The sequence below is a fragment of the Macaca thibetana genome, chromosome 1 (genome assembly GCF_024542745.1).
Source record: "Macaca thibetana thibetana isolate TM-01 chromosome 1, ASM2454274v1, whole genome shotgun sequence".
Lineage (NCBI taxonomy): Eukaryota > Metazoa > Chordata > Mammalia > Primates > Cercopithecidae > Macaca > Macaca thibetana.
This window is the reverse complement of record NC_065578.1, coordinates 196,760,558-197,048,915: the sequence shown is the minus strand read 5'-3', so window position 1 is coordinate 197,048,915 and position 288,358 is coordinate 196,760,558. Positions and strand designations below refer to the sequence as shown.

The 288,358-nt window shown below is 43.0% G+C and overlaps 1 protein-coding gene and 1 pseudogene across 3 annotated transcripts; one reads left to right on the top strand and one right to left on the bottom strand.

Moving 5' to 3' along the window:
* The first annotated feature begins 36,258 nt into the window (after positions 1-36,258).
* On the top strand, positions 36,259-38,216 carry LOC126941900 (40S ribosomal protein S3a-like; annotated as a pseudogene).
* A 36,190-nt stretch (positions 38,217-74,406) lies between these two features.
* On the bottom strand, positions 74,407-178,435 carry FAM78B (family with sequence similarity 78 member B). Of its 3 annotated transcripts, none has more exons than XM_050768746.1 (2): positions 177,428-178,435; positions 74,407-77,614 (listed from the first exon to the last, which is right to left on the bottom strand). In XM_050768746.1, exons 1-2 carry the CDS (start codon positions 177,688-177,690, stop codon positions 77,560-77,562), a joined length of 318 nt encoding a protein of 105 aa, XP_050624703.1. In that variant the 5' UTR covers positions 177,691-178,435; the 3' UTR covers positions 74,407-77,559. The 3 variants fall into 3 exon arrangements, with proteins under 3 accessions (XP_050624703.1, XP_050624684.1, XP_050624695.1); XM_050768727.1 differs by lacking the exon at positions 74,407-77,614 and adding an exon at positions 86,989-87,733; XM_050768738.1 differs by lacking the exons at positions 74,407-77,614; positions 177,428-178,435 and adding exons at positions 86,989-87,733; positions 114,288-114,382.
* Between the last annotated feature and the right edge of the window lie 109,923 nt (positions 178,436-288,358).

Below are 288,358 nucleotides of genomic sequence, written 5' to 3'. Positions count from 1 at the left end.
TTGTATATTCTTAGTACTTGTACAGCAGATGTCTGACTCACTTTGCTGTACTGTCAGCCGTTGTACTGGTTATCTACTGTCATGTAACACATTACCTCAACATTTAGCAGTTTAAAACAGCAAACCTTATTTCACAGTTTCTTTGGGTGAGGAATACAGATGCATCTTAGTTGGGTCTGCTGGGTCAGGTTCTCTTGTTGGGCTGCAAGGAAGGTGTGTGGTGGGACTGCAGTCATCCCAAGACTCCACAAGGGGGAGAGTTGACATGTAAGCTCCCTCACATGGGTATAGACAGCCCTCAGGTTGATAAAGACCAAACTTTCTAACTGCTTCTCTAGACCAGAGGTATGGGAGTGAAATGGGATCTTTCTGGTTCTCTCTACATGGACATAGAAACCCTTAAAGCTTCTTACATTTTGCAGGTCTTGGCTTCATTTCCCCATTTTGGCTGACCCTGTCCCTGAGATGGCCTTAGGTTTCCACGTCCCAGCCCCTTGAGCTCACATCTAGGTACAGGGTGCTTGTAGTCCTTCTCTATGGGCCTATTTGGAGTATAATGCTTTGGCTCTGAATTTCTTCTTTGCTTTCAGTACTTAAAGACTTCACTTTCTTTCCAGTCTGGCTATGTGTGTAAATGTTTTTCTTGGTTATACATTTATATGGCATTCCTGTGTAGAGGCCTTAGGGAGGTGGACTTAAGCCCGTCTGCCTTGTTGCCATATCTGTCTCATGGTTTCCATTTTTATAGACTGGGGAACTGAGGTGTTGAGACGTCAGTCTTGCAGTCTTGCTCTAGGGAGCCAGAAGTCACCCAAGCATTTACCAGTAAGTGGGTCTAGAATACAGTTTTCCCCTTCGTACTCAGTGCGTATTCCACTGAATATAGACTGAGGAGGTGGTATTATTAATAATTATAACATTATTAATATTATTACTATAATATTAATATCACTTATTAATAAGTGATATTAATAAGTTAAACACAGGCATGTGCCAGAAACAATGTTGTGAACAAAGTGGTGCCAAACTCCAGGCATGATGAACAATAGCTTGTACATGATGAATATAATGAGTGTGTGAGAGAGTAGCTTACATTCATTTGCCTTAAAGCCTCAATGGCAGTTATCATTCTTTATCAAAGAAACAGTATTGTGCATGACCAAATTGTCTTAGGTCAGTTACCAATAGTCATATGAGGCTTGAGGTGTTAATTGGACATTCAGCAGGAGATGTCTAGTAGTCAGCTGGTTGGTGCATGTAGATAAGAAAGATAAAAGGGCTAAGGACTGATCCCTGGGGTTGTGCAACATGCACAAATAGAGGAGATGAAGAGGAACCAGCAAATGAGATTGAGAAGAAGTGACTAGTGAGGTAGAAGGAAAACAGAGAATGGTATCCAAAAAGCAAAGTGAGGAAAGAGGGAGGGAGTAATCAACAATATTAAATGCTGCTGATAGATTGAGTAAGATAAGACTGAGCAGTGGCATTGGTTTTGGACAACATGGAGGTCATTAGTAACTCTGATTAGCACAGTTTTGGTGGAATGTTGGGGATATTGGCCTAATTAGGATCAGTTCAAAAGGAAAGGATGAGAGAAAGTGCAGAAAATGAGTGTGTGAAACTCTTCCAGAGTTTTGCTTTGTGATGACCAAATAGCTGGAAGGAGACATGGAGTCCAGGGAACATTCTTTTTTGTTAAATATGAAAGATATTACAGTGTTTCAGTATAATTATGGAAATGATCCGTTAAAGAGAAAAATATAACGATGCAGGAAAGAATAAGATAAATTGCTAGAATGATATCCTTTCATAAGCGAGAGGGAATGAGATACCGTGCATAAATGGAGAGGCTGGCCTTAGATTAGGAGCACAAATGGAATTATTGTTGTCAACCATTGGTTCATGAGCCAACCAGAATCAGAGAAGGGCTATGAGTTTCATTCTGCTTAGGACCATTCAAACACCACTGACCCATGAAAACAGCACTCATGTTCCTCACCACACATATCATAATTATCCATTAACTCTCAGAATGCCTCTAAGACTAGCAAGATATTAAGCTGGTCACTTCTTTTTTTTTTTTTTTTTTGAGATGGAGTCTTGTTCTGTCACCTAGGCAGGAGTGCAGTGACACAATCTTGGCTCACTGCAACCTCCACTTCCCGGTTTCAAGCTATTCTCCTGCCTCAACCTCCCGAGTAACTGGGATTACAGGCGTGTACCACCACACCCAGCTAATTTTGTATTTTTAGTAGAGATGGGGTTTTATTATGTTGACCAGGCTGGTGGAGAACTTCTGACCTCAATTGATCCACCCTTCAGCCTCCCAAAGTGCTGGGATTACAGGTGTGAGCCACTGTGCCAGGCTGGTTACTTCTTTATTTAAAAATCCTGAAGAGAAGTTAATCCACAAGGACTGGGGAGAGGATATCAGTCAAATACTAGGGCTTGGCTTTAAATTCCAGCAGCTGGACACATAGAGAGTGTTGCATACTTACCTAAAGAGAAAGGCTGGTGAGGGGTCCCTGCGCTTCTGGACAGCAGGACCCCATTCAATTATGTGAGTAGAATAATAAGTTTAAATGTAATTCTTAAGCTTGGTCCCTGCAAATTTCACTCCAGGACATGACATTATTTATTGAAAATTAATTGGGTATTGGTTCTATGCCCGCTCCTGGGGAAAAATGATGAGTGGGCATTGTCTTTATATCTTTAGAACTCAGAGCCCCGTGGGAAGTCAGACACCTACTTCATGGGGCAGAGTGAGAAAAGCTTCCAGTAGAGATGTGAGAAAAGGGCTAAGAAGCTCAGTGGAAGCAACTGTAGGACTTGGAGTTAATGGTGGAGGGGTGACAACTTCTACTGATTAATGAGGAGGAGAATGAAGAAGGCATGGCTTGTGCTGGCTGGGCAGTAAGAATGCCCAAGCCAGCAGCTTCAAGGCTAATTAAGTGAAAAATGATGCGATTGATTTGTTTGCTTCTAGCCAAGTGGAACTTGGTCAGCATGAAAAACCAATGAGTTTTAAATTTTTCCACTTTGAGCCTAGTAGATGATTTCTCTACTTTGAGCCTACTAGATGATTTCAGCCTCCTCCCCCAAACATGCACTCTGATGTTGAAATGTTATATTATTTAAATATTTAAAATGCATAGCTGCAACTAGGTGAATGAGATTGCACCACCCACAATAGCGTATGACAGTTACCCTTGGGTGTGTGGAAGTAGAGGGGGAGGTGGGGGCGTTGAAAGGGTGACAAAAATGGCACGGTTGAATCTGTTTAGGTAGGTCATTTTAGTTGTGCCAAAGGGGATAAATTGGAATGAGTGAAACAAGAAGCCAGGGGCCTACGAGGAGGCCACAGGGCTTGTTCAGGCAAGAACTGGGGATGGAGGTGGTAAAGTAGAGGAAGAAACGTTTCCAGGAAGTTGACAGGACCAAGGATCCTATTTCACTCATGACAAATCTGCAGCACAAAAATGGATGACAGTTGTTTTATAATGAGGTTCAGACCTCAAACTCAAGCAGTTTACTGAGTTTGCTGAATTCAAACAGTTTCCTACCAAATCCTGCGTTTTAATTTAATTTTAACAAAAACCTTAAAAATGGCAATAATCTGCTAAGCCCCATGTGTGTCTGGTTTTGGGGTTACAAAGAGGAAGAAGGCATAGATCTACCTCTGAGGATCCTCAGTCTTGTCTGATCTAGTGGGGACAGATACATGAACCATGATCACAGTAGTGTAGGAGAAACGTGGCTATGTTACGCATAATATACTGTGGGGGCAAAGAGGACAGCCCAGGCCTACCTTTCCCAGTGGAGTCAGGGAAGGATTTCATAATTTCGAAGGATGAGTAGTGGCTTTCTAAATGATGGATTGGGGCAAGAAGGGGATTTTAGACAAAGAGAAAAGTATGGGCAAAGGCACAGAGGTGTGGGAGTGTGTATCATGTCCAGAGGCGTGTGGCATAATGGTAGACAGCGTGGACTGGAGTTAGCTTGTGTTTAAATTCTGGATCTTTCAATTCTATGACCTTGTACAAGTTACTTAACTTCCTGTGCCTCAGTTTCCTCATCTGTTGAATGTTGTTATTAATACATAGGGTTATTATGAGGGTTAATAATACTACCTGTAAATTACCTAGAACAGCTCCTGGTGTGTTGTAAATTCTCAATCAATGCTAGCAGTTATTATTTGAAACCATATTTGGGAGTTAAAGAAAGAGGGATGCGGAAGACTGGAGGGTGTAGCTATTTGCTGTTACTGCTTTTTCTTTAGAATATTCATGGGTGTCAAATACCATAGAAGAGAGGGCTCCTAGGACCAGGCAATGCTTTAGTAAAAAATAGACATTAAATTTTTTAGGACTTGGAGGAGGAAATTTGTACTCCAAAACAAATGGTGAAACCTGGTCTTTAATCCGGGGTGTTTCAGTCCATCCTCTGGAGCAAATCGACTAATTACAAATTGCAACATTTCAACAGCTGAGTTCAAACCACATATTCCTCTGTGGTGCCATTCCTCACTCTCACTGATTTTAAGGACAAGGCTTGTCTAATAAATAGGAAGAAGTAATAAAACATGAGCCCCCAATGCGGCCTCTTCCTAGGTACAGAACAGTGCATTGGGTTTCACTGAGCCTCCCTTTCAATCTGTGCAAACTAATCCCCCTTTATTCCCCAAGTTATACTTAACAACAATTGTGCTGGGGAAATTCTGGTCTAGTTGAGACCCCCAGGCCTCCAGTAAAGGAAAGAACTGAAAAGTGCTGAGATTATTTACTCATTTGACTTGTACAATAGTTTCTCTTTGGGGCATCCTGTTAGTCAAGTTTCTGAACCAGTAATTTCTGCTTTTGGGGGGTAAGAGGATGACCATTTTGGAACTTCTCTTTGTTCTTATACTAAGAGGCATCAATGACTAATAAAAGTGTGTTTTTTTCCCTCCCATCACCTCTACTTTCCCATTCTAGACCCATCAATGTTGGCCAAATCTCACTTGAGTTTCTTAACTGGTGAGAAGTATTCACCACACTCTTTCTCTACTGGGTCTCTGGGGACTGGAAGCACAACAATGAATTGAAGAAGCATAAAATAAATGTGTTAAACACCTTCTCTATGCTGTGTTCCCAGCTAGGCACTGTGAGAAATAATAGTCGCTACCAATGTATTGAGTGTTTGCGTATGTGTGCACGTACGTGCATGCGTGTATATGCCAGCCTCTAAGCAGTTTACATTCATATTCTCATTTAATCTTCACAGGTCTGTGAGGCAGGAATTGTTATGTCCAATTTACTGATGAGGAGGCTGAAAGTCAGATTTTAAATAATGTATTCAAGGTCATTTAATTAGGCAGATGCAGTATTAGGACTTGAACACAAGTCTTTCAGACTCCTAAGGTCTCTTCCTTAACCACTGTGATACCCTGCCACCCTGATGCTAAAGAAGCACAGGCTTGGTCCTTGTCTACATGGGAGACATTGTGCTAGTTTTTATTGACTCTTACAGGAAAAACCTCCAGGGATTAACATTGGCCAGAACCTCGATCTTGGACTTTTAGCCTTCAGACTGTGAGAAAGTCAATTTCTGTTATTTAAACCACCAGTTTATGGCATTTTGTTATGGCAGCCTGGGCAGACTAACACAGACTTTGGTACTGGGAGTGGGGTTAAATGAGGCTGTGCAGAGCCTTGGGGCAAGACCTCCCTGCAGAGCCATGGGTAGGACCAGTCTCTAGGAATGTAGGGGTGATGCTGCTACCCCACTGGGCCTGAAGCACAGAGCATTCAGCGAAAGAGGATTCTTCTCAAGCCTCAAGATTAAATGGAATTTGCCCTGCTAGGTTTTGGACTTGTTTGGGACCAGCCACTCCTTCTTTCTTTCCTACTTCTCCCTTTTGGAATGGAAATGTCTATCCTAAACCTGTCCCATTATTGTATTTTGGAAGCCCATAACTTGTCTAGTTTTACACGTTCACAGCTGGAGAGGAATTTTGCCTCAGGATGAATTGCACCTTCAGTCTCACCCAAACCTGACTTAGATTTTGGCTGTATAGATAGTGTCAGGGAGTGGGGTGTGGTTTAGAAACATATGCAGTAGAATAAAACAAGAACTGACAGGCCTGCTGCTCAGGGCAGATGACGGAGAAAGACAGATGGACTCGTGGGAGCATTTGCATAGACTGGTGTAGATTTCTCCCGATTTAATTATCACAAAACAACAAAAGGCAGGAAGTAGGTAGTTACCCAAGTTATGGACAGTGAAGCTGATGTCTTTGGAGGGGTGAAAGGACTTTGCAAGGGTTGGGAAGGGACATGGACACCTGATCCAGTGCTCATCCCCTGAGCATCCCGGCTGCTCAGCACTTACACAGCAAGTGAGAATGCTTAGGAGATGGGGAAGAATGTGTGTAGCAAGAGAATTGTTCACCTGATTGAAATAAGAATAGTGGAAGTGTCATTATTCTAAGGAGGAGGAAACAAGAAAGTGTGATAAAAACAGTACTTATAGCTTCAGACTTGGGTCTAGAATTGTGCAAGATATGGAGGATAAATAAAGGTCAACGTTTTAGTACAAAGTAATATGACAGAATGATTCCTGAGAATACATCAGCACAAAGAACTTGGATGAGGAAGCAAAGTTGTGGGGTGGAGACAGGAAGATACCTAGGGGATCTAAGTAACCACACGCAGGGGTCCAGATGAGCTCAGATATTTAAAGACCATGTATGAGAGATGGAAATATGGCCAAATAACCAGGGAAACAAGAGAGGTACAGATGTACAAAAATAGTATCAGAATGGGTAAAGCCTAGGACGAGCTGTAGCTTGCAAAATTATTATGAACGAAAAGAAAAATTTTTTGAAGTTACTTTCGAAATCAGAAGTAGAAATAAGGGTTGAATGATAGGCCCACTGCTTGGGGCAGATGGGATCATGTTAACAGGTGACAGAGTGGGCAGTGTTATTTTGCCTCTGTATTCTCTATCAAGCTGAATGACCTTAAAACCAAAAGAAGCAGAACAAACATGATTAAGAGGGAATTGAAATCTAAAACAGGTGAGGCGACAGTACAGAGTGGTTCTGAATGGGCTCAAACCTAGATGAATTATTTCCAAGGGAACTGGAACTCAGAAACACTGTCCTGAACTCTGAAGAATGATGGAGAATGCAGAGGTCACACTACTGTGTGCCTCCCCATCCTCCCAAAAGGGAAAAGGGTTAGGTCTCAAGACCTGATATTGACACCTGACAAGATTCCAGAGCCTACTGTTAAGTAGAAGTTGGCTTAGCAGAGGGAATGGTGTCCCCTTGGAACTGACATGAGTTCATTAAAAACAGGTTAAGGAGGTCAGGAGATAGAGACCATCCTGGCTAACATGGTGAAACTCTGTCTCTACTAAAAATACAAAAAATTAGTCAGGCGTGGTGGCAAGTGCCTATAGTCCTAGCCCTCGGGAGACTGAGGCAGGAGAATCACTTGACCCGGGAGGCGGAGGTTACCATGAGCCGAGATCGTGCCACTGCACTCCAGCCTGGGTGACAGAGCAAGACTCCGTCTCAAAACAAACGAACAACAAACAACAATAACAACAAACAGGTGAGGCAAGTGGAGGGTCCCACACTCTCTGTGAGGAGGAACTAGGTTAGCAAATGAGACAAATGACGTAGCCAAGAGGTTGATATCGTTCCTCAGAATGTACCTGTGGAGGTGAAGAAACGTAGCCTGCACGATATCTCTAGAAGGAAGGGAGTTGAGTGCCCATTTCTGATGTGTCTTGGTAAACAGCCTGAGAACTGGGGTCTCTGAGGAGGCTCCATCTTCTCAATCGGCTTTCTGAGCAAGTGGAGACACAAGATAAAAGAGTAAGCATGTGAGAGCCAAACTGTCACCTTTATTACTGATAAGGCTAAGCTGGAGGACTCAGCATAGTGTGAGAACCAATTAAACCCCTCAGCTAAACAGACGTATCTGTTCAGCCACAGGCAGCACGGATGAAGGCAGGCTCCCCAGGGAGAAGAGCAGAACTCGTGTTCTCCACAGCTGACCCTTCCAACAGAAATAAAAGTAGCTAAGATGAGAATGACCAGATTATTCCTCTCAAATTCACAAATCAGATTAAGCCACTACTTTTCTCCCAGGGAGGAGCAATGGGTGGTGGGAGATGCCAGGAGTGACACAACCCCACATGAAAGGAAAGAACAGGAGCCAGCGGAAGCGTCCCCCAGTAGATGTCATCCTTCCATGCTGTCCCAGCCGCACCTCAGTGTTACTCCATTTACTTGTTGCCTCCTTCGCCAACTACCTCCCTCAGTCACTTCCTGGCACATTGAGGTCCTCCATAAATGTGGAATGAATAATATTATTTGAAATATTTATTTTTAAACTGGCTTATTTTTATTCTTGGTAGGTCCTGGTTGCTCCTAGTTCCTAATTGCCTCGAGGGCCCCTGCTGAGGAAAGCAATGGTATTCATTGCTCCTGGAAGAAGACAGCTTAGCAAAGGGTCCACTGCTTAGTTTTGTCTCAAAGTAGAATTTTGTTTTAAAATACAGTCTAAGCCCACAGCAGAGACAGTAGTCTGAGAACTATTTTGCAAGAACTAGACTGGCAAGCTGTGTTGGCATCCAGAGAAACACACTTGGCCTCTTTTTATTCATGTTGTAAGTTGGATAACTTGGACTAGAATTGTTTTCGTAATTCTGAGTGTCAGGGATCCTAGACTGGCCAGGTTAGCTTGGTTGAGGGGTGCATTTGCTGAGACTAAGGTAAAGGATTATGTTCTCATGTACTGGAGCTGATGGGAAGAAAAGCTAACAAAACAAGCCCTCTGCTCCAATGTCATGTCCAGTTAATGGTAGAAAGCTTCATGTACCAGATCCAGATTGGAATTCAGGCTCTGTTTGTATCTCAGGCAATCTACTTAATCTTTATGAGTCTTTGTGATAAAATGGTGATTAAAAACCTTACTTTTGTGAATGCTCTCCCATGGCTCCCTTAACTGCTGCCAGCCTACCCACACCAGCAGCTGTGGGTACCATATAAATCCAACCCTAAACCTTGGCTTAGGGAGCATCCAGCTGCTGACTTCTTCCCATCCCCTTCAACTATTCTCATGTGGGGTTCCCTGGGCCAGTCACCCTCTTGGCTGGACATCCCTCTTGTCTTGGCAGGCCCAGTGGGATTTGGTGACCTTACCTCAGCCTATCACTTTGGTTCTGGCCACATACCCTCATAAGGTAGCACATTAACAGGCCTAGAGGCCAACCAGCCTCCTGGGTCACTGTGAACCAGGCTTACTGAATGTCCTAGCTTCTGCCTTTCTAGGAGAGAGGTCAGATGATTCACAGGATTGCCACAAAGGGTAAATGCAATTTTATAAAGCACTGTGCTTGATAAACAGTGGGTACTTAAAAATGTTGGTTCCCATTCTTTCATAGTTATTGTAAGGGGCCGTCTCAGTGCGGAGCAAGATGATGGCTCTTCTTATTTAAAATTCAACATTTCAAGAGGAATGGAGAGCAGGGAGACCTCTTGTGCAAAAAGAGCCAGAGAAGCAAGGTGCTTTTCTCTTTATCTTGGCTGAAATTTATCACATAATAGCTACTTGGCCTACTGACTGCTTAGTCACTTAATCTACTGTCACCTCCATTAGTCACTGCTCCTGGCTAATTCTTATCACATTTATGATTTCTTTTGTTTATTTTTAAATCTATTCTTATTGCCATTAGAAAAACCAAGTTGGAAGCCAGCAAAGCAAAGTGAGTAGAACCTGCAGGAGAGATGACATCTTAGGATCGGATGAACCATCAGTAGAAGATTTCAAAATTAGAAATAGTGCTCTGCTGCGCAGGAGATGAATTAGAAGCCAAAGGAAGATGGATAAGATTTGGTCCTGAAGAATCCATGAGGGCAAATGCCTTAGTTTGATGAAGGCAAGGAAAGGATCTGATGGAAGGGCCCCAGGCCAAGCTATTTGTGTCAGTGTAGTTCTTCAGGACAGGCTCATAATAGGAGGTTTGCAAAACTGATGCTGAAGAATGTCATAGGGTTTCTGGCCAACCCGAAGAAGAGTGTTAATTCTGATACCTCTCAGGCAGGGCTGGTTTTATGGCAGTTGAACAGGGCCCTACTCTCCGGAGGAGCCGGGCACTTGGCTTAATGCTCAGCTGTCATCATCTTGAAATTCTAAATAATTTTGTCTTTGAACTTGTGTTTTGTAAGGAAACCCGATGGTACAATGGAACATGCATATGAGCAGAGGAGGGATGCCAGCAGCACACGTGCTGGGTAGGCCCAGGCTCCTCAACACAGTAGGCAGTGGGCAGTATGCACACTGAACAGTTGGCCCAGCCACCCCATACACATGCCTGGAGCTGTCTGGGTGCTGCAGAGCCCATAGGGGTTGGCCAGGCCAGGACCTAGGCCCAGATGATGATGGTGGTGGCAGCAATAGCATAAGCAGCAGCAGTAGTGGTATGGCCATGAGAGAGAGGAGGAACACTATAGGGAGGTAGTGATGGGGTCTCCAGTGGGAGGTTGGCTTGCCTGTCCATCCCTGGTCTGTCCCTGTGGCATCTGTACAGATATTAACTCTCCAGCCTGAGCACCAGAATAGGAACTGCAGGTACACATGCAGTAAACTTTGTCAGCAAATTATACAAATTATACAAAATAAAAGTGTACACATGGACATTGCAATAAAGCATACAAGAGAGTTACTACAATTCTTCAAAAAGTTGAGAACTTTTAGGCTTGAAAACTGCTGCAGATTGCAAAGCAAGCTCTACAGGTTTAGAAATAGAAATTGAATTTAAAGACATTCAAGGGAAAAGAACACTATTTTCATATGATACTCAGGTTGAACCAATTATTAGTGAGGGAGACAATTTAAAAATTAATTTTTCCTTGTATTTGAAGACACAGCTGTTTTGAATGATATACAAATCATATTGCTACTTTCAGTTTCTTGTACATCTTCTACAAGTTATAAAAAACTTCAGAGGAAACATTAAAATGCCATGATAAAAATTTCCATTGAAAATTAAATTCAGATGTACACAAAAACTTAACTGAATGAAGAGTTGTCTTTTTAGCAACATTGTTTTGCAAAAATCATCAGCTCTAGGTGTACTAAAACTTATATTTTGAAATAATTTAGCAGAAATGTATTTTATGTTGTCATAAACTATAAAATACTCTCAATAGTTCCAGTAAAAGTTGCATCAGCATAAATCCTTCTCAGAATTAAAAATTATCAAAAATTATGTGTGATTTTGCACTTGCCAAGAAAGAGATGTTGCTCTCAATTATATCAATTGAAAATGAAGTTCCTATAAATTTCAGTCTATGAAGTTGCTATAAACTTAATATATGACTTTCCAGAAAAACAAGCCAGAAAAATCTTATGGCCAATCAAGAGATCATACTAGTTGTTATTATTTATAATGTTATGTAAAATTATGATGCCAACATATTATATTTGTGCTATTTGTAAATTTATGTTGTTGTACATGTATCACTATCACCCCATTGTGTTTTATAATTAATGCAATATATTTTTTTCTAAAAATTACAATATTTTTAAAGGAAAAAGCTTGATATTTTAGTATGTTTAGTTGCACACTTACAACCCCCTGCTTTTTGAATAAGGGGCCTTACATTTTTATTTTGCACTGGACCTACAAGATAGATGGCTAGTCCTGCTCTCAGGGCTATTTCTCAGCTGGCCTTAGGATTCATTGTGGAAAAAGGATAATTTTTCTTGACTGCTTTGATAAAAGCCTTGAGTGAATTCTTATAGAAGATAAAGCTATGGCGATTGCATGGTGATAAGCAGGTGGCCTCTTCTGGGAGGCGAGCACCAGGAGACACGGAGTCAAGAGCCAACTCTTCAACATTGAAAGTACAGACCTAGCACAGGGCCCGGCACAGGCTCAACAAACATTAGTTGAATGAAAGGGTTATGGATGCCATAATCAGAACAGGGGAGGCTCAGTATGTGCAAAATATTCAAAGACACAGAACCAATCAAAGGCAGAGGGGACAGGATGAAAATCGGCACGCTGACTTAGTTTCATATAGGCTTTTCTCAGAACACTCATTCTGAGGGCTCTCATAAAATCAGGGTGCAATGGCAGAGGAGGTTTGGGAAATGCTATATTAAACTAAAGTAGACAGGTTTTGTTTGTTTTTAACTGCAGCGTTATCAGCATCACTAACATTCTGATGTGCACTGCGATTCTCCGAGAGAGATATACTATGTTGTCTTTTCTCTGGTTGATAACTATGGAATCTTTATTGGGCAGATTCTGTTCCTCAGACACAGTCTGAGAAATGCTCATTGGCTACCTTCCTTTCTGATTTCTTCTGGGTAGGATCTCTAACAAATGACTAAGAAGTGGTGCCCAAATCATTCAGGACCAAACTCTTAGATCCAACCTGGAGGGCGAGACCAGCTTTTGATTATGGAACCAGGCAACATGGTGCAGGAAAATGAGCGTGGATCTGGGGCCTGAGAACTGGATTCATCTTGTCTTCTTGGCTGTGTGATATTGGATAAGTCACCTAGCCTCACTGAGTCAGTTTGCCCAGCTATGAAATGGCAATAATAAAACCTGTATTATTATTATTGAAGGAGTTGTTAGAAGCCTAAATAAGAAAATGTATGTGACACAGCTGAGTACAAGGCCTGATATGTAATAGCTGTTCAGTAAATTTTTGATCTCAAATTTCTGCTGTTAACCTATTTTAACTTGTAGGTGGTTTGCAAATATTTTTAAGGTAGCAGAATCCAGAGTCATTAATTCAGATGGCTCTTTCAAGAAAATCAACTTAGAAACTGGGTATAAGCTACGCTCTTCTGATTGGAGTGGGAATGGGAGGCTGAGTACAGGGACATTTTCCATAAGCTCTAGTTTTAAAACATTTTTTATTAATTTTTAAAAATTTTATTATATTAAGAACACTTAACATGAGAGTTACCCTCTTGACATATTTTTAAGTGTACAATAGAGTATTGCTAACTATAGGTACAATGTTATATAGCACATCTCTAGAACTTACTCATCTTGCATAACTGAAGCTCTATGAGCTCAACTTTTATTTTTAAATTTTGTTTATTTATTTTTAACTTTCATTTTAGGTTTGGGGTACATGTGAAGGTTTGTTACACAGGTAAACTCGTGTTATGGGGGTTTGTTGTACAGATTACTTCATCACCCAGATATTAAGCCTAGTTCCTGATAGTTATTTTTTCTGATCCTTTCCCTCCTTCTAGCCTCTACCCTCAAGTAGACCCCAGTATCTGTTGTTCTCTTGCGTGCATGAGTTCTCATCACTTAGCTCCCACTTATAAGTGAGAACATGTGGTATTTGGTTTTCTGTTCCTGCGTTAGTTTGCTAAGGACGATAGCCTCCAGCTTCATTCATGTTCCTGCAAAAGACATGATCTCATCCTTTTTTATGGCTGCATAATATTTCATGGTGTATATGTACCACATTTTCCTTACCCAATCTGTCATCGAAGGGCATTTAGGTTGATTCCATGTCTTTGTTATTGTGAATAGTATTGCAATGAACATTCACATGCATGTGTCTTTGTGGTAGGATGATTTATATTCCTCTGGGTATATACTCAGTCGTAGGATTGCTAGGTCAAATGGTAGTTCTGTTTTTAGCTCTTTGAGGAATCGCATACTGCTTTCCACAATGGTTGAACTAATTTACACTCCCACCAACAGTGTGTAAGTGTTCCCTGTTCTCTGTATAAGGGAACACTTATACACTGTTGGTGGGAGTGTAAATTAGTTCAACCTTTTTTGACTTTTTAATAATTTTTGACTTCTTAATAATAGCCATTCCGACTGGTGTGAGATGGTATCTCATCATGGTTTTGATTTGCATTTCTCTAACGATATTGAGCTTTTTTTATATGCTTGTTGGCTGCATGTATGTCTTCTTTTGAAAAGTGTCCATTCATGTCCTTTGCCTACTTTTTAATGAGGGTTCTTTGCTTTTCTTTTGTAAATTTGTTTAAGTTCCTTATAGATGCTGGATATTAGACCTTTGTCAGATGCACAGTCTGCAAATATTTCCTCTCATTCTGTAGGTTGTCTGTTTACTCTGTTGATAGTTTCTTGTGCTGTGCAGAAGCTCTTAAGTTTAATTAGATCTCATTGTCAATTTTTCCTTTGGTTGCAATTGCTTTTGGTGTCTTTGTCATGAAATATTTGCTCCTGCCTATGTCCAGGATCGTATTGCCTAAGATGTCTTCTGGTTTTGTATAGTTTTGGATTTTACATTGAAGTCTTTAATCCACCTTGAGTTTATTTTTATATATGATGTAAGGAAGGGGTCCAGTTTCAATCTTCTGCATATGGCTAGTCAGTTACCCCAGCACCATTTATTAAATAGGGAGTCTTTTCCCCATTGCTTGTTTTTGTCAGCTTCATAGAAGATCAGATGTTGTATGTTTATGGCTTTATATCCAGGCTCTCTATTCTGTTCCACTGGTCTATGTGCCTGTTTTTGTAGCAGTGTCACACTGTTTTGGTTACTGTAGCCCTGCAGTATAGTATAGTTTGAAGTCAGGTAATGTGATGCCTCCAACTTTGATCTTTTTACTTAGGATTGTCTTGGCTATTCAGGCTCTTCTTTGGTTCCATATGAATTTTAAAATAGTGTTTTCCTAGTTCTGTGAAGAATGTCATTGGTAGTTTGATAGGAATAGCATTGAATCTGCAAATTGCTTTGGGCAGTTTGGTCATTTAAATGATATTGATTCTTCCTATCCATGAGCATGGCATGTTTGTGTCTTCTGATCCCTTTGAGCAGTGTTTTGTAACTCATTGTAGAGATCATTCACCTCCCTGGTTAGCTGTATTCCTAGGTATTTTATTCTTTTTGTGGCAGTTGTGAAATGGAATTGCTTCCTGATTTGGCTCTCAGCTTGGCTGTTGTTGGTGTAGTGATATTTGTACATCGATTTTGTGTCCTGAAACTTTGCTGAAGTTGCTTATCAGCTGAAGGAGCATTTGGGCTGAAACTATGGGGTTTTCTAGACATAGAACCATGTTGTCTGCAAACAGGAATAATTTGACTTCCTCTCTTTCTATCTGGATGCCCTTTATTTTTTTCTCTTGCCTGATTCCTTTGGATAGGACTTCCAATATTATGTTGAATAGGAGTGGTGAGAGAGGGAATCCTTGTCTTGTGCCGGTTTTCAAGGGGAATGCTTCCAGCTTTGCCCATTCAGTGTGATGTTGGCTGTGGGTTTGTCACAGATGGCTCTTGTTATTTTGAGATATATTCCTTCAATTCCTAGTTTATTGAGCATTTTTAACACAAAAGGATGATGAATTTTATCAAAAGCCTTTTCTGCATCTATTGAGATAATCATATGATTTTTGTCTTTGGTTCTGTTTATGTGATGAATCACACTTATTGATTAACATGGGTTAAACCAACCTTGCATCCCAGGGATGAAGCCTTCTTGTTCACGGTAGATTAGTTTTTTGATGTGCTACTGGATCCAGTTTACAAGTATCTTGATGAGGATTTTTGCATTGAGGTTCATCAAAGATATTTGCCTGAAGTTTCCTTTTTTCTTGTGTTTCTGCCAGGTTTTGGTATCAGAATGATGCTGGCCTCACAGAATGAGTTGGAGAGAAGTCCCTCCTCCTCAATTTTTCAGTAATAGTTTCAGTAGGAATGGTACCAGCTCTTCTTTGCACAACTGGTAGAATGTGGCATCTGGTCCTGGGCTTTTTTTTTGGTTGGTAGGCTATTTATTACCAATTCAATTTTAGAGCTCATTATTGGTCTGTTCAGGGAATCAATTTCTTTTTAGTTCAGTGTTGGGAGGATGTATGTATTCCAGGAATGTATCCATCTCTTCTAGGTTTTCTAGTTTGTGTGCATAGAGGTGTTCGTAGTAGTTTTGGATGATTATTTTTATTTCTTTGGGGTCAGTGGTAACATCCCCTTCATCATTTCCTATGGTGTTTATTTGGATATTTTCTCTTTTTTACTAGCCTAGCTAGTGGCCTATCTTATTAATTTTTTTTTTCAAAAAAACAACTCCTGGATTCATTGTTCTTTTGAATGGTTTTTCAGGTCTTGATTCTTTCAGTTCATTTCTGATTTTGGTTATTTCTTGTCTTTTGGTAGCTTTGGGGTTGATTTGTTCTTGCTTCTCTAATTCTTTTCAGTTGTGATATTAGGTTGTTGACTTGAGGTCTTTCTAACTTTTTGATGTGGGGATTTAGTGCTACTAATTTCCCTCTCAGCACTATCTGAGCTATGTCCCAAAGATCCTGGTATGTTGTATTTTTGTTCTCATTCATTTCAAATAACTTGATTTCCATCTTAATTCCATTATTTACACCAAAGTCATTCAGGAGCATGTTGTTTAGTTTCCATGTAACTACATGGTTTTGAGTGATTTTCTTAGTCTTAACTTCTATTTTTATCATGCTGTTGTCTGAGAGTGTGTTTGGTATGATTTGGGATCTTTTGGATTTGCTGAGGATTGTTTTATGTCCAATTATGTGATCGATTTTAGAGTATGTGCCATATGGCAATGAGAAGAATGTATATTCTGTTGTTTTTAGGTGGAGAGTTATGTAGAGGTCTATCAATCTATTTGGTCCAATGTTGAGTTCAAGTCCTGAATATCTTTGTTAATTTTCTGCCTTGATGATCTGTGTTCTCTTTCTTTTCTTTTCTCTTTTCTTTTCTTTTCTTTTCTTTCTTTCCTTCCTTCCTTCCTTCCTTCCTTCCTTCCTTCCTTCCTTCCTTCCTTCCTTCCTTCCTTCCTTCCTTCCTTCCTTCCTTCCTTCCTTCCTTCCTTCTTTCCTTCCTTCCTTCCTTCCTTCCTTCCTTCCTTCCTTCCTTCCTTCCTTCCTTCCTTCCTTCTCTTTCTTTCTTTTCTCTCTCTCTCTCTCTCTTTCTTTTTTTTGAGATGGATTCTTGCTCTGTCACCAGGTTGGAGTGCAGTGGTACAATCTCAGCTCACTGTAACCTCTGCCTCCTGAGTTCAAGTGATTCCCCTGCCTCAGTCTCCCAAGTAGCTGGGACTACAGGTGTGCACCACCACACCCAGCTAATTTTTTTGTATTTTAGTAAAGATGGGTTTTACCATGTTGGCCAGGAGTGTCTCGAGCTCCTGACTTTGTGATCTGCCCACCTTGGCCTTGCAAAGTGTTGGGATTACAGGCATGAGCTACCATGCCCAGTCGGTGATCTGTTTAATACTGCCAATGGAATGTTGAAGTCTCCCACTATTATTGTGTGGGAATCTACATCTTTTTGTAGGACATCTAAGGACTTGCTTTATGGATCTGGGTGTTCCTATGTTGGGTGCATACATATTTAAGATAGTTAGGTCTTCCTATTGAATTGAACCCTTTACTATTACGTAATGGTCTTCTTTGTCTTTTTGATCTTTGTTGGTTTAAAGTCTGTTTTCATCTGAAATTAGGATCACACCTCTTTCTATTTCCCATTTGCTTGGTAGACTTTCCTCCATCCCTTTATTTTGAGCCTATGGTGTTGTTACGTGTGAGATGGGTCTCTTGAAGACAGCATACCATTGGGTCTTGCTTTTTTATCCAGCTTGCCACTCTGTGCCTTTTAAGTGGGGGCATTTAGCCCTCAAAATTAAATGTGTGGATTTGATCCTGTCATTGTGTTGTTAGTTGGTTATTATGCTGGCTTGTTTGTGTAGCTGTTTTATAGTATCACTGGTCTATATATTTAAGTGTGTTTTTGTATTAGCTGGTAGTGGACTTTCCTTTCTATATCTAGTGCTCCTTTCAAGATCCCCTGTAAGGCAGATCTTATGGTAACAAACTCCCTCAGCATTTGCTTATCTGAAAAAGATCTTATTTCTCCTTTGCTTAGCAAGCTTAGTTTGACTGGATAGGAAATTCTGGGTTGAAGATTTTTTTTTCTTTAAGAATATTGAATATAGGCCCCCAATCTCTTCTGGCTTTAGGGTTTCAGCTGAGAAGTCTGCTCTTAGCTTGATGGGGTTCCCTTTGCAGGTGACCTGCCCTTTCTCTCTAGTTGCCTTCAACATTCTTTCATTTCAACCTTGGAAAATCTGATGATTATGTGTCTTGGGGATGATCTTCTTCTGTAGAGTCTTACAGGGGTTCTCTGTATTTCCTGAATTTGGGGATGATCTTCTTCTGTAGAGTCTTACAGGGGTTCTCTGTATTTCCTGAATTTGACTGTTGGCCTCCCTAGCAAGATTGGAGAAGTTTTCATGGACAATATCTTGAAATATGTTTTCCAAGTTGTTTGCTTTCTCCCCCTCCCTTTCAGAGATGCAGTGATTCATAGATTTGGCCTCTTTACATAATCTCTTACTTTGCAAAGGTTTTGTTCATTTATTTTCATTCCTTTTTTTTTTTTTGAGATGGAGTTTCACTCTTTCGCTCAGGCTGGAGTGCAATGGCATGATCTTGGCTCACTGCAACCTCTGTCTCCTGGGTTCAAGCAATTCTCCTGCGTCAGCCTCTGGAGTAGCTGGGATTATGGTGCCCGCCACTGTGTCCAGCTAATTTTTGTATTTTTAGTAGAGATGGGGTTTCACCATGTTGGCTAGGCTGGTTTTGAACTCCTGACCTCAGGTGATCCATCTGCCTCGGTCTCCCAAAGTGCTAGGATTACAGGTGTGAGCCACTGCACCTGGCCTATTTCTTTTTCTTTATTTTTATCTGACCATCTTATTTCAGAGAGCCAATCTTCAAGTTCTGACATTCTTTCCTCAACTTTGTCTATTCTGCTGTTAATACTTACGATTGCATTGTGAAATTCTTATATTGTGTTTTTCAGCTGTGTCAGATCCATTAGGGTCTGTTTTAGCGGGCTACTTTGTCCTTCATCTCCTGTATTATTTTATTGTGATTCTCAGTTTCCTTGGATTGGGTTTTGCAGTTCTCCTGAATCTCAAGGATCTCATTCCTATCCATATTCTGAATTCTATTTCTGTCATTTCAGCCAGCTCAGCTTGGTTAAGAACTCTTGTTGGAGGATTGGTGCAGTCATTTGGAAGACATACAACACTCTGGCCATTTGAGTTACTGGAATTCTGGCACTGGTTCTTTCTCATCTCTGTGTGTGAGTATTCCTTTAACTGCAGTGTAAATTGAGTACAGCCAATAAACTTTACTGGATGTTTTCACAGGGCCAAGGCTTCATGCAGGTTCTTTATTTGAAGCTGACTTCTTGGCTCTGGTTTCAGAGGGGGTTATGTTAGTGAGGTATTTTTGGTGTTGAAGCTTAGGGTTGTGATCCAGTAGGTGGTGCTTAGGCATATTGGTCAGTTGATAGTCTCTTGATTGGTTGTGTGGGCTCCCCTATATTTTCTCACACTTGCAGTTGTGTTCCCTCTCAATGCTCTAGAAGTATGGGTTCCTCTCTCAATTGAGTGCTGGCTGTAGATCATGGCTTGCCATTCCTGAGCTCCGCCTTGCATCTCTGGGGCAATCTCAGGGTTTATGTTCCTTCCTTATTTGGAGGAAGCAGAGGAAGGAACTTTAGTAGTGGTTGTGCCAAAGGTCTTTTGTTTGTCTCCTGGGGGCTCCACTCCAGAAAGATGCAAGTCAGCAATTGCTCAGTGCAATCAGTTCAGGACGAAGGGTCTGTGCTGTGGGCCCAAGCTGGGTTGGGGGGGCGGTCCTTGTGTGGTGACGAGCAGGGGTGGTTGGGTGGGACCCAAGGGAGACGGACTGGCCTCCTCTCCTTGGGTTGACTGCAGCTTGTTGGAGGTGTGCATAAGGCACTTAGGGTCTTTGCTCCTTCATTAGTCTAAGGGTAGCGTGGGTAGTTCCACTGCAGGGGCAGTGGCAGAGAGGCTTTCAGTTGCCCTTGGCAGCTCTGTCCAGAGAGTTGCTGAGCTGCTACTGGCTTGATAGCCCCAGTGGTCAGTGGGTGGAGGTCCAGGCCTGGAGGATCTGCCTGTGAGGAGATATGGGAATGGGCACTCATGTAACAGTCTGGGCACTTTTATATAGGGCTGCTGGAGCATGCTGGGGTTCCACCCAAGTCCCTAGTCACCTCAGATTTTCTAGTACATGGAAGAATCAACAATGAAGGATGCAAAGATGGTGGCCTGCCCCTCCCTCTGGGAGCTCTGCCCCAGGGAAGTACAGAGTTGTTACTGGCCTGAAAGCATCAGTAGAAGGCAGTTAGAGACCCTAGTTAGTAGGCCCCACCTAGTGAGGAGAAATGGGATCAGGGACCCACTTAAAAAAAAAAACCAGCCTTGCCATGTTTTTGTAGAGCATCTGTGCTGTGCTGGGGGCCTGCTCCAGCCCCCAGTTGCCTTGGATTCTCCAATGCCCAAAGGTGGAATGGCTAATTTGCCCAGACAGCAAAGATGGTGGCACTTCTGTCCCTCTGGGAGCTCCATCCCATGGAAGTTTGAGTTCTATCAGCCAGAAAACCCCAGCAGAGGTAGCTGGAGACCCTAGTTGGGAGGTCCCACCTGGTGAGGAGGAAAGGGATTGGGGACCTGCTTTAAAAAGCAGTCTGGCTGTGTTTTCATAGAATAGCTTTGCTATGCTGGGGTCTGCTTCAGCTCCCGGTCATCTTGGACTCCCCAAAGCCTGAAGGCTAGATCGGCTAAGTAGCCCAAACAGCAAAGATGGCAGCCCTCCCCTCCTCCTGGAATCTCTGTCTTAGGGAGATATAATGCTGCTACTGGTGGCTGTCTGGAGTTCCAAGCCAGTGGGTCTTATCCTGTGATGTGATGTGGAAGTAGGGCTTGTTGGCTGTCACTGCTCATCCCCCTTGATTCAGCCTCTTTTCTGGGGGTACCTAGTTGAGAGGGGGGTAGTCTAACCTCCCAATTCACTGGAGCTGCAATTGTTTTTGCCAGGAAGCCCAGGTATCTAAGCCTACCAGGTCTCTGCATGTGCCTGAGTATCTGCTCTGCCAAGACTCCACGTAGCTCTGTATGTCAGACTGAAGGCCCTGGTGGAGTGAGTTCACGAGGGGATCTCCTGACCCAAGGGTTGCAAAGATCCTTCTTCATGGGAGATACATGGGTTCCCTAGGTCACTCATTCACTCACTGCTTCCCTGGGCGAGGGAGGTGCCCCTCGCTCCATGTTGCTCTTGGGTGAGCCATTGTTCTGTCTTGCTTTTCTCCATTCTGTGGGTCAAGTTGTTTCCTTGATTAGTCCTAATTAATGTACCTGAATATTTAAGTTGAAGGTGCTATATTTACTTGCCCCTTCTGTTCCTGTCCATGAGAGTGTCACACACTAGCTGCTTCTAGTCGGCCATCTTCAAGCTCAACTTTTAAATTCAATCATGTACTTGACTGTTCCACTTTGGTGTGTTATATGCCTCTCAAAGCAAATCTTTTGATTCCTTCCCCCTAAAGCTGATTCTTCCTCTAATCTTTCCCATTTCATAAAATTGTCCCACCATTACCCCATAGTTCAAGCCCCAGTCTAGGATTTGTCTTTGATTCCTCTTTATATCCCTCTGCATCTAGCAAGTCTTGTCAGTTCATCCTCAAATCTATCTACTTCTCATCATCTCCACTGCTATCTCCCATTTCAAGCCATCATTACTTGTGGGTGATGTCAGTGCACACATGTCCCTCAGACCTTTCCATGTTGTTCCAGCCAACTTCCCACAGTCAGTACTTACATCTTGGTGCTTGAGGGTTGCTCTCCTCCAATCTTGAAAGGTCACTCTGCCTACCTGCTATTAGCGGGAGGTGCTGGGGAATAAGTACTCTCGGCCCCTTCTAACAGCAACCTCCATCAAAGACTTTTGGAGTTGGTGTATAAACACCCCAGCTGCCTTGCCTTTCAGGTGGAACTAGTCTGAGGTGTGTTTGGAACCCTTTTTCCAAATTTCTCTGCAGGACTAAGCTCTGGTCACTCTCTATAGTAGTTGGGTTAATAATACACTCTTTGTTGCTTGCCTTCCGTTTCCTATTACACTTCCTCCCACTTCTGTCAAGGTGTTTCCTGCAATTCTTAAAGATACTAATTGCACTTGAATCCTCGTCTCAGGGTTTGCTTCTGGGAGAACCCAAACTAAGATGCTGGTTTCCTGAAATAGCCTATTATCCCCCTATAAATCTTTTTCTGCACATTAGCCAGACTGAAATTCTAAAAATGTAAAGTGGATCATATCGCCTCTGCTTGGTTCCCACTTAGCTTAAATTAATATCCCAAATCCCTAATATAGCTCAACATAGTACAGACTCTGGCCTCATTTCATATCATTCATTCCCTCTTTCATTTCACTGCAGTCACACTCAGTTATTTCCTATATCTTGAACTTACCAACTCGCTCCTGTCTAAGGTCATTTGTACTTGTTCCTTCTGCCTGGCACATTCAAACTCCAGAACCTCAGGGGTTGAGCTCCCTTTTAAAATTTCAATCCTAGATCAAATATCACCTTCTCTGAGAAGTCACTCTACAGTAACTGAAACCTCCCTCTATTACAATTGTTTGGATTTATCTTGATATCTATGTATTTATTTATTGCTTACCTTACCCTTCTATAGGACCCCTGCTATATTATAACAGCAACTTTGTGTGTCTTGTTCTCATTTTGTCCTCAGCACCTAGAACAGCAACAGGTCTTAGCACTTAGCAGGAGATTTATATATATATATATATATATATACACACACACACACACACATATATTTACTTATTTATTGAATGAATTAATATAAGGTATAATTATCTTTAATTATGTCAAAGGATTGTCTGTATATTAATACTTATCATTTGCATTATTATAATTTATTTGCAACTTGATAACAAAAATAAAATTAATTAGTCACTATTAATGAAGAGATGTATCTACAAAATAATTATTGTGTCAGAGATGTGCCAGGTACTGCACCAGACGTTAAAGATACAAGATGAAAAAGATATTCTCTGCTCTTTCATGAAGTAACTGGTGATATAATTGAAAATAGGAAACTGAAAGTGTAGGTTGTCTTATGTGTCATGACAACAACAACAATGACTGCCCTCTGAGGGTGCTTTTCAGTTTTCCAAAGCACATCCACGTCACTATGGTAGTTGACCATCATAATGGTGCTATAGGTGGGCCCATTCTTCAGGTGAGGAAACAAAAGCTTAAAGAGGTGAAGAGTTTTGCCAAAGCTCATGCAGCTTGCAAGAGACAGCAGTGGGACTGTAATGAGATTTGGGGATGTCAGAAGCTCATGTTCTTTCCACTGCCTCCAACAGTGTCTCCCACCCCTCCACAGCCTGGGGACAGAGCAGATGCCCATCACATGCTTGCTGATGGGAGGAAGGATGGTGGGTAATACCATAGGGAACATCCTTCACGGGGGAGATCCTTGGGTGGCTTGACCAACAGACACTGCCAGCCACTTCTGCTGCTGCTGCTGACAGTCCAGAATTAGTCACTCTGGGAGGCAGTGGGCTTTTTGTAAAGCAAATTTACTATTGGGAATAAATATTTGATGCAGGTGAATAGATGTTATGTTTTAATATATTGTTAGTTGAATCCACTAAAAAATACATTGGTTAAATAAATAATATGTGTAATCTACTAATGTGCGTTGGTGCCTAGTGCAGTAAGCCAATCTTTTTTTTAATTTTTTTTATTTTTATTTATTTATTTATTTATTTATTTATTTATTTATTTTAGTAAGCCAATCTTAAACTAACATCTATTAGGAGGACCAACCTGTTGAAGGCAGAGATATACTCTATGGCAAATTGAGGACAGGGAATTAATAGTTTTCTTCTTAGTTATAAATAATAAATTAATCATTGTTTTACAAAGTTAAATCCATAATTCTGTATTAGTCTCTGTACCCACTGCATAGACAGAGTCTTGCCACATGTTTTCCTGGGCTAAGAATGCAGTATTTTTGTGAATCAAGCAATGTGCACTGCAAGGCAGGGATAAAATGAGGGGAGTGTGGAGGAAAAGCACCAGGGAAGAAGTCAGAGTGAGAGTAGAAAGGGAATCTTGCTTGCTAATATGAGAGTTGGAGGTAAGAATGGGCAAGTGGGTTCACTCTTTTTTCGAGGGATGTGATGCCACAGTGGAAAGCCAGTGTTCCATCCAGAAAGGAGCCTGGACTGGCAGGTTCCATGCTGCTCTCATGCTTCACCGTCACAAACCTCACCTGAAAGAAAGGAAGACTCAGGACTGATCTGGGCGGTATCTTGCTTTCATTTAGTGTTATAAAATATTTACTAAGAAATACAGAATCCAAGTGCCTTTGAACTCAGGGACTGAATCTAGTTCTACCCTCTGGAGTCCAGAGAGGTATAGGGATTTTTCCTTAAGTCCCACAGAGCCAGGCCTTGAGTTGATTTCATCTTCCTGTCCTGCTCCTTCTTTCACATCACCTTCTCCCTTGCTTTGCAGCCCTTGTCTGTTCTCAGCTGTCTTCCTGTAGCATGTGGTTCCAGGGGAGCCAGGGTAAGTCCTTTCCTCAGGTCTGGCTGTAATTGCATGCACTAAGGCAGAGAAAGAATTGCAGCCTCTCCCACAGAAAACAGCATAAGATGGACAGAGTGTGTTGCCTGGCACGATGTTGGAGCATTCCATTCCTATACTGCCAAGTGTTGAGCTCTTCTGGCTTTTTGTCCATAAGCCTTAATTTCTCAAAAGGGACTCTTTTATCAATACTTGGGGATGTAGTAATTCACTGCCACCAAAACTTAGAAATGAGAGCAATAAGAAGGCCTTCTGAAAGGCTAAGTGGTGGAATCAGCACGCCATGCCACCAGGCACACCATGTTTCCCACAGGAGTACAAAGCCAGGGATCCCCCTGCTGCTCCCTTTCCAGCCTCACCTCTCCTTGCTCCAGCCTCACCGAAAATCTTTGATTTTGCTCTCCCTGTCTGGGACATGGTCCTTCCTCTGCTGAGATACTCCCACACTCCTTCTTGCACCTGCTCCCATTTTGACTTGCTGACCTCTTTTCTTGATTGTGTCCCGTGCGGCTCTGTAGTGGTAACTGTGGTTCTCTGCCCAGATGCCCTCTTTAGGGTCAGCATACTCATTCCCAGATGCTGGTAATGTCAACAACTGCTGAAGCTCTCACTGAGATTTGCGCTAGCTCGCCGGGAACTGCCACCCCAATGTCCTGTCCCTCCATAGAGGGTGGCCCACAACCCATGACTGGTTGACTTGGGGGTCCAAAGAAGGTCTTGCCTCAGCAGAGTCTCTGCGGGGCCATCAGCTCCAGAGCTCTCTATAGGCTTTGCAGGAGCCTTAGTTGTAGCCTCATTGTGGACCAGCTTCTCCCTGCCTTGTCCTGCCTTCCTCAGTTTCTTACTGGTGTGTCTCCTGGAAAAATCTCCAGTTAATTTTCTGTACACAATTCTCCATCTTAGTGTGTTTCTTAGAAAGCCAAGTTAAGGTGATTGCACCAGGAGCGGCCCTGGGAAAAAGACTCTAAAATAGAATCTTGGTGATCTACTTATCAGTCGTCTGTCAATGAGGTCCTCAACACTGGTGGTAGGTGGAGTAAGGAGAGCTCCTGGTGTGTGTAGCAGTGCAATTGTTAAGACTGAGATAGGGAACATCGATGCAAAAATCCTCAATAAAATACTGGCAAACCGGATTCAGCAACACATCAAAAAGCTTATCCACCATGATCAAGTGGGCTTCATCCCTGGGATGCAAGGCTGGTTCAACATTCGCAAATCAATAAACATAATCCAGCATATAAACAGAACCAAAGACAAGAACCACATGATTATCTCAATTGATGCAGAAAAGGCTTTTGACAAAATTCAACAGCCCTTCATGCTAAAAACGCTTAATAAATTCGGTATTGATGGAACGTACCTCAAAATAATAAGAGCTATTTATGACAAACCCACAGCCAATATCATACTGAATGGGCAAAAACTGGAAAAATTCCCTTTGAAAACTGGCACAAGACAGGGATGCCCTCTCTCACCACTCCTATTCAACATAGTGTTGGAAGTTCTGGCTAGGGCAATTAGGCAAGAGAAAGAAATCAAGGGTATTCAGTTAGGAAAAGAAGAAGTCAAATTGTCCCTCTTTGCAGATGACATGATTGTATATTTAGAAAACCCCGTTGTCTCAGCCCAAAATCTCCTTAAGCTGATAAGCAACTTCAGCAAAGTCTCAGGATACAAAATTAATGTGCAAAAATCACAAGCATTCTTATACACCAGTAACAGACAAACAGAGAGCCAAATCATGAAGGAATTTCCATTCACAATTGCTTCAAAGAGAATAAAATACCTAGGAATCCAACTTACAAGGGATGTAAAGGACCTCTTCAAGGAGAACTACAAACCACTGCTCAGTGAAATAAAAGAGGACACAAACAAATGGAAGAACATACCATGCTAATGGATAGGAAGAATCAATATCATGAAAATGGCCATACTGCCCAAGGTAATTTATAGATTCAATGCCATCCCCATCAAGCTACCAATGACTTTCTTCACAGAATTGGAAAAAACTGCTTTAAAGTTCATATGGAACCAAAAAAGAGCCCGCATCTCCAAGACAATCCTAAGTCAAAAGAACAAAGCTGGAGGCATCATGCTACCTGACTTCAAACTATACTACAAGGCTACAGTAACCAAAACAGCATGGTACTGGTACCAAAACAGAGATATAGACCAATGGAACAGAACAGAGTCCTCAGAAATAATACCACACATCTACAGCCATCTGATCTTTGACAAACCTGAGAGAAACAAGAAATGGGGAAAGGATTCCCTATTTAATAAATGGTGCTGGGAAAATTGGCTAGCCATAAGTAGAAAGCTGAAACTGGATCCTTTCCTTACTCCTTATACGAAAATTAATTCAAGATGGATTAGAGACTTAAATGTTAGACCTAATACCATAAAAATCCTAGAGGAAAACCTAGGTAGTACCATTCAGGACATAGGCATGGGCAAAGACTTCATGTCTAAAACACCAAAAGCAACGGCAGCAAAAGCCAAAATTGACAAATGTTATCTAATTAAACTAAAGAGCTTCTGCACAGCAAAAGACACTACCATCAGAGTGAACAGGCAACCTACAGAATGGGAGAAAATTTTTGCAATCTACTCATCTGACAAAGGGCTAATATCCAGAACCTACAAAGAACTCAAACAAATTTACAAGAAAAAAACAAACAACCCCATCAAAAAGTGGGCAAAGGATATGAACAGACATTTCTCAAAAGAAGACATTCATACAGCCAACAGACACATAAAAAAATGCTCATCATCACTGGCCATCGGAGAAATGCAAATCAAAACCACAATGAGATACCATCTCACACCAGTTAGAATGGCGATCATTAAAAAGTCAGGAAACAACAGGTGCTGGAGAGGATGTGGAGAAATAGGAACACTTTTACACTGTTGGTGGGATTGTAAACTAGTTCAACCATTATGGAAAACAGTATGGCGATTCCTCAAGGATCTAGAACTAGATGTACCATATGACCCAGCCATCCCATTACTGGGTATATACCCAAAGGATTATAAATCATGCTGCTATAAAGACACATGCACACGTATGTGTATTGTGGCACTATTCACAATAGCAAAGACTTGGAATCAACCCAAATGTCCATCAGTGACAGATTGGATTAAGAAAATGTGGCACGTATACACCATGGAATACTATGCAGCCATAAAAAAGGATGAGTTTGTGTCCTTTGTAGGGACATGGATGCAGCTGGAAACCATCATTCTTAGCAAACTATCACAAGAACAGAAAACCAAACACCGCATGTTCTCACTCATAGGTGGGAACTGAACAATGAGATCACTTGGACTCGGGAAGGGGAACATCACACACCGGGGCCTATCATGGGGAGGGGGGAGGGGGGAGGGATTGCATTGGGAGTTATACCTGATGTAAATGACGAGTTGATGGGTGCTGACGAGTTGATGGGTGCAGCACACCAACATGGCACAAGTATACATATGTAACAAACCTGCACGTTATGCACATGTACCCTAGAACTTAAAGTATAATAATAATAAATAAATTTTTTTTTTAAAAAAAAGACTGAGATAGGATGCCAGTGAAAGTAGATGCACTGGCTCATGCAATACCTGGGGCACTGGAGAAGTTTGAGGCAAATGGTGACTGTGGAATTGGGTGACAGCCACTGAATGCCATTGATCCATTGAAGAGAGATTATGTCAGGATCAGAATGGGATTAATCACCAATTCTAGGCAAAATCAGAAAGCCAGAGGACCTCCTTGGCAGCATTTAAGGAAACTCTAACTCCTTGCAGTAGGGCCACAAAGAATGGAAAATCAAGCCTGGCACTAAATTGTAGGAATAGCTTCAGAGAAAGGTGAATTATGGCCCTGGTAGCGGTCTTATACCAAAGTCAAGGTCTTAATAGAGAACGAGTGGGACCCTCAGACTTGGGATGGGGATGTCTGAATAGATGCAGTTAAGACCCCTGAATGTACAGACTTTTCTGAAGTCACTGGGCCTGCAGATGTGGCCCACTCCCCTCTTGTTACCAGATTCTGATCATATGGAGGCTTCCATTGAAGAGAGTGTCTTATGAAATGATGTTTGCTCCCTCAGAATCTACCTCTGTATACTCTGCTAGCAATCAGACCAATAAGGTCTGTGCCACATCCTGGCACAGTTTGATTGGATGAGCTGGGCCTGCTGAGAAGGAGAGGGACCGTATGCTGCAGGAGCAGGCTATAATGCACCCAGGAACATGTTGGATCAGAACATAAGTTGGTTAAAGGTGTGTTTATTTAGATATGGGAACCCTCTGAAGGGCTGTCTTAATTTTAGTGCTCCCTGTTGGATTGGCTGAGGCCTCAGCTGCAAGTGCATTGCTGGCCAGCTTCTTCGTTTGACCAATCTGCCTTTCTCACTTCTTCATAGGCCCTTCAACCCCCTGTAGGCTACTTTCAAAACAACTTTCTAATGTACCTCTTCCCTGCAGTCTGTTTCCACATACTCTCCTGTGTGCTTGTTATGAACTGAATTGTGTCCCCTCAAAATTAATGTGTTGAAGCTCTAGTCTCCAGTGTGACTATTTGGAGATAGGGCCTTTTTTATGGAGATAACTACAGTTAAATGAGGTCATAAAGATGAGGCTCTAATTCTATGGGGATCTGTGTTCTTGGAAGAAGAAGTAACACAGAGCTCTCTTTCCATGCACGCAGAGAAAAGGTTATATGAGGACATAGAGAGAAATTATCATCTGCAAGCCAGAAAGACCAGCCTCACCAGAAATCAACCCTCCTGGTAACTTGGTCTTAGATTTCTAGCCTTCAAAATTGTGAGAAAATAAATTTCTGTCATTTAAGCCACCTACTCTGTGGCATTTTGTTGTGGCAGCCCCAGCAGACTAATATAGTGCTCCTAGTTCCATTCTGTACTTCGTGTGTTGTAGCACTTACCATCATACTTCCTTACTCTTCTGACTTGCACTTTGGAACATAGTAGCTGCTCAATTAGTAACTGTTGAATGAATGGTGAATGAATGTAACATAAAATGGTTCTCAGGTCAGAGTAAAATATGATGGAAATAACGACTCTCTAAATACAGAAAGGGGCTGATCGGTCCCAGAATAACAATAAAAAGCCAATCTTAGGCTGGGTGCAGTGGTTCATACCTGTAATCCCAGCACTTTGGGAGGCTGAGGCAGGTGGATAACTTAAAGCCAGGACTTTGAGACCAGCCTGGCCATTATGGCAAAACCCTGTCTCTACTAAAAATACAAAAATTAGCTGGGCATGGTGGTACATGCCTGTAGTCCCAGCTACTCAGGAGGCTGAGACATGAAAATTGCTTGAACCTAGGAGGCAGAGGTTGCAGTGAGACAAGGTTTCACCACTGCACTCCAGCCTGGGCAACACAGTGAGACTCTATCTCATAAAAAAAAAAGTAAATTTTAAAACAGTGCCCATCCAAGTAGCACTCAGAAGAGAGGTATCTTAGCCATGAAAGTTTGGTTATTTTGGTCCCATGATCATGGCCATGTTTAAAGTGCAAATGTGAGTAAGAGTTGTAGCCAGTAGATTTTCAGCATTTTCAATCATATGGGTAAGTCTCTACTGTGGAGGCAGGTGCCCCAGAGGCTCCCTTAGCCTGCTGCCATTGTACATTTGATCTACCTGCCATCCCCCTCTTATCCTGCTTGAACACTCTTCAGATAACACCACCTGGGATTTGGTTTCTCACATAGGCTTGTTGACAGGTGATGAGAACTGGAGTATTCAAGTCCATGGAACAGGTATAATTTCCTCTTGTAAGTGGATTAATTTCAATTCTGATTTTGTGTATCAGTCCTGCTTTATGTGAGCCTGTCCCTGAGAGATGCATCTGCTCTCACTGTGCTGACAAGTCATGTTTCTGACCCTATGAGACCCAGGGACAGACAGTGGATTGTAGGTGAATTCACTAAACTAATGATGCATCCTCCCTCTCCTCCCCATGTTGACTACAGGGATCCTGTCAGCTTGTTTCCAGGGAACGTCCTGACCTCATCATGTACTGAGAATCTATTCTCTACTTTGAGATTTTTGTGAACAGTAGGGCTAGGACTGGGTGGTCAACTTCTTTTTTACTTCTAATATTAAGTATTACCTGATGCTGGGGACATAGTCATTATTCAATGAAGAGAAGATGAATTAAATGTCCCTGTGGCATAGGGGGACCCTTGGGACAAGACAGTTCTTCCCTCAAGGTGTTGAGTGAGGAGGTCTCTGGGGCCTGTGGACTGCAGTGCAACCTCTGCAGGATTTCACAGAGGGTCTGGGATGCTTACTGCACTCCCAGGGACCCTTGGAGGGCTCTTCAGGTCTACAGGTGAGATGTGAGCCCCAATGTGAGAAAGAGTGATCAGAACAAAATTTGTTTATGACCTGGAATAAAGCTGTTTGTATCTTTTAAAAAATTATAACCTGGAATAAAGCTATTTGTATCCTTTAAAAAATCCTTTTTATCTGTAATGTATATAGGATTTCTCCCATTTTACGCCAGGAGAAAGTGGATGGTTCAGCGTACCATCACCATGAACATTCTCAAAATGTCCTTGATAGCAAGTAACTGTTTTGTACTCTGAGTGTATGGAGAATTCCACATTGTAATCCCCATCCTAGCAGATGGACGGTATTATGTCACATAGTTGCAGCAGACTAGCCATAGTGATCCAATCAGCATACAGATGTTATAGTTCATGGATTTTAAAATGTATATTTTTTCACATTTATCGTCTTTGAAATTGGGATACAACTTATTGACATGTCAAAGTTTAAATCAGAAATATGTTTTTTGTTAATATTACATATAATTATGTTTTATAATTGATGGCATCTTAGATTAGATAAATAGAATAAAATATTCTATAGCATTCTTGGTTGAGGAGAAGCAACTAGAATGCCTTTTTCTAATTTTTCTCCATTATACATGAAATCTTTTGCACTATTGGGAGGAAGATAATTGTCTGAAAAGAAGAAACACCTCCCAAAATAAAATTAAGAGGAAGACCAGCACTACTCAAGAACATGGGGTGCTGGCCTTGTTACTGCCCCTACACTGGCCAAGGAATACCAACACTGTGCTTACCTGGCTGTTCTTCTCTGGGTATCACCTTGGACCTTTTCCTCCCTTCTCTCAATTATAAAACGTTACCTCTCTTGTCTCCCAGTCCCTCAGAATCAGTCAATCTGAGAGATAATTCTATGAGGATCTTCCATAGAAGTGAATCAAAATGACTTCATGCTTTATTCTTTTCTCTTCCTTCTCCTGTATCTTGTGCATTTTAACAGTGAATAATTGGAGTCATAATGCCTCAGTCCAAAAGAGAAACTTTCATGGTAGAAATTATGGTATCTGTGACAAGGTGATTGAAGTCATGTTTTAAGTGTATAGTTCCCTAAAACTCACACCACTTAGTAGGGCAGCTACAGTTTTTATACTACTTTGCAGTTTACAAAACAGACATTGAAAACGTTTTCTTATAAGAGCCTCACTAAAACTCTCTGAAGAAGGTGAGGCAGACTTTATCATCATTTTTTAGAAGAAGAAGCAGATATCCAGAGAAATGAAGTTGATTCGTGGAGGAAGTAGGACCACATTCTAGGTTTTATGATTCTGGAGGCATTGTTCCTCTTTTTTGGAAAGAGACCCCTGTTTACAACTTCTTCCCTTGCCTATAAGTAGATGAGCTTCAAAGAAGCTGAAATTATTCAAGGCCTGGTAGACTATGTCAGAGGCGTTGGTCTTTCCTCTGGGAGTCCTGAGAAGTCACTGAAAGATTTTTTAAGCAGGAGAATAAGATAAACAGATTATTGTTTGTTTACTTGTTAAAGAGCTATCTGGGTGCAGAGGGGAGAATGAATTGTAGGAAGGTAGGAATGGCAATATTTAGGAAGCTATTGCTGTAGTTTAGGGAAAAAATGGTGGTGCTTGGTCCAGGAAGATGACAGTGGATGGGAGAGAGGTGGAGGAAATTCTGGGATGATGGCAGCTGAAGCATGTATCCTACAGCCTTTTTACCCTAGCTCAAATCCAACTACCAGCTGAAGGTCTGTGCTCTATAGGATTCTAGGAGTAGTGCTCAGCCTTCTGGCCAAGATAGGAACCTTGAGATAGGGGAAAACCCTGGAGCAAAACTTAGTTATTACAGGAGCTTAAGCCATGGAGATCCATGGCCAACGTGGTCCTAGAAATACCTGTTGGCCACCCTGTTCCTGAGGACCTGAGGTAAGACTGCAACATGGATGGGGTTCTCCTACCTCTGAGAGCTGTGGTCTTTATTCCTGAGGAGATAGAGAGCAGAGAGACTTTCTCCAGAGGTTTCATCTGGGGAGAGGCATTCTGCCACTGGGTTGGTCCCTAGGGTCAGAGGCTGTTGTGCTTTTCAATGTTCCCAAGTTCGTTGCCACTCTTGAGAGCTTAACCTGGGTCCCAAGAAAGAGTAGAATCAAGAGTTCACAAAGGAAAATTCAGTGCACCGAGGGGTTCTCAATAGCCACAGAAAGCAATGACAACACTCAGATGGGTAACTCCTTTGAATTCAACTGCTAGAGGAGACAGGCATTGGTCTTATTTTTTAAAAAATAAGTACTTAAGGAGAATCATATAGCATTTTAAAAAGACCTCTTAGAAGCAGAAAACAAAACAAACACAAAACAGAAACAGCCATGATTTTTACATTTAAAAATTAGGGAGAGGATGATCCTACTGAAAACCATTCTAAAGACATGGAAATTCAGGTGAAGGAAAAATCTTAGAGCAAGGACCAGAAATACAAAGAGACAGAAATCATGAGAAAAAAAAAATGAGGTCTGAAGAACAGATCCTGGAGGGAGGCCTAAGATGTGAATAATAGAAGTCCAGAGAAGGTAGACTCCGGGAGAGTTTGATGATAGATGTAGGTGGGAGTTGATGGAGAGGAAATGCCAAGGAAGTCTCCAATGCTTCTGGTTTGGGCAGGTGGGTAGACGGTAGTGCCACTGCCCAAAACAGACCATCCTAGAAGATCAGTGGGTTGTGGGTCAAAGAGGGCAGGTGGGGAGTGATGAGTTCAGCTGTGTTGAGCTTGAAGAGCTTACGGACATAGAAGTGGAGACATTGACTAGCTGTTCAATGTAGTTATAGAGTTCAGAGCAGAGATGCCTGGCTGGAGATACAGAATGGAAAACCACCAACCTTTAGTGCCCTGAAATAAAGGGCATAGATGAGAGTCCCTGGAGTGAGAGGCAAAAAACAAAACAAAATAAACAAAACCCCAAACTTTCATAGGTGCAGCAAATCACCATGGCATGTTTACCTATGCAACAAACCTTCCGGCACATGTACCCCAGGACTTAAAATAAAAATAAAAATAAACCAATAAACAAAAAAACTCCCAAAACTGTATGGATGAAGGTCGCAGTGTGACCAATCTCTTCCTTCCTTTCCCCTTTTCTCCCCTACTCTTAATTCTACATTTCGCCTGCTTTACATGTCCTTTCTTATTACCTGATACGAGACTTGCTGGGGAAAGGGAGCGCAAGAAGAAAAGAAAAGAAAAAGGAGAAAAAAAGAAGAACATAAGGAAGAATAGTGAGGGCATACCCTAAAATAGGGATGCTGTGGTAAATCTGCCCTCTGATCACCAAGGCAGAGGTGTGATCCATGAGAATGCAGTCTCTCATAGGAGGGCTCTCACAGTGAGGCACCATAGTTATCTTTCCTGAGACATAAAAGGAAAAGTAGAACTAGCATCTACTGAGCAACTGCTATGCTGGACATGCTCTTTAGTACTTATTCTCTCATTTAATTTTCTTCAATAATCTCATTATATAAGGAAAGCAAAACTCAGAAAGGTTGAGAAAGTTCCCCCAATATCACACAGTTGGAAAGCAACAGGGTTAAATGAATCTGTGCAAATCTGAAGCCCTTGCTTTTCCTGCTGTACCACAGAGCATCTGTACTAGAGGCAGCAGGCAGCAGATTTAGATACTGATCCACATGACTTTATTTGTATTTTCACTGGGCTTTTGTTATCTCAGGACATTCAAAGATTTACACTCTCTCTTCTATCAGAGTTAAGTACACACTGCCAGCTTGACCTTTCAATCGGGGCTGCTCTTTGCTTCTCCCAAGTTACCAGCCAGCTCAGATAAAGGGAGAAAAATGAGCTATTATTCTTTCTGGAAGTTGAATGGCTGCTTCCCTCTAAATATCTAGAAAGCCAATCTTCTGTGAATTAAACTCTTTCATCAGCTATTAGCTGGATCCTAAATCATTGATAAGAGGGATAACCCCTCAATTCATTGATTGACATCTTGAGAGTTTATCAACTCTAAATAATAACAGCAGCAACATCTGAGACAATAGTCAGCATTTATTCAATCTAAGAGAAGAAGCAGTTCTTGTTTTCAACTTAGAAAAATACCTTATATTCTCAGAATTAAGATAAGTGGCATTTCCTCTAACTTTATTATATATGTATGTGTGTGTATACACACACACACACACACACACACAAGCAACACCAACAGGGTCTCTTGCATATAAAGCACACTGTATTATGTGCTGAAGACTCAATAAAGTAGAAGGTTAAGTTCTAGATTTTTCAGGATCCTCTACATTTTAAATGTTCACTTATGTGGTCCTCCTCAATGCAATTGTTGAAATTTTATCATTTTAAAAAAAATTTGGAGACTCTGTTCATTATAGGGATATCCTTATAGGTCTCCTTAAGGACTTGGCAATTATCTTAGGGTGACTGAGCATGCATAAAATGCTCTAGGCAATTCATTTTTTTTCTTTTTCTTTTTTTTTTTGAGAAAGTCTTGCCCTATTGCTCAGGCTGGAGTGCAGTGACACGATGTCAGCTCACTGCAACCTCTGCCTCCTGAGTTCAAGCAATTCTCCAGCCTAAGCCTCTTGAGTAGCCGGGACCACAGACGTGCACCACCATACTTGGCTAAGTTTTGTATTTTTATTAGAGATGGGGTTTCACAATGTTGGTCAGGCTGGTCTCAAACTCCTGCTCTCTAGTGATCCACCAGCCTCAGCCTCCCAAAGTGGAGATTGCTGGGATTACAGGGATGAGCCACTGCACCTGACCTACACTAGGCAAATCTATGAAATTCAGCAAACATTTAGGGAATGATGATTAGCCATGTGTGTGTTATGCCCCAAAATTAGAGGAAAATACTACGTTGCTGCTCTTTGCTTACTGCTCTAGAGAGGGCAAACAGATAAAGAAATAAAAGTTGAGCTTGTGAGTAAAGATGGAAGACTGAGCATACAGATTATATGTAGATGTATCTCCTCTTTCTGAAAGATCCTTTAAAATAATAGTAAAATAATAATAAAAAGTTATCTCTCTCTAATGAAGAGAATGAGAAATTTCAGCAAATTTCTTGAAGATAGAAAATAGGTGAAATGGTGATACCTGAAGTAGAGGAAAGGAGGGGCTACTACTAAGGAGAAAACTTGCATTATGTCAAGTTAAATTCAAAGCTAAAAGGAGGCATAGGAACTGAAGACATCAGGCATAATGGAGGGTGAAGTGGTATGTGGGGTTATAAACAAAGGCAATCATTGGAACTATATATGGGACAGTCAACATCTCCCTCACTCCCCACACTAAACAGTAACATTGAGGCATTTCACCCCCTCAACTTATACAAACAAACAAGCAAAACCACACAAAATACTGGGATTATCTTTAAGGAAATTAAATGAACTGTATGGCAGACCAATAAAGGAGCTCAACATCTGACTAATAGGAATCCTACAAAAAGAAAGTAGAGCCATTTTGGCTTTCTGAGTAGCACCATGGTGGTTGGCAAGAACAAGTGTCTTACTAAAGGTGGCAAAAAAGGAGCCAAGAAGAAGGTGGTTGATCCATTTTCCAAGAAAGATTGCTATGATGTGAAAGCACCTGCTATGTTTAATATAAGAAATATTGGAAGGACACTAATCACCAGGACCCAAGGAACCAAAATTATATCTGATGGCCTCAAGGGTCATATGTTTGAAGTGAGTCAAGCTGATTTGCAGAATGATGAAGTTGTATTTAGAAAATTCAAGATGATTACTGAAGATGTTCAGGGCAAAAACTGCCTGACTAACTTCTATGGCATGGATCTTACCCATGACAAAATGTGTTCCATGGTCAAAAAGTGGCAGACAATGATTGAAACTCATGTCGATGTCAAGACTAATGATGGCTACTTGTTTAATCTGTTCTGTGTTGGTTTTACTAAAAAATACAACAATCAGATACGGAAGACTTCTTATATTCAGCACCAACAGCTCCGACAAATCCCGAAGAAGATTTGGAAATCATGACCTGAGAGGTGCAGACAAATAACTTGAAAGAAGTGATCAATAAATTTATTCAATAATTGAAGCATTCTAACTGGTGTGAGATGGCATCTCATTGTGGTTTTGATTTGCATTTCACTGATGGCCAGTGATGATGAGCATTTTTTCATGTGTCTGTTGGCTGTATGAATGTCTTCTTTTGAGAAGTGTCTGTTCATATCCTTTGCCCACTTTTTGATGGGGTTGTTTGTTTTTTTCTTGTAAATTTGTTTGAGTTCTTTGTAGGTTCTGGATATTAGCCCTTTGTCAGATGAGTAGATTGCAAAAATTTTCTCCCATTCTGGAGGTTGCCACTTCACTCTGATGGTAGTTTCTTTTGCTGTGCAGAAGGTCTTTAGTTTAATTAGATCCCATTTGTCAATTTTGGCTTTTAGTGCCATTGCTTTTGGTGTTTTAGACATGAAGTCCTTGACTATGCCTATGTTCTGAATGGCAATCATTAAAAAGTCAGGAAACAATAGGTGCTGGAGAGGATGTGGAGAAATAGGAACACTTTTACACTGTTGGTGGGACTGTAAACCGGTTCAACCATTGTAGAAGACAGTGTGGCGATTCCTCAAGGATCTAGAACTAGAAATACCATTTGACCCAGCCATCCCGTTACTGGGTATATACCCAAAGGATTATAAAATCATGCTGCTATAAAGACACATGCACATGTATGTTTATTGCGGCACTATTCACAATAGCAAAGACTTGGAATCAACCCAAATGTCCATCAGTGACAGACTGGATTAAGAAAATGTGGCACATATACACCATGGAATACTATGCAGTCATAAAAAATGATGTGTTTGTGTCCTTTGTAGGGACATGGATGCAGCTGGAAACCATCATTCTCAGCAAACTATTGCAAGAACAGAAAACCAAACACCGCATGTTCTCACTCATAGGTGGGAATTGAACAATGAGAACACTTGGACACAGGAAGGGGAACATCACACATCGGGGCCTATTGTGAGGAGGGGGGAGGGATAGCATTAGGAGATATACCTAATGTAAATGACTAGTTAATGGGTGCAGCACACCAACATGGCACATGTATACATATGTAACAAACGTGCACATTGTGCACTTGTACCCTAGAACTTAAAGTATAAGAAAAAAAGAAATAAATAATTGAAGCAATAAATTGCTTCATCCTGACAGCATTGAAAAAGACGTAGAAAAGCCTTGCCAATCTACTTGTCCTCTCCATGGTGTCTTCGTTAGAAAAGTAAAAATGCTGAAGAAGCCTGAGTTTGAACTGAGAAGACTCATGGAGTTTCATGGTGAAGGTAGTAGTTCAGGAAAAGCTACTGGGGATGAGACAGTTGATAAAGTTGAACGAGCTGATGAATATGAACCACCAGTCCAAGAATGTGTTTAAAGTTCAGACTTATAATAGTAGCAAATAAAAAGTCCTATTAGTGAAAAAAAAGGAAAAAAAAAAAAAAAAGAAAAAAAAGAAAGTAGAGAAAATACAAGAAAGAAAATTGCCAAAGAAATAATAGAAGCAAATTCTTAGAGCCCAAGAACAAAGTTTCCATATTGAAAGAGTCCACCACATTCCCAATGTAACAAATACAAATGACTCAAACCTTGATGTCTCATCATGAAATGTAACACTCAAGGATGAAATTCCTAAAAGCTTCCAAGAAGAAAACTAACAAAAACAGAGTGTCCACGAAGAAACAATACACAAGCTAGCAGTGGACTTAGCAGTAGCATCACTGGATGTTGGTAGACCATGTAGAAATGTCAACAAGTCAGGTATAGGGTGCTGACGAGTTGATGGGTGCAGCACAGCAACATGGCACAAGTATACATATGTAACAAACCTGCACGTTATGCACATGTACCCTAGAACTTAAAGTATAATAATAAAAAATAATTAAAAAAAAAAAAGAAATGTCAACAAGTTTTTGAGGGGAAAAAAAAAAGTTAACCTAAAGTTCTACAACTACACTAATAGTCAAATGTGAGGGTAGAATTATTTTTAGACTGGGAATAGAAAATTTTATCTCCCATGCACCTTTCTCAGGAAGTTGCTTGAGAATGTACTACATCTAAATGAAGAAGTAAACTAAGAGAAAGAAATGAGATCCAGGATATGGAGGATCCAACCCAGGAAAGTGACAAAAATCCAGCGAGTAGTCCTGGAGACTGGCTCAGGATATTGAACTGGGACAGGTCTGTTAAAGGGAAGAGTTGCAACGGTATAGTATGATTGAGAATTTTTTTTTTTTTATTTTTAGCGTCTTTTCCAATGCATTAGTGGTTTAGCTGGAACCCAGAAGTCAGTATTGACATGTCAAGTTTTTTTTTATTATTTAAACTGCATTCTGATTTATATTGTGATTTCTTTGTTATTTAGATGGTGTATTTCTTAATTTCTAAACTTACAGGGCTTCTAGTAATCTTTTTCTTACTGATTTCTGGTTTAATTGCATTGTGGTTAAAGACACTTGGTTTGATTTCTATCCTTTGGAATTTGTTGAGATTTGCTTTATGGCGTAGCATATGGTAAATTTTTGAAAAGTGTTCTGAGTGTGCTTGAAAAGAATGTGTAATTCGCAGTTGCTGGGTGCAGTGTTCTAAATATGTCAATTAGGATAGGTTTGTTACACATGTTATTCAAATTTTCTGTATCCTTACTGATTTTTGCCTGCTTGTTTTATCAATTTCTGAGGGACGTGTATTTAAATCTCCCACTGTTTTTATAGATTTGTTTATTTTCTTAGTAGTTCAGTCAGATTTTCCTTCATTTATTTTGAAACTACATTATTAAGCACATAAAAATGTTAAAGTGTTATGTCTTCTTGGTAAATTAAGCCTTTTATCATAATGAAGTATTCTCTTAATCTCTAGTAAAAGGCTTTTTGCCTTTAGCTCTATGATAGAACTAACCAGCCTTCTTCAAGGTAGCTTTTGTATGACATATTTTTTCTATTATTATAATTTTTTTTACTGTCAGCCTCTCTGTTTCCAGTTCTACATGTATCTCTTGTGAAGAGCACATGGTTGTGTTTTGTTTTTATGTCCAGATGGATAATCTTCGCTTTTAATTGGAGCATTGAGTCTACATACATTTAATATAGCCATTGATTCATGTGAGTTTAAATCTCTCATCTTGCTCTGTGCCTTTTAGATTGATTTCTCAAAAAGCATTTCCCTCTTCTATTAGCTTTGAAGTTATATACTTTTATTATTCTTTCATTGATTACGTAAGAGATGACAACTTTTTCTTATCATGGTTCACCATCAGTTGGCACTTTTACCCTCTCCCCAGAAAATGCAAAGATCTAAGGTACTTAAACTCCATTTATCCCCTTCTGACTTATATGCCATTGTTGTCACGTATTTTAGCTTATGCATATTTTAAACTCCAATGACATATTTATTATTGGTTTATATAGCCAACACTGCACACATATTTTCCTTTTTCATTTCTTTCCACATCTGTGTCATTTTATCTGGAATAATTTTTCTTCCACTTGAAACACTCACGTTAATGTTTTCTTTAAGGCAGATCTGGATGTGACAAACTCTTTTGGTTTTGTTTGTCTGAAAATGCTTTTATTCTAAATTCACTTTTGTTTGCTGCCTCCAGTGAGAATTTTCATTTGCTTCTTTGAGGCAACTGGGGGCCTGAGCAATCAGGGTCACCTTAATCCTATTTCAGTGGTTGAGTAGATTGGAAGTTGAGCTGGTCACTGCAAAGGCTGGTACACCCTGGTTCATCCTCACAGCATTTCAAGGTTCCAGACAAAAACAGGAGGAGCTGATTAGGTTTTCCTCATAAATTTTGTCCCTCTCCTACCTGGAGGCTTTCAAAAATTCTTGAATTAACAAATATACCTAAGGGAAAGATGTTTGTCTCACTTCTCTATATTTCCAATCTTCTAGGTGTTGACTTGGTGATTTTTCACTATCCTGTTAGCTCTCCAATATTTTCAGATGACTTCTTCCCTTCTTTTTCCCTCAGCTCCTTTGTCCCTCTCTCTTTCTCCCCTCCCTCTTTTCCTTCTTTTCTTCTTTCCCTCCTTTCTTTATTCTCCCTTCCTTCCTTCCCTCTCTTTCCTCTTCTCCATTATTCCCTCCTTTCTCCTTTCCTCCCTTCTTTCCTTTTTCATTCTATCCCTCCCTCTTTTCGTCCTTTCTCTCTTCCTTTTTGTGTGAGAAAAGTTTTGGTGCATAAAGGAGTGTTTTTCAAGTTAACTGAAACATTTTCTCACATGTCGAAAACCTAATTTTCCAGGAATGTTCTATAACTGAAGCAACCTAAAACACACAGATGTTTTTGTAGAGATCATTTCAATGTAATGAAGCCTGCTTGAGCTCCAAATGTTTGTCAGCACTGTGTTAGGTACAATTGCTGCCTTGAGGAACTTATGGTCTTGTAAGGTTGACAAACCCATAGGAGATAAGTACATATAACAGAATGATTGTTGACAAGACATCTATTTTGTTGTATTGAATTATTCTCGATAGAGAAATATTCGTCCCTGAAACAGAGAAGTCCAGGCACTGAAAACCATTTACAACAGGAAGCAGAGTTTTATTATGCAGAATACAGCAAAGTCCTGATGCTCACATAATGCACCTGATGAGACTTTCTAAATTTTCTTTCAGAACATTCTCATTTATCTTTTCAGGAGCCTCATCCTTCTTATGAGAAAAAAGAGAATAAATCTCTTATTTTAAAACTGATTTCATCTAAATAGTTTAAGACGGATCTTTTCAAAATGTAGAATCAGAGCCTTAGGATGACAGATGTGTACCTATCTGTGGGATCAAGCACTCGGTGTCTTTCCCCTAGTCAGAGGGCCTGATCCTGCTGGCCCAGCTTCAAGACCAAAGTCCAACACAGATTAAGAGGTAGAAGAGCAAGTCCCAGCCCTGATATTTACTGGATCTATGACCTTGGGCAAGTCATCTGTGTGACACCCCCTCCCCCACCTGACAGGTAGGAGATATTCAACAAATGTTGAACCAAGCATCTTTGTCTCATTTTCTATACCTGAAAAATGTGAGTAGATGCTGTTGTGAAAATATAGTAAATGAGATAATGCAGGTGACAAGCCTTTGTAAATGGTAAAGGACAATACAGATTGGGGAGGATTGAATGGTACACATATCTGGTCATGTCAATGCTGAGTTGATTTTCTTATCCTCAAACTGGATATAAGATTCATGGTTAAAGTACGCTGTTTTTTTTTTTTTTTTTTTTTTTTTTTTTGTGGGAGGTGGTTAACCTCAGCGAGGTTCATGCTGTTTTTTGATGACAGGATATTGGAGGAAATAGGATACTCTTTAAAGTCGAATGAGAGGAGTGGAAAACAAATCATCTCCACTGGCAATGCTAGTGAGGTCTAATGAAAAACAAGGACTGTCTTTTATCCAATGATCATATTTTCTTCCTGAGCCTAACCTAATTGTATTATTGAATGTTCTGGAGCCCTCCTCACTTATTAAACTACTATAATCCTTTACTTATGGGTTTCAAGATATCATTATGGTCTCCTCCCCCTAATGAAATGAAAGGTTTTAACTCAGTTAGCCCATCAACAGTCCCTGATGAAGCCTGACAAATCTCTTTTTGGACTACATAGGCTTGATAACAATAATGCCAGGGCACATTCTTTCTCTAAACTCACTTTCCTGAACTAGATGAGTGATCAGAAAGCATTTATGATATCTTCAGAGTCAGAATGGAATTAGTACACCTATGGGTCCACCTCCTAGAGACCTGTACAGAATCTAACACTCTTGAAAAATTCCTTCCGTTGACTGAACTGCAAGACTTAGCCTTCTGAGTGGGTGGGTGTTGAGGGTCTGATCTGATGACAGGCAGGAGGGAGAAGACGGAGCAGCCTCTTCTTGGAGTTCCCTGGGGAGACGTACACAGATGGCTGCTACACTATGCAGTTGGTGGGAATGAAAGTCCCTTTTGTGAAGGGAGGGTCCTGATTTTGGTCACTTACTGGAGTCCCTGGCAGAAGTAGCCATTAATCAGAGTCAGCTTCTTCATTTGGATGGTAATGCTGATAGATTTCCAAATCTTGGGGCAGGAGAGGGCAAACTGGGGTGGTGGCACTTAAATGCACTAAGTGATGAGGTCACAGATGGATTTTGAGGGTGGACGTGGCAAAAGTGGGGGCTGGAGCAAGAAAACCCCAGCAGGCAGGTGGTGTTAAGGTGCTAGAGGGTGGCAGGAGGGATTGTTGAGTCTACCATCTGGGCTTCTCCTTCCAAAATTCATTCCCCTTCCACAGATGCCAATGCTTGTCAGAGGTTCATAGAACCAAAAAGAACCTGCACTCCAACTGTTGATGATACTGAAGTGACCTTCCTTTTCTGTTGAATGAATATGGCCATTTTTCTTTAACAGAATATAAAGACTTATTAAGCACATTCTATCTTTCAGACATTCTGCTGAAGTTTTATACGTATTATTGTCTTTTATATTTATTACAGTCCCTTTGAGTTAACTTACTATTTCTGGATAAGGAAACTGAGGCTCAGAATGGTTGACTAACTTACCCTCTGTCACATATCTCATTTCTACTCAACACAATAAAAAGGCCCATTATTCATGTATTCAGTCCATGAATTCTCCTTGAGATGCTTGCTATGTGCAAGCCAGAAATTACTAGAAGCTCACCACCCTGTTTCTTTTGGACTTAGCCTCATTTCTTTGTAATTTGCTCAGCTAACCTAAAAGCTCCTGGACAAATCCTTAATAATATTATTTTGAAAAGCCTCCAGGGAAGAACGTTTTTTAGGTTTTCTTGGTAACTTAAGTTTCCCAGAACTTCTAGGGATTTCTTAAGGGCCAGCCTATGACCATTTTGCTACAATTGAAACCAGCTCCTCATGATAAGTGGAGAACAGCGAGAGCAGGAGGGAAGTCTTTGAGAGCAACCTATCCTCGGAGGAAAGTAGATGTTGTTGGCAATGAGATGGAGCCACAGGGTCAAAGGATATTAGAGCCAACTGGAACCTCAACAGACAAAGACTCTAACTCCCCCACTTTCCAGGAAAGAAAATGAGCTGGGGGAGAATGAACCACTCCCCTCCCCCAAATCACTGAGCTATGTCATGGCAGAGCTAGAACTGGTGTTTGGGGCTGCTTATTTCCAGGGAGGCAGAACACGTGGGAGAAATAGCTAGAGCCTTGAAGGCAGGCAGGTCGATTCCAATCCTTGTTCTGCATTTCCTAGCCGTGGAATTGGGCAGGTTTTTCAATTGTATATATTTTGTTCATTGGTTTATTCATCTGTGAAGTGGGCCTGGTAAATGAGACAATGTACGTGAGTCCCTGCAGCACAGTAGGGACTCAGTTAATATTTCTTTCCCTACCCAAGACCCAGTCTTTTTATCGATTATATTCATTAATGTACAAATCACACCAAAACGTAGTGACTTGAAACAACAATGATTTATTTTCTCTAACAATTGCTGTTGGTCAGGAATTTGGGAGGGGCTTGGTTGGGTGGTTCTGGTGTGAGAGTCTCTCATGAGGTTGCAGTCAGATGTCAGCTGTGGCTTGACTGAGGAGGGAACATTCAACATTAAGGTGTCTCACTCCTTAATGGTAAATTGGTTCTGGCTGTTGGCAATGGGGCAGCGGGGTGGAGGGAGGTGTCTCAGCTCTTGTCCCATGGGCCTCTCTATAGGACTGCCTGAATAACCTCACAACATGGTGTCTGAATTCCCCTGGAGTGAGTGATCCAAGAGACCAAGATGAAATCCGCGATGCCATTTGTGATTTATCCTTGAAATTCACGTACTTCTGCTATATTCTATTGGCCACACAGGGCCAATCCTGATTCACAGGGTAAAGGGACCATACAGAGCACAAATACCAGGAGAGGAGGATCACTAGGGGCCAGCTGGCATACTACCCCGCAAATGAGGGCCTATTCCTCAGCTCAATTGTGTGAGGGTGTTATGTCCCCACTTGACTTCTGGTGTCTTGAGTGTTGTTGATATTTTCAAAAGTCACCCATAGATCCTCAAGGAAGACAGGGGCTGTACCCTCCTGAGCGTGTTCTGGAGTTCTGGGAACACTGCTTATAATTAGCCAAGCAATAATTCCCACCACTGAGCTGACTCCAAGGCTCATCTGCTTGCTTCTCTTGAGGTTTTTAAATAGACAGGGATGTGTTAGTGACACAGTACATTATCTGTCTGTTACCATTTTGGCAGGCAACGTAGAAACGTGACTTTTTAAAGGAAGACTTAATCAGTGTTAAAGCAGCTCCCACAGCACAGGCATGCAGCAGTGCTACAGACTGCCTAGGAAGGCTGGGGCTGCAGAACACCAGGGCCCGAACATCGTACCCTTTGAGTGTCCCCTGGGCATGACCTGGAAGCAGAGCTGGATGAGACATTGCTGGAGCTCCTGGTGCCCTGGCTCAGCTGGGCTCATTACTACTGACATCTTCCCACTTCCTCTTCACTTGGAAAGCATTGAATCTGCTCCCAAATTCAGCATCACTCCCAAGGAGGAAGCCTGTGAAGTGCGATTCTTGCTTATTTGCTGATGACTTTCAAATCTGTATGTCTACTCTGCCCCCCACCAAATCTCTCTCTTGAGCTCTAGACTACTCACTGCTCATTTTCATTTGGATGTCCCACAAGCATGTTGAAAGCTGAACTCATAATTTTATTCTCACCCAAATTTCCAAATCCTCCTGTGTTTTCTACCTCAGTAAATGGCACCACCATTCTTTCCATTGCCTAAGCCAGAAACCTAAATGGTATGACATGATGATTAAGAGGGAAAGATAAGAAGATTGGAGCTTTTGTGCCTGTCCTGAATCTCAGCTCTGCCGTTTATAAACCGGTGGTCTTTGGAAATTTGCTTTACTTTAGGTCTCAGTTTCTTCTTTTGTGGAAATGGAGATAATAATAGAAATAATCAAAGAAAATGGTTAGGAGAATTAAAAAAGGAAGGTGCTTGGCATATAGCATGAACTCAAAAAGTGCCTACAAATCGTTAGGCTCTTTGGATTCTATCTCCTAAATATTTCCTGAATTCACTCACTTCCTTATATTTGCCATCCCAAGCCTGAGGCATCATCACTGCTCAGCTGTACAATTGCTTCTTGATAAGAAGAATCTCTGCAGCTAGATAACTCGAAAGTACAGACATGGGGGATGTTACATCCCTGCTCAGCTCCCACATCCTCTTGTTCTTAGGATTTGAAACAAATTCTTTACATGGCCCAAAGGGCTCTGCAGGCTTTGACCCTGCTTCCTCTCCAGCCTCACACCCTTTCCTTTTATTGACCTTTCATTTCCTCTGATAGAGAACGCTGTCTCTTACCTTCAGGCCTCACACTAGCTTTTTCCTCTTCAAAGAATAATTTCCTATGTTAAGCCCCTTCTCAGCATTCACTGTAGATCTTCTTGTTGAGAAAGAAAGGGAGAGGCAGGTATAGATGAATCAGATAAAGATGTTTATCTCTTCCTTTCACACTACTCCTAGGCCTTCTTAGTTGATTTTTGACTGTTAGGTTTCTAAGTTGTCTGAATGGCTGTGGATGGAGGATTCCTTAGGTCTGATCTTGGGTTTTTCTGGATGTACCCTGTGACACCTCTGATCCTGCTCCCTCTGCCTGGCTTCCATTCCTTTTCATCCTTTAATCTCAGCTAAACATCGCCTTTTGGGAAACAGGTTCAGATCTGCTGGACTTGGCCAGGCTCTTCTCATCTCCTACTTCAGTCTTGCTGGTTATTCTCTGCTCACCTCCTTTCAGTCTTGTTGGTTGTTCTCTGGTCACCTCAGTCTTCAGTCTTGCTGGTTATTCTTTCCTCACCTCCACCTTCAGTCTTGCTGATTATTCTTTCCTCACATCCTCCCTCAGTCTTGATGGTTATTCTCGCCTCACCTCTTCTCTCAGTCTTGCTGGTTATCCTCTCCTCACCTCCTCCCTCAGTCTTGCTGGTTATCCACTCCTCACCTCCTCCCTCAGTCTTGCTATTTATTCTCTCCTCATCTCCTCCCTCAGTCTTGCTGACTAATCTCCACTCACCTCCTCCCTCAGTCTTGCTGTTTATTCTCTACTCATCTTCAATCTCCTTCAATCAATAAGGCTTTGCTGAAATGACTTGGTCATCCACAGCTCAGGCTTACCTCTATGTACTCTGTGGCTATGTAGTGACTGGTGCTTAACAAACATGTGTTGAATTAACACATGAATGGGTTGCTACAACTTTTCAAGTCGACATGCTATGAATATCCAAAGGGCTATCAATGCTGCCTCTTTGCTAATATTTTACTCTTATTTCAGAAGTGGGTAAATAAATCAAATTCTTAGCCTGAGTGTGTTTGACAATTCCCTGAAAAAAAAAAAAAAAGACATCCAGTATTCCCATTTTCACCCAGCAAATATTTTTTGAGCATTTCATATGTACCAGGAGATACTGAAGATGTAAAGTTGAATATGACATAGTCCCAGGCTTCCCATTGTCACAGGGTTTTCAGTAAAGAATTAAATGAGGTATTGAGCAAACATTTGTTGAATGAATGAATAAATGAATAAATGATGAATAAAAGTATTTAATTTTAAAAAAGCAAAACATTTTAACTTTATAATTGTTTAAAGACAACTGAATGTGTGTTGCTATTGTGCAGTTGAAAACCTATATTCAAATTCATTCATTCATTTATTCATTCAAATTATAGTTATTGAGCATCTGTTATATTTTGAGTACATGAATATCTAGTGGTTTCTGGATTTGAGCCATTAACCCCACCCAAACTGGAAAAATATTATGGGCCCTTCAAGACCAAATGAAATGTCAACATGAAAGAGCTATTTGCAATGCAAATGTGAAGTCACCAGTCTTTGTAATAAACAGGCTGAGGAAAAAAAACCCTGCAAGCTTCTTGGGAGATGAGGCTTAGTAGTTTTGATGAATTACAAAAGCAGTATAAATCTGGGAACTCCTAATTTGTTTATCTTCATATCTAAGGTCAACAGCATCAATCTGTACTTGGGTAGGCCTGCCAGATCATTGGGCCTATTTGTAAACCAACCAGTTTCTGCCTGTAGGTCAGTGATTCTTAGCCTTTTATTAGGACACACTCCCTTTGGAGGATCTGCTGAAAGCAACGAATCCTCTCCCAGGAAAATGTAGGCTCTCGTTGCCTCAAGAGCTGGAAATCTCCATTTATGTTACTTCTAATCACAGCCCTTCTCTCTGCAGGAACCTGGTCCAATTTCCTCAAGGGGCTGAGCTAGAAGTTAATTTGAGAGACTCCATTCACACTGACTCCATCTTACCATAGGTTCTTTCCTCAGTGGTGTTAAGAGACCTTGCAGTATGCATTTCCTCCAGTTCTTTGGTGGGCGAGGACTGTCTTAGAATGATGTGGTTAGATGTCAGCCCACCCTATATGGTCATTGTCTTAATCAAATCAACCAAACCCTAGTTGTCCTACCCTTCATCCTAGACAGGTACTGTGGATGTGCCAGGAATAGCTCAGAGGCACACAGGCATGTCATTGTTTATTAAAAACCCTGATTGCTCTGTGCCCGATTTGTATCTGAGCCCTCCTGATGTCTTCTGTCCCTGAAATCCCTAGGAATTTTCCGGCCTGACTCAAAATGCATGGTAGCTTCGGTGACATGCTGTTCCTGGCAGACACTCTGACACCTCACTCCAGGTGGGAGGACCTCAGGCCAGGGCTGGCAAAGAGCCACTACCAGCTGGAGCTGCCAGGGTCAAGGCCTGTGAACATGCCCACCCGGACTCTGCCAGCCCTAGGCTTTCACAATTCACCATTTTAGCTTCCCAGGGTTTGACAAAAACCCAGCTTTTACACTGCAAGCGTTGCATGAAACTGCCTGTTTGAAATATATTAGCAGCTGCTGTCATATCCAGCTGGCAGGGTGCCAGAGAAGGAAATTAAACTGCACTTCCCCAGCCTTCCCCACCTCCTGTTAACCAATCGATTCTCTTCAGTGTGCGCCTGAGGGTGCTAAGTCTTGCCACTTGCCAGGACTGTGGTGCTTGGAGTTCTTGGTGAATTCAGATGCCCATTGAGCCTCTGCCAACTCACTGATGGGCCCAGAGAAGTCTAACATTATCCCATGGAGAAGGATCCTAGCCTGCCCAGTGTTGAACCCTGAAGTGAGTGGGGCCTATGGAGTGACAAAGAAGGGATGTGGTTGCCAACATCCCAATTGGACTTTTCAACGACAGGGAGGAAATAATTTATGAAAGTCAGAGAAGTGATATGTAATATATGCCAACGGCTTAAGGAATCAGCATGTGAGTAAAAAATTATGGTTCTATCTATTTTATAACAATAAAACTAAAATCTTTCATTGAGAGAAAAATGACAAGTGTATTAAGTGTCTTCTTATGGAGACTCCTAACACTACGATGCCCAAGGAATCTGTCCCTCTTTTCCCAACCATTTTACCCAGGTCTCCTGGAGGCCACAGAGGCATGGAAGGCCCCTCCTGGCCACTGGGGAGTTTACAATCTACCAGGGGAGACAGCAGCCGTGCACATTATGCCTGCAACACAGAATGTGATAAACACTTGCTTAAGAGAAGAAGTATCTACACTGAACATGGGGGCACAGCTCACACCCATCCATTCATCCAGCAGACTTTTACTGAGCTCTTATTATGTTCCCAGAATGATTATTACATTTGGGATTCAAAAATGAAAACAAAAATGTAGTCTTTACTCTCAAGGAGTTTACAGTTAGTATGGAAACAAGGAAAGAATACAACTTTTGTAGAGAAAGACTTGGGTTCAAGTCCAAGCTATGCCTTTTAGCAGCTGAATAACCTTGGGCAAGTCGCTTTTTTATTCTCTGTCTCCATTTCCTCATTAACAAAATGGAGGAGTATGAGAAAAACCTCAAAGGGATGGTGAGGATGAAATGAGATTAGATGTGTGAAGTTTTGTAAGAAAGTGGTAAAGCACTGGATAAATGGGAGTTATCTTGGCCCTCCAGTGGGTTGAGAGCTGGGCAGACTGATGGAGGCCTCCTGGCTTGGATATCTCTCTCTGTAAGACCTGATTACTTCCTCTGCTAGGATTTGGGGATCCTGCAATCCCAGGGCTGCAGAGAGGGAGCCTGGGGCACACCACCCATTTCTCTGCCTGCTGGACAGGCCTTTTGGGGGATAGGACCTCCTATCTATAGAGTCAACTTAAGTCTCCTTGTTAAAACATCTAGAACCCTGGGAAGGTCCTACCAAGATGTGGTGTAAAATATGCTGAGAATTTGGCCCCTTATTTGTTTATTATTTATAACTTTTATTCTGGAAAATTTCAAACATATACAAAGGTAGAGAAAATAGTGTGATGAACTCCTATGTACCCATCCTGTAATGCCAACAATTATCAACACATATGAAAAATTGTTTCATCCATAACCCCACTACTCATCCTGTACCTTGGATTATTTTAAAAGAAAGCATGTTAGAAAACATAATTACCTAAGAGTGTTATTGCACCTAAAATTAAAAAATTCTTCATACTATCAAATATTTTGTCAGTTTATTTTTCCCTGATTGTCTTATAAATGGTTTTATGAGGTATACATATATATATATATATATATATAGAGAGAGAGAGAGAGAGAGAGAGAGACAGAGAGAGAGAGAGACGGAGTCTTGCTCTGTCGCCCAGGCTGGGGTGCAGTGGTGCAATCTCGGCTCACTGCAAGCTCGGCCTCCCGGGTTCACGCCATTCTCCTGTCTCAGCCTCCCGAGTAGCTGGGGCTACAGGTGCGCGCCACCACGTCTGGCTAATTTTTTGTGTTTTTAGTAGACACGGGGTTTCACCGTGTTATCCAGGATGGTCTCAATCTCCTGACATCGTGATCCACCCGCCTTGGCCTCCCAAAGGGCTGGGATTACAGGGGTGAGCCACTGCGCCCAGCCTTCATGAGGTATATTTTAAAAAACCAGAACATGAATAAGGTCCATACAATGTATTTTGTTGCTATTTTGGCATGTGTGTATGCCGATGGAATGACCTGGTAGGGAGGAGAAAGCTGTAGATGCAGGAAAGTGAGAGGATAATTCAGGATTAAAGTGCTCTCGAGTATTCAGTGGCCAGAGCACAAGTTGGAGAAGCTGACTTTAGAGAGGAGTGGAGATACTTTTCCAGCTAAACAAAGGAGGAGGCAGGGTATGCAGCTTTAGAGGCAGGCAGATGGGAAGGTGGGGCAATTCTTACCTGATGGCTTTTATTTTCTCAATAAAGTATGATGAGAATAAGAGAATTGATTTGACCTGACAAGAGTGAGAGGACTACTCAGAACCATCTTCATTTGATAAATAAAGAAAGTAAGGGCCAGAGAAGAGATCTGCCTAAGGTTCTAGAGCTCGTTAAGGACAGGCTGAAGAGCAGAACCTAGGTCTCTTGTTCCCATAGCTGCATTCTTTTTACTAACCCGTTTTTTTTTTTTTTTTTTTAAGATGCAGTCTCACTCTGTTACACAGGCTGGAGTGCAATGGTTCCATCTTAGCTCACTGCAACCTCTGCCTCCTAGCTTCAAGTGATTCTCCTGCCTCAGACTCCCAAGTACGTGGGATTACAGCTGTGTGCTACCACACCCAGCTAATTTTTGTATTTTTAGTAAAGACAGGGTTTCATCATGATGGCCAGGTGGTCTTGAACTCCTGACCTTAGGTGATTCACCCTGATTGTTAATAATTAGGAAAGCACATGGTTCTCTGGCCTTCCTCTAGTGATGGATGGCTAGGCTGTGGTGGGCCAGTGGGGGTGGGGTGTGTGTGTCCCTGAAGATTGTCATTTATATTCCCAGGATTGGCTTGGGTGAGTCTAGACATTGAATAGCATAAATGCAAGAGCTTGGTCAAGGATGGGGCTTGGAATTACAGAATTTCAGACTTAAAGAGAAATCTGAGATCCATGCTCGCTGTTAGAATGTCCCCTTCAATCCTCTTAAAGGAAAATAGCATCCTTCGATCCTCTGTAAAGGAAAATAAAAAATCTCAGGACCCCCAAAACTCTTTATGCAAAAGGGAAGGCTAAGCCTGGAGACTGAGTCATGCAACACCCTCCTCCAAATGAATAGCTATTACTAGCATTATGCATTAGCAGGCAACTCCCGAGACCCATGCTCCTGGCCAGAATGTTCCTTACAACATGCTCCAATCCTCCAATGAGTGGTCGTCCAGCTACTGTTTGAGCATGCACAGTGCCCGGGCACTCACCACCTCTCAAACGGTGTACCCTACTGTGAGACATCTCTAATGGCGAAAAAACATCAGGCTAATGTTGTATTGAAATTTGCTTCCCTGTAATTTCTACCCACAGAGCCTAATTCTGCCTCTGAAGCTACACAGCGAGACTCATTTCTCTTCCTCCTGACAGCCCTCCAGTGACTCGAAGCTGCCTCTCAGGTCCTCCTGCTGAGATGTGACACAGCTTCTGAGCCTTGAGAGAGAGGCTGTTCCCAGGACAGAGGGTTCTCAGTTTTTGCTACTTGTTCTGTGGATTCTAGGAATCACTCTGCTGTCTGTTCCATTTTCTATTTCTTAAAAGTGCTTTCTCATTTCATTTCAGTACCTTGGGACCCAATCAAAGCTCCCTACTACATCCTGCTTCTCTTCCAAGTATCTTGCCTGTTTTCCCTCATGTGCCCCAGGCACACCCCAGGGCCTGCTTGGAAGAGACGTGCTTCTTCCTTCTATGTGAGAGCCCCACAAGGAGCCCCAGAGTACCAGTCAGGAGGTTCCTCCTCCCCTGACTTGTGACAATCAGGAGTCCTTGGCTTGGGAAATGCTCCTCAACGCAGCAGACACAGAAGTGCAACCTTGACTGGAATCCTTACACTTACCCTTCGCAATTCAAATCCTCACTACACGTCAAGGCTTAACCTCTGCCCTCTGCATCTGAGAAGCCTTCCCAACTCCTCTAATCTATGTTAACTTCCTCTTTGTTTTGGCAATCTTAATCTTATTTATTTATTTATTTATTTATTATTATTATTATACTTTAAGTTCTAGGGTACATGTGCATAACGTGCAGGTTTGTTACATATGTATACTTGTGCCATGTTGGTGTGCTGCCCGCATCAACTCGTCAGCACCCATCAACTCATCATTTACATCAGGTATAACTCCCAATGCAATCCTTCCCCCCTCCCCCCTCCCCAGATAGGCCCCGGTATGTGATGTTCCCCTTCCCGAGTCCAAGTGATCTCATTGTTCAGTTCCCACCTATGAGTGAGAACATGCGGTGTTTGGTTTTCTGTTCTTGTGATAGTTTGGCAATCTTAATCTTAACAACAGAGGTATATGAGGAGAGAGAGGGTGCCGCAGGGCCTCTGTTCCTGTGAGGAGGAATATTTTATCACAGATAATAAGAGTTGTAAAAATGGTGATAAGAAAAAGCAGACCTCCCTTGAGTCACCTCATTGTTTCTAAATCCTCAGTGCAACTGCACCCCCTTATCGTGTGCACTGGGAGGGATGGCCAGTGCACCCACCTGCTCGGCAGGCTATGGCTTCACAGTGACTCACAGCTTGCCATGTGGTTTCTGCAACTGTTTCATGTGCCTTAGTTTTCTTCCCCAAGTGAGGGATAAGTCACTGATGGCTGGGATGAGTCTTATAGTTTTTACATGATCTTTCTGAGCCGGGCCCAATCCTGGGTTTGCAATCGCCGCTTAACAGAGAATTGCCTGATTTCGTGAGTTAATAATTAGAGTGGTCCTCCTTTCCCAGTAATTCCACAGCAGTGCTTTTCCCTTGAAGTCATCCCTCCTGATCAGCTTTGAGGAGGAAGAGGGATTGGAGTGTGTGTGTGTGTATAGTGAAGGAAGAGGGGTAATGTGTGCGGCACCTGCACACCCACTGCTCCTGACTTTGGGAAGAGACAGAAATGGGCTGTTACCTGGCAGGCTGGGTCTGCACCTGCCCAGAATTCCACAATCTAATAAGGGCAGGAATTTGATTTTGTTCTTCTTTTCTCATCCTTTCCCCTTCTCACCCCAACCTTCCTTTCCTAATTACTTTGATGGGATTTCAAAGACCAGAGCATCCCCTGCCTGACCTCACCAGTCCCTTTGATTTCATTTTGATTTTGCTTTGACAGGGCTTTTAACCTGTTGTAATTATTTTCCCAAAATGCCTGCAGTCCCCAGTGCACACAAGCTAATTATCTGCAGAGCATGTACGGAGTGATCTGTCAGCTGCTGATGGATCCGGGACTCTGCAGGCCCTTGTCTATTGGTTGGGTACCAGGGGCTCTGGCTGAACAGCTTTGCATCACTCATTCAGGGTTTTGGTCTGTGGGAGGTTTGGTAAGGGCCCCATCCCTTACTAAGGCTGGTTGTCTATGAGTAACATCCAATAATCAAGAGTAAGCTCTTCTTGGATATTCATTCCAGCCACATGGTGGTTAGTCTGCTTCCTGGGAATGAGGCCATGATGGGAAATAATTTAATTCAATTATTTACTCAATTCATTCCTTCATCTATTCAACATCTTTTGACCCCCTACTATGTGCTGGGCATTATGCCAGATGCTATGTGTCTGACATAAAAATGAACGACAAACAGCCTCTGCCCTCAGGAACCTTATTCTGGTTGAGGAAATGACAAGCACACAAGAAAATTATCTATAATAGGCCGGGCACGGTGGCTCAAGCCTGTAATCCCAGCACTTTGGGAGGCCGAGACGGGCGGATCACGAGGTCAGGAGATCGAGACCATCCTGGCTAATACGGTGAAACCCCGTCTCTACTAAAAAATACAAAAAACTAGCCAGGCAAGGTGGCGGGCACCTGTAGTCCCAGCTACTCGGGAGGCTGAGGCAGGAGAATAGCGTGAACCCGGGAGGTGGAGTTTGCAGTGAGCTGAGATCCGGCCACTGCACTCCAGCCTGGGCGACAGAGCAAGACTTGGTCTCAAAAAAAAAAAAAAAAAAAAAAAAAAGAAAAGAAAATTATATATAATATAAGGGAGGCATAGATAGAATGCTATAGGAGTTCATAGATAGGAGGGGAAATTTACTTTTAAATAGGGGATCAGGAAAGTCTTCTTGAGACAGGACATGTTTAAGCTGGGCCTCAAGAATGGGTTTAATCTGGCCACAGGGAGGCAGGGGCAGTAAAAGCCCTTTGCATACACGAGTCTGAGGACTCTCCTGAAGGCCAATCTGTGGATCTGGCTTCTTCAAGGCCAGCTGCAGGGTCTATCCAGAAAACCTTGCTAACTTCCTGTCTGCCACCCAAGTCCTCACTCCCTCCCTACTGGAGCAATACTCTTCCAAAAGCTGCTGCTCAAGGTCAAGGTCATGGCGTGTCATAGGCCTGTGGTTCCACATTCTTCTCTTTTCTAGCCCAGCTCACAAAAACTGAGGAAGTGCCTCATTTCCAAATCCCACCCGCTTGCTTCCCACCATGCCCTCCACAGGGACTGGATGGGTTGCTCTGACATTTCAGGGATTCTGCCACCACAGACTGAGGTCCTGCAGCACACCGCCACCCATACCCCAGCCCTGCTCCTGGGCCCGGCCCTGACCAGTGCTACTTCTCAACTTTGTTCCTTTGCTTAGCCTCTCACTCCTTTTGACAGCTGACTCCTTATATCCTTTAACACTCAGCTCCAGTGTTGCTCTTCTTTGGGATCCTTCATCTCAACCCAGGCTGGTTTACGTGGCCCTCTTAGGGTTCCCATAGACACCATCATTGCCCAGAGCTGCAACATGTTTAGATGATCGGCTTGTGCTGGTCCCTCTGTACTGTCAGGTTTCTAAGGGCAGGAACTCTGTGTGTTTGCATTCCTGGTGGATACATAGTAAGTGCTTAATTGGTGTATGTTGGATGAAGAAATGCAGGTAGGACCCTCTAAAGCAGGTGCCTCTATAACATATGCACACAATTCTGGGATTAGGGATTGAAGAGGACTTTGCAAATTTTTCTTCAAGTTTTCATGATATTCAACAGATGTCACTGCTCTGGTCATATTCTGGCAGGCCAGAGGGCCCTGGGAACAAGCTCAAAAGTGAGAAAGGCTTCCTGGATGTGATGAGAGGCAGTGATGAATAGTAGCCTATAGGCCTGGGGGCTGGGAGACCTGCATTCTCATCGAACACATCCCTTACCCAGATGTATGGACCTGGGTCTCAAGAGTCTTCAGGAGGGTGATAAAACTAGTTCAACTGTTCTCAAAGTGCAGTCTCCATATCTCAAAGTGCAGTCTCCAGACCAGCAGCATCAGCATTGACTCAGAACTTGTTGGAAATGCAAATTCTCAGACCCCTCCCTAGACCTTCTGGATCAGAAACTCTACAGGTGGGGCCTGGCAATCTGTGTTTTAACAAGTTGTCTAGGTAATGCTAATACACAAACACATTAAAGTCTGAAAACCACGGGACTAAGCTCAGTGCTCCTGAAACTGCAATGTGTATAAGAATTATTCAGGGAACCTATTTAAATGTGGATCCTTGGACCCCACCCCAGAAATTCTAGTTTGGAAAGTCAGATGGAAGCCCAGGAATCTGTACCCTGAACCGATTTGCCCTGGGGGATTCAGAAGCAGATCTACAGACGGTATTTTCATCAGTGATGTAGGAGATGACCTCTGGTCCCTGTGAGCCCAGTCACAGTGATGGTCTCTGGTACTGATTGGCCAGGAGCTGTGGGTACAATGAGCAGCAGAAAGGCAGGCCTGGGGGCCGATGCTCAACCTGCCTTCCAATTGCTTGGGAGAGGCCCTCGGTCATAACAATGGGGACTGTGTGCCATGGGACAGGGCTACCTGAAATGAGGCAGTCTTTCCCAAAAATAGCAGAGTGGTACCAAAGGGAAGGGTGTAGGACTTCCGCCCCTTTAAACACCCTTGTAATTTACATTTAAAAATAGAAAAAGCTCATGAATAATTTGTGAGTCATGAGCAAGCCCCTTCAAAATACAGTCATGAATAAAATATCCTGCTTCGCCTCCTCTAATGGCACCGGCCTTTGATGTTTTATTGATGGATTCCTTGCCCTGAGTGCTATAAGGCTCCTGGATTTATTCGAGGTACTGGGGCCCTCCCACCTGGAAGGTCCATGGGCTTGCCCTTGCTGGCTTTCTGGCTTGCTTACACATAAATACACCACCTTGTTTCAGGCAATTCAAAGGAGTGGCCTCAGATCCCTTTGGAACAGAAAGCATAATTACAGGGATGTGGGAACCCCCGACCTGGGCCCACCGAGAGGGTTAGAACCAAGTCACCAGAAGCCTTTGTTTAAAGCCAGGTGAGTTTCTAGAGCAGCTGCAAGTGTATCTCCCATTTTACTGCTTCTTGAGAGGCTAGGAATGGAAAGCAGATATTAAAAAGCTGTAAATAATAATCTCCTGTAGCCTTTGGCAGAACAATGCCCCAGAGACACAGGCCCCATCTAAACAGAGGCTTCTGCCCGCCCTAAGCGGCTTTTGTGTGAAACAAAGGCAGAAACTCCATGAAAGAGCTATTCAAGAGAGTCCCTAATGAAGGAGGGTGTAGAGGGAGGTGTGGCTCTGTATCCACCTAGGGAGTCTGTAGACCCAAGCTGCTGCCAGAGCCCATTTATAGGCAAAGCCCAAAGGCTGGGGTAAATGTGGTCTGCACAGGTGTAGGAAAGAGTGTGGGGGAGGAGGAGGGGACAACCTCATGTGTTTCTTTATTAAAAACACATAAAAATGAACCTTATAAAATGAAAAAGTTCCATGAATAAAAAAGGATAGTGAGAATGAAAGACTCAAAGGCACTGGATGTAGGTGTCTTGACTGAGAGGTGATCCTACCTTCCCAGAAGACGACCTTGATGCACTGGGAATTCACCTGAGGCAACAGGGGGCTGAGGTGCCTTGGGTTTGCCCTGGGACTCTGAGTGATTATTGGAGGGTTGGATAGTTTTGGAGTGGGGACCCTACAAATGCCTACGACTTAGGTTCTTGGGTCATGTCTTGAGTTTGTTAAGAAAGGGAGCTGTAAGAATCAAGGAAGTAGGGGGTGGAGAGAGAGAAAAGAGAGAGAGAGAGAGACAAAGAGAAAGCAAGTGCACAAAGCCAGCATTCTGGGAACCCTACAATGGGAGTTGTAACAGGTGGAGACAGCCCTTCAGAAGCTTGGCCACGTCAGTGTTGATAACTCTGGTCATCACTGTAGTTCTGAAGGGGACAACACCAAATCTAGTGGTGATCAGAAGAGTCAAGGGACTCCAGGAGCATTGGCAGAAGCCACTGAAGGCAATCTGGCTGGGGCGTGAGATCGCCTGGACCTCAAGAGGACTTGGTGGTGAAAAGGAGACTGTGTTGGTCAAAAGCTCCCTTGGACCTGCTGAGAAGAGAGGAGGTCTGGAGGTCTTGCATCACTGGGATTCACCTGGTGGGACCTAGAGCCAGTGCTTTTTCTGCTACCATTTATGTGGCAGGGGGAGGGTTAGCCACAGCCCTCGGTTGTTTATGGGAAGGCTTGTCTAGCCTGGTGAATTGAGGGTCAGGCAGGGTGTACAGTCCCTGGAGACATAAGGGCATCTTTGCTCTCTCAGGTTAAGCTTTTTGCCCACTGGGCATTCAGGAATAAGCAGGGGGCACCCTCCATTTAGCACCTTAATCCCAATCCCCTGGGGCCACCATCAAGTCAAATGCCCTTGTTATCTGCAGGTTTGTAGGCACTGTTCCTGGGCCAGGCTTCCTGAATGGGTGTCGCTTCAAGGTAAGAAGGCACCTTAGCACCAGAAGGCATTGAATGGCAGTTGCATTGCTCCATAATTTGATCCAGGGTCTTTCAAAGGTCCCTGGAAGGGAAGAGGGGTTCTGGAGAGGAGGTTGGGGGACCAAGAGATGAGGACTGTTTTACACCTGTTTCTCACTTTAGCATCTGAATTCCGTAAACACACCTGGAATCTTTGGTCCTTCTAAGATTCTTTAAAAGTCATCAGGGCCCTCAGTCTACAGCCATACCTTCCTGAATGCTCCTGATCTCAGAAGCTAAGCAGTCAGGTGTGGTTAGTACACAGATGGGAGGTGACCTGGGAATACCTAGTGTTTTAGACTGAAAAAATAAAGAAGTCATTAGAATCTAGGTGGTCAAAGAAAGACAAAGGGTAAGTATTAGAACAAGCCTAGCTTAAGGTAAAACTGTAAAGGTGTCAAAGACTTTTTTACTCCTCTGTTCTTCTTTTTTCTTTTTTTGAGACAAGGTCTTGCTTTGTCACCCAGGCTAGAGTGTAGTGGCATGATCTTGGCTCACTGTAGCCTTGATCTTCTGGGCTCAAGCCATCCCCCCACCTCAGCCCCTCAAGTAACTGGGACTACAGGCATGCACCACCATGCCTGGCTAAATTATTATTATTATTGTATTTTTTGTAGAGATGGTGTTTTCCCATGTTGCCCAGCCTTGTCTCAAACTCCTGAGCTCAAGGGATCCACCCGCCTTGGCCTCCCAAAGTGCTAGGATTACAGGCGTGAGCCACCGTGCCCAGCCCCCTCCATTCTTCTTTAGAACCTGCTTTGCCCATTTTCCGGGCCATCAGAGCTTCTGGGTACCCCAGATCCTGAAGTTGCTCACAAATCTGCAAACCTCACATGCAGTGCCCAGAACTCTCACCAACCCTCCTTCTCCATCAAAACTGATATGTCTCTTTGCCTCCTGATCTTCATCTCTGTTAGAGAGAATCCAGTAAATAGTTCTAGTGAACAAGTTATTGATTGAGTCACACCTATAGCCCCTGCTTATTGCCTGTGCTTCGTGCTCTGTGACACCAGTTCCCTGATTTCTCTGGCAGTGAGGGGGGGTTCACCTGATCTAAGGGCAGCCACTATTGGCTACCCTACCATCACTGACATGCATCAGCCAATCAGACAGGCTTCTCCCAGCAAATCAAAAGGGAAATACGGAGAGCAGGTGGCAATCAGGAGTGGGAGCTGAAGCAGAAAGGTCATGAGGGGACCAAAGGAGAGGGATCAGAGAGGCCACGTAGTCAATGGGCAGATTGAAACTAAAGGAGCAGACACACTAGGAAGGAGAGAGAACAGAGTACACCCTTGAAAAGAAGAGAGAGGCCATAAAAGAGAAATATTAAGTGTCCCATGAAAGAGGTAAAGTAGGCAGTTCCCAGAGCTTCTGCACAGCAAAAGAAATAATCAACCAGCTGAACAGACAACCTACAGCATGGGAGGAAATATTTGCAAATGATACATTTGACATGGGACTAATATCCATAATCTATAAGGAATTCAAACAACTCAACAAGAAAAAGCAAATAATCTCATTAAAAAGTGGGCAAAGGACACAGTCATTTTTTCAAATGAAAACATACAAATGGCTAGCAAGCATAAGAAAAAAATGCTCAATATCACCAATCATCAGAGAAATGCAAATTAAAACCATAACGTTACCATCTCACACCAGTCAGAATGGCCATTATGAAAAAGTAAAAAAAAATAACAGATAATGGCAAAGATGTGGAGAAAAAGAAACTCACACACTGTTGGTGGGAATGTAAATTAATACAACCTCTATGGAAAACAGTATGGAGATTTCTCAAAGAACTAAAAATAGAACTACCATTTGATCCAGCAATCCCACTATGGAGTATCTATCCAAAGTAAAACATCCCATGATATCAAAAAGATACCTGCACTCATATGTTTATTGCAGCACTGTTCACAATAGCAAAGACATGGAATCAACCTAAGTGTCTGTCAATGAATGACTGAATAAAGGGAGTGTGATTATATATACCATGGAATACTACTTGGTCACAAAAAAGAATGAAATCATGTATTTTGCAGCAACATAGATAGAACTGGAGGCTATTATCTTTTATTTTTTAAATTGTATTTATTTATTTATTTATTTATTTGAGACGGAGTCTCACTCTGTCACCCAGGCTGGTACTGTGGTGTGATCTCAGCTCACTGCAACCTCTGCCTCCCAAGTTCAAGCAGTTCTCCTGCCTCAGCCTCCTGAGTAGCTGTGATTACAGGCATGAACCACCACGCCCAGCTAATTTTCGTATTTTTAGTAGAGACAGGGTTTCATCATGTTGGTCAGGCTGGTCTCGAACTCCTGACCTTGTGATCTGCCTGCCTCGGACTCCTAAAGTGCTGCGATTATAGGCATGAGCCATCATGGCTGGCTTGGAGGCTATTGTCTTAATTGAAAGAACTCAGAAAGTCAAATACCACATGTTCCCACTTATAAGTGGAAGTTAAATAATGCAGACACATGGACATAGAGTGAAGAACAATAGACATCAAAGACTCAGAAAGGTAGCTGGGTGGGAGTGGGGTGAGGGATGAGAAATTACCTAATAGGAATAACATAATATTCGGATAATTTCTACACTAAAAGCCCAGATGTCACCACTCTATAATATATCCATGTAACAAAACTGCACTTGTACCCACTTAGTCTATAAAATAATTAAAAAACAAACCAAAAAAACCCCAAAACAAACAAACCAAAAAAACCTAGGCAGCCCCCATGGCTAACTTGGTCCCTGAGATGTTTCTAGTTCTAATTTTGGTTCCCATTCATATAGCTTTTTATTGTAAACTCTTCCTTATTTGAGGCTACTTGAGCAAATCTCTACTGTAACTGAGGGAGGGAGTCTCAATAAAATAGTGGCATACATAGTGTGGGTAAGAGGTCTGGTCTGTACTCTGTCCTCTGCCCTCTGCTCACAGCTGGAACACCCTGAGGAAATACTTATCCTCTTTTTCATTCATTCAACTATCATTTTTTGAGTACCTACCCTCAGACATTGTTCTAGGTGCCTGGAATACTGAGTGAATAAAACAAAGACTTTCTTACAGAACTCCCCTGCTACTGGGATGGGGATGGAGATGGAGATACAGGACAATAACAATAAACAAATTATCTGTAAGTTAGAGGTGAGGGGGCCATAGGGGAAAGTGGAACAACGTGCTGAGGATAAAGAGTGGAGATTATACTTTAGTGAGGCTGGTCAGGGCCAGTCCCATTGAGAAGGTAACATTTGATCAAAGACTTGGAGGCGAGGAAGTGAGCCATGCTGGGATTTGGGCTGTCCAATCAGAAGGAACAGTAGGGGCAATGGGAGAAATGACTGTTATATCTTCCTTTCTGTATGAGGGGATAAAGATAGCAGGTGCCATGAAGACTGAATGAGGTCACCTATTAAAACTTTCTGCTTAGAGCTGGGTGAATGTTAACAACAATTAGATTAAAAGCTGGTTAACATTAGTGTCCCTGTTTCCAACATAACATTTAGATTTGGTGCCTTAACCCAAAGGTGTGAGCAGGAGGAGAATTCTGGGCCTTCCGGCGAGGCAGGAGTGAGATGCTTTGGTGCCTTGAAGCCTTTCAGGCCTGTGTCTACTCTGCCTCCATACAGGCCAGAGAGATGCTTTCCAATAGAAGTGGGGCTAAGGGCTACAGGGAGTTTTTCAAAATGCAGAGGCCTGGTTCCTCTCCTCCTAAGTGTCGGTGGGAAATTTAAGTGACAGGTCTCAGCTCTGAGTATATTGAAATACTCCTCTTCCTCCTTCTCCCTGCCGCCATGATTCTGATACATTCCCATGTCCCTCTCCAATCCCTGCTCACTCTGAGTGAGAAGTCCTGGGCTAGAGTCCCCAGGCAAGGTCTCCTAGAGAGAGTTCAAGCCTGGCTCCAGTCACGATGCAGAAAGAGGACACGGGTTGAAGCCATCATACCCGAAGCCATCATACCCAAAGCCATAAGCCATATTCCTGTGCTCATAGACCTAATGACACATTCATGGTCTCATCTTAGGAGCCCCATGACTTATAGAGGAAATGCAGGCTCCATGAACCTTGTCTGCCCCATTCTCTTCAGAAACCCCTGAAGAAAGAAGAGAATGGGGTAGACAATGCATGGTGCCTGCATTCCCTGTATAAGTCAAGGCAGCAAAAGGTCAGGATAAAGTGGATTCTATCCTGTTGGGGGTGGGCAACACCAGCCCTGGACCTTTGCCATCTGCCATAAAATTGTCACAAAATATACATGTCAATAACAATTACAATGTAAATGCCCCCGTTAGAGTTGTGTGGTATACAGACTGCAGAACCAGGCAGAGCAGCATGAGTGGAGGTGGGAAAGGCATCAGGCTGCCCTTTCAGGGGGAAGTGCATTCTAACAGGATCAAAGCCTCAAGCAAAAGGAAATCCTGCCATTGCCCACTGAGGGTAGTTTTCTTGGGGGATAGTAGTGCTGGAAGTGGCATTTTCTGGGGCTCCTAAGATGAGACCATGAATGTATCATTAGTTCCATGAACACAGGAATATGGCCTTGGGTATGCAGGGCTTCACTATGAATCCAGTTCATTCATTCTGCTCCTACATATACTTGGGCAAATGGTTCATTCCAGTCTCTAGGCCTTAGTGCAGGGTCAATATTCTGGTGTAAGAGTGTTGGTTTGACAGATTTGAAAGTTGATGCAGAACGTGTGTGTGTCTGTGTGTGTGTGTGTGTGTGTGTGTTTGAGAGAGAGAGAGAGAGAGAGAGAGAGAGAGAGAGATTGGGGAAGGATCATGGATGTAGGCTTGAATTATGAGACAGTTAACACTTGCAGGTGAGAAGAGCTCATTGCGGTCTTGACCAGTGTCTGGGAGACAATGCAACATTAGGTATCACTGAGACTTGGGAAGAAACAAACACCAGAAGGGAAATAGCAGATGTGGAAAAGGGAAATGTTATTTCCAAGCCAGAGGAGGGAGGAGAGGGTTCGATTTCATCTTCATGCCTCTCAGTCAGTGTAAACAGAGCATCCTTTCTCTGGAAACTTCTCCCTAATCGAATCCAGATCTCCTTTGTTCGGGATATAAACAGAAATCAAGAACAAGGTCCAATATGGGCTTTGCAGTGAGATGGCCTGGATTTTAAGTACAATACTGCCACTTACCTACCATGTGCACTGGAGTGAGCCTCAGTTTCTTCACCTGTAAAACCCATGGTCATTCCATTCCCTTGCAGGGTTGTCATGAAGATGAACTGAGGAAGGTTGAAGCAGTTGGCACTTATTTTAAGCTCAGTAAGTGTAGTGTTTGCTGCTTCTTGAAGGGGAAATACACAGGAGCAGTATAAATACCAATATCAAATGTGGGAAAGGATGTATATAGTCATAGGATGAGTTAAAACTTTTTGAAAAGTTATTACACATACACAGAAACAATTCAAATATGGAAAAAAGGCATCTAAAAAAAATGGATCTCCTTCTTACCCATCCTCCTAGTTCCCAAGCCCCTTCTCTGAAAAGATAATAAGGTTAGTTCCTCCTTTATGAAGAGCTGTGTTGCAGGATCTCCTTTATTTCATTCTTGTGCTTTAATCATCTCAACCTCCCAAAATTTTTTATGCTGCTTCTCTTGCCTCAGAGCCAGTTTTACAGAAAACATGATTTGAAACAAATAAGGAAGCATTTCCCACATTTGTTCTACAAAGGATTTGTTTTCTCACACCCTGGTGCCCCAGACAAATACATCTGTCTTGCTGGCACCTTGAGTGGCTGCTGGTGTGCTTCTGTGTGATACTGAGAGGCAGAAGCCGGAGCTGTGAGTTATGAGGTGTGAAAGACAGGTGCCATGTTGAGGTGGGTGTCCGTGGGCATTTGAGGAGGCTGTCACTGCACCTGCCCCACTGCCTTTTCTCACTCAAGTGTAACTTACCCTGGTAATTGGCTCCTGCAAAACAGCCTTTGGTGACAAGAGCATTTGAGAGCAAGCCTTTGGACCCTTGGGGTAGCAAATGCCACAGTTGAAATCTCTGGCAAAAGATAAGCAGCCAAAGCCAAGGAACATTTCCTCTGGGTCTCTAAAAATGCCATTGATGTAGATTCCTGCTTGGGTTCATCTTATGGGGACTGAGTACCAGTGATGGGACCCTTTCCTCCTTCCCCAGGGAAGGCTCAGCCACATGACTCCTGCAAGGTCCTCATGAAGACAAGGAGCTTGGTTGTGTCCAGTTGATTCCAGCCCTGGGAAGGCGCTGCTCCACTGCAAGCGTTTCAAGTCCCAACCTGTGGGGAATGGGACTGACTGACTGACTGTTTCAGGGGCCCTAGGCCAGGCTTGTCTGTCAGCTCACAGAGCCAATGGGAGGGAAAAGTAACTCCAAAAAGGAACTGTTTTGCCTTGTGTAGATGCTTCCCTCACACGCCTGCAGCAACTGCCTTGACAGCACAGGTTCTAGGCTCAGGATCCTAGAATCTCTTTTCCATTTGCTCAATGAACATCTCTTCTGAGGTCCAGGGGATATAGTATTGCTCCTGACCTCAGGAACTCACAATAAACAAACTGCAGAAGAGTTACATGAGTGCAGAGGTATGTGTGAGTAGATGGAATGGCCAAGCCCAGCAGCATGTGTTGGGGCAAGGGGAGGAAGGGGCATCCACAGAGGGCACAGCTTGTGCAAAGGCCTGAAGAGAACAGCACAGCATGTGCACAGAACTTAGTTCTGTCTACACATCCACAGTCTTTCCAATATTCTGAGTGTCCTAAAATTACTTTTCCTTATTTTTTTCCCTTCCTTCCTTTCTCGAATAAGAGTTCTGAACTCCTTACCTCCATTGAAGGCCTAGGAACTACTAGTTTGAAGTATCTTCATGGGGAAATTGGCTATCCAGCCAGAACATCCCCACTTCAGAAGAAAACTTGTGGGATGTGTCAATTCAAACTCAGAAGGGCACTCAAATGAGCCCCTGGCAAGCTGAGCCTTAAGGATAAGGCCTATTCCACTCCAGCCACACTGAGCCTCTACAGTTCTTGATGAGATCAGGCTCGATCCAGCCTCAGGTCCTTTGCAGGGCTCATTTCCTCTTCCTGGTAAGCGCCTTCTCTAGGTATCTGCATGACTCTTCATCTAAGTCTATGTTTCATCTGCTACCTTCTCTTACTACCCCAATTTAAGCCCCTCATCAAGCTACATTCTTATTTCCTGCCTTATTTTCCTTCACAGCACTTACTGTAACATGGCATATAGTTTATGGACTAATATTCTTTATCACTGCCCAACTCCCGATTAAAGTGCTAGCTCCTGAAGGTTTTGTTTGCTTTGTTCACTCCTGTGTCCTCTGCACCTACAACAGTGCCTGTCACATAAGTGTTACGTAGGTGTGCCCTACATAGGTGTATGTGTATATGTAGGTGTGCCCTATATATTTGTTGAATAAATAATAAATGAATATTCATGAGGGCTGAATAATGGGAACGAAGAGAGGTAATTGGGCCCATTCTTCACATCTACTTGGTTGTGGACCACAAGAGAAATTACTGGGAAACTCCTCAGCTTGGTTTCCAAGCCCCCGCTCCGTCGACTCTAAGACCCACTCTCCGCTTTCCTAGAGGCCTCATGTCCCTCTACCAGACTTAGGTCACAGGCATCTTCACAGAGTCATTTGGGAGCCCCGGGGCTGGGAAGGGAACACCGTGTTCCTCTTTGCATCCCCTGTATAATAGATGATATAGTTTGAATGTGTCCCCATCCAATCTCATGTTGAAATGTAATCTCCTAGGCCGGGCGTGGTGGCTCACGCCTGTAATCCCAGCACTTTGGGAGGCCGAGGCAGGCGGATCACAAGGTCAGGAGATCGAGACCACGGTGAAACCCCGTCTCTACTAAAAATACAAAAAATGAGCCGGGCGCGGTGGCGGGCGCCTGTAGTCCCAGCTACTCGGGAGGCTGGGGAGGGAGAATGGCGTGAACCCAGGAGGCGGAGCTTGCAGTGAGCCAGGATCGCGCCACTGCACTCCAGCTTGGGCAACAGAGCAAGACTCCGTCTCAAAAAAAAAAAAAAAAAAAAAAAAGGTAATCTCCAGTGTTGGAGGTGGGGCCTGGTGGGAGGTGTTTGGATCCTGGGGGAGGATCCCTCATGTACTGGTGCTGTCCTCATCACAGTGACTGAGTTCTCACGAGATCTGGTTGTAGTAAAGAATGGTACAATCCCCACTTCTTGATCCCGCTCTGCCGTGTAAGATGCCTGCTCCCGCTTCACTTTCTGTCATGAGTAAAAGCTCCTTGTGGCCTCCCCAGAAGCCGAGCAGATGCCAGTACCATGCTTCCTGTACAGTCTGCAGAAGTATGAGTCAACGAAACCTCTTTTCTTTATAAATTACCTAGTCTCAGGGATTTCTTTATAGCAATGCAAGCACAGCCTAACACAGTAGATGTTATACTGAATCTCTGAGGGGCTGCCTTCCTTTCCAAGTTCCTGCCTCCTAGTGTAAGTTGGTAACAAAGGAGCTAAACATAGATACAGGAATTTCCCTGTTCATAGCTTCTGGTTTCTGCCTAAGTGAGCTCACCAGCAGGAAAATCTTTCATTCAGGAGGGAAGGAGGCAATACTGAGCTGGGGCCCTCTGTCAGCTTTGGTGCTAATTTTTCCTGAGACTTTTGCAGGAGCCTCCCTGCCTCTAAGATCACAGGATGACTGGTCACTAAGTAACTCAGCACTCAGACTCACTGTGCATGCACACACAATCACTTTGCAATGAGCTTCAGCCCACCGATCCTGAGACCTCCTGGTGTCTTTTCCATCTTTAGGGGAGATGGAGCTGTGTGATAGGAGAATAACATAGTAAGTAGCAAACTATCAGGGGAAAGCCTGGAAAGAAAAATATCACAGGGCCAGCTGGGATTAGGTCTAGGATTGGACCTCTTTTCCAAAATGTGTTTCTTCATAGAGCACGTGAATCAGCCTAGAATTCTCTTGAAATCAAGCTTCCTAGAATTGGCCCAGATGAGGGGGATTTCCTCAGGGCTGGGGATGGGAGGTGCTCATCAGTCTTTTCCAGACCTTAGCAGGGCTTCTGGGCACTCTGAAGGATCCCTGACACAGCTACCTCAGCACCTACTTCCCAAGGCAGCAGGAGCCTTCAGCTAGAAAGGCGTGTGGTGAGGGGCCCCATTTTTGACTGAGCTGGTATGTGGATGAATTGGTGAATCAGTGGACTACAACTGATACTCCCTGGGGCTTCAGTGGTATTTGGAAAGAGGGAAACATAGGGGTCTCACATCCTAAAAGGAGGTGGTTTCCTGAAGCACTCCCATTTCTGTGGTAGCTTTTGGCATGGAATTGAGGCCACACATGAAACAGGCGACTTACTGTTACTCCCCAGGAGTCCCTCAGCCCTTCCATGACCCTGGAATGGGTTCAGAGCTAGGATTGTAGCTAGGATTCAGAGCCAGGATGGTAGCTGTGTGGCAGGTTCTTATGTTGGAGGCTCACACTGCCTGGAGGGCTTATCTCTACTGGAAGCAGAACAGATGGAGGCACAAAACCCAGTGGAATAAGTTGGAACATTCCCTGCCTCTCTCCCACCTAACAGGGGAGGGAGAAACTTGGGCTGAAACTGACCCTACCCTCAGTCCTCTCTCAAGGGCCTTTCCTTGGGGTGGCAGCCTCTCCATCCCTGAGTCGCCAAGACCCCAGCTAGCTAAGAGCAGGGGTGGAGGATGTCTCTCTTTGCTGAGCTCAGGAGAAGCTATGTGGCTAAGCTAATGGACTTAATTGTTGGACCTCAGCGTTCTTCTCTGAAAAAAATGGCATGGCTGCATAACATGTAGGCTTCTTTCTCAGCTTTAAAATTCCACACCAGAGCCATGCTAAAGCACACTGGATAGACAAGATTGGGAAACTTCAACTCAAGCCCCAGCTCTGACATTTATGAGACTGTTTTATCATATGTAAATCAGGGCTAGTAACACCCACAGGGTTGTTGATAGGATGAAGTGAAGTACAACTATGTGTGTCAAAACTTGGTAAGCCATGAGGCTTTATACAATTGAGAGGGCTTAGGAATCTCTGAATCTGAGAAAGAGAGATGCATGGAAGTCAGGGGACATAATGGATCTTAACTCTTGGGGAGCTAGGCCTGTTCACTTTTCTTTTAAACTAAATTGCATAGCTATACAAGTGGATGGCAGCCTCATGGCTGCTATTTATTTGACATTGAGGAGATATTTGTGTATCATTAAACACTCAAGAGAATCAGACTGCAGGCCACCTCTTGGTAACCTTGAAATGTAGCCTGATCATGGGCACCCTAAGTTCTCCTACTTCTCACTGAGGGGCACTGCTCCTCTAGGGGTTGGGCTCTCCGGAAGAAGTATGATTTGGGGGATCATTTCTGCCATCGGTTTAGTATTTTGGAATTCAGGAGTGCCAGAGTCAACTCAGAATTGCCCCAGGGATGAACTCTTCAGCCTGCTGCATTTGCCACTGAATTGTGGACTCCTCTGTTCCGAGTAGGAAAGGGATGTCGGGAACAGAAAACACTCAAAATTCTCCACCAGGTACCATTTTTTTTCATCCTCTCAGAATCTTAACAAAGGGTCCATAGGGCTTCAGTTGGAGCCCATTTCTCTTTCCTCAGTGACAAGAAATAACTGGTTCCTCTCATCTTCAATGTAGATAGTCTTACAGGGTGAAGAATTGCCACGGACTAGCTGTTGAGCTGAAACAAAGATACGTTCTAGAATTTGGGGGAAAGATTTGATTTAAAATATTTTATGTCTTGATCAGGCTAGGGACAGAAATTTTTGGTTTGGAAACCATGATCATCATGATTTTAGCATCCTCGTATCTTTGTTTTTTCTTCAGAGATGGGGTCTTGCTCTGTTGTCCAGGCTAGAGTACACTGGCAAGATCATAGCTCACTGCAGCCTTAAACTCCTGAGCTTGAGCAATCCCCCCATTTCAGCCTCCCAAATAGCTAGGACTACAGGCATGTGTCACCACACCTGGTTAACTTTTATTTTTTTTTTGTAGAGATTTCCATACGTTACCCAGGCTGGTCTCGAACTCCTGGGCTCAGGTTATCTTCCCACCTCAGCTGCCTACAGTGTTGAGGTTACAGGCATGAGCCACCACACCCAACCTTCATCTCCTTTTTATTTACTCCTGAAGTTATTTCATTTCTGTCTTGGTTCATTCTCTATCTTTCCTCCTGAAAATGAGACTTCCTCACTCCCTTCATTTTGAACCTAGGCTCATTATCTTTGTTTTGGGGGTGGTTTAATCCAATTTCCCTTGGAATCTTGGTGAGGAGCCTCAGAGGCAGGGATAGGACAGTTTTGCACATCCCCAGACTGGGTGGATGGCCGAGGAGCTACCTGTCTTTGCTTGTTCTAAAGTCTCCCACTCTGACCATGGGTTCAGAGCTAGGATTGTAGCTAGGATTCAGAGCCAGGATTGTAGCTGTGTGGCAGGGGAGAAGAGAGAAGGCGACATTTGCAGCTCTCTGAAGGTACACTTTTATTTTTTATTTATGTATTTATGTATGTATGCATGTATGTATGTATGTATTTATTTATTTTTAGGGCAAGAACATTCCCTTTGTAAAAGCACAGGGATGGGGCAGAGAAGCTTCAGAATCTTTTCAGAAAGTAGAGTATGCCTCTCCTCTTATAGTTTGTACCTCCTAAGATCTCCCTTCTAAGATCTGCTAAGCCGAATTCAGTTTTATTTATCAGCTTAGACTGATGGACTCGCTACCAGCTGCCTTGCAGGCCAATGTGACACTTTTTTCTGTTCACTGGTGGGCATTCTCCAATGACTAGGATAACAAAGAGGGAGAGACCTGGAACAGGAATAAATCCAACTGGGTGTTCACAGCCACCCCTACACCCCTGGGAACCATCACAGGCTTGGCCATTTCTCCACACTTGCACTGTGTACACTGAGTGCTGAGAGGCTGGTCACAAAGGCCACGTGTTGGTGCTTCTTCAGTACACGTACTGTAATTATGCACATGCTTTTAGAGAACACCTTAGAAGTGGGCTTGCTTTGAATCCATTTGAATCAGATAATTAGTTTATAGACAGAAAATATATGCTGTTTTAATTTTTCAAACTTGAGTAAGGATTGCTTTGGGAGTTGTGTGCAGTGTGTTATAAAAATAACTCCTTTTAATTATATTTATTTACTTAATGAATCACACAGATGATAGGTGAGTGGGGTTTTGAGACAGCCTGCAGAGTTGCCCCAAAGCCTCACATTTGTACTGTGCCTTATGATTTATAAAGTAATTTCACATCCAGTCTTTCTTTCTTTTTTTGAGATGAGACTTACTCTGTCACCCAGGTTGGAGTGCAGTGGTGCTATCTTGGCTCACTGCAGCCTACACCTCCCGGGTTCAAGAGATTCCCCTGCCTCAGCCTCCCGAGTAGCTGGGATTACAGGCATGTGCCACCATGCCCAGCTATTTTTTTGTATTTTTAGTAGAGATGGGATTTCACCATGTTGGCCAGGCTGGTATTGAACTCCTGACCTCAAATGATCCACCTGTCTTGACCTCCCAAAGTGCTGCGATTACAGGCATGAGCCACCGCACCCAGTCACATCCAGTCTTATGTTTGCAGGGAACATTTCAAGGTTTTGTATACCTAGTAAGAAGCAATGCTGGGTCTCTATTTTAGCTCCCAGCTAAATTTAGCTCTATTCCAGCTTCATGTTTTGTGCTTTTTACAAGTGCATTGAGAAAATCATATGATGAAATCAAAAGAGCCATATTGGAATCCTCACTCTAATGTTTAACAGCTGTGTGAACTTGAGAAAGTCATTTTAGTTTTCAAAGCTGCAGTAAATGGACTCTCCATGGATTATGGTAAAGACAGTAGATGATAATTCTGATTCTGCTCTGAAATGTATAAAGTGTAGATGTGAAGCCTTTAATGGAATAGGATGCCTGTTAATGCATAGACTAAAGGAGGTGCCTGGAGAGGCCAAAAATTATCTTTATTAAATGTAATAATTGATAGCTGCTTCGTGGTATAGCCCAGACATAAAGGAAACAACTCTGTCCTTTTGGTTCCCCTCATCTGTTCTTTTTTCTCCTCCCGTATTTCTCATTGCCTAACATATACAATTTCTATACTTATCATGTCTACAGTCTATCTTTCCTCTCACTAGAATGGAAGTTCTAGGAGGGATGGATTTTTGTCTGTTTGGTTTGCTGAGGAGTTCCTAGCATCTAAAACTCTGGCACATGGCAGTCACATAATAAGTGCTTGCGGAAATAGTTCATCCTTTTGCTCTGCAGATCACTCCAGTGATCTTCTTTAGTTATGAAAATGTAGGGTTTCAGGGAGAAGAAGGGCATGGAGGACATGGGAAGTTCATTAATTTGTAAAGGGAAGCTGGAATTCCTATAAGGCAAGGAACCGACAGCTCAGCTCTGGAACTTTCTATAAGGCAAGGAACTGACAGCTCAGCTCCTCTTCCTCAAGGTTTGAAACAGGGATTCCCATGGGAGCTCCAAGGGGGCCCACACCTGGGCTGGTAGCCCAAGAAAATTGGCAGGTCACCAACTTGGGGAGGACAGCGGTTTAGGTTGTTGACTTAGGTGTAATGAACAAACTCAGAGAATTGGGAGGGAATCTGTTTCAGCACAACTTAGGAATGATTCTGGACAGCCTTCCAGTACTGGCCCCTTGGCGTCTTCCTGCTTTGAGAATAATGACTTGGTACACCAGAAGCTATACTAAGGTGACAACTTATGTCCTGGGCTTCCTGGCTGCAATGAACTGCCATCTTCCTTTAGGCAGTGGGCAGGGAAGGCAGGAACAGGTTAGTATGCCCGTCTTCTGCTTGGGGTTTTGAATTTCTTGGGACTGAGTTCAGGACCCAGGATTTTTGAGAAATTGGAAGTAGATGGACTGGGAAAACCTTAAAAAGGGATTACTGTGCTCTCTGTTAACAAAACATAAGATGGTTCAAGTAATTAATTTCAAAAAATAAAAGAAATGTGACCATAATGTAACATGGCAGGCTATACCATTTCTTCATGTAGGTAACAATAAATATATAGTTTTGTTTGAATATTGTCTTTGCTCCCCCAAGTGACTTGTTTAAATATATGACAATTTGGTTTTCAAAAAATCAAACACATCCCTGTTCCCTTTTCCAAGTTAACATGGAACTTACAGTTTTTTTTTAAGTGAGAAAGAAATACCACTTGTATTTTCAGTTTGCCTCAACTGTCACTATATTCTACCAACCCTCACTCATACGTTTGTGCTGTATATATACACACATACATACTGCAGTGTGTTCAGCAATTTCCAGTTCCTTATTTATTTCTTGAAATGAATGAACTAAGAAAAAAGTGCCAATTGTTCTTTCCAGAGATCATGCATTCTGATAGAGAAGATGCAGGAATCCCTTTTCTAAAATGTATCTGCAAAGCTGCTTGCTCCAGAGTTGAGCACGTGCTGCTCAGGTGACCTGGTGAGGGTAGAGGGTTATCTTAGGTTAGGTTGGACATACGTATATTTAAAAACACTCCCTCACCCATGACATGCATGACAGAGGCTCTTTTCTTAAATCTTTTTTTCCAGGAGTGATAACCACTATTTATCACTTTTTATTTCAATATCTGGGTCTCCTTGCTCTCCTTCTTTTGACTGGTGTGTGTGGGGGGGGGGGCAGGTGGCGGGGAGCGGGGAGAGAGAGAATATGAATGAATGAATGTGAATTAGTGACTCTCAGCCCTCTTAAAACTGTCGACCCCACAGAAGGGTCATATATCTTGTGGAAAGGTCAAGAGTGCAGGTGGTGGGGAGGGACAGGAGGAGGGCTCTGATAGGCTGGGTCTTCAGTCCTGTCAACCTCCACAGTTTTCAGAATCCAAGTACACCTCAAGACCTGTCTTCCAACCATGCAGTTCACACTCTTGCCTGGATAAGTCTGACCATTTACAGATGCCAACACTCACGGAGAGAAGGCAACATTCCAGAAACCTAACTGCCTTCAGGAACTCAGACTTTAAGATGACCTGTTTTGATCAGATCCTAGGTGGCAAACATTAAGCTAAAGTAAAATAATTTAGCAACAGCAAAGCAGAATCTGGTCACGGGTGTTCCACGAAGAAATGGTAGTAGGAAAGAGATGGATGGGCAAACTTTATCCTCTGGTTCTAGAATGTTCTCTTTCTCCCAATTTCACAGCACTGAATCATAGATGAAAAGAGTGCTATGTTCCAATATCTGTATCCCCCACAAATTTGTAATTTGAAATCCTAACCTCCGTGGTGATAGTATTTGGGGGGGGGGGGCTTTGGAGGCTTTTGGGAGGTGATGAGGTCATGAGGACAGAGCTCTTGTAAGAGAGGCACAAGGAAGCTCATTTGTCCTTTGTACCATGTGAGGGCACAGCTGGAAGGTGCCAAGTATGAACCAGAAAGCAGGGCTTCACCAGTCATCGAATCTGCCAGAGTCTTGATCATGGACTTCCCAGCTTCCAGAACAGTGAGAAATACCTTTCTGTTGTTTATAGGCCACCCAACTTACGATATTTGGTTATAGCAGCCCCAAAAGACTAAGCCCAAAGCGTGTCATTAGGGAGAAAGGCGAGGATCCCTTTCTTTCCCTTACAGTTGTCCATGCTTTTCCTCATCTTAGAATTGTCTTTTGGACCAAATTTAGTGGCAGAATTGTGCCTTAGCCTGCCAGAGCTTTCCTAGCTGGGCAGGATTCCTGCATCTGCCCTCTGTATGTTCCAGAGCTTTCTTGTTCCTGGGGCCATCCCCAGGTTTTGTAGAAAACCAGGCACTGCATCTTTGAGGACCAAATTAAAGAGAAAACATATTTTGTTGTTGTTGTTGAATACACACTGTATTTAACTTTTTTTTAATCCCAGAGAAGTGAAATGCAACATCTGTTTGAGTTTATGTAACATCTGAAGACCGACAACTCAGAATTTCCTAATTAAAGTCATTTTTAAGGCACTCTGCAGAGCCAGCTTTCATCTCTTCCTTCGCTGGGTTTTTCTCCAAACTGTAGCAGAATACCTGGTTTCTCTTTCTTCAAAGTGATACACACATGCTCATGCCTTAACCTGCTCTTCTGTCCTCTAGGACAACGAAACACAGCACAGTTCCAAGGAGGAAACGGTAAAGGAAGGAAATACATAGTGTAGGGGAGCAGGGTAAGGAGAGAGCAGGGAGGACACGTAGAAGTAAATTAACTGATACAGTCGGTCGTAGCTGAAAAGAGAAAGAGCAGAAGGGAAATTGAACAGGGTGGGGTGGGCCAGATGGCTGGCAGCCGGTGAAAAAATAGGCTACGTTTCCCAGTGAGATCTAAATTAATTTAGCTAGTTCCCTGTTTTTTTTTTTTTTTTTTTTTTTTTTTTTTTTTCATTTTTAAAGATAGGGCCAATGCAAGGAAGGTATCTCAAAATTATGGAGGGTATAACGTAGATAGTGTGCTTGCTTGTGCTCATGCACTTACGAAGGGCTGCACTTACAGACAGGTATGACTTGGGGGCTCTAAAATGCCCTCCTGATATAAAAGAATCTCCCTTACTGGCCCACTTCTGTGCCTGAAATTCCCACCATTACAGCCACTCTTTCTGATTAAGGCATTATCTGTAGCCCCTATTAAAACATAAATGTCACCTGGGAAGGGTAACACTCGACTCTTTAGCACCCACTGACTGAACTGTCACCTATCAGAGAGTAGGACCCTGAGAGATGGGACAGAGGGCAGGGACATTTGGACTGATGGGGAAAGGCGGCTTGGTGGTATGGGATGCTGGATAGGGAATGGCTGGGCAGCTGAGGGGAGCGTGTGAAACCATGCTTGCCCCAGGAAATTACTTAGGTGGAGGAGATGGGATGGCGAAATGAACTTACCCACATCACAGGTTTCCCTAGGCTTTCTATGTGTGTGTAGTGTGTCTAACAGTTTGTATATATTACACATTCTGTGTATATACCTGAAATGGAATTCACTGGGGCCCGTCATGAACATAGTACAGTGAAACTCCATCAAGTGAAAGACAACGGAAGCCCTCAATTGTTTTCATGTAAAATGTAATCACATGTAAAGTGAAGTCTGGCATCTCTATATATCTAGATGGTTTATATGCAGATAGTGTGTGCACACGTACGTGTATACACACACACACACATTTACTCATACTCAGCAGTGGAGATCTTGTAGATGTGAAGGATGAGATGCCTCTTCTCAGCCATCTAGGACTTGAATGCACAGTGGCTGCTGCGTTGTGCATCCAAATCCTAGACAGCTGAGAAGGTTGGTTGCTGGAAAATGGACTTGCTGGGGGAGCACTGTGACCCCTTTCTCTGTTAACAGTAGACCCTCATTCAACTCAGTTGGCTCTGCAGAAATGGCCAAGGCTTGGGTTTTAAGACTTACATGGGCCACACCACCAAGATTGGGGCTTGGAGACAGAAATGTCGCCAAAGTGCCCTTTAAACTTTTGGAGTTTGGGAACCTGGAGAAGGTGCCGGTGAACAAAGAATCTTGCAGGGGATAGGTTTCTGCTCCTAGAAAAGCTGGAAACTGTTTGGGAGCAGCCCCCAGGCTAGATGCAGGAACCAGCCTCAGAGTACCACTCATGGGACCTGCCCCTCTCCAGGGATCTGCTATCGTTGGCTGCGCTGATGGGGGGAAGGTTCAGTGAGGAGAAGGGGTTGGAGGAACGGGAATAGGACTCCAGAAAAAGCCTGGGAAGTAAAGAAGAAAGAATCTGGGTGGGGAGGGGCAAGGGAGAGGTGATACTAGAACTTTCCAACCCTATTTTCACATTAGAGTCATCTGGGTAACTTATAAAACTCCAATGCCCAGGATCTACCCTTCCATGCTGTAATTGGTTTGGGCAGGGGACCAGGCCTGGATATTTTTTAAGCCCTTAGATGATGCTAATGTGCATCTGATGTTAGAACACTACATCAAAGCAGAATGAGAAGTTTTGTTCTGCACTGTTAGGCTGAAGGTGGCTGGTCAATCCCCACCCGAGTAAAGGAGAATGAGAGGATTGGTGCAAGGTGGTTGGGGTGGAGGCCGGATTCTGAGAGCTGTCTGGACAGTCAAGCCTCTGCTGATTTGTGTGACTTTACAGCCTTGTTAGCTGGTGATTTCTAATCCCATGTCTGGTTGAAAACGTGGCTGAGGTGGAGGTGTTTGGGCGTAGGGAGAAAAATTTCCCTCTCTATTCTGAAGCTTCAAAGAGAAATAATTCACTGTGCTCTATGGGCCCAGGAAGACAAATTCTGGGGCTGATGTTTAAAAAATGGAAATGGATTTTGTGTTGTATAATAAATATAAATAAATACATTAGTAAGCAAGCCAATAAATAAACCAATAAATAAACCAATGCACACCAGTTTTGCCCTCTTAAGGTGGTTTTCCCCTCACCCCACTGATCCTGGTGACTTACACTCTGCCCCTGGTCACCTGAAGGCACCTAGCCTGGCCGTGGAAGGGGGAACAAGATGACTGCCTTGGCCCTGGCTCTCCGAGGGTCAGAGAACTTAGAGAAACCTAGAGAGGTCACCCACATGGAGAGGGAGGAGGAAGGGAGATACAAATCCCCCGTTTCCCACCCAAAAGCAAAAGGAGGGAAGGCAGGGTTTGGGAACCAAGGCTGGGCCACGTTAGGTATTTAAAGTCCCAGGCTGACCAGCTTTTCATCTCCGAGAGGCTTCGCTTTGAGGGTTGGTGAAAGGACTTGGGATCTGAATGAACCCCATCTTTCCACACACAAAAAGATACAGCAGGCACAACTCCCACTTCAACACAGCTCCCCATGGGCCAAGCAGGCAGCCCCGTCAGCCCAGGGCAAGTGCCGCATGGCTCGTGGAGGGTGGGTAGGAGGGACTGGTCATGGGATGGGAGGAAGGCGAGGAGGTAGGCAGGATGGTACACGTTTTAATGGGAAATCAGCTGTCCAGGGATTCAGCTTCTGGAGCCGCCAGCCATTGCTCACTTCCTCCTTCTCAGTCTCTGCCATGTGGTTGTGCTTGCTGGGCTTTCCTTGTCCTACTAGGAGACCTGTATGTGGACACGGAAACATGTAAATAAAGTGGGCGTTAAGACAGTGATCAAATTAATTCCCTAAAAGCAGATGGTCATGATCTGGGCTCCATTAATAGATTTCAAGGGGAGATGACCCTGAAATTTTATGCAACACTTTTGTTATTTATTTTCATATGCACTTCTCTATAAAGAGAATCTATAACTTTCATATGGTTATTTTAAAAAGATTAAAAATAAAATAATATTAAAGGATTACAGGTCATTTATATGTATAACCTGTTAGCAAGGCACTGCTAAGCAATCCACGGAAATGGGGGGGAAGTTGAGATCCCCCATGGCATTGTTTTTTAGCATCCAAAGCACAAAGGGACTTGCAAGAATCACTGAGTGACCAGAGCTGTAGCTTACCCAATATTCCTGTGCAAGGGGGTCACACCATGACTGAGCTAAACTTAGTTTTATTCCAGAGTCCAAATCACTGGTAAAGAGATAAGTAAGAGATAAAACTTACTTCTTGAATATGCAACATTAGAGAAAACTGAAGTTATTCAGTTATTCGACCCGAAGTTGTCATGTAATAGTTGTGGTCATAACAAAGTGGGTGAACTAAAGTTTTAAAATTAGAAAAAAGCAGTCTTGAATATATGAAGAGAGTTGCTCTAGCGTAAAGCCAAGCATCAGGCATCCTTCTCTTTTTTTTCTTGATCATTCTTCTGTTTGGTATCTTTGAATTTTTGACATGCTCGGTTTGCTTACAGGGATGTACTGCTATAATGAGACAATTTTTTATGATTATAAATTAATTAACATGTTGCCTTTTCAGATTGTATGCATGGTTTCAATTTTAGAAAAAAACCAAATTTCAAATTCTTACATAGATGGTTAAAAAAAACTTGTTCCAATTGTTTGAAGTCAGTAGACAACGCCATTGCATATATAATTGGGGACTTAACAGCCTAGAAGCCATTCTAGAAAGTTTTCCTCTGTATTCCCTGTGCTGTGGAACAGCTGCCATGCTCTTTGGTGCCACTTCCCCTTCCTGCAATGAGATTGGTTAGAATTGGTCAGAGGCACTGACTGTGCTAGGCTTTGACAGCTCTCAATACCTTGTGTGACACAGAATGACAGACACAACAGGAACAGAGGGGAATGAGTAGGGCACAATGTGGCTGCACGTGTGCAGAGGCCTTGAGACACCCTGAGTCTGCCTATTTCTCCTGAACCATACTGGAGAGATGCCTGTGTGCCAGTCACATCACCACAATGACTGCTTTATGTCATCATTATTTCACTATATTATTTCGGTTATACTTATTATACAATAAGGGTGTCTCTGGGTTAGGATAATTTTTCTGCAGAAAATATTTTAAATGCATGTTTGGATTCTATCAGTTTTCTCTAAGGCAAGGCACAGAGGCTCAGGGCTCTCTGTCAAATGTGCTCTCACAAGCCTAAAAACTTTGAGGGTGAATATGGCACTGAGATTGGCCTTCTTCCCATTTCACAGACGGAAAAGCGAAGATCCCAAAGATGGCCTGCATCAGACCACCATCAAGCCAAAATCAGGCCTCGGGGTCTCAGGTCTCCTGGTCCCTGACACCACCCTGTGCCAATGAACACTGTGTTTGATACAGAGAGCGGGCTTGGAGAGATCTAATTCTACTGAAGAGAAAAAGACAGGATCAGGTCAAGCTGCAGAAGCTTTGGAATCCAACTGAGTTTAAAGCTGCTTATTCTTTCACAATAAATGCCCTATTTCCCTTCTGATGAACGTGCCTGAAGAAGCCGTTTTCCTTTGTTTGATTTTGTGAGTGGCTCCTGGGAACAGATGCTTTCTTGCTATTTCAGAAGACTTAGGAAATTTTTTAGGTGAGACAGATGAGTCTTTAGTTCCCTGATGCGTGTGCGTGTGCCTTCTCAAAGAGGTGGGTGGGGCAGCCTCTCAGTCCCTGCTCATCTGATATGCATGTGCAGAGTCTTTCTTTCTTTCCTAATTAATTAGAAGTAATAGCTTTCCATAGTTTCTGGTACGTGAGGGAGTGAAGTGGGAAATAATTTAATTGGCTGTCTTGCTTTCAAAGCCCAGTTTAATGAAATAGTTCTCAGCCTGAAGTGCATGTATTATCTTTCCTGTTATTTTTCCAATTAACATTTCATTGGATCATGTCTGTGTGGAATATTCTAATTGGTTTGAAGGGTGGGGTGAAGGGACAAGAGCAGATGGAGAGATAACCAGCTGTTTCTTTCATCCCCAGTGTCTGTGCACGTACTGACGTGGCTGTAGGTTTTTCCCAGGGCCTTTCCTTGGAAGAGCTCTAAGTGCTCGACAGAAGTCCTGCCCTGTCAACCTCACCCATCCTCATGGAGCCCCTGGGCCAGGAAGGCAACATCTCCTCACAAGCACACTGGCTGATGCACTGGATAGAGAGAACTAAGCAGGCATTTCTGTAGGTTCTGGGCTCCCCTCTGATGGGTGAGCCCAAGGGGGAAAATAAGTGGCTCCCAAAGCTTCCTGTTGGCATTGTCTCCCTGAGGACAGGACTCTGTTTAGCCTGACACATAGGAGACACTCACTACAGACTTGTTGACAGAACAAGTATTCAGAGGGATCCCACAACATCCTTCCTGCTCGATCTTCTTGTGAAGAGAGCAGTGAGTTGGAGGTGGGCATGAAGCAGGGCTGGGACTGGGGGAGGTAAGCCAGGTGCCTAGGGTAAACACTGAATGAGGCTTGCTTGCACAGGGGCAGGTGAGTGCAGGACCCAGTATTTAGGAAGGGTCTTACTCTCAGGCCTGGGCACGGCCTGAGAGTGCCTTCTTAAATACAGGATCTTATGAGACCAGCCTGGGCAATATAGCAAGACTCCAGCTCTGTGAAAAAATAATAATAAAATAAAAATATCCTGGATCCTAGTGCCTGCTTGGCTCACCCAGTCCCAGGACTGGCATGAAGCAAACAATCTCTCCTCCTTTATATTTCCTCTCTGTTCCTAGTAATACTGGCCCTCAGCCAGCCTGAGAACAGCCCTAGGCTCAGCGATCTCACTATCCAAATACTTCATGGCACTGGCTGTATTTCTCACAGTCCCCAGTGAGGTCCGTGTGGCACTGGGTTGTGCTCTGTGTCTCTGGCCTCTCCCATCATTGCTGTAATTCTAATGTTTTCCCTTCTCCCGGGCATTTCTGACCCAGCACTCAGCTGTTTTGAAGATCAACCTATTTTCTGGGTTAGCCAAGGACAAATGTGGGCCTGGAGGCAGAGGAGGGGCTCCTATGCTTGGCCACATGGCCTGCTGCCCAGAGGCCTGGCTTCACATTTGTCCTGGGAAGAAGAGTTGGTTAGGTTCTCTTGGGGGCCATTCCTAGGCCCAGCTGGGAGAGGCACAGTTTGGGGTATTAGGACAGGGAGCCCTTGGGAAGCAGCCCTGAGGCAGTGTGGCTGGTCCATGTGGGGCCATGGGGAATGGGGCTGCCTTGGGCAGGTGCAGAGACAGAGGTCATCATCATATATGCCTCCAGTGTGGTGAGACAGCCTGGGGGCTATAGGATACAAAGAAGTATTTCTTCATTTTATTTGCACCCACATGGCCAAATGTGAAATAACACCGTTAAACTGTGGGGGCCCAGCCAAGATCTGGGACATCAAAAACTGTGTAGAGACCCACATAAAACTTTGAATATATACATATATTTTCCTCTATCTCTTGTCTGAGCCCATAACCGGAAGAATGCAGCTGTTCCTGGCTGGCTTCTCTAGGTTTAAACTATGCAAATTGGGCTGGGATTTCAAGTCTGGCCTAGATTTGACATTCCAGCCTCCTTTCCTTTCCAAAAGGCCTCTTGGAGTTCCAGCTACACATTCTTTCTAGAGCTGCTTCCCGGAGTGATATGCAAAAATCTTTCTTTCCTTGACCACCAGGGTTCAGGCCTCCCTGAACAAGCAAGGTGGCTGGGGGAAACGGGGCCCACTCTCCGCAGGGTCCAGGCCTCACTTGGCAGGAAGAGCGGGTTCTCCTGAGATGGTTTTGGGCTTCCAAGTAGATGAGGCCAGAGGGCCTGCCATCAGTTTCAGGCCCTGTGATTCTACTCAAGTCTTAGTATCTTACATGAGGCAGCACATTAGGCAATTTGGAGTATTTTCAGACATTGTCCCACTTTGTCTTTCTGATTGTGATGTTGGGTGGGCTGTATTAATATCTCAGTTAACAGAGAAGGAAGCCAAGGCTCAGAAAAGTTAAATGATTTGTTCAAGTTCAGCTACCAGCAGGACCTCCAAGATCTCAAGTCATGCTGATGTCCCAGGTTCTGGCCTCCTACCTCAGAGCACCTCAGAGCACCCAAGTAGGCCTCCCTTCTAATGTGGGATAGGAGAGAAACCACTTGAAGGCACAGCCTGGGCCACCTGAACCCTGACTCCTCAGTAGAGCTTATTCTGTCTGGTTAAATTACAAGAGATCAATTAGGGAACTCTTTCCTAGTCAGCCCTGCCTGAGGAACAGTAGTGGCTGGACAAGCGGAGGAGGGTGCCTGCATTTAACCAGGGAGAGAATATTCTGTGAGAATGGAGTAAAGGTCTGGGGTAAAAATATCTGTGTGTAGAGGGCTCAAGTTCTTAGGGCACCACTAAATTAGTGTGACCTTGGACAAGTCACTTGAGCTTTCTGCTTCAAATTTTTCATTATAAAGTGGTGACATAATGCCAAAATATTACAGGATTGTTGAGGATAAAATGGCAAAATATTTGTGCTGTACTATGTAAACTGTAACATACTAATCAGATGGGAGTGTTGTTACTATTAATAACAATGACAGATCAGGCCAATACTGACTTTCCATCTAGAACAGAGATGCCTTTCATTCTACACAAAGGAATGAAAAACTCTTTATAAAAAACCATAAAGCACTTATACATAAAGGGAATTTTAGGACCCTAAGGTTGGTGATGGGCTCTGTCATGGGCAGGTGCACCGCTGACCTGGGTGGGGGATGGGGATGACGCTCCATCTCCCCAGATGCCTTCCTGTGAAAGTGTTTGGAATGACCAAATAACCTTGACTGTCCTCTGGCCACTGAACTGGCAACTCTTCTGATGGTCTTCCATAGGCAGATGTCCTACCAGGGAAACTGGAACCAGATGTACTCAAGATCTCAAAAGAAATTAATGGCAGTAAGACTCTGGGGTAAAAATATCTGTGTGCACAGAGCTTGCTCACTCAGCTCCCTTTCTATCTAAAGATCATTTAGGCTTAATTATAGAGTTCAGGCATTCATTGGGTTTTTGATTAATTTTCTTTTCAGTTTGAAGAGTATGTGAGTGTGGTGGGTCTGTGTGTGTGTTTACATCTTTCCTTGCAACTCAGTTGGGAGCTGGCTCTTGCAATGTTTAATTGTGCCCTCAGTTCTAACAAGCATGTTCAATGTGCCAACCAGGGCTTGGAAAGCCATTGTTTCCACTGCTCACACCCCAAAGGCTGCTCCTGCCATGTTGAGGGACGGCGGGTGGCAGGGCCTTGTTCAGCTGGGACCTAGTTGCAGGATGCATGCTTTCCTTCCCCTTTTTGGCCTTGTGGTGCTTAAGGGATTCTGAGACCAGGAGAGCAGATTTCCTACTCCAATTACCAGTACTCTGCTAAGAGCTGCTGAGTGACAGCTAGCTCACCCACACTGCAGCCCCTGTCAGGCATTATTTTCTGGGATAACCTCCCAAAGGGTTTCTTTACATAAGAAAGCAGTGTTTGTTCTCATATGTTTAGCATATCCATTTAATAGATTGGGAGAGACTACATGACTGTATAGATGAAAGTGACCAGCTTTCTCCTTTCCTTCCTTTTCTTTTGTGCCCTCTAGGCAGGGATGAACAGGAGAAGCAGAAAAGGATAATGGAAGGGCATGGAAGTTGGAGCCAAAAGGCCCCATTTGAATCCTGGCTCCTGACATTTTGTTTGTGTACTCATGGATATGTCACTTAACCTCTTTGGTCTCAATTTATTATCTGAAAATGGGGATAATAAAACTCCTTAAGAGTATCACACTCATAAGACTGGGGATGAGAAAATGCATGTGGAAGACTTCTGTAAAAACACTCTATAAATCATAGTTCTTTTATTTTACTGATCAGAATTGCTGCTTAGCATATGATTCTGACCTACGAGATGTCATTCCAGCACGAGGAGAGAGGGAGTTGCACAAAGGTCCATGGAATGGGAGGTGGGTAGGGGACTAACCTCCAACTTTCTCATGTGCCCCCATCTCATGTGAGATGAGATTCAGCAGATGTGCTTGGCTCTTCTTCTGGCTAGGTATGTGGGCTACAGCAATGACCGAGGAATGTCAAGTGCATGCAGTGAAGGGCCCAGATTAAGGGTTCAACCTCAAAACAGCCGTCACAGATAAAGGGAATCTGCAACATTCAAATTTTCTTTTACATAATAGTAACAGGGATTTTCTCTTGTTCTTTAAAGGATGCATCCAATTGTCTCTAGTTTTTAGACTCATTGATTTGTGGGTGAATGGATTAGGGATGATGATAATGTTTTGGTTGCAGACAAGAGGCTGTGGGTCCTTGCTAAGTGTGACCATGTTGTCAGATGAAATTTGGGAGATGGGGCCTTCTTTTGGCTCTTCAGCTGGCTAGGTATACGATTCTGAATAGATGACCTAATTTAATGAGGCCTCAATTTCCTTCGAGATCATGGACTAAAAGATCTCAAAGGACTTGATTAAGAAAACTTAAGACCTGATGAAATGCTTTTTCCTATGGAATTCAAAACTCTTTTGCCACCAAGAAGCCATGTGTTGTGTGTGTCTAAGTCCTGAGACCACCCAACTAAAACTTAAGGCACTAAATGAGCCCCTTTAAACTGATGGCATCTGGCGTCAGGCCCAGGCACTTTGAGGGGAAGGAGGACTGGATGGGAGGGCAGAGGTGACCTCAACAGAGATTTCAAGGTTAATTCTCTCTTGTATGACAGACTTTCATTTGGCAATATCCTGACTAAGCTGAAAGATAATGACCTACAAATCACAGGAAGAAAAGGGGTCATTTCCTTGTAAAACAACAGTAACTTGAAAATAATTGGCCACAGGGCAATAGAGCGTTCTGCCAGGCTGACTTCAGAGCTGAGAGACACAACTGTAGAGTTCACAATGGTATCAATAACAATAATCACAATGTATATGATGCTTTTAACTTTCATAAGCACTTTCCCATTTTTTTTTCATTTTGTCATTACACAATTTCCCAGAAAACTGCTGTGGGGTTCATTTAAAACTCTGAAAAAGTGTGATTTTTCACGGGAAACAAGTCTAGCTAAACATGCTACACCTTGCTTTAGAAATACAGATATGCTTCTGAAAAAGTTATTTGTAAATATAGTTGTGTAAGTCATATAGTATTTTAATGCACTAGGGGAATTTGAAAACATAACTCTTCCATAGCATTTTGTAATGTAAATTCTCATTAATCTGTTGTTACAACTTTGGAGTTTAAAATATCAGGTTTTCGTCAAGTTGGGCCACACGGATTAGATTCTAGGATCAGTATCCACTCCCCAGAATCCCACAGGGGTAGAGTCTAATTCAGTCTGGGGGAGAGATTGCGGCCTGTGGTGTCAGCATGGAAAATAAGCTGCTTTGTGTTTTAGCCATGGAGCTCTTGGGGGCTGCCTTTCCCAATAAAACAAGGAAACATGGGAAGGGACAGAGAATTTCAAATGTAACAGCTGAATTATTTCTAAATGAATGTCTCCAGGTCCTCTGCGAGCCACTGATGTATTATTAACGTGCTGTTATAAATAACTTGCCATCAATAACTAATCTATAACAGAATAGTTGATGGCTGGGGTGTGAGGTTAACACTACATAATTTGGAGCAGATCTGTTAGCACTCTTACGTAAATAAGTACCATCCCCTGGGACTAGAATCTGAAATAAATTACACTAAATTGAATTTTTAATAAAAGTAATAAACCCTCCTGCTTTTTATTCTCTATCCACAAACTCTAGTAGAAGACAGCTCTTTGGAGCCAATCACGAGATTGTAAAACTGCCTTGAACTTCAACTTTCTCCCTCTGAAATTAAGTTAGCAGTGTCTACTTATTAAATCTACAATGACAATGTGAAAATTTTATAATTAGTTTGCATGGAGGGGGTGGTGAACAAGCAAATATATATACAACCATATATATGGTTGAATTACTGAGAATAAAGGGAAAAGTTCTTTTTTTGGAGTGGGGGAGGGGAGGAAGGGTGATTCAAGCTAGAACTGCAAAAATCCTCATTGCAAAGACTGGAAACCCTCAAAAACAAGTTTTATATTGGCCTGATTAAAGTAAACCTGGCCTCTCATCTTTACTGGTTAAATCTTAGCAATACAGGCTTACTTAATATGAGTAGCTTAGATTTTCTTTAAAGGGCTCTAAAGTTAAGCCTTAAGAAATAGTTTCTCACAAATGCTCAAGTTTGAGCTTCTGTGAAACAGAGCTAAAATAAATATATATATAAACATACAGTGTATGTACATACAAAGGCTACAGGTAGATATGTAGGCACTGGTGGCAAATATGCTAGTAATTATGCTATATGCATCCTTCATGTGTGCATGTGTGCATGTGTCTGTGCATACATGTGTCCATTCTATGTGTTCAGATCATTCAAAAACTCAAAAGAAATAGAATGAAAATACTGTTCTTATTTGCTGAAATGTTCTTGAAATCTTACATGGATTCATGGCTTATAATTTTTTAAATATAAATTTAGGGCTAATCATGGGAACAGAATAAGCAGCTGTAAACAACATCACAGTTAGGATTTCACTAAAACATGGACAGAGCCCCAAATATCCTAACTACTGCAGAATACAGGAATTACAAAGCCAAATACTGTGATTAAAAATACTCCGAATAAGCAATCTTTTTGGAAAGAGGTGGGTAGATGGAACTAATGAAGTGTTTCCGTTAGTTCACATCAGCACCTTGGACAGTTCCAAGGAGGCTTTCTCCCTCAGAAAGGAGCAAATATCAATATTTGTCTAGTTTTCTAAGTGTTCATTCATTCCAGTGTGTGTCGATCTGATGATCAAGTAATAAATGCAGAGGTATTAATGTGTAATAAAACCTTATTCTTCCTCTCCCCATCACCCATTCTTTCACCACCCTTTTCCCCAGCACCCTCCAGTCAGACTGCAGGAGTCTGCCTTATGACCACCTGGTGTGGATGTTTTCACTCCTACTTCTTATTGGTTGGGAAGGAGCATTTGCCACAGGCACTGTTTAATTTTGTTTCCATCCCCTGCATCTCACAGGAAAGAAATGGTCAATAGTTCAGATAAAAGAATCATCCTGGTCAGCTCCAAAATATGGCTACTTGCATGGTAATCACAGCAAGTCTGTCAAATCAGTGATTTTTTTATTCCTAAGAGGAAGGGATTTTTCCTAAGGATTATGGTTCTACCACCCAAGGAGCAGCCCTACTCTTCAAAAGTGGCTGCAAAGGCTGGCAAACCAAGAGGTCTGCTTTGGCTCAGAAACTCAGTTTGGCTCCTGCCACCCCTGGCACCCTCACTGCATGTCTCAGAGGCATGTGATCCACACACAATCAGGCCAGTCTGCTTCTACTTAGGAGGGATCACAACCAGAGGTGGCCCCCGCTTGGGCCTCCACATGAGGACCTGGGCATCATTGGCATTGGGTTTCACTAGTGCGTTAGGGGGGATGGGTTCCATCCGGCTCAGGATCCGGGGCTGCTCCTGCTGAGTCCTGCCCACCAGCCGGGCCCGCTGCCCCAAGAGCTGAAGAGGGTCCACCTCAATGTCCACCCTCATCCTCCACTTGATGGTCTGCAGAATGATCTTCTCCTTTGTGGTAGTGTTCATGGCCACCAGCCAGGTCGTGAAACTTTGGTCTCTCTTGATTCTTGTGAGCAGCGGCACATTGCTGTCGCTCACAGGCACTGCCCATGTCACACTGGGGTAGAAGTTGTCATTCATGCTGACGGAGAACCTGGAGATCTTGTTGGTGGGGCCAACCAGGGTCACAGTTTCTGTGGTGTTCCCGTACCAAGGGTAGCTCACCCCATCTGAGTCACTGATGGCTTTTACTCTCCCTTCCCTCAAGTCAGGCAGTTCCCAGCTTGACCTGGCAAAGCAGAAGACATGCACAAGAAAAGAAGAGGCTGAATGAATTTTTCAAAAGCTGGAGAGGTGCTCACTGCTTACTAACATAGTCAACTTGGGCAAAATGAGAAGTTCACAGGGGAATTCAGGTCAAAAAGTTCTATGCTGTGCTGTTTCAGGATTAAACGAGAACAAACCAAAATAAAAATAACAAAGCCATGCCAAAACAAGTTAAACACAACCATGGCTGACCCAGTTGAGAACAGGAAGCTCAAAGAGGCAGTTGTGAGACCACAAAGAGACATCAACTAGTTAAATGATAGTAGTCAGCAATTTAGAGGAATTCCATTACAAGAACCACTTTCTTGGAAATATGAGTGTAAGATTTGTTTTTTGGGAAGAAACAATGGTTGAAATTCGATGTACTTGGAAGGCAGTATCTGGTGGAAAGAAGGGCAAAAGGAGGCAAAATTAAAGGTTATATTAATTTCTTACGAAATCACAGTAATAGAATTTCTACTCAACAAAGAGGGTTGTTTAAATCCTAGGCATCAACCAATTCATCACTTAGGCACAGAAAGTCATAACATGAGGAAATAATGGTCATCTTCTGGAAAACCACCTGAAAGTGAAAGTTGTTCTACAGGTTGGCATAAACTCTAATGCACTGCCCTCCCATTGCCTTCCAGTTCAGCCTAGAAGCCTCATAGTTTAGTTTGGCAAACTTGCCATTTAGCACCTACCTACTCCTGGCTGCCTCTGACCTTGTACAGAAGGAGGAACCAGTGTCTCTCCCCACTGCTGTAGACTGTTGCTAATAATAATTGCTGATACTTATTGAGTGTTACTCTATTCCGACCATTGTGCTAAGTACATCATCTCAGTTAATATTCAAAATACTCCACAAGATAAATAAATTTTTATTTCCATTTAACACATGACAGGAGGGAGGCTTAAAGATGTTAAGGTACATGAAAAAGGTCCTACAGAGGGCAAGAGGTGAAGCTGGGAGTTGCCTGACTTCAAAGTCCATGATTTTGACCACTAAATCATACTGCCTCCCAAAGTGCCCTTACACAGTGCTGGAGAGAGCAGAGCAGAGAGGACTCAGGCTGTCCAATGAGTTAGCAGCTCCAGGACCAGTCACGGAGAACTGGACTGGACCCAAATAAGGGCAGAACTCTAGTCAGCAGAGTCTGATTATGCATTCTTCATATTTTCACTCTGGGGACCAGGGAAGGTGCTTGGTAATAATGCACTAGAATTTAATAATTAAAGAAATGTGACTGCTTTATTCATCAGCTAAGAAGTAGTCATCTTGTCTGATATAAAGTTCTTCCTCCTATGAAGTGACAGAAGATCCTGCAGGGTTTTATACAAGTGGTCTAAAAGGGAGTTGCATTGTCAAGCTGGTGCTGATTAATATCTCAGCATTCTTTACTGTCACATGGGGACACGGAGACACTAACTACTGCCTCCTACTGACCCCTCATAGTACCTCCTAGGCCAGTCAGCCCCAGCCTGAAGTGAAGGGAGGGCTTGGCTGCCTGGGGAGGAGGTAAGCCCACAGCTGCAAGAGCCTTTTCTCTTGTCATGCCCTTGGTAACTGCTGGGAATAATTGCAGTGTATCATGGTTGGCAAACACTAAGTAAGGAACTGACCTGATGCAGAAAGTCAGAGAGAGCTCATTTTGCTACATATGCTTTTGAAGCTGGGGGTAGGAGCGCCCAGGTAATTCTATGCCATTTCTTACTGTACAAAAGGGAGTATATGTTATTTGAGTGGGTCAGAAGTTGGGTAGAGACCCAATCTGCTCATTGGGTTCATGAAATAACCATACTGGAGTCGGTTTCATGCCCCCATGCAAAGGGCTAAGACAATTCTTCAGTCACAATACATCTATTTTCTGTGTTGCCTAAATCTTGTTTTTCATTTTGGTTGTAACCAGTCCCTGCTGGCCTTTGATTTCCTCCTTAGAATTGGAGGGCAAGCATTCCCAGCAGTGGCAGACTGTTCTTGCCCTCCCACCCTACACACTGGGTTTACTGTGGCATATTGCCTGGGGAATTTGGTTTTGAGTGGATGAACTTTTGATATTGTTACAACACAGTCCTTTTCAGGACTGGCTATCTTGCTAGTAGATTCAGTGACTTTATCTATAGAGTCTTTATAGTTCTCATATTTTTGCCTCCTGTCTTCCTGCCCAGAGCTGTGTGAACAGAGACTTGGGCCCAGGGTCTGCAAGTCAGTCTTGTAAGACAAATCATAAAACTTAGTTTGGTCCCAGGTTTTTTTGGGGAAAAAAAAAAAAACAAAACAAACAAACAGAGATAATACAATAAAGACACACTCTTGTGGCTCTCTCAGGAGGGAAGGAAAAGACCTTTTTCTTGGAGGAGTTTCTGGAACAGAGAAATATAAACAGACTTCTTAATCATCACATCAGAACAAACACATCTGGCCACATGTAGTCATTGGAGAATAGTGACATTGGAGGCTACACTTTAGTTTCAAACACACTGCTGTTACTTCTGCAACTGTGCTTTTGGGAATTCCTCAGGTCAGAGGCATGTTCTCCTCCATAGCCCTAGGGAATTAGGATTACATCATTAAGGGATGGTTTGATTTTGGAAACAGCCAAAATTCATTATGACTTAAGTCTAGTGAATAGGGAGCTGCTTTAGATTTGAAAAATACCAAATTTTTCCTTTATGAAAAATAGATACTAATGTACACCCCAAGGCAGTGACCTTCCCTTCTTCCCTCCCTTCCTTTCTCTCTCTCTCTTTTCTTCTTTTTTCCAAAAAGAGAGTTATGTCTATAAAATGCATGACTGGTTTATGTGGCTGATAAAATGTCTTTGGTCATGGTTTTTTGAGAAGTCTCTGAAAAGTTCCAAGAACAGTAGCACTATTTGAGTCACTCAATGACCATTTAAGGGGATTACTTTGAATGGAATGCCGGAGGCATTTCAAACTCCATATGGCTCAAACTGAACTCATCATTTCCACCATAAATCAAGCCGTCTTCCCCTGTCTGTGCTGCAGGGGGTGGCCCACTGCTCACCCAATCTTCCAGGTCAGAAGTAAGGGCCATCTTTGGCTCTTCCCACACCCTCCCCTAGGCTGCCACAGTGACTGTATCACTGCATCCTGTGAATTTTGTCCCATAGTGATGCTTGACTTTATCTCCTTTTCCCCATCCAACTCTTACTGCCTTCACTTAATCCAAGCCCTCAGCATCTCTTACCTGGTCTACTGTAATGGCGCATAACTTGTCTCTTTGCATCCAACTCTGGTCCCTCTCAAATCCATCTTTTAGGCTGCCCAAGTGTTCAAACATGCAAATCTGATCATGCTCTTTCTAAACATAAAATCCTTCCAAGGCTTTTCTATACGGACATCGCTGGCATCACCCACAGGGTAAAATTCAAGTTCCTTAACAGGACATACATGGCTCTCCATCATCTGGCCTCCCCATCCCCACACACCATGCGTCTCACTTCCACTGCTGTGCCCTGTGCCTATGCTGTTCCTCCTCCTATTCAATTTCCACTGTATCGAACTACTCATCCTCTGAGAATCACCACATGTATCACCTCCTCCATGAAGCCTTCTCTTCCGTGTACCCATAGATATATCTACATCTACAGGTGTCAGATTATATTATAAGGATTTATGTGTCTTTCCCATTAGATTATAGGTTTCTTGAGGCTTGGAATTAAGACTTATTTTTGAATAATTAGTGTCTTGCACATTGCTGGCACATAAAACAATATTTATTAAAAGAATGAATACTTTATTTGAATTATTTTCATGACTATATTCCTGGAGCTTGGTAGAACTTGTATACAACAAAATGTTTTATTACAGTTTTATACTTTACATATTTACTCACCTTTAAAAAAATCTAACATCTACTATTCATTTAGAATCTATTTATTACAATAGTATCATGCCTTGCACTGAAAGTTGCTTATCCTTAAAAGGAGGAGGCACACTTAAATGAAGCTAAATGAATTAGTGAATATGAATGTATTTTAGTGACTACTCATGCCATCATATACCTACATATAAAAATGAGTGTCAGAGACGCCAAGTGATACAGCAATTCGGAGACATCGACAACCATGCAGGCTACAGCAGGGGAAAAGCTTTGTGAAGGAAATGGGATATGAACACTTTGGAATAGAGACAGGCATTCCAGGTGGGAGACTGCGTCATAGGCTAAAGTGTGATATCAAGCATGGATGTGGCGTGTCCAGGAAACAGAGAACACTGGGAAGAGTGAAGACACTGCTGGGGCGCAGGGTACTATCGGTTTGTGGAGCACCTTCAAAAATGGATTTAGGTACTTGGGCTGTATCCTAGAGGTGGTGAGACTTTTGCTCAGGAGAGTTAACTGCAAGGAAGAGTAATGAAAAAAGTAGGATTAGAGGGCTAAAGGGAGGGAACGAGGATGTTTAGGAGCTTCTGCAACACTGCACGTGATCTTTAATGATGGCTTCATCTAGACTGGTGGCTGAGAAAATGGACAGGTGTCACATATAAGAAATATTACAAAGGTAGATTCTCCAAGGTTTGGTAACCAATTGCCTGTTAGAGACAAAAGAAGACAAAGAAAAACAATCACTCAGAAGAGGCAAGTATGGCTGACTCTGTGTGTGTGTGTGTGTGTGTGTGTGTGTGTGTGTGTGTGTGTGTAAATCATTCACAGAAGTAACAAGGTTGTGGTCTCACTGTCCCTGACATTTTACACCCATCCCTGAACCGATCACAATGGTATTTCAAGGTGTAGTACCTGACTCCTGCATTAGAGCATGAGGATGGTGAGGAAAGGGTCGTTACTTGTCTTTGTATCCTTTGTCTGGAGCATGGTGTCTGGCACATGATGCATACTTACTAATCTTGTTTCTCTTTATATCTCATTATTTCTTTTTCATTGTCCTTTGCTGGTTCTGCCTCATCTATCAACCTTTTAACATTGGAGGGCCCCAGGGCTTAGGCTTTGGTCTTCTCTTTTCTATCTATTTGCATTTCCTTGGTGATCTCATCTGGTCTCATGATTTTAAGTACCATCTGCACTGTGACAACTTCCAAATTTGTATCTCTAGGCTGGATTGCTCCCTTGAGCTCCAAATCCATATATTCACCTGCCCACTTGCCAAAAACTTTGGAGTCACTCTTGGCCACTCTCTCACATTCCACATGCTACCTATCAGCAAATCCTGTGGATGCGATCAAAATATATCTAGAATTCAACTCCTTCCCACTACCCCCATCACCATGACACCGGTCCAAGCTAGAGTTGTCTCTCTTAGATTACTGCAGTGGCCTTCTAACTGGTCTCCTTGCTAATTACTCAACTTTGCTTCCCTGGTCTATTGTCAACATGGCAGCCACAGTGATCTTGTTAAATATTTGTAAAATCGTGTCACTTTCCTGCTCAAAACATTTCCATGCCTCCTAAAGCACTCAGGAACAGTTCAGCTACTTAAAATGGCTTATGTGGCCCTATATGATCCAGTTCCCTATTTCCTCTCTGATTGTATCTCCTTTTCTCTCCCTCTTGCGCATTCTGGCCTCTGTGCTGTTCACTGAACATGCCAAATAAACTCCCACCTGAGGGCCTTTGCACTTACTGTTCATTTCACCTGGAGCAATATTCCCTTGGATATCTGAAAGGCTCGCTCCCTTGCCTCCCTCATTCCTGGCTCCAATACCATGTTCTCACTGCAATCTTTCCTAACCACCATATTTAAAATTGCAACCTCCTGCCCCAGTGCTCCCCATCCCCCATCTCTGCTTTATTTTTTCTCCATAGTACCTTCTAATACACTATAACTCACTTATTTTGCTAACAGTCCGTCTCCCCTCATCCCACTCTCCAAATACTATCCCTAAGAAGGCAAGGATTTTATGTATTTTATTCACTGCTATATCTCCAGTACCTAGAACAGTGCTGGAAAAATAGAAGGAGTTCAAAATTATTTGTTGAATAAATATCAAATTGATCTGAAGTGAAAGATGAGTGGAGACCATGAATTTCAATTTGGACACTACTATCTTTGTGGAATTGACTAAATAGGCTGACACTGTGTCTGTGAGTTATTGCAAAGTTGGGTCCAGAGCTTAGAAGAAAGTCAGGGCTAGGGATGTAAATTTGGCAACCATCTGCATGGAGAGGATCAGGTGCTGGGTGAGCTCTTTGAGGATGACAGACCTGTCACATGGCCAGAGACAAAGAAAAGTATAAAAAGCAAAGGAATAGCCAGCAAAAAAGGAGAATTAATTTCCAAAGTCAAGAATTTCAGGGAGTCAGCAGTGTCAAAAGTCACAGAAATTGAAGAGAAAAAGCCATTCAACTTGTTAATTCTCAAGACAGCAGTAAAGATATGCTGGTGGAAGTCATTCTGCAAGGGAATTAACAAGCACAAGAAAAAAAGGAGAAGTGGGCAACAAAGGGGAGAAGAGAGATGAAGTAGAGAGCTGGTCCAGCATCATGGCTGAAAGCAGCATTCTGGAGCCAGACTGCTTAGGCCTGTAAACCTAGTGCTACAGTTGTGTGAACTTTCCATACCATTTTCCCCATCTAAGAAATAAGGAATAAAGATGATACTTACTTGATGTACTTGGTGTGAGAATTAAATAAGATAATGAATGGGAAGTACTTAGCACAGCTAAATACTTTCATGTGTAAAACAGGAAGAAAAATAACTCCAAGTCTCCCTACATCTCAGAACTATTACAGAAATCAAATGAAGTGATGATGTAGGAGGAAATGCTTTGTAAACTACAACACATGATCTCTCTCTCTCTCTATATATATTTTTATATATTTATATATTTTATATATATTATATTAAAAATATATTATATATATATTTTGATATGGAGTCTCGCTCTGTTTCCAGGCTGGAGTGCAGTGGCACGATCTTGGCTCACTGCAACCCCCGCCTCTTGGATTCAAGCGATTCTCCTGCCTCAGGCTCCCGAGCAGCTGGGACTACAGGCGTGTGCCACCACACCCAACTAATTTTTGTATTTTAGTAGAGACGGGGTTTCACCATGTTAGCCAGGATGGTCTCATCTCCTGACCTGGTGATCCGCCTGCCTCGGTCTCCCAAAGTGCTGGGATTACAGGCGTGAGCCACTGCGCCCAGACGTCAACATGAGTGATTATCTAATTCCCTTCCTTCTCCTACAATCCTTCTCCTCACTGTGATAAACAGTGTTTTTGCTTGAGACAATCAGCCATTGACCCAAAGCTCACAGCTAACGGACTTGCCAATGGGCCTAATAATGAAAATATCGATTATTGCAACCTTCATGCTTTCTGCATCCCATTTTTAGAAGAAAGAGGCAAATCTCAATCAAATATCATGTTAAGCATTTCATTCAAATAAGGAGTCCATGGGTTTAGGTCAAGACTCCACTCAGACCCAACAAATTCCCCCATTGCCTTTGAGGGGCAGAGCAACCTCTCTGAGAACCCCACTTTGCTCCCCCTGAAGCCCTGCAGTCACTGGGGAGTCTGGAGAGAAGCTGGCAGCAACATTCTTGGAGGCAGGGAGTGGGCAGTTGTGCAGGGACTCTCTGATACTAATGTCCCCTGATGCGGTGTGGGATAGGAGTTAGGGGGAACCACACATGGAAGACTGATGGTTTCAAGTCTAGAGAGCTTCTAGGGAAGGCTTTGAAATCTGGGGCAGTACTACCCTTAGACCCAGGTGAGAGGAGCCCTGGCCTGGCCTTACATGTTTTTTTTTTTTTTTTTTTTTTTTTTCTTTAGAGATAGGGTCTCACTCTGTCACCCAGGCTAGAGCACAGTGGCACAATCATAGCTAACTGCAGCCTTGAACTCCTGGGCTCAAGCGATCCTCCCGCCTCAGCCTCTGGAGTAGCTGGGACTATAGGCATGCACCACCATGCCCAGCTAATTTTAAACCATTTTAAAAGAGATGGAGTTTTGCTATGTTACCCAGGCTGGTCTTGACTTCCTGGCCTCCAGTGATCCTCCCGCCTCCGCCCCCTGAGTTGCTGGGATTACAGGCATCAACCACTGTGTCTGGATGGCCTCACCCTTTGAAGGGACCCACTCTGGTATCTTCTGGCCATGCTCTTTCACACTGGGTAAGAAGTCTGTGGGGCTGAGAGGATGTGCCCCTCCTTCCAGAACACTCTCTGGGTACCTAGGATCTCAACATTTCCAGCCCACACGCCCCTAAACATGCCTCTAGAGTCTATTCAGGCCTTTTCCCTGTCCTGTCTTTCCAAGGGCAGTCCAGTCCACTGTGTATGCACTTTTGGGCCCAAGGGGTGGCCAGAGGGTGGCTGTTTGTTGGGGGTATGCATGGAGTTTGGGACCATGTGTTTGTTGGGTGCCCACATGCATGTGTGTGATGGAACATCTCTTTCAACAGGGTAGAGAGCCAGAGGTGGGAGGGGAAGTGGGTGGGGCTAGGGGTTGAAGGTCACTTGTTCCTATGCTGCTAGGTTCTGGCACAAAACTTTGAGGAGTCCAAGAATCCTAAATTTGAACATAGCCTTCAGGTTTTTATAAAAGGCATAGTTGTCTAGGTAGGAGGATAGAACTTACTTGATTCAGCCCTCTGTTAGTCTGACCTATAACTTATAAATATTGAGAAATATGGCACCCAGACCTTTGTATTCTTACTCTGAAGCCTCAAATGTTAGGGATGGGCAGAGCTGGAAGATCTAGATGCACAGTTCTGGAACCCAGGACAGTTCCAATCTGGAATATTTTCCTTTTGTTATGTGTGGTTTCACTGATGCTTGTTTAGCCATAACATGCACAAAGCACCCTTACAACCAGAATCACATGTACTTTGTACATCAATTGCATGAGGTGGGCATCATTCTATTTTCCACTATGCAGTAGGGAACCTGCTCAAGATCTTTCAGCTAGGGAGGGGTAGAACTGAGCTGTGATTCAGAATCAGGTCTGTGATTAGAATCAAGGTCTGATTCTAAACACACGCTTTCTCATGCTGCCTCCCTGGTACAAAATTAAGAGTCCAAAAGCTCTGAAAAACAATAAAAGTCATGGATGAGATTAGCTGATACATACTGCTATGACCATGCCAGTTGTTAAAATATTGAAACATTTTTGGAACAATTGCTAAACGACCCCTCTTGCTCCCCGTAATGCCTTCTCTTTGGCCACCCAGGTTCCTCCTCAGCTACCCACCACCACGTCTCCAAAAATTAATCAACTAAAGGGTTAACACAGGCACAGCTGGGGATCTCCAAGACAGGCTCTGGTTCTAAGGCTGAGTATATTAATAGTTCTGATAACATCACCTTGATCATAGCTCACACTTAACCTGAATGCCAGGCACTGTCCTGAGAGTTTGTGGTCTAACCACTATGTTCAGTCTGCTCTTTAAAGGAATCCTGACTACTGTGTTAACTTTACTGCACTTAGAGGGTGGGAAAAGAGGATTCTGCCTTTTCTCTTCATCTTCAGGGCTGGAACCTAAGGTGCTACTATGTGGGTATGTGGAAAGTTTAGTTAGAGAGAGCACCACACCCTGAGCACACTGAGGCTTCCAAAGCTCCATCTAATGTGACAGAGAGCAATGTGCTCCCGGTCATGTGAGTCTCATGTTCCGTGTCACTGCTCACTTTGCAGCAACTTTCTCCTCTCAACCCCTCCACAGGAGCAGCTGGAAATAATGGGACAGTGAAGAGAGAGGAGGCACAGAGCAGGTGGGGAATGGTGTAGGGCCAGGCCCCTGTTACCTGAGCAGCCACCTGGCCCCTGAGACCAATTTCCAGCCCTGGCTCTGGCAGAGGTCCTGATTCTCAGATGCTTTGCAACCATGATTACAGAGTTAAGTGTTAAAATTAGGATTTTCCTCATTCTGCACTGTTTATATCAGACTCCAAGCAGCCTGTAAATACTCCCCTCCCACTTTCCCCTCCGCCCGCTTCCTTTCTGACCACATCCTTTTCTTTTTGGCGCACGGGGAAGCATTTTTTCCTATTGCAGAAAAGATCATTTTCAGTGTTTTCCAAGAGTCATCAGTGCGGAGAGAGGCTTCATGTTTGTTACTACCCTTGCGTTCGGTTTAGTGAGTTCTTCCAGCATTGGAGACATCTTCTCACTGTGTATTTAACCTTCACCATGTGGAGGTCAGGTCACCTTGTGCCCTCTAAGTTGCTCCAGCTGGGTTCTCGGAGTCCTTTGCTGACTTGTTTCTATTTGACAGCCCTGAGGTCTGGGGTCAGTGGCCAGTTTTCTAGGTCACATCTGAAAATGGTTGACTTCTGACTCCAATTCTGAGTTTCTTGGGGCAAAGTACCTTATCCCACACAGAGAAGCAGTGTTTGCTAACACCTGCAGAGCGCCGTGCAGCCCCAGGCTGTGTCCCTTACAAGGGTTATGTCCTCTGGCCACACAGCAAGCCCTTTTGGCTCCTTACCAGTCACTGGGCCTTGTGCTAGGCCCAGTGGTGTTTGTTCTCCATCCTGAAGGAGGTCACAGCCCACCCGAGGTGACAGGTCAGATACCCTCCCACAGGAGTAAGGCCCTGCTTATGCCAGGCTCTGGGGGTGCCAAGAGGAAGCAGAGGAAACGGCCTGGGGGTAGAGGTCAGCAGGCCTCTTAGGGGAAATGGGGCTGCAGTGGGACCCCAAAAGATGAGGGGAAATCGATGTGGGTGGCATTCCAGGTGGCGAGCATGGAGACCTGCCTGTCCCTCACCATGCCCCAATCCTTATCTGCTCTTGGACCAACATGTTTCTCCACTATGCCTCTGGAATATGGCCAGAATTCGTCTCTTCTAACCCCATGGCCACCAGCCTGCTCCAAGCCATTTCTCCTCTATCTGGGACCATGCAGGTCCTCTCCTCACTGGGGCGCTGCTTCCAAGCTTGTGCTGCCCCTACAAGCCACGAATGTGGTTTTTATAAGATGTACATCAGGCCATGTCTCATCTCTGGAAAATTCCACGATGGTTTTCTACTGCATTCAAATGTCCATGTTTCCTTATTTGCCCCACCAGTTCTCCATCCTCATTCATCCTCACTCCCTCCCTCCTGGCTCTCTAGATTCCAGCAACTTGAACTGTTCTCATTTTTCAACAAGATAAGCTTCCTCCCACTGGACTTGTTGGACCTTTGGATTTGCTGTTCCCTTTGCCCAGGACCATTTTCTTTCAGTTCTTTACATCCTGGACTCCTTTTGTTTTTCTGAAAATAGAAAAAGAGTCTCACTACCTTCCCAGGCTGGTCTTGAACTCCTAGGCTCAAATGATCTTCCTGCCTCAACCCCTACAAAGTGTTGGGATTATGGGCATGAGCCACCACCCTTGGCTCCCTTTCATCCTCAACTTGCAGCTCCAGGTCACCTTCTGAGAGTGGCTTCCAAATGCATACACATTTCAGTGTGCTGATTTGCTTGTGTCTATGCCAGTTTTTCACTAGACTGCATGCATTCTGAGGACAGGCTTTGTTGTATTTTCAGTACCTCCAGAAAAGCCCAGAACAGGTGCTTCCTTCAAGCAGCACAATGAATGGGGCAAGTGTTTCTGGAAGAGCAGGCAGGGCTGGCTGTCAGGTGAGTTCAAGGGAGCTGCAGAGGGAGTAAGATGGGGAAGCCTCTTCTGGAGTCTAGGGGAGAGTCCCACGTGACAACAGAAGGGATGAGTCCCATGTGACAGCAGAAGGGACTGAATACAGATACATTGGAACAAGTGTCCCTGGGGCTCCTGGCAAGGTGCTGAGTGCCTTTCCTCAGACAGCTTGCATTAAATATGAGCCCACCTAAGCTGGGAGAGGATATAGGGGCTGGGTGGTGGTGTTGAGGGGCATGAGGATGCAACACACATTCAATCCAGCCCATGGCAGTAGACTGTACCGTCTACTTCCAGCCCTTGAAGCTAGACAAATGGCAGGTAGAGGAGATGGGGAGTGGATGTGTTTTTTCCTTCCTATTTTGGAATTCTGCTATTATAGGCAGAACCTTAGTTAACCTGAGAAAAGACATTACTGGGTGGATACACCAAAATGTGAAAAGTGGTTATCTATAGTTGTGGGACTATACGAGTTTTCTCTTTATTTTTGTGTATATTCTCATTTAAAAAGTTAATTTGTCTTTATTCTGTACTAAAAAGGAATGAGTTACCTCACAGAATTGCACAGAATGAATGTGAAGCATTTCGGGGAAGGAGAGAGAAGGAGGTAGGGGAAGAGTGTGGGGTGGGACTCCCAAGACCTGTATGCAAATCTGGATGTTACCACCTGCTGACCATGTGGCCTTGGACAAATCACTAAGCCGCTTTGGGCTTCCATTTCTTAAGTGAATGGGGATAATAACAAAACCTACTCTGTAGGTTTTCCTTTTTTTTTTTTTTTTTTGAGATGGAGTTTTGCTCTTTCACCCAGGCTGGTGTGCGGTGGTACAATCTCGGCTCACTGCAACCTCTGCCTCTTGGGTTCAAGCACTTCTCCTGCCTCAGTCTCCCGAGTAGCTAGGACTACAGGTGTGTACCATCACGCCCAGTTGACTTCTGTATTTTTAGTAGAGATGGGTTTCACCATGTTGGCCAGGATGGTCTCAATCTCTTGACCTCATGATCTGCCTGCCTTGGCATCCCAAAGTGCTGGGATTACAGGTGTGAGCCACCATGCCCGGCCTTTTTTTTTTTTTAAATGAGAACCCTATGAAAAATAATCTATATCATGCCTTCCTGGCACATAACAGGTCACAAATGAGAACTGTTATTATGGTATTGCTCATTCAAAAAGGACGTTGGCTGGCTGGGACCTGAGCTACTTCAAAGAGTAGGATGCATTTCCTCGCTTTATGCAAGTGAGAACTGAGTATTTCCCTTCCATCCTGACAAGGGAACAGGAGGGTAGATGGTCACACTTCATTTACATAATAAGGACATTGAAGTAGAGAAATGACTAATTCATGGCATGCACCAAGAAAGATGCACATCCACAGATAGTATTCTTTTCACAAAGGGCACCTACTTTGTTCTTCACATTGCGTTAGGTTTTGTGGATAACAGAGGATGTAGAAACCACACACACACACACACATACACACATACTCTCTCTCTCTCCTTCTCTCTCTCTCTCTCTCTGTATATAAGTTCATCTGGTGAGGGTCTCAAGTCTAAAAATATCTGCCCTGGAAGCTACCAGCCTAGATGCCCTTTCTGGGATGACTTTTGGGCTGCAATGTGAGCCCTTTCACCTTTAATTTCCTCATCTATAAAACGGAGTAGAATAAACAACCTCATGGATAAGGATATATCCAGCTCCTATAATCTCTGACCAAAGACCTCAGTCCTTGTGCTGATGGCGAATGGGATTTTCAGGGCCACAAGGGACGAGTTATGGTTTCAGAAGAGAGAAATGTGGTTATTCCCAAGGGATGAGTTGCTCCTCCCAGAATACAGGACACCACACAACTGGTTCTCCCTGGGCTGTAAGGCTCCCAGGGATTCAGAGTGGCTTCCCTGTACCCGAGTCCACATCTACTCTTCTATCAGGTTCCAGCTCCTCCTGATTGAGTTGTCGTGACAACACCTGCAGCTGGGGAAGGACTACAGCTCTTGAGCCCTGCTGGATGTCTGACTTGCTGCTTGTCAAGCTTGCCACCTGCGCATCAGGTGGTGGAAGTGGGGCACCACTCCTGCCTGCACATGGCCTGGATTCCAGCCCCACAGCCTGGCCTACCTTGGTGCCTGGACCTGGAGTCTGGAATCTTGTAGGTCCTGTGGCTATAAAAGGCCTTAACACTGTGAACACCTAATGCCTTTTAATTTTTTTCCCTTTGTGCCTGGGCACTGACAGAGAAGGTGTGGTGCACTTCTTTCTTTTTACCTTATTTGTCAAGTAAGATTCCTAGTATGGAATCTTCTGGTGGATCCCTGGAAGAGGAGCTCTTGGGGCCCTCCGCCATTTACCCTGTCTTGGTTAACTGACACAGTTTGGCAATGCATGCTCATCTCATGGACTGTTTTAGCACAGAACATGTGCAGTTTTAACTGTTACTTGTAAAGACAGGACTAGTTTTTTTGTGGCTGAATCTAATGGCAGCACATGCATCTGATGGAGATAATGAACACTGAGCATAGTTGGCTGGGGACCCTGGGCAGCTCAGGGGAAGGAGGGCCACGGTGCCATCCCTTCCCATCTGGACCTAAAGCTGATGTGTTAGCTTTGGAGACTGGGGTCAGAACTCAAGATCTCTTCAGATCTTTTGGCCCAGATAGCAGCACTTCCTGCAATTTATTCCCATCTGATTTGGGAATCATTAAGGAGAACAAATTTTCAAGGTCAAGGAGACACTGGTAAGGACATGGTTGTCAAATTTTCTCCAGGATGAGTCAGGAGTTACTAGATACTTATCAGCTGAATGAATGAATGAACCAGGGCAGGTCTGCTGGGCACAGCGTGTTGAGCAGGAGTGCAGGGCACTACCAGCCCTTCTATCAGACAGCATTCTTGCCTTTCTCCTGCCTCCCTGGTTACTGAGGCCTCAGTGACCCCATGACAAGTGATCACGACCAGAAAGAACATAACCCATAGGGTCTGGGTACCTGGGAGTCCAAGGCAAGTCTGGGCTGGGGCTCCTTGGCCTCAGTGGTCTGGAGGGGTCCAAAGTCTGGAAACCAGGAAATAAAGAGATGTGTTTACTGGGGCAAGAACAAGGCCAGGACAGTCACACAGCAAAACAGCTGTGGTGATAAAGTTGAGATGATCAAGACAGGCTGGAGGCAGGAATCTCAAATGTCAGGTATTATTAATACTGCTACTACAGGTAAGAGGAGCTAATATTTACTGAAGGCTTCCAGGCAGTCTAAATTCTTGCTATAGTAACCTTCAAAGTAGGTACTATGTTACTTTTTTTTTTTTTTTTTGCATAAAGGAGCTGAGGTTCAGCTAAATCACTCGCCAGTGTCACAAAACAAATAAGTGGCAGAGATGGGACAAACCTAACTCTGGCCTCTGGCTCTCCAGTACCTTTGACCCCTCTTCCTGGTCAAAACCCAAGGCTTTTGCAGCCAGTACTGACCCAGGTCCTCTAACCTGATTCTCGCTCCCCCACCATCCCCAAAGCACAGGGTTTCCTCATAGGTGACACTAGAGCAGAGAAATGTCCCCAGAGAAAGTACAGTGGCAGAAGGGCAGGACTCTGCTGCTGGAGCAGTCACTTCTCTCATTTCTCTCACTGGTGCTGGGCAGGGTGAGGGTGGGAGGATGGAAGGGGCTTCCCAGTTTCCACCAAATAATGCTCAAGGTGAAGGGGGAAGGGTCAAGGGCATGAAAGCTGGGCAGAGGGAGGCAGATACAGGAAAACAGAAGGGGAGAGGCTGAGGATGGAGTGCTCTAGCAGCACAGACTTTAAAATCAGAGTTTATTGTTTTCATTAACTTTCCACTGTGTGTTCTGTGCATGCCACATTTCACTGCATGCTGAGTAGGCCAGCAGATGTGGGGAATTTCCGGCAGCAGCTGAGCTGGGGCAGGAGATATAAGGATGCTGGCAGCTGAGTGTGTACCCTGGTGACAGGACCATGGAAATGTCTTACTAGGCAGATGCCAGCTTAGAACACAAAAGAACACTAGGTGCCTGTCTGCAGTTGGCAGAGGTGGGGCCACATTGTCCACACATGTGTGGACACAGGAATTCACATGGATATGATCAAACTAGAGGGGCAGAGAGGCTGCAAAATTCCTAGGGATGCCTAAATGTTCCCCCAGTGTGGCTACATGCAGTCTGGCCCAGGTGAGATGTCCCTCTCAGCGATTGTGGATGAAAGTGGTACACACACTTGCTTTCATTTAATAATGTGCAACAACACTGCCGGGCGGCTACTATGATTACCTGATTACCATCTCCATTTTTTTTTTGACAGAGTTTCGCTCTTTCACCCAGGCTGGAGTGCAATGGTGTGATCTCAGCTCACTGCAACCTCTGCCTGCCAGTTTCAAGTGATTCTCCTACCTCAGCCTCCCAAGTAGCTGGGATTACAGGCGCCCGCCACCATGCCAGCTAATTTTTGTATTTTTAGTAGAGACGGGGTTTCACCATGTTGACCAGGCTGGTCTCGAACCCCTGACCTTGTGATCGCCAGCCTCGGCCTCCCAAAGTGCTAGGATTACAAGCATGAGTCACCGTGCCCAGCCCACCATCTCCATTTTGCAAAGGAGGAAACTGAGACACAGTGATACCCAGGATGACAGCTGGAGTAAACCAGGGAGGCAGGATTCTCACCCTAACAGATACCTCCACAGCCCAAATTTAAGTATTCGTGGAAGGAAAACTACCATGTCTTGAGCACCTGGTGTACTTCAGGCACCATGCTAGGTACTTTGTGTGGGTTAACTCATTTGGTCATCAAAAGTCCTTGTGAAGGAGGCATCGTAAGTCCTGTGTTACAAATGCAACAACTTAGATGGAGAGAAGTTAAGTAATGTGTCTCTATTTGCCCAGCTTGTAAGCAGCAGAGCTGGGACTTACTTAAACCCAGAGGAAACATCCACATGACTGTGTTGTATTTTCAATTTTTTAAAATTACATTACTTATCTGCACCCCCTCAAATGTTTTATTATTAATTGATTGGTTAATTCTTTTAACGGGTAACGTTTGAAATGTGTAGGCATCTAAGGCAGTATGTGGGCCGGGGAGGGGGGTTGGGCGGGGAGACACACAAAGATGACTCTGATCTGGCTCCTAGCAGGCATAAGCCATAAGTAAATGACTGCAGTGCAAGGAGGAACGGGAGGAGTGCCTCTTAGGCTGGAGAGCGCTCTGGGGTGCTGGGGATGGCAGAGGGTACTTGTGTCTGCTGCTTTTACCTTCTGCACCCTGGGGTGGCTGGTTCAGAAGTCAGCCTGCCCCAACGCAAGGCCCAGGCTGCAGATGCTTTGACCCAATTCTGCTCAAGCTGTTGGTCATCTCCTTCCAACACTCAAGAGACTGGCTTTTGTCCCCGGATGGATCATCTCTGCTTTGATGATTCTGGCATCCATGTGAGAGCCAGCGGGGGAACTGCCATGCAACAGAGGCCTCTGGAACCTCACGCTCTTTAGATGTTAAATTGAAATCAGGCCCTTTATGACTCTTCTGTATTCAGGAGCCCATCAATGCTGCATAGGAGCTGCTGTGGATTCAAAAGAAACACCAGTGTCATCACTGCATGGCCCTTTACTCCACTGGGCTCCATGTTCTCTTCACTCCCTCCCAAGGGAGTTTTCTCCCATCTGCAGACCCTGCTGGGTGGGGCAGAAAGAGCACTGGGGTTGGACTCAGAAGATCCAGGTCCACTAGCTGGTCTGTCACTCAGCAGCATGACTGTCACGAAGGCTCTCCTAGGCCTCAGTCTTCTGAGCTGTAAAACGGAATAATAATGCCTTCTCGCAGAGCTGCCATGTGGGGTTGCATAAGAAGTATACGGAACGGTAGGTGTTACACTTATTGCATTTCCAGGCCTCACGACTGGCATCCAGCTATGGCCAAGTCATTCCCATCCTCTGTGAAGGGCTTCCTGACTGTTCCAGCCTGCCGGACTTCTGGAGGAATGAAGGACTAACCCGAAGTATTTGGCCAACCAGGGGGAGGGGCAGAGGGGGCAGACACTGGGTGAATATGGCTTTGGGTTGTGTGGGGCTAGTGGGCTCCTCCAGTGTACAACTCTTGAGAGGCTTCCTAGTACTGGTAGAATACCACCCAAACCCCTAATGTGCTCCACACAGTCCTGCATCCTCTGGCCTCTGACTCCCCAGCTTCATCTCACACCATACTCCCCCATGCTCTCAGTGTTCCACCGCCAACAGCTTTCCACCCCCAATAGCTTTCCCTATGGTCGTCCAACATGCCAGGCTCTTCCCTGCCTCAGAGCCTTGGCACACACTGTCTGGAAGATACTTTTTCCCACTGCTCACTTGGGCAACTGACTAATCCTTAGGTCTAAACTCAAGTGTCACTTCCTCTGGGATACCTCCCCTGATCCATGCACCTCCTCCCACGCTGAACGAAACTAGGTCTCTGCTATAGAACTGCATCTTTTCCTGATTCATAGAACTTATCACCATTTGTAATTATATACATGTGAACCTATTTATGACTTAATGTGTCTCTCTTCATGTGGATTGGAACACCTTAACTGATCACGACTACTGATGAGGACCCACCACCGCCTGGGATATAGTGGTATTCCATCAGCATGTACGAAGAGTGAATGTCTACATGAAACAGGTAGCAACAAGGGGCAAGAGGATGGAGGAGAGTGGGGAGGGAGTGGTGGCAGTGATGTGCCTGAGAGGTATCACAGTGGGCAGCAGGGAAAAAGCAGAGGGCTCTAGGAAGTGAAATAATGGGTCAGGAGGAAGACCTGAGAGTCGGCTGTTTGCAGTTAAGATTTCAGAGGGGCAGCCATGAAGCATGGCCTGTTTTGAGGCTCCTAGGAAGGGGCAGATGCAGCCTTGTGATGGGTTTTTGTGCAGTTAGGGCATCCAGAGTGCCCTAGGAGCTGGGAACTGGCAAGGAAGTAAGAGAGAGCTCTGGAATGGGGGGTGAGGGGGTGGGTACTGATGGTGCCTGTGTCCCTGTGTTATGGGGTGGCCCTGCCCTCCAGATGTCACCAGTATCCCTTGGACTCAGTAAGAGGGAGCTCCCTCTGGGGGAAAGGGAACTCTGTTAACATAACCGCAGTGGGGGTTAAACAGCAGCTTTCCCTCAGTAGTACAGAGCCCTGAGGCTGGCAATGCTGCACAGCTCCCCGAGACTCAGCTCCCACTGTCCCTGAGCCACACTGGGGCTCTTCACCCTCCTGGCAGCAATTATAAAGTTGAACAGCAGAGGCAGGGAAGGATCGAAAGCCAAACAGGAAGCCGGTAATTGCCTCTTGCAGAAATAGCTCTTTCAAAATAAAAGTGAGGTCCTGAGGTTCCTACCCAGGTCAGTTATACAATGCTGCTCCTGTCCCTCCTAGAGCCCTGTAATCTTCCCAGCGTCTACTTTCTGGCCCTGAACTCCAGTATAGGTCAAAAGATGTCCATGTGAAAACTAAGAAAAGAAAAGTCCAATCCCCCACGCAACACTTTTTAGGGCTCCTGAGCACATAAACACGAATGAACATATGACATTTTTTAAGCCTGGTCATCACAATCATCTGTCCACACACCGACACATGAACCTTCTTAGCTCCCAGACAGGCAGAGCAATGCTTCACTCACTGAAACTGACCCCTTACTCAACGGGAAGACTAGGCTGAAAAAAACAAAACCAACAGAGGAAGTAGGTGTCAGGAACCAAAGGAGGAGGCCACTCCAAGGACAATGGAATGAGAGATCTCCAAGGTCACAGGATATTAACTCGGTCCTTTCATGGGTAAAACTAACCCCTTTGAAGGGAATGCAGTCCCAATCAAAGTCAGTAATAAAAGCCACCTCAGAGATATAGTTCATGAGACATCATTTCGAATGATTTCTTCACCACCTGCCATGTGCTTGGTACTCTCCTGGGTGCAGGGGACACCAAGACTAATGAGACAGCGTCCCTGCTCTAATTCTGGGATATAATTAGAGGCAGATCACTTCAATACAATATGGGATATTTGGGGACAGAGACATGTTATCAGGGGCAGCAGCAAAAGCCATCTGGCCATCTGGGAAGAGGTGGATGGTGGTGACCATGATGATGGCTAATGTTTATTGAGGGCTTACTCTGTGCAGGTATTGCTCATGGCACTTCACACATACCAACTGATTAATCCTCACAACAACCCAATGAAGCTGGTACTAACTTTATTCCCATTTTCCAAGTTGGGGTGGGGGCGCGACTGAGGTTCGGGGAGGTGAAGAAACTGGCCTAGGGCAACACAGGATTTGAACGCAGGCTGACTAGCTCCTGAGCAGCATCCTGGATGAAGGATAAGCAGCAGAGGAGGAAGCAGCGTGAGCAATGGCCTCAAGGTGTGGCACAGGCAGAAAGGGTAGAACTAGTTGTTTCTGTATTTCTTAAACACAATGTTGGGCCAAGAGTGAGGGAAGTCAAGGCTGAAGGGGAGGTGGTGGCCTTGACAGCTCCCCCATGAAAGCCTGGTTGGGTTGGTGCAAGAAGGATGGTGATATGGTTTGGCTGTGTCCCCACCCAAATCTCATCTTGAATTCCCACATGTTGTGGGAGGGACTCGGTGGGAGGTAACTGAATCATGGGGGCAGGTCTTTCCTTGCTATTCTCATGATAGTGAATAAGTCTCACGAGATCTGATGGTTTTAAAAAGGGGGAGTCTCCCTGCACAAGCTCTTTTTGCTTCCTGCCATCCATGTAAGACATGATTTGCTGCTCCTTGCTTTCCACCATGATTGTGAAGCCTCTCCAGCCATGTGGAACTCTAAGTCCAATAAACCTCTTTCTTTTGTAAATTGCCCAGTCTCAGGTGTATCTTTACCAGCAGCATGAAAACGGACTAATACAGATGGTATCTCAAGCCTAATTCTTTACAGGTCCCACCACCTGACACTCCCACGGACACCTGACACCTGACACTGCCATAAGGATTTGGTGGCTGAATGAATGGGAAAGTAACCACAACCAGATATGGACTTAGTACTTTACATTTCACAAAACAATCCCATGTAAATGATCTCATTTAATCTTCACAATAATGCTATGAAATAGGTATTATGTCCTCTACCTTAAAAACAAGGAAACCAGAACTCAGAAAGGTTACATGATTTTCTCAAAGTCCAACAGTTCGTAAGTGATGGAGACAGAGGACTTAAACCTACATCCACATTCTGTTAACGTTTTCTACCACACTACCCCTGCTTCTCAATGAGGCAAGACAGCAGGAGAACCTAGACACTGTGTAGTTAACATGACTGAGTCATCATATTTTTTTTGTTTTTGCAAAACAAAAAGTGGGAGAAGCTTATGTATCAAAAATCTAACTTTTTGAAGAATTTTCCAGAACTTAGCGCTCAGGAGGATGATCTGCCCAAAATACCAGTAGTATACTTGGTAAACATGAGCCAGAAATAATTAGCTAATGAGCTACCATCAATGTTAACTAACTGTACCAATGGAAGCGAGCACTGATATGGAGAATAAAAAGTGTGGCAGTGTCCCTTGGATGGCAGAGCCACAGCCCTCCTCCTCCCAGTGGGGCATGCTGAGTTGTCCTACCCTACGTGCAGCCTGCACCTCCAACCCTCCCTGGCATTGCTAATCACCACCTGCCCACCAGGGGCTTGTTCAAAGGGGCCCCTCCAGGTGGTCAATGCTCTCAACACCTCCTCTACACCTCCTCCCACCCCTAGTTAGTCCTGCCCTGCTTCTTCTCTTCTGTAGACCCCTTGCTGTGGATTCAGTTTTGGTTCTCTGCCTATTCTATGCCTACTGGTCTTTAGGCCTCAAGCTTCCTTAAGCCTGATCTTGTCATGAAGGATGCAGACTCTGAGTCCCCTTTACCCCATGCTCCTCAGCTGCAAGCTGGCTTTGCTCATCCAGAACTTCAATCCTGACCCCTGGGACCCTGGGCGTGGGCTCCCCAATATGAATTCTGTGTATACAGCACAGCTTTCATTTTAGGTCCAACCATCCCAAACACATTCTTTAAATTTGATGACATCTGTCTAGTTATTTTTATGTGATACAGTGAGAGTAAAAGAGGCCTTCAGAAATGCCATTCTAATATACATTTTTGATGAATGAAGGAATAAGTAACTCGTTAAATCCTCCCAACAATGTTGGTTAGGTTGATATGATCATCATCAGACAAGCTTGCTGGATCTCAGAGACATTCTAACTTGCAGATAAGTGGCCGGGCTGAAATCAAACCTGGGTCTGAGCCCCAAACCTACACTCATACAAATCCACTTATAACAATATTAGTTAAGAGTATATTTAAAAAATAATAAAATATACTTGGGTAGATACTCCTAAAAGGAGCCCTGAGAGAAGCATTGTTTGGAATAGAAAACTCTTTACATAATACATAAATAAGCACCTATTAAATTTTCCTATTTTATATATTTTTTCAAATATATATCTCTCCAGCTTCTTAAAGTGAGGCACGCAGTTTGTGAGAAATGGCCCAGAACAAATATTTGGCAGAAAGGTGGGAAGAAGACACGGCCAAGTCTTGTCTACATTCCAGGTGTGAACAATGGTTATAATCAGCAGGAAAATGATAAAAATGATTTTAAATCCTCATCTCCAAGCAGAGGTTCCAAGTCCCTGCCCTTCCCATTGCTCCCACCTCTTGTCAGAAACAAGAGGCCGACAGGGCATGTGTCTCCTTTTATTTCCTTTACTCCTGGGTCAAAGGCAGAAGAGAAGAAACAGAAACATTACTGCCCTGACATGTTTGGGCAGATCCTATATGACCTATATGACCATGGAGCTGCGTTTTAAAGCCAGGGGCTTGCCTTCTTTTACAGAAAATATCTTTCTATTCCTCCTCACAAGTAAAGGCTCTAAGAGACTGAATCTTTGCCAAATTAATGGAGGACAAACTCATGAGAGAAAAGTATTTCAGGGCAATTCTTTGCAGAATAAAAGAATCCTGATCAGCTGAGGCTTCTCCAGGGCCTGTCAATGGCAGACAAGCAGGTCACATGGGAAACACTATGTTTTTTTTTAAAGAAAGCAATAATATTAGCAGTTGTAGATTGGGCTCTGGTGGTAAGGCAAGCACTGATTTTCTTAGGAAAGATCTGAATTATACCTTGATGTGTCTTGATTGGCTGGGACGATACAGAATAGGGCTGCTGCAGAGGGACCTGCATAGGCCCAGGATCAATGATGGTGCGCGGGGAGAGAGGAGCAGGATGGGGGCATGGGGGGACAGGGAAGAGGGGCATACAGGGCTTGTGAATGACTGTGTCTGTGTGTGTGTGTGTGTGTGTGTGTGGGGGGGGGGGGGGGTGGTCTTCAATCTGCTTTATTGAGCCAGTGGTGCAGCAAGGGAAGGAAGCAGGACGCTGGGATGCAGGACTGATCCCAAATAGGAAGCACTGAATGCAACCAACCCTGAAGCAGAAGCCACCAGAACAGACAGCACTTAGGAACATGCCTGTGCCTACAGCCAAGGGACAAATGATGGCAAGTGAGGAGCAGGAACAGAGGTGGCAGGAATGACTGGAGGGAAGTGGGCCCTGATGGAGCAGGAGGCTGTAGTTTGGAGGAGACAGAAGCAGAAGGCTACCACCCTGCTTTGGGACGGCTATAAAAAGAATCTGTGTCCCGTGTTCCACGTAGGGCTCAGTCTCACGCCATGGCGGGGCTCTCCACTGCGAAGTGTGCATGCAATGCTGACACCTGCACTTTGACAGAGAGCTGCAGTGGGCATTTCCCAATCACTATGGACCTACAACTGCCTGTGGCCAGGCTGCACTGTGTGGTGATGAGTCTGTGAATTTGTGCCATTGTGTTCTGTCAGGGCAGATGTTCCTTGACTTCCAACAGTCTGCACTTTTCTTAGAAGACTGATAGTGCAGGACTGTCCTATAGATGTGGAGACAGAATGTGCCTTAATGTTTCTGCAGTGAATATTCTGACCCTATATGGATGCTCCCGTGAATCAAAATGGTCACATATTCTGGACGGAGCCCTGAAAAGAAGAGGAGGACATCTGGATGCCAAGTCAGGTTAAGATATGCTGGGAAGGACAAGACAGAACTTCCTTGGTCGTGACAGCAATAACAGTGCTAGTAACACTTACTGAGGTTTATACACCTATTGAATGCTGGAGGGGGTAGAGCATGCTACATACATTTCTTTGCTTCATCTTCAGAATGACCATTCTGCCTAGTAGATATTATTAGATCGGTTCTGTCTACGAGACAAGTTTAGGGAGCTGAAGAGACTTGTCTAAGGTGACTAAATCAGCAAGTGGCTGAGCTGACAGGTCTGATGCTCAGGACACTTTTGCCTTCATCATTAGATCTGGTCTAATGATGACTCTGTCTGTCCACACCAGTCCTTGCAGAGTCATCATCATCCTTGCAGGAGCAAGTCTGCTGACAACCCTTCCCTCAGAGGCTTGGAAGGTCACTCCTCAGGGTGGCTTCATTTCCCCGTTCCCAGAGGGCTTGCCCATGCCCTGTGTGCGGGGTGGGCTCCCTTCCCTTGAGCACGGCATACTCGATGCAGCAGCCCCGCAAGAGCAGCCAGGGTGCAGGTGGCAGCAGAAGAGCGTAAAGCTATCACAGGTGAGAACAGAGGTGTGCTGAGCAGTCTGGACAGGTTTAAAGATGGCAGAGGGGAGGGTAGAGTGGTCAGTACAGCCAGTGGGCCAGGAGCCAGGACAGGCAGACAGGAATGCTGATGAGGCTCAAATAGGCCTGGTGCTGCCCTGAGGTTCAGGTGCCTTTGGGGGCGTGTGTACTCTTCCTAGCCAATGCTGGGGCATAGGCAGGGGAAGGGAGATTAGGAACTTCGTACTTTTAATAGGAACATTATGGCCAGCCCCTCCACCTCTGCCCCAGTCATTGTGAGTCTGCAGGAACCCCAGGCCCACCCAGAGTCCCCTCTCCTCATCCTGCCTAAAAGGGGGCAGGGGGAAAAGGGCAGGGAATTGCTTATGTGATAGACAGTGAGTACTACACAGACCACCCCCAGTCCCAAGCCAGGGAGAAGGTCTCTGGGACCTGAGTAGATGAACGATTCAGAACTGTTCTGTGTGTGTGTGTTGCGGTGGCAGGGGGTTTGTGTGGGGGGGCAACACTCCAGTGGCACAGAGGAGTAAGGTGCTGGCTCCCAGGATCAGTGACAGATTAAACACAGAGAAAAATCAAATACTAAATGCAGGAAGCTGCAGACAGAAATGTAATTCCCAGCTGGAAATGGCAGCACCTAAAAATACTGAGCCGTGGTTCTCACAGGAATGCTCAATGCCCCACATTCAATCTAGAATGGCTTCTGGATTATGGGTTAGAGTAAATAAAAAAGATACTCTAAGCAATGTAACCATAGGTTTTTAGCTTAAAATGACATCTGGTATCAACATATTATCTGTCTCTAAGAAACTCAAATTGCCAGTCGTCCCACGAGCCTCTGCTGCTCTCAGCAGATTTTCATCCTGACTTGCTATGACTGCTGGGGAGAACATAAGTTTGGATTTCAGCTCTCCCTTGGGTTTTGGAGTTCTACTATTACCCAGGAGCCACTGTTGAAGGCAGGCTGGTCATTGGTCAGCACATGGCCTGGCCACTCTGGCATTGCACAGTGAGCTTGGGCTACTTACATCTGTGGATGGGCAGCTCATTTCACTGGCCAACCCAAACAGCCCCATGCATAGATCACTCTACATCCATCTCTTCTCCAAGAAAAACAACTTTGTGTGTACAACCTCTCGATGGTGTCAGTGGTAGCATTTTGTTGTTGTTGTTGTTGTTAAGAAGGAAAGCCTGCTCCATAATAGATCTAATTCCTGGTTCTACAAAGTCCTAGCTATATGACCTAGGGTGAGTCACTTGGCTGCTTTGTGCCTCGGTTTCCTCATCTGTAAAAGAACTAGAGTATCTCCGACTGTCCTGAAGTAGTGAGAGAGGCCTGCCTCAATGTTCTTGTCCTCCTCTCCTTACCCAGTTGGTCTTCTCCCTGAATACCTACTATGGCAGCTATGCCTGCATCCCACCCTAGGCTGACCTTTGACTCCAGAAACCAGCCTGGAGTCCTAGGATCCAGAGTAGATGAAGAGTTGTCTTCAAAAGAAAAAGAATGGGGCGAGGGGAGAGATCATGGTGGACGGGAGGCAAGACTAGATTGCAGCTCTGGACACAGCAGCGGGCAGTGGCTCACACTGTAAGTTGTAGCTCCAGATCGACTGCAAGAACAAAACAGCACTCCCGAGAGGACCCACAGACCCTCTGAAGGAAGCGGACTGCTCCTGCAGGACCCAGGACATCACCCGCCAAAACTGTGAGTGCCCCAACTGCAGAAGCAGGAAAGGGAGACCCTTCTCTCTTGAATACACACCCCTGCTGGAGAAGCTGAAGGTCTGTTTGTGGGAGAAGTTTCTGACTTTACCTGGAGTTGAGTCAGTCTGGAGAGCTGAGTGAAATACTGGAGTAGAGGAAGCAGCAGAAAGGCCCTGGGAGCTTGCTGGGTTCCCTAGCAGGCCACTCCTGCCTGGCACCACAGGGATCCAACAGGAGAGGAGTAGGGGGTAAAACTCCACAGGGAAAAGGAATTCTCTAGCTGAACTCTGTAACAACTTGAATAGGGCAAGAAGCCTCCTGGCTGGAACTCGGGGGAGGGTGCAAATCCAGTGTATAGACTGCAGAGGCAGGGGAAGAACCAAGCCCCTTTTCTTGCGCGGCTGAGAGGCAGATAGCCGGGGGCAGGTTTTCAAGCCCATATGGCTCTCCACCTGGAAAGGGTCTGGGGACTGTTGTGGGGAGCATGGTGGGAGTGAGACCAGCTCTTTGGGGACTGAGACCAGCCCTTTGGATTGCATGGGAGCTAGATAAGGCCTGTGACTGCTGGCTTTCCCCAACTTCCCTGACAACCTATGAGACTCTGCAAAGGAAGCCATAATCCTCCTAGGTATACAACTCCAGTGACCTGGGAATCTTACCCCCATCCCCACAGCAGCTGCAGGAAGACCAGCTCAGGAGAGTCTGAACTCAGACATGCCTAGCCCCACCCCCACCTGATGGTCCTTCCCTACACACCCTGGTAACAGAAGACAAAGGGCATAGAATCTCGGAAGTTATAGGGCCCCACCCACCACCAGTTCCTCCCCATATTACCACAGCTGATGCTCTCTGGAAAGTGCCACGTCCTGGCAGGAGGCCAACCAGCACAAAAATAGAGAATTAAACCGCTAAAACTGGACGGAGTCCTCACGGAGTCCACTGCACACCCCCACCACCTCCAACAGAATAGGCACTGGTATCCATGGCTAAGAGACCCATAGACCCAAATCACAAGACTCTGCGCAGAAAACCCCAGTACCAACTCAGAGCTGAGGAGACTCACTGTGTGGCTAGACCCAGAAGACACAACAATTACTGCAGTTTGGCTAACAGGAAGCCACATCCACAGGAAAAGGGGGAGGTACTACATCAAGAGAACACACATGGGACAAAAGAATCTGACAACAGCCTTCAACCCTAGACCTTCCCTTTGACAGAGACTACCCAAATGAGAAGGAACCAGAAAACCAACTCTGGTAATATGATAAAACAAGGCTCTTCAATACCCACCCTCCAAAATCACACTAGTTTACCAGCAATTGATCCAAACCAAGAAGAAACCCCTGATTTACCTGAGAAAGAATTCAGAAGGTTAGTTATTAAGCTAATCAGGGAGGGACCAGAGAAAGGTGAAGCCCAGTGCAAGGAAATCCAAAATATGATACAAAAGGTGAAGGGAGAAATATTCAAGGAAATAGATAACTTAAAGAAAAAACAATACAAAATTCAGGAAACTTTGGACAAACTTTTAGAAATGTGAAATGCTCTGGAAAGTCTCAGCAACAGAATTGAACAAGCAGAAGAAAGAAATTCAGAGCTCAAAGACAAAGTCTTCGAATTAACCCAATCCAACAAAGATAAAAAAGAATAAACTATGAACAAAGCCTCCAAGAAGTCTGGGATTATGTTAAATGACCAAACCTTAGAATAATTGGTGTTCCTGAGGAAGAAGAGAATTCTAAAAGCTTGGAAAACATATTTGAGGGAATAATCAAGGAAAAATTCCCTGGTCTTGCTAGAGTTAAGACCTAGACCTCCAAACACAAGAAACACAAAGAACACCTGGGAAATTCATCGCAAAAAGATCTTTGCCTAGACACACTGTCATCAGGTTATCCAAAGTTAAGACAAAGGAAAGAATCTTAAGAGCTGTGAGACAGAAGCATCAGGTAACCTATAAAGGAAAACCTATTAGATTAATAGCAGATTTCTCAGCAGAAACCCTATAAGCTAGAAGGGATTGGGGCCCTATCTTTAGCCTCCTCTAACAAAACAAAAAAAGCCAAGAATTTTGTATCCAGAGAAACTAAGCATCACATATGAAGGAAAAGATACAGTTGTTTTCAGACAAACAAACGATAAGAGAATTTGCCATCACCAAGCCACCACTATAACTGCTTAAAGGAGCTCTAAATCTTGAAACAAATTCTGGAAACACATCAAAACAGAACCTCTTTAAGGCATAAATCACACAGAACCTATAAAACAAAAATACAAGTTAAAAAGCAAAAACAAACAAAAAACAAAGTACACAGGCAACAAAGAGCACGATGAATGCAACTGGTACCTCACAAATCAATACTAACATTGAACATAAATGGCCTAAATACTCCACTTAAAAGATGCGGAATCACAGAACGCATAAGAACTCACCAACTAACTATCTGCTGCCTTCAGGAGACTCACCTAGCACATAAAGACTCTCATAAAGTTAAAGTAAAGGTGTGGAAAAAGCCATTTCATGCAAATGGACACCAAAAGCAAGCAGGGGTAGCTATTCTTATATCAGACAAAACAAACTTTAAAGCAATAGGAGTTAAAAGAGACAAAGAGGTACATTATATAATGGTAAAAGGCCTTGTCCAATAGGAAAATATCACAATTCTAAACATATATGTACCTCATACTGAAGCTCGCAAATTTATAAAACAATTACTAATAGACCTAAGAAATGAGATAGACAACACCACAATAATAGTAGTGGACTTCAATACTCCATTGACAGCACTAGACAGGTCATTAAGACAGAAAGTCAATAAGGAAACAATGGATTTAAACTATACTTTGGAACAAATGGACTTAACAGAGATATACAACAACCACAGAATACACATTCTATTCAACAGTGCATGGAACTTTCTCCAAGACAGACCATATGATAGGCCATAAAATGAACCTCAATAAATTTAAGAAAAATGAAATTATATCAAGCACTCTCTTAGATCACAGTGGAATAAAACTGGAAATCAACTCCAAAAGGAACCTTTAAAACCATGCAAATACATGGAAATTAAATAACCTGGTCCTGAATGAGCATTGGGTCAAAAACAAAATCAAGATGGAAATTTAAAAATTCTTTGAACTGAATGACAATAATGACACAACCTACTGAAACCTCTGGGATACAACAAAGATGGTGCTAAAAGGAAAGTTCATAGTCCGAAATGCCTACATCAAAAAGACTGAAAGAGCACAAACTGACACTCTAAGGTCACACCTCAAGGAACTACAGAAACAAGAACAAACCAAACCCAGACCCAGTAGAAGAAAGAAAATAGCCAAGATCAGAGCAGAACTAAATGAAATTGAAACAAACAAAAATACAAAAGATAAATGAAATGAAAAGCTGGTTCTTTGAAAAGATAAATAAAACTGATAGACCATTGGCAAGATTAACCAAGAAAAGAAGAGAGAAAATCCAAATAACCTCACTAAGAAACAAAACAGGAGATACTACAACTGACACTACTGAAATACAAAAAATCATTCAGGGCTATCATGAATACCTTTGCGCACATAAACTAGAAAGTCTAGAAGAGATAGAAAAATTCCTGGAAAAATACAATCCACCTAACTTAAATCAGGAACAATTAGATACCCTGAACAGACCAACAACAGGCAGACTGAAATGGTAATTAAATTACCAACAACAAAAAAAGTCCAGGACCAGACAGATTAATAGCAGAATTCTACTAGACATTCAACTAAGTATTGGTACCAGTCCTTTTGACACTCTTCCACAAGATAGAGAAGGAACTCTCCCTAATTCATTCTATGAAGCCAGTATCACCCTAATACCAAAACCAGCAAAGGACATAACCAAAAAAGAAAACTACAGACTGATATCCTTGGTGAACATAGATGCTAAAATCCTTAACAAAACATTTGCTAACTGAATTCAACAACATATCAAAAAGATAATCCATCATGATCAAGTGGGTTTCATCCCACGGATGCATGGATGGTTTAACATACGCAAGTCCATAAATGTGATACACCACACGAACAGAATTAAAAACAAAAATCACATGACCATTTCAATAGATGCAGAAAAAGCAGTTGACAAAATCCAGCATCACCTTATGATTAAAACTCTCAGCAAAATAGGCATACAAGGGACATACCTTAATGTAATGAAAACCATCTATGACAAACCCACAGCCAACCTAATACTGAATGGGGAAAGGTCGAAAGCATTCCCTCTGAGAACTGGAACAAGACAAGGATGTCCACCCTCACCGCTCCTCTTCAACACAGTACTGGAAGTCCTAGCCAGAGCAATCTGACAAGAGAAAGAAAGAAACGGCATCCAAATCAGTAGAGAGGAGGTCAAACTGTCACTGTTTGCTGACAATATGATTATTTACCTTAAAATCCTAAGGACTCCTCCAGAAAGCTCCTAGAACTGATAAAAAATTCAGCAAAGTTTCCAGATACAAGATTAATGTACACAAATCAGTAACTCTTCCATACACCAACAGCGACCAAGTGAAGAATCCAATCAAGAACTCAACCCCTTTTACAACAGCTATGAAAATAAATAAATAAATAAATAAATAGGAATATACCTAATCAAGGAGTCAAAAGACCTTTACAAGGAAAACTACAAAACACTGCTGAAAAAGATCATAGATGACATGAACAAATGGAAACACATCCCATGCTCATGGAGAGGTGGAATCAATATTGTGAAAATGACTATATTGCCAAAAGCAATCTACAAATTCAAGGCAATTCCCATGAAAATACCACCATCATTCTTCACAGAACTAGAAAAAACAATCCTAAAATTCATATGGAAACAAAAAAGAGCATGCATAGCCAAAGCAAGACTAAGCAAAAAGAACAAATCTGGAGGCATCACACTACCAGATTTCAAACTATACTATAAGGCCACAGTCACCAAAACAGTATGGTACTGGTACAAAAATAGGCACATAGACCAATGGAACAAAATGGAGAACCAAGAAATAAACCCAAATACTTACAGTCAACTGATCTTTGACAAAGCATATAAAAACATCAAGTGGAGGAAAGGACACCCTTTTCAACAAATGGTGCTGAGATAATTGGCTAGAAACATGCAGAATGAAACTGAATCCTCATTTCTCATCTTATACAAAAATTAACTCAAGATGGATTAAGGACCTAAACCTAAGATCTGAAGCTATAAAAATTCTAGAAGATAAAACTGGAAAAACCCTTCTAGACATTGGCTTACGCAAGGAGTTCATGATGAAGAACCAAAAACCAAATGTGATAAAAACAAAGATAAATAGCTGGGACCTAATTAAATGAAAGGGCTTTTGCACAGCAAAAAGAACAGTCAGCAGAGTAAACAAATGGACCACAGAGCAGAGAAAATCTTTACAACCTATACATCTGACAAAGGACTAATATCCAGAATCTACAATGAACTCAAACAAATTAGTAAGAAAAAAACAAACCAATCCAATCAAAAAGTGGGCTAAGGACATGAGTAGAAAATTCTCAAAAGAGGATACACAAGTGGCCAACAAACATATGAAAAAATGCTCAACATCACTAATGATCAGGGAAATGCAAATCAAAACCACAATGCGGTATCACGTCACTCCTGCAAGAATGACCATAATCGAAAAACCAAAAAACAGTAGATGGTGGCGTGGATGTGGTGAACAGAGAACACTTCTACACTGCTGTTGGGAATGTAAACTAGTAGAGCCCGCTATGGAAAACAGTGTGGAGATTCCTTAAAGAACTAAAAGTAGAACTACCATTTGATCCAGCAGTCCCACTACTGAGTATCTACCCAGAGGAAAAGAAGTCATTATTTGAAAAAGATACTTGCACATGCATGTTTATAGCAGCATAATTCACAATTGCAAAATCATGGAACCAACCCAAATGCCCATCAATCAACGAGTGGATAAAGAAACTGTGGTATATATATCTATATGATGGAATACTATGCAGACCTAAAAAGGAATGAATTAACAGCATTTGCAGTGATCTGGATGAGACTGGAGACTGTTATTCTAAGTGAAGTAACTCAGGAATGGAAAACCAAACTGATATGTAGGAGTTAAGCTATGAGGACACAAAGGCATAAGAATGATGCAATGGACTTTGGGGACTTGGGGGGAAGGAAGGGGGAGAGGGATAGAAGACTAAATGTGGTGCAGTGAATACTGCTTGGGTGATGGGTGCACCAAAATCTCACAAATCACCACTTAAGAACTTACTCATGTAACCAAATACCCCCTGTACCCCAATAACTTAAGAAAAAAATAAATAAATAAGAAAAAGAATGGGGATATATCACTGGTCCTGATCCTGCTATTCCCCGGGTACCATGAAATCCCAAACTCAGACCCTCCCTCTGCATAGCTGGGCATCTTTGAAGAGTCAGGCAGTAAGAGATAACAAATGAGCTTTTACTTCTGCCGTTTTGGATGTGACTCATTATTATTATTATTCTTTTTCCCTGTGGCTGAGGACAACACAAGTGGTAAGCAATCAATGGCTTTTTCTCCATGTGGTAGTACCCAAAGCCCAGATGAGAGTTAACTTCACCACTGCTTTCTTGCTTGCCTGTCATGGAAGCAGTGACTGTACCACCCGTGCACACTGGCTAGTGGCTTGGTGGGCAACAGTGACTTAAGATGGTATTCATCTTTGAACGGAGCCACACGGGGAGACCCCAGGAGTCTCTGCTTTTAGACAGTAGAGCCTATGCCCCCAACTATTAGAGATTCAGCTTATGACACCTTCCCAGAGCATCTGGCAGAGTTCTGTGCAACTGAGCACATTTAGACCTGAGAGGAGTGAGGCAGAAGTTATAAAGAGATAAAAAGATATTAGGACAGGCTGTGAATTAAGAGGTTACAAGTGTGAGCATACATTAGCACTATATAATCAAGCTTTGGAAAGTCTGTGCCCCTATAAATGTATATAGAAATGACAGAAACCTGAAATGTCCCTGCTGGGCAAATATGAAGGAGGACACAGGAGTTGAGGTGAATAAAATGACCAGTATGAACTACCATCTGGACAACCCAGCTAGGGGGGTGGAAAGTGTAAGGTCTCTCTGCGAAGACAAGCTGACAGGGCCACTGTAGATAGGTGTCTCCTGACCATCCCAGAAACACTAGCCCAGACTTGGCCCTTCTCTTTCATATCTCCTCTGGGTCAAGCAACCGTGAGGTCCAGGTGGCTAGGATCTGTCCATGGATCAGCGCTGCTTTCTGCATCAAGGACACTCCAAATGTTGGCAGAAACAGGAACTCTCTCCAGGACTGAAGGGCAGGGACAGGAAGGGTAAGGTGATATTGAATTTTGTATTTGCTCTCTGCACTCCCACCAATGGGCCTCTGCTTTCAGAGGTGGGTTATCAAGTTGAGAGGCCTAATACACAGGTGTAGAGAACAAGTTAGAAATCTCAGATATGTCCAGGGCTCCCTGTTATATAGGCTGGAGCAGTTGTCTACAGCAGTAATACATCGACTGTGATTCACAGTGTCCCTGCTGTGCCTATAGTCTATTTTGGAAATGTACAACGTCTCTTGCTTTAGTTATAAGTAACTGGGAATATCACTTCCTTTTGGTCACCTGAAGTGGGGAAAAAGTCAAAACTCCCAAGGTCAAAGTCTACGTCTTTATAACAGAAAACTGTCAAGGGGTAACTGGACTGGGATGCCCTCTGCATGGGGGTTTTTCAGGGGATCCAATGAATGCAGGTCATCGAAGTTCACAGCACAGTTCTTGGCACATAATAAGCATGCAGCAAATGTGCAGTTATCGAATTTCCTCTACCATTTAAAATACAACTAGCCATAGAGCAGGGTTCCTGGCTTCCCAGAGGCTATATTTCATTGCCTGTTCCATTCTTTATTGCTATCTGGCTAAATTTCCATCCAGGTCATAGTGATTTTGCCTAAGAGAATGTAAGTTGAGTTCAGTTAAGTTGCGTGATCCAGGCTCCTGAAGTCACGTTTTCTTTATTATAACATCAGAAGACATGACTCAGTGCTGTGGCCTTCCCTGGCTATAATTCTGCAGTTTCATCTCCAGAAGCAGCCTGGCCTCTCTGGCATCACTGCCTCTGCCTAAATTCTTGGGGTATATCTGTCCACTGCTCTGCAATTCTCTTCCAGCTAGCTCATTCCCATCTTCAAAACAGATTTACCAGGGCTTAGCCTTCTTACTTATTTACCACACTTCTATTATAATTGTGCTCACAACCCTGGTCCTTGGATCGACAGACACAAAACAGATTAAGGATGAAGAAAATAAAGGTGTGAGCCCAAAGCAGAGCGGAATTCTATGAAGCCCCGCTGATTTCATTTCTTGTGATCTTCACCTCAATTCACCCTGTTTATTAAAAAGTACTCATCAGGTTTTTTAGGTCAACAGTCTGAATTAGTCTAGGAGTGAAGTCTCTGGAGTTTGAAAGGGCACCTTCCCATAGAATCTGCCACCAAATGCTGCAAGACCAAGTGCTCTCATGGGTCTGCCTCAGGGAAGGCCTTGAAAAAAAGATACTAATTCTTGGATTCTAATGATGACAAAAGGAGTATACACTAATGTCCCATTCCAGCTGCTCCTTTCTGAGGATGCCCTGTTATTCAAGGAGTGGCTAGAATATGCTGGTGCTCCATCACTCCATAAGGCAGGCATTATCCACACCCCTGCTCTCAAACCAATAACGGATAGAGATATGGCAGCAAGGCCATGGTCCACCTTGGATTCTGTGAGCACTTCCTACATGCCAGGCCCTGTGTAAATACTATGCAGGCGACTTGTCTTCCCAACAATCCTATGAGGTACACACTAGCATTACTCCCATTTTACAGATGTGGAAACTGAGGCCCAGAGAGGTTATATAATTTGCCATAGTCATATCACTAATAAGTGCCAGAGTTGAGAAATAAACTCAAGTCATTTGACTCCAAATATCTGTATTATTGGGAAATCCACTTAAAGTGCATTGTTCAATTATCTAAGTTAGAGAAATGAGAGATTTTTAAAAATCTGTTTTCTAATTTAAAAAATGAAAATACAGAAACCTATTGTAGGGAAAGAGGCTCAGCTGTGCTGTCGGATGCTCACTCAGCTGAAAGATGCTCAGCGGCCCCAGACCCTACATATCCTGTCCTGGTCAAGGTGAGGAGGTGAGCAAACTGACTCTCAACACGGCCTCTGGACCAGGTTTGTTGGCCTTGACCAGGACCCTCCTTTGGTGGGCCCTGCGAATCCCCCAGTCAGGGTTCTGCCTCCTTACAGACTTCCTGGGAGAAAAAGACTTGCTTTCCAGGGGGATAATGTTAGGTTTGGAATCCCATCTCTGTTCCTTGCAGATGCATGTTCAGATTACTTCACTGCTCCAGCTCTGGTTTCTTCATCTGTTAAACAGGGCTAATAGCTACTTCACAGAACTATGTAGATTAAATTAAATGTGTGATGAGATAGCACGTGTGAAAGCCTTATAACATTAGCAACTAAGTATACAACTACATTTATTTTCACTGGGGTGTGAATGCCCATTAGGATTTACCCTCCAAGGATATCTGCAAACAAATGATGCTCAAATTAGTGGGATGTGTATGTGGCATCAGAAGTTAAGGAGTCCTGAGACTTCCTCCAGCTGGCTGGAAGGACTGGAGCCACACCTGCCACCCTTCTGCAAGGCGTGTCCTGCCATAGTGTCCCAGCTGGCTTTCCCTGAGCTCTCACTTAAGAATTTTGCCTTAAGCAGCCCTGGGCAGCAATGAAAGGGTGTTTCCTGGGACAGAAGGGATGCTGAACAGGCATAGGAGATGGGCCGGTGTGCAGATGGGTGTACCTCTGAGACCACCAGGCCTCTACTCAGCTCTGTCCTCAGTGGGGAATGGAGAACTGGAGAAGGTGCCATCTTCACAGGGGCAGTCTCGGGGTCCAAACTGGTGAAAACCATTGAAGGTCAAATACAGGTCAAAAGAAAGCAGCCCATCAGAACCCTTAGCACTGTCCACCACACTAGGGCCCACCAACCTGAAAACAATTGTTAGACATGCAAATCCTTTACCAAACAAGACATGGGACAATAAATAAATAGACATAGACACCAATTATCCTTTCACTGTTCAGCCAAAGGCCTCCTCTGTGCACACTCTATGCTGGGCACACCTCTGGGTGCACGATGATAAAAATAAATTTCTGTTGCACATTTGAATTTTTGAGGTGCTAACACATGCATGATCCAACTAAATTCTTGACACAAACCTGTGCAGAACATAGTCTAAGAGCCCATTTAGAGGTCGGGAAACAGGCTCAGGGAAGAAGAGTGCCCTGGGTCATAGTAATTAAATGACAGAGCCTGTGCCGAAGCCGACTGGTTCACTCATTAATTCACAAAATGGTTCAAATTTTTCAGAATTAATTTTGATCCAGTTTGGAATAGATGTGCCACCTTTTAGAAAGACTGGCATTTAGAAAGTTCTGTGTGAATACTGAATACTACACTTCCCACCAGGATGGGGTTTATAATAGAGACAAATTCTCCAGAACCAATTTTCAAGGAGAAAAGAAGAAATGCACTGCAAGCAAGAAAACTGGGTGTCTGGGAAGGTTTCCAGCCAGGAGATTTCCAGCAGGACTTGAAAAGACTTGGTCCATCCTGCATTAGAACAGATAGTGGGAGTAGGGAGGAGGTGGCCTTTACTCATTCCTCCCTGTGCTAGTTACCTCAGAGGACATGGGAGGGGAAGACAAGGAGCCTTCACAGAAGAGAATAACAATGTGGATTCTTTATTTTAAAAGAGAAAACAATATAGCGTATTTTCTTGTTGTTCTCTTTTTCCTCCCCAAACTCAGAAACCATGGCCATCCTGGCAAACAGCTTAGAGTTAGACTACATCTGACGCATGTGTATCCTGGGGCCTCCTGACTCCCAGGGAGATAGTCTGGTCTTCTGGAACAAGTTCCCTTTAGCTTTCTCCATTGATAGCATCGAGGTGGTGATTCTCAAATTTTAGAGGGGAAGGGAAAGGGTGAGACTGACAGTTTTGGGAGGAGCATGTGGTATGACTGTCCTCTCAAGATGCGACAGAAAACACCTTTGGGTGCCTGAACATGAACCAGCATGGTTTGTTCGTTCATCTGACAAAAGTCTACTGAGTGCCAGAGACCACTCCAAGCTCTGGGCTCACAACAGTGAATGAAACAAAGCTCCCGCTCTCAGGGAGCTTACATACTGGCCGGGGAAAGAGACGATACACAAACAAGATAAAGGTAAGGAGAGATGGGGCTGCTTTTTAAGCCAGAAGGCAGAGATGGCCTCTTTGAGAATGTTGTCACATTGTCATTTTAAGCAAACCCCCAAACGAAGCGAGGGAGAGAACTGCATGGTTATCTGGAGGCAGTGTTCCGGGCAGACGGGACAAGCAAGGGCAAAGGCCCTGGGGTGGGAAAGTGCTTTGTGCATCTGAGCTCCGCTTGGGAAGGCAGGTAGGGGTGAGGTCAAAGAGGTAGCAGCCCAGCAGCAGGACAGATCCTATGGGCCCTGGAAGCCATGCTGAGAGGACCCTGAGTACTTATTGTGCAACATCTATGTGCCAGGGATGTCCTAGGGCCTGAGAGGAGAAAAAACCATGTCATGATCCCTGCCTTCACTGGGGCAGCTTATGATCTATCAAAGGGTGACAAAGGAAGAGGTGAGTCCAGGACACTGTGGTAAGTGCTGAAAGGCATTTGGAGGGGCTGAGGGCTCAAGAAAGGGCTTCCAGAGGAGATGACACCGAAGCTGGAAGGAACAGTTGTGAAATAAGCCAGAAGTCAGCTGTGTTCTGGAGCCACTTTTGCCCATTTCCCATCTCAGTCAAATCCTTGGAGCTTTCTGAACTTCAACTTCCTTGTGTAAGAAATGGAAACAACAATACTTGTTCTCTAAAGAGAAAACAAGGTCAAAGGTGTGAAGGTCTTTTCAAGACTGTAATGTTCTAGAGAGGTGTAAAATACTCCTACTATCTCACCACAGTGCTTTCTCTTCCTACAGACCTGTGACTGTGTGTGAGTGCACACAGCTAAGCGCACAGGCTCCTAGCACCTCTCCTTGCACCCACCAAAGCTGGTCAGTTTGTAAAGCCAGGCTTCTTGGCCCAAGGCCTGGTTGCATTCTGCAGCTTTCACGTGTCTTGCGGCTCTTGGTGGGGCTGCTGGAGACACCATCCCTGTGGCATTTTCTCCGCTGGTTAACTGGAATTCCTCAGACATGTGTGCAGACTCCTGTTGGCTTCTGGGCTCCTCATCCTCTCTGACCAGAACCAGAGATGGGATCCTGCCCCTGCTTTCCAGGCCTCAGAGAAGAGGCGGCCACTAGGCTGCAGGTGCTTGGTCATCCTGCATTGCTGTTTGAATGCATTCAAGTGGGGGATGCTGTTCCCACATAGGCCAGGTTTGGCTCTCTCCAGGGCAACATTTCTCCGTAGTGACAGGCGCTCAGCCAGGGAAAGAGAAGCGTCTGCCCTCTCTATTAAGAAGGTACTTTGGGCTGGGTGCAGTGGCTCATGAAGTTAGGAGATCGAGACCATTCTGGCTAACATGGTGAAACCCTGTCTCTACTAAAAATACAAAAAATTAGCTGGGCGCGGTGGCAGGCACCTGTAGTCCCAGCTACTCGGGAGGCTGAGGCAGGAGAATGGCATGAACCCGGGAGCGAGCCAAGATCGCGCCACTGCACTCCAGCATGGGCAACAGACCGAGACTCCGTCAAAAAAAAAAAAAAAAAAAAAGTACTTTGGGGGACTAAATTTCCATCAGCAGATTGGCAAGGTCATGGTTTAAAACCAACAATGAAAGCCAGATTGCAGCATGATCCACCTGCCCTCTCTGGGGTTAAAAAGTTCTTTTTATCTAGGACCCTTCAGAAAGAAGAGTCTATTTTCACCAACCCCAAGGCTTTAATGTATTTCATCTTCCAGTGTATTTTCTCCAATCAGAGCTGTCCTACAGTAATCTTACCCTCTTCAGCTGAAAAAATCCCCTTTCAACTTATGGGAAAACACTGGCTGGGTTCAAGTGTTGGTTCTGCTCTGTGACCTTGAGCACCCCTTTGGCCTCAACAATGATCTGTAAAATGGGAGGATTAAGAACAGGTGAACCTTAAGGCTCCTTCCAGCTCCAGCCTTCTAGGATCCCATGACCCTTTGTCTCTAATGGGAGCACCCTGCCATCTGTCTTGGCTAAGGAGTCACCACATCCCTTGATGTTGACCTTGACTTCTGCCTTTTAAAGTAATAAATGAAGCCTATAAATGCTAAATAAAATATGTGGTATTCTCCTACTTTGACAACTATATCCTCATATCTGGAAGACCAAATTCAAATTTAGAATTTTCAGACCCCCCAGAACTCTGTGTCGTACTATGGTCTCTTTCTGCTGTTTTCCCCCTTAGTTTAAGGAGACACACGATCTCCCTGAGTAGAATTCTTGTTGAATTCCAGTAGAATTCAAGAATCCTACTGAGCAATCCCTGAGTAGGATACTTGTCTATTTTGCATTTTGTATCTTGTGGGACAAGTAGTTTGCTGTTGCTGTAGATACAACAGCAGACTAACGGACCTCCAAATAGCACATTTTTTCTCTCTCCATTTTTTCTTTTCTCTTTTTTTTGTAAGGGGATGAATATTAGTTGTGAGGCACATTTTTCTTTCTTCATTTAGACAATCAGCTGTTAGTCTTAGCACCCCATATCACATTTCCTCGTCAGCAGAAGCCGCTATTTCTCCTATCCATTAATTTCCATGTGAAAAGTGCAGCTTCTAGGGTCCCCATTTCACTACAGTTTTAATGGCGCTTATTTTTCTATGGATATGTGCTTTGTTAGCATAGGTTTCCGTCAAGAAGGCAGTTAGTTGTTTTATTCAAGGCAGGAGTGGCAGACCTATGGGTATTATAGGTACGTGGAAGGCACTGGAGGTCTCACTGGTCGAAAGAATGCCCTTTAAATATATAAAGGGTTATGGTATATTTTAAACCTTTTTCCTAGAGGAATTGGGACCTAGGGGCTGGACACAGCAGGGCTTCTGGATATCTGGGAAGAGCACAGAGGTTGAGTCAAGTGGGGTCTAAAAGACAGAGTCAGGAGCACAGCTGGAACGGAAAGCCAAGCAGACAGTCCCACAGAACTGCTCACCTTAAAAATCTGGGCAAGGGCGAGCAAACCCGACATGAGGCAACTGGGAGGGGCAGGGGTGCTGGGCCCACGGTCAGGTTCAGACTGGAGAGGGAAGGAGGCAGAACTGAGGTGGTCCTCTGAAGCAAACCTCATGGACTCTGTAAGAGAACCGCAGCTCCATTCCTGGAGACAAAGGTAGAAAGAAAAGGTGGAATGAAGGAGCAGGCATAACTAGGACCGCTGGGAGAAAGTCACACGGAAGCAGATTCCGCCTTCACTAAGAACCTGCTCACAGACACGAGCTTGGATGGTGTGGGCTGCCGCCTTAGATGACAGGCTCTTTGCAGGATACAGATAACCAGGAGTTAGGAACTTGTCGAGCTTTCAGCATGGAGGGCGCAGTGGCACTCTATGATTGCTAAAATCTCTTTGAGCTCTAAGGGTCTGAAATTCCATGAGATTTTTAAAAAGTCTGTACCAAGATACCTCTCTAATGTATAGTTTCAGTTAATCACATAGCAAATAAAAGAACCAATAATTTCACACACTAATAGGTTTTGTCTTCACAAGATAAAACATATAGCTTTGTTGCTAGAAATAACCTTACGTGTAATTTAATCCAGCACTTGACAAACTATGGCCTACTGCTTGTTTTTATATTAATAAATGAAGTTTTATTCAAACACAGCCATGCTCATTCATTTATATATTCTCTTTGACTGTTTTGGGGCTATCATGGCAGAGTTGAGTGGCTGCAAAAGAGACCTTACAGCTCACTAAGCCTAAGATACTTATTCTCTGGCCCTTCAGAGAAAATGTTTGTGACGCTTTGATGTAATCTAACCCCCCATTATGCAGATAAGAAAACTGAGGCCTTCAAAGTTAAGGGCTTACTTCGAGGCAGCTAGGTGGTGACTGAGTTGCGGCAAAAACCATGACACTTGACAGCTAGGCCTTTGTTTCTTCACTTCCGCTCCCAGTGTCCCATCCCCGGCTCCTCTGCTGATGTGCACCTCTTCACACCATTCCATTTTGTCATTTTGCAGACACCAGGCCCGAGAGGCAGAGGTGAACTGACTGGCCCAGGGTCACTCTCACTCTGCCTGTCTGCCGGCCACAGGACAGGCCTCACACTTTCGAGTTCTGATCCTACAGAACCGGCTTCAAGTGGTACTCTAAGTAAGAGTAGAAGAGAGAGAGAGGAGTGGAAAGCAGAGCTTCTAAGAGCTTTGAAGACAAGAACTCATTTGGCTCCCCAAGTCCCTCTCAGCATTAGCATTCACCTTCTGCTTTCCAACAAAAGGACACATTTACAACTGTCTCGAGTTCAACTTGAAAACCCTTTTCATAGGTTTCCAGGGAAATTACTCCAAGCAGCCCTGTTGGGCTAAAATGATTTCAACACACCCAGCCGTCTTCAATTCCTTCAGTGGCATCTGCTACAAACAGCAAAACATATGAGTACCTGATATTTACCTTCCTTTGACATGAGAGATTCCAAAGGAGATAACGCACAGGGTAAAAAACAAGCCCTATCTACCCACAATCACATTTAAAGAACAAACAGCCAATCTGAGGCCCAGATCGGGCCTCCGTTCTCTGTGTGGGAGATTTCCCAGAGCGACAAGAATCAATCAGCCCATTAGCATGCTCTACATTTGTCCAGGAGAGCATCGGCTGAAAGCCGACCCCGCTTTAACCCTTCTTCCAGCTGCCTCCCTAAGAGAGCCGATTTCCTCCTCTTTGCCATTTACAAGCCTTTACAGTTTCTGCATTTCCACTTCTATTACGCATCTCTCTTGGACAGACAGGAATGAATATTCATCCAAGAGATTAAAGCGCATCAGCAGTTCTAACATAAGTGGTCAAAAGAATAAAGGACGCGTGTCGTAAGTGGCCACACGAGACTCCCTGAAGCCTTGCCAAGGCAATACGCTGAACGTATGCATGGTTCCCCAGGCCCACAGAGCTTCTGCCCAGCTCAGATGTAAGCCTGAATTTCAAGGGTGACATTTCCAGCCAAAAGAGGGAAGCTAAGCATGAGAGAGATGCGTCAAGAGAGGCAGCTCTGTCTGGGGCTCAGTCTGTGGATCTACTGTTCCTTGTGCCTCTGAATTCAGCCCACTCCCTCCCATAAAGTCAGCTCCTCACAGCTTAAAGGTGAAAACCAATAAGGATTGTGAGAGGCACCGGGTGGGCTGCCGAGAATCAAAGATAAATCAAGTCCTTGTCTTTACATTTATTGAGAATCTCTCTGTGCCAGGTGCTGTGCCGGGGGCTTTACATATGCCATTTCTTTAAATCCTCACACAGCCAAAAGGTCAGCATTATTTTCCTCATTTTATACACATAGAACCCACAACTCAAGAGAAGTTAAGTAACTGGTCCAAAGACACACAGCAGGTTGGTGGTGGAGCCAGGCATTCAAACTCACAAGTGTGCCTGTGTGCTTTCCATCACACTGCACCATATTCGATGCCTGGAGGCTTTCTTTCATCACAGTTGTGGGCTGACCGTGCCACGCCCACTGAGCAAGGTGCCCAGCAATTGTGGGAACACGGGTCGAGGCTCAGGTGCATTCAGTGTGCTGTATATCATGTTGAAACGAGAGCACGTTGAGCTGAAGATCATTTGGAGAGCGGAGGCAGAAGAGTGAAATGAGAGAACAAATCCAACTTGTGTGGAAATATAACTTTGTGTTAATGTGAATTATTTGGATTGATTGTGGCTGGTGGGAACTCCAGACGTACAGACAACAGTACTTGTTTGGATAACAGGGGTCCTGAAGATGGGTTCCTGTGGACCACTTCAAGGGAGGTTTAATATAGCAAAAACACAAGCTTCCAGCAGAATCTGAAGTGAGGTGGGTGGATGAAAACAGAAGGAGCTAAGAGCTGTCCCTAAGAGCAGCAGCAGGTGGTGAGCAGAGGACATCCATGGTGAACTCATAGTTAACTGGGGCAAGGGATGAATGCACTAGGCAGGAGACTCCAGAACCCTTGCCATATCTGCAAACACCATTTGTCTTGTTCTTTACAGCTAAGTTTCCAACACTTTCCGCTTCATCCACTTGGCCAAAGTGAGTAGATGGAGAAGTGTGAACATAAGTCAATACAGTAATACTATCACTTCTAGATGCTGTCACTAGAGCTTCAACTCAGAGCGACCTTTCTTGATCTCATTCTTTACCAGCAAGATTATTATCACCAGGTATACTCTTAAAATTTGCAGAGCCTCAGGCAAATTTTTTAAAAAGCCCACCTATCATATGACTAAATATTTAAAAGTTATAAATCAAATCTACAAATGGTAGATAAAAGACATGTTGCACTATGGGGCAAAGGATGGCACACACATCGGTGTCGACACCATCAAGGTCCACAAGGGTCCACATGTATATGGTCCTGGGGACTTCAGCATCCCACCATGGTTGTGTAGCTGTGGTGGGATACTGAAGTCCTCAGGACCCGGTTCTGTCCACACCCTCACCTCAGTCACTCTTGGACACCTGAGGGTTCACAGGGTAGTGGGGCCCACCCTTAGGAAGCAGACTCAGGGGAAGTGTCCACACAGGTTCTGGGAGCTCTAGACTGTCTAAGCAGGGAATTCCAGGGTCCTGGCTACCACTGAAGAATAGTCTAGAAGGAGAGGTATGGGCCTGTGTTCTTGGCCCTTCAGTGCTCCATACCCTGTGGAAAGGGACATAAGAGAGGGCCAGAGCAGGGCCCTCTAAAGCATGGGTCCCAGGGCAAGGGACTCCAAGTGGTAATGACCTTTGACAGCACCACGCACTAATAATGCTTCTAATAATTAACACCACGTGCCAAGGTTTAGTTGTCCCAAGCATTTTACATGTGCTAACTTGTTTAATCCTCCTAACAACTCTATGAGGTAGGTACTATTACTACTATCATTCTACAGATGAGGAACCTGAGACACAGAGCAGGTAAGCAACTTGCCCAAGTTCATAAGCGATAGAGCCAGGTCATCTGGCTGCAGGTCCTCACTCCTACTGACTACACCATGCCCCTTCTAAACACAGCAGGGCCCACCTTTGAGGCACATACTGGCCTATAGGTCAGCCTCCCAGAACTCAGCCCTGAAGGCAACTCCCAATCAGCCACTATGGAGCACCTACTGTGTACTCATGGCCTATATTCATGAACATGTGGGACAACTCTTCGTCACATCTCCATACTTCTGACTGCTTTGCAGAATCACAGATTAATTCCCAGATCCGTCCAGTAGGTTTGCTGAAGCACCATTTTGGAAAGTTGGAAGTGAGTCAGGAGATGGCTTTTTTTCCTTGCCTCAGCCAGGATAAGGAATGAAATCATCACCTATGGGAGGGGGTAAGCATAGTCTGAGGGCATTGGTGGTTTGATGCCACAGCTGATAATCAGGAGAAGGCTGCTCTGCCCAGGGCACAGATCTGCCTGAAAGCAGGAGAGATGGAAAACACCCCAGATGAGTGGGGTTTCTAGCAGCCGGTGATGATAGCTGCCCTTGAGTTGGGAGACCATACAAGCCAAAGAAAAGAGATCTCAGTTCTCTCGAAAGCTTAAGCCACCTCTATCTAAATCAGGTAACAAATGCCAAGGAATACACCATCAGCTTGATATTTATACATGTTTATAAAGCTTATTATCTAACATTATATAAGCCAACTCGTATCTCAGATATTAATAGGTCTCAGAATAGAGATTTACTACAACCCACTCACAAATGCTTAAAGAAATCTTTCCAAATGTGGAAAGGGCATTGTGTGAATCACCTGGAAACTGGGTTCAAATCTGCATTCTCTCTCTTAGCAGCTGTGTGGCGTTGTATATGTTATTTGATTTCTCTGAACCTTGGCTTCTTAGCTGCAAAATGGGGATGGAAAATATCTAACAGGATTACTGCGAGAATTCAATGAAATAACATGTAAATGCTCTGGTATACAAAATCTGCTTTAAATATGTTACTTTTCCCCCTTCTTTGGTCATTTCCAGCTTCTCCTCCTCCCTCCTGGAAGCCTCTGTTCTCAGGTTCTCTTTAAGATCCCATGGAATGGGTTATTCACAGTTATCTGAGGCCCCTCTTTTACATGGGGGAAATGTGGTCGGGCTGAGAGCTCCAGGACGAAGGTATAAACAGAGGGCAGAGCCTGCTTTTGATCAGGGGCCACTCTAAGAAAGGCAGGAAACTAGATAAATACATTTAAAAGAAATTTCGCAGTGGCAGGGACAGCAGAGCAGCATGGGGTAGATCCCGACATGGAAAGGTAACCGTGTGATATGGCAGAAAGGCTTTGGTTGCAAGTGGAGAACAGACGTCTCTGGCTGCCTCTGGCAGCTGCCTCCTTCTGGGCCTTGACCTTTCAAAGCCAGGCCAGGCATCCCCTACCTGTACCACCTGTAGCTGGTTCAGGGGCCCCAGGCTGGGCTTCCTAGGTGAAAACACAGCTGACTCCGTCTCTGGCTCTGTCGGCTCTTGGCCACCTGGCTGCTCCCATAACTGATTCTCAGGTCAATCCGTCTTCCCCATTCCTACTTCAATGACCTCAGGTCAGGCCCTTGCCACTTCTCTCCTGGACAACGATGACAGCCCTTCACTGGTGTCCTCGTCTCCAGCCTCTCTAATTTATCCTCCACAGTGCTGTCAGAGTGACATCTCTAAAACACAACGACCCCAATTTAATATTCTTCAACGGCTTCTGAGGACGAAACCCAAGCTCTTTAGTCTATTAGTCAGGACTTTTTCATTTGCAAATATCAGAAACCAACTTGAAGCAGCTCATATTAAGAACGAACGAAATGATTTATTGGTAGGATACTGGGAAAGTTCCTAGCAGAAAAGAACCATAAGAACTGGGCAGTTCCTGGGATCCCAGGGGTCAGGGCAGGGGCCTTCACCATGGGGTGAGGAAGAGGTGTTTAGGGGCCCACAATCACACTCCTCCAGCAACACGCCATGAGGGGCAAGCTAGATTCTTCCACCCTAGCTCCAGCAGAAATCCTGGACAAACACTGCGACTGGCCAGCTTGGGCTGCATGCCCATTGCTTGATAATTTTTGTGGACAGAATGGGGAATGTGATTGATACCTGGGTCCTAGGCCTGGGCCTAGTCCAAGGTGGGAAGAGGAGGAGTGGGATCTGGGCTGCAGAAGCCAGGAGAAGGTGCTGAACTGATGAGGACAAAAGCCCCCCATAAGCTGACCCTGCTTTGGCCTCATCACTCACTATGCCCCATTCCGAGGCTGCCACCATAGCAACACCAATCTCCTTGCAGTTTCCAGCACACACCAGTATGATTTATGCCTCTATGTCTGGCTCATGGGTTTCAACACCCTTTTCCTGGAACATCCTTTGCACCTTCTTTGGTTGGGTAATGCACAGTCATCCTTCCAGATTCAATTCACAGTTGCGTCTCCCCAGAATCCTTCCCAGAGCTCTTAGACTAGGTTGCTTCTTTCTGGGCTCTCAGCACACCTGTGTGTCTTCATTGTAGTTACTACAGAGTAACACTAAACAATGACGATAATAACAAAAACAAACACACGCAGAACTTACTATATGCCAGGCACTGTTCTAGGCATTTGGTATATTTTAATTCACTTTATCCTGTAACAACCCTATGAGGTGGGTACTACTACTAGCAAGTAGAGCTTGCTTTATTGAAGCAAGGAAACTGAGGCACAGATAATTTATGTCACTTGCCTGAGATCACAGAGTTATAAGTAGCAGAGCCAAGTTCAAACCCAGGAAGTATAACTCTGAGTTCTGCTTTAGAAATAATTTAACAGGCTTCAGTCTACCCGGTTAGGCTGTGAGCCCTCCAGGGCAGATACTGTGACAGCCATCCTTGCACTGCTGGTATTGGCTAAGTCCCTCATGAAATACTATCTGAGAGCACTGAACAGAACCTCCTCTGTTGGGCAGCAGGAGGAGGAAGAGAGAAGTAGAAAAGGCCACTTGGGCCCTTGGGAGCAGGATCATAGAGGGCTGTGGAAGGAATGGAGTCACTGGAGTCCGGTCCCAGGTTGGCTGCATCCTTGCAGACCTGGTGTGGGAGAAGGGACACAGATGCCCAGCAAGCTGGACAGTACCCTACACCCACCAGGTCACCTGAGAAATGCCTCTTCCCAACTCAGCTACACTTTCTCTCTCCAACTTGTTTCCTATTCTTTAAGCAAATCTGGCTTCTTCCATGGTCAACTGAGACTTGCCAGCATTGAGCTCTCACGATTGCAGTACTTTTCCATGTGTAACTTGATAAGGCCTATGTTGGGGTATGCATGTTCTGGAGTGATTTTCACTCAGAGCTGATTTTCACCCATTAACTAAATTGAGCTAATCCCTTAGTTTAGCTTCTTTTTCCTACAGTTGTGGGATCAAGGGCCAGGCAGGTCTCTGACTCACTGTCTGTCCTTAAATAAGCCATTGAATGCCCCCTGACAGTTTCTCCAGTTGCATATTGAGGCTGAGTCTAATAATCTGCCTCAATGGGCCTCGGAGCTCAGTATGAGGGCCTATTTGTCTCCACTGGGAAGGCTAGTGGCAGGAGGGAGGGACTGCAACCATTATGGCCAGTCATTAAACATGGTCCATCTTCCCTGCCAGTGGGACCTGAAACTTAACTGTAACCCGACAGCAAATTTATCAAGGTCAAAATCAGATATGATGAGAGAAGCCTTATATTGAGTCCTTCCTATGGGTCAGGCATTGAGCTAAACTATTAACAAATACAATTGTCCCTCTCTATCTGTGGTGGATTGGTTTTATGACCAATTCAAATACCAAATACCCAAATCTGCAGATGCACAAGTTCCATATATAAAATGGCACAGTATCTGCATATAACCTATGCACATCCTCCTGTATACTTTCTTTTTTTTTTTTTTTTTTTTTTTTTTTTTTTTTTTTGAGACGGAGTCTCGCTGTGTCGCCCAGGCTGGGGTGCAGTGGCACGATCTCGGCTCACTGCAAGCTCTGCCTCCTGGGTTCACGCCATTCTCCTGCCTCAGCCTCCGAGTAGCTGGGACTACAGGCGCCCGCCACCACGCCCGGCTAGTTTTTTGTATTTTTAATAGAGACGGGGTTTCACCATGTTAGCCAGGGATGGTCTTGATCTCCTGACCTCGTGATCCACCCGCCTCGGCCTCCCAAAGTGCTGGGATTACAGGCTCCTGTATACTTTCAATCATCTCTAGCTTACCTATAATACTGAATACAATGTAAATGCTATGTAAATAATTCCAACACCATATTGCTTTTTGAATCTCTGTTATTACTGTATCACTACTTTTAATTTTTTTTTGAGATGGCGACTTGCTCTGTCACCAGGCTGGAGTGCAGTGGTGGGATTTCGGCTCACTGCAACCTCCACCTCCCGGGTTCACATGATTCTCCTGCCTTAGCCTCCCAAGTAGCTGGGACTACAGGCACATGCCACCATGCCCAGCTAATTTTTGTATTTTTAGTAGAGACAGGGTTTCACCATGTTGGCTAGGATGGTCTCGATCTCTTGGCCTGGTGATCTGCCCGCCTCAGCCTCCCAAAGTGCTGGGATTACAGGCGCGAGCCACCGTGCCCGGCCTATTACTTTCAATTTTTTATTTTCTGAATATATTCAATCCATGGTTGGCTGACTTCTTGGATGCAGAACCCATGGATACAGAGGGCTGACTGTCCAATCTAATTTAATCTTCACAAGTCTGTGTTAATCCTTTGACAATTATGATTAAGTACCTGTAGATGCCAGGATCTATATTGGACATTTGGGAAACAGCAGTGAATAAAACAAAGATTTCTGACTTGTATACCGACAAGCAATAAACAGAATAAACAAGTAGTAAACTACAAGGTAAACCGTGTAGTAGGTTAGGGAGAAACAGTATGGATGAAATAGCAGAGCAGGTAAAAGAGACTGGGAATGCCAGGGGAATGGTCCAGGTAGGCCTCATTGAGGAGATGGTAACTGAGCAAAAATTTGATGGAGGTGAGGGAGTCAGCCATCTGGGGGAGAGACATTCTGGGCAAAGGTCTAAAAGTGGGAGCATGCTGGGGTGCTCAGGGAGTGGTAAAAGGGCATGTGAGGCTGGGAAGGAGTGATGATGGAAGAGATGAGGCGAGAGAATGAGGGACCACATCATATGCGGTGTAATATACACAATAATATGTGATAATTATTATATTATGTAGGCTACAATATTGAGTACCAATATTAGCCCCATTTTATAGATGAGGAAACTGAGGCAAAGGAATATTACATATCTTGTCCAAGGTGACATAACCAAGTATTGGAGCTGGGAATGCACCCAGGTGGTCTCAGCTCAGAGCTTATGTGTGCATCTTAATGCTAACACATGGAAACCAAGATGTTTCATGATACCTTCCCCTGTCAACCAACTTAGGCACAGTGACATTTGTGATCTGAAAGGAATCCAAGAGATTTCATCTGATTCTGTTGTGGTAGAAGGAATAAAAGATTTTGAGGCTGAAGCCTGGGTTTTTCTCTCTCTTACTGGGTGACATATAATGTAACCTTTCTGAATGTCAGTATCCTCACCTGAACAATGGAGAAAATCACTCCTGCTTTACAGGGTTGTGAAGATTGAAATGGATGCATGTCCAAGGGCTTTGAAAAGTGTAGCAGCTCCTCTTTCATTTCCTCCCATGTCCCCAGCTTTTGGCAGCTGCAATCACTGACAATTCATCTCCAAGTTCAATTCTGCCATAGACAGAGACTGCATCTATATTGGCTGCCTCTACCCCAATCACCACCAGTCCAGGAGGGAGCTTGGAATTAAGTCTTTCCCCAGACTTTGGGCAGAAGGGTTTACCTACGATTGTGGAGGACCACCTCCCTTTTTGTCTCTACTACATGGAGAGTCCAACTTCCTTCCAGGCGACTCAGGATCTGGTGCTCGAGGAGTCTCTAACCTTGAGACGCTGTAGTCCCTTTTCTACCAATTGGGGCCTACTGTATGTGCTCACAGCTCTGTTTAAAGTGTTAGACACATATTAGGTGCTCAATAAACAGCTGTTACTGATAATAGTACTAGTAGAAATGGAATTTGTTGCTACCAAAATGTACCGCCAGTTTGAACAGATGTTGGTAAAGGAAAGCCTGGTGATGAAAAGAGAAAGACAAATGTAGTTCAAAAATGTGTCTGACTGCTACTGGGTGTCTGCAGCAGGGAGAGGGGGTGGGTGCAGTGACACAAACACACTAAGGTCAGAGAGCACACAGACCACTGCTGAGGTTAACTCAAAGGCTAAGGATGGTATCAAGATCATATCTCACCTGCAATAGCCCTGGTCCATCAGGTGGCAAATGGATCCACACATAATTACTTGCCACACGCTTATGATTATTTTAGAAGTAGCTGGTATAAAATATAGAGCCACCACATCGGACAAGATATTTTGCTATTTGATAAAAACCACCTATGAAATTGGCCTCAGTAGTATAAACTTTATTATAGGAGCACTGGAAAACTTATAGTAAATAAAAGCCTAAAACACAGGAAGTTAAGGAAATGTGGAAACTGAGAAATAGGAGAGCTAAGCCAACAAAAGTAATTCTGACACCCTATTATCTATAGGAGCCAAACTTTTCTTCTCTGCAGTTCATCTCCTTTTATTCCTCTTTTATTTATTAATTCATTCACTTTATACTATCCTCATTAATTTTATACATTTATTTCATTCCTCCTTTATTTATTCCTCACTCCACGAAGGTCATAATGAGCACTGAATAGACTGGATGAAGCCTGCAGCAAGAGAAAGGGATGCAAAGGGCCGTGGCAGAAGTCAGCAGGTGGACAGAGCCTGGGCTGGCAGTCAGACACCTGGGGTCTGGTCCTTGCACTGGCACTGAATCACGTCCCTCCCTCTCTGCACTCTGTCCCTTATAAAGCAGGCAGTTAACGCCTGCACTAGTTTGCACTGTGACAACTGAATGCACTAATGTTGGTGAAAATGCCTAATTGTGAAAGGCTATCCCCATGTAAATCACTGTTCTTTGGTTGTAAGTCAGAGAATAGAGGAGAGAAGGTTTCACAGTTGGATACCACTGCTAACATTCACAAGCTAGAGCCAAAGGAGGTCTGGTCTTCGGGCATCTCTTTCCACTTTCCCACTGGGAGAGAACATGGCATTGAGTCTGTGAGGGCCAGTGGGTGAGGCAGGATGACTTGGTTCCCTATGACGGACCCACCAACACATGGAGCTTCTCTTTGGCTGGTTAGTAGATAAACATTAATGACTAAATATGTATGCAGGGTAGAAGACAGATGGGTGTCCTGGGAGCCATCACTTTGATTGTCCCTTCTTAGATGCATTTAAGGATCTCAATATCGTAATTGCATAGAGTGCTGGAATGAAATAATAGAAAGCGTGGGAGGAGGTGAAGCAAGCTTCATGGGAGGAAAAATAGATGAAAGTCGGGTCACCTGCTGGGGTGCCGAGATGCGAATGTGATTGAGTTGTCCCTGAGAACACAAATGTGGGGATCCTGCTCACACCCTCAAGAGTCCAGGCGATGCTTCTCTGTCTGGGTGTGTGAGCGGTGGCAGAAGGCCCAGCTGTGCCAATTCAGTGTCCAGAGCCCCTGCTGTGGGCGCACTCCTGTGTATATAGATTCAGAGCATCCCAGTGTATTGTTAGAATATTAGAAAAAAGCAGCATATGGCATATGCTCTGCATGCAATTCTGCTCCTGCTGTTAACTTAGTTAAATCCAAAGTCTGATTCTTTCTGCTCATAAAAAGGTGCTTTGCACAGGAACGAAAGCCCCAGGCTGAGTTGCTTTTTTCTTTTCTTCTTAATGTTATTTTTTGAGGGCCACATAAATAGTCCTTAAACGATAAATGGATTCAAGAAGCCCATCTCTGCAATAAACAAAGCATCGAGCAAACACTCATGTGCCTTTTCTCCCGGGAAGCATGTGAGACCTTTTCAGGCATGGATATGGACGAATTTAGGAAACCCTCAATTTTAATGTTTTACCTTGGCCCTTCTCCAGTGCTCGAACTTCCTGATTCCTGGTTCCTCCTCTTTCTCCTGTTCTATTCTGGGAAATCCTTTTCTCCAAGCTCCAGAGTCAAAATTGTAGTCCTCTCCTCCTCCTCCCTTTCTTCACCTTCACAGACCCTGCTGCTTCTCCTCCTGCACTTTCTCTTCCATTAACCTCATCTCCTCCCTTCTTCTACCACAATCACTCTTGTGATTGGCCTCTTGTGCTGGCCTCTCCCTACTCTAATCCATTGTCACATGACCCCTTCAACACAGCTATGGCCATGCCATATCACTGCTAAATTAGGGACAATGAACACATTTGGCATTCTAAGCCTTCGCAGACTGACCACAAGGTCTTATCTCTTGCTACCTTCTCATCTAATCCTATGTGCTTTCTACCCTGGGTTACACCGCTCCCTCTGATTCAAGCCCCTTCAGGCTATACCAGCCTATCTCTGTCTACTGAAATCCAAACATCACCTCCTCTGTGAAATCCTTCCTCTCTGACACCTGAGCATGACTTTCTGGTCTTAGTCGTTTCTATGCTTAAATATTCCTCCCATGAGAATGTGTCATCCATGAAAACAGGCACTGCTACTCACCTTTGTGGCTCTTCACACACAGTAAGTATCAAGTCCATTAGAAAAGGAGAAACTTAGCTGAACTGCACAATGTGAAGCATGGACATAACAAGTCACTTGTTGGACCATGTAGGGATGTGGACAGAATATGCTGTTTCTTCTTTCTGCTTCTACATAAGTATAGACAATCAGAGAAGACTGGAATGCCAGAGGAGGAGGAAGACAACCATGATGTCTTGTATTTTCACACAGTTATTTAAAGTATCCTGCTAATCCTATGAGTTAATGCAGTGGTTCTCAACTGGGGGCAAGTTTGCCCTTCAGAGGACACCTGGCTATGTCTGGGAACACTTTTGGTTGTCACAGCTGGAAGGTGCTACTGGCATTTAGTGGGTAGAGGCTAGGTATGCTGCTAACATCCTACAATACACAGGACAGCACTCCGCTGCCACTCCAACAAAGAACTAACCAGGCCAAGATGTCAATAGTACTGCTACTGAGAAACCCTGAATACTTATTAGTTCAAATAAGTATTATTAATCAAGTTGAAAAAACTGACGCACAAACAAATGAGGTGGCTTGTCCAAGACAGAACTATTTAAGTGGGAGATACAGGCCCAAGCCCCAGTTCCCTGACTCCCAGACCTGTGCTCTCTCTCCTGCATTGTGTGTACACCTGCACAGCCAGATACTGTGGCAGAACTGAGAAGAAACAGAACCAACAAAGAATGCTGTCATTACTAAGCTTGGCAGATGTCACAAGGCTGTGGGCCCAGGAGGTAGAATAACTCAGTCTATCCGCATCTCCCCTATGTGCTTTTTTTTTTTTTTTTTTTTTTTTTGATACAGGAGTCTTGTTCAACATGTTGCCCAGGCTACAGTGCAATGGTGCAATCTTGGTTCACTGCAACCTCCACTTCCCAGGTTCAAGTAATTCTCCTGCCTCAGCCTCCTGAGTGGCTGGGACTACAGGTGCGTGCCACCACACCTGGCTAATTTTTGTATTTTTAGTAGAGATGGGGTTTCACCATGTTGGCCAGGCTGGTCTGGAACTCCTGACCCCAAGTGATCTGCCTGCCTCGGCCCCCCATATCGCTGGAATTACAGGAGTGAGCCACAGTGTCCAGCCCCCTCGGTGCTTTTTAATAGTATCTCCAAACTGTGTAGGACAGTGAGAGGCAATGTCAGAAGCCCAGCAGACAGCTAAGGCCCATCCCAGTAGTCCAGACAAAACTGCTCTAGAGTTGAAGCAACTCCACTGGTCCACGTTATAGAGGGGGTTAAAGGATAGCAAACTACCTCGCAGTAGTGGGCAGATGAACCCTCCAATAGACAGTGACTTTACTGAGACCAAGCAACAGCAAGGTTAGTTTTCCTGGCTCAGAGAGCTGCGGTGAAGTCTGGGAAGCAGCCCAAGGAGAGTAGATATCTTTGTGATGGGAGTAACATGCTGGGAAATCTAACACCACCCTTCCTTGGTTACTGAATTCCTTGACTCAAGAGAGCAGAGAGGTAGCATGCTGGCACGGAGGAGGAAGAGCTTAACAAACATAGATCATAGATGCCATTTTTCCTGAGCATTTGGGCCCGTGTCCTAAAACCTACCACCTGCATGAGTGGTGGAGTAGAGGGCTGGGGAGGACTGATGCGGACAGAACTGAGGCGGGGGGGGGCACAAGCACATCCTGAAGTCTGCAAAGTGGCTATGTGTGTCTGTGAGAAGAGCTATCTTGGGGGGCTCTGGTGGGCAGAACTGGGCTGCATGAAGAATAAAATTTGACCGATTTGGGCTCAATATGAAGAAGACTGGGGAGAACTATCTAAAATGGCACAAAGTTCCATGTCATTGGGGTTCAGGTAAGTTGGGTTTCTCCTAAGGGACACTCAGTGTCAGCTGATATCCCTATAGTAAGGGACACTCAGTGTCCCTCAGAAGAAAACAGGAAACATATTTTTACTATGTTTTATGAAAAAAGTAAGGTTACACGGCTATGCACTAGTTGGAGGGCCTGAACTGAAGACCCCAGCGGCAGGGCTGTCTAGGGGTGGGAGATAGAACTTGAAAAAATCCTGCCCTCACATGGCAGAAAATAGTCAGCTGGGGGCAGAAGACCCAGGTCTTAAATTGCAGTGACAGTGGTGTACGTGCATTGCTCTCCCTCTGATGAAAGCTGTTGACTTCAGTTGAGAGAGCCTTCTGCTTCAATCTGAGGCTGAATGTCAGGAAGGCCATATAAAAGGCAAGGCCTAAACACAATTTTCTCCAATTTTAAAAACTTGTCAGCAGATATCTCTACAGTAAGAGCAACAGGCTATTGGAAACATACTGGAAACATACTAGCTGTCATCATAAAATAAGAATAAAGTAAATATGACATGTTTAGTGATGTCCTATCATTACCATTGTGTAACACTAGAATTAAGCAGTTCACATAATAGCTGTAAGGGTATGTTTTGGTTTTTCTGTCCTCTCTTTGCTACCTAGAAGAGTGGTTCCAAACCTCCCCTCTCCCCTAACCCTGGCAGTGTGAAGAACATGACACACTGGACTTGACTAGCAAAATCTAGCTTGCAATTTAACAGTGTGACCCTGGGCAAGTCAAGTCATTTTTATTTTGCAGTTTCCTTATTGCAAAATGGAGACAATACTACTGCTTACCTTTATTAGGTAATTGTTGAGGATTAAGTGAGATGTTTGTGAAGTGCAAAAAAACCCAGGTGTGTGCAAAGTAAGTGGCTTGTGAATGTCAACCATTATTACAAAGGGCTTTACCATATGCTATCTCCCTTCTTGTACAGCAGTGGGAGATTCCCTCCATCCCCCCAATGAATGAGTCTCCACCTGACTATTGCTCTCTCTTGCCAAATCATTCCACCTAATTAGACAAAAATTTTCATGTTAGGATGAAGTCACCAAGTTCAAAAGCCACTTGCCTCTAGTTGTTTTCTGTGAAGAAACCACTATAAAGATAATACTACATCAGCTAAGTGTACTAGAAAGGCCAGCTTTATTTTCTGCCCGATATTGTTAGATAAACGTGACTTGAGTTACAGTACCAGCTTATCAGTGTGATGAAACTGCTTCATAGTATCTGCTGGTTTCTCAAGATAAACCATGATTAAAATGGTAAGGGCAGTTTGTAGGAGTGTCACTGGCATATTTATGCCCTCTGGGATACAAGAACAATCTCTGGGGCTGGTCTAAGGTTATCAGCAGCACTGAGAATTTGTTGAGGAACTGGAGCTTCCAAAAACAAGGAAAGGTATGAGTTGTTCATTAAACTGGTAGATCTTGGCAGGGCAAGGAGATTGCTGACTCTGAGAATAGCAGAGTGGCCCTCCTTTTCTCTTTGAGAACAGTATTTCTGCTAGAGGTTAGACCCCAGCGTTCTTCTATTGGCTTCCTGGAGGAGGAATAAGGGCTGAGCTCTGCACAGCTGCACATCCTGACCTAGCGGCTTCATAGTAGTACGGGAAACTCCTCATAAGGTCCACCCTGGTCTTCCTCAAGAGTTGGTTATGAGAATTCTCAGGAGAAGAGAGGATACTTGTTATTGTGCAACTTTAGGTTTAGAGTTACATTTTCCTAAAGATAAGATGTATGTTAGAGGTAGAATTTCTCACGCAAAACCAAACCTGCAATTTGCATATTCTGCCAGCAGGTGACAGCGATATGAACCAAAACACAAGTTTTGCTTCATGTGGGGATCTTTCTGCAAATCCCACAAATGTGTAACTGTTAATTTCAATGATTTATTAAAATATATGTAACTTTTAAATAATATTAATCTGTAAAGTTGAGCAATCTTAAAGAAAAAAGAACCATAAATATAATGTGAAAGAGTGAATCTGATTTTTGGTGGTTAGAAATGTATTCCAGTGCTAATCTTATGCCTAATTAGAGTGGGCCTTTGCACAGCTGTGGGCTTCAGGATATGGCCTTTCTCAGGATAAGGCTGTCTGCTTCAATTGCGCTGGCTTCTCCTTCTCTGATGGCTACTCACAAGGTGTTTACCATTATAATTGCCGTTTTGGAACTCCCATCTCCTTTCTTTAAATATTATTATTTATTAAGCACTTACTTTATACCAGGAACTAAATGAGATAACTTCATGCCACAAGTCTCATTTCATCCTCACCACCCCAAAAGTTACATGTACTTACCTCCATTTTACCAACAGGAGACTGAGAGTCAGTGGGTGACTGAGCCCAGACCTGCCTAAATCCCACCCTATGCTCTCCCAACTATCTACCTTCTCAGGTTCAGAGAAAAGAAAGTTCGGGGGGTTTCCCCATGCTGACAGGGGCTTCCCTGCACTGTCCCTACAACATTCATTTTCTCCTGTCAGAAGGGAGAAGTGCTCTACTTTATCCTCCACCCCTGGTGGGCAGTCCCCCACCCCCCACCCCCAACCCCATTATTCTTTTATTCTAGGGACTCCCTGAGTGAGTGTGCATATAATATTTATTTACTGATCCATAGTATTTTGCTGCCAATGGGGCCTTGGAGGGCATTTAATCCAACTCCCTTTCTTTGCAGAAAAATGAAGCAGAAGTGCAGTGTTGCCCCTAGTCAAGCAACTAGCTAGTGGCAGAGGCAGGACTGGAGCTTAGGTTTCCCATCTTCTGGTTGGGTTGAGTACCCCCTAGCTTTTCCAATTCATTTCAGAGAGTTCTGAAGAAGTGGCCATTTGAAAGACACCAGAACATTAAAATAATAATAATATGTATAGAGGTTAAACTGACCTAAAAAGACTGGAGTATAAATAGGTATAGAGGTTAAACTGGCTTAAAAAGACTGGAGCATATGAATTTAATAATACCTCAGTAGGTCAGACCAGCATTCATCCACCTAACATTCTGTTCCTGATTGTGGTGTCATGAGGGTCACTGGAGAATATGGGGGATCCATTCATAATGATAACTTAAAACGATTAGAAAATGCCCCCAGCGTCCCTTTAATAACTCAATTTATATCTGTCATCCATGACGCTCTCTAGAAGTTTGTGTCTGGCATCTATTTATAATTTCAACACATACTGTTTCTGGGAGTAATGATTTTCACACATTTACTACCTACGGTGTAAAGTACTACTTCCTTTTATTTGTCCTAAAACTATCAAGCTCTTTGGCTCTGCTCAGCAGGGCAGGATGAGAAGCCATTAACATCTTTCACCTGAAGAATTATTTTTAAAGAAGCTAATTAAATGTACAATGAAAACAGGTATGTTACTATGCAAACACATTAATTAGGTCAATTTTGTGAGGTTCTTACACGTTCCCCGAAAAAGTTCAGTCCACCTACAGAGGTTAATTTTCCCCAGATGACTTCCAGTTAGAACTACTTCCATAGGAATTTTCTCTAAACAGCTGTATCGACATGGCTTATAACTACCCCAGATGAAAAAGTGATAAAAAGCAAGACCAGTGGGCAGGAATGTATAAGTTACAAAGTCTAACAGCAATGACATCTTGAAAACACATTCTTTTGTTTTCAGAGTCCAAAACTCTGAAAACAAAGTTTTTGGACAAAGGGTACATTGATAATGGTTAACCAACTCCAGTATCTAAAGCTAACGCTGGAAGATGGTATAGCAGGAAGCATCATCCTGATGATGATTCACATGGCAATACCTGAACCCTTCCACATCAGGATTTATAACGAAAGCATGTATCATGTATTGCTCCTTGTCTGTTTCACTAGCAATAAGTAATAAGATTCCATTGCTCTTCTACTCAGTCCAGTAGCATGAGACATGCTGGGTGAAGACATTCTGCTTGAAGATTCAAAGAAAGGACAGAGATAGATAGCACCCTCTGAGTATTCTTTTGCAGGCAGGTGGGGAAAAGGAGAAGGAACCAAACTAGAGAGAATTCCAAATGGAGCTGTTTCCACCATGGTCTCAGGGTTCTGGACTACCTGCCCCAAACAACACCAGAGCAGTCACAGCACTTTTAACTCAACACCATGACTTTGTCAACTGCGGAGGGGAGGTTTAGGCCCAAAGACATTTCTTTCCTCTGAATAGTCACATTCGGTGTGTGTTCTGCAAAGATGGTGCAAAGGTTAATAATCCAAGGTATTTTAGAATCAGTACAGACCAGACCCATTTTCCAGAAGTTGGTTTTTGACATATTAACAAGAGATCTAGTCTCCTAAGACATAGAAAATCCCCAGGGGTTCCTGCATTCTCAAGATGGAGCAGAAGGAACGTTGTAAGCCTCAATGCTAACATTTTTCAAATAGCTCTTTTAAAGGGGACTTGTCTCTCATGAGTATTCTAGGTGGACTAAGTTCAGTGTCTTAAACAAACCCTGCCAGTAATTTGCTTGTCTGTGGGACCAGCTGGGAACTAGCAAAGGACACTGAGGATGTAACAGAACAAGACTGTATGAATTCTGATGCATGGAGGGTGTCAGAGATTTAATAAGAGTTCAATCTTTTAGCCATGCCTGAATTCACAGCATGGCTTTTTCCAAGAAGTGCCAAGTGCTTTCAAGATGACACGCTAATCTTCACAGAGTCTGGGTAATGGAACGCCTGAGCCTGCAGGGACAGGGTGTGAGGGTTGGAAGCTGACTTCTAGCTGTGTGCTGGCCCCAGTGAGCGGATCAGTGACGTAGGTAACAGAGCAGCCATCTCCAGATGCCTTCTCTCTCTGCCCTCGCAGCTGCTGCTGTCTCTGCCAACTCTCACTCCAGGGTTATTATGAACCAGGATCCCTTCTTCTTCCCCTCTTTAAAGACAACAGCGTAACTTTATCGATAAGTAATGGCAAAAAATAAAGGCACCAAAGAGCAGATAAACAAGTAAAGGGCAACAGGAAGATCTACCAAAAAGAAAAAGCAATGAACTCCTGGAAGGTAACGTTATGAGATAAAAAAAAATCCACCTCTACCTGAGGCCCTAGGCTACCTTGCCCCTAACTGGGCTGGTGACTCTGATTTAGAACAGTTGCAGCAACACAACTTGCCTGGATGGTCAATAGTCTAAGCTCCTATTCAGTTCCTGAGAGGGAAGAGGGTCTAGATGCCTGGTGGGGAGCTCAAGTTGCTGTGTGTTAGCACAGTGCCTGGCACACAGTTGTCAAGCACTGACGTCTGCTAACTGAAAGTACTTGTATGGCTCATAACTAACATGTGAGGTAGGTGTTATTATACTCTGTGAGGATACTAAGCTCCTAATGGAAAGAGAAGGGTCCTGAACCTAGATCTTATTTTAGTCCCTTACTTTTCCTACGGATCTATAGAAAAGGAGTGTTCCAGGATGACGTGATGTAGAGAATATGAGGCTGGAAGGGAGGAGACCAGTTTTCTATGCCCAGAATGCTAGACTGGAAAAAAACTTGGAGAGCTAGTTGAGGAATGGCAAGCAATTTCCTTTTATGTGCTAACCCTGATTTTCAGCAGTAGTTGCTGGCTCCCAGGAGCCCCGTACTGAGGACTCTGGGCTGCATCTGGCTCAGCAGGACAGTGAGCTATGATCAATTAGCCATGTCTGCCACAGGCGTGCAAAGGACTAAAAGGACTAAAGATGTCCACCATCCGCCATATTTTCTTTTTCTAGTCCAACCTATTTATTTTATAGATAATAAAATTAAGCATCAGAAAACAGATGTATTCTAAGTCACATAGCTGGACAGTAGCTAATATGTGAACCCAGGATTCTTGACTACAAGTCCAGTACTTTTTTTTTTTTAAACTATGTTAGCTATCCTGGTCCTAATACTAGTTATATTATAGCTCCACAAGTATGGATAAATGTGCTCCCTGTGACTCAGTTTCCTCACCTGCAGATCAGAGGAAATAATTCCTGTTTTATCTACCTCACAGAAATACTGACAATCAAATAAAATACTAGAATTCCAGAATTTTGAGTTCTGAGGCCATGTTCTTGCTGTCGTACCACGATGTTATTAGTAAATAGATGTGGAAATACTGAAAAGCACAAGCAGCACTACAAAATGCAGACTAGTAGTATCGGAAGTAAGGAGTCTGGGCTCTAGACTCTGCTTCAATTGCTGCATACCTGCAGGCTTCCTGTCTACATCCCCACACGCAGGAATGCAGGAGGGAACCAAGGCTAACAGCAGAAACAGACCCTGGTCCCCCTGCAGGCAGCTGGTCTCAGGTATGTCTCAGAACAGAGCGGGTGTCTGGAGGCAAAAACTCCTGGCAGGGCAGGGCTGGGCTTCTGCCCTCTTACAGCTCTCTATCCCTCCTTCCTGCTCTCACAGTGGATGTCCCACTAGTCCATGAGTATGAACTTGTGTTTGCAACCCGGGACACTGCACCTAGACTCTCACCTTTATGAAAAGAGGATGACGGCAGTAGGACCTAGAGGGGAGGGAGGCCGGGTTTCTGGGACTTGAGTTGGTGGTTTCCCTGTGTCTGTCTCCTACTTCTGCTCCTCCTCACTCCCCTCATCAAAGGCTTCACCCCACCTCTCCTGCTCTCTGTCTCCTCCTTCTCTTCCTCATGACTCACATTCTCTGGTCCTTCAGTGAAGTTGCCCACCCACTGTGTTTCTCTTTCCTCATCCTCAATATCACAGGGATCTCAAGAAAAAGCAACCCCTCCACCCAGACACCCACTACAATGCACATTTCTTTTTTTTTTTTTAATTTATTTATTATTATTATACTTTAAGTTGTAGGGTACATGTGCATAACGTGCAGGTTTGTTACATATGTATACTTGTGCCATGTTGCTGTGCTGCACCCATCAACTCGTCATTTACATCAGGTATAACTCCCAATGCAATCCCTCCCCCCTCCCCCCTCCCCATGATAGGCCCCGGTGTGTGATGTTCCCCTTCCTGAGTACGAGTGATCTCATTGTTTAGTTCCCACCTATGAGTGAGAACATGCGGTGTTTGGTTTTCTGTTCTTGTGATAGTTTGCTAAGAATGATGGATTCCAGCTGCATCCAAGTCCCTACAAAGGACTCAAACTCATCCTTTTTTATGGCTGCATAGTATTCCATGGTGTATATGTGCCACATTTTCTTAATCCAATCTGTCACTGATGGACATTTGGGTTGATTCCAAGTCTTTGCTATTGTGAATAGTGCTGCAATAAACATACGTGTGCATGTGTCTTTATAGCAGCATAATTTATAATCCTTTGGGTATATACCCAGTAATGGGATGGCTGGGTCATATGGTACATCTAGTTCTAGATCCTTGAGGAATCGCCATACTGTTTTCCATAATGGTTGAACTAGTTTACAATCCCACCAACAGTATAAAAGTGTTCCTATTTCTCCACATCCTCTCCAGCACCTGTTGTTTCCTGACTTTTTAATGATTGCCATTCTAACTGGTGTGAGATGGTATCTCATTGTGGTTTTGATTTGCATTTCTCTGATGGCCAGTGATGATGAGCATTTTTTCATGTGTCTGTTGGCTGTATGAATGTCTTCTTTTGAGAAATGTCTGTTCATGTCCTTTGCCCACTTTTTGATGGGGTTGTTTGTTTTTTTCTTGTAAATTTGTTTGAGTTCTTTGTAGGTTCTGGATATTAGCCCTTTGTCAGATGAGTAGATTGCAAAAATTTTCTCCCATTCTGTAGGTTGCCTGTTCACTCTGATGGTAGTGTCTTTTGCTGTGCAGAAGCTCTTTAGTTTAATGAGATCCCATTTGTCAATTTTGGCTTTTGCTGCCGTTGCTTTAAGAACAAAGCTGGAGGCATCACGCTACCTGACTTCAAACTATACTACAAGGCTACAGTAACCAAAACAGCATGGTACTGGTACCAAAACAGAGATATAGACCAATGGAACAGAACAGAGTCCTCAGAAATAATACCACACATCTACAGCCATTTGATCTTTGACAAACCTGAGAGAAACAAGAAATGGGGAAAGGATTCCCTATTTAATAAATGGTGCTGGGAAAATTGGCTAGCCATAAGTAGAAAGCTGAAACTGGATCCTTTCCTTACTCCTTATACGAAAATTAATTCAAGATGGATTAGAGACTTAAATGTTAGACCTAATACCATAAAAATCCTAGAGGAAAACCTAGGTAGTACCATTCAGGACATAGGCATGGGCAAAGATTTCATGTCTAATACAATGCACATTTCTAAAGTACTTTTTTTTTCAGTGCCTTTTCGTAAGAACAGCCCGCTGCATCTACCTTATCTCTCTTTCTAGAGTGACAGTTGCCATTGAGTGGAGGTCATGATTTGGCTTAGCTGGTGTTAGAACAGAGAGATCACACATCTTCACTAGCCTTAGGTTCATGGGATTGCCGGGCTAAAAACACCTAACAAGGTCATTTAGTCTAAGCAGCCACTGGAAGCAGATTTCTAAGTACTAAACGTATTCCCAAACACAAAGAGCTCAATAGTTCACAGGCAGTTCGTTTTGAGGGTCCAAGAAGCTCCTCTCCATTGTGTTTATTTTTGAATTGTCTCTGTTCACTAGAATGTCAACTCCATAAGGGCAACAAGATTTTTGTCTGTTGCATTCATTACTGCATCACTATTGCTTAGAACAGTGCCTTGCACATCGCAGGTACTCAAAACATTTGTTGAATGAATTAATAATTGGTCTTGTTTATAACCTGTGGGGCTTTTCAAGATAATCTAATCCTTTTCATCTTCTACAAGATAACCCCTCAAATAATTCCAGACAGCTGTCATGTTCCCTGAGTGTCTCCCACCCTGAATATTTTATGAAGAATTTCCAGACCCTTTATCACGTTGGGGTGTTCTCTGAATGTACTCCAGAATTACAAAGCAGCAAAGGGGACACCAGAAATTTTTCTAGCTAGCTCACACTCTCATTTTACAGACAGGAAAATGGAGGTCCATAAAGGTATAGCAGGTTTGTTAGAAGGGGAAGCCTAGACTCAGAGTTTTATCTAGTTGGAGATGAGCCAACATAAGAAACTTTGTAGGCAAAACAAATCCCAAACCAATACATTTCCCATCATCTTGATACTGTCCATATCAGTAGAAGAATTCCAAAACAAGTGTCTCCAAAATCAAACCACTGTAGCTTTACATGCAAGCAGATTCTTTATTCATTCAATAGGCATTGAGAGTACTATATGTGCTATGAACTATGCTGAGTTTTGGGGATACAGAGTTGAAACAAAAGTCTCTAAACACTTCATACTTACAGTCTAGTGGAGACACCAAGCCAGTAATTAAAATTCTATAAAATGACCACAGTAACAGAGGGGCAGAGTTGAGAGGGAACAGAGAAGGAGCCCATAAGGCACCCTTGGGGAGGCGAGGAAGTCTTCCTGGAGGAGGAGGTGGCATTTGAACATCAACAAGACCACACTCATCTGGGATGGGTTCGCGACTGGCTTCAGCACCAACTCTAGCATATATTGGTTCTACAGCTGACAGAGGAGCCTGCAGCATTGGTCTTAACCAGACTAATGGATCCCAAAGGCTGTTCTTCCTGTGGACACCATCAACCAGGTCTGTGCTGCCCCAGAAATAGCACAGTATGGTCTTTCAACCAGAGAGCTGAACAGCCTCATGAGGGTCTCCCTGTTGCTGTTGCTTCCTCATGAAAATCCAAGTTTGGCTGTGCTGCTTTGAGGGTGGAGGGAAGAGGCTGGGCTTTCCCACATGTAAAGCCAGGTGGCAGCCTCCCTACTACCACGACCAGAGGAACCTTGGAACAAGGATGTGACAAATGCCACGCAGGATGGAGGACAGGGTAAAGGCAGGTTTCTGCAGACCTTTTCAGGAGACTGCTTTAAATGAGCAGGAAAGAGCTTAGAGCACACATGCTTCTGAAGCCTGTAGCAGGGCTAGACTCTTCTAAGGAATAAGATGGCCTTTCTAATAGTGGCCTGGACATTCCAGGAGCAGTAGCATTGCTCTCTACCCCAGCAAGGCTTCAAATGTGCAGGCTACACATTCACTCTTTCCATGGCACAATCCACCGTCAACATGTGGCTTCTAAGTGTCCTGGAGAATGAAAGCTGACTTGCCAGGAAAAAGTGAGCCCACAATCGGATGAGGAAGCAGCCCCAGCTTGATTGCTGCATGGGAGGATTTGGATTGGACGGTGAAAGTGAATATGTAAACCGAACTCCAGCTATTGTTAGGGGCTAGAAACCATGGTCATAAATCTGGGAAGCCAGACAACAGCATTACAGGACTTCGGGCCTTCAGGAAATGATAGTTAGGATGACCAATAAATCTGAAACTTGACTTCTTAACTGAGCCAGAGCAGCGAGAAAGGCACCATCATCTCTGCTTAAGAGAAGGATGATAAAGCTAATCCAAAGGAGACTTCTGTCTTTTGTGAGGCTGCTGATGCTGAATAAGCCATCAAGGTGTGCCTCAGTTTTCCTTATTGCAAATGGTGGGATTTAAGTGGCTGATTACTAGAAAACAGTGTGGTTTGTTGAGGTTCTCTAAGAAAACACTTGGGGTAAAATACAACAAAGAAGCCTTTCTTTGGCATATGATTTGTATCCTCCCTGATCACTGGTCCACCACTGATTTGTACTATGGAGAGGAAGTCACTTGAAGTTTACGAAATGGTTTTCCATAATTCTGTTCACTCTCAAACCAATCCTGTGAGACAGGTAATATTATCATTAGCGCTCAGAGGAACCAGGCAACTTACTTGGAGCTCACAGTCAACAGCAGAGCTTTGAGTGCAATCTGGTCTTTAAACACCAAAGCCAGGCTGCCGCACTGCCTATGTAAACAAATGCAGCACAATTAGAGGGGCGTTAATATATCAGAAATGCTCTCCTGACATTAAAGGCCAGGCCAGTGAGCAGGTGGAACCCTCACAAAGGGCTCACCTGCCGTAGTCCAAGAAATATGTATGAAGTGCCTACTGGGGCAAGGTGCTGTGCTAGGTACTGGGGACAGTAATGTGCAATGTACATAGGTCTGATCTCTGCCCTCATGGTCTCTAGTGGAAGACACAGACAAGATGCACGTAGGTATGTCACAGTGAGACAAATGGTTGAGGGGGCAGGTTCCAACACTGACCACACCAGAGGTTTGGGGACACAGAAATCTAAGTGGGTTTTACTCCAGTTATCGAGCAAGATATTCCTCTCCCTGAACATCCTTGTCATAGAGATCGTTAAACAACTGAAAAAACAGCATGGACTACTACTTCTTGTATACTCTGCACATAGTTTTGAAACTCCTTTGTCTAAGACAGATTTTCTTCAAGCTATTGTAATTGAGTGTTTACTATGTGCTGGTAGCTAGGCCCATAATAGGTACTGAATAGTTGTTAAACTAGTAAACGTAGAATCTTCAAAAAAGCTCTGCAAAGTAGGCAGGTTCATACCCATTTTACAGAAAAGTAAAGTGTATTCCGGCTTGGAGGTGATGGGAGGTACATATCCATGTGAGGCCTGTCAAAGGGTGACTGACAGATAAGTGGCAGCTACCTCTGGTAGCTACCCAATGCACAGTCCATCACAGCTTGATTGGCTTTTTCATGGACACTGACAGATGCAAAGCTGTACATGCCAAGCACAGACGAAGAGTGCCCTGGAACTGGAGGAGGGACAACGCTTTGGGATGGATGATCGTTCATCCAAATCATCCAATGCTGGATGAGCATTCATCCATATCATATTGATACGGAGAAAGCGAGGAGGCAGGCTGACAGATGCTGGTCCTGCGAAGTTGTGGTGTTCTCTCCTGGTCTTGGAAGGGCATGCCACCTGTGAGAGGTCCCAGGTGTCCTTGCCCTGAGCACAGCTCCTCAACGATCAGACTGGCTGTGAAGGTGAGTGGCATGGTGACCAGCCCTGCTCTGACTTGGGGTAGTCTGCATGGAAGGGGACAGCTGCCTTGCGGAGAGTTATACCCAGGCAGGTCACTAGAGGACATTATGCAGTGGAAAACCATTACTGGGGAGTGGAGGGTTAGACTGCACTTAAAGGAGGTTCTAGTGTCCCGAACTACTGGGCTGTATTGCAGCTTGAGACTCTGTACCCAAAAATCTACTTCCAACCTAGACTCTCCCAGACTCTCTCTGTGCCCTAAGTCTTCTGGGTGCCTGCTACCAGCCAGGCCTGGGAAGACTGCATAGCTGAGGCTAGGACATGGGGCAGCAGCAGAAGCCTGAAGTCCACAGACAGGGTCAATGGTGCATTAGCACCAGCACTTGCTGAGCACTGGGCATTGACATATGCATGGTACACTGTGGGGTTCCTCCCCTCAAGGATCTTGAGGTCTAGGTGGGAAAAGAGGGAGACTATTTTTACTTGAGGATTGACCACAAAACAAAGAAACCGGTTTTGTTTGTGATTTGAGGGACTCATTTTCATTACTTCAGGTTTGGGTATAATCTTTATCTCTTCAACCAAATTCTAAGTTCCTCAAGGGTGGAGCCTTGTCTTCTAAGTCTCTTGTCCTTACCACTGTAGCATATAAAAGGCCCTCTAGGCACTCTTTAAATGAAATGATGTATGGGTAACAGGTTGTAAAAGGTGGGCTAGTCTTAAATCTACTGAATACCAAAGGCCTAGAAGGATAAATAGGTTGCAGGGTTAATTAAGAAGGAATTGTGCTCTTGCCCTATGTCAGGGCACAGGGTGCAAACATGAGCAGCACATGGTTTCTTAGTTCAGGGAGCTCAGTCCAGAGATGGTCATGGTTTGGTCAATGGTACAGTAGTGTTAGAGGCCACAGAGCCCAGTGGTTATGAGTGTAGACTCTGGAGCCAGATCATTTGGGTTCAAATCTCAGCTCTTAAGAGCTGTGAGATGTTGGGCAAATCAGATAATTTCTCTGTCTCAATTTCCTTATCTGTAAGTAACCATAATAATAACAGTACCTAATATAGGGTTGTTGTGAGGATTAAATGAGTTAAAACATAAAATATTTCTGAACATATGCTAACTATGAATATATAGTAGAGGCTGGGACAGTGGCAGGGAAGATGAATAATTCAGACTGCGAGAAGGGTGCCAAGGAGGGCTCTGAGGAGATGCACAGGTGTCTTCTAGGAGAGGAGAGGGTAAGCCTGGTTGGGGAACAGCATATGCAAAGGTCTAGAGGTATCACGGCTGGGAGCTACATGCCATGTGGTATAGCTCTGCCCCAGTGCCAAAGAGAGACTGGCAGATGAAGACAGGCCAGAGATGGTTCTGGTTCCCTATCCAGGAAAGGTCAGGCCAACAGAGGCTTGGCATTACTTGCTAAGGCGTGTAAATTTTATCTTGAAGGGAATGGGGAACCTTAGGAGGCTTTTAAATGGGAGAGGGTGATATGATCAGATTTCTATTCTGAGTTGCCTACTTGGGCTGTGGTGCAGAGGACAGCTGGTGGAGGGGAAGAACGTGGAGCCGGGAAGAACAGGGGCCCAGCAGGAGGCCATGGCAGTAATGAAAGTGAGAGGCAGTGAGGGTTGCTCTAAGGAAGTGAGGTGGAGAGGAAAGCACAGATCTGAGAAAGATTAAGAGGTTAAACAACAGAACTCCATATACTGAAACACCATCACTGACAAAGCATTGGGCTCCTAACCACATGTCAGGCCCTGTGCCAGACACTTTGCATGGAGCATCTCTTTTAGTTCTTACCCAAACCCTATGAACCACAGTGTATGTGAGGGTTGAGGGCAGAATGGGGAGGGAATGTCCCTCCTATTTGGATGCTATTTTGACGCATTCAAAATAGCTGATAAAAGGCACCAGAGAACTCCTGGGCCCAAATTAATGGGGGTCCAGTAACCAGGGTTCCCAGGAATGAAAGGCTTGGTGGGTGCCCACTTCCAATTATTTAGGAGATGAACACCAAACTCTTCATTTCCTGACAGTCTGTCGTGTGTGTGTTAGCGTTTTCACAGATCCCTGCTCAGGCATTTGGATTGGGGAGAGCTGTGAGTAAGGCCGGGGGGTGGGGGTGGGGGTCTAGAAATGGGCCTGATTTTCTTTATGAATGATCTTGATGTGGGTGTCACAGGAATGAAATCAACAGATGGCAATACATTTGTAGGAAATGAGAGAGACAGATTTAAATCCAGAATCGCAGGAACCCTTAAACTGCCTCTATGCAAGGAAGGCACATGAACATTAAATATTTTTGAAAGGATTAGCTCAACTCTGATCTGTCTCCGTCCAAAGGTGGGAGGCAGGGATGGGGAGGAGGAGATTGGCTGTTGTCCTCATAATGGAGAAGGAAAGATCAGAGAGCAATAGGGTGGGCGGAAAGAGGGGCAGAAGGAGGTCCCCATTCATCTTAAACCGTACTGGCTCTTGACAGACAGGGAGTGGGTGGCTGTTTATCTCTCAATCCTCAGCTATTTTCTCCAGCAACAAGGTGTAAACTAACTTTCCTCAAGGCAAAAATCTTCAGCTGCAAGAGGGGAAAAGCACATCAAAGGTATGGAGCCCACAAAAGAAGGAGAGACCTGCCACTTCCTCATGGGAGAAACCCCCTTCTGTTCTTCATCATGGCACCTCACCCAGGGCTTTTGCTGTGAACCCACCAATCTTTCCATAAAAAGGCAACCCACTCCTTTGATTTCCTGTTCACGGAAGGGAGAAGTTTGGGGTTTCTTTGGAAAAGATAGAGGTGGGGTGGGGGTTGGGAGGACTCACACCACCTACCAGACTTGACTATCATTTTAAAGGATACTTCAGTCCCCAGTTCCTTGAATCTCAAACCACACCAAAGACAACACATGGGAGGATGGGGGAAATGCCCTCAACTTGGGTCAGGTCTATTCCAGTCATGGTGAAGATTATAACAACTGGCTGGCCCCGGACAAAAAAGCGGAACCCCTCTCAGTTTCTGATATCCACAAACTAAGGAGGCCAAGCACTGCAGGAATCACCATCCCTGCCTCAGACTTCCACCTCTTCCATCAAAGCTGCTTCCATCAAGTTTATCTTTGCAAGTCAAAGGTGCCTCCTAAACATGGTACCAAAGCAAGATTTTACATGTTGGGTGTGCTTCCACCTGTCTCACTCCCCTGTCTGAAGCCTACCTTCTCAGGGTGCACCAAGGCATCCTGTAGGTTGGTACCAGGTGCCATCATGGCAGCAGCACTTTGCCCATGCTTTCAAAGGGAAAGAGGGCTTTTTGATGGGCAAACAGATGCCTGCGTACAGGATATTTGCCTGCCTCTCAGTTGCAGGGAGGAGGGAAAGGGATGAGTCAGATGTTTTCCAAAATTCTCTTCCAGCTGCTTTAGGACTCTAAGGCCACAATGCATTATCTTAGCAGAAATCCAGCAAAACATCTAGTCTTGGATCTGTAACTTATCAAAGACAATCTCAAGTCAGACACATTTTTGGCACCAAATGAAGCCCATCCATGCAAGCTTTTCAAATGAAATGTGACTAACACTTTTTCTTGGTTGGCTGCACACTAAACTGATGCTAAATTCACAACCTGAAGGCTAGTAGGGTGGTAAAGTAGACAAATACTGGATAATGAGTCAGAAGATACTGTTTTAGTCTTTTGTCTCCTCCTTCTGGCCTTGGACAAGAAGAATAAGTTCTCAAAGTCTTAGCTCTTTTTGTTTGCGAAGGAGAGATGATAGCTTCTCTGCTTCCTCTCACAGCTACTGTGAGGAGCAAAAGAAATGTGAATGAGAGCACTCTGTAAGCTTCTACTACCTGTATGAAGGATGAAAGATGGTTATTATTAACATTGCTCAAAAGGTCCAAAATATTCCCTGAGGGCAATTCAGGGGGATGCTTTAAAACATTAGTTCAATGGACTCATGTCTCATGGTGCCACTGCCATTCTGTTGAAAAGACTTCTGACCCAAGGACTAATTTCTATGTTCTTCACTCAGGGTTTTACGGCATCTGGGACCACAAGGCATTATGTTTATTTAGGATACTGTCTGAGACATTTCTTCTACGTTGAATCAAACTTATTGATTTTCATAGTCCTCTAGTATCTAGTACGGTGCTTGCTATAAAGCTGGTGCTTGATAAAATAGATAAAATAGTAAGAGCTACTGACTGGACAGGTAGGATGATGCAGTCCCACAGGAATGAAGATGGACAGAAAGTTGCTCTTGTTTACCAGTTTTAGGAGGAGATTTCTAAAACCTAACTGGGCTAAAAGTACTCCAAGGTCAGAGATCTACTAAGCCAAGGGCAATGGGGGTCTGAGGCTGCCTATGACAGTCTCCACACATTCAGAAAAAGGAGGTCGAGAAGTTGTGAATATACAATGGGTCAAGGGCGGCACATTAAGCTGATGCTCAAATTCAGAACGCAGAGCGGAAGTGGGATGTTAAAAGTAGACAAATTATAGATAATGAGTCTTAGGAAACATCTCAGTCAACCTCTCAACAACAGTAGAAATGGCCTTCTGAGCATCGGCATTCATTTCATTTGTGCTGGCAGGGGTTATCCTGAGCTTCCTCTTTGCAAGCTTCAGGTCATTCACCTCCCTCTGTATTGAATGCACAGGCTCAGTTCACCACTCTGTGAGACTAACCTGCGATGTCTCCTTGCAGGTCTGATCCTCACATCACCAAGCACATACACAAAGCTGTAAGGTTCCTAGACATTCTGAGCTTATAACCTCATCCCAGAGCTTTGAGTTCCAGGTCTGGTACTCACTTGACTGGAGTTCATAAGAGACCAGATCTAAGAGGAGATAATCAGAAAGAGCCTTACCCTAGGAGAGGTGGTGAGGAAAGAACAAAGTTCAGCTTAGAAAGTGCAGCAGTGGACACAAGGAGGGGAAACTTGCTCAACACCATGACAGGAAAGGCTGATTGTGTGTATGGTGAGCACACTCAGAAAAGTCCTAGGGGTTGCTGAAGGTAACAGCCAGCCTCTCTTACTGGCCTGCTAAGGTTTCAGAGACAAAAAGCAGGCAATGCCAGGATAATAATGCCTAAATGAGCATCAGTGGGCAGGAGGCCCAGGGATGTCCTCTCATGGCTGTAGCCAGCTTAGGCCAGACCCCAAGAAGTTCCCCAAGAAGTTGGGGAACCGAGTTCAAAGGATGAATAAGTTAGAACCCGTAAGGATGCTTTAGAGAATTCGCACAATTCTGTCTGGGGAAGGCTGGATGGGAAATTATGGTATTGTCAAGCTGTTTTTATGGGTCTACTGCGTTCCCCCTGCTCAGACAATTAATGTGCCTGAAATCACAGCTAGTAAATGGTGCAAGCAGCATTTGAACTCACATACTAAGGTTCCAGAGACCATGTTTTTTTTGTTTTGTTTTTTGTTTTTTGTTTTGAGACAGGATCTCACTCTGTCACCCATGCTGGAGTGGAGCAGTGCAATCATAGCTCACTGCAGCCTTGACCTCCTGGGCTCAAGCAATCCTTCCACCTCAGCCTCCCAAGTGGCTGGGGCTTCAGGTGCATACCACCATACCCCAGGCTAATTTTTGTATTTTTTGTAGAGATGTGGTGTTGCGCTTTGTTGCCTAGGCTGGTCTCAAACTCTTGGGCTCAAGTGATCCTCCCACTTCGGCCTCCCAAAGTGCTGGAATTACAGGCATAAGCCACTTCCTTGGCCCAAAGTGTGTGCTTTTTAATGTTGCCTGCAATCAAAGAGGGGTTAAGGGAAATGAATTCTTGGTGACTGGTGACTTCTGAATCTCACGCTCCTCTCCACTGTGGTACACTCTTTCTGTTAATTTAACACTTCAACTTTAACAACAGTGAATCTCTTTTTGTAGAAACCCATCTAGCAATCTCAGATGAATGCAAAGTAAGATATGAGGGATCTAGAGAGCTGGTAACTCAAATAATTCAACTCTAATCAGATGTTTTAAAGAGTGTCTTATGGCTAACAGATAAATCTCGAAATACCTCTGGTACAGTAATTTGGGAAGAGTGACTGCAATAGTTTCGCCATGAGATGTTCAAATTATTTGCTGTGCCCAGCTTTCCCAAGCCCTGCTCAGAATCTGAGGTTCCCTTTTCTCTTTTAGGTGAAGCATCTATATACACATGATGGTAGTCAGAGGCATAGCTTTGGAATTCTTCGAACCTGGTGTTATATTTTGATTCCAGCACTGAAAGTTTGGGCAACTTACATGGTCTTTCATGAGCCATAGTTTCATTATATGTGAAATAGAGGTAATGTGAATGAGTGTTAAATGAGATATCATTTGTGTAAACGCCTAGCACCTCATGTTCATCTGTTCCCATTAGGTGATGAATCAATGATGAAAACCTGCATTAGAAAAGGATCTGCCCAACGGTGGGCAGGCAGCTAGGATGCAGCTCAGACTTCTAATGGGAACTCAACAGAAATGAGAGAGGAGACAACCTGTGCTGTCACTTTGAGCCAGGAAGGTCAGGTGACAAAGGGAGCTCATATCCTTTCCTCCCAATGCAGTTGTCCATTCGGCTAGGTTATTCCTGTAGACTGTCATCCCACCACAGAGTGGGTTTCTCAGAGAAGCGATAAACATTCATAAAAATTACATTCACTGAATTGAACTGTTATAAAAAACAGATATTTTAAAATAAACTCCTTCCTTTGAGGATCTCTTAGCTTTTTGTATGAGCTTGGGCAATTCCTTTTTACCTCTTTTTACATGTCTTTTCACCTGTCAAGTCAAGGAAGAAGACTGGAATCTCCAAGGTCTTTTCAGCTTCAGAAGTTCTATCACTTTCCCCTTTTCCAGCATCAGCTACCTAAAGGGAGTAACTAATTTGGAATTGGATAGCGAGTGTGGCCACCTCCTAACCATGTAAACCTGCTGAATCAGTTCAGCATGTGGAGCCTTGGTTTTCTCTCATCACATGGAGAACAATAATACCATTTCTAAACGTGAGTGTGAAGCTCAACAGGAGTAACATACATGGGAGCATTTTTGTAAATGTTAAACTTCAAGCCTAGCCTTCTTCATTACATTCAAGGTTTATGTGGCCCCAACCACCTTGAGCTCCATATCGCAGAATAGCTCCACACAGGGAATCCCCATGCTCCATCCCCACCTCAGTGTCAGCCTGCTGAGTGCAGGGTGATACTAGGCATGTGTGCCTTCTTGGGGGTTGCTGGCTGCACCTTCCAAATGACATTGCTTTGCCTCTTGGTCTCCTCTCCCATCTCCCCTCCCTCTGCTGGTCCTTCCTAGAGCCACCTGGAAGAGAAGAAAGCAACAAGCTTCCTGCCTGCCAGAAGCCAAATGCCAGTGCAAAGTGAGCCTTTGAGGTAAAGTCAGGGAACAGGTGCAGAGAAACCTGGAGCTAGCTACTTCACATTCTGATACTGCACAGGGACAATGAGGATGGCTGTGCATCAGGGGGTTTGAGATGTCTGAGGAATGCATCTCAGAGAAACTGGGTCTGCTGAGGCAGTAATATACCCCAGGTGGTTGTGCCTAGTGCACAGTGGGACAACGTGCTGGACTCTCTTGCCCTTGGCCTTAGACCCAAACCCTCCCAGTGCCTTGGCTCCCACTTCACCCCTAACAGTGGGGTGCTAAGTAAAAAAAAAACCTCAGTTCTTTTTATCAAAGAGCCTTGCCTAGATAGGCAGCTTGCTTTGAAAGACATTCATTCAAATCAGAAACAGGAGACATGAAAAGCTCACTTTTGTCTATAACTGAGGAACAGAAGAATATAGTAAGTAAATCATAATAGACTAAATCTCCTGAAAAACTCCCACATTCCAAGTTTCTTCTTGAATACACAGTTGAATTTGCAAAAATAAATTCCTAGGGGTCAAAAATGAAGAGGAAATCCACAACTCAAGAGGTAAGCAGCCTCATCCTCAAAATGTATAAAGCAAAATATGAAAAAACTGCCAAAAGAGTTATGACCACACTAGCATACACAAATTTCAACAGACTTTCTCAACTGATAGATCAAACATAAAAATTACCAAGAATATAGAACATTTGTACAATACAACTAGCAAGTGGGATCTTATGGACAACAAGAAATACACATTCTTTTAAAGTATACATAGAAGCAGGCTGGGTGCAGGGGCTCATGCCTGTAATGCCAGCATTTTGGGAGGCAGAGGCAGGATTACTTGAGCCCAGGAGTTTGAGACTAGCCTGAGCAACATAGTGAGACCTTGTCTCTACCTATATTTAAAAAATAAAAAAATTAAAAAGTATAATAGAGATAAATCAGAAACGTTTAGAAGTTGGATGGTATGACCCAGAACTGGGGTTTTAATCTGACATAGAAGTTGATTTTTGCCAAGGAGCTTGCAGGGGTATTCACTTCGGTTCTGTGCTGGGTTATAGAGGACAGCATCAGAGAAGTTGAACACTTGAGACTGGAAACAAATGCCTGTAGGCTTGTAATAGCTCAGGAGTTCAATGCTACCCTGTAAATTGGCCTGTGCTTTTGAAATGTCTCAATGAAGACAATCTGACTATCTCGTCTACTTCTTTCTCTCTGGTTACTCTGCTTCAGTTTAACCAGGGGCATTTCTGATAGAATATTTTTTCAATTTTTTTTTCAATTTTTTTTCAATTTTTTTTTTTTTTTTGCTTTTTGAGGATGGCATGAAAACATTCCAAGATTTTCCTTTTTGTGGAAAGTCATAAGTAGTAAGGTATAATTCCAGATTCTAATTCTGATGACCAGACATTTCAGGAAGCACCAGAGGTTGAAGGTAAATCTTGAAAAAACCCTCCCAGCATCCAAGGAAGACTCTTGCCTCTTAGAATAAAGCTCTAAACATTCCTGGGTTCTGATCCAGAAGCATCCTGCTCTTCTTGGCTCAGCAGTGAGTTTGTCCAATTGTTGGCCTAGGATCCCTCAATCTGAAGTCATTGATACAACCACAGAAACCATGGCCAGATGTAAGTGGACAAGTAACCATCTTAGCCTCCAGGTGTTCACAAACACTCCTCAGTAGGGGCTGTACCCAAGTATCTCTGCTTCAAGTGCCAGACCTACTCAACTGTTCAACCATTTGGCTAAAGAGAATTAGCTGCTTCACGAAAAAGTAACTATGTACAGATCCCAAGGTTAAAGGTCAACAGACAGGGTTTCCGCAAAAACTTTATCATGTAGACAAATGCTACCTCTCCCCTTCCATTCAACTTTGAGGGCCTGGTAGCAGGAAGGAGCCCATTAGCACTAAATCCACACCAGTACTCAACCTTCCCTGGCCCCAACTCTCAGCCTAATTATACAACAGTCCCATCTCTGAAAGACTTTTCAATTGTGATTAAGCAACCCCATAGTTACCCAGATTAGATTATCTAGAGTCTCTGTCAGATTCTGAAAAGACAAATTTTCTCAAAGACATCTGAGAATCCCAGCAGCCCAGGCACTGGCCAGGGAGAAGGATGTCCACCCTGGCTGTAGAACGGCCCTTCAGTGTTCCTAGCGCCTCCCCTCTCTGGAATCTTCTACCTAAAGCCATCTGCTCAGCCGTCCAACTGGAGATGTTACCTCAGGGAACTTTGCAGCACAGAAGCCTGTGGTGGTGGTGGTTCTCAGGTGTCAAGGATAAGGATAGGAGCAGCTGCTAACCTTGCCTAGGCCTTTCAGTTCTATGCTGTCAGGACACGGCAGTACCTAAGGTCAAGAATTTGTCTGGTCTTGTCGTGAGGAACTAGGCTCACCATAGCTTCTCTTGGCCCTGCCTGCACCCCATTAATTGTTCTCTTTTCCACATTTTAGAATCTACTCTTGATATTCAGGCCTTTATGATGCTTGCCAAGAGGACAACCATGTTCTTAAGCTTCTTTCATATGCCCTCTCTGCTGCAGACTTGCTGTATTTGAACTGGCCTCAGACACTTGTTGAATCAATCCCCCTTTAACCTGCGCCCTCTGGATTCCAAACCCCACATACTCAGAGGAAGTTCTCAGTACTCTATTTTTTTTTTCTTTTTCTTTTGTAAGATGGAATCTCACTCTGTCACCAGGCTGGAGTGCAGTGTCGCGATCTCTGCTCACCACAACCTCCACCTCCGGGGTTCAAGAAATTCTCCTACCTCAGCCTCCCAAGAACTACAGGTGCACGCCACCACACTTAGCTAATTTTTGTATTTTTAGTACAGATGAGGTTTCACCATGTTGGCCAGGATGGTCTGGATTTCTTGACCTCATGATCTGCCTGCGTTGGCCTCCCCCAAAGTGCTGGGATTACAGGCGTGAGCCACCACGCCCAGCCGGTACTCTGGTTTTAACTGTTCCCAGCTTCCTCACCAGCCACCCAAAACTCTAGTTGAGTTGCCCCTTTAGATCACAAGTAATTTTCTTTATAAAGATCATCCGTGGTTTTTGGAAACCCGCTCATGAGATGAAAGAAGAAGCCCAGCTAGGCATGGAGGCAATGTGCAGGACAGAGTGACTCACGAGTTCCCAGGAGACGGGTGAATGGTTCTGCTCCAAGGGTGGAGGACAGCTTTGCTCCTCCAGCTGTGGTTCCTTCCATATTTCTCTCTCCAGAGGGAGATGGGGAACACAAGTCAGAAGGTCAATGAGAAGTGGGGGGGAGGGTCCAGGGGTTTGGGGAAGGGCATCTAGCTAAAGTCCTGCAGCTTGAAAGAGTGACCATTCTAAGACAAGCAGAGGTCAGATATCAAGCCAGCAGAACTTGGGATGGACACAAAGATGAACAAGCAGTTCAAAGGCAGGCAGGAATCTGGCAACAAATACTGAGTATCAGGCAGCAAGGCTGATCGATCAGACAGGCAGGAGCCCTGCGAGCTACAGGTCTCGAACAGGCCATGCCAGGCAGGCAGGACAACAGTGAAGGGTCCACATAGCCCAGGAAACATAAGGATGCCTCTTTCTCTACAGAGGCCCCCAGGGAGGGCAGAAGCCAGGTCCCAGTGCAAGCTTGGAGAAGGAGGGCCAGCCTGCAACAGGACTATGTAAAGAGGAGGTGGACCACATGACATCGCCCTGGATTCCCAGAGTGCTCATGACAGGCAGTGTGGAGTGGTACATAGACTACAGCTTTAGAGTAAGCCAGACAGACAGTGGTGGCAGGCTGCTCAGAGGTACACACTCACCTCCCTCTCCAGTCCTCCCTCTATACCCCTCTTAGATCCCAACAAGGACAAAGCAAAATGGCGTGTTGCCTGGACCTGTTCCCTCCCATTCTTCCCCAACCACACCTCCTTTAGGGTAAGCAGACACAGCACCATCTGATCATGCCCCTATGCTGAAATGCCTCAATAAAACAAAACGACGACAAAAGAATTGACTGAAACCAACTAAAAGTCACAACACAGACAGGGTCTCCACACTGCTAGGATATCCCTCTCAGACTTCTCCCATCTGTTCTGCTCCACAGAGGCCTCCCAGCTGAGCCCTGCTGTCAAGGGAGGGCCCGTGGCCCCCTCACAATCTGTCATATTTGACACTACTTGGATCTTATTTCTTCTAGAGCTGCCACGGGCTATGACAATACCTTTCCTGTGTGTGGGTAGGGGGCCAGGAGGGCCCATGCATGCCATCAGCACAGGGGCTGGGGTGAGGCGGGTATTGAGGGGTGGAAGAAAGGGATTCTGGGTTGTTGGGAATCCCGGCTAAATCTCAATTTCTCCATACTTTCCCCTTCCCTTGGGCTGCCAAGCCCTCCCATCTCCTGCCATCTGTGATAGGTGTCTCTGGGGAGACCCTCTTCTTTCTTGCTTGCTAATCACTGCATATAGAGACTGAAAATAGGCTGGACTCTCTGCTCCTGGCAACTGTGTAGATATCCCTTGGGCTGATTTGAGTTCCTCTCTGCTGCCAAGGGATGGGTTCTTCTTGCACCCTGTGCACCTTTCTTTCCTGGGCAGGTGGCCATCTCTGCCTGAAGACCTGGACCCTCAGCAAACCTGTTGGGGGTGGGGGGCTGGCAGTGATGAAAAAACAAGGGGTGGTGACTGCTGACTGCTGCTTTGAAGACTAGGTGTGCTGGGTGCCTCCAGCCTTGACCCACAGAGTGAGCCAGTGACCCAGGCTGGATCTGAGTCCTGGTTCTGTCCCTCACTAGTTGTGGCACTGCCCTTTTCTGGGCTTCAGCGTCCCCATCTGTAAAAGCAGCAAATGAGCTAGATGATTTCCCACACCATTACAACACCCTGTGAGTTAAGGATGGTTCTGTTGATCTACCACTTGCATTCTTCTGGCCATTTCTCTCCTCTTTAATCAAGACCCTGCTGTGACTGGTAGCTAGTAACAGTCACCTGTGAGGTAGCTGAAAGGACAGAGTACTGCGTCTGGTGCTGGGATGGTCCCCTGGGTCTGGTCCCAAGACCCTGGTTTCATTATTATCACATCCTGAGCAGCTGAGTGAACCAGGCAGCTGGGAGGCGAGGCGGCTAGCCATTTCCAATTTGATTTAAACCTTTTGTTTCCCAGGTCTCCTCAGCAAGGACAAAAGCAAACACTCAAGCAATATCCTGAACACCTCCTGATCATTCATTCATTTGGACATTCATTCGTTCAACCCTTATGAGGCAGTACAACATCATAAGGAGTCACAGGAATTAGTTTGACCTGCTTTCTAAATCTGGCTCTGGCACTACTTAGCTGAGTAATGCTGGACATGTTATCCAACCGCTGTAGGCCTCCGCTTCCTCTCTAATATGAGGAAAATAATGGTGCTATCTACTTCACAGACAGTACATCTGAAGCATCTGGCACTAGTTAAGTGTTCAACAACTAGTTGTTGTTATCATCAAGTTGAGTAAGTTTCTTATGGTTTCATGCGGAGACAGATGATGAGTACATAGCTGCCCATCACTCAGTGTGTGCAGGTTTCTTAGCAAAAGACAGGTTCCTGGGTTCTGAAAGCCAAGAAAACAACTTCAACAGGAGTTTGGGGGTCAGTTTGTGGCACAAATCACTCATCCTTCCTAAAGAATGTGAAGATGGTTCCTGGAAACTTGAAACAGACCCTCAAATCATTAAGTCATAACAAAAAATCTGTTCTTGAATTGATTTGCCCAGCTCAGGTGTGGGGACTGCCATTTTGGAATGGAGGTTCAGCGTGTGTGGTCTCGGGAGAGGGACTGGAAGGTAAGTAAAATCCTGCTCTCACAGAACGGGCATGTCTGATTCCCTTCACGCCTCTCTTCCCCTACATATCCCAGCCTGCGCCCCCATGCCGAGGGCAAAGCAACATCTAATTTGCCTGTTTCTGGCAGCTCTTGGACTTGCCAAAGCCCGTACCTGCCGCCACGCATGCCCCAGAAGCCTCTGCCTGCTCCCTCAGGATGTTGCCGAAAGTGCTGACTGCGGACGCCGATTTACTGCTTCCCATTAGCCAGGCCTCTAACAGCCTCTGAGAGCCTGTGCTGGACACAGGCCCACCAGACAGCTCTGAAAGGTCAGGCCCCAGGAGCAGGAGCCAGTCAGGGGCTTTGCGACAGTGACCCTGTTGATGTGCCATCCTTTATTTTGTTTTAATAACAAAATGGCCTTATTTATTTTGTTTTAATCTGACAGCCTGAAAATTTCTCTTTGTGCTTGTTGAAGACATTTAGGTGGTCCTGTTTACCCTCTCTTGTCTTCAGACACCATAAATGATGCCCCTAAAAGTGTCCACATGCTGGCTGAGCCAGAGGTGCCCAATGCACACGGCTCTGAGGATGACCTCTCCCATCCCCGACTCCCATTCTTGGTTGGCTGAGTATGGACTCAGTATGGGGGGCACTGGGAGAGGAGGTGGGACGCCTGAGCATCAGGCCTGAGTCTACCAGTGCTTGCCAGGATGACCCTGGACACATAATTTAATCTCCTTAGGCCTCAGTTTGCTTATCTGAAATAGGAATAACTATTGCCTTAAATGTTTCATGATTATTGTGAGGTTAATTGTGACAGGTCCCCTTATAAAGAAGACAAAAATCATGAAAGGGGCTTGCAAAGAATAAAGTACCTTAAACACAGCTTTGGACACAAATGACTTCAGGTGTTGGTCTCACTGTCCACCCAAGCCAGACACTGCACAACCTTCCTGAGCATGAACAGCATGGCTCACATGCTCCAGCATCACCCAGCCCTCAAGTCCTTGGTTTGGACAAACTGTAGCTCCTTCCCCCAACCTGAGTGACACTGTTACCAAAGGAGGGCTCAGGGATGGGGCAGGAAGTCCCCACAAGGATGTGGCTAGGCTGCAGGTGTCATGCCTAGGGATTAGGAGCAGCCAGGGTCCCGGAGGCTTCCCAAAGTCTACAGCTTAGAGGAGAACAAGGAGGGTGACTTCTGAGTGACATGACGTCGGCGGGAGGGGGGCCTCCAGTGCCCTCCTCTGAGTTGGAATAGAAAACAGCCCAGACTCCAGAGGTACAGAGCAAGCCTTTCTCCTCCCCTCTATCCTGAGTGGGTTTGTAGGGGAAGTTTGTATAGCTGACAGACCAGAGACCCCTCTCCAGAGTCTGAATGCTTCTCTGTCCAGGGAAGTTGCAGGGCCACAGCCACAACCTCCCTGTTCCTTAAGGCTGATCCAGAGTCATCCTCTAGCCATAATAACGAGCACACTCTGTAATAACAAAAATCACAAGTGTTGATTCTTAATCCCTATGGCATTAGGATAGGGGAGATCTTATTACTGTCCATTTATGTACAGGCAAACTGGACGCTGACTTGTTAAGGGACCTGCCAAAGGTCATGCAGCTGGCACTGGGACCCAGGTCTTCTGACTGGAACCCTGTGCTGGGGAACCAGCAGCTAAATCTTCCACTGGCACAGTGAACAGTTCCAACTGGCATGTACCCCAGAACCTAATGAGGGAGCAGGGTCCACATGGCTAACATGGTAGCCTGAAGGGGCCTCGAGAAAAGGAATAGTGCAGGAATTCTGGGGAGCCAGAGGTATCTCCACTGAGCTGATGACAGAGCCAGGGGTCCCTTCCACTACCAGAAGGGAATCCTCGTTCTCCTTCTCTTCCTAATCATCCACCTGAACAGCAACTGCCTGGAGAGTTTGAGGGATGAACAGAACTCCATATCCAGTACCTGGGTGGTCTGGGTGACTGTCTGCTAGGGCCCAGGGCTGCCCATTAGGGCCTGAAGGTATGGGCACAAGGCTAAAAGCTACCGCCCAGATCAACCAGCTTGCAGCCCAAGAGCTGAGGATGTCATCTTCCTGCTCCCAGGGAACATGCTCCTCGGCATGAAAGGAGCTTATTCCCTGCTGTCTTTACTCCTGGCCCCTCACAGAGATACGGCTCTTACAGCTACCCACCAATGCCATTCTCAGGGGGAATGCAAGGAGGTTCACATACATGATCTCAGAGCAACTTACTCTGTTTCCAAAGGAGGGAGGAAATAGAGAAATCAGAGAAAACCGATAAAGCTAGGTCCATTATTACTATTCTGTAAAGCAAGTTCAGAGAACCTCCTTCCTGGGAGATAAGGCCATCGTCTATTAGAAATAGAATATTAGTCAGGTGTGGTGGTGCATGCCTGTGCTCCCAACTACTCGGGAGGCTGATGTGGGAGAATCGCTTGGGCCCAGGGGATCCAGCCTGCAGTGAGCTGTGATTGTGCCACTGCACTCCAGCCTGGGTAACAGAGCAAGACCTTTTCTCAGATACATAGATAATTTTTAAAAAGAAACAGAGTAGTCAAAGGACATGGGCTTGACTCCTGGCATGACACCTTGCTGGCCATGAGGCCTTGAGCTAGTTACTGAGCATCCCTGGACCTCATAATAGGATAACTTCTCTCACTGGGTAAGATTTCCATGAGGCCATGTATGGAAAGCACCCCGCACAGTGCCAGGCACATAGACCTTTCACGTGTGTTATTTCCCTTGTCTTTCTTTTCCTTCCCAAACAGCATCTCCAGACATTCCTCGATCTGGACAACTCTCCCGGCACAGGCACACTCACACTTTCTTTACTAAAACCTGAAACAACAACAACAACTCTAGAACCATCCTTAAATACCACACTGATTTGGATTGATGAGAATAAGAGGCAACTTGCCTCACGACTCTGCCTCTGTGGGGGAATACCCCACTTTGTGGGCAGCTCTGCTGTTGGTGTGCAGGCGGGCATACCAGGGACCCTTCCAGGGACCCTCAGCACCACGAGGACTCTGCTTCATGAGTATTCACCAGGACGCCCTGCTACTGCTAATTTCCTGTTATTTCTCTTCTCAAAGGAGTCCATAATAACCAACTTATAAATGACAGCCACTTCTTGTGGCCTGTTTGGTGTTAACACAACAGAAGTTGTGGCCCCTCTGTTATCTGTGACAACTTTTTCTTATCGGTAGACCAAAGTGGTCCAGGGAAGGAAGCTGGGTAAGAAGAAAGCCATGCTATCAACTACTTGGAGCCTCTGGGCAACCCTAGGCTTCCTTACAAGAAGCTCTGAGGAAAAGCGCTAGGTGCATGATGACAATAACAGCGGCCATGACTACTAACTTTTCTAGTGCTGATATGAATGGAGGGCTGACCTGTCCCCTCACAGGCCAAACTGTGGCAGTATACAGAAAGCCAAGACCCAGGGCCAGAAGACATGGCCTGCAGTCTCAGCTCGGCCACTTACTTGACGTATGGCCTCAGGCAAGTTACCTGACCCCCTGAGACTCAGTTTCCTCATCAGTAAGATAGGCATGATAATAGTACCTAGTTCTCAAGAACCAGGTGGGTCAGATGAGAGGGTCAGATGAAATCAGAATGCAGTACGAATTAGAAGGAAAGGGGGTATTTGGGACCGCACACCCCACAACAGACTTTGCATTTCCCTTTCACTTGCCAGTCTGCATCCTTAACCTGGAACATGATGCCTCTGCAGACCTGGCCCCTAAAATAGCATATGCCCCTGCTGCCTGTGGAAGGTCACCAATACCTTGCAGTCTGATGCCCTCACAGTCCATCTCCTGTCCTTGCTTTCCCCAACCCATCCACTGCCCTGGAGTGCAGATTAATATCCCAGGTGACACAAGCCACATTTTGTTAACTTTCTATTTGTTTCTCCCCCTCTACATCTTTTCCTAATCATTTGTTTCCTCCCCTATCTCTCCAACCCCTCCTCCAACTCCAGAGTTGTGCTTTATCTCTAGTGAGCTTAACGCTTCCCTGATAAGACCGGTTAATCCTCTGCTGCTCCTCTTTTGCAGAGACGGAGGAGATTACAGGCAAAGGGGTTAGGCCATCTCCCCTTCAAGGGCACTCAGGACTTTAATAAAGGAACTGGATCCCACTTTCCCATCTGATACTCCAGACTGGCATCCCCAGTGTTTCTGCTGAGAAGCAGTTCTGGTTACTTCCAGACCTTGAGCCTCCTGATTGGAACAAAATGGAAATGGGGGTGGGGGGGAATGGGTATTGGTCAAGTGGCCTGGAGACTCATCAGTCTCCCTGGACAGATAGGCTGATCTGATCCTCAAGAGCAAAATGCCCAACTGTGTGACCATCTCTATGGTCACCACTGAGGCCACACTTAAAGCCACACTGGGCATGTAGCAGCATGTAACTGGTAACAAGAAGGGGAACTCTAGCTTGGGGGACATAACTGTACCAGCCAAGGTCTCTAGCCTTCTCCTCCACAAGTCCTGGGATTAGCGAGTTAGTGATGCAGGTGGCACAGTGCTACATACAACAAGGTCTCCTTGGGTACACACTGAATGCCACTTTACAGCAGGTAGGTGATATGAGAGCGAGGCTTCAGTGTTTGCTGAACACCACTCCCGGTGTACAGAACACCTCAGGGAGACAGAGGAAGTGACAGAAGTAAGCTCTGTGCTGAGAAGCAGACCATCTGGTGGGGTAACACAGGACAAATAACGCAAAAGCACAGCAGAGTTAAACTATAAGCTAGTGCTAAGTAACTGCTGGAGTGTCTTGGGTTCAAGATCTTTGTGGCATCAGGCTTAGGTTTAACATGAAAAGCTAATTTTGAAGAGACATGATGTGTTGAAGAGGACATAGACTATTTGAGGTCAGAAAAATAGTTCATTCATTTATTTTGTATCAAATGTTTATTGAACATCTGCTACGGGCCATACACTGTTCATAAACAAGATAGATATGACATCTGTTTTCATGAAATTTATACTGTAGTGGACAAGTCAGAAATTAAGTAAATAACTATATTCTCACTCCCATTCTTACTAATGGTAACCAGTACATCAACAGGGCGTTTTGAAGGAAAAAAACAGGAGGATCCTAATTTCAGCTGTGAGATCAGGGGTAGCCTCTCAAGGAGATAACGGCTGAGACCTGAATGAGTAGCAGGAATTAGCTAGAGCAGTGCAGGGAGAAAGCACATTTCAGATGGAGAGCAGCATATGGAAATGTTCTGAGTTGGGATAAAGTTGGTTCTTTTGAAAGACTGGAAGACATCGCTTAAGAACAGAAATTCACAGAACAGAAAGAGATTTTCTTTCTTTCTTTCTTTTTGAAACAGAGTTTCACTCTGTCACCCAGGCTGGAGTGTGCGATCTTGGTTCACTGCAACCTCCGCCTCTCAGGTTCCAGTGATTCTCATGCCTCAGCCACCTGAGTAAATGGGGCGTGCACCACCATGCCCAGCTAATTTTTGGAATTTTTAGTAGAGATGGGGTTTCACCATCTTGGTCAAAGCTGGTCTTGAACTCCTGGGCTCAAGTGATTTGCCCCCACTTGGCCTCCCATGCAAGAGATTTTTCCCATTTTATTCCAATCGCAATGGTAAGTTATTAAAAGGTTTAAGCAAGAAAGTAGTAACATCTACATTTTTAATATATCACTCTGGCTGCTATGTGGGAGGTAGACTGGAGGGGGACAAGAATGGTGGTGACAGGTTCAGTTAGAAAGTCTCTGCAGGAACAGGTGACAGTTGATGGTGACATGTCCTGAGATGGTAGCAGTAGACAGAGAAAGTGGTGGCTGGATTACAGATATATTCTGGAGATGGGATCACTAGGATTTAATGATGGGCTGGATGTGTGGGGAAATATCTAGGGTGACATAGAGATGGTTTCACTCGAGCAACTCAAAGAGTGGAGGTGTCATTTACTAAGATGAAGAACGACAAAGGTGCAGATTTTGGGTGGGAGCTATAGTGGGGATCAAGAGTTCGGGTTTGGATACCCTAAGCTTGAGATGTCTTTCATTGTGTCACGTCATTATTGTGCGAAGACACACACATATCTAGACTGGAGGCGACTGTGTATCTCCCACAATTAGGACAGATGAAGTTACCCAGGGAAAGCACAGAACCAGAAGAAAAAAGTCCCATTAACTGTATATTGAGGTAATATGGAGATAGAGAAACAGCGGAAAAAAATAGCATAGAAGCTAAAAGATAGGAGCGGTTCCAGACAGAGAAGCCTGTCTACAAGGAATGCTGCTGAAACTGTGTGTCTCTCAAAAGTGTCTGAGGGATTCGGCAACATGGAAATCACAGACGAACTTAGCAAGAGCAGTTTCAGAATGGATAGAAATCAGCTTGGACTAGACTGAACAGGCAACAGAGGTGGGTAGGTACAGCCAAATCCTCAATAACCCTGGCTCTGAAGGAGGAGTAGAGGGACAGGCGGGAGCTGTCTCTTGAAGCTGTGACTGAGCTATGACTTCCTAAAGTTTCACACAGGCCAAAGTTTTCCAAATTGGCAGTGGAGATGGTTTCCACACTATCAGCCCTAGCCTGACCATGGAGAGTTCCCTTATAGCCCCAGAAGACTCAAAGAGAATGAGAAGGGCCTTCAGCTATTGCTGGTTTTCCCTGACCTTGTCTTCACCTCATATCCTGGCACAAGAACCCCATTCCTTGTTTAAATCTTACTCAGGAAACCTCTTCAGCGTTGTACTCCAGCATTCAAAACTGTTCCATTATAAACATCTTCCACCTCTGTTGGAAAGCTTCTGCATACTCAAGAGGTATAAAGAAGGTACGAAGAGCTTTCTGACACCCTCTGTCTGGTCAAGATCAGACTTTAATCTTTCCCTTTACCAGACTGTGTTATTCTGGGCCCACCCAACAGACCCAAGCTACCTTTCAAACCTCATCTCCTACTGTTCTCCTTGAACACTCCACTCCAGCCAACTTATGTCCCCTTAAAACACCTTCTATTTTCCTACCTCCGTATCTTTGCTGGTCTTCCCCTTTGGAATCAGTCCCTCCTCCTTGCCTACCTGAATATTACCCATACCTCAGAGTTCGCCTTGAGTCCATTCACCTCCAGAACACCCTGCCTGGCCCCCCCAGCTCTCTCTCTCAGGCATTTCTTTCACACTGCCCGAGAGCACTGCTTTTCTCTGCATGTGTCATCTTAGAATGAGAAGCAGTGAAAACCGCCTGCATATTCCTTTGTTTCCTTTGGTGCTGCTGCCTGTACATCAGAAGCATTTGGTAAATGTTTGTTTACTGACAGGTTGAGAAAGTCAGGAGCCCTTCCTCCCCAAGGGATGAGACTTACAGCAGTCTGTTCAAGGCTGCAACAGCAAGATTCACCAGGGCCAAATGAGAAATAAATAGGTGCTACAACTATTCACCAGCCTGGTTTCTATAGAATCATTCGAGGAAGTGCCATGGCAATGAGTTAAAGTTCAAATTAAACTCTGGTCATCATGGCCATCAACTATTTCAAACGTTCTTTTAGAAGCCTACCCCTTCTTGGAAAAGTTTAAAATTTAAACCACAAAACCTCAGACTTTCTTTCAATCCTGTAAAACAGAAGTTTCTTGCCATTTTATGCTGTGGATTTCCTCTGGCACAATCCTTCTCAAAATATTGAAAAGGCAGTTTTCTAACCCAGACCCTCTCACCATATTGTGGTTCATGTGACAGAACACTGCACAGGGGTGAAAATTCACTCCATGCTATTTTTTACCATCCAGGTATTGGCTAAAGTACACATAATAACTAAAAGACTGCTGTAACTTTCATGCAATATGAGTTCCCATTAAAAAGTTTACACTAGCAAAGTTTTCTGGGCATAAATATCTTGTGGAAATTGGTTCATTCAAATCTGGGCTCCAAAGTGGCCTTAAACACATAGCAATTATTGCAACCATGAAGAAAACAGGTAGACTGTGGACACAAATCTATAATAATATGCTTTATTACTCACTGGGGGTCTATTTTTGCTCTCCTACATCTACATGAAAACCAAGATTCTTAAAATACCAAAAGTGGCAGTTTAAAAACAAAACCTCTTTCCAAATCCCCAATGCAAGGATTCAGTAGAGAAGGGTCAGGAATCCTATCACTGATTCATATCCATTAAAGTTGGTTCCAATGAGGACATCTTCCCTACAGATTCCACGAAGTTCAACTACCATGTCTGTTTATATCTCAACTTGACTTCTCCTAAGGTAAAATAAGTTTTATGGAAATAATTCTGTATTTACGTATTTGCTTTTGATTTACTTATTCATAAGAGATTTGAGGCAACAGAGAGCTCCGCTGTGCAGTCTTGGGAAAAGTGAGGCTGCTCCTGCACAGTCACTCCTGGCCTCCTCTACCAGAGGCCCCAGGCTGTTGAGGGGAGTAGTTGCTGTCCTCCAAAAACCCACCGTCATAGGGTGACGCCAGGGGAATGAGAGGGAGGGCTCTGGCCCTGCCTGTGGCTTTCTCTGACTTGGCTGGAAATAATGGATTTATTTTAAAAAGCAGTTTTAAGAGACACATGTGTTCACATATAATCATTCTTTTGAGGGTGTGTCTGTTTTTAAATGACATGATTCACCCAAAATAAAATATCCTTCATTTCTCACATCTAGCTGTCTTCCAGAAAGAATACAGTGTGCAGAGGCATATTGGAAACTGGGCCTCACATTTCTTCACTAGAAATTGAGTTTTCTCTAGCATTAAGCTTTTGTGCTCAAAGAGTAAAGTGCAAAATCTTTGGGAGGAAAAAAGGAAACAACGACCTGTCAAAATTTCTGTTAGCGCCTATGACTACTGTTAACTTACATGCTCTCAGAGTGCAATAAAAAGCCTGCAAACTGCTGCTAAAAAGATGGTTTGACCTTTTAAAATGGGAACTCCCCCACCCCATATCCATATTAAATAGGCAAACCTTGGGAGCTCTAGAGTTTTAGATCAGTAAGTGAAATGAAGTTGAATTTCCAGAAAAAGGGTTTCCCTGTAGGCTGCAGGCTAATTAGAGTGTTCTAGACCTACACTGTAACAGCAGGTAGAAGGCAGGCCCTAAAACCTTTTAGCTATTGTCGTTGCCACCTGCTCAGAGTCTAGTTCTGAAAGGAGGCGGGTGCGGAGTTATGAAAATTTGGTAAATATAAAAGTCCTGGACGCGATCGCCCGCAGCCTGCGGCCCCTGGCGGTTGAGGAGCCGCGGTGATCCTCGGTCTTCACCGCAGCAGCTAAGCCCGGCGCGCACCAACCGGCACTGCTGAAAGTTGGAGAGCTCCCAGCTCGCCGATAGAATTCGGCGGTGGGCGCCAGGGGAATCCCTTCCAGTGCCGCAATTAGGAAAGTTTTGAAAAGTAAGGACCCTAGACAGACAAGAGACCCATCCTTCCCTTTAGCATAAGAAACACTCCGCGCCGCGCCAGCCGAAGGCTGCTCGCACAAGGCCATCCGCCCTGCTTAGCCGGGACGCACCCGGTGCCTTCCAGCTCCCCACCAGAACTGGTCCAGGGGGTGCGGAGACAGAGAGGCAACTATGTCCGGCTTGTGGTTCCAGACGGAAACGCCTCCCGGCTCCCTGGCCTCGGGGAAAAGGGTTCGAAATTCAACAGTCGCGAGGGCAAGGACAGAACTACCAACTCCCGCTCGGATGCCCGGGACCTGCTCTTCCAAGCCCGCTCCGGTTTCTCCAAACGACACGCGGCACAGCCCATGCGTCCCCGGCACGCCACTCCACTCCTCTATGGTTTCCCCCAAACTCTTCCCGGGGAGCCCCACAAAGCACAGACGGCGCCCTGAAACTCGCCGGGCACTCGCCAGCCATCCCCACCTCCGCCTCTCGAACCCTCCTTGTCGCGTTCTTCCCGCCCCGCACCGTTCTCCTCGCGTTTCTGGGGAGTCAGAAGCAAACCACGAGAAAATGCCTTCGCGAGGAGCCTCCCTACACCCGCCCTGTCACTGAAACAAAAGCGTAGGGAGGAGGGAGGTGGGAGAGGAGGCGGGAGGAAGGTTTAGAAAGACGATGGGGACAGCAGTAGGAAGGAGCTGGGGAGGGGGGTTAAGGTGGCGAGCAGAGCTGGGGGGCCAGAGTCCGCTCCCGTGCCGCGCGGCGGGTCGCTTACATGCCCAGGTCGCTGTAGGTGTTGAAGAACTCCATCTGGTTGCACGCCTGAATCCAGCCCACCACCCAGGTCTCGTGGCGGGGGATGGGGGGCATGACCACGCGGGCCGAGGCTTTGAAGTACGGGGTCTTGTAGCGCAGGACGATGGGCGAGGTCTCCTCGATGCGCGTGGGGCACTGGTCGATGGTGGCGCACACATCGTACACCACAATGTTCTCGCGCCGGATCCGCGCTTTGCAGGTGATGCTTTGGATACAGCCCATCCTGCAGCCCGGCGCCGGCACGCCGCGGCGTGGGGCAGCGCGGGGGCCCGCGCGGGCAGCCGGGGGCGCGTCACGCCGGCATGGCGACGCGCCGCTCGCTCCCGGTCAGACTCAGCTTGCACCTAGGAACAGGGAGCTGCCGGGCATACTTGGGGAAGCCCCCTCCTCTTACAGCCGCGCGGGGTCTCCGCTGCCCCGACGCCCGCCCACGCCCGCCCCCTCGCTCCGGCAGGGCGCGCGGAGGGTGCACTCCTAGGAGGCGAAGGGTGCCCTCGCCGGCTCCAGCGCCCGGGCGGAGGGCAGGGAGGGGAGCGGCGCTGCGAGGAGTGGTGCCCACCCCGGGCCGGAGCCCCCCGCCCCTCGCCGGAGAGGAGGAGGTGGCAGCGGCGGCGGCATGGAGCCGGGGGAGGGCGGCGGCGGCAGCGCCCGGTCTGTCTGCCTCCGCGGCGGCAGCAGCAGCCGCCGCCGCCGCCGCCGCTGCATGAACCTCTGCACCGCGGCTGCCCCCCGCGTGCAGCGCACCCAGCGGCGGGCGAGCGGGCGGCCCGAGCGGCAGGCGGAGGCAGCAGCGGCAGCGGCGACCGGAGCTCCCGCCGGCCCCGCCCCGTAGCCGGACCGCGTCGACACTCCTCGGCCCGGCCGCCCTGGCCCGGGGGGCGCCAAGAGGCTGTGGCCCGGAGTGGAGGGCCCCAACGGCTGGGGCGGCACAGGACGCGCTCCGCGGAGGAAACTGGCTGTACGCCATGAGTTTTGTCCCTCTCCGGATGCCGTCCGGGTGGGGGGGTAATGTGTAAGGGTGGGGGTGTTTAAAGGGCCGCTAGCGCCGGGGTGGGGCCCCGCACGTGGGGTTGGGGCGGGGCGGCGCCCTGGTAGGTGGTGCCCTGGGGTGGGGGAGTAGGGCGGGCCCAAGCGCCACCGGGTGGGTGGGGCCGAGCAGGGCGCGGCGCTGTCCAGAGTCCACTGGGGAACCCAGTAGCCCGGTAGGGGCGGTGGAGTGTTTCGGGCAGCAGAAGGGTTAGGGGAACAGCTTTATCAGAGATTGGTCGTTACTCAGAATCTAGCTTGTTGGATTAGATTTAGGCTTGAGCCCTCTTAGTATCCTCCCTTCAGGCTCCAGCAGTGTTACTAAATGCAGTGTATTTGCCTCTTTCCCTGACTGGATTTGTTCTGGAAGCTCTTCTTTCCACCAATGTGTAGTGGGGATACCCGAAGAATCCCTCCGTACTCCAACACTAAGTCTCTCATATGCCAGAGTTTTGGCAGACATTGGGCATTGTGTACAGTATGACCACGGTCATGTGTCTGATACTGCAGTCTAATGTGCCAAACAGGAAAAAATATTTAGCAGATGCTTTTACTAGGCATCTTCTTACATTTATATTTTCAAAGCCAATAGCTTCTAAGTATTTCATATCCGATCATTGAACATTTGCTGGATCAGCTGCCCAAGTGTGAAATACTAACAGGCCGCAGGAGGTGCTAGAGTTAGTCTTTAGCTAGGACAGATGTGTCGAGTAATTTTTAAATTGATTGAGATCTAAAAGCACTCTTCATCCTTGTTTTAACTGTTCTGACGCCTTGGTTCACTTTATAGTTAACAAAAAAGCAGTTTTTCCCTTTGATGACTCGTCTCTCTCATTTTACCATGTAGCCACAGACCTCAATCACTGGTCCTTTCATTCAGCAAAGGCTGACTGCCTGGCAGGAGCCAAACATCGTGCTAGGTACTAGGGATTCAAAGTTGAACACAAGAGCACATGGAACACTGGAGAAAATAAACCTGTTAACAGATTATTATAGTAAACTGTGACACCTGCTTTAGTGGGGATGTGTATCCAGTGCAGTGGAAAGCCAGACGTGTAAATCTCTGGCCACATGTAAATCTCTCAGTGGCCAGAGATTACATGTGACTTTGCTCAAGTAGTGACATTTAAATTGAATACTGACAGACTACAGAGTCTCACTGAAAAGAGAAAGGTGAATGAGTAGTACAGTACCAGCATTTGGCAAATGCAGAATGTATAGAGATATGAAAGAACTCATCCTGTACTGGGGGGAGAAACAACTCATAGTCAAGGCATTTCTCAAAGTGTTATGTATCGACCGTGGACATCAGAATCACTGTCCAAGAATCAGTTGGTTGTTGATAGACCATATCTTTTTTCTTTTTAAAATTAAGACTACAGACTTTATTTTGATTTTACTAGTTTTTCCACTAATGTCTTTTTTATTTTCCTAGAATCTAATCCAAGATATGATGCTGCATTTAGTCATTACATCTCCTTATTCTTCTCAATCTGTGACAGCTTCTCAGTTTTTCTCTGTTTTTCATGACCTTGACATTTTTAAAGAGGACTGGTCAGATATTCTGTAGAATGTTCCTCATTTGCATTTATCTGATGTTTCCTCATGATTAGACCAGGGTTTTGGATTTTGGGGATGAATACCACGAAGATGAAGTGCCTTCTCATTGCATTATGTCAGGGGTACGTGATAGCAATATGACTTATTACTGGTGTTATTAACCTTGATCACTGGGTTTGGTGAATAATTTTTTTTTTTACTTTTATTTTAGGTTCAGAGGTACATGTGCAGGTTTGTTATATAAGTAAATTGCATGTCATAGGGGTTTGCTGGACAGATTATTTTATCACACTGGTAATAAGCAGGTACCCAATAGGTATTTTTTTTTTATCCTATGCCTCCTCCTACCCTTCAGCCTCTAGTGGGGCCCGGTGTCTTTTCTCTTGATAGGACCTTATCTTAAACCTCAGTGGAAGCCAATGAAGGCAAGCCATGCATTTTGAGAAAAATTACTCTGCATCAATATAGAGAATAGAGGAGGCAGAGTTTCAGAATATTGTGATGACAGATGCTTTGACTGTCGGCTAGCTTGGGGCAGTGCTGTGGGGCTGGTGAGGCCTGGCTGTATTTGCATTTGAGAATCACTTAGGAGGTAAATTTATTTACTCGATAACTGAACAAGGAGATAGAAGTGGAAGCAGCTTGGGATTGTGGGTGATGTCATGTTAAGTTTGAGGTTCTTGGAGGTATTTGGGAGACGGGGTGGGGTCAGTTTGAGTTTCAGTGGTTATTAGGTTCCAGGCAATAGACCAAAAGGAAAGCATTTCATTGGGGAATATAGTTATCTTTCTTAATTTGAGTTGCTTGTCAGGCTGCAGTTTTGTGGATAAATAACTCCTTTGTCTTCTGGTGACACATGTTAAACCTTCATAAACAGGAAGGGGAATGGCAGCCTTTCCCAAAATATAGGGAAATCACATGAGAGAGAATATCTTACTTTTCAAACTTAAAATAAGATTTTGTTATATTTAGTAAAGCCAATAAAATGTAACATTATTCATGGACTTGGACCTTTGACATTCTCAGAGGGTTCATCCATGACCTTGGTGAGTCTCCAAAATCATGAACGTCATCATGGCATATAATTTCCACCATAAAGTACAGTAAAGTGTAACTGAAAAATGTAAAGAATCTTTTCAGACTCTAAATGGTTCTATGAATATGGAGCCAAAGTAATTTCTAAAGCTACTTAAATAAATTTTGCCATTAAAATAAACTTCTTGGCCAGCACGGTGGCTCACTCCTGTAATTCCAGCACTTTGGGAGGCCGAGGCAGGCGGATCACGAGGTCAGGAGATCGAGACCATCATAACTAACACAGTGAAACCCGGCCTGTACTAAAAATACAAAAAATTAGCCAGGCGTGGTGTGGGGCGCCTATAGTCCCAGCTACTCTGGAGGCTGAGGCAGGAGAATGGCGTGAAACCAGGAGATGGAGCTTACAGTGAGCTGAGATCGCGCCACTGCACTCCAGCCTGGGTGACAGGGCGAGACTCCGTCTCAAAAATAAAAAATAAAAAAACTTCTTACTTCATTACCTTATATCTTTACCTTATTAACGCCCTATTACCCTTATTCTGCGAAGAAAAAAATTGATCACAGTATGAGAATTATTGTGTGGATGTCGATGAGAAAGGAAGGAGAGCTAAGTGGTACTGGGACACAAATCCCAGTGTTAGGAGTGGTCATTCACTAGCTGAGTGGCTGGCAAGCACAGTCTGGCCTCCTGGCAGCCCCATTCAAATCTGTGTCTCGGCAAATTACCTCATGACGGGACGTTTTGGATTACTCACTGGGGGTTTTTATCATTCATGCATATTCAGTCTGCAAATGCCAATGCAGGGCTATCTGTAGCTCAAATGAAATCCCCAGAATTGCAACAGTTTCTCTGTGCTGCTCTTCTAAGTTTCTCTTTCTCTCTCCTCATGGTAAGTCCCTTGCCTCTATTAACACATTTAATGCTATTTCACAGTTCCTTGCTCACACTTTGTCTCTCCCAATAAGCTGTTCACTCCTCAAGCGAACGCACCATCATGCCCTGTTGCCCAGCCTAGTGCATGGCACCTAGGTGCTCCTCAATAAACATTTGAATGACTAAAAGTATTCTTAAAAATCCAATAAAGCATTATTTCCCATATGTCATATTTAGTAGAGTGCCAGTAAAATGTAACATGATTCACAGACATGGACCCTTGACATTCCCTAGAAGCTTCCCTCTAAGCTCTGTCTCAATACCTGCAGCAAGCACGTGTTTTTATTCTAATTCTTTCTGCACTGTACCTCTTTGTCCCCCTACTCTTTTCTTAATGTGCCTCCTTGATGTTAAGTGATGCCCTTTGTCTTCGAGCACTATGCATGATCTCAAGGGTTATCAGTTCTAGACACCACGAAATGGGAAAACTCCAATGACAAGACCTTGACAACAATCATTCCTTGTGAATAATTTCATTGGAGTTTATTCTCAGGGCACAGTACAAATGATCCTTTGTACTTCAAGCTTCTGATGTTCTTGGGCATGACAGAGCTCCTCAGTTCCCCGAGTTAGAGCCGTGCTGTACACTCTCCAGGATGCTGGCCTCTGTGCCCCTTTACAATCCACTCCTTCAGCTGTTGATGACTCGTTCCTTCCAGAAGCAGGGTAATCTCTGACTTTATTTTTCCTCTTGATTGACTCATTACTCAATTTGTCAAGTGGGCTTTTTAGAAACTCTGGATCACAAGGGCCTATTTTCTAGTTGACCTTGACAAGGGTTTTCAGAAACTGTAGAACAGACTACCAAGAGATGTTGAGGAATTGCCTCTGGAGCTGTTAAAAACAGAGATGAATTTCTGTCTCACTTAGATGGCCCAAAGACAGACAAGAGGTTAGCCTCAGGCCCAAGAGTGCAGGATTAAGGAAACAGCTCCTTCTTGGTTGTGACCTCTCCCTACCACCACTTCAGAGCCAGGGTTACTAATTTCTCTTCCAGGACAGGCTAAGAAACTCAACAGGAAGTGGAATATGGCAAGAGACTAAGGCGCTGTGCAGAAGTCATTCAGTCCAAGATGTGGCAGCTATTGTGTGGTTCAAGTAGTCAATATTTATCAAGCTTTTTCAACCAGCCTTGCATTAGATTAGGTCACAGAAACTATGAAGAAGGATACCTTGGTTCCTCAGCTATTCTGTTGCAGATCTGCTGTGCCTATCTCTGCCAAATTCAAAGTCATTTTCTCTGTCCTGATCTGTCAGGTTTAACACTCTTAAAAGAAAACTACTTTGAATCCCATGATTCCGCAAATCCTGATTCTCCTTTTAGCTTCTCTGACTCCTCTTGCTTTCCTCATTTTCCAGGGTCGTATTTCCTAAGGGTCTCCCCAATTCTACCTGAACTCCCTCAGGGTATTTATCCATGTTTTAACTGGTATTTTTCATGGATATCTTCCAAGTTTGTCTTGCCAGCTGAGCATTTCTCCTGAACTCAAGGTCAGCAGGCCCATCTGCCTGCTAGATGTTTTCATTTGGATGTACTGCTGTATCCTCCTCCATCGCAATGAGTTTTGATACCTCTCTTTCTGTGAGCCAGTGTCTCTTCCTGACTACCTGTTCCTGGCTGAAGGCACCAGTGTCTTCCTACTCTTAAAGTCCAGAACCATCTTGGTCTCCTCCCTCTCCATCTTTGCCACTCTCATCTAACGCATCAAGTCAGAGCAAATTTTGATCATGTGTTTCCCTACTGTGGAAACCTTCTGTGTTTTCTTATTACTATTAAATTCATCATAAATCCCTCAGGTTGGTATTGAAGTGCTGCACCATGATGGGACCCCAACCAACCTGCGTTTCTAGCCTTCTTTCCCTCTACTTCCTACCCACCCTGGGCCTCAGGTCAAGCAGATGACTCACCAGTCCTTCAGCAGTTTCCTCTCCTCTGTTTTGGTTAGGCCATGTCCTCTGACTGTATGTTCAAGCCCCACCCTGTTCCATGACAATTATAATAACCATGTGTATCTCATTTATTCCTGGAATAAGTCTGTGAGGTAATATCATTATCCTCTTTTACAGATAAAGGTGCAGTGGAAAAGAGAGTAAGAAACTTCCCCAACGTCACAACTGGCAAGTGGCCAGGCTAGGACTCAGACCTCCATCCAACCACACGCTAATGACCCTCTGGCTCCCCTGAGAACTTCTGGGAGCACTTCAGCTATACATGATCTTTCCCACCCTAGAGTCCTGCTCAGAACATGAGTAACTGATGCCTGTAGACACTGAGTAACTGATGCCTGAATAAATAAAATAACAAGGTTTTGTAATAGATTTATAGAAAGATCAAAGGAGAAGGAAGAATCAAGGATAAATCCAAGAGGCTAATAGCTTGAAGGACAGTAATACCATTGTCAAAGTGAATCACTTGAGACGAGGAGCATTTAGTAGGTTGAGAACTACAATGATCTTGATGTTAAAGTATCCAGGTGTTCAAGTGAAGTGAAGATACCCTGTGGGGGAAGTCACTAATGAACACATCTTGTTTGAGTGGTCATTTAAAAATTATAGCTTAGTGCAACTCCTTCCTTCTCCTGTTTCTCCCTCCTTTCCTTTCTATCCCTTTCTTTCCCTTCTTTACTTTCTTCCAGAAATATCATTGAGCCTTTTCTTAGTGCCTGTTATTATGGTGGTGCTTAGCGATTCTGTGGCATGTAAAATACTACATGTAGTTCTTACCTTATTAATAGCACTCATACTTTAAAAAATACAATTTATTTATATGTCTGTCTCGTGAATACATTATCATTGTCTTGGGTTTGTGCATTGTGTTTAATTTGATTTTGTGTCATCAGTTCTAAGCACAGTGCCTGGCACTTTGTATGTGCTCAAACGATAATGAGTAAGAGGTGGCCTGGTGAGAAGTAAGGGAAAGGGTATTGCAGGTTAAGACCAATGCTTCTCAAATTATTATGCACATACACATCACCTGGGAATCTTGTTAAAATGCAGATTCTGATTCAGTAGGTCTCAGTGGGGCCTGAGATTCTGCATTTCAAATGAGCTTCTAGATCTTTGTTACTCAAAATGTAGTCTGAGGACCAGCAGCATTGGCTTTCAAATTCAGGAAGCTCGATAGAAGGGATAATGTTCTAGGGAGAAGCAGGAAGTTTAGTATGGCAAGCATAGCACATGGGGTGCAGGGGTGGGGAGAGGTAAGGTCAAAAAAGGAGAGTAGGACCAGAGCCTGCAGATCCCAATGTCTACATGAGGCAGAGGGAGATATAGTGAAAAGCTAATGCAACTGGAGTCAGACATACATGAGTTCTAATCTCACCTTGGACAAATAATAGCTGTATACTTTCCATATCCCTAGGCTGCATGTTCCTTGTTTATAAAATGAGAATAAGGAGAACACAATGTCTTTTTTATGAGGTTGTCACGAGCATGAACTGAATGTAAATCTCCTAGGGCAATGCCTGGCCTGTGGTAGGTACTCAATAAATGGTAGTGAGCATTGTCACCATTGCATGTGATGGACAATATGATAGAGAAGACATAATCCCTGCCTATAGGAATTTCCAAAATGGTCAGTTTCCAAAATGAGCCTCCTGGCTATGGCCCCTCCATTTTTCCTGTTTCAGTTTCATGACTAAAGCAGGTAAATTGTCAGTTGGTTGCACAGCTTGAGGCCCTGGGTGGGCTTGCCACTTGCAAAGGAACCCAGGTCCGTAAAACCATCAGCAGAAGGTCATTACCTTCTCTGGATTTGCTTTGGACTCATTCATATTTCTTCTAGTCACCTTTCCTCTTTTTTTCCCTTCTTACTTCGCCCATGGGTTTCCCTACCAAACACTGGCTGATCTTGGATAAGGTGTGTTTTACCGTGATCCCTCTGCATGGGTCAGAGACTGGGATTTAGTCTGAGGATTTATCCAGCATCATATTAGAGCAGCAGCTCAGTGCTGGTGCATGTCTGCAAGCATTCCTCATCAGCAGGGTTGGCAGCTGTCCAGCTTGCTGCTGTGTGGAAGGCAGAGCCACCCCTTGTCCTCTCCAACTCCCTTGCCATTGCCACTATTCAATCTTCATCCACTAGGGCACTGGTCTCCAAAGGGTCTACACTGGAGGAAAAGAATGATATAAGAGAATTTCTATTTTCCATTATTTTAAACATTTTCTGTTAAAATTTATATTTTATGTTTTATTAGTTAATTTATCAGTGTTGTGCTACTGACATATATCATTTATAAATAAATAAATAAACAAACAAACCTAAATGGCAACCACTGATCTAAACAATTGCAATTCCTTCTAGCTGATCTCCTTATCTCAATCCTTTCTTTTATATTACACTCTGAATTATCTTTCAAAAACACACTTCTTATTGCTCACTGGCTTATCTAAAGCCATTCATTCACTTATTCATGCATTCATTCATTCATTCATTCATTCACTTGCTGAGCAGCTGCCATCTGTCAACCATTGAATGAGGTGCTGGACAGATGAAGATGGATAAGATACTGCCCTCGTCCTTACAGAATTCAGGGCTGCTTGTGACCTCCTGCTCCCCTGTGTGGTGAAAAAGACTTTGTAATCTGGCCCCTTCCTGCAGCCTAAACTCTCACCCCTCCACTCACATTTAGCCACATCGAGATTCTTAGCGTTGCCCAAACAGTTTGCCGTGTGCTTTTTACTTTTACATCCCACAAGCATGTATACTCTGTGAGGGTGGGGTCCTTGCCTTTTTGTTCACTAATCAACCCCAAAAGCTTAGTATAGCACCCAACATAGAGTGGGCACTTAAACAAATGTTTATTGAATGCATGAATGCCTTGCACATGTTGATTCCTCTTCTTTGAGGTCTTTCTATCTGATAAAATGTCTGTCCACCCTTTAAAAGTCACTTCCTCTGTGAAGCCTTGAAGCCTCCCTGCTCCCTGGCCCCCACCTACATACCCTCCCATGCGCAGTGAGCTCTTTTTCTTTTTCCGGGCTGCTCTAGTGAATATTCCTCCACATTAGCAATTGCCAGGGTGTCCTGCAACTGCTTATGTGTCAGTGTCTTCTGCTAGTGTATATGCTCCTTTTGGGGTTGTCACTATATGTTTTCCATTTTTATATCCTGGTGCCTATCTCAGACTAAATATTTAATAATAGTTTCAGAAAGGAAAGGGGGATGGAAGAAGTGAAGTCTGATGTCCTTGTAGATCTTGCTGGGCAGAGAGACTGTGATGTATAAAGGGCTAGGTCAGGCCCTGGTGGTCTTCCCTTCAATCACCCTCTTGTAAAGTATTGAATTGTGTGCCCTAGAAGAGATCTTGAAGTTCAAACCCCCAGTAACTCAGAATGTGACCTTATTTGGCACAGTGTTGTTGCAGTTGTAATTAGGTAAGAAGAGGTCATGCTGGAGAAGGTGTGCCTTTAATCTAATATGAGTGGTCAGTCCTTATAAGAAGACACCGATGCAGTGAGAGAATGCCCTGTGATGACAGAGGCAGAGACTGGAGTCATGCAACCAAGGAATGCCAAAGATGGATGGTCACCATCAAAAGCTAGGAAGAGGCAAGAAAAGATTCTACCCAGAGTCTTGGAGGGAGCATGCCCTGCTAGCACCTTAATTTTGGACTTCTAGCTGCTAGAACTGGGAGAGAATAAAATCTCTGTTGTTTAAAGCCCTGCAGTTTGCGGTGCTTTGTTGTTACAGCAGCCTAGGAAACTGGAACACCTCCCTGACTTCAGATGAGGCTCCTCCCTGCGTGCTCTGCATCACCCCTGCCTGGACAATTAAGTTACACCTGACTAAGGTCTGCCAGAGGCCCAGCGACACCCCTCTGAGCCTTAGCAGTGCCAGCGTATCCTGGTTGTGGGCTGAATCTGATCTACAGCCTTGTTCCCAAGGCTCACTTTGGACTCTGGTCCTTGTCACAGAGTTTCCACCTCTTTCCTAGGATCCGCTGTTTACCCCATGCCCCACTTCTAAGAACTGGCATCCCTCTGTTTTCTTGAGTGTTCCAACTGGATTCTCCACATTTGCCCTTCTCCTTTGCCCCTAACCTACTTTTTTCACACAATAATCAACATGATCTTTTAAAAACTGGAATAAGATTGTGTCCCTTATTCTCAAAAAACATTTCAATGGCTTCCTACCTCTCTTGGGACCCCATTTTCAGTCTTACCATGTGGTGCGACTATGATAAGGTGCTTCATGAGCTGGTTCCTGGCTGCCTCTCCTGCTTTATCCTGTACCATGTCCTATCTCATCTGTTCCGTCTGCACAGTTTCCTTCTTTCATGTCACTGAATGAGTCAAGCCTCACTTTCTGCCTCAAGGCCTTTGTGCAAACTCTTTCTTCTGGTGAGATCAGTCTTCCTCCTGTACCCCTGTCCTGACCTCCAACCTGCAACCTCCAACCTCCACCCTCCAGCCTCTGCACTTTCACATAGCCAACTCATCCTTTAGGTGCAGCAAACCTAAATGCTGCATTCTCAGAGATGCTTTCAACCCCACACACCCAGACAGGGCTCATTTTTGTGCATTCTTGAAGCCCTCTGGACCTCTTTCCCACAGGACTTATCATATGAGTAATTAAATAATCATTTCTGTGATTAATTAATTAATTGTTTTTTTTTGAGATGGAGTTTCACTCTTTTTTTTTTTTTTATTATACTTTAAGTTCTAGGGTACATGTGCACAACGTGCAGGTTTGTTACATATGTATACTTGTGCCATGTTGGTGTGCTGCACCCATCAACTCGTCAGCACCCATCAACTCGTCATTTACATCAGGTATAACTCCCAGTGCAATCGCTCCCCCCTCCCCCCTCCCCGTGATAGGCCCCGATGTGTGATGTTCCCCTTCCCGAGTCCAAGTGATCTCGTTGTTCAGTTCTCACCTATGAGTGAGAATATGCAGTGTTTGGTTTTCTGTTCTTGCGATAGTTTGCTGGAGTTTCACTCTTGTTGCCCAGGCTGGAGTGCAAAATGGCGTGATCTCAGCTCACTGCAATCTCCGCCATCGAGGTTCAAGTGATTCTTCTGCCTCAGTCTCCTGAGTAGCTGGGACTATAGGTGTGTGCTGCCATCCCTGGCTAATTTTTAAAATATTTTTAGTAGAGATGGGGTTTCACCATGTTGGCCAGGCTGGTCTTGAACTCCTGACCTCAGGTGATCCACCCATCTTGGCCTCCCAAAGTGCTGGTATTATAGTCATGAGCCACCACGCCCAGCCTATAATTATTTAATCTGTCTTCCTTGATAGATTATAAGCTTCATGAGGGTAGAAACTATGTTTGCTTTTTTCATTGCTATTTCCCCAGCCCTCAAAACAATGCCTGATACCTAGTGACTGTTGAGAAAATATTTGTTGAATAAATGAATGAGGTTGAGACCTGTCTTGGTAACCTGCCTAGTATCCCAGTCCTTATAGAGACATTGTCCTACTTCACTCTCAACACTCCCTCACCTCCTTGAGTGGGAGAAAGATCCCCTAACTCCAGCGTAGTGCAGGGGTCATGCTACTTCCTCTTAGATTTCCCTCACACTGCCTGCTTCTGGCTGCTCCTGGATCTGTTTCTGTTTTGTCCCCTGCCAGGACATGTTCATTGTTCCATCTTGGAAGCTCTAGTGCCAAGGCCAGGGCTCCTTGATGACGTGTTGTACCTGTGGGACTAGACACATTTCTCTCTGCACTTGCTTTGGGATCTCCACATTAGTTCCAGGTCCCACTCCTCCTGGTCTGCCCCATCCAGATTGTCAGGGTCAAGTGTCTGGAGACACAGCAAGAGGATTTGAGAAGCCAATGATGGGATCTTCAGGGATCGATCGTTCAGGGAGTGCTACTGTATGCTGTGTTTACTTAGAAAATCCAACATGGGCCTCAGTCCAGGCTAAATAAACACAACATAAGGGCAGAAACTTTCGTGGCATTTACCGCTAAGCTAAGTAATTATTTTTATTACTGCTAGAAACTATTGAGTTATGAATAGAAAGGAAGTCCAAATCATATTCAAATAAAGGGAATGAGCAATATAGGAAGAAAACAATACAAAAGGGAAGGAGAAAACCTGAGAATCCCTTTACGTTGGGTATTGTGTTTACTGGAAGAGAAACTAATTTTATCTGTATCGCTCAGTAAGTATCACACACAGTGGAAGCAAAATAACATTAGTGTTTACACTTCCTGAGGCAGCTGGGGACAATAGCCACAATCCTGCACTGACATGAGATAAGCATCGAGCAGGTCACACAGCACAGTTTCATTTCCCAAGCCCCCCGTGGTGCTAGATGGGGAAGGCTATGCTGTTTCCCTAAAATGTTTGAAGCACAATTGATGACGTCTTACATAAGCCCACAGCCCGGCACTGGGAGCTTTATAGGAAAGTTGTGTGTCTGAGACTTTGTGCCTGTCCGTTAACAAAGGACTGGTAGCAGTAGTAACTCCTTTGGTCTTGGGCAAGTCACATAAATTCTCTGAGCCTCAGCTTCTTTGTTTGCATTTGTAATTCAAAAAGATCTTCATGGCTGTTTCCAGATTTCCTCCTGTTTTTGTCTTGGGAAACCCCTTGATAACCGCCTGGGACAGGAGATGAGTATCTGATAAAGAACTTGAGATCTGGTAAAACGATGCTAGTCAGTTCTTCCATAGAAATGAATATCAGTTTGGGGGATGGGAAGAGACCAGGACAAAGAGAAGACAAGGGAGAGAAGAGAGAATGAATGGCCTACTAAGATGTGTAGTGTGATTTACCCGTTAGAATAGGGAGATCCAATGTTCAGTTTTAAGTGGTTTCTATTATATTTTCATGTGAGAGACCCACTTCTCCATATCTCCAAGTCTTCAACACAGTATTCTTTACATACACAGTCCCTGTATGTATATGTGTGTGTCTGTATGTAAATTAAAGAATGAGTTCTAAAGCTGGGTTAATTATAGGGCAAATATATAGAAACGACTATGAGTCAAAGTAGAGACCAAGAGTTGAGAAGTTACATGAAGTCAGAGTCAAGGGAGACTATGAGGACATAAGCCCCCTGGAATTGACAGAAATCTTGAAAAGGAAATTGGATTTCCTAGCGACATGGGATGAGAATTTAAGCCAATCTAAATCTTTCTCAAGGAGAAGGAAAACCTAAGCACAACTGGGTGGCATATAAAATGAGAAAAATAAGGATGACACAAGAGCAGAAATCTTTGTGGACGCTACCTTTGGAATGAGTAATTATTTTTATTACTGCTAGAAACTTCCTTGCCCTGATTATCTTATATGGTTGTCATGAGTTGAGAAGGATAATGCATGTGAAAAGATTATCGATGTCAAATAATTACTATTTTAGGGGACTTAAAGCCTTCTCTGCTTGTGTCCCAGACTTTATCACCCAATTTCCAATCTGGAAAGAGTTACACAAAGGTTATTTTTTTGTTTATTTGTTCTTGTTTGTTGGAGATTAAGGGCCACCCCATGGGACAGCATCTTCCTGAGCATGCTATGGTAATAGCTAAAATAAATGCAAAGCTGAGCAATTTGGCAGAGGTCTAGAGAGATTGAGCAATTTCCTGCTTGAAAAGAAGAAATTAAAATACTACATTAAACTTATGAAAAAAATGAGTGACCAGTGAGAGGCAGTTCAGCTTCTTTTCCAGATGAGAGAGAGTGATGGGTCCTGAAAAGGGGAATCTAAAGAAGTTCTCCAGGTAAGGAGTAGAAGCGAAAGCAAAAGTGATCTTCTCTGTTTCTTATTTATTTATTTATTTATTTATTTATTTATTTTAGAGACAGGGTCTTACTCTACCACCCAGGCTGAAGTGCAGTGGTGCCATTATAGCTCGTTGCAGCCTCAACATCCTGGGCTCAAAGAATCCTCCTACCTGAACCTCCTGAGTAGCTGGGACTATGGGCATGTGTTACCAGGCACAGCTAATTAAAAAAATTTTTTTTTTGTAGAGACAAGGTGTTGTGATATTGCCCAGACTGGTCTTGAACTCTTGAGTTCAAGTGATCCTCCTGCTTCGGCCTTCCAAAGCACTAGGGTTACAGGCTTGAGCCACAGCACCCGGGCTTCTGTGTTTCATCTAAGGTTTACAGGGATGTAGAAACAATTGAGCAGAATGTGTCAATGTGAAGACATTTGAGCAGAAATGCTAAAAACCAAAAACAGACTGGGAAGTTAGTGTGATGAGATACGTGTCAAACAACAAGAAAACCACCCCCAGGCACATTAGACTAGGGCAACGACCCCCAACACCCCCCAGGTGGAAGCCACTGTCACCATGGAACTGGCAGGCTTTGTCCGGAAGATTAGATGATTTCTAAGATGTAAAATGGTAAACTTTCCAGGCATCAATCTGAGGAAATTGTAGGGCTCTCCTCATTTGTTTCATCTCTTTCAGGAAAGCCTATTCTTTACTTCCTGTTGTCCAATGGCTGAAATCTTTTATAAAGTTTGTTCAGTTTTTAAATTATTTAATGAGGGAAAGAAACTTAGGCTATTTTTACTCCATCTTGGTTGAAAGTGAAAGTAGACATAAAATAGCTTAAGGTGAAATTGCTTAAAGATCTGACTTTTATGGAGCCTCAGTTTCAAAAAATAATGCCATGTTCATGAAATCCTAGAACATGAAAACCCTAGAGTATCTAGGGAGCAAGAGGACAATCTCAACATGCCTAAAATCTGCACAATTTGTTCCATTCTGCCTCAGATAGAAGCACATGTGGGCCCTGCTGAAAGCTTTACTAGAGTAAGATAGAGGAGCCGCCAGTCATCACTGGATTCTGAGGCTCTGAGCTTACCCTTCGTTTCAGTGAACCCACCTGCCCCACCCAGGGCCCTGGTCACAGTAGATTTGCCTGGTTTCCTTGAAGACTATTTCTACCCATGTTTCCAGGGAAACAGGCCTGAGCCCTATGGGGCCTCCTAACCCCTCAACATTAAAACTCAAGACAGAGACATGAAGCCATCCTCCCATCTCCTATGGCTGGCCATAGGAGATGATGAGGAAGTAGCACGAAGTGACTTTAAAACACAATTAACTCTGTTGCAGCAGATTTATGATAAATCACTTTCTTTCCTTACAGAAATTCAGATTTCCTGGGTTGGAGGGACCTGTTGAAATAAGGAGTAAGAGCTGGGCAGCTTCCTGTGCTGTAGGGGAACTGATGGCCTGGATGGTTGAGCATCCCTGAGGACTGCCCTCTGGGAAAAGATCTTGAAATAGAATTCTCAGGGGGATAAGCCTCTCCTCGAGCCTAGATTCCTTGTTTCAGAGAGTCTGGCCAAATGGCCTAGAAGATTCTTTTCTAGTACTCCTTGGAAGTCAATATCATTTCCCTTCCAGTTTATTTTTGTTGAATCAGAGAATAGAACTGAATAGAAACCAATACCGAGGAGGTGCAGTCAGGGTGGCCCTGACAAGGGAAGCTCCCACCTCCTTGAGTGACCATGAAGTGTTTTTTGTTAGGGCAAACTGTGATGGTTCCAATAATGATGATAGATTACTGTAGTGATGACAGATACCAGGTGTCATTTCTGTGCACAATACATAGCAGGCCCTGTTGCTCACAGGGTACGAGCACAGGTGTGTTCAATGCTTCTGAATCAGCAGCAGTGCCCATCATAGGTCAGGACACACAATAGGTATATAGCAAATGCTCACTGAATGAACAAGCCACAGAGTTCCATAGTTGTCATGGACTTGGACAGGGCCACGTTTATTGAGCTCTTCCCACGTGTGTGGCACCAACAATGTGTCATACAAAACTCAAAAGACCTCACCTGCCACAGGGAGTTTTCCAATCTGGGAGTAAAAACTGTAGTACAAAGTTGTCATGTCTACAAAAGCAGCGTCTCACAAGTCCCAGAAGAAAGAGATCACTTCATTCTATGTTTTTGCTTAAACAGTAGCCCTCTGCGGCACTCTCTGTTTTCTAATCAGCCTGTTCTGAAATGCTTCCTATGTTTTAGGACATTTTCTGCATTGTAAATCTCACCTCCTTAAAAGGAAAGCCAGATACTTGCTTTCCCACTTCCTTGCAGCTAGAGCATATTTACCAGGTCCAAGTTTTGCCAATCAGACCCTCTGATGGAAGACTTCAATTAGGGAAAGAACAGAGTGAGGAAGCAAGGGCTGTAACCCATTTTCTGATGAGGATAACTATGGGGCACTTTGTTGTTAGGGGTAACAGAGGTGGAGTTTTGGGCTTCCAGGGCCCCGAATCGGGGCTGGAGTCTCTGTTGGAGCCAACCACAGTGTGGTCCAAGTGTTGTCCCTGATCATGTTACCTTCAAGCTTGGCTTTCTGACTCTGCTGGAGATTTTCTGAGCTACCCAATATCTTTTAATAAATTCTTTTTCTGCTTAAGGTAAGTGGAGGAGGTTCTGCTATGTGTAACTGAGAACCTGATAGATACGCCTCTTGGTTGTTGGTTGTTAAGGGCCAGTGCTTCTTGTTTATGTGAATGCAAGTTAAACTCATTTGTTCTGTGATTCAAGGTACAACGTTCTAAGAGTTGCTAGGTCAGAATGAGCAAGCAGGTCCCAAATTACCCTTGAAGGAGTGAGTAGAAATCTCACTTCTGAAAGCTTCCTTACAGTTTCTGCATTCTAAATATACTCAGAATGAATCACATTAGTTTGCTTCTGTGCCTGTACCATCCATTTTTGGTAAGTACACCTGGATACCCAAGCCAGAGATGTGCAGTCATCCCAGACTCTTCCTCTCTCTCACCTCCCAGCCACAAGCTTCTAGAATTTCATTTCATTACTATTGTTTAAGTAATTGCTCTTCTGCACATCCCAACAGCTCCTGCCCTGGCTTAGACCTCCATTCATGGTATGTGTCTCCCCGTTCAGCTCCCTGCCTCTAGCCTCTTCACATTTCAGGTCATCTTCCATGCCACTCAATTTAGTTACGCCACTCTCCCTTCTAGGAGGAGATGAGTTTTCAAGCTTCTTTGTGATCTTGCCCCAGACAACTGTTTTAAACTCACTTCCTGCTACTTTCTCATCATCTCCTATGTCCAGCCACCCACCAGTCTCCAAACACCAGGTTCTCATTGCAGCATCTTAAGAGTGCACTGCTCTTTCTTCTCAAAATGTCCTTTATCAAATCATGCATCTGGCATACTCCTACACATCCTTCAAGATTTTGCGAGAATGCCACCAACTCTGGGAGACAGATTCTGCCATTTCCAGCAAAGTGAAGTGCTTTTTTCCCCCACTGTGCTCGCAAGGCACCATTCCCCATTCTTCTAGTATATCACTTAAGTACTTCAGTGTAGTTATTGACAAAGAGTGTATTTTTCTATTAGATGATGAGGATGTGAGGGGTAGACCTGGAGTCCTCTTCATCTATGAATCTCCAGGGCTGAGGATGGTGCCTGACACTTAGTAGGTACTCAGCTGATGCTTATGAAATTAATTAATCAATCAATGATAAAAACAATTTCAGGAAAGAACCTTGAAACTAATCTAAATTTGGAAACTAAACTAATTTGGGAACCTGCACCTCCAAATAGAGGCTGTTATTAAAGTAGTAAGATTCTATTCACTCCAACCATACATGTCTCCTCTTCACTGGGCCAAAGGCACCCTCACCCCCCAGGGGAATTTTTCTGCCCAGGCAGCTTAAAGGCAGACCCAGAAAAAGAAATTACATGTACCTGCTAATTTACAAACACCTAGATATCTGGAATAGTAATTAACACACAGCTCACTAATAGGGAGTAATTAATAGTTAAACATTGGCATTTAACAAAATGGTGTTTTCCCCTTTTTCTACCCAAGCAATGAGTTTAAGTTGAAGATGCTCAAAATGGCTTGAAATGGGAGGAAATCCTTCCAGACACCACGTGTATTTAAAAGGCAGTGCCACTTGTGGGCATCCTTCATTGCTATCATTAACCACAATGGTAACAGCAAGCATTTACTGAACATTTACTGCCAGCCGAGGCACAGGTGCAGAATTGAAGGCAGGGCCACTTTCATAAAAGTCTCTCGTACAAAAACAAATTATGCCTGCAAATTAAATAAATTTGAAGTGAGACAGGTGATAATTCACAATCCAAAAAGACCCTCTGCTATACCAAAGGATCTCCCACAGGGCTGTTTTGAATAGGAAACTCTGTGAGAGCACTTAACATATCATTGAGTTTATAAGGAATCGATTAAGAACGAATTCCTTTAGAAACCAATCTATTGCATAATGGGGGTGTAGCTCCCTTTACAATTGCAGCTCCAATTTTTGCCTTGTCAGCAACCTTCACACAGCAACACTATGCAAAGGAAAGTACATGGACAGAGTCTGGAACCTGGGCTTGAGTCTGGCCTTTGGCCATGCTGACTGAGCATGGGCAAGCTAGCCTCAGTGTTTTCATCTGAAACTGGGACCAACAATCTTGGAGCAAAGAGGTGAAAAAGAGACTGAATGTGAAGGGCCCACGACATAGGTGGTTGTTCATTCATTGGCTTACTAGGGCTAGCATAACAATTTACCACAAATTGAATTACTTAAACAACAGAAATTTATTGCCTCGCATTACTGGAGGTTAGAGATATGGGATCAAGGTGTTGGAGTGGTTCCTTCTGAGGGCTGTTCCACGTCTCCCCCATAGCTTCTGGTGGCTTGCTGGCAATCTTTGGCTTTCTTGGCTTCTGTTGTGTCACTCCAATCTTTGCCTATATCATTATATAGAGTTCTCCCTGTGTCCACATCCAATACGACCCCATCTCAACAAATTACATCTGTAATGACCCAATTTCCAAGTAAGTTCACATTCTGAAGTATTGGGGGTTCACACTTTAACATACTAATTTTGGTGGGGGACCCAGTTCATACCATAACAACTCATTATTGTTCTCAAGTCACTGAAATAACAGACAAACTGTGTTTTTCTGTTAGATATTTTGCTTTTCTTGGCTAGATGTTGCCAAGTGAAAGGTATTTTTATAGAAACAATAGCAAACCACAAAGAGAAGCGCTTGGACACAGAAACTCAAGGCAAAAGGGACGTTTTTAGCAGAGAGCAGATTGGGTTACAACTTGGGCAGCAAATCCAGTAACAGTTTCATTTATTCCTGCCATCCGTTTTGGGAAAGGAAGTGTATTCAGTGTATTCATCAGCGTTTTGGTCACATCCTCCTTACCACATTGAGGAGTACGAGGGAGGCCTGGCATTCTTCTTGTCATGACTCACTTTTTTGCAGGAAGATTTCTCACACACTGGAATAATCCTTCTGTCAGGTAGAGACAGCCCTCTGCCTCCAGAGTTCTGCCAAACCAGTTACAGAAACAACGAATCGGTAATTTCTTTCTAAGCATGGGTTTTATTATTCTCCCAAAAAAAGTGAATTGATGCTACTGTCCTATAGATTCTATTACCATTGAGTTGCTGGAGATTTAGAGGTCAGAAGCTGGAAGAAATAACTTTGGAGGCTTTCAAATCTGTGACGTACTTGTTTTGTGTTCTGGCCCGCACAGGGATCCTGGGCTATTTGGGTAGATTGTGTTAATGGCCCCATTTGTTCCCATCTTCCTGCGTTCGTGCATTTGGTAATGATCTCCCACACTGCCTTCTGGTACAGCCAGGTGTCTTGCTTTTGCCAACAGGAGTAGCTTGAAAAGAGCTTGTGCTTTAGGGTTTATCCTTTTGCTGCTCTAGCAGCCTCTGCCTCTGCAAGCTCAAGCTAGCCTGCTGGAGGAAGAGACAGCACATGGAACTGAGACAAGCTGTCCCAGCTGAACCTTATTAGATTAGCCAGCCAGCTCTGCAGCTGATCACAGATGTATGCAGGAATCCAGCTTATATTAGCTGAGCCTGGCCCAGGCTGGCAGAATCGCCCTGCTGAGCCAAGCCCAAATTGCAGATTCTCCTATTTGTGAGCTAAAATAATGCTTTTTTTGTTTGTTTGTTTGTTTTGGGTTGTAAGTGACTTGGTTTTGGGGTGGTTTGTTATATAGTGAAACCTTACTAAACACAGATATTTCCCCAAAGATTTTTCTAGAGTCTAGTACCACTGGTAAGATCATGTGTTTTGGGATTTTGGAAGCAGTTTTCTATAAAGCTGGGTGAAATTAATAGATACTAGATCCTAGGCTAGGAGGTGGGACACCAATCATGCTCTCTGTCCTTTGGGAGCACAGGATTTCGAGTCAACTGACTTCAAATCATGGCACCGTGTCAAGGTGGGGTAACAGGTATAATAAACAACATAAAAATCTCTGTGCTTAACACAATACAGATGTATTCCTTTTCCATGTTAAGGTCCAGTTATATATATTTGGTGTCTTATACATGTATAATCAGCTGTGGAGTTGGCTGGGGGCTGGTTAATATAAGAAAGCTCAGCTGGGATGTCTTGTCTCTGCTCTATGTGATATCTTATGCTCCAGAATACTAGTTTGAGCTTGATCATACTTATATATGTATATCTCTATGAAGAGATTCAGGGACTGTGATAGTTAATTTTATGTGTCAACTTGACTAGATCACAGGATGCCCAGATCTCTGATTAAACATTATTTCTGGTTGTTTCTTTCAGGCTGTTTCCTAAAAAGATTGGCAATTGAATCTTTTTACTATGTAAGAAGATCACCCTGGCCAGGCGTAGTGGCTCATGCCTTAATCCCAACAATTTGGAAGGCCAAGGACAGCCACTTAATTGAGCTCAGGAGTTCGGGACCAGTCTAAACAACATGGCAAAATCCTGACTCTACAAAAAATACAAAAATTAGCTGGCATGGTGGCGTGCACCTGTAGTCCCAGCTACTTGGGAGGTTAGGTGGGAGGATCACTTGAGCCTGGGAAGTGGAGGTTGCAGTGAGCCATGATTGTGCCTCTGCACTCCAGCCTGGGTGACAGAGTGAGACCCTGTCTCAAAAACAAACAAATGAAAAACTCCAGAAGATAGACCTTCCCAGTGTGGGTGGGCCTCATATAATCCTTTCAGGGCTAGAATAGAACAATAAGGTAGAGGAAGGGAGGATTTGATGGCTTTCTCCCTTAAGGCTTGAGCTGGGACATCAATATTCTTTTGCCCTCAACTCTGTGGCTCTTAGCTCTTCAAATCTACCCAGAGGAAAAGAAGTCATTATATGAAAAAGATATTTGCACACACATGTTTATAGCAGCACAATTCACAATTGCAAAATAGTGGAACCAACCCAAATACCCATCAATCACCAAGTGGATACAGAAACTGTGGTATATATATATGATGGGATACTCAGCCATAAAAAGGAATGAATTAACGGCATTCTCAGTGACCTGGATGAGATTGGAGACTATTATTCTAAGTGAAGTAACTCAGGAATGGAAAACCAAACATCATGTGTTCTCACTGACATGTGGGAGCTAAGCTACAAGGAAGCAAAGGCATAAGAATGATACAATGGACTTTGGGGACTTAGGGGGAAGGGTGGGAGGGGGCAAGGGATAAAATACTACAAATAGGGTGTAGTGTATACTGCTCGGGTGATGGGTGCACCAAAATCTCACAAATCACCACTAAAGAACTTACTCATATAACTAAACACCACCTGTACCCCAATAACTTATGGAAAAATAAAAAATAATGTTTTTTTAAAAAAGATAGTTCTGTTCAGTTGTCTTCTTGTCCAAATGCGTAAGTCCAACTCTGGGTGGATCAATTATTGCCACACACAACTCCTTTTCCAAATGTCTCACATTCTTACATTTTTATGTTAGTGGCACTGTTCTTCTCCCAGTCTCAGTAATCTTCAGCCCTTTCTCTTTTATTTTCTGTAGTTATTCAAGTTCTTTTCTTTTCCATCTTCCCTGGTTTGGACTCAGGTCAGCTTGCATCACACTCCCTATAACGCATCTGTGCTCTGCTGCCAAATGAACCTTCCTGAATACCACTTTCATAGAGTTATGGTTCCCCTGAGAATCTGCAATGGCTTCCTGCTGCTATTGCATCACGACTGCCTCCCTTAAGGCTGGAGGAGGCTAGAGCCAGTGATTTGGAAGCTGCCAGCTTCCAATTAAGGATTTTTTTCTCAGATCTATGTCTAAGCCTCATTGTTCAGGAGAAAACATGTAAGGGGGGCAAAAGAAACACCGTTTTTCCTCCAAACCCGAGAGGGCTGAGCTGACCAATTTAGGGGCCCAACAGACATTGCTTGAATAAAGAAAATAACTTTTGGATAGTGTATGAAAATATAACTTCCTTAAATGATATAATTTGCCCATATTCATTCATTGATGCCACTTTAGTTATCTGTAGCTACATTAGCAAACTATCCTAAAATTTAGTGGCTAAACACAACTATCTTATTTTATATTTCTGTGAGTTGATTGGGCTCAGCTGGGCAGTTCTTTTGCTGGTCTCTCTTGGGTTCTTTAGGCAGGGATAGTCAGAAAGAAGCTTGGCTGGGACGCTGGGACAGTGGGGCCTCTTCCTCTCTTCCTGTAGGCTTAGAACCTGTGTCTCCCCATGTGGCCTCTCCATGTCATCTTTCAATGTGGTCTTTCCAGAAGGGCAGCCAGACTTCTTATATGGAGGCACAGAGTTTCCAAAAAATGTAAATGTGGAAGCTTCCAGGCTTATAACACATAGTCCTCTAATTGGCACCATGTCAGTTGGGCTATATTTTGTTAATTACATCAAGTCTCAGGGAAGCCCAGCTTTAATGAATTCACAATAAAAGTGTGAACATGGAGAAGTGTGGCTCATTGGGAGCCATCTTTGGAGATGAGCTACTGCCTGTGGCTGTTCATGATTCATGACCTTCCCACATAAAAAATACACTCACCCTTGCAAATCTCATTCCAATATGGTATCAGCTTGAAGTCCAGGATATGGTGCACTAAATCATGTCCCAGAATGGGGCTTCTGGGATGAAGTTCCTTATGTGCATTTTCTCAGTTGCAAGGACCAAGGAAAGAAAAGGACAAGTATCTGTATCCCACTCACTAACATTTAGTTAGTTGAAAATGAGACAAGAAAATGACAATTGACTTTCCTGTTCAAAAAGAGGGGAAAAAAAGAGAAATGATCAGTCAATGATTCATAGCAATTCTGAAATCCAGACTGACACATGTCCCAATTTTTCTGACTTGAGGCAAGGGATATTCCTGATGAAGGCTCACTTTTGTTCTTTAGAAGTGGTTCTGCTCAGCTCTTGGTCTCACCCTCTGGGATTCGAGCTCTGCCTCTGAGTCATACTTCCTTTGTCATAGAAATGGCGCACATTTGTAACTGCATATCTGTAATCCCGCTTTCTGCCCTGTGGGAAATTGGGGCCCAAAGCAAGAGAAAATTGTGGTGGCTCACCTCAAACATGCCTCAGTGAACCCTACCTCCTGGTACTCATGTCCTCCTGTCCCTCCCTCACCCACTGAATTTGGGCTGGCCGTGTGGCCTGCTTTAATCAATGGAAGAAGGCAGAAGGAACACAGCCAGCTCTGGGCAAAAGGCTTAAGAAGCCCTGACAGTCCTTGATTCTGTACTTTTGGGATTCCTAAGAATATAAAAAGTCTGTCTACCCTGCGGGAAAGACCACACAGAGAGTCCACATACAGAGGGAGAGGCCTGAGAATACAGAAAGAGGGAGAGAGGCGAAGTCATGCCAGCATCTCAGGTGAGTTTCCAGAAGCTCCATGCTATCTGAGTTTCCATTTCATGGAAAGTACACATGAGAACCCAAGTAGGACTACAGAATAACTTCCCATGGAGCCCAGCCAACCTATGGAACTGTGAGAGATAAGAACATGAATGTCTTTTTAAGCCATTAGATTGGGGTGGTTTTCTTTGCAGCAATAGATAACCAAAACATATGTACTCACTCACTGAAAGTTATTTAACTATCCATTGGTGCCTGATATCCATCTGTGCCTGATATTGTGTTAGGCCAGATAGATGCAAAGCTAAATAAAGCATGGATTCTGAACTCTATCTTGTTTGTATATGTTTGTTGGTGAAAAACCTTTGTAAATAGAACTATTTTAATTTTACATTTTAAAGGCAAAATATGTTTAAAATATACTTGTAGTGAATCCTTTCATAAAAGAAATAACTACTCGGAGATGTGTCATATTTTTCATTTTCTTCAGGTTAGACTTTTTAAATAGTGAAGTATACCTGAAGTTTTAAAAATGTAATTTAATTCAACAAATATTTTCTGAGTGCTTATTATGTACTTCTTTTATGTAATTTTAAAATCTATGACTCAAGTGAGATTAGGTTGAAATTCAGGTACTGTTTTCCATCTGACTTCTATTAGCTCACATGGGGTTTGTTGTCCTAAGTTACTTGGGGATCCTGTTTTTGTCTATTAGCGTATATTCTTGTAACTATTATGCATCCCCTGACTGTTTTCTTATTACTTCAGCAAGAACTACATTCAGTTGTTCAGTTTTTAAATGACCTAATTAGCAGCACTATTTTACATTCTCTTTATAATTCTGTCTTCAGCTGGATTCCCTCCCCATCACCCTCTCTTCCTCTCTGCGTTTTACTCAACATCCTGCTAATGAGTTCACGTTCCACCCTTGCTTGGCCCTCCATGAATTACTGTCCAGGCATTTGCAGACCTTCTTGCCTTAATTATCGGAGGAAAAAAAATCTCATATTGGTTTTTCCTTGTTAGACTCTAATGGCTTTGAGCTTCCAGTCAACTTACGGCTCATATGTCTTTGTTTTTCACAAAAACAGAGATCATAAAGCAGAGAGGAGCCCTGTATATCATATAATTTTACAGATGAGCACACTTTGGACCAGGGAGCCAAGGGACTTGCTCACAGAATCACTATCGCCGAGGGCAGAGCCAGGACCAGAACCCAGAAGTCCTGGCTTCACTAATGCAATGAATGCACTGTGAAACCTCATCACACTGATGTAAACACACTCACTGATGATTGATGAGTCAGTTTTTATTTATAATTATTAATGGACTTTAATTAAGCCTCTGCTCTATTTTCAGTCTTAGGCTAAAACTGGGAGAAAGTAAGAGAAAAAAAGAGAAGTATGGTGGATTCAGAAATTGTAAATTATGTAGCAGTAGGTCATAGTGTTTTCAGGGTTTAGAATTTTGGTGAACATTCTTGCACCTCATATTAATGTATTCAATAAATATTTATTGAGCACCCACTATATGCATACACATAAGCATGCATGCACACATAAACCCAACACATATTTTCCCTAGAAATGTGTGAAATAGTGTACAATATCCTCATAAATATATTTATACTACATACAATTACAAGTTTCATGCCTGTTGCAATGTATCACAGATTTGTTGCTTCTTTGGGAAAATGGACACTGTGATTCATGGGTATTTTCTCTTTCTAATAATTCCCATGTCGCCAGTTGTTAGAATCATCTGATCATTGTATTTCATAATAAGGGATCTCAAATTCAAATGTGTTCCCAGGTCATGCAATCAGTGTGAATAAGTGAAGCAGGCTGGGTGTTCCACAGGTAGAGGAGGGAACTGTGGAGCCTTGAGACCACAAATCCTGTTTAAAGGGGGCAGTTGCTACGTCAGATGGTTGTGGTCATGTGAAAATTCAAGGGCCAGTATTTGTAAAACTTCTGAATTTTCAAGGGATGCTGGAAATCTTTATTTTTGTGCAAAATCTCCTGAATTTTAAAATGTTGGTGATGAACTAAAAAATGTAAAACCACTGTGTGGGCCAAACTAAACATGTTTACTAGACTCAACTCCTAGGCAGTTTGCCCCACCACCCTGGTGTGTGCCTTCCTCATGGTCAGGGATAATGGTATCCAAACTCCTCAACCATGAGATTTTCTCATTTTCAAAGAATTCTGTAAGTAAGAGCCTTGAGTGCAGTGGCTCTTATTCACTGACCTCTATGACATGGTCAAACAATCACCCAATTATTTGCTTGACCAGCCTCTAGTTGATATCATGAGAAAATAAAAATCCCTTACTAGACTAAATGGGGAAACAGTTGCTTTTAAGATGATCCAAAAAGGGATTGCCTTTGCCTACTTTTTACTAGTTAGAAATGTATTAATTATTCTAGAAATTAAAATATAGGCCTGCACGCAGTGGCTTACACCTGTAATAGCAGCACTTTGGGAGGCTGAGGTAGGCGGATCACTTGAGTTCAGGAGTTCAAAACCAGCCTGGGTAACATGGCGAAATCCCATTTCTACAAAAATAAATACAAAAATTAGCTGGATGTGTTGGTGCACACCTGTAGTCCCAGCTACTTGGGAGGCTGAGATGGGAGAATAACTTGAACCTGGGAGGCAGAGGTTGCAATGAGTATTGATCTTGCCACTGCACTCCAGCCAGGGTGACAGAGCAAGACTCTTGTCTCAAATATATATATATAGATATACACACACACATATATATACATATAGATATACACACATACATATATATGTGTGTATATATATACACATACATATATAAAGTATTGGCAGTGCCATCTGATGAGTGTGTTAGACGCCCATTCTTATACGGGTCATGCTAACACGTCTATACATGTGCTTCTTCAAACCCCAAAATGTTTATTCAACCCCCAAATAAGTGTCTGGTATTGGCTCAAACTATTCAGTTCAAAGTCCTCAAAAGTCTCTTCAACTTCAAATTAAATTTTCTGTCCTCATTGCTTGTTTATCTCATTTGTTTATTTGTCAAATACTTAATGAGCAGCTTCTGGGTATCAGATACAGTTTTAAACACTAACAATATCACAGTGAATCACAGAGACATAGCCTATTCTCTCATAAAGCTTACACCTACCGAGGTAGCTGGGAAGAAAAAGTAAAGTAAAGAAATGAATAAATAAGATGGTTTCAAATAGTGATCGCTGTTATGAAGAAGGTAAAATGGGGAAAGGTGATAACATGATTAAGGGAAGGCTATTCTGTAGAGTTATTGGAGTGGGAACCTGAATAGTGTGAAGTGGGCAACAATGCAAAGGTATGAGGGCAAAGGGTTCCAGTCAGGGAACAGACCTGGGGCCAAAGCCTCGAGGTAGAGATGGGTTTGAAGTGTTCAAAGATCAAAAAGAAAACTTATGTGGCTGGACTTCCTAGCCTAACTTCTCTCCAGCATTTGGCACTGTTTACAACCCTAGTCTTGGCACAGCACTTGCCTGCTTTCTGCTCCTCAAAATCCGTTTCTTTGTCTGGTTCTCTCCAAGGTCCTGAATATAGCTGTGCTTCCTTATGAAACTTATTATTTCAGATGAATTTTAGGCGCAGAGAAGGGGCAAGGCTCACTACCTTCTTCTTAAAACTTAAGGCTTTCTTCTCTCTGGAACCCAGACACATTTTGTAATAGTTCAGAAAGATGATGTCCTGAACTACAGTGATAGCGGGGGTAGAATCATTGGTACCTGATAGCCTATTAGGCATATGTGTGTAGGCCTGGATGTGTGTTGTGGGAGTGTGGGGACATATTCAGGGTGGGTGATCCCAGAGCATCAAACTTGAATAACTGGGTAGATAGTAATGCCACTCACTGAGATTCAGAAAGCAAGAGAAGAAGCAGGTTTCATTTAGTTGCAGAGCAGGGTGGGTGGGGACACATAGTGGAAGATCAGACAGAATGGAAAGAGTGTTAAAAAGAAGTTCCTGAATCTGAAGCTTTGACTCTAGGAAATGGGCTTTTACTGCCATCTCATATTGGAATTCCAAATTAGGGTTGACATAATGAGAATATGGTTTCATAATGCTACTGGACCCCATTATTCTTCTGTGTTAGAATAAAAAAATTTATAGATTGGTCTAGAAATATTACTCAACAATAAGAGAACTGCTTCTTAAAATCAGAATGCTGCAAATGTTAAACATTTAAAAAGTTAAAAGTTGAGGCAATTTCCTGAGAAATTCAGGCCAGAGTTGTTTGGTGTCATTTCAATTTTCCTTCTACCCAACTAAGTAGATTTTATTAGCATAATCATTGGTTTTGAGAATTAGAGGACAGGTGGTAGACATGGCCATCATTATATCCTGGATAGTGTTCATCAATCATTACACAAAATTTATTAGGCACTTACTACGTGCCAGACGTCATGCTAGGTGTTAGGGATACAAAAATGAGTAAGGCACAGCCCTTGCCACGAAATTATCAACAAATCATACCTGTGCTGAACTTTCAAACTAGTGGTTCCTTTTCTTAACTGACAGATATTGCTTGCTAAAATAGTCTGTTAATGTATTAAGAGTGTGTGTGGCAGGAACAGAAAATCAAACACTGCATGTTCTCACTCATAAGTGGGAGTTGAATCATGAGAACACATGGCCAAAGGGAGGGGAACATCATACACCAGGGCCTGTCAGCGGGTGGAGGGCAAGGGGAGGGAGAGCATTAGGACAAATACCTAATGCATGCGGGGCTTAAAACCTTGATGACTGGTTGATAGGTGCAGCAAACCACCATGGCGCATGTATACCTATGTAACAAACCTGCACGTTCTACACGTGTCCCAGAACTTAAAGTAAAAAAAAAAGAAAGAAAAAAAAAAAGATTGTGTGTGAGCCAGGTGTAGTACTTTACTCTGAGAGGCTGAGGCGGGTGAACTGCTTGAGTCCAGGAGTTTGAGACAAGCCTGGGTAATATGACAGAACCCCATCTCTACAAATAATACAAAAATTAGCTGGGCATGGGGGCACTTGCTTGTAGTCCCAGCTACTTGAGAGGCTAAGGTGGGAGCATTACTTGAGCCTGGGAGGTGGAGGCTGCATTGAGCCAAGATCATGCCACTGCACTCCACCCTGGGCAAGAGAATGAGACCCTGTCTCAAGCAAAACAAACCGAAAAGAGTATGTGGGACCCACTTGTGTTTACTTTTTTGCCAAACAGCCCTACAATTTCGAGAGACCGTAGGTCATTTTGAAAAGGGAAGGAATCTAGTAGTGGTCAAAACCTGCTTCTGATTATTTTTTCTTTAAGAGTTAATTCCACTTGGAAATAGTTTGCTTGGTTGTTACTTACGAATCTGCTCACTGGGAACTCTGATACAGTAGCTCGAGGGCCTGTGTTCTGGCATTTTGATGGAATGGGTTTATTTTTTCAACCCTGGACACCAGTTGCTACTTGTGAAAGACAGCAGAGGATTGAATCTCTCCCCTTTAGGCTCTTGGTAGCTCTGTAGAAAATCTGGCCACTGAGCTGGCCCAGGCTCTGTCACTGCCCTCCCTAATAGGTGTGTGTGTGTTGGGCAGGGGGTGGCGGCGGGGCGTGGTGTGGAGAGAGAGAGAGAGAGAGAGAGAGACAGAGAAATGTGCTTTAATTTCCTTATTCTCAGATGGGGATAGTGTCCTCTGCCTTGCTTGTTTCACAGTGTTGCTCTGAAAGTAAAATTATACAAAAGAGGAAAATGAATATGACTGTGCTTACAAAAAATGAGTTATGACAATTTAAGATATTATTAATTAGTGACACTAAATCAGTATTACTCTGCATTCCCCTGAGATAGTGTAATCTAGTGGTTAAGACCCTGTTTTGGCTCTTACTAACCATGTGATTTTGGGCAAGTCACTTAATTTATTTGAGCCTCCGTTTCTTTATCTGTGAAAGAAAGATAACTTTCCTGACTTCATGCAGTTGCTGTGAGGTTTGAATAACTTATTACCAGTAAAGTGATTACCCTAGTGTCTAGCATACGGGAAGTGTTTGCTTCATCAAGTGTTTGCTTTCCTTATTCCTGCCACGCCCAAGAAGACTACAGCTCTTTGCAAATGTTTTTGCACAGAAATGACCTCCTGTTCCTCTTATGACCCATTGAAAACCAAGAATATTTGCAAAATGGAGAGACAACATGGGCCCAAGGGAACAAAGAGTTGAAAGATCCTAATCTTAATTCTGGTACTTTGGCCAATTGGCCAGGTGATCTTAGACAGACTCTTTGTTTATGGTGGTTAGCATGTCTGCAATATACAAACGAGGGAGCTGAGGTCCTGATTCATTCCCCCAAGCTAAAATAAATGCTCAAGTGTCTCCTACCTTTAAAAACCAACCAACCAACAAACCAGCCAACCAATACTCAATCAAACATTTCAATAAAATATTTTCTCTTTTTGGTCATAGTCAAACTTCTTAAAAGTTGTCTGCATTAATCTCATCACTTTTTTCACCTGGGTTCACTTCCTAACAACAAGTGTAGCAGTCTAATTTGGCCTTTATCACTTTGTTACCCCTACTCTGGTTAAAATCTTTTCACTGACAAAACCAATGGACAACTTTCAAACTTCATCTTCCTTAACTTTTAGACACAGAAAAGAAGGCAAATGACCTTCATGGATGATAAATAACATTTTCAAGTTTGATTCCAGACAGCAATTCTTGATGCCGGAATCAAAATTGCCATTTAAAGGAACTCTATTCTGCTGAAAACATCCCATATTCAGATACAAAATGTGAATTATTCAAGTAATCAAGGAAACTAGGTCTACTAAAATATCTTACTGTGGCATCAGGCACCAAGAGTGAAGTCTGATGACAAGAAAATGATTAGAGCACAAAGCAATCTATTGCTTTGTTCTTATATGAAATAGTGATGGTGAAGTAGGCACCTGCTGCCATTTGTACCTGATGGATCCTAATACATCTAATCATTCTACCTCTGTCCAATCAAAATGTATTTGTCCTGTGTCACATACCATCAAACCCTTCTTTGTTAAGAAGCCTCTACAAAGATCAAAGCAAAATATAAAAAGTAGTCATTTGCCTTTCAACAACATTTTCAATGTATAATTTTAGGCACATGGGTAGGTGAGTATGGGCAATATTTTTGGTCATGGGTATCTTTTCCAAGCTCCCTGAAATCCCCACCTGGTCATTTGCCTTTTAATGGGACATTTGGTGAAGCTGCTACCCTGAGCTGAGTCAGATCTTTGTAGAGAAGGTTTATCATTCTCTGAAGCTGTCAAGATGATTAAATAGGGCTGTTGTGCAATAGGTCCCAAGCAACAGCAGCAATAGAGCGGGATAAACACTGGACTGGGAATCAGGGAACTGGTTCCATGACTCTGGCAAGTCTCTTCCACTCTCTTAGCCTTGGTATTGTCACTAGTAAAATGAGGGGCTGGATTAGATTATTTCTAAAGTCATGTCTAGTCAATGCTTCTGAAGTCATTTTTAAAATTTCCTTTCTCTACTGACTCTGCAGCTCTCCTCCTAATTTCTTTGACCTATTTTTACCTTACCTGATTTTACCACTACTTTCCAAATTGATTATTTCTTATCTCTCTGCTTTATCACTTATTTTCTAGCTAGTTCACTCAAAGATAAGCCCAGGAAATATGTATCTCACAAACAAATTGTCTTTTTCTTTGGAGATAGTATATCTCTCTGCTAGGTTCACAGCAGGGCAATTACATGGCAAATCTGGGATGTGTCCAGAATATTCATGCTTACAAAGCAAGGCTCTTTAGCTTGAACTCTTGGCCCTTTTCTGAAGTTTGAAACCAGATAATTCCACTAGACTACAGGGTCCTATAGGGAGTAGACTACAATCTCCCCATGCCTCTGCTCTGAAAGGAATTTTATCTAAAGATTTTCAAACTCTGGGGTTGATGAAACTGTTTATATATGTTTTTTCTTGCTCTGGTTCCTCAAACCCAAGCTAACAGAGGGCTGGAACCTGTAGGCTGTAGTGATCCCCCCACTAAAGATGTCAACAAGAACTATACCCTCTTTCATGGGCTCATTTGGCATCAATATAACGAGCTTTTAAAAAATAAAAAAAGAAATTGAAACCCTCACAATTAGAAATACTGTGAAATTTCAGAACATCAAGGAAAAAGAGAATATACTAAAAACTTTCCCTGTAGGGTTGACAGATAAAATATAGGACGCCAGTTAAATTTGAAGTTCATGTAAACAATGAATAATTTTTTTTTTAGAATAAGCATGTCCCCAATATTTCATTGTTTATCTGAAAGGTAATTTTAATCAGATGTTCTGTATTTTTATTTGCTAAATGTGTCTATCCTAGTCCCTAGAATAAAGCTAGATCGCCCAAATATAGCATCAGTAACAGTGGATAGTAAAAGGCAATGTGAGTGCTGCTTTCAAAATTCCAAGACACAATCATTTTTTAACCTAGAATCCCATACCTACCCAACTCATCAATGAAGTATAAAGGGGAAATTAAAACATTGAAAGACATTCAATGACTCAGAAACATTATTTCTATAATAGATATCTTGGAAAATTATCCAGCATGTGTTCTAGTAAAAGCAGGGAGTAAATCAAAGGAGAAAGACAGGGGGTCCATGGCAGTATGACCCAGGTTCAGAAAATCAATGAAGGGCTACCTAAGATGACAGGTGCTCAGCAGAACTCAGGTAACAGGTAAGCTTCTTTGACTGAAAGTAACAGAAAATCTGACTCAAATTGGCACGAAAACAACAATAAAAAGGCAGGGAGGGCTCTTAGGTTGATTTAATGGTTCAAAGATCAACGAAGATCCATACATTTACTGTCTCTCTGTTCTGCCATCCTCGGTATTGGCTTCTCCAAAGGCTGCTTTTCCTCTTGGTCAAGATGACTGCCAGAAGCAACCTAAGCAATGCTTTTTGTTTGTACCTAGTGGGAGAGAACTGACTTCTCCTTCTCAGAAAGTCTCTCCTCACATCCCATTGGCCCAAAGTGGCCTACGGCTGCCCATTCCCAGAAGTGTCTAGCAAAGAAGATGGAGTGGCTTTGATTCTTTCATTCAGTGTCAACTGTGTATGAGGCGCTGTTCTAAGCACTGAGGATAAGGCAGAAAGTAAAACAGACAAAACTTCCAACTTTTACGGAGCTCAGATTTAGGAAAACAGACAATAGACACAGTATGTAAAATATCTGTATGCTATATGGTGGCAGGTGCTGGTTAGACAAAGCAGAGGAGAGACTAGGTAGTATTTGGGAGGGTGATTAAATTTTAGGGAAGGTGTTCAGGAAAATCCTCACTAAGAATTAATGGGGGAATCAACCACACGCTTCCTATGACATGTACAGGACAAAACATCCAGGTCAAAGCAGAGGGACATAGAGCCTGGGGAGGGAGGTCTCCTGGGCAAAAGGGGGACTTCTTAGAATACTTGATATAATGGAAAGTTAAAAAATAGTGTTAGAATCAGGAGAAATAAAAACATGTGTAGGAAAGAAATTACACTTACAGAATACTACTTGACTCCTCCACGAATTAACGTTTACATAGTCACAATACTATAAATGCTGTTATTAGTTTTCATATTTTAGAATGAACTGTTGGAAAAAGTATGGATGATGGAATTATCATTACCAAACCAAATGTAAATGTTATCAACTTGAGTGCTCTAAGGTTGCAATCCTGAATATGGGAGGTAGAAGAGCTTAGGACAAGGCTGAGAGCACCAGTCTTCTCTTTGTACCCACTGGGGTGTTAAGAGAGACTATCTATGTTTGGCGGAATAAGAAGAGATAGTGTATGTTTATTACTTAAACTTTCAAAACTAAGCAAACAATACAGGAACTAAATATGATGTTATAATTGTATCGGGAAGTTGGGGAGGAAAGGTGGGAGGTGATGTAAATGAGTTAAATCTTACAGAAACTCATATATACCATAGAACCACAAAAGAACTACAGTATTTCTATGTGACTATAGAATAAACGTGTTGAGTGAGTGGGCTGACTTTGGGAAGGTAAGACTGAAGGTGAGAGCAAAAGGCAAACTATTGTTTTTGTTGCTAGTTCTTTGGCAAAATTTGACTTTTGAACTGTGCATTCATTACTTTGTCTTAAAAAAAGTCTGGTCTCCATTCTATAATTTTTTTCTATATTCTTAAAATTGACACATGCTTATTATGGAAAAGTTTGAAAATATGGAACATTGTAAACTATTGGTATATTTTCCTTCAGTCTTTTAAAATTCATTATATTTATGCACATTTGTGATTAAGTTGAATTAGGATACATTTTGGTGCATTCAAATTCATGAATCTAAATTGATTAGCTTAGATTCCATACATAATTTGTATCATTTTACATCTCCATCAGGATTGAAAACAAGAACAAAACAAACATGATATTAAAGTCTTTATAGGAGAGATGTTTGACATTAAATAGTGGCAGTAAAATTAGCCAGTTCATCAAGGAAACTAGATCCCAGCAAGCTGAAGTCAAGTTCATGCTGTTATTCAGTGAGAGCTATTAACTACTGGCCGAAACTAAATTACAGATTTGTTTCATATCTGAAAATGATAACATAGGCATCTTATACAATGAAGACATGGATTCATATCCTGCCTTCCTCACTGGTGTTGGCTCCCACTCCTCCCACCCTCGCTCAAAGCCCAAGCCACTCCGATCTAGCTGTGTATCTCCAAACACACCAGGCTTCCTCCTGGTTTGTGCTTCAGCCATGCTGTTGCCTTTGCTTGAAATCCTTTTTCCAAGCTAGTGGCCCTAGACAAAATGTTATTAATCCATTAAGTCTCCTGTGATGCTTAGCTAACTCCTTCATGAATATTTTGCTGCTGCTTTTCCTTGTGCGACCACTGAACTTGACCCATGCCATGACTAGTGTATTCATGGCGTGGAGTGAAGAGTATGAGTGTAGAGTCAGACTATCTGAACTTGGCTCCCAGCTCCACCTCTAACAGACCGTGTGAACTTGGGCAAGCCACTTACCTACTTTGATCCTCAGTTTACTCATCTGTAAAATGACATTAATAATAATACTTGCCTCAGTGGTTATGGTAAGAATTAAGATAATCAATACAGGAAAAGCACTTGGCAGGGTGACTGGCCTACAGTAAGTGATCAGAAACATATGCTATTATTATTTGTTGTTGTAGCTGCTGCTTTAATGATTAGCTTGCATGTCCAGCCATTGAGTTTAGTGACTGTAACTTTTCATCTTTATCTTCTTTGTCTCACTGTAGAATCTGGTTTTGTGTCCTTGAAAAATTGTGTAGACTGATTGAATGAGTGAATAATTTAGAGTGAATTCAGCTACCTTTGCTTTTATAACTATTATTTTAAGGATGGTAGTTCTAACAGTAGACCTCAGAGTCATGCAAAAAGCTAACCAGCATTAATTCAATGAAGCAATATTTTTCTAGTTAAAACAAAGAACCACTTCCTGAATACCTTTACGTATTGTCAGCTCTGAGATGGAGCTGAAAATACAGGAATGATAGGGGAGGTCTCCTAGCAATGCAAGACCTTGCCTCTGTCCTATAATATTTTTTGAAGTCACAGAGAAACAGGTATTACTAGTCTATATAGATTCAGAACTAAATGGGATAATGCATTTCAAAGAGAGATGAAGAATTCCAAACCACAATACAAGTGTGAAGCATCATTAAAGTATTTTTAAATTATGTTATGAAATATAACTATTTGGGTTTTCCATGTTATTGCTTTACTTCTTTCTGTATAGGATTATTATTTATAGGCCAGGGAGATTTCCCTTGAAGCCCAATTATATTTAACGCCTTTGCAGTGACGCATGACTGACTTATGACCTCAGGAGTAAGTTCTGATGGTGGTTCTGTTCTGACGAGGTGGCTCCACCTGTCTGCACCTTATCCCAGAACCAAAGCTCCATTTGCTGCACTATTACATTGAGAAGACACTTCACTCCCCTTGCAAGAGAATCAGGTTCTGATGGCAATTATTTGAGTCTGACTCTATGCAAGACACTTCAGTAGTTACTTGGGAGAGTAATATTTGTCCTGCTTATCTCCAAAGGCTGCTGGAAGACTCCAGTGAGCCATTTTATAAAGTACAAAGTGATCTACAAATACAAGGGTCTTATTATTATTAAAAACACATCTCATCTTCCACTGGAACGTTTAGATAAAGGAATGTGGGGTGTAATAAAGAACTAAGCTAAAAGGGGAGAAACACTAAAAAACTAATTACCAAATATCACACAAGTACCACAAAGAGAGTGATTACTTGATTAATTAATGATAGGAACCCTACATTTAAGTCTTTCAGTTATACGTGCATCAGTCCTCTTTGCCTATTGGAAAGGGGTTTATTTCTGCCAACGAATAACTATCAAACCACTGAGGCCTAACTGATGTGTGATTAATGTGGGCTCTGTTAATTGTATGGCTGACTTTTATGTATAAAGCTGTATCCTTGATTTTTCTCCTTTAATTTCCTCCTGTTTAATTGCTGGTCATAAAATTGTTTCAAATGTATCTACTGAGTCTGAGAGCAAGTTCTGCAACTTGAAAAGTGCCTGAGTCAGTCTGGGCATCTTGTTTGGTAAAACCGACTTGGGGGAACTCTTATGCTGTAAGATGAATTGCTGCTTGGCTTCTACTCCCAGCCCTGCTGGCTCCCTTCCTGCAGCTGCGCACCGGCACTGCATCTCATCTGTTAGCATTAAGCACATGTGTAGCATTGATAATGGCAAAAGGCTTAATCACTTTCTTTCTGATAGCCCATCAGATGTGGCTCTATTCAACCTTATTTTAGACAGCTAGAGATGATGACATCTGACTTTCTAGTCTTTTTCGCATTCATTTACCATTTCTGTTAATATCACCTGATTTTCTTTTGGGGAAGTACCCCCCTGCCCCATCTCTGCTTTTATTTTCTGTGTTTCAAGTAGGGCTGGTCTCATTTCCCTGGCTCCAGAGCTAGGCTTGGACAATTAGAATTCCAGTGATTGGTTCGGGGATAGGCATGTGACCCAAGCTTGGTCAACTCTTGGTCAACTAGAGAGGCAACCCTAGAACTTTAGCAGGAACTATTAGAAAAAAAAAAAAAAAAAGCTCTCTTTTTCCTCTTGGGTTTTTAGATTGCTAAAATATTAAATCTAGGTCTTCTGGTCTCTTTGTCACAGCTAAAGAAGAACCCAGCTGAGAATGAAGCCAACACAGAGAAAAAGAGAGCCAAGAGATGGAGAGAGACAAAATCCTGCTGACATTGTTTGAATACGTGGATTCAGTTGTGCCTAAAGACAAGCCTGGGCCTGTCCTTTTCTATTATGTGAGCCAGCTTGAATAGGATTTTGTCACTGATAACCAAGAGTACTGATTCAAATGATGACGTTGGTCATGATACCTTTCTGCCTTACTATGTCATATATGTACGGAGACATCAGAAAATTAGAATTAGAAAAATAAGATTTGGGATTTTAGAAATATATGCATATTTAAATGTATAGCTTTTTCCTCTAGAAGAAGTTTGCTTGGATCAAGTGGACATTTTCCCTTATGATGTTGGAGAGGTCAGACTGAAATAATTTGGTGACAGCTCACTGGTGGAAGGCACTCTGTACTCATAGGGGAGACCCTGTGGTTCATTCGTTCATTTCATGATTGGGTCCTGCTTATGCCGGGTGCTGAGGGAATGGCAGGTGCAGAAGATAGCTCAGTTTGCTTTCCTAGTGGAAATTATAATCTAATAGATTTTAGTGAGTCAAAAATCCAGGACCCATAGAGGTAAAAGAAATCAGCAAAATTTGACAGTAAACCCCTTTATCAATGTGTAGTACCACTTCGGGATAGACTTATCATTTTCAAGGTGTGTTGATGATATGATTAGTTATAGAAGCCTGCCTGATTCTATGCTCACTTTAGTTGATGGTGGCCCTAAGCTCTTTTATTTTTCAACCTTGAAAAGGAAAAGTTTTCTTGGAAAGGAAATTGAGGCAGCTCAACAGTAAAAAGGATTTAAGGACTGAAAAATACTACCCATTAATCCGATTTCTCTTTAATAATTGTTTTTCTTTTGGGGCTGCTAAGATCGTTGTAGATTTAGGGCACTTTTACTCCAGCAAGTTGTAAACTCTTTATGTGGTTGAACGCACTTTATCTTTCCCAGTCTCTGCTGGTTGTATCAGAAGCCAGAGTAATATTCCCTCAGTTCACAGAGGAACAAACCTAAGGCAGAGAAGGCTAGAGGACCTGTCTGGGATGTCACAGTTAGAGGCTGAGACAGATCCTGATCCATCCTGATCCTTATGAGAAGCTGTTGTGTCCCAGAGGCTCAACACCCACACCTGGCTGATGCGCCTAACCATGCCCTCCCTCCCTTGCATCCCCACTGCCCCAAACCTGGCTGAGGTCTTAGTGTAACTTGCGAATTTTACAATTTCCTCTTAGTTGTTCTCCCCAGTGCCACTCCCACTAATCTATTCTACTCCATGTTGCTTCCAGAGGAATCTTGCTAATACACAGCAACAAGTACATCACTCCCCTGCCCAGAAACCTTCACAGTTTATTTTTTTTCCTGAAAGCAAGGTTGTTCAAACTCCTTAGCCAGGCAGGCAAGGCCCCACATGACTTGGTCTCCATCTAAAATCCTGTGCCTTATTTTCCATGACTCTGTCTTTCCACTCTTAGACCCATTGTTCCAGCGCAACTTACCATTCCCAAAACACATCCTCTATTTTTCCTGTCCCTTTACTTCCACTATTCCTCATCTGGAATGGTTGCACCTCTCTCCCCCCAACTCCCACTGCCAACATTTTCACTTATTGAATTCTTACCTATCATTGCAGGCCTCAGGAAGAACCCTCCTCTTTTGTGAAGTTTTCTGAGATTTTCCCTTGCTGGAAGTAATTTCTTCACACTTTATATCCTTGTTATATTTTATTTGTTCTTGCATTTTTTTTCAAATTTAGTCTGATATTTATTTACATACTGGTCTGTCTCTCCTGATGGCATGTAATCTCAACAAGGCAGGGAACCATGCCTGGCTCTTCTTTGTGATGTCCATGGTATCTGCTGCTTGGATGATGACTGGCTTCTCTCCCAACTTAAAACTGAGGCTAAACACCTCATGATTCCTCTCACCCCCTGAGCCTTTGCAGAGGCTGTTCTTTTTTTGGGATGTGTGTCCATCCTCCCTGCTTCCTTCACTGTCTAGTTCACAACCCATAGTAAGAAATATACTTTATATTGTAATGCTCGACAAACATTTCATGAAGTAATGCTAACTTTTGCTAATTTTCAGTACATTTTGATCTATTCCTAATTTTTTCCTGTTCTTTTCTGTTCTCTTCTACTGTATTCTAGTCCAGTCTGTTACTTCATTTTAAAATATGTAGTTGTGACACTCTAAATAATTTCCTTGACCTATTAAGAGGTTGCAAGAACCACTGGCCTAGTTGGTTTCTACTTATCTTTTAGATCTCTACTCACATGTTGCATTTATAGGAAAGTCTTCTCTTGACCTCCCAGGCTAGACTGAGCCCATGATAGAGGTTCTCATAGCCGCTCTTCTTCATAGCACTTTAATCATAGCTTTTTTGTGTGTGTAATTCTTTCGTTGTCTTTTCTCCCCACTGGATTCCAAGCTTCATGAGGGCATAGCTTCTTTGCTTTTTTCATTATCAAATTCTCAGTGCCCAGCACAGTGCCTGGGACACATCTATACACATTAAATCTTTTCTGGATCCACGAACGGGGTGTTTTTAAGTTGGGGGTTGAGGGGCTGACATAATAGATTTGTGCTTTAGATACATCACCTAGGCTACGTAAATTTCATTGTTCAAAGGGCAAAAGTCAAGACTAATATGAACCAGGCATGGTAGCTCACAGCTGTAATCTCAGCACTTTGGAAGGCGGAAGTGGGCCAGATCGCTTGGGCTCAGGAGTCTGAGACCAACCTGGGCAACATGGTGGAACCCTGTCTCTACAAAAAAATACAAAAATTAGCCAGGTGTGGAGGCACAGGTCTGTAGTCCCAGCAACTTGCAGGGCTGAGGTAGGAAGATGGCTTGAGGTCAGAAGGTTGACACTGCAGTGAGCTGAAATTGTGCCACTGCTCTCCAGCCTGGGTTACAGAGCAAGACCCTGTCTCAAAAACAAAACAAAAACAAAACACAAAAAGATGAATATGAGTGAAGTTGGGGGAGGTGTTGAAGGGTAGGGGTCTTGGAGGCAAGAGGCAGGGAGGGAAGTTTGGAGGCCTATACAGTGGGGACTTGAACTAAGGGACATTCACTGCTGTCGATGAGTTGGGAACAGATCCAAGAAATGTTTTTAAGGAAGAACTGAGAGAACATAATGACCTGTTTTGAAGGTAAATCCAATTCTTGAGGACCCTCTTCTGTCCTAGTCAGGAAGTGGGAAGTTATCCTTCTGGTCTATGTGAGTCTCTCTCCGGGTATCCAAGATGCCCTCTGGCTCTTGAGGTCTCTGGGCTCCAAGGGTGGTGATCCTACTCCCATGGGGTTCTGCCTCGCTGGGAGAATTTGGTAAAGGTACAACTAGGATAGCCCCCACTCAGGTCTTAGCCTCTATTGGATCCACTGCTTTCCTGGTCCTCAGAGCCTCATATTTTATGAGCTAATTATGCTTTGGCCTTTCCTTTCTCTTTCTCTTTCTCTTGCTGTTGATACTGGTTTAAGTCAATTAAGATGGGAGGCATTTCAAGTAGGATTGTCTCTTTATTGATTATTCTGTACTAAAGCGTTAGTTCTTAATTACAAGGAGTCTGTTGCTCTTCTACAGACACAAAACTTGCTGAGGTGACCTGACCCATCAGCAGAGGAGAGGCAGGCTCCAGCTGCAATCAGTTCAGAGACGCAACCACAGCAGTGCGTTCCTCAGCTCCCAGCACCAGCCCAGGATGGAGCATGGTTTTGGAAAGTAGCTTTAGAGGCCAAGGCTATATCTATACAGTGTGTCTTAGACCTGCCTCTTTAGTATCTTTTTTTTTTCTCTTTTAAGACAGGGTCTTGCTCTATCACCCAGACTGGAGTGCAGCGGCATGATCACAGCTTACTACTACCTTGAACTCCTGGGCTTAAGCAATCCTCCTGCCTCAGCTTACTGAGTAGCTGAGACTACAGGTGCGTGCTGCCACACCTGGTTGATTTTTTATTTTTTGTAGAGATAAGGTCTCACAATGTTGCCCAGGCTCTACCTCTTTAGTAGATTGAGTATATATGTGCTTGTTATGAGGGCACAGTGCCCAGAAGTAGTTCAGACTGTCTCTTCTTGGTCCAGCTTGGTGGTTAAAATTGCCAAAATAATGACTAACACAGCTGAGAAAAATATTTTTGGTGCACAATTACATCAATCACTTGACTGCTGGTCTCTATTAGAGTTGGGAAATATAAATCAAGCAAAAATGGACAGCTCACAAGATGAGACGATATTAATCAGTGGGCACCTCATGAGGAGTTATCTTCTTTCCCTGGGGCCATGCTGTATACAACAGGGACAATCTGGCCATATTCCTGCCGGTGTCCTTCTCTCTCCTTATCTCTGCCTCCCTCAGATGCACTCTCCTTTGCTTCCAGGTTGACTATATATTGAACTATTTCTTCTTAGATAAACTAGTTTGCATTTCCTCCTAAGATAAATCTCATTTCATTATGTGCTGGTCATATTTCTAATCTGCTAAGTCCATTTGTATTATCATTTGGTGTTGCCTGACACTAGACTAGGTCTGCTTCTCAGTTCAGTGTTGCCATGACTTCTGAGTGGCCACAGAACCAGCCACAGAGCACATTTTCTTCCATTATGGGAACATGATGAGGTGAAGAGGAAGAAAAAGTTAACAAGATAAAAAAATAGCCATCTCTCTACTTAGTAAACAGACATAGGCTGTGGTTTAGCACAATATTTGCAGCAAAGAACTAGCCATAAAAAGAGTAATAATAAATAGTGAATAGCACAATTCTGAGTGTTTATGCATGTTAACTTTTCCAATTCTTGCAACCACTCTGTGAGGTAGGTACTATTATCATCTCTACTTCCTTATTTTCAGATAAGGAAACTGGAAGCACAGAGAGGTTAAGTAGTGTGCCCAAGCTAACACAACTAGCAAATGGCAGAGACTGGATCCCATGGAGCTTACATAGTAATTATATAGATTTTATAGTAACTTTAAAAATTTCTGCTTTAAACTCAAGTGTCAAACATGTAGCTGACTTCAGTATATGGTTGGCAATTATTTTCTTTCCAATATTACTTTATTTCACAACTCCAATGACCCATTTATTCCTGGGGCATCATTCCACGCCACTCTTTATGCTTAGTTGATTATGTATACTATTTGTGTATGTATGCAAATATATGCATAGGAAAAAGGTTTTTGTCATTGTTTATTTTACAAAAATTGAATCACACTATATACACGATTATGTAGTTTATCTTTCTACTCATAGCAACACATGGAAATCCCATCAAGGCACTTGTTTGGGTATGAATTCATGCTTTTTAGTGGCTGTATCATGTTTCATGGTATGAATGTATTATATTAATCCAGATATCTCCCACAGGTGGACAGTCACTATGCTTCTATGACTTTAATTCTAATTCTAATTATTATCGTGTTAGTGTAAACAATGATGCAATAAATGTCCTCGAATTCATATTCATACTGAGAATTGTATTTCTAAGGAAATCAATTCAGTGGTTTTAAAGATATTTACATATTTGTACAACCAACATCACAATTAATTTTAGAATATTTGTATAACCCTACAAAGAAACTCCATATGTACTAAGTCACTTCTCATTTCTCCCCAGTTGTCCAGCTCCAGAAGACCACCCACTAATCTCCTTTCTATTTCTATGGATTTGCCTATTGTGGACATTCCATATAAATGGAATCATACAATATGTGGTCTTTTGTAGCTGACTTCTTTTACTTAGCGTAATGTTTTCAAGATTCATCCATGTTACAGCATGTATCAGTCTTCATTCCTTTTTATGGCTGAATAATACTCAGTTGTATGAATATGCCATATTTTGTTTATCCATTCATTCATTAGTGGATATTTGGCTATTTTTACCTTTTGCCTATTTTTCTTATAAGCTTCTATGAACATAACATACATGTATTTGTTTAAGTACCTGTTTTCAATTCCCTTGGGTATATATCTAAGAGTAGAATTGCTGGGTCATACAGTAACTCTATGTTTAATTGTTTTAGAAAATACTAGACTGTTTTCCAAAGTGGCTGCACCATTTTGCATTCCCACTAGCAGTGTATGAGGGTTCTGACTTCTCCACATAATCTCCAGCATATGTTATTATCTGTCTTTTAATTTTAATTTAATTTTTTTGAGACAGAGTCTTGCTTTGTCACCAGGCTGGAGTGCAGTGGCATGATCTTGGCTCACTGCAACCTCCGACTTTTGCCTTCTGGGTTCAAGCAATTCTCTTGCTTCAGCATCCCGAGTAGCTGGGATTATAGGTGTGTGCCACCACAACTGGTTAATTTTTGTATTTTTAGTAGAGACGGGGTGTCACCATGTTGGCCAGGCTGGTCTTGAACTCCTGACCTCAGGTGATCTGCCCGCCTTGGCCTCCCACAGTGCTGGGATTACAGGTGTGAGCCACCATGCCCAGCCCTGTCTTTTTATTTATAGCCGTCCTAGTGGGTATGAGGTGGTATCTCATTGTGGTTTTGATTTTCATTTTCCTGATGACCAAACTTTGTTGAATCATAAAATATGTTAGATATTTTTAAGTGTTTTTTTTTTAACTCTATTTAGATGATCATATGGCTTTTGTTCTTTATTCTGTTGATATGGTGTATTACATTAATTAATTTTTTATTGTTAGCTACCTAACAGTCCTGGGATAAATCCCACTTAGTTATGGTGTATAATCCTTTCTATATGTTCCTGAATTAAATTGTGTAGTATTTAGTTGAGGAGCTCTGCACCTATATTCCTAAATTATGTTAGTTTATCATTTTCTTGTGATGTCTTTGTTTGCTTTTGGTATGAGGGTAACACTGGCTCATATAAAAAGTTGGAAATGTTCCCTTTTATTTGGAAGAATTTATAAAGAATTGGTGTTAATTTTTTTAAATGATTGATAGAATTCACTAGTGAAACCACCTGGGCTTATCTTTGTGGGAAGTGTGATTGTTAATACTGAGTGTCAACTTGATTGGATTGGAGGATACAAAGTATTAATCCTAGGTGTGTCTGTTTGGGTGTTGCTAAGAGATTAACATTTGAGTCAGCAGGCTGGGGAAGGCAGATTCACCCTTAATCTGGTGGGCACAATCTAATCAGCTTCTAGCAAATATAAAGCAGGCAGAAAAACGAGAAAAGGAGAGACGGGCCTAGCCTCCCAGCCTAAATCTTTCTTCCGTGCTGGCTGCTTCCTACCCTTGAATACTGGACTCCACGTTCTTCAGTTTTGGGCTCGGACTGGCTCTGCTTTCTCCTCAGCTTGCAGACAGCCTATTGTGGGACCTATTGACCATGTAAGTTAATACTTAATAAACTCTCCTTTATATACATATATTTGTGTGTGTGTGTGTGTGTGTGTATCCTATTAGTTCTGTCTCTCTAAGAGAATGCTGATTAATACAGCTTTAAAAATTAGCAAATCAATCTTCTCATTTGTTATGAAGTCTATTCAGATTTTCTATTTCTCCTTCATGTTTAAGATCCCTTTCAGCATTTCCTGTAGGTCTAATCTAGTGACAAATTCCTTCAGCATTTGCTTCTCTGTGAATGACTTATTTCTCCTTCATTTATAAAACTTATTCTGGAAGAAACAAAATTCTTGGCTGACAGTTTTTTTTTCCCCCCAGCACTTTAAAAATGCCATTCCATTCTCTTCTGGCCTGTAAGGTTTCTGCTGAAAAGTATACTGTTAGTCTGATGAAGTTTCCTTTATAGATGACAATTCTGTAGATGCTATTCTCTTGCTAATTTTAAAATTCTTTCTTGACTTTAGACGTTCTGAACACAATAAGCTGTGGTGAAGTTCTTTTTGCAATGTATTTTCCTGGGGGGTCATTGGACTGCCTATATCTAGATGTTTATCTTGATAGACTTGGAAAATTTTTATCAATTATTTTATTAAATTTTTTTTTCTAAACTTTTTGTTTTCTTTACCCCTTGGAAATATTGATCATTTGTTAAGTTTAGTTACTTTGTGTAGTCCCAGATGTCTCAAAAGTTTTGTTCATTCTTTTTATTCCTTTTTTGTACAAGATTATCCTGAAAGACCAGTCTTTAAGTTCTGAGATTCTTTATTCTGCTTGGTTTAGTCTATTATGGAAACCTTCAAATGTAGTTTGTATTTCCTTCAATTAATTTTTTAATTTTAGAATTCGTTTCTTTTATTTTTGAAGATATCTGCTTGATAAATATCTCATTCATATTCTGAATTGGTTTTCAAATTTCTTTGTATTGGTTTTTAGATTTCTCTTTCATCTCACTGGTCTTCTTTAAAATAAATATTTTGAATTCTCTTTCTGGCATTTCAAGGAATACTTTTTTGATTGGCATCTGTTGCTGGACAATTGTTTTGGTCCTTTGGTGATGTCACATTTCCCTGCTTCTCCATGTTTCCTGTATTCTTCCATTGATATCTGTGCATCTGATGTAGAAGTAACTTGTTCCAATTTTGGGGGGCTTTGGGGGAGTCTTTTTGTTTTAATGTTATTTTATGTTCAGGGGTACATGTGCAGGTTTGTTATATAGGTAAATAGTGTATCATGGGAATTTGGCATACAGATTGTTCTATCACCCAAGTAATAAGCATAGTACCTGATAGGTAATTTTTCAGTCCTCATCTCCTCCCACCTTCTGCCCTCAAGTAGGCCCTGGTGTCTGTTGTTTTCTTCTTTGTGTCCATATATACTCAATGTTTAGCTCCCACTTATACGTAAGAACATGTGGTATCTCATTTTTTGTTCCTGTCTATGTTTGGTTAGGATAATGGCCTCCTGCTCTATCTCTGATGCTGCAAAGGATCACGATCTCATTCTTTTTTTGTGGCTGCATAATATTCCATTGTGTGTATGTACTGCATTTTCTTTATCCAGTGTACTGTTGATGGGCATCTAAGTTGAATCCATATTTTTGCTATTGTGAATAGTGCTGTGATGATCATACATATGCATGTGTCTTTATAGTAGAATGATTCGTATTCCTTTGGGTATATATCCATTGATATAATTGCTGGGTTGAATGGTAATTCTGCTTTGAGTTCTTTGAAAAATTATGAAACTGCTTTTCACAGTGGCTGAACTAATTTACATACCCATCAACAGTGTATAAGTGTTCCCTTTGCTTCACAGCCTGTCTAGTATCTGCTATTTTTTGACTTTTTAATGATAGCCATTCTGAGATGGCATCTCATAGTGGTTTTCATTTGCGTTTCTCTGATGATTAGTGGTGTTGAGCATTTTTTCATATAGTTGGTGGCCATATGCATGTCTTCTTTAGAAAAGTGTCTGTTCACATACTTTGTCCATTTTTTAATAGGGTTGTTTGTTTTCTTGTACATTTGTTTAAGTTTCTTACAGATTCTGGATATTAGACCTTTGTTAGGGCATAGTTTGCAAATATTTTCTCCCATTCTGTAGGATGTCTGTTTACTCTATTAATCGTTTATTTTGCTGTGCAGAAGATACTTAGTTTAATTAGGTCCCATTTGCCAATTTTTGTTTTTGTTTTGATTGTTTTTGGAGTCTTTCTCATAAAACCTTTGCCAGGGCCTATGTCCAGGTTGGTATTTCCTAGGTTGTTTCCAGGATTTTTATCATTTTAGGCTTTACATTTAAGTTTTAATACATATTGAGTTGCTTTTTGTATATGGTGTAAGGAAGAAGTCCAGCTTCAATCTTCTGTATATCACTAACCCAGGACAATTTATTGAATAGGAATTCCTTTCCCCATTGCTTGTTTTTGTCAAATTTGTTGACGATCAGATGGTTGTAGGTGTGCAGACTTATTTCTGGGCTCTCTGTTCTGTTCCATTGGTCTATATGTCTGTTTTTGTACCAGTACCATGCTGTTTTGGTTACTCTAGCCCTGTTATATAGTTTGAACTTGGATAATGTGATGCCTTCGGATTTGTTCTTTTTGCTTAGGATTGCCTTGGCTATTCAGGCTTTTTTTGTTTCCATATGAATTTTAAAATAGTGTTTTCTAATTCTAAATAGTGTTTTCTAATTCTGTGAAGAATGTCATTGGTAGTTTGATATGAATAGAATTGTTGGATGAGGAGATGGGTATCCCATTCCTCATGGTGTGATTATTTTACATTGCATGCCTGTATCAAAATATCTCATCTACGTAATAAATGTATACACCTGCTATGTATGCACAAAAATTAAAAAAATTAAAAAGATAGGAATAGCATTAAATCTGTGAATCATTTTGAGCAGCATGGCCATTTTAATGATATTAACTCTTTCTATTCATGAGCAGGGAAAGTTTTTCTATTTGTTTGTGTCATCTCTGATTTCTTTGAGCAGTGTTTTGTAATTCTCCTTGTAGAGATCTTTCACTTCTGTGGTTAGCTGTATTTTTATGTATTTTATTCTCTTTCTGGCTATTGTGAATAGGATTGCAGTCTTGATTTGGTTCTCAGCTTGGATGTTGTTGGTGTATAGGAATGCCGGTAATTTTTGTACATTGACTTTGTATCCTGAGACTTTGCTGAAGTGGTTTATCAGAACAAAGGTCTTTTGGGCAGGCACTATGGGGTTTTCAAGTATAGAATCTCATCGTCTGCAAACAGATACTTTTATTTCCTATTTGGATGTCTTTTATTTCTTGCTCTTTCCTAATTGCTCTGGTTAGGATTTCCAGTACTATGTTGACTAGGAGTGCTGAGAGAGGGCATGCTTGTTTTGGTCTGATTTTCAAGGAGAATGCCTCCAGCATTTGTCCATTCAGTATAATGTTGGGTGTGTGTGTGTGTGTGTGTGTGTGTGTGTGTGTGTGTTTCAGATGGTGGTTATTATTTTGAAGTCCATTCCTTCAGTGCCTAGTTAGTTGAGATTTTTTTTTGTTTTTTTTCCATGAAAGGGTGTTGAATTTTATTTAAAACCTTTCTACATCTATTGAGATGTGGTTTTTGGTTTGGTTCTGTTTATGTGGTGAATCACATTTATCAGTTTGTGTATGTTGAACCAACTTTGCATCCCAGAGATAAAGCCTACTTGATCATGGTGGATTAGCTTTTTTATGTGCTGCTGGATTTTGTTTGCTAGTATTTTATTGTGCATTTTTGCATCTATGTTCATCAAAGATATTGGCCTGAAGTTTTCTTTTCTTATTGTGTCTGTGCCAGGTTTTGGTATCAGGATAATGCTGACCTCATAGAGTGGGTCAGGGAGAAGTCCCTCCTCCTCAGTCTTTTGGAATAGTTTCAGTAGGGATAATATCAGTTCTTCATACATCTGATAGGATTCAGCTATAAATCTATCTTGTTCTGGGCTTTTTCTGGTTGGTAGGATTTTTGTTGCTGATTAAATTTTGGAACCCATTATTGGTCTGTTCAGGGATTCAATTTCTTCTTGGTTCAATCTTGGGATGTTGTGTGCATCCAGGAATTTATCCATTTCTTCTAGATTTTCTAGCTTGTGTGCATAGAAGCGTTCATAGAAGTCTCTGAGGGTTTTTTGGTATATATGTGGTATCAGTGGTAATGTCCTTTTTGTCATTTCTGATTGTCTTTATTTGCATCTTCTTTTTTTCTTTATTATTCTAGCTAGTGGTCTGTCTGTCTTATTTGTTCTTTCAGAGAAAAAACTCATGGATTTGTTGATCTTTTTATAGTTTCTTAACATCTCAATTTCATTCAGTTCAGCTCTGATTTTGGTTATTTTTTTGTTTTCTGCTAGTTTTGGGATAGACTTGCTCTTGTTTCTCTAGTTCCTCTAGTTGTGATGTTAGGTTGTTAATTTGAAATCTTTCTAACTTTTTGAAGTAGGTGTTCAGTGCTATAAACTTCCCTCTTAACACTGCTTTAGTTATGTCCCAGAGATTCTGCTATGTTGTATCTTTGTTCTCATTAGCTTCAAATAATTTCTTGATTTCTGCCTTAATTTCATTATTTGCCCCAAAATCATTCAGAATCACATCATTTAATTTCCATGCAATTGTATGGTTCTGAGTAATTTTCTTAGTATTAATTTCTATTTTTATTGCACTGTGGTCTGAGAATGTGGATTAGTTTTTCTGAATTTGCTGAGAATTGTTTCATGGCTGATTGTGTGGTTGATTTTAGAGTATGTGCCACATGCAGATGAGAAGAACATGTATTCTGTTGTTTTGGGGTGGAAAGTTCTACAGGTGTCTATTAGGTCCATTTGGTCAGGTGTTGAATTCAGGTTCTGAATGTCTTCATTAGTTTTCTACTTCAATGATCTTTCTAATATTGTCAGTGGGGTGTTGAAGTCTCCCACTATTACTATGTGGTTATTTAAGTCTCTTCGCAGGTTTTAAGAACTTGCTTTATGAATTTGGGTGCTCCTGTGTTGGGTGTGTATATATTTACAATAGTTAGGTCTTCTTGTTGAATTGAACCCTTTGCTGTTATGTAATGCCCTTCTTTGTCTTTTTTGATCTTTGTTGGTTTAAAATCTGTTTTGTCTGAAATTAGAATAGCAACCCCTGCTTTTTTTCTGTTTTCAATTTGCTTGGTAGATTTTCCTTCATCCCTTTAATTTCAGTCAATGTGTATCATTGCATATGAGGTGGGTCTCTTGAAGACAGCATGCAAAGGGAGGTAGGTGACCTGCCTCTATCTCTCTAGCTGCCTTTAACATTTTTTTTTTTCATTTCTACCTTGGATAATCTGATGACTATGTGTCTTGGAGATGGTCTTCTTGTGTATAGTATTTTACAGGTGTTCTTGGCATTTCCTGAGTTTGAATGTTAACCTCTCTAGCAAAGCTAGGAAAATTTTCATAGACGGTATTCTAAAATATATTTTCCAAGTTGCTTGCTTTCTCTCCCTCTCTTTCAGGGGTGCCAATGAGTCATAAATTTGGTCTCTTCACATAATCCCATATTCTTGGAAGCTTTGTTCATTCTTCTTTACTGTTTTTTTTTTTTTTTTTTTTTTTTTTTCTGGCTGAGTTATTTCAGGGACGTGGTCTTTGAGCTCTGAGATTCTTTCCTTAGCTTGGTCTATTCTGCTGTTAATAGTTTCAATTGCATTCTGTAATTCTTGAAGTGAGTTTTTCTTTTTCTTTTTTAATTTTTAACTTTATTTTAAGTTCAGGGGTACATGTGCAGGATGTGCAGGTGTTACAAGATAAATGTGCGCCATAGTGGTTTGCTGCACAGATTATGCCATCCCCCAGGTATTAAGCCCAACATCTTTTTTTTCTTATTATTTAGATTTTTAATTCTATACTTATTGAACTATATCTTTCAGACTTATTTAGATTATTATTTTTAAATTTAGATTTTTTTTTTAGACAAAGTCTCACTCTGTCACCCAGGCTGGAGTACAGTGGCACAACCTCCACTCACCGCAACCTCCGCCTCCCAGGCTCCAGCAATTCTCATGCCTCAGCCTCCTCCCAAGTAGCTGGGATTACAGGCATGTGCCACCATGCCCGGCCAATGTTTGCATTTTCAGCAGAGACAGGGTTTCACCATGCTGGCCAGGCTGGTCTCAAACTCCTGACCTCAAGTGATCCGCCCATTTCCACCTCCCAAAGTGTTGGGACCACAGGCACAGGCCACCGCGCCCGGCTATTATTTAGATAAATTTTACCATATATCACTATGATACATATATAAAAAGGAAAATACAAGTAAAATAAGTTGGTTAAGGCATGGCTGAAATTTGTTCACATTCAGAACTCTTCTGAATCACTGATATACAAGAGTTGTGATGTCCACATCTTCTATGCTGTGATCCTTCCCATCATCACAAGCACTGAGGATGTGGCATTTCCTAACAAGCTGCTCCAGTCTTGTCTCTGGGATTTTCTTCCAAGTTACTAGTGGCCATTGTGCAAGATTTGCAGCAATGACATCACAATTGTTCCCTTTAAGAACACATCTTGACTTCGGAGATGCTAAACTGGAGAACTGTGCATTGGTGAGACAGGTTATCCAGCCGTGGGGAGGGCAGGTTGGTTCTGCAGACTCCATGGCAACAAAATGCTCCCCACAATTGAGAAGCCAGCTATAGAGTCTTAAACCTCCCTGTGCATAGCGATTGCAACAAGACGATGAGAAACTGTATTCAAACTCCTCCAAAAATGGTGGTTTGTTTCTCATGAGGTGAGCAGGTTTCCTGAAGGAGGGACTGGGGAGGCAGCTGAGCATCCCTGGGCTAGAAGACCTCTGAGGGCCTCTGCAGCCCGAGTCCCATGTCCTTGTGATGGTTACAACAAAGAGATATAGAGCTGGGACCTTTCTTCTCCTGCCTTCTCACCACCTTCTGTACACAGGCAGAGAGGTAGCTATCAGGGAAGCAAATGGGCACTTGCCCCCCAGAGGCCTCTCCATGGGCCATGCAGGGCGAAACACACTCTGCTGACTCACTTCAGCCATCAGACCCCAAAGGCTGGCCCTGGGGACATGCCTCCTTGGAATGGACACGTTCTCAGTCTGCCCTACTCTGAGATCCTATCTTAGGCGATTAACTCAAGGTATTATCTTAGGAGTTTAACTCAATAGCCTCTGGAGGATACAAAGCAGGTTCAGGTGTGATGGCTCAAGGGCACACAGTGACCCCTTCCCAGCCAGGCCCCCTCAGGTGTAGGCTCTGGACCCCTGAATGAGCCTGCCCTCCTGGCTTTTCTCACAAGGCAGCGCCCTCTACCCTAGTAATGTGCTGATGTTCCAGTCCTGGTCTTTCCCTCTCCAGCATGCTGCCAGGGCCTGTCCACTGGCAACACTGCCCCATCTGCCCCTTCTCTCTTATTCCATAGCTCTGCCCTCACCCAGAGCCCCAGACATTCCCTGTCTGCTCGGGGGCTGGCCCCAGGTGAGTTTCTCACCACCTTGCTCCAGGCAGTGGCTGAAGCCTCCTGTTCAGTCTTTTGCCCCTGATCCACTGTGTTTGCTATACCCAGCAAGTTTTTTCTAAAAATGGTTGACTGGCCGGAGCAGTGGCCCACTCCTGCAATCCCAACACCTTGGGAGGCCGAGGCAGGCGGACCACCTGAGATCAGGAGTTCAAAACCAGCCTGGAGCCTGGCCAACATGGCAAAACCCTGTCTCCACCGAAAACACAAAAACTTAGCTGGGGTGGTAGCAGGCACCTGCAATCCCAGCCATTCGGGAGGCTGAGGCAGGAGAATCGCCTGAACCCTGAAGGTGGAGGCTGAAGTGAGCTGAGATCGCGCCATTGCACTCCAGCCTGGGCAACAAGATTGAGACTCCATTTTTATTTTATTTTATTTTTTTTAACTTTTTTATTGCATTAGAGATTATTTTATTTTATTTTTCTCTCTCTATATATTTTATTATACTTTAAGTTCTAGGGTACATGTGCTCAACATGTAGGTTTGTTACATATGTATACATGTGCCATGTTGGTGTGCTGCACCCATTAACTTGTCATTTACATTTGGTATATCTCCTAATGCTGTCCCTCCCTGCTTTCCCACCCCACAACAGGCCCTGGTGTGTGATGTTCCCTTTCCTGTGTCCAAGTGATCTCATTGATCAATTCCCACCTATGAGTGAGAACATGCAGTGTTTGATTTTTGGCCTTGTGATAGTTTGCTGCGAATGATGGTTTCCAGCTTCATCCATGTCCCTACAAAGGACATGAACTCATCATTTTTTGTGGCTGCATAGTATTCCATGGTGTACATGTGCCATATTTTCTTAATCCAGTCTATCATTGATGGACATTTGGGTTGATTCCAAGTCTTTGCTATTGTGAATAGTGCTGCATTAAACATACGTGTGCACGTGTCTTTACAGCAGCATGATTTATAATCGTTTGGGTATATACCCAGTAATGGGATGGCTGGGTCAAATGGTATCTCTAGTTCTAGATCCCTGAGGAATCGCCACACTGTCTTCCACAGTGGTTGAACTAGTTTACAATCCCACCAATGTGTAAAAGTGTTTCTATTTCTCCACATCTTCTCCAGCACCTGTTGTTTCCTGACTTTTTAATGATTGCCATTCTAACTGGTGTGAGATGGTATCTCATTGTGGTTTTGATTTGCATTTCTCTGATGGCGAGTGATGATGAGCATTTTTTCACGTGTCTGTTGGCTGCATAAATGTCTTCTTTTGAGAAGTGTCTGTTCATATCCTTCATCCACTTGTTGATGGGGTTGTTTGTTTTTTTCTTGTAAATTTGTTTGAGTTCTTTGTAGATTCTGGATATTAGCCCTTTGTCAGATGAGTAGATTGCAAAAATTTTCTCCCATTCTGTAGGTTGCCTGTTCACTCTGATGGTAGTTTCTTTTGCTGAGCAGAAGCTCTTAAGTTTAATTAGATCCCATTTGTCAATTGTGGCTTTTGTTGCCATTGCTTTTGGTGTTTTAGATATGAAGTCCTTGCCCATGCCTATGTCCTCAATGGTATTGCCTAGGTTTTTTTCTGGGGTTTTTATGGTTATAGGTTTAATATTTAAGTCTTTAATCCATCTTGAATTAATTTTTGTATAAGGTGTAAGGAAGGGATCCAGTTTCAGCTTTGTACATATGGCTAGCCAGTTTTCCCAGTACTATTTGTTAAATAGGGAATCCTTTCCCCATTTCTTGTTTTTGTCAGGTTTGTCAAAGATCAGATAGTTGTAGATGTGTGGTATTATTTCTGAGGGCTCTGTTCTGTTCCATTGGTCTATATCTCTGTTTTACCAGTAGCATGCTGTTTTGGTTACTGTAGCCTTGTAGTATAGTTTGAAGTCAAGTAGCACGATGCCTCCAGCTTTGTTCTTTTTGGCTTAAGATTGTCTTGGCAATGCGGGCTCTTTTTTGGTTCCATATGAACTTTAAAGTAGTTTTTTCCAATTCTGTGAAGAAAGTCATTGGTAGCTTGATGGGGATGGCATTGAATCTATAAATTACCTTGGGCAGTATGGCCATTTTCACGATATTGTTTCTTCCTATCCATGAGCATGGAATGTTCTTCCATTTGTTTGTGTCCTCTTTTATTTTGTTGAGCAGTGGTTTGTAGTTCTCCTTGAAGAGGTCCTTCACATCCCTTGTAAGTTGGATTCCTAGGTATTTTATTCTCTTTGAAGCAATTGTGAATGGGAGTTCACTCATGATTTGGCTCTCTGTTTGTCTGTTATTGGTGTATAAGAATGCTTGCGATTTTTGCACATTGATTTTGTATCCTGAGACTTTGCTGAAGTTGCTTATCAGCTTAAGGAGATTTTGTAAGCCCAACATCTATTAGCTATTCCTCCTGATCCTCTCCTTCCTCCCACCACCCCCACCAAGCCCTGCGACAGGCCCCAGTGTGTTTTATCCCCCTTCATGTGTCCATGTGTTTTCATCATTTAGCTCCCACTTATAAATGAGAACATGTGGTATTTTTTTTTCTTTTTGTTCCTGCATTAGTTTGCTAAGGATAATGGTCTCCAGCTCCATCCATGTCCCTGCAAAGGACATTATCTCTTTCCTTTTTATGGCTGTGCAGTATTCCATAGTGTATATGTAACATATTTTCCTTATCCAGTCTATAATTGATAGGCATTTAGATTGATTCCATGTCTTTGCTATTGTGAATAGTGCTGCAATGAACATACACGTGCATGTGTCTTTATAATGGAATGATTTCTATTCCTTTGCGTATATGCCCAGTAATGGAATTGCTGTGTTGAATGACATTTCTGCCTCTAGGTCACCACACTGGAATCACCACACTGTCTTCCACAGTGGATGAACTAAGTTACACTTTCACCAACAGTGTAAAAGTGTTTATTTTTCTCCACAACCTCACCAGCATCTGTTGTTCTTTGGCTTTTTAGTAATAGTCATTCTGACTGGTGTGAGATGGTATCTCATTGTGGTTTTGATTTGCATTTCTCTAATTATCAGTGATATTGAGCTTTTTTTTTTTTTTTTTTTTTCCATGTTTTGGCCTCGTGCATGTCTTCTTTTGAAGAGTCTGTTCATGTCCTTTGCTCACTTTTTAATGGGGTTGTTCGTTTATTTTCTTGTAAACTTGTTTAAGTTCCTTATAGATGCTGGATATTAGAACTTTGTCAGATGGATAGATTGGAAAAAAATTTTCCCATTCTGTAGGGTTCTGTTTACTCTGTTGATAGTTTGTTTTGCTATGCAGAAGCTCTTAAGTTTAATTAGATCCAATTTGTCAATATTTGCTTTTGTTGCAAATGCTTTGGGCTTCTTTGTCATGAAATCTTTGCCTGTGCCTATGTCCTCAATTGTATTGCCTAGGTTTTCTTCTAGGGTTTTTGTAGTTTTGGGATTTACATTTAAGTCTTTAATCTATCTTGTTGATTTTTGTACATGGCATAAGGAAGGGATCTGGTTTCAATTTTCTGCATATGGCTAGCCCATTCTCCCAGCATCATTTATTAAATAGGGAATCCTTTTCCCATTGCTTGTTTTTGTAAGGTTTTACAAAGATCAGATGTAGATGTGTGGTCCTATTTCTGGTTCTCTATTCTGTTCCATTGGTCTATGCTACTATTCTTATACCAGTACCATGCTGTTCTGATTACTGTATTGCTATAGTGTAGTTTGAAGTCGGGTAGTGTGATGCCTCAAGCTTTATTCTTTTTGCTTAGGATTGCTTTGGCTATTTGGGCTCTTTTTCGGTTCCATATTAACTTTAAAATGGTTTCTTCTAATTCTGTGAAGAATGTCAGTGGTAGTTTCATAGGAATAGCATTGAATCTGTAAATTGCTTCGGGCAGTATGGCCATTTTCATGACATTGATTCTTCCTATTCATGAGCGTGGAATGTTTTTCCACTTGTTTGTATCATCTCTGATTTCTTTGAGCAGTGGTTTGCAGTTTTCCTTGAAGAGGTCCTTCACTTCCCTTGTTAGCTGTATTTGTAGGTATTTTTATTCTTTTTGCAGCAATTGTGAATGGAATTGCCTTTCTGATTTGGCTCTCGGATTGTCTGTTGTTGGTATATAGGAATGTGTGATTTTCACACATTGATTTTGTATCCTGAGACTTTGCTGAAGTTTCTTATCAGCTTAAGAAGCTTTTGGGCTGAGATGATGGGTTTTCTAGATATATAATCATGTCCTCTGCAAAGAAAGATAGTTTGACTTTCTCTTTTCCTTTTTGAATACCCTTTATTTCTTCCTCTTGCCTGATTTCCCTGGACAAAACTTCAAATAGTATATTGAATAGGAGCGATGAGAGAGGGCAACCTTGTCTTGTGCCAGTTTTTAAGGGGAATGCTTACAGCTTTTGCCCATTCAGAATGATATTGGCTGTGGGTTTGTCATATATGTATCTTACTATTTTGAGGTAAGTCCCATCAATACCTAGTTTATTGAGAGTTTTTAACATAAAGAGATGTTGAATGTTATCAAAGGCCTTTTCTGCATCTATCGAGATAATCATGTAGTTTTTGTTTTTAGTTCTGTTTATGTGATGATTACATTTATTCATTTGTATATGTTGGACCAGTCTTGCATCCTGGAGATGAAGCCTACTTGATCATGGTGGATAAGCTTTTGATGTGCTGTTATATTGCAGTATTTTGTTGAAGGTTTTTGTATCGATGTTTATCAAGGATATTGGCCTGAAGTTTTTGTTGTTGTTGTATGTCTGCCAGGTTTTGGTATCAGAATGATGATGGCCTCATAGAATAAATACATATGTATTTAGGAAGGATTCCCCGCTTTTTAATTTTTTGGAATAGTTTCAGTAGGAATGGTACCAGCTCTTCTGGGTACCTCTGATAGAATTCATCTGTGAATCTATCTGGTCCTGGCCTTTTTTTGGTTGATAGGCTATTTTTTACTCACTCAATTTCAGAACTCATTATTGGTCTATTCAGGGATTCATTGTCTTCCTGGTTCAGTCTCGGGAGGGTGGATGTGTCCAGGAATTTATCCATTTCTTCTAGATTTCCTAATTTATGTACATACAGGTGTTTATAGTATTCTCTGATGATTGTTTGTATTTCTGTGGGGTCAGTGGTAATATTCCCCTTATTTCTGATTCTATTTATTTGACTCTTCTCTCTTTTCTTTTTTATTGGTCTAGCTAGCAGTCTATTTTATTAATTTTTTATTCAGAAAACAGCTCCTAAATTCATTGATTTTTGAAGGGGTTTTTGTGTCTCTATCTCTTTCAGTTTAGCTCTAATCTTGGTTATTTCTTGTCTTCTGCTAGTTTTGGAATTTGTTTGCTTTCGGTTCTCTAATTCTTTTTGTTGCAATGTTAGGTTGTTAACCTGAGATCTTTCTAACTTTTTGATGTGGGCATTTAGTGGTATAAATTTCCCTCTTCACACTGCTTTAGCTGCATCCCAGAGATTCTGGCATGTTGTATCTTTGTTCTCATTAGTTTCACAGAACTTCTTGATTTCTGCCTTAATTTCATTATTTATCTAAAAGTCATTCAGGAGCAGGTTGTTCAATTTTTACTTAATTTTATGATTTTGAGTGAATCTTGAGTTCTAATTTGATTGTGCTATGGCCCAAGAGACTGTCTGTTATTATTTCAATTCTTTTGCATTTTCTGAGGAGTGTTTTACTTTCAATTATGTGATCAGTTTTAGACTAAGTGCCATGTGGTGATGAGAAGAATGTATATTCTGTTATTTTTGGGTGGAGAGTTCTGTAGATATCAGGTCCACTTGATCCAGTGTGAGTACAGGTTCTAGATATCTTTGTTAATTTTCTGTCTTGATGATCTGTCCAATATTGTCAGAAGGGTGTTGAAGTCTCCTATTATTATTGTGTGGGAGTCTACATCTCTCTGAAGGTCTCTAAGAACTTGTCTTATGAATCTGGGTGCTCCTGTGTTGGATACATATGTATTTAGGATAGCTAGCTCTTCTTGTTGAATAGAACTCTTTACCATTATATAATGCCCTTCTTTGTCTATTTTTTATCTTTGTTGTTTTAAAATCTGTTTTGTCAGAAACTAGTATTGCAACCCCTGCTTTTTTCTGTTTTCCACTTGCTTTGTAAAATTTCCTCCATCCCTTTAAGTTTACATGCATCTTTGCATGTGAGGTGGATCTCTTAAAGACATCATACTGATGGGTCTTGGTTCTTTATCCAGCTTGCCATTCTGTGTCTTTCAATTGCGGCATTTAGCCCATTTACATTTAAGGTTAATATTGTTATGTGTGGATTTGATCCTGTCATCATGATGCTAGCTGGTTCTTTTGCAGACTTGTTTATGTGGTTGCTTCATAGTGTCACTGGTCTATGTACTTCAATGTGCTTTTGTAGTGGCTGGTAACAATTTTTCCTTTCCATATTAGAGCTTCCTTCAGGGGCTCTTGTAAGGCATTTGCCTCAGCATTTGTTTGTCTGAAAAGGATCTTATTTCTCCTTTTCTTATAAAGTTTAGTTTGGCTGGATATGAAATTCTGGGTTGGAAATTCTTTTCTTTAAGAATGTTGAATATTGGTCCCTAACCTCTTCTAGCTTGTAGGGTTTCTGCTGAGATATCCACTGTTAGCTGATGGGCTTCCTTTTGTAGGTGACCTGGCCTTTCTCTCTGGCTGCCCTTAATTTTTTTCTTTCTTTTTGACCTTGGAGAATCTGATGATTATGTGTCTTGGGGATGATCTTCTCATGGAGTATCTTACTGGGGTTCTCTGCATTTCGTGAATTTGAATGTTGGCCTGTTGAATGTTGGAGAAGTTCTCCTGGTTGATGTCCTGAAATATGTTTTCCAGCTTGGTCCCATTATTTCCATCTGTTTCAGGTACGCTAATCATTTGTAGATTCAGTCTCTTTACATAATCCCATATTTCTCAGAGGCTTTGTTCATTTCCATTTATTCTTTTTTTCCTCTATTCTTGTCTGCTTATCTTATTTCAAAAAGACAGTCTTCAGCTCTCAGGTTCTTTTCTCCTTTGGGTCTATTCTGCTATTAATACTTGTGATTCCATTGTGAAGTTCTTGTAGTATGTTTTTCAGCTCTATCAGGTTGGTTATGTTCCTCTCCATACTGGGTATTCTGGCTGTCATCTCTTGCATTATTTTATCATGATTTTTAGCTTCTTTGCATTGGGTTACAACGTGCTCTTTTAGCTCAGCTAAGTTTGCTTTATCCACATTCTGAATCCTACCTCTGTCATTTCAGGCATCTTAGGCTCAGCCCAGTTTTGAACCCTTGAAGGAGAGGTGTTGCAGTCATTTGGAGGAAAGGGGGCACTCTGTATTTTTGAGTTTTCAGCATTTTTGTGCTTATTCTTTCTCATCTTTGTGAGCTTATCCACCTCTGATCTTTGAGGTTGCTGACCTGTGGATGGGGTTTTTATGTTTGTTGTTGTTTTTCTTTTAACATTCTGGCTACTCTTCTGTTGGGCTGCTGCAGTTTGCTAGGGGTCCACTCCATACTCTAGTCACCTCAGTTTTTCTAATACCTGGAAGTATCACCAGTGAAGGCTGTGAAACAGCAAAGATGGAAGCCTGTCCCTTGCTCTGGAAGCTCTGTCCCATGGGGGTACTGACTTGTGGCCAGCCCAAACACACCTGTAGGACGTAGCTGGAGACCCCAGTTCGGAGGTCTCACCCAGGCAGGAGAAATGGGATCAGGAAGCTGCTTAAAGGAACAGTCTTGCTGTGTTGTGTATCCCTTGGTCCTCAATCAGTTTGAGCTCTCCAAGGCCTGCAGGCTGAACCAGCTGAGATGCCCCAAACAGTAAAGGTGGTGGCCTTCTCCCCAGGCACTCCATCCCAGGGAGAAATGAGAATGCTGTTAGCTGTGGAATATGGGTGAGGGTGGCTGGAGGCTCTTCAAAGAGATGTAGACTCCCACACAATAATAGTGGGAGACTTCAACACCCTTCTGACAATATTAGACAGATCATTGAGACAGAAAATTAACAAAGTTATCTAGGACCTGAATTCAGCTCTGGATCAAGTGGACCTGATACATATCTATGGAACTCTTCACCCAAAACCAACAGAATATACATTCTTCTCATCACCTCATAGCACTTAATCTAAAACTGATCACACAATTGGAAGTAAAACACTCCTCAGCAGATGCAAAAGAACTGAAATAATAACAGTGTCTCAGAAAACAGCATCATCAAATTAGAATGCAAGATCTAGGTCCCATAAAGAATCAGTCTGGCCATATCTTGACACAACAGCCATGCCTTGCTGGGGAACCACCTCTGCCCTTTTTGGTTTGGACTGTCCAAAGCCCAAAGGCTGGAATTGCTGAGTCGTCCCAACAACCAAGGTGGTGGCCCAGCCCTCCCACAGCACACTCTCCCCTAGGGAGAGATCAGAACTCTATCTATAGAATACGGGATAGTAGGGGTGGCTTGAGGCCCCAGCTGGGAAGTCCCACCCAGTGAGGAGGAATGGATGGGATCTCATTTAAAGAAGCAGTCTGGCCACATTCTAGCAAAGCAACTGTGCTGTGCTTGGGGGACCCTTCCTCATCTGGACTGCTTGGACTCTTCAAAGCCTGCAGGCTGGAATGGCTGAGTCAACCAAACAACAAAAATCACATCTCACTCCTGCCCCCAGGGACTCCATCCTGTCTTAGGCAGGCTCCATCCACCCTGTTGCTGGTGGCTGCCTGGAATTCCAAGCCAGTAGGTCTCATCTTGTGAGGTGCTGTGGAAGTGGGGCATGCAAACAGATGCTGCTTGGACCCCTGGATTCAGCCCGCTTTTCAGAGATATGTACATACAGACCTCCCACCTTGCTGGGGATATCGGGGCCAGAGTATGTAAAGCTCCTGGGTCTCTGCATGCCTGAGCAGCTGCTCTGCTGAGATTCCTCACAGCTCTGTGTCAGACTCAAGGCCCTGGTGGTGTGGGCTCATGAGGGGATCTCTTGATCTGAGGGTTGCAAAGATCTGTGGGAGAAGCATGGTTTCCTGGGTTCACACATTAACTCACCAATTCCCTTGGCTGTGGGTGGGGGTTCCCTTGGCTCCATGTCACTCCCAGGTGGGTTGTTGCCCTGCCTTGCTTTTCTTCATTCTCTGTGGGTCCGGTTGTTTTCCTGATCAGTCCCAATGTGAGTACCTGGATATTTCAGTTGAAGGTGCTATATTCACTTGTCCCTTTTGCTCCTCTCTGTGAGTACCACACCACAGCTGTTTTTATGTGGCCGTCTTGGCCCTTCCCATTTGAAGTGAGTTTTTCAGTTCTATTAGTTCAGTTTGGTTCTTTCTTAAAATGGGCATTCCATCTTTCATCTCCTGTTTTATTTTATTGTATACCTTAAAATCCTTGGATTGGATTTCAGCTTTCTCCTGAATGTTGATCTTCCTTCTGATGCGTATTGTGAATTCTATTTTTTCACTTCAGCCAGCTTGAGAATCATTGCTGGAGAATTAGTGCAGTTGTTTGGAGGTCAGAAGACACTCTGGCTTTTTGAGTTTCCAGAGTTCTAGCACTGGTTATTTCTTGTCTGTGTGTGGACTGATGGTCTTTCAATAATTGAAGTCCCAGTCCTTTCAATTTTTTTTTTGCTTTTATCTAATTTGATGCCCTTTGGAGTTTGATTATGGCATAGGTGGGTTTGGTTGACTGGCTTCAATTCTAGTCCACTCCTGTGTTTTGGAGGAGGCGCCTCTGATTACTGTCTCCATGTCTACACTTTTGTTGGGTATTCTGGTCCAGGGGGCTCCCTTTGTATCCTTGCTGAATTGGTCCTAATATGCTGTCTGTGTGCCTCCTCAGGAAACATGGGGTTGCACCTGCCTGCAGAGTTCAGGCTCAAGCAGGACTGCTAGGCTGAAAGCTCTAGCATGTGTAGCCTGAAAGCTCTAGCAGGTGTAACCTATCTGGCTATGAGAGGCAGAGTTGGGCCGGGTTGCCCACCCTGCTGTCCAGGTGTTTCCAAGTTTCCAGGGACAACAGGAAGGTGCACTCTGCAGGTGAGTTCACACAGAGGCAGTACCACCGCGCCTGCAGCTCTAGCAGGTACTGCCCGCCTGGGTTACCTGTGGCATGGGTGGGTGGAGTGGCCAGACTGCTGGGCCAGAAGCTGCCAGCCCCATCTTGCAAAGGGACGGGGGTGGTGGAACAGTCTTAATGCTCCCAGGCACCACAACTGCAGTCTCTACTGGGGCTATGGCACTGGTACCGGTCTGCTCCAGGGCCCAAGGCTTTTAGTGATCCCATTAGACTTCGGAGTTATCCCCACAAAACATCTGGGTGACTCTCTGCTTCAGTCTTAAAGCACAATGTGGGGGAATGCCGAGTGGCCAGGGGGATTCTCCCATTCCTAGTCTTGCACAAGTCCTGGTGTAGAGTGTGAATCCCCCTGGGGGCTGTCCTTTACTAACCCTTTCCCATGTTGGAGAGGTTCTCCTGGCTCCAAGCTGAGCCCAGACAGGCTGGTACCCAGCTTCACCCCTTGCTGTCCTGTATGTGCCCCTGCTCCCTTGATAGATCCTGACATGATTTCTCAGATGATTGGCCTGTAGGGACAGTGTTCCCTAGCCTTATGTTTTCTCTCTACGACAGCAGCACACATGAGCTACTTCTCGTCCATCATTTGGGCCCAACACCCTCAAGTTACTGAAATTGCTCTTGTAGGGGAGAATTTTTTATTGAGGATGTATGTATGTTGTTGATTAGGATACTTGGCTTCGATTTTGGGTGCCTGTTGTAGTGTGATCTTTGTATGACATCTCAGGAAGTATGCAGGGTCAGCGGTCTCTGTGATTTCCGTGGCATCTGAAGGTACAATTATTAGTTGAGTTTTTGTGAAGTTTCACTGGGGACTTGAATGCCAATTGAGCCAGTCTTCGTTTGGGCCCCAGTGGTAGCAGCAGTAAGGTAAGTGTGCCTGTTTCTAGGCCCCAGAGCAGCTTACACTGCCTCTAGTGTTAGTGAGTCTTGGAGGGCTGAGTCTTGGGCCTCCAGGTGTTTTGCTTTAGAAGCTAGTGGTGGGAGAGGTGGGCCAGGTGTGTGAGTTTGCCGTCAGGCCCCTGAGCAGCTGGTGTTTTGTGGGTGATGGCAGCAGCAGTGGGACCCAAGTGGTTTTTGTTGGTGTTTCTGGAAGCTGGGATGAGTTCAGTGGGTTAGTCTACAGTCCCATAGACACCTGTATAGGAGTCTGTATTGTCCTAAGGGTGCTTAGGAGAGCTTAGTCTCCCCTCTCTCTTCCCCAGCTAGGTGGCTACTGGAGCCACATCACCTCAAACTCAGCCTAAGTGTTGGGCACAGCGCCTTGTCAAACTCTCAAAATGGTGCCAGCTATGGGCTTGTGACCAGAGAGGAAGAGACCTTGCTCAGGTGAGCAGCATGGGCAAGAAGCTTTGTGGTCTACCTGAGTTTCAGTTTCACAGCAGTTCGTAGCAGGATGTTGAGTATTGTCCTAGGTATGCAAAGGAAAGCCTGGCTTTCCCATCCCTCCCTGATGGGGTGGCAGCTGCAGCCACATCAACTGAAATTTGGCCCAACAATGGGGTGCAGCCCAGTGTTAAACTCTCAAAATGGCACCTTGGGCCTACCATCAGGGAAGGCGGGACCCCTCCCAGGCAGACAGCATAGGCAAGGTGCTGAGCAGGGTGTGGCCCACTCACATCCCAGTCTCACAGCAGCCCATTGGAGGACAGGGGGTATTGTTCTAGATATATGTAGCCTGGTATCCCTGTCCCTCCTTGGGTGGGCATCAGGTGCAGCCACATCATCCTGATTCAGGCCAAAGGGAAAGGTGCAGCTCAGCATTAAACTCTCAAAATGGTGCCTTGAGCCTGTTACCTGAGAAGACAGGGTACCTCCTAGGCAAGCAGCAGCATGGGCAAGAAGCTGTGAGGTGTGCAGTCTTCTCACATCTCAGTCTCAATAGCAGCCCACAGCAGGGTGGTAGGGACCCCTCCCAAAGGTGTGTGGGAGCAGCTGGACTCCCCTGCCCTTCTCTCCTTAAATCAGTGCAGTGGCAGCAGCCATGCCTGCGGATCCCTCATGTCTAGGTTCTCAGAATGATTCTCAACTGAAGTGGCTCCAGGTTCAAATGCCCGGGGAATTCTGTGTGGGGTTCCCTTTCTGGAGCAATATCTCTGCGATCTTTAGGCGGCTCTGTGTGTCAGGCCTGAGGTCCTAGTAGGTTGAGGGTTTCTCCCATAGCCAAAATCATAAAAGCCCATTTAGCAGCCCTGGGGGTTTCTCTCTCACTGTTTCCCCACATTCAGGAGCCTCTTCTGGCTATCAGTCAGTTCCCAGATGGGCAAGCTGCCTCAAACCCTCTCCTTACTTACTTTTAGTGCTTCCTGTCTCCTCTCTGGAAAATCCGAACATTCTCTCCTGGATGCCCTGTTTGAATTGTGAGTATCTACTTACTATTTTGGTTCCTCTTCACGGTGGAGGCACATACTAATGTGTCTAGTCAGTCATCTCAACTCTACTCCTCACTTTCATTTTTGAAAGGTAAGTTTGTGGGATGTAGAATTCTTTTTTGACAGTTATTTTTTCTTTTAGTACTTTGAATGTATCTTCTCACTGCCTTCTGGCCTCTATTTTTTTTCTGATGATATGTCTGTTGTTAGTTTTCCTGGGATTCCCTTTTATGTGATGAGTCTTTTTTCTCATGCAGCTTTCAAGATTTATTTTCTTTCAATAGTTTAACTATGATGTGTCTGAGTGTGGGTCTCCTTGTGTAATTCTACTTGAAGTTCATTGAACTTGGATGTGTAGATGAATGTTTTTCATTAAATTTGGGGAATTTTGAGCGATTACATTTTCGAATATTTTTTCCATTCCTTTCTTTCCTCTTCTTTTGGTATTTACAGTACAGGTATGCTGGTGTTCTCATGGATGTCCCACCTTTCTCTGAAGTTCTGTTCCTTTTTTTAAAGTACTTTTCCCCCTTCTATTCTCTAATATTCTTAATCTCTATTGACTTATCTTCAGGTTTACTGATTTTTTTAGTCACTTGAAATCTACTTTTGAGAACCATTAGTGAATTTTAAATTTTGGTTATTATACTTTATAACTCTAATTTCCATTTTTTAAAAAATAAACTTTTTTTTTAGAGCAGTTTTAGGTTCACAGAAAAATTCGGTGGAAAGTACAGAGAGTTGTCATGTATCTCCCACCTCCACTTATACGCAGCCTCCCCACTATCAGCATCCTGGAATGAGTGGTGCATATACTACAATTAATAAAGCTGCATTGACACATTATTATCACCCAACTTCCATAGTTTACATTAGGTTTCATTCTTGATACTGTGCATTCTATGGGTTTTGACAGGTATATAATATATCTACCATTTTTGTCATCATACAGAATAATTGCCCTAAAAGTCCCCTATTCATTCCTCCTTGCACCTAGACCCCTGACAACTACTGATCCTTTTACTGTCTTTATGGTTTTGCATTTTTCAGACAGTTATATGATTGGAATCATACAGTATATAGCCTTTTAAAATTGGCTCCTTTCACTTAGTGATATGCATTTAAGTTTCCTTCATGTCCTTTCAGGCTTGATAGCTAGTTTCTTTTTAGGACTCAAAGAATTATCACTTGGATATACCACAGTTTGTTTATCCATTCACCTACTGAAGGACATCCTAGTTACTTCCAAGTTTTGGTCATTATAAATAAAGCTGACTTAAATATTTGCACAGGTTTTTGCACGGGCATAAGTTTTCCGCTTAACTTGGGTAAATAATAAGAAGCATGGTTGCTGGATTATGTGATAAATACATGTTTAGCCTTGTAAGAAACTAATTGTCTCCAACATAACTGTACCATTTTGCATTCCCACCAGCAATAAAAGTTCCTGATGTTCCATGTCCTCACCAGTATTTGGTGTTGTCAGTGTTTTAGATTTTGTCATTCTAATAGGGGATATCTTATTGTTGTTTTAATTTGCAATTTCCTAATGACATGTAATGTTGGGCATCTTTTTATATGCTCATTTGCCATCCATATATCTTTGGTGAGCATTTATTTGGGTCTTTTGCCCATTTTTAATTGGGCAGTTGGTTTTTCTTATTGTTGAGTTTCAAGAGTTCTTTATATATATTTGCTTCTTTTTTTTTTTTGAAATGGAATCTTGCCCTGTTGCCCAGGCTAGAGTACAGTGGTGCTCTCTCGGCTCACTGCAACCTCCACCTCCCAGATTCAAGCCATTCTCCTGCCTCAGCCTCCTGAGTAGCGAGGATTATAGGCATGCCACCATGCCCGGCTAATTTTTGTATTTTTAGTAGAGACAGGGTTTCACCATGTTGGTCAGGCTGATCTCGAATTCCTGACCTTGTGATCCGCCCGTCTCAGCCTCCCAAAGTGCTGGGATTACAGGTCTGAACCACGGCACCCAGCTACATTTGCTTCTTTTTTTGATATTCTTTAGTGATAAGACATTGTCATCATATCTTCTCTTCTTTAAGCATGGATTATTTGAGATATATACATAAATATATACATATCCATACACACAGATGGCCCCCAACTTATAATGCCTTGACTTAGGATTTTTTGTCTTTACAAAGGTGCCAAAATAATATGCGTTCAGCAGAAACCATATTTTGAGTACCCACATAACCATTTTGTTTTCATTTTCAGTATAGTATTCCATTAATTACATGAGATATTCAACACTTTATTATGGCATAGGGTTTGTGTTAGATGATTTTGACCAAGTGTAGGCTAATGCAAGTGTTCTGAGCGCATTTAAGGTAGGCTAGGCTAAGTTACGATGTTAGGTAGGTTAGGTGTATTCAATGCATTTTCAGCATATGATATTTTCAATTTATAATGGGTTTATTTGGACATATGTCATAAGTCAAGGAGCATATATATACATGAAATCTTTTTTGTTAAGTTAAATATTTGTGTCCTCTTGTGGACATTTATTCTGTATCTTGATTTTTCTCATCACTTTGGTGATACTTTCCTCATTTTAGATAATGTAGCAACTCTGGATACCAACTGCCCTCTTTTTGTGTGGCATGATGTTATTGTTTGCTTGTTTATTTTACTGACTTGGCTGGCATAGTTTAGTATGTCTGTTTCTTCTGCAGTGTGAAGCCTCTCCTCTGGCTTTCAGAGGGCAGAGCCTTGGGCACGTGCAGTCACCCTGGTATTACAGTTGTTTTAACAAGTCTCTTTTTGACTTTCTCTTTCCCTGATCTTTCTGTTAAACTATCTGCCTTTCTAGGTATTACACCTAAATATTGGGCTCCATTAATTGCTGGTTGACTGCTTTATTATTTACAACATTGCTCCAAAGTCTGATCAAATTAAATTCAGGCCTATTAGCAGGAGCTAGGATTTGAGGTTTGTTCTAATCCCATGAGGATTCTTTTTAGCTGTATTCCTCCCTAGTTCTCTCTGGCAAAATATCTGGCCTATGGTTTAGTTAGGTCATCTCGTGGAACTAGCAGCATTTTAAAAACTGCTTATTACTAAAATCCTCATTGTTTTTGAAAGTTCCCTTAGGTTTGAGCTTCCCAACACTATCAGTGACTTCTGATTGAAGTCACTTCCCTTTTGGAGAGCTTCGGGGCTCTCTTCTTTATGACCTGCTTCTTTCCCTGGGAAAAATCTCTCTGCTACTGTTTTGGAGCTGGGGACAGGGATAGTAACCCACTTCTCTTGGAGAGAGTCATGCTTACAGACAGGCTACTGGGCAGAGTTTGTGGTAGCTTCTGGTCTTTCTCAGCTTCCCTCTGCTAGTGTGGAACATATATTCTACAACGTACTGGGCTAAAGGTGATTGGGATCTCATTATTCTCAGTGTGCTCTGTCTAGGGTAGAGTCTCCACCAAATGAATGTGGGGTGGGTGGAAGACCAACAGGGATTAAACTTGTATGGAATTTAGCCTCTGTAACATAGTACTGGTGTGTGTATGTGTGTGTGTGTGTGTATGTGTGTGTGTGTGTGTGTGTGTGTGTGTGTGTGTGTGCATATGCGCACAGTTATGAGAGATACTGGTGGCCTGCGCCTTTTGAGAAGATACTGTAGCCCTTAACTGGGAGCTTAGGGGAAAGGGAATCTCATCTTTTTGGCCATACTTTTGGTGATGAATTTTCTTTTTGTTTTTAAATTTTTCTTACATGATCTGGCCTTACTGAATCGTGGAGTGGGATATTAATCACAATGAGCTGGAAACAAGGAGAGAGAAGGCGCAGGCCGTGGGTAAAGTGTCACATATTCTTGCTGTTATTACTGGTATTTAGTAGTTCACTTAGGCTAGGCTGGACTCCAAGCCTCAGGTTTGTTTTAGATCTGCTACATTTTTATTCAACATTTCTAGGATCTGTGATTACCCATTCAGATTTCTTTCATGGTAGAATGCAGAAGCATAAGAAGCCCAGACAAAATACTCAAGCACATTTAAAGCCTCTACTTAAGTTCTGTCTCTAATTATCCATTGGTCAAGGCAGTTACATTGCCAAGCCCAAAGTCAATGGGGGAGGGATGTGTACTTTATTTTATTGGTAAATGCGGTAAAGTCACTTAGCAGAGAGAGAAAATGAAGACTTTAGGAAAATAATTTGATTTATCTCACAGGTCACTTGTGATTCTGCCTTAAAGCCTTTAAAGTTTTCTCTGTCTGGATGTTTATTTTGCCTGATGTTCTCTTGGCTTCACTTCTTTCATGAATCTGTTCAAGTATTTGTTACCTTGAAAAAAAGTTTATCTCTGATCATCTGTGTCAGCGTTGGTCTCCCTGTAAGCAGAGGCTAAGATAGAATTAGAGGTTTAAGAGATTTTCGGGAGGAGTGCCTATGAAGGAAACATGGAATGAATGGGGTGGAGAAGTAGACAGAAATAGGCTTCAGGATGCAATACAGGTATGACACCTCTGATAGAAGAGGAAGATAAAAGAAGTATTGTATAAAAAGAGTTTCAGAGTATAATGCAGCTCTGAAAACTCTCAGCCAGGTCTATGAGGAGTCACAGAGCAAGCATTGCCTACTAGAGGAAAGAATGTATGGGATAATTCTGGCTTACATAAAGCATCTTATAGTTATAATCTACAATTTTAAGCTGAAAACAACTTAATTTCTATTGCCTACAAAAATTCTAGCCTTTTCCCTCTTCCTCCACAATTTGTTTTTAATGTCACAATTTACATATTTTAGAGTGTGCATTCCTTAAAAGCTTATTGTACCTTTTGTTATTTTTGATTGTTTTGACTTTTAGTCTTTTTGAAATATATATATATATATCTCCATATATATACATATCTCTCCACATATATATATCCATATCCATATATATATCCATATCCATATATATATCCAATATCCATATATATATATCTCTCCATATATATATCCAATCTCTCTCTATATATGGATATATATAGAGAGAGATTTACATACCACCATTACAGTATTGGAATATTCTGGATTTGACTATGTATTTACCTCTATAGTGAGTTTTGCGCTTTCATATGTATTCCTGATAGTAATAATCATCCTTTTGTTTCCACTTAAGGAACTTCTTTAAGCATTTTTTGTAAGACAGGTCTAGTGATAATGAATTCCCTCAGCTTTTGCTTTCTATGAAAAACTGTATTTTTCCTTCATTTACGAAGGACAGCTTTTCTGAGTATACTATCCTTGACTGACAGTATTTTTTTCTTTCAGCATTTTGAATATATTATTCCACTTGCTCTTGGCCTGCAGAGTTTCTGCTGAGAAACCCCTTAATAGTCTAATGAGGTTTCCTTATGTGATTTGGCATTATTCTCTTGCTGCTTTATAATTCTCTTTGACTTTTGTCAATTTGATTATAATATTCTTTAAGAGGACCCCTTTAGGTTGAATCTATTTAGGGACTTTTGAGCTTTGTGGATTTGGACATCCATATCTCTTCCAATACTTAGGAACTTTTCAGGAACTACTTCATTAAATAGGATTTCTGTCCATTTCTCTTCTCTTTTTTGAAACCCCATAATGTGAATATTTGTTGCTTAACGTCATCTTATAGTTTCCATTGGACTGTCTTTACTCTTTTTCATTCTTTTTTCTTTCTTTCCTCTGACTGAGTCTTTTCAGAAGACCTATTTTTAAGTTCCCAGATTCTTTCTTCTGCTTGATCTAGCCCGCTGTTGAACTTCTCGGTTGTATTTTTATTTCATTGATTGAATTCTTCAGCTCCAAGCTTTCTGTTTGGCTCTAAAAATATATATTATCTATTTCTTTGTTAAATTTCTCATTGAAAGCATTAATCATTTTTCTGATTTTATTGAATTATCTATTTGTATTCTCTTGTATCTCACTGAGTTTTCTTAAAATTATAATTTTGAATTTCTTTTCAGGCAACTCATACATTTCTGCTTCTTTGGCATCAGTTACTGGATAATTACTATGTTCTTTTGGTGGAGTCATGTTTCCTTGTATTTTGGTATGCCTTTTGGTGCTATGGTATTTTCATGCATCTTGTGTTCCTGCACAGATGTCTGAATATCTGGTGGTGTGGTCTCCTCTTCCAGACTTTACAGAGTGGCTTTTGTAGAGAAAGACTTTCACCTGCAGATGGGCCTGAGGGTTTCAGTTGGGCAGGATGCAGTGGCTCTGGTTTCATGTGGATACAGTTGTGTAGTTTTTGTGAAGCTTCTTCAGTTGTGATAAATGTTAGCAATGACTGGAGGTTTCAGTAGTCTAGGTTACAGGGATGTGTGGCAGTGATGGTGGCTGCATAGGTTATTTGGGTAAGGGATTTAGGAGTCCTCCTATTCTTGTCTTCCTCACAGTGGGGACTTATCTGAGAAGATCTCTCTTGGTGTTGGGTCTGACATGGTTCACAGGCAGTCATAGCAGCACTAGAATCCAGGGCACAGGTGCTCAGAGGTGCTATGGAGCTGGGTTTCTGAACTCAGGGTCTTGTGAAACTACTATAGCACTTGAGACTTGAGGTACAGGTTTACTCTCCAAGGTATGAGTGAACGCAGTTCTCCCACTAAGCCAGTGTTGGTCATTCTGTGGCATATCTCAGCAGCTTGAGCCCAGGAGGCATGATATAGCTCTGACCCTGGGAGGTGGGACAAAGTAACGGCTTCGATCCAGGGAAAAATGAGTGCTCTGGAGGCTCAAGCTCTGGGGAGCAGAGCACAACTGCAATTTAGGTCCCAGAACCAACAGGGCACAGTGACAGCTTAGACTCCAGGGGATGAAGTACCACACAATGTTGACTCTGGATTCAGGGATAATGGGATATAGCAGTAGTCCAGGCTCTGTGAGGCCAAGTGCAACAGCAGCAATGACCCAGGAATGGCAAGGTGCTGCTGTGGCTTGGGCCTTGGCTGGTGGGGAACAGTGCAGTGATAACTCCATTCCCTGGAAAGGCACAGTGCCATAACAGCTTGAATTGTGAGGAGCTTGTCAAATTCTAAGTAGGAGGGGTACAGTGGCTGTTCAGCCTGGAGGGCAGGGTGGCACACCTCAACAAAAGCTCTGATTCCCTGAATCATGAGGCACCATATCTATTTGGCCCCAAAAGGCACAGCTACATGGTTCAGTGGAGCCTCTAGATCCCTAGAGGTGGGGCATCATGTCAACTATGGTGCTGTGGAGTGCAACAGCTCCACTGTGCCAGAAGCTTGAAGTCCCTTGGGGGGCAGAGTGCTGCCTTACCTGTGGCATAGGGGTGCATGTGACTGCTCTGGTATGCAGGAAATCTGAAGATCTGGGGTTGGGGGAATGGAGTGCTGCCTCAGTTGTGGCACCAGGGGCACGAGTGCTCTGGTGTGCAGAAAACCTGAGGTCCCTGGAGGATAAAATTCTGTATCTAAGGTCCCTGAGGGATGAAGTGCTATATCTGCTTTGGGACCAGGATTGTGAGTGCTTCATGAGTCCTGAAGTCCACAGGGGTTGAAGTAGGCCTTGGCTGTGGTACCAGGGAAACAACTGCTCTAGTAGTTTAAGGCTCTGGGTCCCTAATAGTGGGGCACAGCTTCAGGTTGGCCCTAAGGGGAGTGTGCAGCACTGTTTGGGATGGGGAAAATGGAATATCTCTGTGGCCGACTGGCTCTAGGAAGTAGAGCATAGCAGCAATTCTGCTTGGGTATGGTGTGCTACTGGGTCGGTATAATGCAGCGGTGGCTGAGCCTCGGGGGTGGAGGAATGCAATGGCTACTTGTACCCAGTGCATGACACACTCTAGCAGTGGCTCTGATTGCAGGATGACACAGAGCAGTAACAGCATGGGTTTCTTCTTTGGGGGTAGCTCAGCATGTGGACTCCAGAGAGTTCCCTCAGCTGGGTTCAGAGCCTGTGAGAACTGTAGGAGTCTCTAGTAATAAAAGTAGTAGAAGTAGGAGTCAACAGTGGTTTGAGGGTTACTGGGGTCCTCTTGCTTACCTTTAACTTGCAGAAAGAAATCCTTCCTGGTTCTGAGCTGATCCCAATTGAGGGGATGGAGTGGCTGGGGAAAGGTGTTTTCTCCCCTTCTCTCTGTGGCCATCCTGAACTTTTGCGCTCTGCAGGACTTCTGGGTTTTTGCTGTTCTCTGGTACAGTCCATTAGTCATTTTGGTTAAAAGGTTATTTTTTTTTTTTAGTTGTGGGGGTAGAGCTCTAGTAGCTTCTGGTCAGCTATCTTGCTGACATCCAATTTTGGGCACAGTGATATTTTTTGATGTTAAAAAAATTTTAAGGTGGAGATATGTTATACCTATATATTTATTCCATATTGTTTTATATTTTTCAATAACTTTTCTCCTTTAAAATTTTATATTTTTCTACATCAGTCTTGTGCTTTTGTTGTGACATTTATTCTTAAGCATTTTCAGATTTTTTTACTATTGTAAATAAAACATTTTTACATATTAAATTTTCTAAGTGCTTATTGCCAGAATAGCTAATAGTTTATTACTTTTATGTTTATTTTTTGTTTAGCTATAATTATTTATCTATAACATAATTTCTGCTGATTTGATTGTCTTTGTTTTTTCTTTGTCTAGTTTATTTGCCTAAATATAAAAGAAGTAAAGTTTCTCACTATATTTAAATTTTTATTACATTCTCCTTAAGTTTCTAATTTTTCTCTTTACATCTGTTTCTTGCAATCTATTGAGTTTGTGTATTTATCCTGTATCCATCCCTTTGCCAAAATCTCTTCTCTTAATTTATATATATCATACCATTCGCAAAAAGACATAGTGTTATCTCTTCTTTTCCAATACCTATGACAATTGTTATTATTTTACTGTTATTTTGCTTTGGCTAAACCTTCCAAGATGGCGTTGAATTATATTAACCTTGAGAGTAAGCATTTCTGATTAAAAAAAACATTTTTTTTTGTTTTAACATTTAGAATAATGTTTGCTGTTGGCTTTGGTAAATAGTGTTTATTTTGCCTAATGGGAATATAATATACCTATTGTACTTAGATTTTTCTTAGTTTTCCTTTTTTAAAGAAATACATGCTAAATGATTTCAAATGCCCTTTTACCTTTTACTGATATAATTACGTTATCTGTTTATTTTTAATCTGTTAATAAAATTTATTGTGTTGATAGATTCTAATCTTGAATCCTCTTGTGTTCATAGAACAAGCCTTGCTTGTTTGTTGAACAGAAAACCTTTCAACTTTTGGTATGGTATTTGCTTCTATTTGTTAATTTTTATTTTAAAATTTGCACCGATATTTATAAGTAAGATTGGTTTACAGCTTTGTTCTTTGTAATACTTTTTTAAAAGCAAGTTTTACTGTTAAGGTTGTATTGTCTTCTTGCTATACTTACCTAAGCCTTAGCATAGCTTTCAAAATACTGATAACTATTTAAAATTTAAATGAGGCTTGACCATAAATCTCTCTAATCCTGATTACTAAAAATGGTAGGTTATTATTTTTTTCAATCCTTTTTGTGACAAATTGTCTATTGAAAATTTTCATTGATTTTTGGATGAATTTTGTTACTTTATATTTGTCTAGGGTATTATCTATTACCTTGGGTTTTCATAAAAAGGAATGTAGTATTCTCTAATATATATTTTCCAAAGTTGCTATTATTGTATCTTTTTTCTTATTCCTAATTTTATCTATTTTTGCTTTCTAGCTTTTTTCCTTAATCTGGGACACAAGGGATTTACCTATTTTATTTTTCTCTTTAGAGAACCAGGTTTTCAATTTATTTATATGTTATCCTAATTTTATAATTTCTACTTTATTAACTTCAGTATTTATACTTATTGGATTCCTCCTGCTTAATCTATTTGTTGTTCACATTAAAATTCCTTAAGTTAAGTGCTAATGGCTTTTAATTTTCATCTTTAGAGCACAGGTAGATCTATACATTTTTTTTTCTGAGTGCAGCTTTTTCTGTGTCTGTAGGTTTTGATATAAAGTATATAAAGTGTTATGTTATTTAATATTTATTGCTTTCTTTATAGCTACCATATATTTTTATATTTTCTGTTTTACCCAAAGATTAGTCATGAAAGCTTTTGAATTCCAAAATTTAGGATTTTCTTTTTATTACCTTTGCATTAGTCATTTCCACTTTTATTGAATTTTGACTAAAAAATGTAGACCACTAAATATTGTTAAATCTACCTTAAATATTTGAATAAAAGGTATTCTTTGTGGCCAAGTACATGATTTATTTTTATAATTATTCAAAGAGCATAAGAAAAAATAAGTACTCTGTTTGGTGGATTTGGGTTCTAAATGTATCTATATTATAATTTTTACTGATTTGATTATTATTTTTTAAAAGTCCTTCTTTTAAAAATCTTTGTCTATTCAATTTGTGTAACTATAAAAGAGGTATAACGATGTCTCTCACTATCTAAAATATTAAGTTAATATTAAAATATTAAGTTCTCTTTGCATTTCTAATAGTTTTTGTCTTAAGTATTTTGCTGCTGTAAGTACTTTAAGCACACAGGTTTACGATTCATACTGTCTTCATAAAGTATGACTGTGCCTTGTCTCAATACATGATGTTTTCCCTTCTTCCTGTTTAATATTTTTAAATTGAAAATTTACCTTGTCTGATATTAGCTCCTGCCTTTCCGGATTGTTTTTTAGTGCCCATTCCTCTGATTAATTAATATCCTCACTGTTTTAGATATGTTTACAGTAAACAGCATATAGCCAGTTTCTTGCCATTTGATTCCTTTTTTGAGACAGAGTCTTTCTTTGTCATCCAGGCTGGAGTGCAGTGGCGTGCGGCTCACTGCAAACTCTGTCTCCTGGGTTCAAGTGATTCTCCTGCCTCAGTCTCCTGAGTAGTTGGGATTACAGGCGCATGCCAGCACACCCGGCTAAGTTTTGTATTTTAAGTAGAGATGGAGTTTCACCATGTTGGCCAGGCTGGTCTCAAACTCCTGACCTCAGATGATCCACCTGCCTCGGCCTCCCAAAGTGCTGGGATTACACTGCGCCTGGCCTTGTCTCTGATTCTTAGTGGGAATTCAGTCATTTCACATTGATTAGAATGACTTATATACATGACTTTATTCCTCTTATGTTTATGTTTTTAAAAATTTTATTTCATATGGGGGAGAAGAGACAAATTTTGATTGCAGAATTCCAAATAATATATGTAGGTACTCCCCACTGCAGAAGTTCAGTTTAATTCCTGCCTCACCCCCATGCCCCTGCCTTTTTGAGGGTTGGCTAAATTCAGTGAGTGGCTTCCAAAGAATAGAGTAAGGAAAGAGAATAATGGTGATTTTGTAATGGGGAAACCTGGCAAGCACGAAGTGATGAAGACTAACATCATCGTTGATGTTTTGTGGATATCATGTACCCCTGATGTAATGCAAGAAGAAGGGCATTTCACTTTTATAGTGTTCTTTCCAAAATCCCAGAGCCCCATCTAACCATGGAGAAGGCATTAGAAAAACTCAAATTAGAGATATAAAAGTTATCTTATAGTGTTGTTTTCTTATATTTGCTGGTTTGCTCAAGCTGCTCTTTATCCTATTCCCCATATCCCCACATCCCTTGTTAATTTGAAAGTTCTACTTTGCTTTCCTTTTTTTTTTTTTTTTTTTTTTTTTGTGAAATGGAGTTTTGCTCTGTCGCCCAGGCTGGAGTGCAGTGGCGTGATCTTTGCCTCCTGGTTTCAAGTGATTCTCCTGCCTCAGCCTCCTGAGTAGCTGGGATTACAGGCACAATATCACCACACCTGGCTAATTTTTGTATTTTTAGTAGAGACAGGGTTTCGCCACGTTAGTCAGCCTGGTCTTGGACTCCTGACCTCGCCCATCTCAGCCTCCCAAAGTGCTGGGATGACAGACGTGAGCCACCGCACCGGTCTGCTTTCCCTTTTATTAGCACTTGGTTCACTTTCTATACATCGATAATCAGACACTTTTTTTTTGTAGTATTAGAAAACAATGTCTGTACTGTTTCCTCCACCAAGATGTTTATATGCCCCTTCAAGACAGTCTATTCCCAGCTTTACTCTACCCTAATAAAATGAGAACTCAAAAGTTTTTACTTTTCCTTTTTCTATCTCAACTGCTGGGTTTTGCTACTTCTAACATTTAAAGTGCTATTTTAAAAGTACACATGGCCAGGCATGGTGGCTCACGCCTGTAATCCCAGCACTTTGGGAGGCCGAGGTGGGCAGATCACCTGAGGTCATCCTGGGTAACGTGGTAAAAGGCCATCTCTATGGAAAATATGAAAAATTAGCTGGGCATGGTGGCATATGCCTGTAATCCCAGCTTCTCAGGAGGCTGCGGTAGGAGAATCACTTGAACTGGGAGATGGAGGAGGTTGCAGTGAGCCGAGATCGGGCCACTGAACGCCAGCCCGGGCAACAGAGCAAGACTCCGTCTCAAAAAAATAATTAAAAAAAAAAAAGTACGTACAATTATTTCCTTGTAGTATATACCTTCTATTTCAAGAATCCTTTAAAAAAAAACATATGTATTTCATATTCTTAGTACATTATTATCCACTTAGGTTTATTCACATGTTATTTCACAGCTCTTTGCTTACACTGTTTTTTCTCTTATTTTTTTTCCTCCCTCTTGAATTGTCTATTATAGTTCATTGGTTGTTTGCTAGAGTCCCCCCTTGATTTTCTTTTTTCCTTTCTTTCTTTTTTTTTTCCCCTGAGGCGGAGTTTCACTCTTGTTGCCCAGACTGGAGCACAGTGGCGTGATCTTGACTCACTGCAACCTCCGCCTCCCGGGTTCAAGTGATTCTCCTGCCTCAGCCTCCTGCGTAGCTGGAATTACCCGCGTGCGCCACCATGCCTGGCTAATTTCTGTATTGTTAGTAGAGACGAGGTTTCACCATGTTGGCCAGGCTGGTCTGGAACTTCTGACCTCAGGTGATCTGCCCACCTCGGCCTCCCAAAGTGCTGGAATTACAGGTGTAAGCCACCACACCTGGCTGAGTCCCCCTTAGATTTTCTGAAAATGTGGGTAGTATAGTTGAAAAAATTAATTTTTGGCTGAGCTTAATGGCTCACACTGTAATCCCAGCACTTTGGGAGGCCAAGGTGGGAGGATTGCTTGAGCCCAGGAATTGGAGACCAGTCTGCGTGATATAGCAAGACTCTGTCTTAAAAAAAAAAAAAAAAAAAAAAAAATAGCCTGGAGCAGTGGCTCATGCTTGTGGCGGGAGGATTGATCAGTTGAGCCCAGGAGATGGAGGCTACAGTGACCTGTGGTTGTGCCACTGCATTCTAGCCTGGACAATAGAGCAAAACCCTGTCTCAAAATAATAACAATAATGATAATAATAATTTTAAAAACAACTTTGCTGAGATATAATTCACATAAAGTGTTCAGTTCTGTGGGTTTTAGTATGTTCACTCATGCAACTGTCACTGCGATATAACTTTAGAACACTTTTGCAACCCTCAAATGAAAACCTATGCCTATTAGCCTATTACCTATTCTCATCCCTCTTACCCTCACTAGCCCCAGACAATCACTAATATATTTGTGGTTTCTATAGATGTGCTTCTTCTGGGCATTTCATACAATATATGATCCATTGTGGCTGGCTTCTTTCATTTAGCATAATGTTTTCAAGGTACACCCATGTTACAGAATGCATCAATACTTCATTCTTTTTTATTGCAAAATAACATTCCATTATTTGGATATGCCACATCTTGCTTACCCTTTCATCAGTTGATGGGAATTTGAATTGTTTCCACTTCTTGATTTTTATAAATAATATTGTTATGAACATTCATGTGCAAGATTTTGTGTGAATCAATGTTGTCATTTTTCTTTGCTATATGCCTAGGAGTAGAATTGCTGGTTCATATGATAACCCTATGTTTAACTTTTTGAGGAACTGACAAACTATCTTCCATGTGACCAAACCATTTTACATTCTCATCACCAACATATGAGGGCTTCAATCCCCCTAACATTTGTTATTGTCTTTTATTATGGCCATCCCAGTAGTTGTGAAGTAGTATTTCATTGTAGTTTTGATATGCATTTCCCTAATGACTAATAATGGAATAATGTTATTGAGCTTCTTTTCATATGTTTATTGGCTATTTGTATATACCTTCTTTGAAGAAATGCCTATTTAGACCCTTTATGCATTTTAAAATTGGATTGTCTATCATTTTTAATATGGAATTGAAAAGAGTTTTGAAAGTATTTTTGATACAAATCTCTTGTCAAATACATGATTTGCAAACACTCATTTTATGGGTTGTCTCTTCACTTTCATGATGGTATCCTTTGAAGCACAAATATTTTTATTTTGATGACATCCAATTTGACTATTTTTTCTTGTGATTTTGGTGTCATGTCTAAGAAACCATTGCTTGGCTGGGCGTGGTGGCTCATGCCTATAATCCTAACATTTTGGGAGGCTGAGGTGGATGAATCACTTGAATCTAGGAGTTTGAGACCAGCTTGGGCAACATGGCAAGAACTCATCTCTACAAAATATATATATATATTAGCCAGGCATGGTGGTGTGCATGTGTAGTCCCAGCTACCTGGAAAGTTGAAGTGGGAGGATCACTTGAGTCTGGGAAGCAGAGGTTGCAGTGAGCCAAGGCCGCACCATTGCACTCCAGCCTGGGCAACAGAGTAAGACCCTGTCTCTATAAAAAATAATAAATACAAAAATAAAAGAAACCAATGCTTCACTCTAGGTAATGAATACTTACTCCTATGTTTTCTTCTAGGAGTTTTAAAGTTTTAGCTCTTATCTTTAGGTCTGTGATCTATTTTGAGTTAATTTATGGTGTTAAGTAGTTAACTATGGTGTTAACTTCATTCTTTTGTATGTGGATAGTCTCCGTAGCTTCTTTTCCTAAGATGGGTTAGGGGGTGATAAACTCTATTACTGGCGTGTTCTCATGCATTTTTCTTTCATTCTGAGAAGTGAATAATTTTAACTGCATGTAGGATCCTTGCTGCAGTCTCCCAGTGTCCATGGATATTATTTTACTATTTTTCATGTTCTAAGGCTACAGTAAAGAAAACTGATGCCAGTCTGATTATTTTTGACTTATAGAGCTTATTCTCTTTTTATCTGAATGCTTGGCAGACTTTTCTTTTTACCCAGTTTGAAATGTTACTAGGATATTCCTTGGTATGTCTCTTTTCTCTTCAGTCATGTCAGAATTCAGAGAGGCTTTACTTAAGTATAACTGGTTTTTTTTTTTTTTTTTTTTTTTTTTTTGTCTTCTAGAATATCTATGGTTCTCACGGATATATTCTCCAAGTCTCTTATATTTTCCTCACAATTTACATTTATTTTTTTCTTCATACTTAAAATATTTCTCCTATTTGATCATCCAGGCCATTAATTCAAGTCTTGACCACGACCACCCTCTGCTTTGATTTCTCTTCTAAATCTTTCAGTTGAGATTTTCTTTGACTACAGAAGACTATTTCACTGTTGTTACTGTTGCTGTGTGTACTACACTGGATCTCCTTAAGTACTAATTTTCATATGCAAAGTGTTGGCATTCTTCTTTGGCAGCTCTATTTTGCTATGCATGTGTTCAGTTTCTTCTGATGCATACTTCTCTCTCAGCCAGCCAGATGAGAAACAAGTGCTGCTTGTTTAAGTCCTTCATGTGGCAGCAGCCTCAATAGTGGCAAGGAAATGTTGTCTTTCATTCTGTGGGCTAGGGGAGTGTGTGGAGGGTGGCAGATTTCCAGGGCCCCAGAAGCAGCCTCCTTGCTCCCTAGTTTTCTCATGCTCTTCCTGCCTCTTGGGCAGGAAGGACCCAGTCTGCCAGTCCTATCCTTCCTGGCCTCTTAGGGTCAGGAAACCCAGGCAACCTCCCCCAGGGCTTACTGTGATCTTGGGCTTTATGATCCCACTCTGGAGCTCTCCACCTCTGGCTTCCCCATGCTCCTGTTCAGCCCACTGGGGAGAGTTTGCAGATATTCCACAGTACCAAAATCTTCACTTGAGTCTGATAACCATAGGCCCTAGAAGTCATTAGAATTGGGAGAGGCAGAGAGATTCTTTGAAAATAAATAGAAAATGTGACTGAAGGGAAGAGAATTGAGTTCAGATCACCATCTTCCCAGGACTCTGCCACTGATTATATCACTTCAATTTTAATTGCTGATTTATTTCTCTGCCTCCTCAGCAGAGTGTGTCCTTTTAGCCCTGGGCTTGAATCATGTTTGTTTTTTTATACCCAGCACCTGGCACAGTGCACGGGGCATAATCATATTTCATTAGCTGCATTTGGAATGAATGAATGGAAATATGAAACTGCAGTGAATGACTTGAGCAGGTCTTAGAAATCCATCCAGATTCTCGCACTGCAGACAAACTCTCTGGCCCTGGTATTTTTGACAAAGATAACTTTATTGGAATGATACTGATTGTCCAGGAATTGAGAAAAGCCTAGAGAACTAGACTTGGAAATGGGCAGCAGTCAGGGCACCCCTGGAGGGCCAGGAAACTAGAAGTCAATACTGGTCAAGCAGCAGGAACATCTTGGTCAGAGTCACATTACAGGATGAATGTTCTTCAGTCTGTTTTTTTGTTTTGTTTTGTTTCATGGCTTTATATTGCTCACTCAAGATTCGAAGTCCTAGGAGAGAATCTGTTAGTTGCTCCATTGTATGACAGCCATAGCAGGAGGGATCTAATGTATTGGCTTCCAGAGTGAAGGCAGGCATTTAGATTTCCCATGTCACCAAGGCTACCTTCAGTGGGGTAGATTTTGCTCCTGGGGGGACAGAAATATGTTAGGAAGTGGGGAAATAGTGCTGGGTGACCACAAAACAACCTATGTTCCCAAGAAGGACAGGTGTCTGATTTCCACAGTGGGTCAAGTGATTCCTTTGTCACCCCTACACTCTCTCCCCACTAGTGGAGCTCTTGACACCACTGCCAAGGCTGCGGGGAGAGAGGAGAGGAGTGGGCGCTGGCTGCTACCAGACCCCCAACCTCCACCTCCAGCTTCCAGCCCCTGCTGCTCTGAAGTGGGGCCTGTTCCCATGGGAGCCAGGGGAATTTCAAGAGCTGGTTTTAAAGAAAGGCAGATAGGCTTCTGTGACTGTATAGTCAATCTTAGTTCTTCCTCTTCTCCCATAACAACAGTGTAGATGACACTTTAGGTTCTCAAATTAAGCAGGCTTTTGTGGCTTGGCTTGAGACCCTAGTCACTAAATGTTCCTAGTTTCCAAGCAACCTTCTCTCTTAGTCCATTCAGGCTGCTATAACAAAATACTATAGACAAAATGCCATGATTTATACACAACAACAATTTATTTTTCATAGTTCTGGAGTCTGGGAAATCCAAGATCAATGCACCAGCAGGTTTGGTATCTGATGAGGTCTGCTTCCTCTTAGACAGCTATTTTCTCGCTGTAACCTCAGATGGCAGAAAGGGTGAGAGACCTCTTTGGAGCTTCTTTTATACGGGCTCTAATCCCATTCATAAGGGCTTCACCCTCATGACCTAATCATCTCCCAAAAGCCCGTCCTCCTAATACCATCACAGTGGATATTTGGATTTCAACACATGAATTGGAGTGGGGAGCAAACATTCAGACCCTAGCAACTTCCTTTCTCCTTTCTATCCAAAAGTTTATTGAATGCCAGTCATTGGAAACCAGAATAGATAGCCCTTTTCTTTATAGAACTTACAGTCTGGTGGGAGAAAACAGATATGAAACAAACAACCACACAACTAAATATGTATTTGCAAATTGGTACAATACTATACATAATAAGCAATCATGACAGGGACATAATTTGGGTGGGGAAGATATGAAAAGGCCTCTTTGAGGAAGTGACATGCAAGCTGAGGACCATGAAGATGGGAAGGTAGTGCCCACGCAAAGTGACTCACTCTCAGATTTTCATCTCATGGCCAAATTTCTATGGTATCTTGTAGATCTTAGCCATGGGTTGGTATTTAGGTGTGGGTGTGAAGGGACATTTTTTTTTTTTTGTCTTTGTCACAGTGATTCAGAAAGTACTACAGGGCCGGGAGCAGTGTCTTATGCCTGTAGTCCCAGCACTTTGGGAGGCCAAGGTGGGAGGATTGCTTGAGCCCAGGAGTTCAAGACCAGCCTGGGCAACATAGTGAAACCCTCTCTTTAGAAATAATTTTTAAAAATTAGCCAGGTATGATGGTATGTATCTGTAGCCCCAGCTACTTGGGAGGCTGAAGTAGGAGAATCTCTTGAGCCCAGGAGATTGAGCTTGCAGTAAGCCATGTTCATGCTCCTGCACTCCAACCTGGGTAATAGAGTGGGATCCAGTCTCCAAAACAAAAACAAAAACAAAAAAAAAAAGAAAGAAAAAATAAAAAGAAAATACTAAGAATTTAGTGCACGGAGGCAGAAATGCTAAATGCTTATAACATGCAAGATGGTTCTGCATAACAAAGAACTGTCCTGCTCAAAACACCGACAGCACCTTCCTCTGAGAAACCCTGTAGGCTGAGGTCAGTCTCACAGCAGCCAACCTCATCAAAAGGAGAACTGCTACTTAGCAATAGTTGCTTTTAAAAGTTCTGTGATGGAGTCAGATGGTCACAGCTTGAGTCCTCTGTCCATCCCGAACCAAGCACAGTGACAGGGGGTGGAATGGTGACTCAGAGTGGGGAAGGAGTGAATCTGCCAAAGAAAATTGTGGTGCTGTTGGCAGAAGAAGGAAACTGCTACTGGGCAGGCAAAATAGCAGATGCCTCTTGCATGAGTGAGAAGGGCAGTGGCACAGAAAAACTGGGTGGGTAGGCAGGGGCTAGATCATTCAGGGCATTGTCAAGAATCTGAGATGTCTCTTAAGGGCCCCGGGGAACCACTGACAGGTTTTAAGCAGCGTAGAGGGGATGGCAAAACCTGTGCCAAACATCAGAGCCTTTGCTCATTTAGGTTTTGTGGGCATCTTGCCCACACTTCCCTCCATGAAAGAAACAGTATATGTCCCCTGTGTCTCTCACCTTGTCCTTTCTTATATCCTTTTTTATATGTAGATTCCATTGCCTTCTACCTACAGGTAAATAACACAAGCAGAATTGTGCTTTGGGAAGCACTATTCTTCCACTGGCTTCTATCACATATAGTTTGATGAACTGCATCACATTTCAGAGTTTGCTTTCTGCTCTGGAGATAAGAGTTAGAATTGAGCAAGTGTTTATATATATCCCAGGAAGTCGTTGGTTTAATCCAATTAACTACCTAGTGGAAGATCGCTCTGCATCCCAGCAATGCTTATGCCATTATGGCCAAGTCCAGGACACTGACAACATATCTTTGCAAATTTCATTAGCAGTGGCTGTTTCTGCCTTCTTCTAGGTCATTAGTGAGTTTGTTAAACAAGGCCAGTTCTGACATCAGCCTCCGACATGCCCCAGTGGACCTTTTGCTTCCCAACCAGATGTAGTTCCTATTTACTCCTGATTATGCAGTGTTTTCACCCTGCCAGCATTCCACTTAGACGAGAGCATTCAAAAACAGGCCAATTTAATTTGGAGCACAACTTTTATGGAGGTCATTGTCAAATGCATCACTGACACCCACATAATGCTGCTGCACTCCTGCCACCTGCTCTTTCTTCCGGGGTGTCCTTTTCACTCTCCTCCTATTGCTGTACTTCTACAGCAGTTTCTAAAACAAATTATTGCAATGAAATACACTAACATAAAAGTACTATTTTAACCATTTTTAAGTGTACAGTTCAGTAGTGTTAAATATATTCCTTATGCAACCAATCTCCTGAACTTTTCCATCTTGTGAAACTGAAACTTTATGTACACTGAACAACAATTCTTCATCCTTTCCTTCCTCCAGCCCCTGGCAGCCACCATTCTAGTTTCTATCTCTATGAATTTGATTACAGTAGGTCCCTCATATAAGCAGAATCCTACAATGTTTGTTTTTTTGCAACAGTGTTGTTTTTATTTCACTTAGCATAATGCTCTCAAGGTTCATCCATGTTGTAGTATGTACCAGAATTTCCTTCCTAAGGGTAGATCATATTTCAATGTATGTAAATACCACATTTTGTTTATCCCATCATCTGTCAATGAGTGTTTGGGTTGGTTCCACCTCTTGCCTTTTTGTGAATAGTGCTGCTATGAACATGGGTGCACAACTGTTTGAGTCCCTGCTTTCAACTCTTTGGGGTATTTACACAGAATTGACATTGCTGATCATAGAGTAATTGTATTTTTAATATTTTTGAGAGACTATTACATTTTTTATTTATTTGAGGAATTATCATACTGTTTTCCATAGTGGCTGCACCATTTTATTTAAAAAATAAAACTTTTAGGTTCAGGGAGTTCATGTGTAGGTTTGTTTTATAGGCGAACTTGTGTTATAGGGATTTTTTATACCAATAATTCCATCACCAACATATTAAGCCTAGTACCCAATAGTTGTTTTTTCTGATCCTCTCCCTCCTCCCACCCTCAACCCTCAAGTAGGCCCCAGTGTCTACTGTTCCCTCTTTGTGTCCACGTGTTCTCATCATTTAGTTCCCACTTATAAATGAGAACATATGGTATTTGGTTTTCTGTTTCTGCATTAGTTTGCTAAGGACAGTGACCTCCAGCTTTATCCACATTCCCACAAAGGACATGATCTAGTTCTTTTTTATGACTGCATAGTATTCCATGGTATATATGTACTACATTCTTTTTATTTAATCTGTCATTGATGGGCATTTAGGTTGATTCCATGTTTTTGCTATTGTGAATAGTGCTGCAGTGAATATACATGTGCATATGTCTTTATGATAGAATGATTTGTATTCATATGGGTATATACCCAGTAATGGGATTGCTGGGTCAAATGATATATCTGCTCCTAGGTCTTTGAGGAATCACCACATTGTCTTCCAGAATGGTTGAAGTAATTTATACTCCCACCAACAGTGTGAAAGCATTCCCATTTCTCTGCAACCTCACCAGCATCTGCTGTTTTTTGACTTTTTAATAATAGTCATTCTGACTGGTGTGGTTTTGATTTGCATTTCTCTAATCATCAGTGATACTGAACTTTTTTCATATGTTTGTTGGCCAGATGTATGTCTTCTTTTGTAGTGCCTATTCATGTCATTTCCCACTTTTTAATAGGGGTGTTCATTTTTTTCTTGTAAATTTCTTTAAGTTCCTTATAGATGCTAGATGTTAGACCTTTGTTAGATGCATAGGCTGCAAAAGTTTTCTCCCATTCTGTAGGTTGACTACGTACTTTGTTGATAGTTTCTTTTGCTGTGCAGAAGCACTTAAGTTTAATTAGATTCCACTTGTCAATTTTTGCTTTTGTTGCAATTGCTTTTGGTGTCTTTGTCATGAAATCTTTGCTCATTCCTATATCTAGGATGTTATTGCCCAGGTTTTCTTCTAGGGTTTTTATAGTTTCGAGTTTCATATTTAAGTTTTTAAATCCATCTTGAGTTGATTTTTGTACATGGTGTAACAAAGGGGTTCAGTTTCAATCTTCTGCATATGGCTAGCCAGATCCCAGCACCATTTGTTGAGCAGGGAGTCCTTTCCCCGTTGCTTGTTTTTGTCAGCTTTGTCAAAGATCAGTGGTTGTAGGTCTGCAGCCTTATTTCTGGGCTCTCAATTCTGTTCCATTGGTCTATATGTCTGTTTTTGTACCAGTACCATTCTATTTTGGTTACTGTAGACCTGTGGTATAGTTTGAAGTCAGGTAGAATGATGCCTCCAGCTTTGTTCTTTTTGCTTAGGATTACCTTGGCTATTTGAGCTCCTTTTTTTGTTCCATGTGAATTTTAAAAGTTATTTCTAGCTCTGTGAAGAATGACACTGGTAGTTTGATAGGAATAGCATTGAATCTTTAAATTGCTTTGGGCAGTATGGCCATTTTAATGATATTGATTCTTCCTATCTGTGAGCATGGAATGTTTTTCTATTTGTTTGTGTCACCTCTGATTTCTTTGAGCAGTGTTTTGTAATTCTCGTTGTAGAGATGTGTCACCTCCCTGGTTAGCTGTATTCCTAGGTATTTTATTATTTTTGTGGCAAATGTGAACGAGATTGTGTTCTTGATTTGACTCTTGGCTTGGCTGTTGTTGGTGTATAGGAATGCTGGTGATTTCTGTATGTGGATCTTATATCCTGAAACTTTGCCAAAGCTATTTATCAGCTGAAGGAGCTTTTGAGACTATGGGGTTTTCTAGATATAGGATCATATCATTTACAAACAGAGCTAGTTTGACTTCCTCTCTTCCTTTTTGGATGCCTTTCTTTCTCTTGCCTGATTGCCCTGGCCAGGACTTCCAATACTATGTTGAATAGGAGTGGTAAGAGAAGGTATACTTGTTTTGTGTCAGTTTTCAAGGGAAGTGCTTCCAACTTTTGCCCATTCTGTATGATGTTGGCTGTGGGCTTGTCATAGATGGCTTTTATTATTTTGAGGTATGTTCCTTCAATACCTAATTTATTGAGAGTTTTTAATGAATTGGTGTTGAATTTTATCAAAAGCCTTCTCTGCATCTTTTGAGATAATCACGTGGGTTTTTTTGTCTTTAGTTCTGTTTATGTGATGAATCACACTTATTGATTTGCGTATGTTGAGCCAACCTTGCATCACAGGGATAAAGCCTATTTGGTGATTGTGGTGGATTAGCTTTTTGATGGGCTGCACCATTTACATTCCTAGCAACAAAGCACAAAGGTTCCAATTTCTCCACATCCTCACCAACACTTGTTATTTTCTGTTTTTTTTTTTTTTTTTTTTTTTTTTTGACAGTAGCCATTCCAATGGCTTCGTGGTGATATCTCATGGTGGTTTCAATTTATGTTGCATTAATAATTAGTCATGTTGAACATCTTTTTATATACTTGTTGGCTATTTGTGTATCTTTTTTGGAGAAGTGTCTGTTGAAGTCCTTTGCCTATTTTTAAATCAGGGTATTTGGTTTTTTGTCATTGTTGGGTTGTAGGAATTCTTTATATATTCTGGATATCAACTCCTCAATCAGATACATAATTTGCAAATATTTTCTCCCATTTTGTATGTCGCTTTTCCATTCTGTTCATTGTGTCTTTTGATGCATAAAAGTTTTAAATTTTGATACAGTCTCTTAACAGACTTTATAATTTCAGAAATTATCACTTTTCCTATAAAAAATACCACTCTTGTGTGCTTGCCACTGTTTTTTTCTCTGTCATCCAATTCTTATTCTTTTACATACATTAGGGTTAACATTTCTGAATCATAAGTGTCGTGACTGATTTTTTATAGTATGAAAGAAATCCCAGTAACAGGTTGACGTGTGAAAAACGAGAAAGTGGGATAGACATTTTATCACTTCATGTGGAAAAACTAAGAAGTGGCAAGGGCTAGTGGAGGTTAATAATGATAATTAGTGTGGTGTAGCACTTTGCAGTAATCATTTCTTTCTTTCAATGACCTTGTGTAGAAAATATTGTTTTTCCCACTTTACAGATAATAAAACTGAGACTAAAGAGGAAGTGTCTTGCTCAGCTTCTCACTGTCAATGTGCACTCAAACACCATAAACATTTTACTATTCTAGGCCAGTTCTCCAAGGAGTTATTTTCAAATTCTTTCATAAAACAAGTCGATTGATTCTTACTCATTGTTCTCATTTCACCTTGCCTGTGTCACGAGATTGATAATAGCTTCTTCATCATTGCAGGCATTGTGTCATAAACTTCTTATGCATTATCTCATCAATTCACACCTTACTGTGCATGACAGCCAGAGGCTTAGATAAGCTGATGAATTTTGCCCAAGATCACACTTCTGGGAAGACATAGAGCAAGGATTTGTACCCAAGTCAATTTGATTTCAGAGCTTTTCAATCTAAAGTTTAGATCATGAAAGTGAACATAATTTAAATCTTAGGCTAAAGTACACTGCTTAAATTGTCTTTATTATAAAGTCATTCAAAAGTTCCTTTTATCTACTCACTTATTTTGCTTAGACTCTAAGTCCCCTTATATTTGGACCTTGTTACGAAAGAGAGATGTAATCTCAAATCTCTGCTCTGCAACTAACTAGCTGTGTGACTTTAGGCAAGTTATTAACTCCTCTCTGCCTCATTTTTTCCCCATTGGAAAACTGTCCATTATATTACTTATTTTAGGTGGTTAATTTGGGCATTAAATAAAATAATGTATGCACAAGTGCTTACAGATAGCCTGACACACAGCAAGCACTCGGTAAACACTAGCTATTATTATTAATTTTGTAAACAAATCTGATCCATATAGTATATACCATAATGGCTGCACGTTCTTATCCTAGTTCTTAATAATTTTTTTTTCCAAATATAGTATATAAGAAGAGACCTGCAGTGGAAGTTTTCACTGGAAGAGTTAACTATGGACAGATTCTGTATCATTTAGGATTTGATATGGTTGCATATTTTGGAAAAACCAGAACAACATTGCATCAAACATACGGGGCTTATTCTCTTCCCTAAAAAGAAGTCCAGAGGTAGGCAGGGCATAACTGGAATAGCAGTGCCATGAAGTCATCCAGACCCAGACTCTGTCTGTCTTTTCTGCCCCATATTCTCTAGTTCATAGACATCACCTTTAAAGTAATCTAATGGTCCAAGATGGCTGCTGAAGTTCTAGTCAGAATACTCATATTCCAGGCAGCAGGAAGGAAGAATAGAAAGATAGAAAGGGCACAACTCTCAGTTTTAGGAGTCTTTCTGGAAGTCCCATATATTCCACTTATATCTTATTGACCAGACTTTAGTCACAGGACTGGCCTTACCTGGCAGGAAGACAGGCTGGGAGACGTAGTCTTTTAGTTGGTTTCATTCCCACCCTAATTTGAATTCTGTTGCGGAGGAAGAAGAAAGCGGTACTGGAACGGTAATTTGCAGTCTCTGCCTCACAGGCAATAATTGGTACTGCTTAGTGTTTTAGGGCAGCTGTGTTCCTAAGGTGTCAGAGTTGCTTCTGAGAGTGGACAGGGTCTAGACAGGACAGAGACTCAGAGATCTGGGTTTATATGTTTAAAATATTGAAGTTGTGTGGAAGCTTTGTTTTGCTAAAAGGATTCCACTGCCTAAATTAACTCTGCAAAGCACTCTTGGAGAGGAAGAACAATGTCAGTCCATTCAAAACAAGATTGAAGGTAGGAACACTACAAAAAGGATGTGGGGAGTATACCTAGAAGGATGAGAAGTAGAGGAGCATAAAGTAACAACAACAAAAGTTACCCATGTGCGTGTCCCTGTAGCTAACCCGAGAGGTGATTATGTTGATTTGTCAATGTGCTGTGGAAGTCCCATAGGGAAGGGGTGAAATCTCATTCCCTTGTAAAGATATGGCTGTACAGAACCCATGTTTGATGTTGGATCAGAACTTACATTTTAGTGACACTGGATTTAACCACATATTGCAGACCCAATTGACTGTTGTGATCAATGATCCCACTGACCTTCCCAGCCTTATTTTGAGCAAGCAAATGTTTGGGATTATCTGAGCTAGTTCTGTATTCAATTTTTCTGTTCCAGCAGACTCATAAGGACATTTATGCTTGTCGGATCATGTGTTCTGATTTCTGGTACTCGATGCCCTGCCAAGGATTGATTCACTCTTGCTGCATGTTCCCCAGGCCTAGTGCATCAGTAAGTATTTGAAAAATGTTTGTTGACAAGCATTGCTACTAATCATGCAATGCAATTGAGTTTCAAATAACACTAGTCCTCACTCCCGAAATGTCCTCAGAACTGTGTGGTAAGATCACCTTATAATGAGGCCAAATCTTTTTTCTTCAGTGACTAAAACCCTTGGAGGGGTCTGATGGCACCTCTTGATGCTGAAGTCTTTTCTAAAGAGAGCAGAGCTTTGAGGAAGACCCAGAAGAGGGAACTTCTGTAGTGAGAACTTGCTTGAGGAAAGGCTTGCCCTTGGGATATGCCTGTCTGTCCCATCTTTTTGATCCTGGACAGGATCCCTGGCTACAGTTGCCTGAGGGATCTAAGGCCTTGAGCCCTCCTATTTCCCTTCCTCAAAATGCCTCTTCTGCGCAGTGAATGCCTTCTCCCTCTGTCAAAGCCCTGACTCTGTGTGAGAAGCCACTGCAGGGGCCCTGAAAATCTTGGTGTTTGTATCCCTCCTTACAGGGGGTCTACTTCCTGTAGGTTTTGTAGACGACACCTTTTCTGACTTCTTCCCCTTACTACTAGAACTCTCTGCTCTCTGTCACCATCTGAACTTCCCCTCGTGCCATCAACTCCTGAGATAGGAGTGGAATTGGGGTCAGGGGTACATTTTTCCTGATAGCCCCAGTGGAGATTTCTATGCATATCTTCTCGCAGAATCATTTTGAGAAGGGACGCAAAGCTCTGGAGCACCCTCCCAGCCTGCTAGGATCTCCAGTCACAGTTTCTCTGGTGAATACATTCTGAGTTGCACGTCACCACTAACATTTTTAAACCACGGTGTTCAGGCGTTGAGGACAGCCTGTGTGTCTGGAACATCATGTTGTAGGGGAAGATGAAACATTAAAATGGGTAGAATGTTCCTTTTCCTATGGGCGTGAGCTATTCTGTAGCTCAATTCTAAAGCCTTTGCAGTATAAAGGAGTGCTTCAAAACCTGACTATGCCTCAGCTTCACCTGGAAAGCTTGTTAAAAATGTGGAATCTTGGGTCTTGCCCTAGGACACTGACTCACAGGGACTGGTGTGAGGAGCAGAAGTGTTTTTAAGGACTTCCTCAGGTGGTTTGGAGGCAGTCACTGGTTAATGGATATCTATCCATGACAGAGCAACTTTGCATAAGCAGTGCAAAGCACAGCTATTGCGTGGTGTTGTGGAATGACACTGGCTCTGGATCAGAGGACTGCGTCCAAATACTGGTGCGATCAATTCTTGTAGCGTGTACTTGGGAAAATCAATGGACACTGGGGAAAACTGGAGAGCTTGAAGAGGTTAAACTTTTTGACTAATTTAGGTCATACAGGGCATGAGGCCACTCCCGAAAGGACAGAAGAGAACCGAATGGAGAGAACTAGAATTGGGAGGAGGCAAGAGTTTTGTTTGGGAGTTTGGAAAAGGTGGAAATTGGGGATGTTCGTGGTACTGAGATTTTGGGAAGACAGGTACAGGGAGTTTCTCCTGTATGTTTTACAATGTAATAGACTTCACTAAAGACCTACACAATTTCTTAATGTTGTTGGGTTTGGATTTGTATTTATTTTGGATGTGACGCTATGCTGAGATTGACCTGTAGGCAGCCCAATTTTATGTAGATGATAAATGTAAAAATACTACTCCTGCAGGATTGTTGTGAGAATTTTAGAAACCCTATTTCAAAATGTCTTTGAAATAGTAGATGCTCAAAAAGTGGTAGCCGTTATTGGAAAATCAGTAATTATGAAGTACCTACTATATACTATATGTTGTGTTGGGCATTGAGAATACAGAAGGTGAATAAGGAGCTCACAGTCCAAGTGAGTCCATTAACTTTTAATTCAAGAAAGGAAAGGAAATATTTAATTTAATATTAAAGTAAGTATGTGTTCCAGAAAGCGCTATGTACGATTTACATATTGCCAGGTACCTGACTACATAAGCTTTGAGTAGAAGTCAGTGAGGATTAGAACCAGGTACTTCAGATTCTGGCCAGATTCAAGAATGCCCCAGATGAAAAGAACCTTAGAGAGCATCAGTTTATTTTTTCACATTTTTCTGATGAGGAACTGAGGTAGGTAGAGGGAAAAGATTTAAAACTCTTGAGAAATTATTACTATTTTATGAAGTATTTAAAGACGTGGTCATTATTTATAGGTAATTGCTAGAAATTTTTACAAGATAAACATTTCTTGGCCGGGCACGGTGGCTCAAGCCTGTAATCCCAGCACTTTGGGAGGCCGAGACGGGCGGATCACGAACTCAAGAGATCGAGACCATCCTGGAGAACATGGTGAAACCCCGTCTCTACTAAAAAATACAAAAACCTAGCCGGGCGAGGTGGCGTGCGCCTGTAGTCCCAGCTACTCAGGAGGCTGAGGCAGGAGAATGGCGTGAACCCGGGAGGCGGAGCTTGCAGTGAGCTGAGATCCGGCCACTGCACTCCAGCCTGGGCGACAGAGCGAGACTCCGTCTCAAAAAAATACATAAATAAATAAAAAAGATAAACATTTCTTAAAGTATAAATGTCAGTGCTAAAATTTACCTAAAAATCATCTGGTTCAAACTGCTTATTTTACTAAGGAAGGACCTGGGCGTATATTTTATTTTGTTTACTGCTCAGTCATAGCTTGCAAGTGACTGCATTTAAGGTGGATTTAGGAAGGGGCTTGGTAAATGAAAGTACAGAAATCTTGAACTTTTTTTTTTTTTTCCAGAAGAGTATTGATAAACTGCTTTCAAAATGTATTTCCTTTCCTTTCTTGACTGACTGGTTTTGTTTGGCTACACAGCTAAAAGTCAACTGGAATAAAGAAAGGTGAAAAATGTATAAATATATGATATGCCTATATATAGACAAAAGATGTATGTGTAAGTTGGAATGCATTTGGATACAGTGATGTATGCTTAATAATGGCTTAAGCATCAAAGATATGTAATTATACCAGGTAGCAAAAAGTCTGGAGATAGAGGATTCCAGGTTTGGTTTATTGGCTCAGTCTGTCATTAGAGTCAGGCTTTTAAAAACCTTTTCTGCTTTATCATCCTCAGCATATTGGCTTTTTGTTCATAGGCAGACAAGCCTAAAATGGCTGCCTCAACTCCAAGCATCATACTTTACACACTCCCATTCGAAAAAGAGAAAATGCAGCAGACTTCCTCATGCTCTGTTTATCATGGAGCAAAATTTCCCGCAGATTCTGCCAGCAGAATTTTTCTAGTTCTCAGTGGCTAGTTCTCTGTGTTACATGCCCTCCAATCCCCAGCAAAGAGAAACAAGATTGCCTTAGTGGCTCAAATTAATCATGGTTCACCTCCTAGGACCAAGGAGTGCCCCTCTTTGAGATGTTGATTCTCAAACAACTTGAAATTCTATAGAGACTAGGGATAGCTACTAAGAAGGAAAAAAGGCATGGGCTACATTATAGGTGAGACACAAAGATCCTGTAATTTTTTTGACTAATACTGTACATTGTTAAGTATTACTAAGTACATTGAAGGTAAGACTATTTTCTAGATAGACTAATAGTTGAGTAAATAGGCTTTGGAGTCAGACAGACATCCTAGGTGGGCATCTTAGCACCAGCACATACTGGTTGTTCTTCAGCAGTTTTCTCATCTGTAAAGGAGAGATAATAACACTTACCTCAGAGGATTTGGGGTATTTGGCTTTGTTTTTTATTTTTTCAAGCAGTGAGTTAAGAAATATTATGTAATTATTACATACTTTAAATAGTGTCAAGCACATAGTAAGCACTCGATAAATGTTAGCTGTCATTATTTTGGAAACATTGGTGCTGTAAATTTAAATTCTGCTTATCTTCATTAAAGTCAAAATTATATAAGACTCTTTTCTATTTCCCAAGTCTGTAGTTGTACTTTTCTAATTGTAAAACATCGTATCTGGTATAAATGGGTCCCCTCATTGGGGGAGCTTCTCCTTTTTAGCCCAGGAAGTAAAGGCAAAACTTTGCAGTGCTTCTTTCTAATTTTCAGACTGCTCTAGAGTGAATCCTATTTAATCAGCTTATTCAGGCCCAGAATCCATTTATTTGATCTCAAATTGGATGTTTGCCTCTCAGGTCCAAACCAAAACAACAATGCAATTTACCTTATCTGCTTTACATTTCTGGCTCCCAGAGAGAAGACTTGGCAAGCACCTCATCTCTCAGGACGCTGGGGCACACAGCCCAGTGAGCTTTTTCTCCCAGGCCCAGGAAACTGAACCCATCTGGAAAATTTGGAAATTTTCGGAAGACTAACAAAATCATTGCCCCGATTCAGGTTATGGTATTGATGGGAGGGAGTATTTGCTTGAAATCCAATCACAGAATTGTAAATGTAGCTGACAGGATGTGGGGTTGGTTGTAAGAGGAAGGGCAATCATCGAGCAGATCTGGTCAAGGTTCTTTTGCCCACAGTAACCTTGACAAGCTCTGGTACAACTGGTTGTCCAGCTTTTAGTGCTACCCTTATATATATTCCTTAGAGTTTCCCTGAGAGTTCACCAAACAAACATACCCCCTTGAGGGATTCTGTGCTTGGTAATGACAGCCCTAAGGCAGGTGCTTCCTGCATAGTGGGTTTCAGATGATAACGGGCAAATATCTGGGTTCCCAATGTGGGTAAAAAGGAAAACTTGCCTGTCTTCACATAAAATTCCACTGTAAACTCTACTAGGTCCTACCTGAAGGTGTTTTTGCGACTTTGAGAAAGGTCACTGCTCTGGTAAACTTGGATTTCAGTTGATCATACTGGAAGCTAGGAAAATCTAGGAAGTATTTCTTCATTGTCCGGTATATTCTTCCCTGATTTCCCCTCTCTTTCTTATTTTTCGTTTTCCTACTTTTTGTTGGACTGATCGTCTCCTTTTTACCCTCTTATTTCTGCTGGTTGGGAAAATAGGGATTATATTTCTGTTCTTCTGGTGGTTATTCAAACATATTTAAAATGTCTACTTAGCTATAAATTTTTCTGAGTCTAGTTTTCTGGCATTTTCTATTCCTTTTCTAAACAAGAATTCATCTCTGAAGTGAATAAATCTCATTATCAACCTTGCTAGTTATTTTGCTTGTGTATTTTCCTCATGTGTTTTTGGAATTTTTGTTTGCAGGCTCAGCTTAAGTGGGAATTTCTTCTTTTTTCTCACTAACTCTCTTTCTCCTCCCCACAACCTGACACCCCTTTCTGGCAAGCTGTTTTGCAGTTGCCTCTACCTAGCCTTTTCTATCAATCATCAACCCCCATCCCATCCTCTCCCCGCTACCCCAAGTCCAGAACCAGATCTTGTGTTGGTGGCTCAGGCAGTATTGAGAACATCACAGATACAGTCATGGAGCCAGCAGTTGGCTGGCATCTTTTCCTGAGGTGACACTGTCTGCTTCATCTAGACTCTCTAGTCACACAGCTTTCTATAAGCCACGACCCTGAAGCAGCTGTGTGTTGTAGCTTTTCTTGCTTCCTTTCAAGGGTGGTGGAACCTGGGCTCAAAAAGTGATCTAGGTTCTGGTTGCTCTGCTTCACGTAGAAACTTTGCCTCTTAGGGGTTGACACAGGGGCCACTTCTGTGTCCTTCTGACTCCTGGGCCCAATAGCTGTGCTTTAGTCTGCTTTACCACCTCAGATTTCTCTTCTGTCTCTGGCACAAGGAATTGTATATCTGGCTTCTAAGTGGGGTAAGAAATGTCATATTCTCTTTATCTCTATTTCTCTGTTTCTCTCTCTCTCTCTGTTTCTCTCTATCTCTATCCCTATCTCTATCTCTGTCTCCCCTTGCTGCATAGTGGTGGCTGTGGTAGTGCTGAAACTGTGATCTTACAGGGTCATCCTTACCGGAAGTTCTTGATTTGTAATGGAGGAACTACACAACACATCCACCTTGCTCAAATCGGTAAAAAGACTGTCAGCCTGCTGAGAAGTGGGAGGGTTGGGGCAGAGGCATGACAGGGCAAGCTTACTGCTTTTGACCCTCTCCATCAGGTATGGTGGTCCCAAACTGAAATTTCCTCAGAATCTAGGTGTGTGGCAGTGGCGAAACTGTGGCTAATTGGAGAGTACTTCCTCTGTCTAAAGCTGCTACTCAGCATCATCTGATTACTGCCATGAAGGAATGCAGACACTGTGCTGTGAGAGCATCCAATTTGTCAAGAGAAAGAAGTATAAACAATTAAAAAAATAGTTTTAACATTTACAGAAACGATTTGGACTCTTAGTTGCAATCTCCCAAGCTTTAAGTGTTAACTGTTGATTCTGTGTGAGCTGGGAATACATGTGATGGTCAGTGGGCCCATGTGCTGCCTGGCTGGGACCTGTCATGTGATGTACTTGTCAGTGACTTTTCTGTGCTAGTCACCTCTGGGCTTCTAGGGGCTTGAGACACTACAGAACCAACATTTAAAATGCTGTACAGTCTTTTTGGAAGAACACAAGTACAACCTGTGAATTACGAAGAAAAAAATTAAATACTCTTCTGTCTGTTTATCCTCATTGGTAAGCATTTATATGTTCTACTTGGTACATGGAACCCTATAAGTAGAGGCGTCTAAGGAAACACATGCAATATGAAAACTGTATGGATGATGAGCATTGAGCTTATGGCAGGCTTGGGTTTGAATGCTGGTGCCTGCATTTGCTGGAGGTTTGACCTGGGGCAAATTATATAATCTCTTTGAGTCTCATTTTTCTCATCTATGATGTGTGGAAAACAACACCTCCTTCATGTGAGACTGTTGTGGGATTAAATGAGATACTGCACACAACAGCAGAGTGCTAGCACGGGGGGAGGTTCGGTAACGATGGTTGTTATATAGCTCAGGTCCACACTTCTGAGACACTGGATTCATTTGTGGCAAAACCTGACCTGAACTGATAAGAAGCTAATTACAATTTTTATATACTCCACTTACCATGACTATTCATAAGTTTCACTGAACAAATATTAATGTGTTTGATTATGAGTGCCACCCCAGACCTCTGTCATCTTTCTAAGATCTGAAAAGGTCTGAATTCTAAAACACATTTAACTCCACAGGTTTTGGATAAAGGATCTGCAGTGACAACAACATATCAGCAAGTGAAGAATGGCACAGTCAAAACTGAACACATAACCACAAAACTGCTGGAAGGTGATAGAATGGATAAATGATTAGAAATGAAGCATGTGAATTTGCAAGGGCTTCCTGGAGGAGGTGACCTTTCAGCCTGATCTCAGGAGAAGTGAAGGAACTGCACTGGTGAAGAGGAGGCAGGACATTCCAGGGAAATACATGACATTATTGAGTATCTTGAGGCTCCCAGCAAAAACAAACTGCTTTCAGGTCTGTGTAATGCCTGGAAGAATGACTGATCACTTTTAGAAAGATACTCGGAGGACTTGACAGAAAGAGAGCCCCTGGCAGAGAAGCATGAAGACTGGAGTCAGAATATTCACCTTCTGAGGAAGCATTGTTGGGGAGAAAGTGCAGTTTGCCATGGCCTCCAGAGGGACCCTCTGCTTCTCTAGGCCAAGAACCTAGTGCTGCACACCCACAGCGATCTCCATATGACTTCTGCATATATCAGCAAGCAATCGCTGCGTTTAAAGATGCTCTTCTGGAGCTGGGACTGCGGCAAACCAACCTTTCTTAACTCTACATCCCAGATGTTTCTGCACTCGCTTGTCCGTTTTTAATAAACTGGAGATGACGCTGAAGGATGATCTGGCTGAGCAGGGAGTTGCTATGAGCAGGAGAAGGATGAGACCTGATTTATATTTCAGAAACAGCACTCTGCCTCTACGTGGATTTAAGAGGGGTAATACTAGACCTAGAAGAAATAAGTCTTCTTTATCACTCTTTTCTAGTACTTAGGAAGTATGCCAGGCATATGCTTGTTGAACTAATGTTTTAACAAACACGATCCCCATCTTGGCAGCACCTGCTCCCTGGTATGAAAGACAGAGCATTGATAACATGGTGAAAAGTAGGTGCTGGCCTCACATTACTCTGTGGGAGCAGCAACAGGCAAGAGACAAGGCAGTTCCACAGGGATGCACAGAAGCTACTCATGTTCCTCCTGTTGTCTACAGTCATGGGAAGAAAGCTAAGAGGAATCTAAAGGAACAGAAACATGCCAAATGTGAAGCACAGGCACCTCCAGACCTGTAACAGTGTGGAATTAGCTGGTACTATTGGGAGCAGCTCTGGGCTCTGAGCCTAATACAGAATCCCCAAGTTTCTCTAATGAGAGGGTGTTTTTATTTTCCTCAAACTCTTACACTCACTGAAGGGGATGGCGGTGCCAGGCAGACGAGGTGGTGACGTGAGTTGTTTGGGAACTGAGAAGTCGAGTCACTGATGATTGGGAGGGACTTGGAAGACACACGTGGTGAAAGTGCCTATGGGGAGCTGTGCCTGTGGATGTGAGAGGGGAAAGGGGTCTGGCAGGGGCAGTCTCATGGGTCTGCTGACAGGTGGTAATTTGCTGGTTGAAAATCACTGGTATGAAGTAGCTTTATGAATCCAGTTCCAGCTTATCTAGCTTTGTTTTCTCTGAACTTTTCCCTCCCCCAACATTCCTGCAGGGTTGAGGTCAGTTTTTTTTTTTCCAGTTTTAAGTGTGTTGGAGAGGGCTGGCCCCCTCACTGTTGTGTCGGTTCATCTTCACTTAAGGGACCGTCTTTACTTCCAGTAATAGCTGGTACTAAGGATGACAGTGCCTCACCTGCATGCATGGAGAACTATGTATCAGACTGTGCTGCACACTCTATGTGCTTTATCTCACATAATCCTTGCAACATCCCTTTGAGGTGGGAACTACAATGATTACCATTTACAAGTGAAGAACTGAAGCTTTAAACAATCAAATAACTGAATAACATATAGCAAGTTAAAAATGGACCAAGAATTTTGATCCAGGAAGATCTGACACAGCCTGTGCTCTGTTCTCAATAAATAGCATTCCTACCATGTTCAAAACACTACATCCAGTGTGGTGGTAGAGATTTCTAAATGACTGCACACAAAGCTCTATCCACAAAGAACTATGATTGGGTCAGAGACAGTGAGAGGACACCAAGTCAAATGAAATTAGAACATGACATAGAAACATAAGAGAGGAAACAGGGTAGAATGTGGTCAAGAATTCAGACAGAAGAGCCAAGGAAACTGAGATGGCCCAGGAGAGCCCGGGGGAGGGGGAAGATGAGGCTTGGGAAGCCCAGGCAGGATTTAGAGTTTAAAAAGATAAGGCACAGCGTTCTAGGAAGGGAGATGGCTGAAAGGCGTGAGCATGGCGATATGCATGACGTGTTTGGGTGATAGTGAGCAGGACAGTTTGACTAAAGAGAAGTTCATGGGGGAACAACAAGGAGGAAGAACTTTGGATTTTAAAATGTGAGAAACCACAGGGAGAAGGGCTGTTTTTTTTTTTTTTTTTTTTTTTTTGTTTGTTTTTTTCATTGTATAGGTAATTGGGGTGGGGGAAGTGAAGTTTTCTGAATGTTAGAGTAATACATTATATGAACAGGAGTTCCTGGCAGAAAGGTGCCAGTGGATCGTAGGGGAGACCCCCAAAAACCAGTCTTGAGGCCGCGGCAAGCTCCAGAGAGTGGCAGAACTCAAATTCACAGAACCATGTGACTTCAGAGTTGACTGAATGGGGGATGTCGTGGTAACTAACTGCCAGAGAGGGAGGTGGTGTGATTGTTGAGAGTCACTATAGCTAAATTACTCCCAATTATGGGCAGTGTCTAGATTAGATGCAGATGGATTTAACTTTGGACTTTGTGCAAAGGAAATTTACAACTAATTAATTTACTTGTATTCCTCTTCTCAATCTAATTAATTTCAAGGATTTTAAACAAGCATTGCTTCTTTTGACCCCACAGGACATCTTCTAATTGAAATAGTTGCTTGTGACCTTAGAAGGAAGGTCCTTTATGTACAAACATGCACCTGCCATTTCAGCTACATGACTCAACTTTAGGCTTTTAAAACTCTTCTTTCAGCTTAACAAAACTGTGACCAGAGCTGCCATCACTTGTAATTGTGCAGAACCATGATCCTTTTGACAATCTGATTTTAATTTTAGTGGTCTGCACATCCCCTAAAGTCTGCTATTAGCTCCGGTTAGGAAACCGAAGGATTGAAGAATCGAGATGAACTGAAGAGGAAAAATATACGTATATGTATTTGTGGAGAACGCCATGTGAAGAAGAAAATAAAATGTTCTGAAATTAGGTAGTAGTGCTAGTGGACAACATTGTGAATGTACTGAAAGTCACTAAACTGTACATTTTAAAATAAAATGGTCAATTTTATGCTACATAAATTTTACCTTATTAAAAAACATAAAAACCACTTATGGGTATTCAACAACAACAACAAAATGACAGAGAGAGAGAAAAGTAAGATATAACATTAAGAAAGAAAAAAGTCAACTGAAAGGAAGGAAATTATCCAGAGTGATTATATATTTTAGGAATTAGTTTCCTCCTTTCCTTAAAATGCAGTTCAGGAATCTTGGCCCCTCAGAACTGTCATGGGCATCCTGGCCTTTGCTTGTGAGATCACACCTCACCTGCACCCCTCACTTGAAAAGCAGAGCCTGGAATTTGGTCTTGTGAGGGGTTCCTTATGGACTCTATTTAGCACAGACAAAAGTTTGCTTTTAGCCGCTGGAAAGGGAATGAAAGGGCTGGAGGAGGAGTGTTAAAGGGTGACTTAACAGACTACGGTCTATGAAGACAGAGCTCAGAAAGTTTGCCTGTGGACAACTGTGGAGCAGAAACAAACTTCAGCTTCTAGTGGACTCTCCAGCTTTGGGGGTATTTGGCCAGGGAGCTCAGAGTTTTCTCGCAGCTGCACATTTGCTCTTGCCTCTGAGTAGATTCAATCCCTGCCTTAAATCTCTACTCTCCTTTTCTTCCCACCCATTTCCTTCTCTTATTCTGCCCATATGCCAAAGAGGCCTATGAGAAGTGATATATGGTCAGGGTTGGCTGACCAAAGATCAAAGGAAGGCAGAACTATTAGGCCTTAGAAATAATTTAATCTAGACCCCAATTTTACTGCAGTAAGTGTTTCACCCAAGATCCCACAGCTGACTAGCCAGGATGAGGGCCCAGAGCTTCTCCTTCACTTTCTCCCTTATTTTTCACACAGTGGCTGAAGAGATAAATGTTGCAATTTATGTGAATATGCTTTGTAAATTGTAAAGCACAAATATATATTATATGTGTGTGAATGCGTGTGTGTGCATTATGAACAATAGGTTCTGATAGCATAGAGAGTGGGTAAGGCCTCTGGCTCTGAAGATTGACCCAGGTTTAAACTGCAGGCTCTGCCATTGGCATGCTACTTAACTTCTCTGAGAGCCCCAGTTTCCTCATCTGTAAACTGGTAACATTTTAACTGTGTCTACCTTATGTGGTTGGTGGTGGCTCAAGCCTGGTATATAGGTGATTGTCAGTAAATATTGTGACATACATGAAGGAATGAGACTCTACCTTCTCAAAATATTTTTAGATGTTAACTTCAATTAATAGAAAGTTTATTCCCACCCCAGAACGGTGCTTGGCATGTAACAATGGTCAAAAAATACTTGTTGAAATAGCAAAGACATGGAATCAACCCAAATCCATCAATGATAGACTGGATAAAGAAAATGTGGTACATATACACCATGGAATACTATGCAGTCATAAAAAGGAACAAGATCATGTTCTTTGCAAAGACATGGATGGAGCTGGAAGTCATTATTCTCAGCAAACTAACCCAGGAACAGAAAACCAAATCCTGCATGTTCTCACTTATAAGTGGGAGCTGAACAATGAGAACATATGGACACAGGGAGGGGAACAATGCACACTGGGGCCTGATGGGGGGTCAGAGGGAGGAAGAGCATCAGGATAAAGAGCTAATGCATGTGGGGCTTAGTACCTAGGCGATGGGATGGTAAGTGCAGCAAACCACCATGGCATACACTTACCTACGTAACAACCTGCACATCCTGCATGTGTATCCCGGAACTTAAAATAAAATAAAATTTAAAATAAAAAAATACTTGGTGAATCCATCTACAGATAATTCCCTTGGTTCTCTAGGAAATTATCATTTTTAGTTGATGAGTGAAGCCAGGGCAGGGCGACTGGGTACCAACTGCCCAGAGTAAGAAGTCGGGGGGCTGGGAGGCTATAACTGAACCTACAGGAGCATCATATCAGAGTCAACTCACTGGGAGGAGAAGAAAGCTCAACCTTCAGTGTCCCTGTGGGAGCCAGGGGCTGCTGGGAACTGTTGTAATATAGGTGGGGAGAGGAAGCCAGGGTGCAGCTGGGAAGCATTACAAGCTTAACCATTTCCGAAAAAGTGGTTTCTGAAGAATAGGACCTGAATCACCAAGGTGATTTCTTTTCTCTTTCTAAATAAATGCTCATTTTATTCCTAATTTTATATTCATAATCTTACATTTTTTGAGTAATGAGTTTCCTCCAAATTGTACAAGTTTTAGGCCCAAATACCCCCAAATCTGTTCTTGTATGTTTCCCACATCAGAGCAGACTAATCAAGATCATCCTTCTCCTTAGAGGACAAATGTTCAAGTCCAGACCTGGTCTTTGGCAGGAACTCTACACAATATAAATATGAGTTTTGTGGTCTTTGTTGCCTTATAGGGAAAGAAAAGGCCATGAAAGGCATGGACGTGGTTGTTGTAAAAGAAAAATTGTCCTAAACGTAGACTGGAACAGAATTTTTTGTGATATGAAGTTCAGAACTTGGTTCTGGGAAGAAATCAGCATTCCTGGTAAAATGCTTAACCTATTTTCTGGAAACTATAATGGGATTAAGACTTGTTCTGGGAAACTAATCACCTACCCACCCAGCTGTCAGTCAAGAGTCTAGACCTTTAACCAAACATTCTTTTTGCAAGTAGTCTAATGATTACTGAACCATTCATTTTTTTTCTATATAATTTCTGTACTAAGAGGGACTCTTTGGATTGGTCTACTGGAGGCTTTGTCTCTTGTAGAAATATTATAATGAATCTTTGATCTCATAACCAAATAGTCTGGCACACTCCTTTCTCCCCCAACTTGCCATCCTTTGAACTCCCCTGACAGCCCCCTCCCAGCATGTATATTCTTCTGACTCTTTCTTCTGCATTTTGTCTTGTTAAATGTTCCTTCATAGCTACCTTCTTTCCCAAACTGAACAGTAATCTTTTTTTTTTTTTTTTTTTTTTTGTGGTGCAGTGTTCTATTCATTTTTTTCATCTTTCTTTCTTTTCCTTGCTTCACTCCCTGACACTTGATTCTCTCAGGGTCTAGAACTGGGCAGGGGCATAAGCAGGACTTTAATAAATATTGGTCTATGGACTGATTATTTCCTTGGAGGTGCTAGGAAGTGAGCTATTGCATGATTTTCTTGACCCATCATGCTGTGTCTCAGGTTACTTTGGCCTGGTCAAGGACCGCAGAGGTGGCACAGCCTGCCAGAACCTGGGGTCCCACAGCCATAAACCAGAACCACAAACCATAGGCATGAAACCAGAGCCATCAACCCAAAGCCATGAACCCAGAGCCATGAAGAAAAGCCGTGAAGCCAGAGTCACAAACCCAGAGATATTAACCCAAAGCCTTATACCAGAGCTATGAACCACAGCCACAAGTTTCGAGCCATGAACTTCAAGTTAAGTATCCACAGCCGTGAACCAGAGCCATGAGCTTAGAGTCTGCAAGGTGGGAGAGAAGCATGCTGTCAGCTAGTTGGATTCATGGCTTTGGGTGTGGTTTACAACCTTACGTCAGTTGCTAGAACCTGATACCCCAAGTCCTTATTTTTTACTTATTGACCAACATTTGAAATTTCACAATTACAGGTAAGAAGAATGGATCTACCAACTGCAGACAGTTCTAGAAGTAAACCTTTGACTTGTTCCCTATTACTTTATTAGATCTGAGCAACTGACAAAAAGGTCTGACTGGACTCAGATTTGGCTTCTCTCACTCAGTTTGTGTATGACTTCAATTTGTAGAATGTAGACTGGCCATTTCAGTATTAAAATGGACACTTTTGATTGAAAGGGGCATAGTTTTTCAAATTGTAAAATGAATTGATGACATAATTGCTCAGCATTTTATACTTCCTAAAATTCTTGAGTGTATAAAGAGGTACTTTGACACTGCCTCTCAAAATTATGGAATCCTCTTGGCTTAAAACCAAGACAAAAGGGCTACTCTGAGAATACTGGCATTTTGCTGCCTTTAACTCAGAGTGTAAGAGTGAGAGTCAGCCTTTGGGGCAGAGTCTTGTTTCTGAAAGAAACAGCTTTGGTGAGTCCTTTTTCTCTTTAGATGAATAGAGGCCAAGTAGCTGTTCTTTTTTTTTTTTTTTTTTTTTTTTTTTTTTTTTTGACATACTCTGAAATTTGTGAAGTAAATAATCTAAATGCAAAAATTTTAGCTTTCGATTTTGATGTTTTTAATTGTGTAAAATAGAGTAAGGATGGGTACAGGGAAAGGGCACAACTTATAAAAGTATATATTTGTTTTTCCTCTCCACTTTTTCTGCAGTGGAGAGGTGTTAAATTTTAGTTCGTAAAATAAAACTAAAAATAATCACCTGACTGGATAGTTGTAAAATACTTGCTGAAGCATGGTGTTTTATGAATTATACAGTGCTGCATGAATAGTTGTAAATGTTCTTATTGGCAATAAGCGTAGCAGGGGTATCTACTCATCTCTTTCCAGCCAGGGGACTCAGCATACAAGGGGCCTAAGAATTGTGGGGGAGGGAGATGGGTGTGGTGATGGGGCCAGGGAACAAAGCCTCAAAGTCTAGGCTGGGAAAGGAGTCTGCCCACTTACCGCGACTTAGTCCTGGAAATTGTCCCAGGCCCCAGAGCTGGGGTGGGCCACACAGTGCCCCTCTGGTATTTCCTGGGCCACAGTCCACCTCTATGCTTAGTCTGGTATCTGACCCTTGGACACTGAGATCCCGTTCCTCTCTTTGCTTCTTTGCTCATCTCAATTCCTCGGATTTTAGAGCCTTCAACACAAAAGAACTGATTAAATTCCTTTTTTCCATAGTGGGGCTTGTTGGTCCATCAGGCAGAACCCAGACTGTGGAAAGATAAGGGTGTTTATTTATATTTATTTATGTTTGTTTGTTTGTTTGTTTATTTGTTTATTTTTTGAGACGGAGTCTCGCTCTGTCACCCAGGCTGTAGTACAGGGCGAGATCTGGGCTCACTGCAAGCTCCGCCTCCTGGGTTCACGCCATTCTCCTGCCTCAGCCTATGGAGCAGCTGGGACTACAGGCACCCACTACCATGCCCGGCTAATTTTTTTTTTTTTTTTTTGTATTTTTAGTAGAGAGGGGGTTTCACCATGTTAGCCAGGATGGTCTCGATCGCCTGACCTTGTGATCCACCTGCCTCAGCCTCCCAAAGTGCTGGGATTACAGGCTTGAGCCACCGTGCCTGGCCAAGGGTGTTCATTTTTTCTGGAGTGTGGGGAGGGCCCAGATATTGGAATCCCCATGCAGGCTGACCAGTGAGTGGTGGGTGGTCAGAATTACCTTTCTTATCTCATAATCTCACCCCTTGTGGCTTATGACATATTATTTTCTAGCAAATATAGCACTCTCCCCTGAAAGGAATTCTTCTTTCTCTATCTGTTAGGCATAAAACAAACTGGTAAAGAACGTGTCCGACACAGCAGATGTAAAATGCCCCTCCCACTTTTAACACACAGATATGCTCAGCAGAACGTTTTAAAAATTGTATTTAAATGTATAGCTGAGCTTGAAAGACAGAGAAGAAAATCCTCATGTCCCAGGAAAGAAGAGGAACAGAAAGTGTTGGGGTAAAAGGGAGCTGATGCTAGAGGACCCGTGTAAAGGCCTTCAGGGCTGGGTGGAGCTTTTTCTCCCATCTGGAAACGGGAAATGAGACCTCAGGCCTGTGCAAGATGGGGAGTTAAAGGGAACCACCTGCCTTAAACTGGGAACTTCAAAGGGCTGCCCTTTGCTTGAAGGGAAGATTAGAAATAACCTGATCATCTGGGGAGCTTGCCATCTGTTTGAGACCCTCTATGGAAATAATGTCACCTTAGAGAAATGAGAATTCTAAGTATGACTCATGCTTGAATAATTAGTGAAAATGTCGCCTTACCTTTATACTGCAGAATGTTGGTTTGAGAAATGGAAGTGAAAAGTGTTCCAACCAATAAAGCTACTAGAGAACTGGCAGAGGCCACCATGGAACCCCTCTACAGAGGAGCCCACAATCCTGAGCATATGAGTGGTCCATAGGAGATACTCTCTGTTGCTGATGTGCTTAACAGAAATAAAATCACAAACCATACTAGGAAACAAATTCCGTGAGGGAAATATATTCAAGGAAGGAAAGAGTAAAATGAACACCCCAAGAATTAGAGAAAGTCAAACAATCTCTAAAAGACTATAAAATAAGAATCATAAAATTTTAACAATACTGAGAACTTACTGTGCACCAAGCACTATCAGAAGAACTTTAATGTATTGCCCTTCCCACCAGTCCAGTGAGTTGGAGACTATTACTAGCCACATTTTACAGATAAGAAAACTGATGTGATATTGGTTAACTAAGGTCCACAGTTAGGAAATAGTGGAGTCAAATTTGAACAGCTGATCATTGCAGAGCTTGCCTCCTAATCACTGTTACAGAGAATGAAGCTGCCCACCTTACCTGTTTTCCCCTTCCTGATAGGAAGGGGATACATCTGCTGATACATCTGCTGTGCGGACACAGCAGTTTTCACTTCCATTTCTCAGATGGAATTATAGCTGGGCTTATGACTGCCCACCGACACCACATTTCGCAGTCTCTGATGTAGGTAGGTGTAGCCACGTGGCTCAGTTCTCTACAATAGGAGCAAAAGTGATGTGTGACACTTCTGGCCTGGCACCTGAAGACAGTGGGGGTTTCTCCTCCATCATCTTTTCCTTTCACACTGTCTACAGTCCAGATGTGTGACGCCCCAGCCCCAACTAGGCACATGAGGATAACACCCTAGGGTTGACTAAAGAGTACTTTTTAAAAAGTTTTCTTAATTTTAATTTTTGTGCACTTTTTATTATTATTTTTTATTATACTTTATGTTCTAGGGTACATGTGCACAACGTGCAGTTTTGTTACATATGTATACATGTGCCAAGTTGGTGTGCTGCACCCGTTAACTCATTATTTGCATTAGGTATATCTGCTAATGCTATCCCTCCCCGCTTCCCCACCCCACAACAGGCCCCAGTGTGTGATGTTCCCCTTCCTGTGTCCTAGTGAACTCATTGTTCAATTCCCACTGATGAGTGAGAACATGTGGTGTTTGGTTTTCTGTTCTTGTGACAGTTTGCTGAGAATGATGGTTTCCAGCTTCATCCATGTCCCTACAAAGGACACTAATTCATCCTTTTTGATGGCTGCATAGTATTCCATGGTGCATATGTACCACATTTTCTTAATCCAGTCTGTCACTGATGGACATTTGGGTTGGTTCCAAGTCTTTGCTATTGTGAATAGTGCTGCAATAAACATACGTGTGCATGTGTCTTTATAGCAGCATGATTTATAATCGTTTGGGTATATACCCAGTAATGGGATGGCTGGGTCAAATGCTATTTCTAGTTCTAGACCCTTGAGGAATCGCCACACTGTCTTCCACAATGGTTGAACTAGTTTACACTCCCACCAACAGTGTAAAAGTGTTCCTATTTCTCCACATCCTCTCCAGCACCTGTTGTTTCCTAACTTTTTAATGATTGCCATTCTAACTGGTGTGAGATGGTGTCTCATTGTGGTTTTGATTTGCATTTCTCTGATGGCCAGTGATGATGAGCATATTTTCACATGTCTGTTGGATGCATAAATGTCTTCGTTTGAGAAGTGTCTGTTCATATCCTTTGCCCACTTTTTGATGGGGTTATTTTTTTCTTGTAAATTTGTTTGAACTCTTTGTAGGTTCTGGATATTAGCCCTTTTTCAGATGAGTAGATTGCAAAAATTTTCTCCCATTCTGTACGTTGCCTGTTCACTCTGATGGTAGTTTCTTTTGCTGTGCAGAAGCTCTTTAGTTTAGTTAGATCCCATTTGTCAATTTTGGCTTTTGTGTTTTGCTTTTGGTGTTTTAGTCATGAAGTCCTTGCCCATGCCTATGCCCTGAATGGTATTGACTAGGTTTTCTTCTAGGGTTTTTATGGTTTTAGGTCTAACATTTAAGTCTCTAATCCATCTTGAATTAATTTTTGTATAAGGAGTAAGGAAGGGATCCAGTTTCAGCTTTCTACTTATGGCTAGCCAGTTTTCCCAGCACCATTTATTAAATAGGGAATCCTTTCCCCATTTCTTGTTTTTCTCAGGTTTGTCAAAGATCAGATAGTTGTAGATATGTGGTATTATTTCTGAGGGCTCTGTTCTGTTCCATTGGTCTATATCTCTGTTTTGGTACCAGTACCATGCTGTTTTGGTTACTGTAGCCTTGTAGTATAGTTTGAAGTCAGGTAGAGTGATGCCTCCAGCTTTGTTCTTTTGGCTTAGGATTGTCTTGGCAATGCAGGTTCTTTTTTGGTTCCATATGAACTTTAAAGTAGTTTTTTCCAATTCTGTGAAGAAAGTCATTGGTAGCTTAATGGGGATGGCATTGAATCTATAAATTACCTTGGGCAGTATGGCCATTTTCACGATATTGATTCTTCCTATCCATGAGCATGGAATGTTCTTCCATTTGTTTGTGTCCTCTTTTATTTCATTGTGCAGTGGTTTGTAGTTCTCCTTGACGAGGTCCTTCACATCCCTTGTAAGTTGGATTCCTAGGTATTTGCTCTTTGTAGCAATTGTGAATGGGAGTTCATTCATGATTTGGCTCTCTGTCTGTTATTGGTGTATAAGAATGCTTGTGATTTTTGCACATTGATTTTGTATCCTGAGACTTTGCTGCAGTTGCTTATCAGCTTAAGGAGATTTGGGGCTGAGACAATGGGGTTTTCTAAATATACAGTCATGTCATCTGCAAACAGGGACAATTTGACTTCTTCTTTTCCTAACTGAATATCCTTTATTTCCTTCTCTCACCTGATTGCCCTGGCCAGAACTTCCAACACTATGTTGAATAGGAGTGGTGAAAGAGGGCATCCCTGTCTTGTGCCAGTTTTTAAGGGGAATGCTTCCAGTTTTTGCCCATTCAGTATGATATTGGCTGTGGGTTTGTCATAAATAGCTCTTATTATTTTGTGATACGTTCCATCAATACCGAATTTATTGAGAGTTTTTAGCATGAAGGGCTGTTGAATTTTGTCAAAGGCCTTTTCTGCATCTATTGAGATAATCATGTGGTTTTTGTCTTTGGTTCTGTTTATATGCTGGATTGCGTTTATTGATTTGCATATGTTGAACCAGCCTTGCATCCCAGGGATGAAGCCCACTTGATCATGGTGAATAAGCTTTTTGATGTGCTGCTGGATTCGGTTTGCCAGTATTTTATTGAGGATTTTTGCATCGATGTTCATCAGGGATATTGGTCTAAAATTCTCTTTTTTTGTTGTGTCTCTGCCAGGCTGTGGTATCATGATGATGCTGGCCTCATAAAATGAGTTAGGGAGGATTCCTTCTTTTTCTATTGATTGGAATAGTTTCAGAAGGAATGGTGCTAGCTCCTCCTTGTACCTCTGGTAGAATTTGGCTGTGAATCCGTCTGGTCCTGGACTTTTTTTGGTTGGTAGACTATTAATCATTGCCTCAATTTCAGAGCCTGCTACTGGTCTATTCAGGGATTCAACTTCTTCCTGGTTTAGTCTTGGGAGAGTGTACGTGTCCAGGAATTTATCCATGTCTTCTAGGTTTTCTAGTTTATTTGTGTAGAGGTGTTTATAGTATTCTCTGATGGTAGTTTGTATTTCTGTGGGGTCGGTGGTGATATCCCCTTTATCATTTTTTATTGCATCTATTTGATTCTTCTCTTTTTTCTTCTTTATTAGTCTTGCTAGTGGTCTATCAATTTTGTTGATCTTTTCAAAAAAGTAGCTCCTGGATTCATTGATTTTTTGGAGGGCTTTTTGTGCCTCTATCTCCTTCAGTTCTGGTCTGATCTTAGTTATTTCTTGCCTTCTGCTAGTTTTTGAATGTGTTTGCTCTTGCTTCTCTAGTTCTTTTAATTGTGATGTTAGAGTGTCAATTTTAGATCTTTCCTGCTTTCTCTTGTGGGCATTTAGTGCTATAAATTTCCCTCTACACACCGCTTTAAATGTGTCCCAGAGATTCTGGTATGTTGTATCTTTGTTCTCATTGGTTTCAAAGAACATCTTTATTTCTGCCTTCATTTCGTTATGTACCCAGTAGTCATTCAGGAGCAGGTTGTTCAGTTTCCATGTAGTTGAGCGGTTTTGATTGAGTTTCTTAGTCCTGAGTTCTAGTTTGATTGCACTGTGGTCTGAGAGACAGTTTGTTATAATTTCTGATTCTTGTACATTTGCTGAGGAGTGCTTTACTTCCAACTATGTGGTCAATTTTGGAATAAGTGTGATGTGGTGCTGAGAAGAATGTGTATTCTGTTAATTTGGGGTGGAGAGTTCTGTAGATGTCTATTCTGCTTGGTGCAGAGTTGAATTCAATTCCTGTATATCCTTGTTAACTTTCTGTCT

Coding starts and splice junctions, on each gene's coding strand:
- FAM78B (XM_050768727.1), bottom strand. CDS start 177,690: ATGGGCTGTATCCAAAGCATCACCTGCAAAGCGCGGATCCGGCGCGAG. Junction 87,734..177,427: donor ACCTACAGCGACCTGGGCAT/GTAAGCGACCCG, acceptor CTGCTTTGCCAG/GTCAAGCTGGGAACTGCCTG.